At 40.2% G+C, this 205,183-nt stretch overlaps 20 protein-coding genes and 1 long non-coding RNA gene across 37 annotated transcripts in view; 15 read left to right on the top strand and 6 right to left on the bottom strand.

Annotated features, from left to right (window-relative positions):
- Window positions 1–4,438: 4,438 nt before the first annotated feature.
- clcf1 (cardiotrophin-like cytokine factor 1) lies at window positions 4,439–18,492 on the bottom strand. Its single transcript, XM_026329661.1, has 3 exons — window positions 18,148–18,492; window positions 8,944–9,098; window positions 4,439–7,703 (listed from the first exon to the last, which is right to left on the bottom strand). Exons 1-3 carry the CDS (start codon window positions 18,164–18,166, stop codon window positions 6,366–6,368), a joined length of 1,512 nt encoding a protein of 503 aa, XP_026185446.1. The 5' UTR covers window positions 18,167–18,492; the 3' UTR covers window positions 4,439–6,365.
- A 1,898-nt stretch (window positions 18,493–20,390) lies between these two features.
- On the top strand, window positions 20,391–31,180 carry ssrp1a (structure specific recognition protein 1a). 4 transcript variants are annotated; one of them, XM_026330754.2, is made up of 19 exons: window positions 20,391–20,470; window positions 21,052–21,131; window positions 21,859–22,044; window positions 24,540–24,645; window positions 24,999–25,192; window positions 25,293–25,393; window positions 25,628–25,757; window positions 25,952–26,055; window positions 26,292–26,420; window positions 26,505–26,726; window positions 26,856–26,928; window positions 27,062–27,067; window positions 28,284–28,416; window positions 28,510–28,555; window positions 28,920–29,052; window positions 29,236–29,403; window positions 29,667–29,764; window positions 29,862–30,036; window positions 30,657–31,180. In XM_026330754.2, exons 2-19 carry the CDS (start codon window positions 21,078–21,080, stop codon window positions 30,720–30,722), a joined length of 2,124 nt encoding a protein of 707 aa, XP_026186539.1. In that variant the 5' UTR covers window positions 20,391–20,470; window positions 21,052–21,077; the 3' UTR covers window positions 30,723–31,180. The 4 variants fall into 4 exon arrangements, with proteins under 4 accessions (XP_026186539.1, XP_026186538.1, XP_026186541.1 ...); XM_026330753.2 differs by having other exon boundaries at window positions 29,233–29,403; XM_026330756.2 differs by lacking the exon at window positions 27,062–27,067.
- Window positions 31,181–33,904: 2,724 nt separating this feature from the next.
- Window positions 33,905–38,301, top strand: p2rx3a (purinergic receptor P2X, ligand-gated ion channel, 3a). Of its 2 annotated transcripts, none has more exons than XM_026330569.1 (12): window positions 33,905–34,095; window positions 35,030–35,165; window positions 35,346–35,420; window positions 35,764–35,824; window positions 36,135–36,231; window positions 36,339–36,416; window positions 36,507–36,648; window positions 37,074–37,210; window positions 37,306–37,399; window positions 37,537–37,602; window positions 37,696–37,773; window positions 37,875–38,301. In XM_026330569.1, exons 1-12 carry the CDS (start codon window positions 33,962–33,964, stop codon window positions 38,001–38,003), a joined length of 1,227 nt encoding a protein of 408 aa, XP_026186354.1. In that variant the 5' UTR covers window positions 33,905–33,961; the 3' UTR covers window positions 38,004–38,301. The 2 variants fall into 2 exon arrangements, with proteins under 2 accessions (XP_026186354.1, XP_026186353.1); XM_026330568.1 differs by having other exon boundaries at window positions 35,755–35,824.
- Window positions 38,302–40,349: 2,048 nt separating this feature from the next.
- LOC113144049 (uncharacterized) lies at window positions 40,350–46,960 on the bottom strand. Of its 3 annotated transcripts, none has more exons than XM_026329723.1 (7): window positions 46,823–46,960; window positions 43,883–45,336; window positions 43,665–43,759; window positions 42,118–42,544; window positions 41,806–41,938; window positions 41,471–41,679; window positions 40,350–40,996 (listed from the first exon to the last, which is right to left on the bottom strand). In XM_026329723.1, exons 2-7 carry the CDS (start codon window positions 44,768–44,770, stop codon window positions 40,751–40,753), a joined length of 1,998 nt encoding a protein of 665 aa, XP_026185508.1. In that variant the 5' UTR covers window positions 44,771–45,336; window positions 46,823–46,960; the 3' UTR covers window positions 40,350–40,750. The 3 variants fall into 3 exon arrangements, with proteins under 3 accessions (XP_026185508.1, XP_026185506.1, XP_026185507.1); XM_026329721.1 differs by having other exon boundaries at window positions 46,818–46,954; XM_026329722.1 differs by having other exon boundaries at window positions 46,788–46,912.
- rad9a (RAD9 checkpoint clamp component A) lies at window positions 45,636–50,958 on the top strand. 2 transcript variants are annotated; one of them, XM_026329725.1, is made up of 12 exons: window positions 45,636–46,720; window positions 46,856–46,895; window positions 47,034–47,107; window positions 47,232–47,280; window positions 47,868–47,982; window positions 48,122–48,221; window positions 48,403–48,509; window positions 48,816–48,922; window positions 49,100–49,164; window positions 49,245–49,346; window positions 49,936–50,167; window positions 50,521–50,958. In XM_026329725.1, the coding sequence occupies exons 4-12, from the start codon at window positions 47,269–47,271 to the stop codon at window positions 50,626–50,628; spliced, it is 948 nt and encodes a 315-aa protein (XP_026185510.1). In that variant the 5' UTR covers window positions 45,636–46,720; window positions 46,856–46,895; window positions 47,034–47,107; window positions 47,232–47,268; the 3' UTR covers window positions 50,629–50,958. The 2 variants fall into 2 exon arrangements, with proteins under 2 accessions (XP_026185510.1, XP_026185509.1); XM_026329724.1 differs by having other exon boundaries at window positions 46,825–46,895.
- Window positions 50,947–58,173, bottom strand: tbc1d10c (TBC1 domain family, member 10C). The gene is made up of 10 exons (XM_026329720.1): window positions 58,032–58,173; window positions 57,505–57,645; window positions 56,368–56,467; window positions 56,080–56,187; window positions 55,487–55,593; window positions 55,190–55,304; window positions 54,949–55,014; window positions 54,558–54,747; window positions 54,207–54,364; window positions 50,947–53,983 (listed from the first exon to the last, which is right to left on the bottom strand). Exons 2-10 carry the CDS (start codon window positions 57,639–57,641, stop codon window positions 51,305–51,307), a joined length of 3,660 nt encoding a protein of 1,219 aa, XP_026185505.1. The 5' UTR covers window positions 57,642–57,645; window positions 58,032–58,173; the 3' UTR covers window positions 50,947–51,304.
- Window positions 58,174–58,493: 320 nt separating this feature from the next.
- On the top strand, window positions 58,494–61,539 carry ndufs8b (NADH:ubiquinone oxidoreductase core subunit S8b). 2 transcript variants are annotated; one of them, XM_026329726.1, is made up of 7 exons: window positions 58,494–58,620; window positions 59,462–59,526; window positions 59,613–59,678; window positions 59,801–59,890; window positions 60,198–60,370; window positions 60,606–60,734; window positions 61,025–61,539. In XM_026329726.1, the coding sequence occupies exons 2-7, from the start codon at window positions 59,478–59,480 to the stop codon at window positions 61,154–61,156; spliced, it is 639 nt and encodes a 212-aa protein (XP_026185511.1). In that variant the 5' UTR covers window positions 58,494–58,620; window positions 59,462–59,477; the 3' UTR covers window positions 61,157–61,539. The 2 variants fall into 2 exon arrangements, with proteins under 2 accessions (XP_026185511.1, XP_026185512.1); XM_026329727.1 differs by lacking the exon at window positions 58,494–58,620 and adding an exon at window positions 59,258–59,391.
- An 896-nt stretch (window positions 61,540–62,435) lies between these two features.
- ran (RAN, member RAS oncogene family) lies at window positions 62,436–65,785 on the top strand. Its single transcript, XM_026331143.1, has 7 exons — window positions 62,436–62,530; window positions 63,396–63,458; window positions 63,636–63,720; window positions 64,423–64,548; window positions 64,672–64,859; window positions 64,987–65,157; window positions 65,326–65,785. The coding sequence occupies exons 2-7, from the start codon at window positions 63,426–63,428 to the stop codon at window positions 65,368–65,370; spliced, it is 648 nt and encodes a 215-aa protein (XP_026186928.1). The 5' UTR covers window positions 62,436–62,530; window positions 63,396–63,425; the 3' UTR covers window positions 65,371–65,785.
- Window positions 65,786–67,305: 1,520 nt separating this feature from the next.
- Window positions 67,306–81,529, top strand: stx3b (syntaxin 3b). Of its 6 annotated transcripts, none has more exons than XM_026330247.1 (13): window positions 67,306–67,685; window positions 73,104–73,178; window positions 73,261–73,360; window positions 73,820–73,894; window positions 74,056–74,126; window positions 74,494–74,602; window positions 74,682–74,755; window positions 75,185–75,319; window positions 76,134–76,244; window positions 77,714–77,833; window positions 78,185–80,621; window positions 80,801–80,892; window positions 80,988–81,529. In XM_026330247.1, the coding sequence occupies exons 1-10, from the start codon at window positions 67,656–67,658 to the stop codon at window positions 77,801–77,803; spliced, it is 870 nt and encodes a 289-aa protein (XP_026186032.1). In that variant the 5' UTR covers window positions 67,306–67,655; the 3' UTR covers window positions 77,804–77,833; window positions 78,185–80,621; window positions 80,801–80,892; window positions 80,988–81,529. The 6 variants fall into 6 exon arrangements, with proteins under 6 accessions (XP_026186032.1, XP_026186034.1, XP_026186030.1 ...); XM_026330249.1 differs by adding an exon at window positions 76,514–76,624 and having other exon boundaries at window positions 78,185–80,892; XM_026330245.1 differs by having other exon boundaries at window positions 78,185–80,892.
- Window positions 81,530–82,732: 1,203 nt separating this feature from the next.
- Window positions 82,733–94,508, top strand: kdm2ab (lysine (K)-specific demethylase 2Ab). The gene is made up of 23 exons (XM_026330465.1): window positions 82,733–82,921; window positions 83,364–83,404; window positions 84,895–85,033; window positions 85,305–85,383; window positions 85,538–85,584; window positions 85,993–86,171; window positions 86,473–86,579; window positions 86,740–86,833; window positions 87,109–87,262; window positions 87,390–87,505; window positions 87,794–87,920; window positions 88,055–88,326; window positions 88,462–88,539; window positions 88,856–89,101; window positions 89,213–89,341; window positions 89,458–89,544; window positions 89,763–89,993; window positions 90,316–90,345; window positions 90,700–91,733; window positions 92,387–92,550; window positions 92,675–92,821; window positions 92,990–93,205; window positions 93,320–94,508. Exons 2-23 carry the CDS (start codon window positions 83,369–83,371, stop codon window positions 93,499–93,501), a joined length of 3,894 nt encoding a protein of 1,297 aa, XP_026186250.1. The 5' UTR covers window positions 82,733–82,921; window positions 83,364–83,368; the 3' UTR covers window positions 93,502–94,508.
- A 476-nt stretch (window positions 94,509–94,984) lies between these two features.
- On the top strand, window positions 94,985–102,818 carry ankrd13d (ankyrin repeat domain 13 family, member D). The gene is made up of 16 exons (XM_026330484.2): window positions 94,985–95,804; window positions 95,904–96,039; window positions 96,154–96,278; window positions 96,506–96,551; window positions 96,983–97,126; window positions 97,321–97,510; window positions 98,109–98,175; window positions 98,712–98,793; window positions 99,033–99,094; window positions 99,208–99,338; window positions 99,477–99,634; window positions 99,816–99,929; window positions 100,266–100,438; window positions 100,545–100,624; window positions 101,121–101,354; window positions 102,204–102,818. The coding sequence occupies exons 1-16, from the start codon at window positions 95,721–95,723 to the stop codon at window positions 102,265–102,267; spliced, it is 1,890 nt and encodes a 629-aa protein (XP_026186269.1). The 5' UTR covers window positions 94,985–95,720; the 3' UTR covers window positions 102,268–102,818.
- A 141-nt stretch (window positions 102,819–102,959) lies between these two features.
- LOC117152696 (uncharacterized) lies at window positions 102,960–107,493 on the top strand. Its single transcript, XR_004463159.1, has 3 exons — window positions 102,960–103,058; window positions 103,233–103,271; window positions 107,305–107,493. It is a non-coding gene; the product is annotated as an uncharacterized LOC117152696 (long non-coding RNA).
- LOC113144422 (signal-transducing adaptor protein 1-like) lies at window positions 102,998–108,740 on the bottom strand. The gene is made up of 10 exons (XM_026330485.2): window positions 108,383–108,740; window positions 107,753–107,824; window positions 107,378–107,494; window positions 107,056–107,112; window positions 106,223–106,416; window positions 105,705–105,836; window positions 105,197–105,266; window positions 104,441–104,543; window positions 104,172–104,360; window positions 102,998–104,068 (listed from the first exon to the last, which is right to left on the bottom strand). The coding sequence occupies exons 1-10, from the start codon at window positions 108,485–108,487 to the stop codon at window positions 103,980–103,982; spliced, it is 1,128 nt and encodes a 375-aa protein (XP_026186270.1). The 5' UTR covers window positions 108,488–108,740; the 3' UTR covers window positions 102,998–103,979.
- A 1,781-nt stretch (window positions 108,741–110,521) lies between these two features.
- Window positions 110,522–112,670, bottom strand: LOC113144747 (paired box protein Pax-5-like). The gene is made up of 7 exons (XM_026330971.1): window positions 112,628–112,670; window positions 112,366–112,531; window positions 111,804–112,001; window positions 111,683–111,723; window positions 111,492–111,590; window positions 110,629–110,760; window positions 110,522–110,544 (listed from the first exon to the last, which is right to left on the bottom strand). Exons 1-7 carry the CDS (start codon window positions 112,668–112,670, stop codon window positions 110,522–110,524), a joined length of 702 nt encoding a protein of 233 aa, XP_026186756.1.
- Window positions 112,671–113,647: 977 nt separating this feature from the next.
- On the top strand, window positions 113,648–119,245 carry LOC113144467 (zinc finger CCHC domain-containing protein 7-like). The gene is made up of 8 exons (XM_026330541.1): window positions 113,648–114,454; window positions 114,932–114,984; window positions 115,484–115,579; window positions 116,420–116,590; window positions 116,830–116,865; window positions 116,978–117,082; window positions 117,367–117,484; window positions 118,449–119,245. The coding sequence occupies exons 1-8, from the start codon at window positions 114,061–114,063 to the stop codon at window positions 118,943–118,945; spliced, it is 1,470 nt and encodes a 489-aa protein (XP_026186326.1). The 5' UTR covers window positions 113,648–114,060; the 3' UTR covers window positions 118,946–119,245.
- Window positions 119,246–119,792: 547 nt separating this feature from the next.
- LOC113144641 (E3 ubiquitin-protein ligase RNF38-like) lies at window positions 119,793–130,658 on the top strand. 4 transcript variants are annotated; one of them, XM_026330841.1, is made up of 13 exons: window positions 119,793–119,978; window positions 120,624–121,137; window positions 124,693–124,745; window positions 124,869–125,050; window positions 125,181–125,607; window positions 126,553–126,693; window positions 126,821–127,009; window positions 127,511–127,672; window positions 127,790–127,893; window positions 128,060–128,141; window positions 128,231–128,352; window positions 128,801–128,900; window positions 129,551–130,658. In XM_026330841.1, the coding sequence occupies exons 2-13, from the start codon at window positions 120,852–120,854 to the stop codon at window positions 129,611–129,613; spliced, it is 1,911 nt and encodes a 636-aa protein (XP_026186626.1). In that variant the 5' UTR covers window positions 119,793–119,978; window positions 120,624–120,851; the 3' UTR covers window positions 129,614–130,658. The 4 variants fall into 4 exon arrangements, with proteins under 4 accessions (XP_026186626.1, XP_026186625.1, XP_026186627.1 ...); XM_026330840.1 differs by having other exon boundaries at window positions 119,793–120,482; XM_026330842.1 differs by lacking the exon at window positions 120,624–121,137.
- Window positions 130,659–139,783: 9,125 nt separating this feature from the next.
- LOC113144287 (neuronal acetylcholine receptor subunit beta-2-like) lies at window positions 139,784–151,737 on the top strand. Its single transcript, XM_026330203.1, has 6 exons — window positions 139,784–139,835; window positions 146,707–146,852; window positions 146,973–147,017; window positions 147,438–147,547; window positions 150,367–151,357; window positions 151,582–151,737. Exons 1-6 carry the CDS (start codon window positions 139,784–139,786, stop codon window positions 151,735–151,737), a joined length of 1,500 nt encoding a protein of 499 aa, XP_026185988.1.
- Window positions 151,738–159,834: 8,097 nt separating this feature from the next.
- On the top strand, window positions 159,835–175,650 carry LOC113144266 (neuronal acetylcholine receptor subunit alpha-3-like). The gene is made up of 7 exons (XM_026330172.1): window positions 159,835–160,040; window positions 169,281–169,420; window positions 169,566–169,610; window positions 169,697–169,806; window positions 172,202–172,409; window positions 172,579–173,589; window positions 174,920–175,650. The coding sequence occupies exons 1-7, from the start codon at window positions 159,983–159,985 to the stop codon at window positions 175,043–175,045; spliced, it is 1,698 nt and encodes a 565-aa protein (XP_026185957.1). The 5' UTR covers window positions 159,835–159,982; the 3' UTR covers window positions 175,046–175,650.
- A 9,058-nt stretch (window positions 175,651–184,708) lies between these two features.
- On the top strand, window positions 184,709–188,710 carry LOC113144521 (neuronal acetylcholine receptor subunit non-alpha-2-like). The gene is made up of 5 exons (XM_026330638.1): window positions 184,709–184,861; window positions 186,828–186,872; window positions 187,186–187,295; window positions 187,516–188,431; window positions 188,546–188,710. Exons 1-5 carry the CDS (start codon window positions 184,739–184,741, stop codon window positions 188,708–188,710), a joined length of 1,359 nt encoding a protein of 452 aa, XP_026186423.1. The 5' UTR covers window positions 184,709–184,738.
- Window positions 188,711–190,067: 1,357 nt separating this feature from the next.
- LOC113144522 (uncharacterized protein C3orf85-like) lies at window positions 190,068–191,117 on the bottom strand. The gene is made up of 5 exons (XM_026330639.1): window positions 191,069–191,117; window positions 190,915–190,960; window positions 190,500–190,624; window positions 190,289–190,374; window positions 190,068–190,197 (listed from the first exon to the last, which is right to left on the bottom strand). Exons 2-5 carry the CDS (start codon window positions 190,946–190,948, stop codon window positions 190,119–190,121), a joined length of 324 nt encoding a protein of 107 aa, XP_026186424.1. The 5' UTR covers window positions 190,949–190,960; window positions 191,069–191,117; the 3' UTR covers window positions 190,068–190,118.
- A 4,122-nt stretch (window positions 191,118–195,239) lies between these two features.
- Window positions 195,240–205,183, top strand: part of LOC113144745 (neuronal acetylcholine receptor subunit alpha-7-like) — a 29,751-nt gene continuing 19,807 nt past the window's right edge. The window contains exons 1-2 of the mRNA XM_026330970.1: window positions 195,240–195,291; window positions 195,770–195,948. Of these exons, the coding sequence (XP_026186755.1) occupies window positions 195,240–195,291; window positions 195,770–195,948 (231 nt within the window). The remainder of the gene's footprint in view (window positions 195,292–195,769; window positions 195,949–205,183) is intronic.

Below are 205,183 nucleotides of genomic sequence, written 5' to 3'. Positions count from 1 at the left end.
ACAACAGAATTATTTTCATTAACCTGAATTTATGTTAACAAACTTCAAATGGTGGTTTGATCTGTGGGACAGACAGGTGTGTTGCTGTGTAATTACCCAGGCTTCTTTCTGTGAGTTTTTTAAAGGCCAAAACCTACTTTGTGTCCTTCATCTGTGATGTCATTGTTATTTTATGGTCAGACAAGGCTTCTGTAAAACTTTAAAAGCCATAAAACCATACATGAACATCCACACATAGAAGCCATTCAACCATCAGATGAATGACTACCCAGCCCCATTTTCTCCCTAATTGCTTTTGAAAACATGTCGTGTAGCAGAGCAACATGGGAAATGACAGCTGCTGGTGTTTTCCTATGGGACCGAGTCAACAAGCACAGACAGTGACATGAAAGCGCTCACACACCTCTGCGGTTTTGCTCACTCACACGGACGACCAATTGATTAACTCATAAATCAACTTCATTCAAGGCCCCAGGCATCGGAGGGGGGTGGGGGTGAAGTGGAGGGAGCACACTTACCCCCACCAACCCAAAAACGGCGTTGTGATTCTGAAGCTGCAGCCCAACCCTGCGCCCTCCAGCTAACTGAGTGGAGGCGGGATGTTCCTACTCATGGCAGAAACCCAGCAGGAGGGAGAGGCCAGGTGGGGCAGGTATAGTGGGTGCTAGGGAGTAAAAAAAAAAAAAAATCTAGGGTGGGGTCATGGAAACGCTAGGTAAAAGATTAGTGTCTGTTATTATAACAACGGGGAGGAATGGAGAAAGAAAACACAGAGGAGCTTAAAGAAGGATATAAATGTGTTAAAAGGACAAAAGAGAAGCTAGGCTGAATCAAACGCTGTGTAGTGCTGCCAAAACAGAGAGAAACAAGGACAGACAGATATGGAGAGAAAGAGGGAGAGAAAGCATAGAAGAATGCAGTAAATCCCTGAGCGACTGACCAATCCTCTGGAGAAAGAAAAGAGGAATTTTTATGTGCTGCAGGTGAGCAGAACAGAGAGGGCGGGAGAGGGAAGAGGAGACGAGGAGAAGAAGAAAGCAGGAGATAGACAGATGGAAAAAGAGGAAGGGAACACGGGGGAGGCAGAGGGAATTTGAGGGAACCATGAAAAGGGTTTGATTGTAGCAAAGAAAAGGGGACACGTGCAGTGAAAATGAAGCAGAGATGGCACAAAATGACACAAAATGGCTACTTGTGCAGATAGAGAGGATGACACACGGAGAGACATGATGACGGAAAGCAGAGAGACATATGGAAAAAAGATTGGGAGATGGACTGTGACAAAAAAGGATAGAGAGCAAATAGGAGAGAGAAAGACAGACAGAGAGGAAGAGGAGGTCCAAGAATGGCTCGATGAGCGCATCTGTGTATCTTAAAGGAATATCCCAGGTTTTTGGAAGACTGGTCTATTGGCCGGCTTCAGTGATGAGGTCACACACACCACAATCATCCAATGACACAAAAATCACATTCAATTATCTGGTTATTATAAAATGTGGTGCATTTCTTGGCGGAAATTCTGATTATGTAATTTCACCTACATAACCTAAACATTTTTTTTCTGTGATTCTGTCACTGAGCAATGAAAACTGTTTTCACTAACATATTCTAGTGGATTACCTTAAACAGTGTATTAATCTTCTGTGCACAGTTTCATTTAGAGTTGTACTTATACTTATACTATTTTAAATGATCATTGTCTGCTTATGATCAACAATGCTCCTCTACATAGAAACATGAGGGTCTTTTGTGCAACTTGCAGTATGTTTAGGTTGGCCATTAATCTGTGTGTATTTGTCTGTCAGTTCTATAATGAGAGAGTGGCTGCTGTGATATACTTTGATATGACCAGCCACTTTCAGAAGTTCAAACGATACTGCAACAAATTCAGAAGGCTTCAGTGTTGTACCTCAAAACAAAACACTGCACCAAAGTGGCCACATTCATCCAAGGTTGACTATTCTGAGCTTTTGACAAAGCTTAGGCCTTATTTTTTAGCTTTTTCAATTGTTAGCTGTGCATTGTCCTCCTTAGTTTTATATACAATGTCTCTTTGACACTATATCAGAGTCTCTCCAAGCCTTGTAAGTACTGTATTTTGTCAGTGACTTCAAATTTTATCATTACTACACAATTCTGAGATAGAATAACTAGTCCTCAAGCATGTGTTACTGTACATTTATGACAGTTGTAGGTCTATAAAATGTTTTAGAAGAGACTGTCCTTTATAAAATGCGTCATTTATGCCAATAAGACTAATGTGACCAACAATTTTTATCCCTGGCTGTTACACAACCTTAGCCTTATATATACCTAAACCAGGATCTACAGCTAACTAAGTAGTGTTAGTGCCTAAACCTAATGAAACCGTGACCGCCCTATTATGGTGCCCATGTGTTGATGAGACTGGATACGGACCCAACGTGTATTGTTGTTTAGTTTAAATAACCTGTTGCTCCAGAGCAGGTGAATTCTCAAATCTCCAACAAAACTATCGGCTGTTGCGCTGCACTGTGGGTAATGTAGGTGTATGATGCATCTAGTTCTGCTTCATCTTGGTCATCAGTCTATGATCGTGCAACATTATGAATAAGTGATAAAATAGTGGCACCGTAGCACTTGACCTCCACAGGGGGGACAGGGAGGAATTTCACAGATTTTTTTTTTGTCTTTTTCTTTAAGGACTAAACAGAGGTGGAGTGTGGAGCGAAGGAGCCAGAAAAAAGAACAGAAGGTGCCTCCGAGAGCAAATAAAAGTTCTTCAGCAAGATGGCCTGCACATCAACTCCTCTGTAGGTCGTAAGTCTTGAATTAGATCATAGCCTGCCAATCAGACAGACAGGCCTGTCTGAGCAGTGGAGCGTTCTTCTGTCAGCAGCTGCCTGAGAGACCAAACAAGCCAATAATGTCGAAGCCTTGTCACTCACGGTATTTGCTCTTACTGAAGGACTCGCCAGCTGAGTCATACTAACAGGGTTCAGCTATTCTGTTATGTATTAGTTACAGCAATTTGTCTCTGCTTTGCTGACAGAGAGAGACAGACAGAGAGAGAGAGACAACTGTGAGTGATGGCTGTTAGATAGCTATGCATGACAAGTCTCATTCCAACGAAGTTCTGACACATAGAGATAATGATTCACACACGTGCTGCGTTTGCAAGCCCACACAGGGGCAGACAATACACACACACACACGCGCGTGCGTGCGCGCGCATACACACGCACACACACACACACACACACACACACACACACACACACACAGACCATACAAAGCTGTCTTTGTTGACTACTGGCGGCCACTCACTCATTGCTTACCGAATGTAAAAAACACACAGCCTCTTATGTGTGTATACATACTGTATGTGTCATGAGCGTGCTTGGTGATGTGTCAACGTTGATACTCTCAGCCTCCCATATAAGTCACTTCCTGCTCAGCTAATGAAGCTTTTTTATTGTTCATGTGTGCACTTGTTCACCGGCGCACGGTCCACGTTTGTGTGTTTGACACTGTGTATGTGTGTCAGGGTGGGTGTGTGCGTGCAGTTGCGTGCAGGTGTGTACCTTGGAGGTGATGGAAGGGAGATTCTCATTGATCCTTTAATATCTGGCCTGAGGCGAGGTGAGGGAGCCAGAGAACTCCAAAGCATGTGGGGAGAAAAAAACAGTGCAGAGCAATAAAGCCAAACATGGAAGAAAGGAAAAAGATAACAGGTGAGAAAACGATAAAAGAGTGGGTGTGGAAGACAAGGGACATAAAGTACAAAAAAAACAAAAAAACAAAAAAACGATAAGAGGCAGAGGCGGTGACAGAGACAGGTAGAACGGAGGCATTGAAACACAGACACAACAAGACAGCTGGGATTATGAGGGGTGTGTTTGTACCTGTGCCTGTTTGCGCTCATGTAAATCCCTCACTGTCACAGGTCAGGGGATGTTTTTTGGGGGGAAGAGGAGCTTCGTGAGATAGTGTGATGAGAAAGGAAAGCAAAGTGAGAGGAGGGATCATCCATTGGGAGGTGGGAAGAGAGAGATGAAAGGAAAAAAAAAAAAAGAACGATCGTAAATTTTCACCCGGACAGACAAATAAAAACTCTCTCATACCCCACCTCCCTCGCTCCACTTTTTGCCACGAATGTGAGCCGTCCATTGTTTTCCAGAGAACGCCCTGACCCCAAACTCCTCTCCCCTTGTGCCAATCACCCGAAACCATCCCTATAAAACTAAAACCATTGCAAACAAAAATCCCATATGCATTTCTTTTTTATTTCTCATCCCAGTTGGCTCCCAAATGACCAATAACACCACAGTCTGTACAAAAGCTAGTATTTATTCTCTCTTGAGTTACAGTACAGTATTTTCACACTGAAGTAAAATAAATAAACATCTCATTTAATAAATATTATAGAGATATGATCTATAACCTTTTGCCATGTTATTCAAGGCACAATCAAAAGATGAAGCAATAGATTTATTTTCAAAAAGAAATGAAGATTTGTAAGAGAAAAACTCTCTTATATCATATTTTGAAAAGGCAGGAAAATTTGACCTCACTGTGTTTAATTTGTGTGTTTAGGACTGTACTTGTAGAAACAGTTTGACCTTTTGGGAATTCTCACTTTCTTGCCAAGAGTCAGAGGAGAAAATTGATATCACTCTTTTGAGGCCCAAAGCAGGAGACGTTAGCTTAGCTTAGCATAAAAGCTGAAGTCAGATTTACGATTAATGCAATAGAAGCCCCGCAGTATAAGTTTTGATTTATGGTTCTGTCTCAGATCTCACCTGGTGATAGCACCGCACCTAAATTAAACTGGTATATTGTTAATGATCAGGCCATATGATGCTTTGATTAAGGGTTTTTAAATTCATTCCTTTACTTTGTGATACAAGTGACAGAGAGAAGGTCCAACTTGTTTTTATTACAATGGCCTATTCATGCAGGCGCTGCATTTACATTGTTTCACTCACTGCAATAGAAAGCTGTGGCTCTGTTCCTGGCCCTGTGTGGTTCATGTTCATGGCTGCTGTACCCACAACAGGACGTTACATTGGTGAGGAGTCACCTCAGCGAAGTGCGTAGCTTCACAGCTAATGCAAGTAACTAAGATTATAATGTAGATATCTAAATGAAGGTGTAGATGAAAACTCTAAATCTTGCAAATGAACATGTTATGTCTTGTTTGATTCATTTATAGACAGGTTGAAATATAAAAATGAACTTATCTGGTTACCTCAAGGTAACAAAAAGACTCCAGGACCCTAAAAATGTAAAAAAGGCTACTGACTCCAGCTTCATGTCAAACACCTGTGTGTATGAGTTATATTGATTTTCTCATTGAACTTTTGGCAAGAAAACACTTCAACCTATTTCTTAAAAAAACAATTTCTTTAAACAATAAAAAAGAAACATCATCTGATGTTTGTAAAGAAAACATTTTGTGTTACATAATTTTGTATGGAATTAAATCATGTAAAGGTGATACAGTTTATGAATGCTGAATCCAAAGCAGCATAAACATGAATGGTAAGTTAAGGCAGCAAATACCACAATAAGTGTGTGTGTGTGTGTGTGTGTGTGTGTGTGTCTGTCTGTCTGTCTGTCTGTCTGTCTGGACAGTATGTGTAGCGCTGTTGTAGAGTTACTGTAACTGACCAGCAAACTTCTGATTACTCAGCAATACCCCTCTGCCCGTTATTTCCAGTGCTCACCCCCTTGACTCACGCCTTCCTCTCCTTTTCTGCCTCTTCCTCTTCTCTGTGCCCTTGTCATCCCTTTGGTCATTTCCGCTTCTCCTCTTAATGGGTCTTTAACCCTTTAAGAATTTTCCCCTTCTTCCTTTAGAGAAAATGAATGTTTGCTGATTCACACATCTGGGCTGACTGAATCAGTTTTCACTCAATGACTTCAGTGTCTGTCTCGCTGTCTGTCACTTCGTCAACCCCCGTGTCTTTTTGTGTGTGTCTAACCACCTACAGTGGTATTTCTGTTGATCTATGAGCCGTGAAGTCCGGTAACTCAGCCCAGCCTCAGTGTGTCTCGCTCAATGAGCTGCTATGTGCATTAGGCGGGTGACAGTGCTGGTAATGTGTTGGCTTTGTGTGTGTTATATTCCATTAGCACTTCTGGTGACCTGCCAAACAGTCCTTCATTCACTTATTCCAGTACGGTATGAATGAATGTGTTAAGCATGAATGTGTTTATGTGCTTTTGTCTGGTAAATCTCTCACTTTGTTTCCACTCATATTTGTGCAGATAATAGATTTCCGATATACTGCACGTTTGTGTGTTTCTGTGCATGTGTGTGTGTGTGTATGTGTGTGTGTGTGTGCGTGTGCTGTCTCAGTCTCCAGTCTTGGCTCAAGATCTCAGCCTCGGAGTCTCTTCTTCAGGCGGTTAAAGTCTTTAGCTGATCGCCACAGCCAACTCTGCAGCTCCCTCAATATCCAAAAACCCTCCACCTTCCTGGCGAATTCATTCATGGTCGGCCGCACCGACAAGAGTGAAGAGGAAGAGGAGGAGGAGGAGGTGGAGGAGAGGAGAGGAGGGGAAAGTAGCGATGTGCTTGTTCGTAAAGACAAAGGGACCGGCTGGGGGACAAGGGTGTGCTCCTCACTGGCTCCGAACTGGTAGAGGAGGGAGAGGGTGGATAGAGGAGGTTGGAGGGTCGGGGAGAAGAGGGAGCGAGGAGGCCGACGCTCATGATGAAAAGTAGAGGAGGAGGTGGTGTCCATGTCTTTTTGCTTCTCCTCCACCACCATAAATTGTCTGCTTCTTCCTGCAGTAAATTCATCCTCCCCTCTGAGTGTGTCTGGGTGATGTGAATTCAGGTTGTAGCTGTACTGATTGTTGTTGTGGTTTATCTGGCTAGCCTGAAGGGAGCTGGATCTTTCTGTGCCTGGGTATGAAACCTCAACCCTGGGCTCAGGCTGTCTCTCCTTGTCCTCTCCATTCTCGTTTACACTCAGCAACCTTCTCTTTTCCCATCGCGCTGTCCCTCTCTCTTCCTCCAGCTCTTCCAGTTTCTCCTCTTCTAATCCCTCTTCTTCGCTTGCAGTCCATTTCCCACTCTCGGGCACTTCCCTCTTCCCTCTCCTCCCTCTCTCTCCTCTTCCCTTCTCCCTTGATCCACCGCTCCTTCCTCCACCTGTGGTCTCCTCTGCTCTCCTCCCTTCTTTCCCTTTCCTTTTTTCCATCATTTCCATGGTGACACCATCCTCCTGCTCTCTTCTGACAACCCTCATCTCGCTTCGTTTCTGGCCGTTACGCTGACCGGACTCTGTCCTCGTCCCAGTTCTGGACCTGTAGAGGCTCTGGCTCATCAGTGGAGCTGGTTGGTCACTTCCTGTCCCCCTCTGAAGGTACTGCAGCTCTCCAGCATTACTCCCTATATTTTCAGAAGGAGGTGGAAGTGTGTAACCAAGGCTGGTCATCAGGGCAGATATCGAGCCCAGCAGTCCATCCAGGCCTGTGCAGAAGTGCAGCAGGGAGGTTTTAAGGGAGGGGCAGAGGGTGGAGCGGGCCAGTTCCCTGACGGCCGCCAGCAACACAGAGTAAGCCTTCTGGTTCTGGGCAAGCCGGGCTTGGTTCTCCAGGCCGTGCCATAGCTCCAGGCGGGTGGCAGCACTAGGTAGGGACAGAGCTGTGCTGTTGGGCCGTGGAGGGGAGAAGTCCTTCTCGTTAAATGGAGGGCCTAGGTAAGTGAGCTGGAGGAGATAAACAACAATGAGAAGAGAAAATGAGAAGTTTGGATTGCATTTGGATTCATTTGGAATATGGTATATCATTTTCATAGACAAGAATCTTAAGTGAATTAGACCTGTTGCCCAGAAAACCTTCATGATCAGATGCCCAGAGCGATAACATTTCTTAGATGGGTATCCTACAGTGTTTTCTCAAGTTTAGTCACGACTGTGAGATTGCCAGGCAACCAGCAGAAACAGATGAAGAAATAGTTACAGTACAATATGACTTTTATTATCAGATAATATCTGAACTTTGCCTTGAGTAATTAGGCAGCTCCCATGTAGAAGCAAATGATAATGGTAACAACCACCAAACGATAACAATCAATGACAGAAAAAACAGAACACTAATGTGCCTGTTGGAGGGCAGAAGTTGAAATTCACCATTTAGGACATCAGACGTCAGAAGAGATACTTTTTGCCCATCTGAGCATGACTTTATTGTTATCTGCTCAACAAGAGCAGCTCCAGACCATGATCTCTGAACATATAAAAAATAGATCGTATAATCCAGATTGAAGTGTTGCTAAACGCTCTGGATGACTGATTAGAAAAGCAATAGAAGGCTCTTTCTAAAAGAGATGTGGTTTTTGGACAAGTGGATTAAATGTGAGGAGCCCACAGAAGAGAAGCTCTGAACATGACTACAAAATATTTGTAAGAAGAAACTTGTTTAATTTCAACTTTATGGACTGTCACTGGAAACTACTGACAGTCAGGAAGAAGGTTTTTTTTTTCGTGCTGAGTGACCTCGATGGAAACTGTTTAATTTTACTGTTTTATTTGTGAATTCATTTTTTAAACAAATAAATGCTTAGATGCAGAGATGATGATAAGTACATGTTTTGTTACTGGTGGACAGAGCCAGGAACACCATTTTACATAGTCCACTCTTTATACTTATGTAAACAAAGGCAGCTCCTGATGGTAGCGTATTTAGTGATTTTTGTGTTTTTTTTAAAACCCTGTCTAAGACACCAAATAATCGTACTTCCCAAAATGTCAAACTGATTTCCTTAGGCTTGGTATAACTAACTTCCTGGCTAGTTTAGGGCAGCAAAAACAAGTTTCAAACACTGTAATACTGAAATAAATTTATCTTTAAGTTGAACCTGAGGGCAAACTCTGTCTTGTTTACACTCTTTTAGTTTGGTCAGTGAGATCGTGCTGTAACAGAACAGCATCATGAAAATTTACTCACATATACATCTTTAATTTCTTTGAGCTGGTACTCCAGGTACTTAGTCAGCTCGTACGTGCTTTCTATCGAACTCCTCTCACTGGCCAGGCTGTGTGATGAATCCAGGGCCGTCGCCATGGCAGCAGCCAATAACAAGAATAGATGGTGTTGATAGACTGAGGAGAAAATGAAAAAAACAAAAAACGTAAATTAATTTTTAAAAAAATGAAAAGATGAAAAGATGAAAGATGAAAATCTCAGACAGTTGGAGATGTTTCGTTACTGACATTCACATCATGGGTGTCCATGTGATAATTAAGACACGCTGCGGTGGTATTTGTAATCATAACAATGAGGTGAAACTGATCTCAGCCGTTATTTTCGCAGACATTTTGTCATTATTTAACTTAGGGTTTTTAATGAATTTGATGATTTGAGAGCTCAACAGACAAAAATCACCTCCAGAAAACCATTTCCAAAGCTTTGCTCCAGTCGCTGCACCGTCCCTCTGTTTATAGAAAATTTTACAATATTCTGGTTTATTTCTTTGTCTCTATGGTGATGGCCTTGTCTGTTTACATACTGCCAGGTCAGATTCATCTGACACTGCCAATAAAGCTTTTTCCGTTTCCAATCTAATTTTAGAGGTTTCTGGCTGTCGGAGGTTTATTCTGGCTTAAAATAAAACCTTGCTTAATAGCTTCAGACAGTCAGACAAATGGCTCCTATGTTCAATGTACCAGTCTGTCAGGCGGACAGCCAGTTAAACACACACACACATACACATGCACAAAGTTCAGTCCTGACCAATATCCCAAAAACAAAGACATGTGGCTTTCTTTATAATCACAAATATTAATGTGTTAGTATCTGTTGTATGTTTGCTGTGGACTTCTTGTTTAGGTTTCAGAGTGTTTGTATAGGTGTTTTATGTTACTGTGTGAGTGTTTGTGAGAATGTTTGTAGCTGTAATTATATATGTGGATTAAATTCACATTGCTGTAAGTGTATACAATGTTTTTGACTCTGTGTGTGTGTGTGAGTTATAACACTAGAAACCTTTTAGTACCCCAGGCTCTGGTTTCAAACAGAGGAAATTGGAGCTGAAAAGTGGTTTTTCAACATTAAGGAACTTCATGTTCGTCCACGTCTTTACACTTTCACACTTTCTCCCGTTACTTTGTCATTCAACAGTTCCGTGGTCCCTTGCTCAAGCATGACAGATCTGTTTTGTCGTCTCTGCTCTCCATCATCCTTTTCCATCTCTGTGCTCTCTTTCCTCCTCCTGACACCCTGGCAGTAGGCAGTGATTCATGCTTGTAATTAAGGGCAAAACAAGCTGCCGTTCAGCTTGTGTGAAACATGTATTGCGCAATGTGTGTGACCCTGTCTGCTTTCTCCCTTTTGCTCACTCTGTCTTTCTCTGACACACCTTGGGCCTCCTGTAGCTTCACCGCTTTAATCCCTTTTCTCCTCTCAGACTTGTCCTGCTGCACTCCGGCGTTCCTTCCCTTTTTCTCCCGCCCACTTTCCCTCCTTTTCTGCCCTCGACGCTCTTATCTCTTTTCTGCCTCGGGTCAAAATAACAGCAGCCAATTAACCCCGATTAGGTCTCTACTGCCCCCTTTTTTTCTGTCTTTCATTTCTCCCATCATGACAAGAGCCCAGGATGAATAAGAGACTTTAAATGAATAGTTTAAACACCTTGTAAAACATTTACCCTCAACAGCTTTTCAGTGTTTCTAAGAAAACGAGCTCTGACCTAAAACAGTCAACATCTCTTCCCTCTGACTCAGCTGCTTACATTTCAGGTATCGGTATGCACTCCCTGAGAGGGTTGGGTAGAAACCTACTGATAATATGTACTCAATACTACTATGTGTTCAAAAATGTACAGTGTGTTGTGTGACTACAGCAACAAGAAATCCATAGTAAACAAACAACTGATTCCAAAACACATCTTGTAATTGTGTTTTTACTAAATATGTCCCAAAGGAAAATATCCACATTTCGTTCTCTGTCCCTCCACCAAACACGTCAAAAGTGACCAGAGACACAATAAAATGATGTGAGGATAATTACTTTGATTTCAATACAAATTGCAATGACGACTTGGTAACAAAGGTGAAATGTATTCAAAGTTACCCACTCCGCTCCCAAACTAGCATAACAAGCTCAGCCTCGGTTCAAACATTATATTGATCAAATGACTTGAGCTTTAGTGACAGATTGAGTGACAGACTTGGAAACTGGCAGTTTCAAATTAAAATAGGATTAGGAATGCCTGTCATCAAAAGTGACATGGACAAACAAACTCCCCAGCTGTTGAAGTAAAAAAGAAGAAAAAAAAAAACAATCAATTCTGGTGACTCTTTCATTACCTGTTGACCCTGAGTATTCGGCTACATCAAAGCATCCTCCCAGACTATTTTCTAAATCACTGTGGTTGTGTCCGGGCAACTCCCACATGCTCCCACACACACCTTGAAATCACTCAAGCAACAAAACCCCTGTCAGCCAAGGCTCCTCCACTCTCGTCAACCGCAAACGCCTCATCACCTGTCAGAAGCAATAAGCATCTTTCAGTGACGCCTGAACATTTGGATCTCATCGAGCCCTGGGGACCTCCCACCCAACATCCTCCATTAGCATCAAAACACCCCGAAATCGACACAGAGTAAACAGCCCTGGAGGAAAAGGACACACAGGGTGTGCAAAAGGGTTTGCATTTAGAAGGAATAAACAGGTACCAAAAAGAGGAGGCTGAGATGCAGAAAGAAAATTCTCCTTGGCAAAAATCAACCCAAACTGTTCCAAAATGTTTCCTTTTGTGTGCAGCCACATGCTCAGATGATTCCCAGACGTGAGAGGCTCTAGTTGTTTTGATTGAGCACTGACATGTCTTAAAGTATCCTCTGCTGTGACTAAAAACAACCGCTCTTTTGTATGAGTAAACTGAGATAACTCAAACTCAGAGCCATGGTGCTGTTATATAATATTATATTGAGTAACTACACTACAGTCGGCATATAACCTGACTTCAAGGCGAGCCCTGCAGGCTTGGGGCTGTGTCTGTGTACCTGGCAGTGGAAGCACGCTCCGCAGGGCAGGGTTGCAACCAGAACATTCTCCGTGGGAGGATTGCGTTACAGGGGTTCCCTACAATGGCCGTCCATGACCTGCCATTGTGCACTTAATGTGTGCGTGTGTGTGTGTGTGTATGTGTGTGTCTGTGATACTCTCTACTCATAGACATTAGACCAACACATAGGCACTCATGGGGAGCTCCTTCACAACAGATCATATTTTTATCTTTGGTTTATTCACTTATGTGAAGTCAGTTCTGGCACTCAAGAGTCTGGCTGCCATCTGCAAGACAAACTGAACGGATCAGGATTCGGAGGTGAAGGTTAGGGCATAAGGTTATGTTTAAGGGCAGAAAGAGCGTTGTTACACACTTGATATTTTACACTCCAGACAGTTGGTAAACCAGTGTCCCAGCATTTGTGGGTGTTGTACTTCTTCCATCTGAGAGGACGAGTATTTCTTCTTTCCCAACATGCACCACTATTTGAGGTTTTGAACAAGCACGTAAGTAGTATTTGCTATTGTGGGAAAATCATGTGGAAGCAAATCTCTCCGGTCTGGTCCAGGAAAAACTAGCTCCAGTGCCAAAAAAGGTTGCCCCCCATTTCTCTAACCACTTGAAGGAGGTCTGAAACAGGGAGGAAACATCAGTACATGAAGGTGGTTCAAATAGATGCCCATCATATCCAGTGAATCATTGATTATGGTCGCTATTGTCAGTGAGCATGCATGTTAGACTCATGACAAGCTTTAACATCACTCAAGCCATGCAGACTGATTTTGGGGAAAAAAAAAAAAGTTTGAAACATCATCTGTTTTTCCAGAACCAAAAGTCCTAGCTGCAGGCTACATCCTCTCACTCTTCACACTTCAGTTGCATCTAGTCATGTGCAGAACTCCTCTGCTGCATCAGAGGACAATAGTTCAGATTAGGAACAGAAGTGACTGATGTTTCCAGCCATGTTTCATGCTGTAGTCTCTAAATGGTACATGACCTTATATCTCATGTTGTGAGTGACCCACAAGGCAGATTTTAATCCAGCCTGACACATTTATAGAAGTCCATTTTTATTTGGATTTAGTCAATACTTGAATAGATGTGATTTGTGAGAATTGTTTTTGTTTTGTCTATCCAGATTACAATCTGGAAATATGAATCACTTATTTTGGACTGAAATTCTGGGCTTAGCCTTTCCTCACTTTGTTACACAAGTTCATTCCTAAAATGATACATGCACAGAAAGACAAAGATCCTCTGATAAAGACTTGGTTCACATGATATCATCATGTAATTTTGAGCAGCAGCTTTGGCAAAAAAAAAACAACAACTCCTAGTTGTAACTTTGAGTCAGAATTACTGACAGCTGAAAAGAATTTTGGAAAATGGCTGCAAAGCCTCCGTCACTAGCAGTTATTTCTCAATGACACTAAAATGATCAATTTAATACTTCAAAATAAGATATGCACTATTTATATGGTTCTCGTTGTTAGGAAACAAATACAAATACATAAAACTACAAATGCAACTAGAATAAGAGGAAATATTGGGGATAGACATTTTTGAAGGCGTGAACCCTCACAAGTCGGAATCACGGGAGGTTTTTCTGTCCATGTCATTCATTCAAAGCTGTATGAATGCTGCACAAAGTCAGGGTTCACTTACTTGCTTTACAGAGTTTTCAATTGTATTGCACAGTCTTCAGTGAATGAACAACCAACGTTTGGCACTTTTGGTGAAGAGGAATGTGGGATTTTGTTGGAATCTGAAGTAAATGCTATTAAGCGAACTTTGAATTAAGAGGAATCAGATACCAAAGCCATAATTATGTCACTTTCAAATGTTAAGAGCTGTAACCATTGTTTTTAAAGTCACAAGTGCCACTTTTCTTTCTCAGAATGTGCAGCCTCTGCCATGTGTTGCATTTGCTGTCATCTAACTAACACTGCTTGCTAACAGTGACAGAGCTGCAGGCTCATCGTGACTTTGCTGACAGAAAAAAACCCATCATAGCCAAATCCAGAAGAACTGTTTGTTTCTTGCATAGTTTTTAATTATTCTGCTGCGCTGTACCTGGTGGCAGTTTTGCTATCTGTCATAACACTTGCCCTAAACATAAACACATCTGTGCAGGACGCCAGGGGCAAAAACATGCAACAACGGAGGCAATGTGAAGGACAGAGCTACGGGAGAAGTGGACAGAGACGTGCGTTTGTGCTGCCGCAAGGTGAGTGGGGATGAGGGGTTTGGGGTCGGTGTTGTGTGTCTGTGTACAGTTAAGAGACCAGATTTATGTGCAGTCTGTACTCAATCAAATATGCATTCCTCCACTAACTCAACACACACAAACGTGCGTACACACACACACACACACATGCACACACATGCACACATATGCATCCAGATTGTGTACTGGGGCTTAGATCCATGTATGCGCAGACGTTTTGCTGAAATACATACAAACAAACCACTGTGTACTCAGAGCACATGCACAAACACACACTTTTCCCCATCTCATCTCCCATGAGAGTCCCTTCTCTGGAGTTTGCTCATACTGAACTTAAAACTGATCCTCTTGGCACTGGACACACACTGGGGTTGCCAAAAAACATTGACAATGACCCAAAAAACAAAGGCAAAGAAAACAAAAATTAAAAAAAAAAAATTCCAATAAAAATAATTTTTATGCCCAAATACTCTGCAACCATTCCTCCCTAGTCGTAAAGCTAACGTCCTCTGTCTAGTTCCCCTTTTTGCCCTGCTGTCTGTCTCACTCTTCACCTTATAAGCCAATCTGTCCTTGCCTTTTTTAAATCTGTGGATTCCAGTCGCTCCATTCTTTATCACCATGTTTGGTTTCAATTTTGTTGTCGCTTCATCTGTCCCCCCTTTCACTAACTCTTTCAGAAACATCAAACTTCCATTTTAAAGTCTCCTTCCTTTCTCTCCCTAATTATTCTTCCCCTCTCTTCCTTTTGCTAATTGCCTCCACTCGTTCGCCCCATCGATATCTTCCATGGCCTTCTTCCCTTTTTTTAAAGCTTCAGTTTTTAATTTACCTCATAACTCCCCCACCACCCTCAACACAACTACCTCTCATCCCGACCTCATGGTTTTCTCTTAAAAAAAAATAAAAATAAAACTGGAATCAGATAAGAACCTGCCATTGAATTTTAAATTCTCTGCTCCGTCGCTGCTTCAAGGAAAAGTAGGAGGACAGTGGTGGAAAGTGAAAAATGTGCATTAGTACAGCTCTGACAGCCCTGAGCTGCTTTTAGAGCTGAATTATCCATTTAAAATGTCTTTCAAGCCAAAAAGCAGAATTTTCTGTAGTTCTATAGATGATTTGCTGCTTTTCTCAAACAAACAGAACCTATTTTGGACTGTCAGTCAACAAAAGCATTTGAAAATGTCATCCTAGACTTTAGGAAGCTGAGATTTTTTACTATTTTCTAACATTCCCAACCAAATAACTGACTGACAAGTAATTATCAGAATAACTGATAATGAACACAATTGTTATACGCATCCCTGTTATAAAGTCTTGTCATATGATAAATTCCATTTTCCCTTGTAAATTGTTTTATTGAATGTTTTATCTAAATTTCATTGCATATTCACTGGCCCTGCTATTTTTAGAAGAATCATACATTTGCTTTTTATTTCATAATTTATTGATTGGATTATTAAATGATCTGTTACGCTGGTGTCTTCTACTGTTTCACTGGTTTTGACACCTTTGTTATTTGTCACTGAGCAAGGCGAACAAACTGCTTTGCACTCTGGGCAGTAAGTTATATTTGAATATTTTAATATATACCAAATAATAGGCAAGTTTAGTCGTCATACTCTCTGATCTGATTTCAGAGGTAAAGTTTGCAATTTCTGCTCCAATACATTTATTTTGCAGCTTTAGTTCATGACATACAGCAGATGAAGATTTTTATTCTTTAAAAACTATGTTTGCTTTTAATGCATTTGACATATAACCGATAATTGAAGAATGTTTTCCCAAGTGCGATCAAATGTATTATTTCCACTTGTAACAGTAGTATTTATGAGTATTTTTGAACTGCGGTATTAGTATTGTTACCTAAGTGAAGGGTCTGAATACGGATCTGACAGTGAGAAAAGATATTTTGGGGTGTTGAAAGATAGAGACGGAGGGGAGCAGGAGGAGGAAGAGAGGATTTGAGAGGAAGGAGGGAGAGGAGAGGGAGCTGGTGGAGGGGAGGGAGAGAGAGAAAGAGAGGGAGAGGTTTCTGAAGCGAGGGGCCATGTTAATTTGGGAAAAATGTAAACAGCATGTGCAACTGTTCAAAGCGTGACCGACTCATTTTATATCATTCCCCCTTCTCTCTCCTCTCTCTTCCCCTCTTGTCAATCGGGAATCTGTACTGCATTAACCCCTCTACCGCCAGTTCCTCTCTCTCTCTCTCTTCTCTATTTACTTATATCTGTCTCTATCTCTCCTTACTCCCCCTCACCCCCAAACACACACACACACAACCTTCCCCCTCCACACATCCTCTGTACGTCCCTATATACCGTAAAGAATTGAGGATGGTGCTGAGCAAATCAAAAGATGTGAAAGGTTAACGTTCTTCTCTTTTCCAAACACCCACCCCCTGTCTATCTCTCTCTCTTTTCACTCTTCCTTTGTTTCCCGGTGTGTTTGAGCTCACACACTCTCGCTTTTATCTGAAACACACTGACACTAATTCAATCCTCCCGGCAATAACAGGCCTTAGAGTGTGTGTGTGTGTGCATATGAAAAAGCAACAGATAGAGAGAAGAATGGTTGTGTGTGTTTAAAGTCAGAAAAGCATGTTTGTCTCTATGATCTGGTGCATGCACCCATGTCTACCTGGGCCAGGTAACTGTGCTCCTGTGCATCTGTGTCAAAGGCGGCATGTTCTTCAGCAGCTGAGCTTTCCCTGTATTTATTTGCTCAGAGTTTCAGAGGGAGCAGCGGTTTGTTCTGCGCTCAGCTCTCTATTTATTGTCCTTCTAAAGTTACACCAAGTTTGCTGACGGCTGGCCAGGCCACACGAAGTGACCACCTAGACAAGACGAGGAGAGCGAGGAAGGATGGCAAGAAGAGGGGAAGGAGAAAGAGAGAAAGTTGAAACTACTTTTGTTCGGCGCATCATTTTATCACACAGCCCTCCTTCCCCATGCAGCACTGTCTTTCCCTCTTTCTTTCGCCTCCTTTCTCGTCCTTTCACAGACAGAGAGAAGCAGCCGCAGCAGTTGTCCCAGGGGGGAAAAGAGTGTGTGTGAGAGCAAGTGTGTGTGTGCATGTGCATGTTTGTGTGTTTTCTCTCACACCCTGACTAACCTGAATCATGTACTTTCTCATATCAGTGACAGCTAACTAGACAGGGGCTTTAGCTGCTTCTGACCCCCTCAACCCCATGTCATTTTTTACTAAGATCCCCACCACACGCACACACACACACACTTTCAGTCCTCTCTGTTTTCGCTCTTGTTTCTCTCACATAGCTTACACATATTTTTGTCAAATCTGAAAAATACAAAATCAAATAAAAATAAAATTCATCTCCACGTTGAGTTGGTTTGTCACATCCATATTTTTCTATTCTATTCAGAGCCTCATGTTTTGGATTTTTGTTTTTAAGGTTTGATGATCAAACTCATGTGTTATATCTTTATAAATAAAATCTTTCCAATGTGAAGCCATGATCTACTGCGCCATTTCAATAGATTCTCCATGTTTAAGAAGATGAAAACTTAAAAGACATTTAAAAAAGATGTGAATGAATTCCTTTATATGTTTACAGAAATGATTTCAATTGAATTTCTAATTCCAGTTTGCAATTTGATTATTTAGTTTTAACTGCAGGAAAATATTTAGAAAGTTGGCAACACCAGAAAAAAAAAACACACCAAAATATTATATTCTGTGCCCAGAACATTTTCATAACATTAACTGGATTTTCATGAAAAAAAAAGATACATATCAACGAAGAGAAGACAGAAAAACTGCAGCTAAAGAATAACATCCTAATGATCAGAGCAGGACAAGAAGCATGTACGTGTCTGATGGGAGAGAAGTTTTGTTTGTTTTTCTTTTTTTTAAGTTTTTCAAAACGTTCATACTAGATTCGTGCACATACCTCCGCAAAACCTTTTCATTTTCTCCAAATCCTTTTATTCGCTTCAGTGGGCTCTCAGATGTTCCTCCACCGGTAGATTTAGGAGCTGAAATAGACCGATAATGATCCTTTCTCTCCTCCTGTAGATTAGTTCGCTCCCTAAGAAAATCGCAAACTTTTCATCATGTGTCAGCCCAGTGAAGATCTGCTCCCCTGCCCTCAGACACGTCTGGGGATGGCGAAGGAAAAAAAAAAACGCAGGTGATGTGGATTTAATCCTATGAAGGGTGATATTATTAAAGATATTAAATTTAAGAGGAGACAACCACAGGATGGAGCCTGAATATTGACGCTCCGCTGACTTAGTGCGTGTGGTCCGTGTGTCAGACTGCATGACGGCGGAGCCTTTATGTACCTCTGCCTCCTCCTCCTTCTCTACCCCCTTTTCTCCCTTTCCTCCCTCTCCTTACCATCCCTGCCTCTCCTGCTTTGGTTGTCCTCCTCCTCGGCGCTGGTGATTCACCGTGTTTGACGCATCACAGCTCATTTTTTGACGGAGCCGCTGAACCACGGGACTTGTCGCGACCCATTTGTGTCTCTCTCTCCGCTCGTCATCCTCCTCAACACAACCTGACTGCGTCTGATCCATTATCCGCTTCCCTTGAACAAGATGCTGGATCACTTCACCGCAGACCCCGCGACCCTCAGATCAACCAGGAAACAAGGAATCATACATGTTTTCTCCCTCTTTATAAATTATATATATCCCCGTCTAAGGCTCAGGAAAAAAAAATTTTCATACTTTTATTTATTTAACTTCTTATATGAAAATTTTCTTTATTTTTCACTTTTTCTAAATAAATGTATTCACAAAGATGTCTTCCCAATGCGAGAGAAAGGCCGCAAACTCATCCTGAAATAATTTACAGGCCTAACTTCAAACTTTTATTGCTTTTAAAAATGTCACATAAAGTTCAAATAGCCGATTTGAATAGGGGAGATAAGATTTCACTGAGCTGCGGCTATAGGGCCAATAATTTTAAAGGCCTCTCATAAAACAGCGATAAAGTTTTGACAGAAGTTATCAGTGTTAGGCTATACGCCGAGTGCCTGTAGGGAAAATAGTCCGTCCGTTTGTCAGAAAGGGACAGGGTGAACAAGTGTTCGCCTGCTTCTCCCTTCATTCCTCAACTTTTACTGACTTTGGGACTGTGGTGGTCTCCCTCGACATGCCAGCAGCAGACCACAGCATCACCTGATTCTTGTCTATTTGTCCCAGATCCAGTTGAAATGATACACTAATGATATACTCGCTTTCCGTTTTGTCGGGATCTTTCAGTATAAATGCCCCACATTTATGAAGCTCGGGTTAGTATCAGCATAAGTGGTCTAATCATGTGCACTAACAGTATCCTCAAAGCCGAATCAACAACTGGGCAGCAGGTCAGAGGGAGATGGAGGAGCAGCCAAACCTCAGGGGTCCCCAGAAATCCCACTGCGGGTCCTCTGGTTATTCAGATTTAATTCAAAATTAACTTCTGAATATGAAACACTAAGGGAAAACTAGACCTAGCAGATTAGAGCTTTAAAATGTGCCCCGATTTTTTTAACCCTCCTTCTAATAATATGTCATTTTGAAATAATTATTTCTGTTGAGGGCTCAGCCTATAAGTATCATTTCCCTAATTTGGTGTGTTAAATGAAGAACTATCACATTTCAAATATTGTGTAGGAGAATCAAATAGTTTATTTTTTCTGACAATAAGTCAGTCTAGCAGGTTAATGTTGTCCTGCGTGTTTTATTTGATCCAAAACGGCCCCACAGTCACATCACCCTGCATCATTATGTCATGAAGTTTATCTAAATAAGATAAAATACTTTTTGGACTGTAACTTAGTAGATAATGTCATATCCACTGCCCGATCGTCACATTTAGGACTAAACTACAGCTTCCCCACGTGTTTTCCTCCTGTTCAATACTGTTTTAGAATAACATTAGAATAAAGTGGGCCTCTTTCATTTGATGTATTGTGCGCCATCTAGTGGTGGTCACTGCTCACTGCAGCCTGCTCTGCCCCGCTCAGACTCAATAACAACTTTCTATTTTTAACCAGGCGTTGGAATGAACAGCTCGATACTAAAACTGCTAGCACTAATGCAACTATTACTCCACATCCGATTGTTTCAAGAACGTGTTAGTTTTCCATTAAACCTTAAACTCATTTAAATTTAAATAAGACCCTTTGCCAAACCGGAAGTAAATATCGATATACTTCCGGTGACGTAGCGCTAGCTCCTGATGCTACACGCGGGAAACAGGGGAAGCGTCTCGTCGCGTTCACAGTAAGACAGTAAATTTACAATATGCTGTTATTGCCTCGTTAGGAATTCATTTTTGTGCTCCTCGTAAGTGGCGACAACACATAGGTCGCCTGTTCGCTTAACGTGGAGCTACTTTGTTTGAAAACTAACTCTGCACATCACTTTAGTTTCTTCACACCGGCCTAGCTATTGCTGCTGGAACGCTCGATTTCCTGCGCGGTCGGTATCCACGGGGCGGTGCAATAGCCTACCCGGCCTTTCTCTACGTTCGACTGCAACGTAGTGTTATAAAAGAAACGCACCCCGTGCAGTTTAAGTTAGCCTAGCTATTGTTAGTGGCGCAGCATGGATGTTAATTATCATTTGTATTTGGAAACAGTGAGAACTTGAACTTTGCGCTTAAAATGTTTATAAACGTCACGGTGGATTTATTGCTAACAATAATGATAACTGTAGTCTTCTTTTGGATTCTCCGCACAGTGTTTGAATTACCAACATCACATTAGCTTTAGTTCCTGCAGCTGCAAATAAAGCATAGGTGAGAGTTATACTTAGGTCCTCTGGATATCAGATTGTGTTTAATTCATCTTTTCTGTCTCTAGAGTGTGAGTCATCGCCTGTGGCTGAGATGGGAGACACACTGGAGTTCAACGAGATTTATCAGGAGGTTAAAGGCTCCTGGGTCAGTATCATCTAAACCAGCTCTGCTTTCTCAGCCTGCTCTCATCCACCAGAAGGCTGAGGAGATCTCTAAAGTGATGCAAAAAGAATAATCATGCTGGGAAAACTGGTCAGAATAGCATTAGTACTGATATCCACTTTAAAAGTGGGGTTAGTTTGATGCTGTAAAATTTGGTTTTGATTTGATACAAGGTGGAGCTCACAGGTATTAATATATGTGTGATACCTTCTGTTCTGTGCTATTGCAAACATTTTGATTACCACTAAATAATTTGCTGAACAGTTCGATCTTTTTAAACTATTTTCTTCATCCTATAGATGTTTAAAGACAAGAAAGTTACAGTAGTAAATAATACATGTTTGTGAATTCACTGAACTTAAGAGGTGTTCATGTAAAGAGTGTCCATGTGATTTAACACAATGGATTTATTTATTTTTAACAATTCTATTTGACGCTTGTCTTGATAGTAAAACCAAGTATACTGTATATGTGAGTACAAATGAATATGTAAGGATTTGACCCACCCACTCATATTCAAATCCAGATGGCTACAGTAGTTAAAATATATAGTGTTTGTGAACATTAGTTTCACTGGGCTGATCAGTTTTTACATCAAATTTTCATTTAAACTTTGATGTGAGCCAACTGTTGTTTTGAGCGTCACATCGCTGCATTGTAGCACAAATTCTTTATCTGTATCACTTTTCCTTTGTCTATGTTGCTGCAGAATGACGGGCGGCTGCGTTTCAGTAAGCAAAATGTGGTTTATAAGAGCAGCAAAACAGGGAAGGTGGACAACATCCCCGCTGGCGAGCTCAACCTGGCCCAGTGGAGACGAGTATGTTTAGGTCACGGTATCAAACTGGGCACCAGCACAGGACACATCTACAAATATGATGGTTTCAGGGACACGGTGAGTGTGTTCTGCATGCACAGGACAGATCTGATCCATGTGAAGTTTCTGCGTACACAATAAAGAAGTGATTTTCCAGTATTTGACATTTAGAAGGCTATTCAGGCTCTCGAGTTTCTGTGTGATGCTATCCATATTTTCCCTTTCTCGATGCCTCGAAACACAAAATCTTTCTTCCTGGGAAATAATTGTTACCTTATTGTGAGGAGAGAAAGCCAACAGTGGTATATAACAGACCGACACTCTGCTGGTTTGTTCAAGGCTGTGTTTGTGACAAACGATAAAACACAAGTTAGGGGACCGCTGATAAACAACTTCCATCCCGCGTCTCACATTTCTGCTGTAAAATGTTACCATCTTGCAAAAATGCCACCACATGGGTGTGTGTGTGTGGGTTACTATCAAAACTATGTGAATGAGTCGGTTCTTCTCCCCAAAGCTCCTAATGGGATTAATGAGGGAAAGCAGCACTAGCATGTGTGTTCCATAAACAGCATAATCATCGGCTCATGTGCGTCAGTGTTTATATCAATCCACTGTAACAATTTGGCTCTGAAGCCAGACAAGGGGAAAAAAAACCTTTTTGGTCATATTTGTTTTTATCTCCCTCCCCTCACCACACACATTCAGGCATACTCACACTCGCTCTGAGTGTATGGAGAATGTCAGCACGCACATAGAATACTGGGTTGGAGGATTGAGTATAATCTGGAGTCTGTGGCTATGAGCGGCAGCATCCCCTGGGGTTAATCAGCATATTTTTTAGGAGATGGATCCTCTCGTCCCAGAGCGATGGCTGTGATGTCATTGTTTATTATCCCACAGCCAGTGTCAGTAATTGTGCTGGGATTGGCTGGAGGTTTAGCTGTTGGCAAGCGAATGGACACTTTGATTCATCTGTTGTACTGAAGTGTCCTTGAGCAAGAAGCTGAATCTCTGCCAGTGTGTTATGTAGCTGAGTTGTAATTGTCTTCTGGAGGAGCAGGGCATGTGTAGAGGCTGGTACATCACTTCTGTTCAAGTCTCACATTTAAGCTTCTAATTGGCCCAAAACATTAGTGTTTAAATTGAGGGTATGACTTTGAATGTGCACAGCTGCCTGGTGTGTGTGTGGGTCTCAGTATCAAACCTTTTTTTTTTTTTGAGACAGACCACCAAAATGTTTCTGTCGCATCAGGTATCAAACTGTGAAGTAACAAATTCTGGATGTAGAGCTGAAGCAAGTAAATCTAAAAATGCTTTCACTGTTTATAGTTACTGATCATGAAAAAATATATCAAATACTCTCTTGTTGTGACTTCCCAAACACACACATGTGCTGTGTCACACTTGTACATAATTGAAAGTGAAGTCTGTTTTAATCTTTGTGTTTAAAAGCATGGACTTGCATGGTTTCAACTGTAAATGAAAGCTTTTGTACTGAGGCCTGTTTTCACATTGTTAGCAATATGAAAAATGGGTTTTGTAGTTTTAGTTTTAAGTAAATTGAAGTATGATTGTGGCTCTAGTATCAGAACCCCTGTTTAACAGAGTAGTTAGGCTGATGAAAAGAACTTGTGTTAAAACTAATGAGTGGATGAAGGCTGTTGGGAGAATGGGGTTGAAAAATGTGGTAATGAAAGACAAACGGGTGGTCATGTTGGGTAACAGTGTGTTGTGTGTGTGAGAGTGTCTGTGGTGGGTAGTGGGTATTGGGGGGTCTTTGTTTATTGTGATTTAATGAGCTAAGCAACAACAAATCTGCCAAAACTGTAATGAGGACGACAGAAACGCTCAACAGCAGGCCTGATGGGGAATGAACACAGCCACACATCAACAAACAGGCTACTTCTGCACAGAGTCTGATTTTATGCATTTGCACATCTGCTAACAACACCATAATCCTGGCTAACAAACACACACACATTCACACACTGCCTCTGTGGTCTCTAATTGGCTGTAATAACCGTATGGACAGGCAGATATCCAGGTGTGTAAACTCAGTTTCCCCACAGTCTCATTCTCTACCCTGCACACACTTGTACACCACAATCATTTCCACATGTGTGTGTGTGTGTGTGTGTATGTGTGCACGCGCGTGTGCGCATGCGACCGTGCATTTGTCGCCCTGCATGCGTGAGTGCACGAGTCTTTTCCAGTTGTAAGCAGGCCCGCAGGATAAATAAACAGGCTGATTGTCAGTGGTGGTGTGGAGGAGAGAAAGAGCGGATGGATTACATCCAGTGTTCCCAAGAGGCCTGAGCAGCAGGCGCAGTTATAATTGCGTTCTGATTAATTAGCCCCCATCTCCAACTCCTTTTTGGAGCTGTTTTGCTAAGCTTTGACCCATTCAGTGCCAGGGTGTGTGCAGCCTTGCTAACTTTGAACTGTTATTTTTTTTTTTTTTTTAAAGGCCTTCCAATATATTTACTTCCGTCCTGCTATTGTCAGCTTGGTTTCTGATTCACCTTGTGTCTCCCCACTTTCCTTTTTTCTTTCTTGCTGTTATCTGCCAGGACTTTGAGAAGATCTCAGAGTTTTTCAAGGCCAACTACAAGGTGGAGCTGACAGAGAAGGATATGTGCGTCAAGGGCTGGAACTGGGGAACAGCCAAGTTCTCAGGTAAAAAAAACAAAAGCATCCAAAGTATCCTCACATGTTAGCCACTGAGAATAATATCTGCACAGGGTTGCAGCATAATCGAGTTTAAGCTCAGTAATTGAATGTGTTCTTTTTTGCGTGCTTTATACTCAGGTAAAATTATTATATATGTATTTATTTATGGCACTTGACATTTTTAAAAATATCTAAAATATGATACAAAATCTTGACTTCTGCCTTATTTTCCAATATCAGTAATAGGAACAATACAGTATCACAGTATAAATGCTGTAAGATATACTGTTTTTTAATAAAAAATTTAAAAGGAAGCTGCTACTGACAGTTTTACCTTTTTAATCCCTCTCCTGTCCCAGGACCTCTGTTATCGTTCGATATAAATGACAGTACAGCGTTCGAGGTCCCCCTGTCCAATGTGTCCCAGTGTGCCACAGGGAAGAACGAAGTCACTTTGGAGTTTCACCAGAACGATGATGCTGAGGTCTCTCTCATGGAGGTCCGGTTCTACGTCCCACCCAGCCAGGCCGATGAACGACAAGACCCTGTAGAGGTGAGGAACGCTATGGTTTTTCGTTTTCTAGTTCTAGTTCTTTTTGCAGACAGCGCAATTGTAAGGGGACAAATATCGCTAAAAGTGTGTTTTCTCACAGGCGTTTGCCCAGAATGTCTTGTCTAAGGCAGATGTCATCCAGGCTACAGGAGACGCTGTGTGTATCTTCAAGGAGCTGCAGTGTCTTACACCCAGAGGAAGGTAGTGGATCAACATGTAAACATTCACTGAAAGATTCCTCCATTTATGTTATCACATCATTTGAAAACTATTTTCTATAACACTTACTACCATTTGGTGGTTGCAAGTGCCTTGATGTTCTATGCATTTTTATTATGCATTTATTATGTTAGTGGTCAGTGCCCTTAACTACAGTACTGTCATTTACATCTTAGTTAAGTATTTAGCTAGACAGCTGTCATTGTCTTTCTTCAGATATGACATTCGTATCTACCCAACCTTCCTTCACCTCCATGGAAAGACCTTTGACTACAAGATTCCCTACACCACCGTCCTTCGTCTATTCCTGCTGCCACACAAGGACCAAAGGCAGATGTTTTTTGTGGTAAGTGGACTTTACTGTCTGCTTTTCAGATTTTGTTTTATTTCCTTTTTTTTTTTCACTTTGTTTGTTCTGGTACCCAAAACTTGTGGTTTTGACTTTTGCTTTGTGGTCTTCTACAACTTTCCTCTGTTTTTCCTTCTTTCTCATATTTTCTCACACCTTTATTTTTTTTTATTTTTGTGTTGCCCCCATAGATCAGTCTGGATCCTCCTATCAAGCAGGGTCAGACACGTTATCACTTTCTCATTCTGCTCTTCTCCAAAGAAGAGGACATCAACCTCACACTTAACATGAGCGAGTGAGTATGTGACGCTAAAGATGAGTTGGAGGTTTTTTATCTTTATTTATTTGTTTATTTTTTGGAAAAGTTCTGGTTATTAGTGACAGGTGATCTGTGTATTCAGTGGACACATTATGATGTTGTAAAGCTTGTAGCCACCAGGGGGAAGCAAAGTTTTTTCTTAGGAAAATTCAATAGTATTAGGATGGTCTTGTTTTTAGAATAGTAAACCTGTCCTTTCCTCTCTTAAACAGGGAGGATGTTGAGCGTCGCTTTGAAGGTAAACTCAGTAAGAACATGTCAGGGTCTCTGTATGAGATGGTCAGCAGAGTGATGAAGGCCCTGGTCAACCGCAAGATCACTGTGCCAGGAAACTTCCAGGGGTATGTACACCTCAGACACGTTGACAGCACATGTTCTCGTATACATAAATTAATCCAGGTCAACATTCCTCATGCTTCCTGCAGTCATTCCGGGGCTCAGTGCATCACTTGCTCGTTCAAGGCCTCCTCAGGTCTCCTCTACCCTCTGGAGAGAGGCTTCATCTACGTCCACAAGCCGCCTGTTCACCTGCGTTTTGAGGAGATCTCCTGCGTCAACTTTGCTCGAGGCACCACCACAACACGTTCCTTTGACTTTGAGATTGAGACCAAACAGGGCAATCAGTACACCTTCAGCAGCATTGAGAGGTAACTCAGGAATATTTTAACATAATGAGAAGATCTATCATAAAATACAAATGCTATGTTATGCACACTAGTGTCCAAGTCTGTCTAGATTTTATTTCAGCCAAAATAACTCTTTCCTCCATTCTGTAGAGAGGAATACGGCAAACTGTTTGATTTTGTTAACGCCAAGAAGCTCAACATCAAGAACAGAGGTTTCAAAGAGGTAAGGCTTTTCTCCTATAAATATCCCCCATGCTGTAAAACAAAGATTTTAGACCAGTTTGTCAGATACGTTCCATCACACATATTGATGCTTGTTGCCCTTCTCCTGTGTGTTTGTCCTTGTACCCTTGTAGAAGAAGGTGGGTATAGTCATGAATGTCACATTTGGATTAGGCTCTTGGTTTTATCAGTGTGGAGTGATCTGTTTGCATGTTGTGCTGCTGCCGATGTGTGTTTGTGTGTTGCTGAAGGTTGTGACCAATGATCTTGATTTGGTTTGACATAAACAATATGTGTGTTGTGAAATCCAATAATTTCTTGTGAAATCCAATAATTTCTTGTAATTTTGACTAATCATGGGATGTGGCGAAGGAGTGTCTGACTCTGGTAATTGTGTGTGTGTGTGTGTGTGTGTGTGTGTGTGTGTGTGTGTGTGTGTGTGTGTGTGCGTGCGTGCGTGCGTGCATGTATGTGTGTGTGCGCACTGTGCCGACTAATGTGTGGCCCGGGGGCTTCTGGTGTGGTTTTAACACTCAGCACAGCTGTCACCATGTCCACTGTAGAACACAGGCAGTGCTGATTGCCTTACTCTAAATGCTGTTTGTCAACGTGATCTATCTTACTACATAGCCGATCCACTGCCTCCTTTCACTGGTAACAAGTCCATCTATCGCCATGGTGACAGGGTCGGCAGAGCAGGTCAATGAAAATGAATGGACCTGCTCTCCATTTCCTGTCAGTGTTTTAATGAGAGCTACTCTGGCTTGTCATCTATCCTCCCCCTGGGGCTGATGCAGATATTGATGCATGGCAATGGGAGTGATTACAGTGGAGCACAAGAAAACTGTTTGGTTTTAGCTTCCAAAATGACATTACAGGACAGACAGCCACCAAGTCCATCAGTATTTTACCTCTGGTATAATTTGCCAAAGACAAAAATGTTGCACTGAACTGGATAAAGATGAGGACATAGTGTTTGTATGATTGCTCAATGAAGCTGGAAATTCACAAAATTCACCAGTAATTTTGTGGAATTTGGTGTTTGCTAATATATTTATACTTTTATATAACTATTATTGTATATACTTTTTATATACTTTTGTGTTTTCAATCATTCTTTTAGATTAAAAAAACAACATACAAATGTACCTTGGACTCTATGGAACTATGAGGCATTTTTTTTTCCTCTTTCTGTTTAATTGAATAAAAACAAAATGGTTAATTGCAGCCCTGAGTTCATTTTTAGGTGAATTTTACCCTGAGTTGTGGAACACTCCCCAGTGGTGTGTGTTGTATTGTTGGGAGAGTGGGGTGTTTTTTGTCTGTTTTTGTTTTGACCATGCAGTTTGCTTTCAGGGCATGAAGGGTAAAATTGACGAGTACAGCGACTCGGATGATGACCAGCATGATGCCTACCTGGAGAGGATGAAAGCCGAGGGCAAGATCCGGGAGGAGGGCAACGACAGCGATGAATCGGACGGCGGAAGCGGTGAGTAACAGTCACAGAGGTTTGGAGTGCATGTTGACTTCAGAAGATCAGTAGGTCTAATTTGGTGCTTCTCTGTCTTGTTTTACCCTTCAGATGAGTCCTTTAACCCTGGAGAGGAAGATGACGACATTGCAGAGGAGTAAGTGATTTTCTCACCTTGTGTTTGGTAGAACTGGGCTTCCAAAGGCTATTGATTGAACAATACATGATTTATGGTTTAGAACCATAACAATCCTTTATCAATTTATTTAGGGTTTTATCCTGAGCTAAAACTACCCATTGAGTTCGCATTAAAGGGTATCCTGTGGTGTTTTAGTGCAAACAGACAAGTTGTTTTTACAGTTTTACTTGCCAAACACAGTGTGTGTCCTTTAGGTCTAATTACATATTGAATGTATTTCCTCCCTCATTAATGATTTAATATGTCAATTCTAAGACGGTTTCACTCAGTATTTCCTCTCTGGTTTGTCACACTGTTAACACAAACCTCCACTTTCAAACAGGTATGACAGTAATGCCTCAGCAAGTGACAGCAGCGAAGAAGGAGATGAAAGCGAAGATGAAAGTGCAAAGAAGAAGAAGGTCAAGAAAGTGAAAGTGGTGAAGGAGAGAAAAGTAAGGAAGCCACGCAAAGAGGTGAGAGCAGCTGGGACAGAGAGAAAACTTGAGACAAATATTAGTGAAAGGGCTGGAAGAAGATTGTGGCAGCTGTTTTGCCTTTTCGCAAACGGATCCTCAACACATGTACAGTATGTGTAAAACTGAATAATGGCACACATTTACCTGCTTTCCTTACCTTCCTTTCTTCAATTGGAGAAGAAGAAACAGAAGGATTCTGGCGGCCCCAAGAGGCCCCTGAGCGCCTACATGCTGTGGCTGAACTCCAACCGCGAGCGAATCAAGTCAGAGAACCCAAACGTCTCCATGACTGACATCTCCAGAAGGGCCGGAGAAATGTGGAGACAACTGAGCAAAGAGGAAAAAGAGGTGAGGCAGGAATATGAGAAGGAGTTGAGATGTCAGAAGTACTCTGTTAATTTGACATTCACATTTTAGGCCTGGAGCTTGTTTATTTCACTGCTTTTCCAGCTTTATCTTTAAAAGGCGAAAATGTTCATGAATAAACCTTTATGACTTTTATGTGTTGTGTATAGCACTGAGTTGACAAACAGTGTGCAGTCTTTATCCATTTGTTCCTTGATCTTTTACTCATTCCTCCCTTAAACTTTCCTGTTATCTCTGTAATTAAGGAGTGGGAAACAAAGGCAAGAGAGGCCAAGAGACAGTACGACAAAGCAAAGAAAGATTACACAGAGAGCGGTGGAGGATCGGCATCTAGTTCCAAAAAGTAAGGATCACAACGCTCTACAGCTTTTTTGTTTGTTTGTTTTTGTCGAATTGACACACGGTATCTTAAGTGTGTTAATCTTTTCACTTTTACTTAGGGAGAGTAAAAAATCTGGAGCTAAAAAGGACGAGAGGAAGAGGAAGTCTGCCGGAGGAGACAAGGACAGAGAGCGGGCAGGAGGCAACGACAGTTTCAAGAGTCGAGAATTCATTGAGACCAGTGAGGAGAGTTCTTCAGAATCTGACCGCAAGAGCAAGTCCAAGAGGAAGAAGGTAAAGCCAGAAATGATAAAGATTATTATTAGACGATCCATTAGCAGATAATTCCTTCTGTGTTTCTCTCTGTTCACCACAACATTCAACCACTTCAGTCAGTTTCCTGGACATTTATTTAGTTGTTTTATTTGGTTTACCAGGCCAGTGTAGGGAAACATTGATTGATGCAGGAGACAAATAAAATACAAATACAGTGATTTTTGGCTACTTCAGGCAGCAGTGCATTTGTTGTTACAACATGGCAGCTGAACACTGAGTTTTGTTTGACCAGTTTAATATCTGTTATTCACAATCCATACATTTCATTTCAATCAGGCTTCAGGGAAAAGAGTAAAAATGTGACCAGAGATGTGGAGAACAACAGAGGGTGTGTGTGTGTGTGTGTGTGTGCGCGCGCGTGTGTGCGCGTAAAAGAGACAATGCCACACAAAAATAACACTAAAAGTAAATGAATGTCGATTGAACATAATGTGATGGATGGCCTCAGCTTTTGCTCTTACTCATTCTAAAGCCTGAGTTTACAGATAAGGATGTCCTTATCTTCATTACAGATTACACAGACACTGACTCTTTTTCATGTTTTCTTTTTTTTTTTCTTTTCTTTTTTTTTCAATTAGGAGTCAGATGAAGAGGAGGAAGAGGCAGTGTCCACACCCGCCAGTTCAGAGGAGGAGTCAGACTAAACACACATACCTTTACTCATTTTACAACCAAACCAAGGACCAAGCATTTACACTCTCCCTGTGGGTATTACACAGTGGACTGACAAATACACACACTTGAGTTGTATTTTTTTCTTCTTCTTCTTCATGTTTTGCTTTAAGATTAAGACTTTAAACTTTTGTGACAGAATCTGAAAGCTCACATACTGTTAGGTATTTCCATGGCATAGCAGTTTACTGGTGCACGACCAGAATTCATGAAGAGGTTTTTTTTTTTTTTTTTCTTCTCAACCACGGGGATGTAGGTTTGTAAGCACTGAAGATTGTCGCTCTTAGTTGAATAACGTGGATAAGAGATGCAGAGGCATTTTGTTCTGTGTAGAGCATCTAAAATCTGCAGTTCAGTGTTTTTGTGTTTTGCCATGTCACATTTTCAGGCTGAAATAAATAAATGAATCTTTTTTTTTTATAAATCCTCATTTACCTGGTTTCTTGTGCACAACCAGTTGCATTATGCTTTTGGATGGTAAAAGATTGCAGCAGCATTGACCTATTATACTTATATATATTGATTTGTTTTTTTTTAATAGTGGTTCACTTTAAGGTCCAGCAAAACCAGGGTGCACAGGCACTTGTTTTGACATACTTTGTCAGATTAGACCTCTTGATCATGTAGGCAAGTATTTCATTACCTGATATGCAGCTTCTAAATGTCTGTGGTGAGATTTAGTCAGCTGCTGTTCCCACGACCCATTACAAATGAACACAGGCCTATTGGTCTATTTTAAAAATCACTTCTTCAGCATAAAATCCACATGCAGCAGAAAAAAATCTAGGAAGAGTGATGATGTGTCCTGTAGGTTTGTCGAAACATCTTCATACATGATACAGTGTTTTTTCATATTAAAACATCCATCTGTCTACTGCAGAGATGAGGGATCCCCCACTTCATGCCACCTTACAATACCTGGCGAAAAGCAAAAGCTCTTATCGTACTCAGGAAATTCCCGTAGGACTTTCATCAGTTCCATTTAACAAAGCAAAGTGGTTTGCAAGTGTGTGTTATCAGAGGAAGTTAGATGGTGACACCGGTGAACATCGGAGAGACAGTGGTTTTAAACAGGAGGCGGAGGACTAAGTACACAGTGGTTTGTGAAAGGTTTTGCTATATTAGGGTTGAAGCGGGTGGTTTTTAAGAGCTAAACACTGGTGGATTTTTGATCCACTTCCCCTTGGACACTTAGTTTTAACATTAAGATTCTCCTGCTGCAGTACTGACCAGATGTCCAGAGGACGAACACTCCTCTATTATCAAATATACTTCATAAATTTCCACTATACCTTCTTATTTATCTTATTTGGAGACATCCAGGTGAAATGAGAGTCAACAGACATACTATAGCAGCTCTGTGAGACTTAAGTACAGCAGTGCTTTGAGTTAAATACCAAGACATTTCCAGACGATGTACCAGTGGCAACCAGCCACAGCTGTCTCAGTAACTGATTGTAAGCCAAATTGCACCTTGGGAACATTAAAAAATTACTGTAGTATCCACATGCAGACATGTTCACTGTAATAATGTTAATGCTGATAGCTGTTTGTTGTGTACATCGTTGTGGTATAGTGTGCCACAATGCTACCATTTCCTAATTAGCAACCTTAAACCGTATTGATAGGAATGGGTATTTGGCCATAAAGCAAATTTCCCCTGATCCCGCTGCTCAGTGAAAAGTCAGAGACCACTGAAGTTGTTACAGTCAGTGGCCATCGAACCAGTGCATATCATTTTCCACGTCACTGGGCACTATAGGGATGTTTAAAGTACGTTTGTGATAAGCAGCATGTGCAGCTTGTGTGCACGTCCAACTCGCATATATGTTTATGTGTATCTTGTATTAGATTGCCATTAATTCATCACACACATAATGGACCTTCTTAAGAAGTGACATAGTTTCTGGGCACATCTACACACGCACACTCACACTATCATTACATTATCTGTGTGATGTGAGAGGCAATAATGCTGCTGGTGCTCATAAGTGTATTAAGAAGTGGTCCTATCATATGTCGCAATTACTGCCCAGTGGTCAGTAATGCCAAAGTATGTAGCTAATTTATTAGAGTGCATTTAGACCCAAGCCTCTTACAGGGGACTGTACATATAGAATCAGATTTCTTTTTTTATTTATTTACTGTTGATGTAACGAAAGAGCAAAATTATGTTTAATAGAGATGTATTGAACATTTGGATTTGTGTCAGCGTGTTGCATTTAGAGTTAGAACATTTTTAAAAGCTCTTCACATATAGTTCCCGTGGCCACGATGCAGGAATGTAGTGGAATCAACTAAACCTTTCTCACAATATTAAAGTAAATGTATAAGTTTTGTTCATTTCAGGTTAAATCAACTAAGAATGTCTAGTTTTCATTTTCTGGCCACCATTGAACTTATAAACATCAATTCTGATTTTTTTTTTATTGAAATTGTTATTTAGTGACTTAAGAGTATTTAAATGAATAAGCCATTCAAGTGCACATGTTATGTAACGCACAAGCAGACATTATTTTGTAGCTTTAGGTGTTAAGTATTTTTTTATGGTACTGTAAGTGACAATGGCAGATTTGAGTTGAGTCCCCTGGAGTCGATCACGAACACTGAAATATGAATGAAGCCTCGCTGGTGTAAGCTGGTTTAGATGAAAGCATCCAGGAAATGTCAGAAAGTCACTAAAAGGATTTCAGAAATGTGTCTGGAGTTGGGATATCGATTGGCGCCCTTTGACAATTCTGTGTGTATGTGAGTGTGTGTGTGTGTGTCATTAGTGTGTTTTCAAAGGTAACTGGAATAAGCTAGCCATGGTGAGATAAGAGATGCATATACGATGGGGAATTGTGGTGAAAGAGGGAAGGACTGAAGAGACACATTTTTTTTACTCATTTGAGTAGAGGAAGGGGAGGTCCAGTTTGTCATAAACCAATGAAACAAGGACAGTGAGGGAGAGGAGACAGACAGGGAGGTTTAACCATCAAATATACAATGAAGCACATGAACACAGGCCACACTAAGGAGTGGACGACTGGAGCAGTGTGAAGATTACGACCACAGTTCTTTTATTAGAATGAAAACAGCTTCTTGACATTCAAACAGGTTTATACCACACTGCTCCAAAGGCATATCTGTTGCGGCTGGACAGAAGTTGCACTTCTCCTTCAGACTCAGCAATACCAGAACCTTCACTCTGACTCTTTGACAAGCAGCCATGGGCTCCTTCTTGTGGGGCTGCGTCACCGACTTCTTCACTTATGAGACCACCAAGTCTGTGGTGGTCAAGAGCTGGTCTGTGGGCATCATCAACCGCATTGTACAGCTGCTCATCATCACGTATTTTGTTGGGTCAGTAGTGTGCATGTGTGTGTTTGTGACTTTTTTTGTTGTTGTTCCATGTTATGTGGGTGAATTGCGACTTATTTGGTTTGAGTTCTCTGAAAAAAGCTCAGGTATGACTCCTGTTGAAGGATCTGTTGATCCCAAACAAACAAAAGACTGTTTCACTCAGCTCTACTAGTCTACAGCCATGCAGATCATTTTGGTCAAATTACATTTGACAAAGGAAATAGCAACATGCATTTCTGTAACTGGAGTACACAAATAAACGGGCTTAGTGCTGCACAAAATGTTTGATAAAGATGATTCGTTTGAGATAGATAGAGTGGAGACAGACTGCAAACACTTAGAGAGATCATCAGAGGTCTATGGCTGCCATTGAACTGGGAATGTTGAGATCAAATCAAACTTTATATCTTTGTAATACTGATGGTTAGTCTGTTCCAGCCCCAGTTGATTCTCTTATTTATTACCATTACATTCAGGTCGCAGCATTAAGATTGAATGGATGGATGTTTGTTTGTACATGTATTTGATTTCTCTTATGTTTTATTCCCAACAAAATTATATGTTAATGTTTTACTTTTTGTTTGCCTGTGTTCATTTGTTTTACTTTGTACTAAAATCCACCTTTTTGAAGATGAAGTATCGTGGTGTTCAGCACATTTGATCTTAGAAATTGGTAACATTATATATTTTCATTTTGCAACAAATAGATTTTTTTTTTAAAAATTTAGATTGTTAAAATAGTCTTGAGGAAATTCCTTCAGAACAGTGGTGTTTAAACAACCAGTGACCAGGTTAACTTTTCTAAAAAAATGGATGATTACATCTACCAGCCTTTCACGCTTCCATTTATTTGTGTCCATAAGTGAGACTCTTCATGTTTTCTACTTCTTTAACTGGCCTGCAGATAAATCTGTTGTGTGTCCCTGTCCTGCAGCTGGGTCTTCATCCATGAGAAAGCCTATCAGGTGACCGAAACTGGCATAGAGTCCTCCGTAATGACCAAAGTAAAAGGTTTTGGTCACTATCACAACCGTGTGATGGATGTGGCTGACTACGTCTTCCCTTCACAGGTGTGTGACCTCTGAAAACAAATGGCTAAGAACCACACACACACACACACACACACACACACACACATACATACATACACACACATAAGCACGACCTTTGACCTTACAGAACGCCACTGCTTAGAGATAACTATTATCTTGCGATGTGAAATGGTTGAACTTTGTTCTGTTGTGTTTTAGGGTGAAGGAATCTTCTGCATCATGACCAGGCTCATCACCACGGAAAACCAGTTCCAAAGTAAATGTGTGGAAAATGTGAGGACACATTTAAGATCTTTTCATTAGTTAGCAGTCAGTTTCAGTGGATTCTGAGGTTTGACTATTTACTGTAGAATTATCTCATCAGTTGGTTCCTAGTTTAATTGCTGAAGTTTTGGTTTCTTCCAAGCCAGAATGCAACCTCAGATTTTCAGTCAGCATTTTTCTGCAACTTTCTATATCTCTTATAAATGTATTATTTTTAAGACTGACATTCTGGGAAACTTTTACTCATTTACTCAATCAGTGAAAGTAAATTTTAAATAATGATAAAGTTCATTTGTGATGTCTCATTTTTCTGTGAGAATGTGTGTGTCTGTGTCTGTTTCAGTCTGATAAGAAGTTTAAGTGTGAAACAGATGGGAACTGCAGTAAATATGTGGATACCGTCTTAGCCAATGGTAAGTCCAACTTCTTGAAAGGGAAACTTTCACATCATTGTTGAAGACAACCAAGTTACCCGTGAACATGCAGAAGCAAAACAATTTCAAGTACGCACCGTGATACCAGGGTGCATCTTTTCACAACACACACACACACACACTACAGGTGATTTCATGCTTTAGGTAAAAAAGCTTTTCACTGTTGGGAGCATTTCAGGGATGCCCAAAAGACTGCTCATGCTTATGCTTACAACTGCTAACGTATTAGTCCAAAACACTACCTGACATGAGAATTTCTAATTCAACACATTTTTCTCTCTTACACCAGGAGTGATAACAGGCGTTTGCCTTAAAACCTCCAATGACTCTCAGGGTTGGTGTGAGGTTAAAGGATGGTGTCCAGTTGAGAATGACAACGTCAAGGAGTAAGATCTGCAGACAAACATGCTTGTGCACCAGACAACCTCTCTGCCATTGTAAAGCCTTAATTTTCATCCTCACTGCTCCGTGTCTCTGTCATCATCCTCTTCAGCAAATCAGTGATAGATGTGGAAGACTTCACCATCTTCATCAAAAACAGCATTCGCTTTCCACTCTTCGACGTCACCAGGTAGGTAACACACAGGTATGGTTACACAGGTATGAACAGGTTTTTGTTTTTTGTTTTTTTATCATAAACGTGAAATTTTTTCTTTCACAGAGGGAACTTTCCTTCCACAATGACATCAGAGGAAATCAAGTCCTGTAAATACAACCCAGAGCAGAGCCCCTTTTGTCCTATATTTCGTGTGGGAGACATATTGAACTACACCGGGCAGAATGCAGCTGATCTGGCTGAAAAGGTCTTCTCTCTCTTTTATCTTCTTCCTCTTTCTCCCTAAAACTGTTTCGATCCTCAAGGCCAGTCTGTTGTGGCTGCACAGGAAACTACACGTAAAGTGAGTTCATAATCAGTGTGGCTTTGCCCACATGCATGAGAGTATAAACAAGTATCCCTGACCTCGTGACCTTGGTCATACCAACTTTCAAAACAGCAAACGTTTCTTTCTCTCATGAAGCTGCGATTTAATCTGTGCAAACTGTTCAGCCTTTATTAATTTACATCTGCAATTGTTCTGCTGATGACCAGAAGTAAGCCATGATAGTGACCCCAGCTGCCTAACACACCAGCAGTTAGATACCTGCCTCTATTTCTACCACATACCTACAGATCAACAGGTGGAGTAATTCAAAGTGTGTCTCTCTTTTCCTACTCCTTCTCTCTCAGGGAGGAGAAATTGGAATAATCATTGAGTGGAAATGTAACCTGGACCAAAACATTGATTACTGTGTACCCAAGTACTCTTTCACGCGACTGGACGCACCATTTGCCAAAAACGCTATCTCCAAAGGCTACAACTTCAGGTACTGGAGCTGATTTTTCCTTTTACCCCTCTAAGTCCATCGTTTTTATTCCTTTTTGGGTTTTGGTCATTTTTTTTTTCTTCTCCCTTTTGTAGATTTGCCAAATATTTCAAGACAGATAATGGGACTGAATTTAGGACACTTCACAAAGTTTTCGCCATCCGATTTGACGTTATGGTCACTGGCAATGTGAGTTGTGTGAAATTATAGCAACGTGAGAATTTGTCCATTACGACTCTTATTTACCTTTAAGTGTAGGTAGGTATTGGAGATAACATGTCTGTCTAACACCGTGCAAACTTGTCCTACATGTCTTTTTTTTCCAGGCAGGAAAGTTTGATGCAATCCCAACACTGATCAATTTGGTAGCAGCCTTCACCTCTGTTGGACTGGTAGGAGGTTCCGATCAGATAGCAGATGATAAAAAAAATATATTTTTCTAGTTGCTGTCAGCTTTAACTACTCTTTCTCATCTGTGGTTGCAGGGTACGGTTCTCTGTGACATTATCTTACTGAACTTCATGAAAGGGGCCGAGCAGTACAAAGCCAAGAAGTTCGAAGAGGTGATTTTTTGAATAAGCGAGTTGCATTTTCGGACACTGGCAGGCGAGCTTTTCTGTAATAGCTTTGTTTTATAATTTCTTCCTTATTTTTGTCCACCCAGGTCTCAGAGGCTCAGATAGAAGCATCCCTTGCTCAGAGCCCGGCCAGCCAGTTCTCACTCAAACCAGATATCAAGAGCTCCTATGACTCTGGAGCCATTTCTCTGTCTAACTCTGAGCATCCTATCTGACTGACAACACAAAAGAATCAGAAGAAATGGACATTCCTCATTTTCCCTGCCCTGCCTCGCAAGAGATTCATTCAGTGTTTTTTGATTATCAGCATCCTGCATTCAGGTTTGCTTTTGTAAGTCGGTGCTTCCATCTTCACATTTTTGCAACTAGAAGTGGGAGTCGGAAGAAGAAAGCTATAGTTTCGTAGACCTTGACAATAACTGGCACATTGGTTTGAAGCACAGAGTTCTCCTAAGAAAGATTCAAAGATGAGAACCAAATTCTCATCATGTACATAAAACAGTAGAGATTAAACTGATAGGGATAAATACTGTAGTGAAAATGGAATTTTATTGTAAGCAGTATTCATTTTACTGTGTCTTAATTACAAGACATCTGTGCCGACCTGTTTGCTGGTCAAAAACATTACAGCTGAATGAATCCCCTTCTCGGTTATGGGGCAGCCTGGTGGCTGAGTGGTTAGAACTGTTGCTTCACAGCAAGAAGGTCCTGGGTTTGCAACCTGGCCTTTCTGTGTGGAGTCTGCATGTTCTTCCTGTGCTTGTGTGGGTTTTCTCCAGGTACTCTGGTTTCCTCCCACAGTCCAAAAACATGTATGTCAGGTTGATTGGTGACTCTAAACTGCCCATAGGAGTGAGTGTGAGTGTGTGAGGTTGTTTGTCTCTATGTGGCCCTGTGATGGACTGGTGACCTGTCCAGGGTGTACCCCTGCCTTTCACCCAAAGAGAGCTGGGATAGGCTCCAGAAGATCCCTGTGACCCTGGTTAAGGAATTAGTGGATATAAAAAAATGGATGGATGGATGTTCAATATGAAGAATAGTGCTGAGAATAAATTAGGTTTTGTTGTCGTCATGGTCGCACACTCACAATCTGTCCTTCTTTTTCTTCCTGCATAAATATCCTCTGGTGTAAAGACACGGCTAATAATAACACGTGCGTTATGGAGGTGGCCGCAGTAGGATAAATGTGTGTGTGGTTTGAGGTTTACAAATGGGCCATTATTAGTCCACTTCTGGGCAATGATGCACAGTAGGAAATGTTACTTGCAGAGTCTAATGGACTGATGCAATTCTGCAATTTTTTTTGGTTGTTTGGACAGTCCAAAGTAATATCATGATTCTTATTTTCCCTGTTAATTCCCCTGGTGTATTCATACAGCTTTATCTCAGACATCTGCATCATCATCTTTCAGTCTTCACCGCTCAGACAGAAGCACATACTGTACATTAAAGCCCTCCGACTCCTCTCTCTGCACACCCCCTTGTTTTGCAATAATGCGTGGGCACTAACAGAACAGCTAAAGAGCCTTTTAATGGCCCTGACAGTGACTGATGAGAGAAGATAGCTGTGAAGGGAGGATGTACTAATTTAATCACACAATTCAATATAATGCATGGACAGAATATAATACAGTGAATATGATACATAAAATACTCTATCTCTCCTAGCGATGTCTTAGATCTCTTTTTGAAGTGAATGAATAAATTGTTTTTATCTATTCAAAAGATTTAATAAATGTGACTGGTAGTTGGAGAGAAAGAGTTTGTTTCTAGTTTTTCATGTAGAGGGCAAAATGTGGCTAAGACACATTTTCCAGCATCCGTATCCATGATTACAAGATGGTAGGAAAGTAACTTTAATATAGAAAAGAAGAAGGATTGTTGTACTGTAGTCATGAAATTACAGTACCTTATCTTTGCACAAAGACTGTGGATGGGAGGAAACTGCGATCTTGGCTCTGACTGGGACCTCCTCTAAAGTTCAGTGATTAACATATTATATCTTATTTCTTTAATCCATACAAAGCCAACATGTAAAAATGACAGAGTGAACTTTCATGTGGGTTTACGTTCTTGTCCAGTGCAGTAGTTTGACAGACACCCAGCAGAGATGTCAGATTAAACCGACACCTGCATACAGTCAGTAGTGGCTCCAGTCAACTCACTTAACTCACAGAAGTAAAGCAAATCAGCCTTTTTGCATAATGTTGAACTATTCCTTAAAGTTTAAATTAACCTTGTAGCCTTACTGTTCCCATGATGCTGTGTTTATATGGTAGCATCACATCACATAACAGAGGCTGAAAATACTGTCAGGATGTACTATTCTGTCAGTAACAGATGAAAGAAGGATGAAGAAATCCAGGTGCTGTTCTCTGACTCCAGAAAACCAATAGCAAACAGTCTATGGTAAGTTTCTACAGACTGTCACAGTCTACAGCCTCTGCTTCAGCTCCAACTCATATCTCTTGCCTCCTCTGGGGGTGAATTTCCAGGATGACCAGACAGGCCATTACCAAAAGGCAGAGGATATGGAGAATGAGTCATGATGGCAGCAGAAGAGGAGGACAACATCTCCCATAAACTCTGTATAAGCTGATGGAAGAATATTTATTCCAGCAACTAAACTGACAAACACATAAAATATGCAGCTGATACAACACTGGCAGTATATAATCCAGTTTAGATAGATAGAGAGTGATATAACAAAAAAAGACTGTTATGGATAAAAAAATAAAAAGCTCAGGTTTATCTTAACATGGCATTTCATTGTCTCTTAAGTCATAACATGATGTCTTTCAAAAAACTAATGAAAGAAAATCCCCAAAATGTAAGCGTATGATGCAGTATGTGTTTGGTGTAATACTATTGGCCTAATGAGACAAAATACGGTTACATTTCATTTTCCCCCATTAATTTTAAGGAAAACAAATCAGTCCTCATTTCTGCAGTTCTACAGTGACTATCTGTGTTTCTTCCCAGTGTTTTTCCTCTTCAGAGCCAGTATCCAGGCAGGGAGGGCATGCCGACGCACTGGTGCCACCTCTTCTAATGTTGCCTGCACCACCTCACATTCCTGCTCTATCACAGAGTCCACCTCTGATCCTAAATCCTCCTCTGAGTCCGTCATGTCCAGACCCAGCTCTGGAGCCTCTATGGACATCACCTCCTCTGAAAAACGAACCCGACGGTTCTCCTCCACTCGCCTCTGATCCAGAGAAATACGACAGAGAAAAGAGAATTAGCAGAAATAAAGTACTTAATAACACTGAAATGTTTTATTTGGTATATCAGATATGAGTGATCAGCATTGCTTTCATTTCACAGCTTCACTATTTCTATGAGGTTTATTAGTACTGTATCATCTTACCTTAATTATAATTAATTACATTTCCAATTAATTAATTACATTTATTTGCAAGTTTTCCTACCAAGTGCACTTCACATTCAGCTGAATGTAAAAAACTGAATCAATAATATAAACTAAAAATGAACCAATTCTAAACATAAACATTACAGTCATTGAATATTAAAAAAATCTAATCAAATGATTTCATTATGGAACCCAGCTTTTTAATATGCACTGTTCATATCCACTTCAACCTTATCTAAATGCAACTTTCAAAGATATTTAGATTTTATTTGCTACCAGAAGGAGGCACTGTTGACTGTTGTTTCTCACCCTTTTTATTACTGTTTCCATTGAGGACTCTGATTCCTGGGATATGGAGTGTTTGAGGACACCCCGAGGGGGAGGAACAAAAGGTTTAAAAAAGGATGAAGAGAGTGGGGTGGGAACATCACATTTTAGCGTGATGTTATCATGTCGGTACTCTCCTGTTTCATCCATCACATGGCTGCTGGTCATGCTCGGTGGAGATATAGATCCTTCTGCAAAGTGAAACACAGAAGAGCTTAAATTCATCCATATGTATCAGCTACAACTACCAACCTCTAACCTTTTTCAACACAAATTCCTGAAATATCTGCTTATGCAGAGTGTTTGGTTGTTCTGACCTCTGTCCAGGTCTTTCCCATCGCTTGTTATGTTTGTTTGAAACCTCTCGTCTATCCTCTCAGCTGACTGATGGTGTCTCTTCCTGTTGAGGCCTCGGTTCTTCAGTACTGAGATGTCTACAACACCTGCGGGCTGTAAGTCAAAACAAATTATAGGGTGACCCACTTAAAAATGGAAGTAAAAATTCACACAAAAACATCGAGGTGATTTTCTTTTTTTTTTATAATGTTGTACACTAATGACCACATATGGATTGGAAGAACAGAATTTTGATTAAATTAATTTCCATGAAAACACTAGTAACATCTAACCTCTACAAAGGATGGGGGTGCATATTTCTGTCCTGGACCACTGTCTCCAAGGAAACCATCTTCCATTGGCTCTGACTGATCAGCTTCTCCGTGAACATACTGTTGTTGATTCCCTTCTGAAACATCTATGCCGATAGGTACTGAAGCATAGGGTGGTATGTGTGCTATGCTGGAATTTGAAACAGGTGATGTATTGGTACCCCTGAAGCTCCACGGGTTGTCCCCTCCTCCTTGTTGGTTCAGAATCACAGACGACTGACCGCTATCACAAGGATTTGGTGTGAATCTGAGTTTCTCCCCTGTGGGTCTCTGAATGGCTGAGGGGGCTGACTGGTTAGGGTTTAGAAACTTAGCCCACTCTTGACCCATGACGATCTCATCCAATAGGCTGAATGACCCCAGGCCAAACTCAAAGTCACTAGAAGACCTGCCACAAAAAAAAAAAGATTTATATTTTAAACAGTAGACCTATAGAAAGGATCTATTAAGCATACTAACATGTACTCTATGTATCTATGTACCATACAGCTCCATTGTCATTGTTGTTATAGTATTGTTTTACACTGCACACAGTGATCTTGGGATTATCATTGCTTGCACCTGCTTTCCTTTTTTCCACTGATTATGTTTGCATTTTTATACTACCTTTTTCTATTACTGTAAGTTATTTCAACTTTCAAGGGCAGCAAATTGGTGTGGTGATCAGTAGTCACCTCACAGCAAGATGGTTCAGGGTTTGAATCCTGTTTTAAAATATGGTCTGTCTGTGAGAAGTTTGCATGTTCTCTCTGTGTCAGTGGGGGTTTTCTCCCAGTACTCTGACTTCCTTCCACAGTCCAAACGCATCCAGATTGGGATTAGGTTGATTGGTGAGTTTAAATTGCCTGTAGATATGAGATTCTGTCTCTAAATCCCAGCCCTGCCATAGACCGGTGATCTGTCCAGGGTATACCAAAGGTCACCTGGGATTGGCTCTATCCCACCAGAATCCTGAAGTGAACTAAGTGGTATTGACAATAGATGTGTGCTTCATTTATAGCTAGTTTTATGCCCTCGGTGTGCAGGTGGTAGATGTGTACTCTGCACTCAATGTTGGTGGTAGTGTAATAATTATTGTGACAATAAATATACTAGCTACTCCATAATCTGTCCAATGGTAACTTCTAATACAGTATTTTTCCACGGTAGCATTACTTCTACTTAAGTGGAACATCTGAATACTCATTCCATCATTGGTCTAGTAGTTGATGATGTTTCCTTATATGGCATGTTATGAAAATGTCATGTCATTGCAATACGAAAGTGCAACAGAAGATGCTTGCTGACATATGATATTGTGTTTGGCAAATCAGAATGACAAACATCAAACTAGTCACAGCTGTGGTTAGAAAGAGAAATACCTCACATATCCCATATATACCCAAAAGCAAATCAAGACACCTGACTGTGAGAACCTCAAGCTTGTGTCATGTTGGCTCCAGTAGTAGTTTGGGTATACATTTTAGGACTAAGATACTGTTTAAGATGACTGTTTGATGGTTGATTACCTGCTGTGCCCATCAGGAGTGCTGACTTCAGTGTGTGTAGGAGAGATCTTACTGGGATCACTGTCATCTGGTAAAGGGGGGGTCCTTTCTTCTTCCTTATTTTATGTGTTGATCATATTTTCAACTGTCAGTGGCTGGTTATGAGGTGAAACCTGTATTTGCTTATTGTTTTTAATATTGACTATAGAAAGAAGGTATGATGAAAATACACTACTTACCTCAGTTAAAGGTTCACTCTTCTGGTCTAAGTGCCCTGCTTCTTTTTCTTTTCCCTTTTTAGAAAAACTTGCAGGCCTGTCCCTCCATCTCTCTTTAATCTTCTGTGTCCATCTTCTGGTTTTATTCTCAGATGATCGCTGTTTTCTTCTAGAGCTGCTGTTTGTTGTGTTTTGGCTAGATGCAACAAACTGCATGCCGTTGCTTTGTGACAAAGCTCCAAATTCTCCATTTCCCGGATGCAGCATTTTATTCTCTTGACTTTGCATGTCAGGTTTATCATCTGTGGGCTTCAGGGACCACATATAGGCTCTGGATGTAAAACCCTGGTTATGATTCTGCCCAATGCTTGTGACAGAGTCTATATTACTCGGAACAGTCCTTGTTATTACAGAACTGCCAAAACTCACCCTTTCCCTATCAGTCCTACCAAAGGAAGTAATATCAGTATCCTTAGGTGAATCAGTAGGAAAAGGCTGCCTTGTTCTTGTTGGGGTGATCCCAGGCGATGTGGTCTGTCCCAACATCCTATTCAAACCTGTGCCATCATGAGTGTTGTCTTTCTGTGAGGGGAAGGAAATGTGACCCCTACCCACTTTACTGCCATGACCTGGTTGCTGTATTCCCCCATCTTTGTCTGCAACAGAGTCTCCAAACTCTTTTGAGGAGATACCGTTAATACCAAACTCCAAGCTATTTACCGGAGTGTTGCTTATTTTCTGGAGGTTGGAGGCCCCTTTTCCCCCATCACCTTCCCATCTGGAAGCAACGGGTGTGGGTACATGAGTGTGCAGGAATGCTTGGCCCTCTCTTCCTGGCTGGAGCTTCAGTCTCTGCAGCATGGACTGAAGCAAGGCCTGAGTGTCTTTTGGATTTTGTGACTGAGACATCTAGGAGCAAAACTGCTGTGTATCAAATCCAGAAATCACAGAATACGACAATCTCCACACATAAACACTACGATAGAGTCTGCTAAACAGTATGTTGCTTTAAAAAGAGACAGACAATCATGACAGAAGAAAATACTTAAAAATCACAATATTCATTTGTCCACCTTTTGTCTAGACTCCTGTTATGGTTGTTATGGTTATCCTTTTAGTACTTTCTCACCACAAATGTCATTAAATGTCCATCCCATAGGGGTATCCTCAGCTACGATAGAAGTTCTTTTTCTCTGCGTGGACTGCTTCTTCTTAGAAATACTTTGCTGCCACACTGTAGCCACTCCTCCATAATCCTCAAAAGCTTTAGCTGCAGACTCTCTTTTCGTGTTGCTTTCAAAGCAATTCCTGACTTGCGTCCTCTTATGTCCTTTCAAAGGTTTTCTCTTTCATCAAATGTCCGTGGCTTCAATATAGGAAGGTTGTTTGAGTCAAACTTCTTCTCCAACAGTCACTTATGCCATCGGTGATGTGAGGAGAATCGACGCACAGCAGCGTTCCTCATATCTTACACACTGAAGCAGACCAACAAGAAAAACCAGTGAGGTGAGATAATTGTGCCTTGACAGTGACTATCCTTCTCTCTCTTTCCGATCCCATCTTTATATTTGCCTCACCTCCTTCCTATTTTCTCTTCCTGAATCCCTTGCTTACACATGTGCACAAACACACCCTCTTTCTTCCCACTGTGACTCTTGAATGGTAATTACAGGGCGTTTTGTGAGACCAGCAGCTATTTATGTGTCTTCAGTATGAAAGAAATTGAAAAGGCCTGCAATGACCTTTGGAATAACCTAATTTATAGTAACTCTCTGAACTCCATTGTTTTTTTGTTTTTTTTTGTGTTATTATAGGAATAAAACATGTTTGGTTTAGCAGAATCCCCTATTGTGACACGTTGTACTGAAGCACAAAAAAGTTTGATCTGATTTGCTTTTCTTAAAAACTGTTGATGTTAGCTCAAATCTAGTTACTATACAACTGTAGCTTCCCCTTCTTTTTTAATTTCCTACCATTTTTTTTCAATTTAAAAATGTATCGAATCCAAAACAACGACAAAATGTTAAATGTGCAATTCAAACAGTAAAATTTCAAAATAATAATCATACCACCAAAGAATGTACTACTACTACTACTATTACTACTACTAATAATAATATATCCATGAAATGTTTAGGAGCCTATTTAGAATCTTCATATTAAAGATAACATAAATTCATAAATACAATGGAGTAAGAAACATCAATCTGTCTTTGAAATATAGTTGAGTAGAAGTATTATAAAATGGAAAGTATACTATGCCAGAATTGTACTTACATATACCACAGTAATTGACTGACTAAATTATGCTCTTTTACCACTAATCAAATTAGCAAAGAACTATATGTTTTCTGCAACAACGTCATACTGTAGATTTACAAATGTAAAATGGTCACCGTTTATATCAGGCATCGTAAACATCTAACCACATTTTTAAAAATATAAAATACAATTTTAAATAATTTAGATAGAAATAAGCAATTCTTTACAGTTCAGGAAACTCATTGCGCATGCTTATAGTAAACCACGCCCCATCCAGCTATGGTCTACCTGATTGGTCTATAGAGCGGAAGCACGTAATGGCGGCGTAAACAACGATAAGACCAGTGCAGGATTCTGAGTTGATCCGCTATCGAAAGAACAAAGATAAAAGTAAAGTAATAAGTAAACGGAGCATGTTTTCAGGTCCCGGATGATTTCTATTCGATGTGCAAACCATTTAAATATCACGATTTCACTTCTTGGCGGTGTTTAGCCGCTAGTTTGGGCTAACCTTTAGCCTTAGTTTGCTAACAACGCAAAAGTAGTGTAACAGCTTCGCAAAAATGGACTGCGTCGTAACGGGAGGGAACGTTAAAGGTAGCAAGCATTTCCTACCATTTCAACCCTAACCTTAGCCAAAGTATCACAATATGACATCAATTACCTAATAATAACAATAATGTTGCGTATGTACCGTACAGTGTTGGCCAAAGCCATCCATTCTCTGTCCAGGATCGGTGATGATCTGTATGTGGAGCCTGAGGAAGACGGGGTGAGCTGCTCTCAAATTGTCACCTAACACTTACAACTTCCTCTTGCCATGCTGATACATTGCTGCTTCCTGTCGGTGCGAACTGTGCATCAGTGAATAGTCTGATTTTTTTTTTTTTTTTTTTTTTGTCTCTTGTAGCTGGCCCTGCGGTCTGTCAACTCTGCTCGGTCGGCATATGCTTGTTTCCTGTTCGCACCACTCTTCTTCAGCAGGTGCAGACCGTGCGTGTGTATAAACAGCACCGTGGTGTGTGTGTGTGCGTGTGAGAGAGAGTGAGAGCGACATTCATTGAACATCACAACTTTAAGCCAACTTTCCTTCGTATTCCTTGTGCAGGTACACCATTCCTGCTGGGCACACCTTCCGCTGCAAGATGCCAATAAAGGTGTGCAGAGAGAAACAGATGAGCTCCCCTAATGCTTTATACAATTTTTGTTTTATGCTCAGTACATTTACATGGATTGTAATCACATTGATGCTGTCAGTTAGTTTACATACATATTAAAACACAATTTCTGTTTTTGTGTGCTTGTATCCCTCTACTTGTGCCTCCCTGAGGTACAAGTATCCATGGCTTGGTATAACTGATGGCATTCACATTATTTAGGGCAGAGTCTGATAATTTAATGAACATTAGAGTTTCTTTTGCATTATCTTTCCTGTTGTGTTGCTGCCATGGTATGGCCTTGTGGTTATCTACAAAACCTCCAGGCTTCCTTGTGTTAACAGTTGTAATGTCACAGGGTAGAACATTTGTCAGCAAGCAGATGAAAGGTTACCTTTAAAGATCAAAGAAAGGCACATGCCTAAAATGTCTTTAATGTGATTAAAAACTTGTTTTCATGTCAACTTCAGTCTAGACTATTGGGTTAATACCAGAATATTTCCCTGCATATTAAACTAGTCATGGTCCTCTCCTCTTGTGTTTATTTATTGTTTCTCCTTTTTCTAATTCTCCATGTGTGACTCAAGAGTGTGCAAGCTGTGTTCAGGTCTTTGGCGTCTCTGGAGAAAACAGTGGAAAAATGTCACATCGAGTTGGATGATCAGAAGAATCGCCTCACCTTCACTCTACACTGCAAACATGGTATTGGTGCTTTACTTCCTCAAATGACTGGCATTTCTTTCTCTTCTCGTTAATGTGACAGGTTTTATTCATTCAAGCACATCATACATCTATCACATTGCACTTTATAGGTAAGTGTCTGTTGGTATTTTCTCTGCAGGCCTCCTGAAGACACATAACCTGTCTTTCCAGGACAGTGAAAGCTTACAGGCGGTGTTTGATAGGGACAGCTGTGCCAACGTGTTTAAGGCCCAGCCCAGGTCTGTGAAAACTTTCAGACTCAAACTTGTTTTTCTTTCTGTCGTCACCCCCTCTCTAACATTTGTTGCTGGTTTGTAAATAAAGTAAAATGTCTTTTATGTGCTTTGTAGCTTCTTGCTTACTTTCTGCCCACCTCCCTCTCTAGATGTTCACATTATCTTTGTTTTCCCTCACTGTCAGGCTGTTGGTGGACACAGTCGTGCACTTCCCTTCGTCTCTGGAAGAAGTGACCGTATCAGTGAGTGATGAACGAATGTGGGTCAGGAACCATGTGGATGATGAAGCAGGTGACCTGGTAGTCTATTTTTTTCACCCAGACCTGCTATTTATAAAAGTTGTGAACAATTATGAAATTATAACACAGTGTTGATTTATACAAATCTTTAAATGGACATTAATGTAATTTAGAAATGTCAACATTGTAGTGCATGGGAAAATATATACAGAAACATCAATGTATAGCATAATTGCATTTTGTATGGAATTAAATCAGAATGTAGCAATGAACGATTTATCCAAAAATAAAAGTTAGGCTTTTAATATTAGAAGCTTATTTTTCTTTCTGTTTCTCTTGCTGTGTTTTTTCCTCTCAGAGCAATCCAAGGCCATGCTGACTGAGCTCTGTCTGGCCTCAGATGAATTTGACCATTTTGCTGTCCAAGTTCACAACAGTGTCACCTTTTGCCTAAAGGAGTTACGAGTAAGACAGAAAAGAGGCAATGACAGAACAATAAGAAAAGGAGGATTAGTCAGGAGAGTTAGAACCATTTTTAGATGGGGAGATGATGGTGCATGGTGGAGGCATCTAAAATATGTAGTTTTGTGTTGATTTCTTGCATTGGTTTACAAATGACAAGTACTGTCATTTCTCCTTCAGGGTTTGTTAGTGTTTGCAGAGTCTACTGGTCTCCCTATTTCTATGTACTTTGATGAGCCAGGCAGGTAAGCAAACTCACATACAGATGTTAGCTGATCATTTATGGCCCAAGTGCACTGACATTTGCATTTTGTTTGTGTTTCAGTCCTGTAGTGCTTTCTGTAACAGACAGTGTCCTGGAGGGGAACTTTGTGCTGGCCACGCTTTCTGATGATGAGCCCAACCATCGTAAAAACAACAGTAAACGGTAAAGTTAAAAAAATTTGATAGGTTGAATTTTTCTTGTTAGTGAATTGAAAAGTCCAGTGGAAGAACAAAGTGAAAGTCAAACTGTTTTGTCACTCATCCAACACATTTTTGTCAGTTCTACTGACAGATAGAAAATCACCATTTCCTGTGCAGACATGCCACCTGGTGGACAAGAACATAATTGAGGAAAACTTTAGAAATGCAGTTAAATGCTCTTGTGGTCTTCTGAGAAACAGCTGATCACAAGCTGTGGGTGTTCTGGACAGCACATTTCTCCAGCAGAGGCATACTAAATAAAGATTTCCTGCCTGACATCAGGCTACTACACATAATTTTTTTTCACAATAAATATATTCGAAGCAGCTAAGTAGAGTTTTAAGAAATCATCGTGCATATGGTATGTCAGTTAGGTAAAGAGGAGCAACACAGTTCTAGGAAAAATGTCACTGAACTAAGTTTGCTTTAAGGCAGTTGAGCTGTGATCTGAATTTTTTACATTGTGTATGTACTGTCACTGTCAGGAATTTGTGACATTTTTTAAATCGTTCTCTTCCTCATTCATATCATATTTCTCCTACGTCTCTCAGAGCACAGTCCCTGCCACCTCCTCCTCCCGATGACTTCATGAATGACGACATAGACTCCTACCTCATCGCTATGGATACCAGCATTGCACCAGGCCCCTCGTCGAAAGGTCCACCCACACCTCCATTACCAAAGCAACCTGCTGCAGCCAATCACAGGACAAGAACACACAGTGAAGAGGAAGAGAAGGAGGGAGATCAAACAGCCAATTCTGGCAGACCTCCTGATAAGAAGGTATGTTGTTGTTTTCTTTTTAAAACTTTTTTGAGGTTATAATTTGAGGTAGGTATTGATTTGTCTTGAGGCATCCCAGATTCTATGACAGAAAAATTAGTATTTGACTTTATTGTCTTTGTCTTGATTGAAACAACTGAAACAACCTGTGATAAGCATGAGTATGTCTTCATTGCTATATTTGTCTATACTTGTAAATCAGGACAAGTTATGTAGTCCGCACTGGATCTCAGATGACAAATGACTGCGGTTCAGATGATGTTACCTGCAGAAACTTTGTGTTTTGTGTCTAATTTTCCCAGACAAAAAAAAAAAATCTAGCCTTATTAAATTTTCCCCCCATCCTTTCACAGTTCTGTTCCCTGTTCTTTGGATCAATGATTCCCCCGTCTTCTCAGATGAGCACTCAGCCAATGAAAAGTCAGAATGTGCTGGCCAGTGACAGCGAGGATGACACTTAAGAGAGTGATAGTGGACTGATGGATGAGAGGACCGAGATGGACTGACTTGAAAGTGGCTGCACATGTATTATAGTTACACAATACGATACGGACTGCATGGACCCTCATTTTCATATTTTTTTGGCCTGTTTAAATTTTGTAATATATATATATATATATTTTTTTTAAACTTGGCAGAGGTCATCAGTACAAACAGTGTATTCCAGGTTTGTATTCGACTATAAATGTGGGATTCTGTGAAACTACACACAAACGTACTTGTCTGGAGTCAGTGTAGTCTCTTCAGTTTTCAATCAAGATGTGAAAAAAATAAAGTTATTTTTCAAAGTATGTAAACATCATTTATTATTTATTTACATGTCAAACAGTTCAAGTATGACAAAGGCTTAGGATGAAGGTAATGTCTGCTTACCGATGCCTCAACAGACGTGACAGTGAGGTAGAATCTAGAAGGTTGAGATCTGGAGTAAACAAGGTGCAGCAAAAATAAGGCACTGGCTAAATATAAGCAATGCCCAGAGCTCCTTTATCATATACAGTACAATACAGCTATTACCATGATGCAGAAATTTAAACTGTCTTATCTGCCACTTCTTACTGGTGAGCCTAATGAAAAGATTTAACCGCAGCCACATACTCCAGACCACATCTCTCCAGATACTATTACAAATGTTTATCAAAAGTAGGATTCAGCATAAGAAGCAGAATATCTAAGTGTCTGTGAGCCAGTCTTTGCAGGATGAGGCATACCATCGCTGCCTTTCTCTTTTTGCACTTGAAAACTTTTCCCCCTTGTCTGTGGTTTCCTTCTCTCTCGCACCCTCTCCTTCTCTAGCTCCTTTTCTTTTTTCTTCCTCAACCGCTCCTCCTCTTTCTCCCTTCTCTCTCGCTCCCTCCGCCTCCTCCTCCTCTCCCTGGAGCTCAGTTTCTCCCAGCCTTCTTCATCAACCACTTTCCCTGTCTCTGTTCCATCGCTGAAGTCCTGAATTAAGATTTTTGGGATTTGCATTTTCTGCACCCCTTTTTCCTTGGCCTTTTTGGGCTGGTCTCCTTTCAGTCTGCGGAAGAGACCAAAACGTTTAGGGGGGGCTTGTGCCTCCTGCTGTGCCTCTGTTTTCTCTGTTACTTCTGTGGACAGTGGCGGTTTGACTTCTGGTGTAACATCAGGAGGAGTCTGGGCTGTGTTTACACCTTCAGGACTGGACTGTGATTCAGTGTGTTTAACTTCTGGGTGACTAGCAATAGGCTGTGATTGGCTTGCTTTCTGTGGGGTGGTGAAGAGATCCTCAGAAAGCCTGCGCGTTAACCTGGACCCACGGGTGCTGGAAGACTTACGGACACAGAAATCACCAGAAGACCGGCGCCAGTGCCCAGAGGCTTCTGCCAGGTTACTTGACTCAGCCTGGGAATAATCTTTGTTTTGGACTGGCGCTGTGCTGACAGTGTGTGGACTGTCTGTCATGTTAGGAGTAGAAATGAAGGTGTCATTCGCTCCTACAGTGTCTTCTTGAACATGTTCTGTGCTTTTTTCCTCCCCCAAAGGAGCCACTGTGCCCTGGTTTGTCAGTTGTTCCGGTGCAGATTCCTCAGAAATACTAATTTCCGGTGAACTCCTCCTGTCATCAGACTCGGTCTTGAGATTTGTTGCTTCAGCTTGTGTTGAAGTCCCCTCCTTCTGTGGAGGTGCTACGGTGTCAGTGGTCTCCTCTTTTGTCTGAGTTTCAGTTGGTGTTTTCTCTGCTTGTGTTTGATCTGTTGTAGAAATTTCAACCTGTGCCTCTGAGTCTTCTTTTTCCTGTGTGGGTTCAGATGCAACTAAATCATTTTCTTTTTCTGAACACTGACCAAATACTTCACTTGACTTTGTCACTATTTCATGTGCAACTGGTATTTCTGGCTGTGTCTCTGTGTCGCCTTCTGCGCTAACAGCTTCTCCTTGCTGGATGCATTCGGATGAAGACAGAATTTCTGCCTTTGTCTTTGTGTATGAGTCCGTGTGCTGTTCTGAGTCTGTTCTGAGTAATTCAGCCACCAGTTCATCCTCTGTGGCCGCATTTTCCTCCGCCCCTTCTTGATTCTGTGCCGCTACATCAGTTTCTGTCTCTGATTGGGTGTAGGTCTCCTCTGTCATTTCTGCTAATGACTCAGAACTGTGGCATTTTACCTCAAATGCCTCTCCCTGTGAGCTTTTGTCTGATTGTGTGATCGGTTCCTCCTGTTGCTGTTGTGTTTCTGTCTCTATTGAAGGATCTGGGTGTTTGATAGTTGGTGCTTCAACACTACTGTCTGTCTCACTTCTTGTTTCTGAAATTTCTGTGATTGTGTCCACCCTCCCCTGTTGGACATTTGTAGTTTCTGTCCCCTCCTCTGATATAATGTCGGCCTCAATCACCTGTCTCTCATTTGTCTCTATGCATACTTGCATCTCTTCATCTGTGTTCGTGTCTGAATCACTATCTTTCCGTAGCTCACTTTGATTTTCCTCTACAGCAGTTGTATGAGCACTTTCTTCCACTTTTACAGTTCTAGTCTCTTCATTTGTGTGATTGACCTCACTTTCCTGGTCCTGACCTTTGTGATTCTGCTGTTCTTCAACTTGGGACTGACTGTGGGAGTCCTCATCCTGTTTATGCTGAGATGTATGTTCAGTGGGTTGAATAACATTTTCAACAGTCTGATCTGGACTTTGGTTTGGTTCTGTCCCCACATTTGTTTCTTCTGTCTGATCTGGAAGTGTTTCAGTTTTCTCTGCCTCTTTGAATTGGCTTTCTTTATTTTCAGTGTTTGTTTCCACGTGTTCAATCTGTTCTTTTACTATTACTGTTTCTTCTGGGTGCTGTTTTTGTATGTTTTGGATTGTTTCCATCATTTTAGGTTCTTCTAAAAGATTTTTCTCTACTGTTTGCTCTGTTAGTTTCAGGTTGCTTTGCTTTTTGTGTTCCTCTGAAACTGTGTCTTCTTCCTCCTGAACACCCTGCACCTTGTTAAAATCTAACTCAGTCCAGTTTCTCCAGTCCTCCCTCGCTCCCATTGAAAGATGCCTCACAACTTTGCCTCCACCTTCCCATTCACCTGTATTACCTTTTCCACCTTTTCTCCACTTCTTGTGAAGCAGGGATGGAGACAGTGACAGAGTGGAGGCTGAGCGGGCAAGAGGGATGGACAGGTTCCCTGTCTCTCTCTCTTTCCTGTCCTGGTCTTCCTTGTTCTGTAGCGCCTTCTTCCACACCATCCGGTACCCCTGGCAACGACCTCTGGGGTCAAAAGTGGAAGAGGGTCTTTCCTTCTTCCACTTTTGTAACTCCTTCTCTGTATGCTTCTCCAGGTCTTTAGCTGACAGTGGCACTGAGCACACCTGCAAAGGGAGGACCAACACTGGTGTCACTGTTTTTTTTATGCTTTAACGAACACAGACAAAATGTCCTTAAACTCATGAATCATAAAATTCATGTTCAAATTCATTCAAATTAATTTTCTTGTAAGGAAACCTACATATGTCATGAAATATCTGGTAGGTCATTAACCAGATTGTCGTTATCTCTGCCTTCCTCTGCACCAGCCATGTGTTTCATTCTTACCTCAGCTATGAAGGCATCATCTTCCTCTTGGACTTCCTCCCTTACGCCCCTCAGCTTCTCCAGAGTCTCCATCTGGCCCTCGCACTTCTTTCTCTGCTCAGCTCGGCCCAGCACCCGACGCACCAGCACCGCCGCTACCTGGAGCAGCACCCGCACACCTGCACAAAAAAGAGGGGAGGTAAGAGTAGACTGAGAGGGAGAAATGACATCGGAGGAACCGTGTGCCACATCAAACACGGAATCTGTTGTGAGTTATTATGACAAAAATTCTTATTCCACAAATAACGCTAAATAAGCAACAGCTAAGTTTCTCATGTTGTGCATTTTAGAAAATCATTTGTAACCATGTACCGTAGCAGAAAAATAGATCCCAGACTCGAAGTAGAGTGTTGAATGGAAGGTGGCGTGTGAACAGACACATCAGCCAGTCAGTGGCAAACATGAGGGGCTCCACTCCGTGGTGCTGCAGGTGTTTGTGTGCAGCCGGACACGTCCTTTTCAAGACCCAGGTCAACATGGCTGCATCAAACAGGACTCCCTCCTACACATCACATCACAGCAGGCTCAGAGAGAGATCCACAGGGTGCATATTCATCACTACATTAATGAATCTGCAACGGTTTGCTAAGTCCTAGCTACTTAACAGAACACATCAACAAAACCAGTTTACTGGCCTGTATGCACATTATCTGACAGGTGTCAGGTACAGTTTGTACATGTGTCAGAATAAGCATGTCCTTACCAGCAGAGGGCTGTAGTACCCAGGCAGGTACTGCTCACTGATCTGCACCAAACACCAGAAGGCTTCCTGCCAGGGTTACATAAGGTGAACATTGGATGCCAGTTAGTTGGTTGATAGGTGAATTTTTTTTAACTACCATGGTCAATATGTTTCTGAAACAAATGTCTGTGCAATGAAAATAATACATATTGTTTGACAAAATTTTATTTCAGAAAAGTTAAACCGTGTTAATGATCGCTACCTCAGCAGGCATGTTCATCAGCAGCACCGCTGCCACTGGCCCCTGTGCCTGGCAGTAACCCTCTTCTGGTTGGTACTGTGTGTAGGCTTTCAACACCCGGAACAAACCGCGCTGCCTAACCGTATACAAACACATGCACCACAGTAATTGATCAGCCTAACCACAAGTTTAACACTTATAATTCTGTTTAGATCAAAGTCACCTAACTAGAGTAGCAGGAATTAAAGATGACCAGAAACAGTATATCTGTTCTGTAGTTTTCAGCTATAAAACCAAAAAGAGAGAGATGCTGCATACCCATGTCCATCCTTCGACAGGAACATCTCATGGAAGGGGAACTGTCGGTCAAGGTCCCGCTCAATCACATCAACCCAGCTCTGCAGAGCAGGCTGCGAGTCCAGAGACTGTCACAGAGACAGATAATGAAATATCTACAAACACTAAACACTTTGTCTTTAAAATATCAGTCAATCTGCACAAACAGTCCAAAACCCAATGACATTCCATTTATAATGATATGAAACAGAAAACGCCAAGTTAGAAGTCAGAAAATAGTGACATTTGCACATCACAAGTTCACAGAGCTCAAGAGGATGTGCTAAAACTGCTTGTTGTCATTACAAACATGTTTGATTTACAGAGATAACTGAGAATTGCAGGAAATCCTCATATTGGGGAATATGTGGCCAGATAAAAATTTTCAAGTATGTCGCTTTATTTTCCTGTAGAACGACTAATCAGCATGTTGTTTCAGCAAAAAATGTAATATCTCTTTTGCAACAAAGGTACCAAACATTCTTACACCGAGTCTGCTGCTGAAACAATATACCACCCATGGTCGCTTCTTCTCTGAAAGCATTTACCACAATGAGAGCGTTTTGTTTTCTTGCCTGGTAGAGCTTTTCGTTTTGTTTCATCCTGTCAGTAGCTCCACACAGCAGAGGCCAGCACTTAGCTCTTAGTGAGGCAGGGATACCTTTCTGACATTGCACTTTGATCTGAAGGCACAACAGTGGAGACAGTGACTCAAGCATGAGCAATATCAAGAGCATGAAAGTGAATCAGTCCAAATGGAAACTAGACATGATGAATTACATTATTTATTGTGTCTTTTGTGGAAAAGGCCTGTCATCCTTAATTCTAAGTGTCAGCTATTAAGTGTCAGCGATGGGACACACCTTACTGGTCTTCTTCAGCAAGATGCGATCCCATTGTTGAATGATGTTGATCCACTTCACCTCTCTCTGCCTGACCAACTCAGGGGGTGGGCCCACACTCCTGACACAAAACAAAGTACAAACTACCAGCTAAGCATTTTAAACATGAAACAACTATGTTCATACAGCAACGAGAGTGTCCCATGTGCCTCATCCATGGAGTGCACAGTATTAAAAACTGAAATTTAACTGGAGACCTTTAGGTCGGCATGCAGAACTACTGCTTGCACTTTTGTGTGTTGTCATTATAGAAAGAGTGCGCCGAAAAACAAGACAGGAAACAGGAAAACCACACGTTAGCAGGGTGAGGTCTCCATAGCAACTGGTCAGGATGTTATCAATGGGGAACGTGTTAAGATGACAGGTAACAGTTTGTTCGTCTGGTCTTATACTGATTTATACTGCAGTGCTACATCTACAGACCACCACGGTTTTTAGTTCCATTGTTGTATGAATGTAAATATGGAGTCACTTGACTCTCTAAAGGTTTGCTGATGTTGTCTCAAAGTAAACAATGTTCAGATTGCATTTTGCACCTGTTAAGTATGTATTTTACACATTTTCAAAGAATTATAAGCACCCAAAAACATCTTGTAATCTATCTATCTATCTATCTATTTATCTAGTAAAGTTCAAGCTTTACTTTCAGTAAAGGCGAGGCCTTTTCTCACCTAGTAGTAACTTTTTGCTCTTGTTTGAATCATTATATACTTTTTTTGTTATTTGTATTGCCTAGTAGTGTAGTGTGTTATTTTGCCAGCTGGCTTTATGTCTTGGGTACAGACACAGGCGTGGTCTTGCTTTGGAAGAAAACCACAAGTAACCTGCAATCTACCAGTTGGTCTGGGATAGACTTTTGTCTTGTTTGATGTCTTGCATTTCGTTTTCAGTCATTGCTTTTAAAAATGACAGAAACCAAAGGACCATATTTTAATCTTAAGTATATTTAACATATATTTTTCTACCATTTGACCTCTTTAAATAAACCGTTGCTCTGAAAACAATTTGAAAGTGAGTAAGTAGTATAGACTACTTGACAGTACCAATCCCTGTAGCAGTACATGAAAGTACATAAGCACAAATGTGGTTAGTGCTCACCCAGCTGTGGATCCATTGGTCAGAATGAAGCCAAACCGGTCTGTCTCGGGTTCCAGACTGACCTCTGACCCTGCATCAGATCCAGAGCTGTTCTCTTCACTGATGTTCTTCTGGACTGGACTCGATGAACTCATCATCTTACTGAAGAGAAAAGGAGGCTCTTATTACTGACTGGCTGTGTACTCTTGTCGTTGTGATTCTGTGAAGCTGAACTGGCTCTGTGTCTGAGGTATCAAGCTTTACAACACCTCCTGCATCGTCAATACCACAACCCTGTCCACAATTATCAGGAGTAGAAGTGTGCACAGTTATCTTGCCATTGAATAAGTGTACAACTGTTCTGCTGTAGTTCCTAACATTTTAAAGTACTTTTACCACTTGTCATATTTGATTCAGGGTTTCGAGCTCTGCTGCCTCAGATTTATAGCATTACTGTAAAGTAGTCAACTTCCTCCCATCCACACCATCAGGACCTACATGTAACAAACCACGAGAACTGCTTAAAATAAGCATTTAATTGTGATTACCGTGTAATTTTCCGTCATGTTCGATCACTCAGTCGCTGAAGAAGTGAGAGATCTTCCAGTGATGGGAGAGGAAGACAAACTTCCTCCCTCTCTCTAGCTCATTTGATTGCTTGCTTGCTCTCTCTCTCTCTCTCTCTCTCACTCTCACTACCACTACCCCTTCTCTCAATCTTACTAAAGCATGATGTCCCTTAAATAAACTTCCCTCTGAAAAACAATGAAACAGTACAATTTACTATTTATGGAATAGAGTTTATAGCTGTCATGGAAGTGATACTCTATGGCACAAATATGATTTAATCAAACATTACATCAGAGATAAATATAGACCAATAATATTCTCCACTGATGATATCTCTTGCTTCAGTGCTTCCTCTTGCCTGGTCTACTCGTGATGCTTATTTCTAACATAGCAAATACTAGGGGTTATGCAAGCAGGTTTATTTAAATACAGTGAAAAAAAACAGCAGCAAAAGTGAAATTGCGTGTAAAGTGGGAAATAACGAGGCTCATTTGAAAGCAGCACAACAACCGTGCAGTGCAGTGACCGCTGTTTGTTATTGCTGCTCACCAAAGATTTGTCACAAAGGTAAGTCTAGCAGAAGGTTATTATAAAGACGAACTTTATACTGCTATCGCTATGATGGGCTTCGTTAATGGGAACCCCCATTCAGTTCATTGAGCTGCTGCCGTTATCCTGTTTAATGACTACAAATGAACTAACTAGCTAACTAGCTTAGCCTAGCTGGCTATTTGAGTGACCTAAATGTAGCTAGTAGGTTTATATTATCAAATTAGTAACAGTTTGATAACGTTGTTACAATGATTGAATGAATCAAATAACCATTTCCTGGTTACAAACGTGCACAGCCAAATTATGCTAACGATCAGTTATTGTATTCGCAAAGATGCATTCACGAGCACTGTGCAGATCGTAAATTAGGTCAAAAGCTTCTCCCCGCTTCTTCCTCAAAGATCTACATGAGTGCATTCAAACTAAATGCACAGTTGCTGCAAAAGTGCTATCGTGCCCAGTATATTGTTATATAAACACTACGGCAAGTCAAGTGCCTAATGCATTCTAATGTTTATGCACGCTACAGTACTGGACTCAATAAAATTATTTAATTAAAATTAGTTTTATGGTGACTGTTGGTGTATAAATTACGCTAAACATGCTTTAATAACTTTACTTCAAGAATTACAAATTGTACAAACTGAATCTGTTCCCCTTTATCATATTCTGCCGGCGTGCCGTGAACAGCAAATTAGTGACGTAATAACAGGGATTTGGGGCAGAGGATTGGCTGTACTCTGTCAGCTGGAGGAGTAGAGCCTTTTCTGGGTTGCAGCAATAGAGGTTTCCTGAATCTGTTGTACATTTCCTCTGTTGAATAGCAACTATTTCAGTTTTTTTTCCCCCCTTGCAGTCTTCTCTTTGCTCAGATGTCTACTGCCCTGGGTCTGCGTCTTCTCTGCTGCTACTCAAAGCGAGGTACCACTGAAGCAAGTGCCATTAAAATAATAATATCTATGTGCACAAAGTATGGCATTTTCACATCACAATGTATGTCTCTCCAGGCACCTTTGGATATGGTCCTGGTGTTGTGCGGCCCTTTAGCCTCAGTGTGCTGAGACAAGGCTATAGTAAGTGTTGCTGCAGATTTAAAAACTTTTCATAAATATCTTTCTCCTTAGAGGCGACAGATGTGGTCATTGTTCACAGTGAACTAATCAAACACTCTGGTTTCTCTCTGTTCTGCTTGCAGAATATGTAAATGCTCAGGAGATTCCAACAGACCTGAGGTCCATCACCGACCGGGCTGCTACCACACTCCTTTGGACCGAGCTCTTTAGAGGTCATATGTGCTATGATTTCAGTGCACATTACCCATGCCAGGACAGGGTTAAACCATATGTTTAATCAGTATTTTCTTATTGTGAAGAATGTCACCTCATATAAAGACAAAAACAACCTTTATCCTTCTACGAGGTGTACAACCTGATATAGCTTACTTTTTGTGCCATAGTTCTTCAAAAACTATAGAAATAAAGAAGATATGCACATCTTTGCAATGGGCACATTAGGATGAACACAGACATTCTAGTTTGAGCCTGCCTCTTAAATGGGTAATAACTGTCCTTTATTCTTTGATGATTCTTTAGGTTTGGCAATGACCATGAGTTACTTGTTCCGTGAGCCTGCCACCATCAACTACCCATTTGAGAAGGGCCCTTTGTCACCCCGCTTCCGTGGAGAACATGCCCTTCGCCGTTACCCTAGTGGAGAGGAGCGCTGCATTGCCTGTAAGCTGTGTGAGGCCATCTGCCCTGCTCAGGTAAACCCAGACACACACACAGATCCTGCTCTTGCTATGAACTTGGTATTTTTATAGTAAAAATTGAAAAAAGTAAAGTAAAAAAACAAAAAACATTTTTCATGCTGTTCATCCTGTATTCCTAGGTTACTTGTCTTTGCCTTACATATACACACAATATAATGTACCTTTTCTAATGAAGATTTGGATTTTACGGTATTGTAATCCCTGTCTGTCCTTTCTATGTTGAACCTAGGCTATTACCATTGAAGCTGAGACTCGAGCTGATGGCAGCAGAAGAACTACACGCTATGACATTGACATGACCAAGTGTATCTACTGTGGTTTCTGCCAGGAAGCCTGTCCTGTTGATGCTATTGTTGAGGTAAGAATAACCTTGGATTGTACACTGAATGGAACATTTTAAGTAGCTGAACCAAGACAACAGAGTAAAGCTGTATTTTTGTTACTTTTTCTCTTGAAATATGTATTTAATAAAAAATAATTCACTCAGGTTTTGACCTTAACTTTTTCATCCTTTTATACATCATCCTTTTTTGTACAGTTTTTCAACCCCAATGCTACACAATGCATCTTGTTTTGAAACCTCATGTCATATGTCTTCTTTAGATCTGAAGAAACTTTAACGTGTTTTTCTGTAAATCCCTTCCTCAGGGTCCAAATTTTGAGTTTTCTACTGAGTCCCATGAGGAGCTGTTGTACAACAAGGAGAAGCTGCTCAACAATGGGGACCGATGGGAGGCTGAGATAGCAGCAAACATACAAGCAGACTACCTATACAGATAGACAGTGTCTGTACACTGCCCACAAAGATATGTCATTCATGAAAATAATATATTTTATTGTTCTCTATTGAATAAAACAGATTACTTGTGGTTTTATAGCTATTCCAGAGTTACACATGAACAATAAAGCATTGAAACATCAGATTTTGCTGTCAGAACTGAAAACGCACAAATCATGTCTTGTGTTTGAAAAAGATGGATGATTTCATACTCTGATACTAACTTTGCAGTGTGTCTCCTATGTAAACTTTGCATATTCTGAGACTATTTTCACCTGCATTTTAAAACCATGGCTTATTGGTTCACTGTTAGTAGATTTGTTAGAGGATATTTATGGAATATGGGAGATGGTGAAGAAAGTTAAATAAATCGGCATTTAAAACTGTAGCTGTGTATTTACTCATTGCATTTAAACTGCTGAAACCATTTATCAACTGACATAATAGTGAATGCCAATTTTCATTCATTTATTCATTTTTTATATCCGCTTATCCCTCATGGCGATCCGCCAGAGCTCATCCCAGCTCTCTTTGGGTGAAAGGCAGGGGTACACCCTGGGCCGGTCACTAATCCATCACAGGGCCACATAGAGACAAACAACATCACACTCACTCCTATGGGTTAATTTAGAGTCACCAATCAACCTGACATACGTGTTTTTGGACTGTGGGAGGAAACTGGAGCACCTGGAGTAAACCCAAGCACAGGGAGAACATGCAAACTCCACACAGACAGGGCCCCGTTGGGTTACAAACCCAGAGCCTTCTTGCTATGAGTGGTAACCACCAATCTATGGTGATGCCACTTTACAATATAATTGTTAAATTATTTGTCAAGCAAATGCTAATTTCTGTATCCATTAAACATAGAAGGATTTGATGTTTAGCATAAAATAATCATTCAAATTATTTTCCAGCATAAAGGCTGTGCTGAGCATCTCTAATGTTATAATGACACCTTATTGTAAACTCAGTCTATGGTCTGTTGGTTATTTTGCTCCTGATCTTTCTAGATTATCATTACCATTTAAAAATAATCAGCCAAACAGTAATGAAACTAATATTTTCGAGAATATGAAAGAACATGATCGAGTCTTAATATAAACTGTTGCCTTAGAGTTTATAATAGGAGAAGTGTTTCACTAAAATATATAGTATATAGTATAAAACAATACTTCATTAGCCGCAATTTTTTTACATTTAGTGTTTTGAGTAATAGACATGCTGAATCATGCTCTGTGAATACCATTTCCAGACTTAAACGCGTTTTTACCGCTGCGGTGATCACATGACAAGGGCGGAAACTGACTCATTGTCCACGCTGAATCTCCCGCGAACGCAGCCATTTACTCTTTCCTCTCTTCATAGTAGCACCGGTGAGTCTCTGTTCTTTTCTCATTTTGTGCCATCCTAAATTTCAAGTTTGTACTTATCAAGAAAGTCATTTGAAAGAGTAGGAAACTTGAAGGTGCGTTTTGGGTTCGCGTGGCGTTGTTAAAAGTAGCCACGTGAAGAACGCGTAACTAGACCAGGCCATTGATTTTCTTGTGCTAACACCCAGCTAGCTTAGCTGCTAGCTCTTCCATGCTGCGCTAACTCAAGCTAACAGGTTAGCGCTCCCTCATTTCATTGCTTTGTTCTCGTGGCCCTCCCATTAATGTATTTACCAAACAACCGTGAACGCCTAAAAGGCTACATAATGTGTAATATTTTCATTTTGTTTACGTTGAGCCAATAACTGCAACATGGAACAAATTAGATGGTCTTCTAGGCAGATTGTTCCAGTCGAACAAGAAAAAGTGCGGTTGCGCGTCGTGTGGCGCACTCAAACTGGCGTTAGTAGCTGTTTAGCCAGTTAGCAGTAAACTGCTGGCGTTAAAATGCAGCTTTAAGTGTGTTTCACTCAAATTCTTCTTGCCTTTATATTCCACTCAATACGACTAGAGCACATACAGACGTTAGGTTAACGACACCGTTACGTGTCGGATCGTTAGCTTGAATGGAAAATGCTAGAATCGGTTTTCTCAGCTCAGCTAAGCTAGTTAGCTGTTACCTTAAATACCTCAGTCAGAGCGTCATAGTATCAGACAGTGGCTTTTTGCCATTATTGCTCTCTCTAATTTTGGCATAATTTCACTGCTAACCCGCCAGCTAACGTTAGATGTTACCGATGGCCATCTGAGTTAGCAGAGAAGAGGAAAACGATAAACGTGCTAACCAGCCCGCCTTGTTTTGTTTCAGTCAAGATAAATCGCAACCACGGCGGACTCAATGGCACAGTGTGTACCGGTGGCGGTGTTCAAGGTAAGCGTTTGCGTTTGTTACATCCCGTGGAGCTAAGCGCTAAATATCTACCGTAATTATAAGTGCACGAAATAGTGCTTGCGGTATTTGTGCTGTCCGTGCTAACGGTCAGCGTGCTAACTAAACCAGTACCAGCCAGTCCAAGTTTAAACTGACGCGGACTGCTTTTTCTAATAGCTGGTGTTGGTGGGAGATGGAGGCACCGGGAAAACGACTTTTGTCAAGAGACACATCACAGGGGAGTTTGAGAAGAAATATGTTGGTGAGTATCTCCAGGTGAATCGGTAACGTTTTATTACGAAAAATTAGTTAAGACATGGCACTAACTGGAGATGTGACGTTTAATCCTGTGGAGCAGACAATGACTTATCAGTCATCATGACCAGATCAACTCAGTGGGCTCTGCTAAAACGTGAGCTGTTGGGCACATATTGAATGTCCTGGGTTCAGACATATTGGTATTGCTGTGTGTTAAAGTTTGGAAAGCTGATGAGTGACAAGAAACTGCAATACAGTATGTCAAACAAGGGTTAAGATCATTTAGAAATGGTGTCAGGGTTGCTTGGTTTGCCCACCAGGGAGCACTGACAAGCTCGCAAAATGTCCTACTTAGTATTTATCTGGCACAAAAAATACCAAGATTTTTGTTTGTTTTTTTTTGTGACATTGTCATTTGGGTTAATGTTGTAACCTCAAGTTTTATTATCTGCTTTGATCAGCAAATGTGTTTTTGTTATAGTTGTTAGTCTAAATATGGTGTAGGACTGTTGGAGAAAAGGAGCTCTCATCCAGAAAGAGGGGCCACTGTGCTGTAATTTCTGCCTATTGTATTTATAGTATGTGCTAATTAGGTGATTAACCTTCACGTGACAAATTCTTAATGATTTGTGATCATCCCCACTGATCTGAACCCCATATGTAAAACAATAGTCCTCATCTCATGCACCTTTGCTTGCACTTCTAGCTACTCTGGGAGTAGAGGTGCACCCTCTGATGTTCCATACAAACAGAGGAGCCATCAAGTACAACGTGTGGGACACAGCTGGTCAGGAGAAGTTTGGTGGCCTGAGAGATGGCTACTACATTCAAGGTGCTTTTCACAATTCTTAATGTTCTGTTCTGGTTGTTAAATCCATAAGCAGGCTTTTCATTGATTTATATTTTACTATTAAATGTAACCTTTACTGAATAGCGTGTTGTCTTATTTCTACAGCTCAGTGTGCTATCATCATGTTTGACGTCACCTCTCGAGTCACCTATAAGAACGTGCCCAACTGGCATCGTGACCTGGTCCGTGTCTGTGAGAACATTCCCATTGTCCTTTGTGGCAATAAGGTTGACATTAAGGACAGGAAAGTCAAAGCCAAGAGCATTGTGTTTCACCGCAAGAAGAACCTGCAGGTAATAGGCAGTCTTAAAGTTATTAATGTATCTATCCTCATTTTCCCTTTACATGTATAAATTATAGTAGGTTAGTTTAAGTCTGGCTTGAACAATTTCTAACTTGAACATACTCCTCTGTCCCCAGTACTATGACATTTCTGCCAAGAGTAACTACAACTTTGAGAAGCCTTTCCTCTGGCTAGCAAGGAAGTTGATTGGTGACCCCAACCTGGAATTTGTTGCAATGCCTGCCCTCGCTCCCCCAGAGGTCCAGATGGACCCATCCCTTGCCGCAAAGTACGAGGAAGAGCTTAAAGTAAGTACATCTGTACAGAATCAATGTTTTCCTTAGGGCACTATACCGTTATAAATTCTAATCCAGAAACTTTTTTTTTTTTTTTTTAACCAAAGCACAGTATTCAAAATCTCAGCATGGCTGCAGTTTCACATTGAGAATCAAAACTTTTTTTCTCTTACTGTCCAGGTTGCATCAGAAACAGCACTCCCAGATGAAGAAGATGATCTCTAACCTGTTCCCTGAATTTTCCCTCTCCCCCAAGCTGCGGACACGAAATAGGAGTTTTGGCCCCTTTACTGTAAAATCCCTTTTCAGATTTTTTATTTTTGAATTTTTTTTGTTTGTTTTAGAACTAAGGAAAAAAAAAAAACTTGTTGTTCAGATTTCATTGTATGACACACCCACCCTAGTGTTGTCATTTGTATGGCAACGTGCTACTCTTCATCACTGAGCACCCTCCACTGCACTTAACCAGCTCTCACGTAATGCTGTTTTATGGTGTAATGGAAACACTAAGGGGAGTAAACTTTGAATAAAAACATTCTCAGTATGATAGGTTTGTGTTTTAATTCCCTGAAATTCATTTGCTGTCTTTGTTCCGGGGCTGAGTTTTTTCAAACTTGAACAAATAAACGCTATATCCATGTTTGTGTTTCTGTACATGGTATATCCATGTTTGTGTTTCTGTACAAAAAAAAAAAAACTTGGATGTGGAGACTCCCAAACAGAGATAGAAGTGAATTGTATGCAACAAGGGTGCACTAGTAACTGCAGTGGGGCCATGAATGTCTCGTGTTTTCACAGCATGTCAGTGGGTTCTCATAATTTGATAAGCTGGAAGTTATTACTTTACTAGTTATATGAACAAAGTTGTGTGTGTGGCCCTACTAGTTGTGTGTGCTATGTGTATGAAAATGTAGTTTGAATTGGGTTTTTCACATTTAACTTTCAATAACTAATCCCCAGACCCTGTTTTACTGGTAGTGTATGAAGCTTTAAAATATAGGCTACTGTATAATTGCTGTATGGAAGTGAAACAATAAAAGTACTTACGAAGTGCCTAATAGAGGTACAGTGTGGGCAATGGGCCACAATTTTGGGAGTTTTAAAGGCTCCAAAGAAACAATTTCCAATCATAGTAGACATAAACTGCTCAACCAAATGATAGCCAGCAGGTGTCAGTCATGTTCTTTGCGTCACATAAACATGATTATGTAATAGTTTTACTCTGCACTTCCACTATTTTTTGATGCTCAGTGGTTACTTCAGATCTGGGTTAGAATGTATATACATCATATATCCTCATTGTTTTGCTGAGTAGTTCACAAATTCAGATTTACATTATCTCATGTTAATTGATTTGAATATGTGCAAAATAGAATGACCTTATAGGCCTACAACGAGTCCAAAAAGGATAAGAGACATCAACAGGCTGCTCTCTTTCATAAGATGAATGTTTCCTGATTGGGTTAAAGATGCAGGCAAATGACTGCAGGGTCACAAAATGGCACAACTGTTATTTTTGTGGCTGTGATAGACGAATAGATGATTAGTGAGGAGAGGACTTTTCACAAATAGTTACAAATAATAGGTTACACTAAGCTGCAATAACATATTTACATTGACAAGTGCACTATCGCTATGTGAAACACCCCCACAACCACACTGCAGGAGTCATCAGAGAACATTATAGAGGCCAACAGTTTTTCAGTACTTTAGGTTTGTTAGGTTTAATTAGAACTTTGTGAACATTAGTAAGTGTCATTTAATGGATATAACATTCCTAGTACAAAGTTTGAATTTTATTTTTGTAAGACTTGCTGATGAGGTTGAAGAAAAGCAGTGGTGGAAAAATTGTTTGGTAGCAAAACTCACGCATTTAATTTTTTTTATAAAGTACAAAATGTAAGTAGTCATTGAATGACTTATTTCACAATAATGTAATTAAAAATACTTCTATTAAAATATTGACGCATTATATTCTTTTATAAGACAGCTGGCACGAAGTCAATGGAGAAAACTGTCAATTCGTTGTGTTAAGCAATAGGACTATTATTTCTACAATACCTGAATGCATCATTGGTGCAGGTGGTTCAGGGCGTGGCTTCATCCTACCGGACCGAGGTTTGTCTGCGCATGCGTGAACCCGAGTGCGTTTTAAATGATTACTGGTGGCCAGCGCAGGGGACAGATTATACTGCTCTGCAAAACTGTTGTTTTAATCCCTTGAGCGAGGAGATTTAGCAAGAAAAAACACTGGCCTTAAACCCAGCAGCCATATTGTATGGAAATACAGCGGAAAGACTTCGCTTTTCAGAAAAAGTCGTTTTTTCAGACACCTTTGTCAAGACTTTTGGGGAGTTTAATTTTCTGCCTTCCTGGCGGTGGGTTTATGTTGGACAGCTAGCTCGCCAGCTGGCTGAGGAATTCAGAGACTGGGGGTAGTTTTTGAGCCAGTTTACAGGATATTGTAGTTATCTGTTTGGTTTTAAAGTGGGAAAGTAACTCTGTGGAAGATGAAGGACCGACTGGAGCAACTCAAAGCGGTAAGTAATGAGGAGGAAATATAAAGTTAAGAGTTTTTGTTTCTAGTATCGTCTCTGTCCACTTTCATAGGCCTCTCATAACCTCATTATCGAGAGACTTTAAGGTCAAGATTAACAAACATTTTGCTGTACCATTCACAATAAATGCACACATCATGTAATGCATTTCAATCAGTGGTTGTATCATGTGATGGCATAAAGCTTGCTGTCATGATGGATGGGACTGAACATGTTGTAAACCTGTATTATCAAATGACAAGTGAATCAATGATAAAAATACAGGTTATTTGTACTCCCAGATGCCTTTTCTGCTAGAAATATGTTAATATAAGAAATAAGTTCAAAGTAGAAAGTTGTAAGCTGATATAATAGATAAAGTAGTGGATACTCTGTGTTTGGTCGTCTTGTCATCACAGGACATCTTGTACATTTTTTCACTGGAAACAAAGTAATGGGTCAAAAGACATTGTTGTTATTAGCATTTCCACTGTGTAAGACACTGCATAGACCTCCTGTATGGCCGAGGCCTTGATCCAACTGTAACCCAAGATGGGACGTGTTGCTGTAGCTACCTGAAACTCTTGGCCAAATATTTGCTGTATTCAAAGTTGCTGACCTGCTTGCCCCCCCCAGGCGTCTGTGTTTCACACAGCTGGCGTCTTTTCAGGGACAGGAAGTACAGATAGCAACTCAAGTAGTCCAGTCATTTTCTTTGGTGAATTGACAGTATATGTTAAGACGTGTAAGATACAGTGTTAATTGTAGGTAATTGGAGGATCTCTGCCTGAGCTACTTTTTCCAATCTTTACTCCTCAGTTTCCTTATCTTTTCTACCTTATCCTTGCTTGCCCACCACCTTTATTTTCCTTCTTGAGTTTCCTTTTTAATGTTTAACTAGCTGGCGGTAAGCTAGGGTGTGTATTAGCACCTGATTGTGCATACATACATGATTATATGGTCATGCTCATAGTGTGATCTTGTGCTGTAGGTTTGGATAATTTTGGGAAAGAGGAGCAATGGGAAACCAGGAGAGTAGTTTAACCTTTAGCTCAGTACGGAACAGCTCACAGTATAGTTGACAAATTTTCTAACCATGAAGCTGGACTTGAAGACTGATGTTAATTTAAGAGCAGATTTCTGTTACTCAGGTTTTCTGTTGTGTTTCCTCTGTAGGTGTTTCAAATGTACATTCAGTCATATCCTGTTCAGTTCTGGTTGTGGCCAGTGTTTCCCTTCAATGTCCTGCAGGCCCTGTGGGCTGCTGATGTTACTTTGCTTCCCCGCCTGGCTCAGATATCAGCACAATGAATGGGTCAAATTGTAACAGAACTAACATGGCTTCTTCTGTCGTACATCGACTTTTTAAATCCCTTGTCGGATTTCAGCACTGCATTAATACAAGTCCCGATGGAATATTTTGGCTTCTGTCACTACACTGCTGTAAATCTGACCCCAGGTCCCTGTCCTGCTGCTGTGATAGCTAGTGACTCATTTTCCAAATCATGCCATGGGAAAATTTAGCTCATAGGGCTGAAGTGCTGGGCTATTATATCCATTATTGATTAATTTGCTTAATATTTTCTTGATTGGTACTTTAGTCTGTAAAATGAATCATAATTACCTAAAATCTCCAATGATGACGTTGCTCGTATGGTCCAACCAACACTCCACAGCTTAAAGTTGACTTAAAATGTGATATAATACTAATAAAAGCAGTAAATCCTCACACAACAGACTAAAGCTAGGAAAGATTTAGCATTTTTGCAGCTGACCTTTCTGTCAATTGGATAAGTCATTAATAATCTAACCATTGCAGTGGACACATTATTTTGGCTTTATATAATTTCATTTTTAACTCAGTTTAGTCTTGGTTCATCTTCTTTCTCAACTGTCTTTCCTTCTCAACCTTGGAAGTATTGCTGGTGGTGTAATCGAAGGTGTTAAGCTGTTTCATCATTTATGGTCCACAGAGACAAAGTTTCCCCCTTCATCACCTCCCACTTTCTTTCAAGATGGAACTGATAAGCAAGATGGGTGGACGTTGAGCTTGGGTTGTGCTTGGAGTCAGTCACCCTTTGTGTGTACGTAGTTTTGTGCATGATAATGAACCATAGGAGTCACTTCAGGTTTATTTACTTCTCCCCAAGGCTTACCAAAATACAAAATGGTCATAATTCAAGGTTTGATGAAACTCTGTGTTAAGACATTAAGAGAGCCAGTCAATCTTGCAGCAGGCACAGGATCGAAATGTCTGCTACAACATAAAACCACTGTCTAATCTTTGGGAATTATGCAGCTTGACATATGGTGCTTTGTATGCAGAGTAATTGAAATTAAACGTTTTAAATGAAAGGGACAAGCCAGCATCTGAGCTGACATTTGTATCATTCATTTGGAGCATGCGTGATGTTTTCTAATCTTGATGTCCAGTTGTCCAAATGTTATCCACTGTGTTTTTTTTTTTTGTTTGTTTTTTTTTTTTAAGGTTTTGATGATTACACAATCTTGATATGAGTAAGCATGAGATTATAGCTTTTGTCCAGTTTGGGCAAAAAAAATAGATGAAGAGAATCAAATTGCTGCTAAAACGATTCACGATTCGACTCTGTCGGTCAACATTGTGGCAGATTTACATCCAGTTTGTTCGCATCTCATATGTTTATTTTTCAAAAACACACGATAATAGGGTGTGTGTTGTTTTTCCGTCACCATTAGACAATGTTGCTGAAAAATACTAGTTTTTATCCAACTCTACACTGCACACGTGGCTTTCAGATTTTAGATATCTGCTTTTTCATAACCACAGTTAATCATCAAAGGGTGCGTGTCCCTTACACAACTCTCAACTGCTATGTAGTTATCGGAAACAGTATGAAAGTAATGCAATGCAAATAAAGCAAGTGGATGTGTGTGGACATTGTTTTTGTGGCTTTTATCAATAACTGGTGTCTCTAAGTTCAGTTCGTGAGTTTAACAAATGTTTTTAAAGTTTTCTTCATGAAAATGGAATTTCTCCCACTGTTCCTGAGATCAAACAGTTTTACATGAAAGCAAGGTGCTGTGAAGCCATTGTCTGCCTGTTTTGTAAAAGCATTTGTTACACGTCACTCCCTTTTGCCTATTTATTTTATTTATTTATTTATTTTTTTCAAATGAGAGACAGTGGAAGGAAGTGAGTGTTAGTTCTTATCACTCTCCTGCAGAAGTGCTGTGTGAGGGAGCATAATGTGTGTGCCAGAGTGCAGTATTTGATGAATAACTCGCTGAGAAGTTCAAAAACAAGCGCTTTGTGTGTGCGTCTGCAGAACTGTTGTTAGTTACAGCAGCCTGACTCAAATAGTACGTGCTGCATTTGCAATTCAAATTTTAGCTGAGGCATAGGAAGTTAAAGACAGTCTAAAACTCAGCGTTTGAACTGAAAGAACCAGGGGCTGTTGATGTAAGTCAGGCATGGTATTACATTACATTACTTTTCTTTCACCCAGATAACTGATTAATTGACTTGCTATTGCGGCTCTAAGTTATGTGTTAGGATTGTTGTGCCTTGTTTATCCCTATAAGAACCAGGTTACAGTTTAGTGTGACTCCATTTGCAAACTCAAAATGAGTAAATGAGGTGTCATACTAATATTTACTGAAACGAGGGAAGGGAAGTTGACAGGTGTGTCTATTGTCCATGTTTCACTCTGCTGCTTTGACTCCAGGAACATCAAGTGTCTAGACTTCAGGCTCATAGTTACCCAGTACAAATAAACATATGTGTAAAGAGTCTAGTCAACAAGCAAAACTCATCATGTGCCTAGTGAACACATATTTGACTTTAAATGAAAAGTGGTTATAAGGGCAGAAACTAATTGAGCTTACTTGTCGGTCATCTAATGCCATCACAGCATGACCCTGTGATGTCTGTTTACACTGGCGTTAACTGAGGTTTGTTGAAGTTATTTGAAAACAGGTTGAGTTCCTGGAGCCCAGCCCTAGACCTTCACCGAGTAAATATTCAGCAGCAGTGCTGAGCTCTTTGTGACAAACCTCCCAGCACTGCTCTGTGCTACTTTCCAACCCTTGTGACGTCTTTATGACTTCAGCACACTGCTCTGATAAATTTATTGGCTGGTGGCTGATTATGGTCAAACCAATATGCCTGGGTGATGTATCACACTGAGCTGAGAACCAGGAAGCAATTTCTTTAGTATGGCCTTCAGTGATGGTTCATGGTCTAGCAGCTATACAATTACAGCTGCATATTAAATCTCAGAAAATATTATGTCCTAATCAGTGTCCATAGTTTTTCAATTGTGTGTTTGTTAGATGTGCTCTTATGCTTTGATTTAAAAAAAAAAAAAAAAAAAAAAAATTTACTGCATGTAAATAGCTGCTTTGTGATGGTATAGGATAAAAGTAATAGTTCAACATTTAAAGAAAATATCTGTATAGTAAATATAAAACTATTATCATCAGCAGGTGAGCTTACAAAAAAACACTGGGAATGGTTAGATGTAATGATGTGAAAATATTCCTACAACATCTCAAAACCTCAAAAGTCCAGGCAGCACAAAGAGTTGAATAAACAAAAACAGTAATAAAATGGAACAACAATAATGGGAGGGGCATCAGGTCATATACAGTGACAACTGATCCATGTGCAAAACAATTTCTTAGCTGTGACAGTGACTTCCTGGGGTTTCTGCTGGTTCCGTAGAAACCTCACAACTCCAGGAAATAATCAATATGTCCTGGTACATTTCATGTTTGGCTAATATTGTTAAAAATGAAGAAATATGAAGAAATGTTATTGTTCAGAAATATTACATGTCCAAGTGTATTACTGAAAAGACATATTGTGTTTATTGTCTTGGCACCAGTATCATGGCTTTAAACTTATACCCACACTACCTAGGAAGTTTCAAACAGAGGGTTTGGTTCTAAGTTTTGCTTCAGGCTAGTTGTTTCATATAATGTCTTTAATCAATAACACAGCACATATTTATGGATGCATGTCATAGAAAAATGCTACTGAAAGGAAAACTTTCCATCATGCATAGTTTTCTCTAAAGTCTAGGGAAGTTTGTTTGTAGAAACCTGTTCAACAACATGGCAATTCAAAGTGCTTTACATAAAGAGGATGTTAAGGCAGGATGTCAAAGAAAAAGTGATTAAAGAAGATACATATATAAGATTAAAATAAAATAGAAGATGGATGAACAATAAATACTGGGCACTGCAGAGCTGTCTGCTTTTCTGATTTGACCTGTTGATCACAAGGAACATATGAATAAACCTTCAATGCCCAGGTGTTGACTACATGCTTTAAACATAGCTTTAGAGAAACCTGTAATATCCCACACACATTCTCTCCAGAGCTGGCCTGATCTGCTAGCACTTGTCTAATACAGTCTATGCTTTTTTGTATGTTAGACATGTGATCAAGATGATGACGAGGTGGAGATCGCTGTTGATAATGCAGCCTTCATGGACGAGTTCTTCTCTCAGGTGAGTGTTGTGATCAGCACTTTAGTGTGTACTTTACAATACTGGTTTTGTTTAATGAGTACATTCCATGTGTGTGTTTCAGATTGAGGACATCAGGAGCAGTATTGATAAAATCGATGAGAATGTGGTTGAAGTCAAAAAGCTTTACTCAGTCATCCTGTCAGCTCCCACATCAGATCAGAGTAAGAAATTTTACTACTTTTAACTTTTCTTCCTGCATGCAAGATTTTCTCTACTAAAACGTGTTCAATGAAATGTGTTCAATGTGACCTCCTCATATTAATGACGTGTTTTCTTATCTAAAGCAAACATTTTTCCTTTACAGGCTGCATTGCTCACATTTGTCTCATATTAAATTAGACATCTGCTTTAGATTTCTGATTGTATGCAGTAATAAACTAAGTAAAATAAAAATGCATTTTTTTAATAGCAAGATTGTAAAAAAAAAAAAAAAAATCTGTCGAATAATGCAGCTTCACTGGTTTAAAATCTTTGGTGAATCAAGCTATAATATTTATTCCTTAATATCGATTCAGTGATGCATTTTCTATTTAATTTCTGTTTAATTTTTGTTGATTTGTATTTGCAGGAACCGCATCAGTATACTTAACTGTTTATTGCCATGTCTCCTCCTCCCCTAGAAACACAGGATGACTTGGAGGCAATTACCAATGACATAAAGAAGATGGCCAATAATGCAAGAAACAAACTCAAGAGTGAGTCTGCCTCTTACTCCCACACCAAGGTGTCAGTCAGAATCTTGGGGGTGTTTAATAGCTTTAACTGTGAAATGTTACTGAAGAATTAAATGGCAAAATGGTGTGATTTGTAATTGAGTTCAAACTGACATAAGTCTGCTTCTTGGTTTGCTTTCCAGCCATTGAGAGGAACCTGGAGTCAGAAGAGCAGGAGAGGGTGTCAGCTGACATGCGGATACGTAAATCCCAGGTAAATTATGATCATGTGAAGGGTAACGTGGCCTTCATTTAACTCTGGTTTCATAGGGAATCTCCAGGTAGTTCAGGTAGTTTAATCTGTGCAGTCATATTCAGATACATTAAATAAATAAATAAAGGGGGCGGAGTGTAATTAAAACCTGCAGCAGCACATGTAACATCTTGAACACATATTTTACTAATTTGTATAATTATCACTGCTCATCATTAACAATAACAATATTTTTCTTTGACATACCAAATATGTTTCACATTTGTTAGATGTGTCTCCGTCCTGACGTTTATGCATAGATGAAAAATGTCAGCACATCCACCAAAGTTGCTTGTGTGCTAATTTTTTTTTTTCTGTCATCTCCCAGCATGCAGTGCTGTCGAGGAAGTTTGTGGAGGTAATGACAAAGTATAATGAAGCCCAGGTGGACTTCAGGGAGAGGAGTAAAGGGCGTATTCAGAGACAGCTAGAGATCAGTGAGTGATGCCAACATACCACATAGTCAGGTGATGGTTCTGTTCTTTGTCATTAACTTCTTTTTTTTTTTCTTTCCAGCTGGAAGAGCAACAACAGATGAAGAACTGGAGGAGATGTTGGAGAGTGGTAACTCTGCTGTGTTCACTGCAGGGGTAAGTGTGTGTGTGTGTGTGTGTTAGTAAAAGTTAAAATGCTTTGTAGCAACCGATTAAATTAGCTATACTAATACTAATATTTACTAAATCATTAAGTAAATTAAAGTTTGGCTTTTGGAATTGTAGTGGGTGGTTAGTTGAGCCCTTTGTATGTTCTAGTTGTCCAATGAGTTGGTCCTTGCACTAACAAACTGTCATTTTCTTTAAAAACAGTAGACCTTTCTTTAGAAGAATCAGATACATTTTTCTGTGTAACACCCACTAGCTGACTGTTAAGAGAGTATGCAAACTAAACCAGTGCAATTTTAGCAACACTAATGTGGCTTCAGATGTGACAGCAAAAGTGAGATGTCATGATAAGACATTAGTGCATGTCTGTATGTGTACAGCTCCTTCGTGCTGACAGCAAACCTCTCTTCTCTACAGATTGTGGACTCTGGGATCTCTAAACAAGCCCTGAGTGAGATTGAATCCAGACACAAGGACATTGTCCGTCTAGAGAGCAGCATCAAGGAGCTGCATGATATGTTTGTAGACATTGCCATGCTGGTGGAGAGCCAGGTATAGTCTTCTGCATGCACCTGACTGTCTTTTTATCCACCCATCAGTTACTTTAGAAGCCTCTCATTTAATGACTTTATCTCCCCTCTCTTTGCATTCACCCTTCACTCTCTTCCATGGCTTTGCAATCAGTCCCATTTCAAAATCTTATCACCTGTTTATTTTTTCCTTCCTCTGCTCTGGCCTGACTATCAACATGCATCTGTTTCTGTTTCCTCTTTTCCAGCTTCATGCATTTCTTTTACCTCTCTTGCTCATCTACACTGCAACCTCCATCTCATCACCCAACCATGATGGAGCCAACCTGAATGCATTTAGTAAAATGTACAACTGAGTTGCTGTTGTAGACATCAGAACATGCATCACTCATAATGTTGATCAGTCAGTCACTTTATATACTGCATATATGCATACATAAGTATAACCACACATTTCTTGCTGCTTGCACCATGCTTTCTGAGGGAGGGGTTTGTTTGAGGTAAGGGCCATGCTCCTGTTGTATGAGTTCCTAGGAGACTCTTGTTTCCTTCACAATGTTTTTTCCAGTTTTTAATTACAAGATGTTTGTTCAGAATTATCATAATTATTGTTGCTTCTTGAAATTTACCTTGTCATTAAAAACAAGTAATTTTGAAGCTGCCTGAGGACCTTTTCATATGTAAAATAGAGCTTTTGACAATATGATTATCAGAAACTTTGGTCGTCTTAAACTTTTTTTTTTTTTTATTCAACAGGTTGGCTTTATCTTGATTTTTTTTTTTTTTTTTTTTAAATCACTTTCACCTTATCTTACTGATTGTTCTGTGTTTTTCAGGGTGACATTGTAGACAACATAGAGCAGAATGTATCCAAGTCAGTGGATCACATAATAGTGGCTAAGGAACAGACCAAAAAAGCTGTAAGGTACCAGACCAAGGCACGCAAGGTAATGTAATTTAGCCAGTCGAAGCACCAGTTTTCTTGTGACCTCCTCATGTTTGTTTTTCTGCATATTTTCATAGACAGTCATGCTTTTTTCTTTTCTTTTCTTTTTTTTTTTTTACTGTTTGTCGCATGCAAAGCACAGTGTGCAGACAGCTTACTGCCCTGCAAACACCAACTCTGGAATTCTGTGTGCTTTGCTTTTTTCTCACTGTCACTATTTTATTTTCTTCTATTGCTTTTTGTCACCTCTGAAAACATGCCCAATGTTAGGGTGGAATGATTGACAGGATTGAAAGCAACATGGACCAATCAGTGGGCTTTGTGGAGCGGGCCGTAGCAGACACTAAGAAAGCTGCAAAGTTTCAGCAAGAGGCTCGGCGTGTGAGTGATTCTGGTCAAAAACTGCGGTCCAATTTCCCAAAAGCAATAAGAACAGTTTTGTCACTCACAGTAGGTAGAACAGAACAATTTAAATATGATATTTAACAGGCAATCAAAGAAAATAGAAATATGAGAAATGAAATTGACTCAATTGAAAACCACAGGACAAGGATTGAGCCCCATTTAACTTCACAAGCCTGACCTCACATTTGAGTAGGTTTCTGTTAAAGAATCAATATTGTTCTGCTGATCTGGAGTTAATGTTCACATGCAGCTGGGATGTCAAAGAAGCTCTTAGCTTCCTTTTGTCTAACAGTAATGAACAAACATTAGTAGTTATTATGACTGCATTAATCTAAAACATTATTTATGTCAGAGGACTCCAGCAAAAAAAAAAATCAAGAATGCTTTTGGGAAATCTGCCTGACAACATGAAGACCATCCTCATCATCAAGACCTTGATGTGTACCTTGTTACTTGTGATGATCCCCAATCCCTACATGCTCCGTTCCTGAGCCTCCACCCTGTGACCCATGGATCCCTGTGCTTAATCACTACAGAGCACCCAGAAACTGAACTAAGACTGCCCTCTCCCATCTACTTACACACACAATCACAGCTTCTACGCTTACTCTTTGGTCTATCCTTTCTCTTTTTTAACATCTGTGTCTTTAAACTGTGTTTGTGACTGATGTTGTTATTCCAATTCCTTTTTTTAAACTGTATTTGATGCTATTGTTTGTTAGCTTCTGGCTATAACTCTGTGTGTGTGTATGTGTGTGTGTGTGTGTGTGTGTGAACATAAGTTTTGTATTGACATATCACCATAAAGTCAATACTGCTGTGCCAAGAAAGAACTGGTTCATCAGACTTCAGCAAGGTTGATTCACAGAGTTTGGGTGGTTACCAAGCTGTAAAAAACATACATGATATTTCATATAGCCATTGTTGCCATATTTTGCACACATAACCTCATGTGAAAATAATAGAGTGCAATATATATATAGATGGATGCCATAATTGTTGAATATATGCTTCCCACTGAGAATTGTTCTGATGGTACTTTATGTACTTGGTTGTTTCCAACAGAAAGTGGTGATAATAGTGGTGATTGTACTGGTCTTGGTGGCCTTACTAGCTCTCATAATCGGGTTGTCAGTGGGATTGAAGAAAAGCTGATGAGCTGTTTGAGTACGAGAAAAGCTAAGGGTGAGTAACACTGGAGCAAATAACTGCTGTTTTGCTGCAGTGGGTGTGGGTATAAGGCATGCTTTGGAAAAGGGTTGCCTGCTCTTTTTAGCAGACTTTGTGTGTATTTTCTTTATATCCAAAGGCCTTACTTGAGGGGTGATTGTGTGTATTTGAAGTTCTTGTGGGTGTGCGTCTTTTCTCCTGTATATATTTCCCTCTGGTTTCTACTGAACAAACAAAGCAGTTCTAGTGGAGAGTTAGCCACAGAGTTTGAGCTGGTGTTTGGTCTGTGGGCTCATTTTAGTGGTCATGCATCCCATCATTAACACAGTTCTCCATTTGTGTGTCTCTGTATCTCCTGCTCTGTAGAAGATGATCATTATTGGTGCAGTCTGCACTGTGGTGGTTATCATCCTCCTCATCATAATCCTCACTCAGACACTATAGACGGGCTGTGTCTTCCAACTCTCATCAATTTATTCATCATCCACTCCATCCTACTCCTCATCAGCTGTCCTGCCAAAGCGAAAACTGATACTGGTCACTCCATATGGATAGATTTCCTCCACAGATGTTTAGATTACCAGCTTTTAAAAAACAGGACCGTGGAAATTTCTGAGCATTGAAACATTATTTTTGACTTTTGAATTGCTTTTACCAATCCCACCCCCATCATCCTTCCTGGTTTCTGAGCGTCTGTTTGACTCCCTCACGCAGCTTTGACAGTGCAAGGATGCTTTGCTGCAAATGAGGAAATGAGACTGAAGCTGACATGAGGCACAATACCACTTGTATGTCTTCTGAGGTGAAAAGGGAATTGAAAAAAATAATTGATCCATAATATGTCACTAAACATGTCATTGTTCAACATTCAGTGCCAAAGAATCATCCTGGAAAAGCTTGTCATCTGTAATTAATTTTAATGTCCAGCAAGTCAGACCCCAGTGAAACCATCTCCTCTCTTTATCATTGTTTCTTGCCATTAGGAGACAAATTTTGTGATTGAAAAGCTAGCTACTGTATGCTCACCGTATCGAATTTGTCGATTTCGGGGCGATTCAGCACTTTCACATTTCAATATGTCTTATTTCTGTAATTAAGATCAGATGATTATGTAAATAGAATTAATATTTTTTGTGTTACCAGTATCCTGAATATGACTCTGCTCTTTAACTTGAAGAGGATCAGTGTGCTCATGTATGATTCTTCAGCTTGTCGAGCCCCGTGGTTGTGATTTTAAATGTGAAGGATAGTACTTATGGAAGAGGGTTTCATGGACAGGCAGAGTTAAGAAAGTACAGCAAGCAAAAAACGACAGGCTGTGGGAATAGACATGAATCCCTTAATTCAAGCTTTATCTAAACATTCATGCATTTGGGAGAAATTCCTGAATATTTGTTTTGTATATTTGCTGACCTGTTAGTGCTCTGGACCTTTTACATATTTTGATCGTCTCCCCTGTTATAAAGTTGTAAAAATGACAGAGGGTATAAAGACAGACAGGAAAGTAACACTGAAACTTGTTTCAAAGAGAGAGAATGGGCAGAGCCAATCATGCCTACAGTAAAGTCTTCTGGCTGGTGAGTCTTTACCAGTGTGACATTACTCCCTGCCATATTATGTCTTATAATACTTCTACTAAACACGTACAACTGCCAGTTTATTAGATTACAGCTAGCTGAAACAAATGCAGTCTAGTACAACAGTCCTATTATAAGTCTTATGTTTTCTGGAGGTTATAATGTTTGGCTTTGTTCATACAGCTTTAGAGAGATGTCAGTTATACTTAAGAATCATGTTGAATATTTAGCCTGCCCTCATTGACATAAATGGGCTGAACAAAAATGAACATAATTACCTTCATGTTTTAATATTTTGGTGCATATTTTTCAAAAAACTGAATTATCAAAATATTTTATATACAATTTAGCCCCTGACATTCTGACAAAGTCTGTTTATATAAATATATGAACATGCCAATAAATCGAAGAAATGCCTGTAAGATTTTTACAGGGCTGTTAGATTAGACTACATTAGTTTTAGTTAGGTTAATGTAATAGTGGAGTTTAATTATGTTTTCTCTGCATTACATTTCATAAGTCCTTTTTTTGGTTTTTTCCTTCTTGGTACAGGAAGTGTGTTAAAGTGACAGTTTAACCAACACATCTTGTAACCCAGTGGCTTTAGTAGCATAGTTAATGCAATAATATTGGTCACATCTACAGGTTTTATATTGCAAAGACATACTTTGAAAAATGACCTATGCGTTATGAGACCAACCATCACTGAAATAAGTGTTTTTTTTTTTTTTAGACCAGAACTGATTGTTGGTTGCAGTGCAGGAAGTACTTGAAAGTGAGTGGACACTAGTGCAGTCTGCTCTTTTGGTTTCTGCCCACAACTGTTCAGTCCTAATGCTTCTACTCAAACCTTTTTCTTCACACCACTTAAACCACCAGCATGGGCAGCAGTAAGAGAGGGAGGAGAAAACCGAAACAGTTGTAGGTTTTTAACTTACTGTGCAAATTATATGGATTTCAAATTAAAGAGTTTATGTTTTTTAATGACTGGTTGACTAGTGTTTCCTTGCAATCTCGTGCCTGTCTGCTCTGCTGCCCTTTGTGAGTGACACAAGGTAAATATGTTACTGATTTTTTGTTACACTTTTTGATGACTCCACACTATGCCGGAGCTATGTGAATGTTTCTTTATGGATGCTGTTGTCAGCAGATTGTTTATAGCATGTTAACCACTGTGTTGCAAAGTACAGCTTTTAAAGACTGGTCCACAGGTAAAACAAGAGGAGGTAAGTTCTCTCTTTCCTCTATTTTTTTACACGCCCTAGTCTCTGTGCCCCACTGTTCTCCTTTCACTCAATCATTTCCTCAAACTGGTGTGTCCATAAATGTAAAAAAAAAAAAAAGTGTTTTGCTGGTTTGTGTTTGGAGTCATGAAGCCTAATTTCTGACTGTTTCTGATTTACAGAAAAAAATGATGATTACATTGTGCTGTGCCATCATCGGGATTGTTGTGTTCTCCTATCTCTACAGCTTCTTCTCATAAAGTGTTATACAAAGGTAAAACACCTGCAGTACCTCTTGAATTATGCAATATGTAATCCCACACTGAAAGTTTATATACTGCATTTTGAGTTCTCATGTCTTCTTTCCAGGGAAGAGGATTTCTCTGAGAAAAAGACGTTTCCCTCAGATGTTCTCCTATTTTTTTTTTTTTTTTGTACCCAAAATGTAGAAGTATTAAAAAAAAAAAAAAAAAAAATCAACTCCATCAGTCCTGTGTCATTGCCCTCTCGCTAATCATGCGAATTTTCATTATTTTCTTACATAGATGAAGTGTTTGAAAACGTGTTATAGATGTGCAGGTTTTCTCATTCTGTCTTTACCAACCAGATGGCTCAACATGTGGGTTTTAATCATTTTGGATCACTGTGGTGGACTAGTCTACCGCCTCCTGGTGGTGCATAGAGTGGACAATCGTATTTACAGACATTTTATGGATATTATTTCTAAGGTTTATGTAAACTTAGTACAAAATGCATGAAGACGATTTATTATTATTTTTTGTTTGCTTATATAGGCTCCAAAAGCAAATTTATGCGCAAATATATATTATACTCTGGGCCAAAACTATCCAGTTAGTAGATTATTTTCTTACTTGTTTGTTGTGATCATTTTAATAAATTGTGTGTGCTTTTGTTGTGTGATCTGTATGCGTCTGTGCTGCTGAAATGCTCGTAATGATGGTCTTTAAACCAGCCGCTCACTGGCTGTGTCAACCCAGTAAAGCTTGTTATGTAATAAAAGATTTCTGTGCGTTGTACCAAGTGGTGTGTGTGTGCTTCGCTTCTTTGCGTCGGAGGTGCATACATGGCCCAGCTGATCGCTGTTATCTGCCCATAGGGACTGGGTTTCCACAGTTGAATATATTCTACGTTCAGCGCACCAGCCATATTATCTGTCCGTCTTTTTCACGCGTGGAAACTACGGCTCGTGTGTGGCGGTGCTTGACATCCATACATGAAGAGCTTTTTTTGGCCTCATTTTATTCCTCATATCGCTGTTGTTCCCAACCAGCGGCAGGACCGGCCCATCAACACTGCGTGGGGCGGGGTCTGCACAGGGGTGCGTTCGCTTTACTACTTCGTGTTTGCAGAATATACGGGGATTTGTGGGAGCACAAAGAATTAAAAAATCGCCGTATTTAGACGCAGGAATTTACATTTGGCATTATAGCATTATACCTATAATACATGATGTTATATATTATACTGTCACCTCTATAGATGTAATTAAAGAATGTTCCAGTACAGTACTTTTATATAATAATAATGATAATAATAGAGCAGCAAGAATTTGTCGATTGACAAAATCAAAGACAACTTTTTTGACAAGACATTTTAATTGTTGAAAAATATGTTTGATATTTGCTTAGACAAAGTTGTCTACATTACAAAAACTAAATAATTCAAAGATGTGACATTTGTCTGTAGAACATTAAACCATTAAACCTTATTAAACAATTCATAGACAAAAACAAAACGTTTAAACCTGAGCTATTTAAAATGTAGTGTATTGACATTCCCTTACTAATATGTTCGCAGGCTATTAAATCATTATTTTGTAATTGCAGGACCTTGTATGTGTTACCATAAAAATAGTCTGAATGTGAATGGAATGTAGAAAACCCAACCTTCAAGAGTGGAACCGATGAAAAGAAACCAAGTGCTCTTGAATATCAACATATGATAATCTGGTTTAAATAGCACATGTGCTGTCCAATGACAGCTCCTATGCTAACGTTGAGGAGCAGTGGAGGATACAGGGGGCTGGGTCCCGAGCTTTTCTTCTTCTTCTTTTTTTTTTTTTTTTTTTGGTGTGCGTGTGTGTGTGTGTGTGTTTTTTGACACGCTGAAAATGGCGGCTCGGAGCGTCGTATCGGTCTAACTTTATCTCACAATAATAAACACAACAATATACACAGCTGTTAGCACATAACATGGGGAGACACTTTACTGGGAGACCTTAGACGGTGTATCTGGGAAACAATACTTTGACTACTACAGCTAAAAGGAGTTAAAACGCAGAGGTAATGATAAAAGCTTACAACTGTCGGATAGAGGCTAACGTCAGCTAGCGTTAGCTACCTAGCATCCGTGCTAGCCGATCACTTATGAAAGGGATTGTCAACTGAGCTAGTTCACGTTAGCCGATACGAGTTAAGTAACGTCAGCAAATAGACACGTTGTTCCGCAGTATTTCTGTGAAGAGATAGTCTCTGTAGTCGGCACTTGTCTCCAGATAGTGACACCGTTTCTTTATAAATGTACGCAGTTCTCTCTGTGTTGCTAATCTTAGCTTGCCTGCTAAAGCAACACTGTTAGCTAAGGTTAGCATGACTAGCTAGCTAGGCTCTACTCAGATAGAGCTATGCGTTTCTATCCGACAATATGTATAAGCGATTAAAAACATCAGCTCTTTAATCAGCGTGGTTTCACAACACCACCCCAAACTTTTCTTTTCTCTTGTAGAGATTATGGAGGACACGCATACACGGTACAGCAAACGCCTGGTGAGTAACTTTAACTGTTAACGTTAGCTTCCCGGAACAACTGTTTTGTGTTTGCAATGCCACTGTTGTGTTTTTTCTTCCATCCAGTGCAAGTGTGTAACGTTAATCTTAGTTAATCTAATACACGCGAAGCTATTTTGTGACTGAAAATGACTGTAGTTGATTGGGATGGCCCCCTTTCCTTTGACACAAATGGGTCCTGTCTGTTTTGTGTGCAGCCCTAATAACGATATTGAACCTGTCTAGCTAAAGACTGTGGGTTCAAGAGAAGGTCAAGTTCAGTGTCTAACCTGACAGTCTTTATGCTCTGTCCCTGTTCACTTCTTTACAGTTTCTTCCTCCTTGCTGTAAAGTGATAACCCCAATTCTTTCGAGCTTCTCGTTTTGTACTAAGAAATTTTACTGGTAACAGGACTTAAGATGATTAGATCAAAACATAAATATTGAAATAAAAATATGTGTAATAAAGACTGTCATTATTGATAAATTGCATATCTAAGCCTGTTTGCTGAAACAGCCAAAACCTAATTAAAGCACCCAGTATAGTGTTTCTTAAGTAACACTCAGTATTTTATTTTCTTGTTTTTATTACTTTATATTGAAGAAACACCATGTTTTCTTTTGTTTTATTAAAATGTTTTCAGTTGCAGTTGAATGGGTATTCTTAATCTCTTTGTTGTGAAGGTAGGAACTGTCAGAGTTTAGGTAATACCATTTTTATGGTAAAGAATGGGGGTGGGGAGACCTCAGAGCAGGGGTGCTTTATCCATCTGTCTAGCCAAGCAGTGCTGCCTATGGTAAATGGCAAGAGGGGAATTATGGGAAGGGGGCAGTGTGTCGAAGATTAACCCCCCACTATTGTTATGCTGTATTTGGCATTTGTTTGTTTCCCACATGAACTGACTTGGTTTGCTGGCTGAGTAATCGGTTTGGATTGGTTTGTTGTTGTTTTATACTTATCTTGATTTGAAGTATTAATTTTCTCACTCATAAAAGTCTTAGTTCCCTGTCACTGCTGTGATATAGATAACTGGTCCCATGGGTGTCACCTCATGTCTTAGTAATTAGATGCCTGTAAGAACATCTTAAAAATACATTAAGCATTGCTGAAGTGGAGTCTTGGATCTTGACCTTTTTTTCCCAATTGTGTTTGCTGTTCATTGCGGGTCAATATCCATTAATAGTAGAGGGATAGTGTGGTGATAAATTTATGATCATACTGCAGTTGATCTTTCATACTAATTTTCACACATGGTATATTTTTATAGTGTTAGATGTTTAGATATGTGATCTTGACATCACAGTTTCAGTCTGTTTGACAAACTGCAGTAAGCCAACTTTGTCAAGGCACTGGACTATCTTGAGTGCAGTAAAACATCCTGTTTCATTCTTTTTCTCTGCTCTTTCATACAGTTCTTTTTCTTTCTCACTTTATGTAATATTGTTCATGTCTGACACAGAGGTTAAGAGAAACCTTCCTTTATCCTCAGCGTACAGGTACGCGACGTCGCTACCAGGACGATGGAATCTCAGACGATGAAATTGAAGGGAAACGATTGTTCAACCTGGATGAAAAGTTGCAGTGTAGTAGATTTGGCTCTGAATTGGTCAAGTACATGGAGGGTAAAGGTGAGATGTCAACTAGTAAAATGAAAGCTTGTTCAAATTTAATTTAATAGAAGTACACCAGAACACATGTAATAAATTGTGAAAGAGGAATGGTTAGCAGTTTGTTTTACATGCTATAGTGCTTCATTTTGCCCATTTTTGTTCCTATGTTGATCAGTTTTTCTGTCAGTACATACTGTTTTAATGTCATATCTTTGAATTATCTAGCCAATGGAAGTTTGCAGTTTTTGAAAATTGATTGCACTACTGTGTTTGTGTATCTCCTTCCTAGATTTCACGTTTGAATACATCCAGAAGGAAGGGCTCAGGGAGCCTATTATCTTTGAGACAACTGATGGCCTTGGCATACAGTGAGTTTCATTTTTTTACTGTTTTATCGCTAATTATTCTTTTTTTCTAAATACATACGTTTTTTTCTGGTTTTACTGGAAGCAATTGCCAACAAAAGTGTGTGACTGGATAAAATAAATGTATACATTACAAGTAATTTCCTCTTTCTTGCAGAATGCCAGACTCAGATTTCAGTGTGAGTGATGTCAAGTTGTTTGTTGGTAAGATTTTGTTTTATGTCCTGACATTACTTTTTGTACACAAAAGGAATTCTTCCAAATGCCAGTAAAGCGACACTGATATATTTGCTGACATTACTTTATTGCAGATGTATCTGTATTGATGAATATTCTGGTCACTGAGTAATGAAAATGCTAGTTCCTGTGGTTTTAGTTCCACGAAATTGACTTTTCAAAAATATACTGAATCAAGATTGTGTTCCTATTTAAAACAGACGCTGTTGTTTCATGTATTATTACTGCATATTTTTTAAACACCCAAATCTCAATATTGATCAATCAGTATCAAAATACAATATAGCTGCTGAGTTTTTAGTTTATTTTAGCACAGTGGATTTGGATTTACTTAAAGTGGTCTCAGTTGCTGAACCCTTTTTGATTCTCCTACAGGTAGTCGACGTATCGTAGATGTGATGGACGTGAACACGCAGAAGGGTATCGAGATGTCAATGGCTCAGTGGAGACGCTACTATGAGACGCCACCATCAGAAAGAGAGAAACTCTATAATGTCATCAGCTTGGAGTTCAGCCACACCAGACTGGAGAATCTGGTCAAACGACCATCTTCTGTGAGAATGCACTCAATTTCACGCCTTGTGATTTTATCAATATATATGCATTGATAATACAATTTAAAACACTTACTGAAACATATTCACACTTTATTCACAAATTGTGCGTTATGTATCAGTGAACAGCCAGAAAGCACACAAAAAATGGAGTAGTTCTACTAATCATATGTTTGCTGCTTTAGGGTAACAGAACAGTTTGTCTATGTATATTTGAGTAGTATTATCAGAAACAGTCTTAGATCTGCTGCAGACAGCTTGACTGGGTGTTTTGTACCATTTATTTCTTCTCATTATCCAGGTGGACCTTATTGACTGGGTGGACAACATGTGGCCCCGTCATCTCAAGGAGAGACAGAGAGACTCCACCAATGCCATCATAGATATGCATTATCCCAAAGTACAGAAGTGAGTATCCTAGAGAACATACAAATGTCTACATTAAACTAATCACACATCCAGCTTGAGTCATAATCTTTAGTTAGTTCATTTCAGTGTTAATTTAATTCAAAGCCTCTTTTAAGCTTTTTATCCGGTATTTATCTATAATCTCCATTGTGTTTTTCAGGTACTGTCTTATGAGCGTGAAGGGCTGCTTCACAGATTTCCACATTGACTTTGGAGGCACTTCAGTCTGGTACCACATCCTGCGAGGAGGAAAGGTCAGTCTGGATGTCACAGAGGAACCATAGAGTTGAAGGTTTGGCTGTTTGTACGGGCCTGTTGGAAACATTTAAGTTGTATTGACAGGCATTTAGTACAGCCATGCCGTCTGAATAAAACTAAATGTTATTGTGGGCCACCAACACTCCATAATGCCTTTTATTCTCCAGTTACTGCCCCGTGAAGGTGCATTAGTGCCATGCATGTTTTTTATTGATTTGTTGATCTCAGACCTACAATATATACATGACTTTTTTCCATGTGATTTGTGCAGGTGTTCTGGTTGATTCCACCCTCACCACAGAACCTGGAGATGTATGAGAACTGGGTTTTATCAGGAAAACAAGGAGATACCTTCTTGGGCGATAAGTGCCATGACTGTCAAAGGATAGAGCTCAAGCAAGGCAACACCTTCATAATCCCATCAGGTCTGTTATAGTAATGACACAAATGTAATACACAGTTACAAACACTATCTCTACTCGTGGCTAAAATCAAAAACCCACACACTTGACCACTCTATGCTTCCAGCATCACGTGCCTTTTTTGTTGTAGGGTGGATCCATGCTGTTTACACCCCAGAGGACACATTAGTGTTTGGAGGGAATTTCCTCCATAGCTTTAATATCCCCATGCAGCTCAACATCTACAGCATTGAGGATCGTACACGGGTGAGCAGCACCTCGCATTTACTTACTTCTATTCCTATGATAGTCCAATACCAGTGATCTTTATTTCTCAAATTTAAGTCTGTATACCTCAGTGAATGGGACTCAATAGTCATTTTTATAAGGTGACAAGACCAGGGATTGTTTAGGGATGAACTAGTCAGTTAAAGATGATCAGCTGGGGTAGTGGATACAAGCAGGTGCTCTTCCTGTGCCCGAGCTGTATCTTTTATTGTCTCATGGTAGTATTATCAAGCAGTATTTTTCCCCATTTGTGTTTCCCTTCTCTAGGTACCAGCAAAATTTCGCTACCCATTCTACTATGAGATGTGCTGGTATGTCTTGGAAAGATACCTCTACTGTCTGACCAACATCTCCCACCTCACCCCTGAGTTCCAAAAATATTCTCTTGGCATAGGTGAGGATGGATGGCAACAAAAACAATATTTTTTCTTTTATTACTCACACAGACATATGATTAAATTGTACATAAAATGCACATAAATAAATCCATTACTGAAATGAATTTCAACCATTGCATCCCCTTTTAAGGACTGACCCCGGCTGATCTTGAAACCAACGGTCACACCAGGAGCAGTAGCTCCAATGGTGTTGAGAGTGACAATGAAAAAGAGGAGGTCAAATTCACAGAAGATGAAGTCAAAGAAGAGGCAGCTGAGGTTACCAGACCTCAGTATATGCTGACCCCCTTTGAGTTGGAGGGACTGTGGAATCTCATAGGGAAACTGGAGGAGTTGCCGTCCCACAAAAAGTGTGTCCCTGCAGGCATCAGGAATGCTGCAGCACTGCTCGAGGACATGAGGGTAGGTGTCACCTAAGTTCCTTGTGTAGTTCATCTCACAATGAACTCACACCAGTTTTGCAACAATTAGCTGATATTGTACAATTTGCTACTACCATCTTTGTGCATTGTCATCATAATTGGTATATATTTCCAGGTTGTTCTGAAGGAGCATGCCAATGATAACCCCATGCTGGCTTACACTGGTGAACCTATTGTCAAGTGGCCCAAGAGGGTGAGTAGTAACTTGTTTTAACAGGCTTTTTGGTAGATGAGAATGAATAGCTACACACCTTTGTCGAGTTGTGAGCAGATTTGATGTTTTTAGATCTTCATTAAGTTCAAACCATGTTTTCTTACTATATCGTTAATAAATTTGCACCATAAGGCAAAATACATTTTTATAGTTTTATAGTTACTTTAAAGTGTTGTTTATTTTACATTAAGCCTTTTATTCCTGATCAACATATACGGTCTCTGATATTTATGTTTTTGCAGGACACTATTCGTATCTAACTTTTTCGTCTTTTCCGCTGGGGTCTCTTTTGCAGCCATCGTGGTACCAGCCACCCATTCCTCCTGCCCCTGTCCTATACCGTCCTCGCTTGGCCCCTGCCCTGCAGAGGTCCACAAAACGCTCCTCCATTTCTGCTCTGAGGCGTAGACGGGTGAGGTGCAAACGCTGTGCCGCATGCTGCAGGAAAGAGTGTGGCACCTGCCAGTACTGCCATGACATGAGGAAGTTTGGCGGGCCTGGGCGTATGAAGAAGAGCTGTGTCATGAGACAATGTCTAGCGGTGAGTCAGTATACCCATTATGCTCTTTGTTTGTGATTCTGTATGAGTGCCTGATCTAAGATTTCCGCATTATTTTACTGCAGTGTAAATAACTTGTCTGTGTTGCTCCAGCCTGCCTTGCCGAATACAGCACGTTGTGCAATATGTGGAGAAGGTGAAGCCGATGAATCAAATCCAAGCACTCATTCACTCATGGAGTGCTCAGTGTGCTCGCAGATTGCCCATCGTCATTGCATTAAGGTATTCTGCTTCAGGCATATTAACAGTTATAAACTTAATACATAACTTAAATTACTGCATGGTTTATTTTTCTATTTATGAAGTTGTTTCGAAGTTTAAACTCATCCCTGTTTCAGGAACCTGGTGAGGGGAAAATTAATAAGGATTTGCCCAGCTGCTGGGAATGTCCCAAGTGTTATCAAGGCAAAGGTTCAGCATCAGAGGTACCAAACGCACATCTTCTTTCTCTCACTTGTCCGATCATTCTCTCTCTCTCTCTGTTCTCTGCTCATGTTTTTTGTATGACATTTTTTCAGCGAAGTTTCCTATTTCATTAACTTCCACCCAGTAAATAACTAATAGTTGATGTTGAGAATCAAATGAATGAGATATTTTCTTCTTCCACCCTGTCCACCATCTATTCCTGTTCTCCCTATGCCAGTCTTCCAGCGATGAGGAAAGTGAAGAGTCAGAGGGCTCAACCTCTTTACCACCATCCAAACTTGCGTACCGGGAGGGCATTGGTGTCGGAGAGAGAGTGAAGAGAGACGAGGGAAAACATAGCAAACCTCTCTCCCGACCCACAGCACCACCACCTTCTCAGAATCTGTTACTGCAGCATCAACAGAACCGCAAAAGAGCAAGTGCACTGGAGCTCAGACTTAATAAGAGGGTAAAATTGAGATGCTTTAAAAATATTTCCAATGTTTTAATGTATTTATTGTATTTTGATGTCTTTGATTAGTGAACCCCACATTCATTTGGTTTTCTTTCATTTTTATTTTAAGATTTTAATGCACTGAAAGGAATCACAGAGCTCATTTCTTTATTTGTTTTGAAATTGATTTTGAACAGTATTAGTTACTGACATCTTTAGAGAATTTAGATTTAAAATAAAATTTTGGGGACTTTTTAAGTTTTACAATAGTAAACTTCTTTATGTGTATTTTGACTTTTTCTACATTTGAAATACAATCCTTTTTTATTTATTGCAGATAAAACTGGAGCGCAGCAAACTCTTAGTGGTAAGCAGTGTGCCTATTTCTGCTATTTCTACTATATTTTGCATTTGAATAGTGCTACAGTGGATATGTAGTATTATTCCAGAATGTAGTTTCATCAAGGTAACTTAGTTTGTTAAAGGCCCATTTCAACCATGATGTTTTTTTAAAAAAAAATACAGTGAGGACTGGTGTTAAACATCATTGTAGCATTGATGATTGATGTCAATTAAGAAACTTTCTTTTTCAGGTATTAAATTGAAAGTGAACTGTTAAAAAGACATAACTGCCTGTGTTGTAGCATTAGATGTAGTGTTTGAAACATTCATCAGTTCTTTCTTTCTTTCTTTCCTTCTGCCATTTCCCTCCTGCCAACAGAAACATTCATCTCTTGATCGTTCTCCCAAGCTGCTGGGCTCCAGGATGCTCTCCCGGCTTCGTTCTCCAACCAGCAGACTATCTCAGGGCAGGGGCCAAGGCTGTAGCTGGGCGAGTGGCTCCCCTTACCACAGCTCTTCAGGAGGGACTGGATCCTTCCAGCAGCAGCAGTCTTCCCTCGGTCTAGTACTTGTGCCCAAAGGAGACCCTCGCAGAGGGCGAGGTAGAGGGGTGAGACTGCGGGGAGGAGGAGCTGGAAGAGGAATCGGAGATGGTAGAATCGACGGAGAGATGGATGAAGAGAGTGAGGACAGCAGCAGCAGCAGCACCAACAGCAGCAGCAGCGATGAGGACGAGGAAGAGGAAGGGGGGCAGAACAGTGGAAGGGGAGGGGATAAAGAGAACCGGCCCCAGTCGAGGCGAGGACAGGCAGCCAAAGAAAGAGAAGAGGAATTGAGTGAGCTGGCCAACCAAAATGGTGCAGAGGAGGATGATGTGGAAGAGACAGAGCAGGACAGTCACATAGAACACAAGGATGGGTCATATCTTAAAGTGACACTCCAAAAGCCAACCAGGGCCAAGCGGGACCCATCAGCAATCATCCCCAAATTAGAGGCTATTGCCCCTGAAACTGCCACTTCTATAATACATAGCCAGAGTAAAGCCCTCATCAGACCACCCATTAGAAATCTCAGCCCCTGTCCTGAGCAGCCATCCATTAAGCACACACCACCACACACTCGCAGTGGACACACAGACCCTTGTATCTCCCACCCAGAGAGGCTGGAGGCCTCTAAAAGAATGAGGCTGAGCAGGCCAGCTAATTTTAGCAATGGTGCCTCCTCATCATCTGCTGAGCTTCCCCATCTCCGCATCCCTCTGTCCGCCCTACAGGAAGGAGGGAGTGAGGCAGACAGGGAGAGCACGGGGAGTGGGCCTAGCTGTGAGAGGGAGGTGTGGGTGTCTGTCTTCCGCTACTTAAGTCGAGCAGATCTCTGTGTCTGCATGGCTGTCTGCAAGAACTGGTACAAATGGTAAGACTTAGTTGCGGTCTGTCATATTTTAGTTAGGGGTGGGTTCTGATAGCCACTTCTTTTATTGGATCTGGTTTCTGGTCAGAAAAATACTTATGTTCATTAAGTTCAGACACTAATGAAATGTATCTTTTTTTTGTTTTTGTTTTAATCTACCCTAACTCTGTTATTAATGAAGTGCAATGCAGGCTTCTTATTTACACAATTATTATAACTGACTGTTACAATGACAAACATCACTGGTGTCTGATTAGATGATGTCACTTCTTAGCCAAATGAAACATTTGGTTTTTCTTTTGGTTAATGTGCTGTCTGCCACCGATGTCCATTTTCCAAAATTGTGTGTGTTAAACTACATACCGCTCTAACACCACTGTACAACCACGAATGGGCTGTGCATTTTAACAGGAACCAACAGAGAGGTGACTGTTCTCTGGAGAAATAATTGAGCTGATCAGCTCACATCAATTTAAGAATCAAATAGTTTAACTATGGTTTTTAATCATAGATTCTTAATCATTTAAACTGATCAACAATACATCTGAATTGGTTCCTTATGTAAGCAGCTCTGTAAGCTCCTTTTATAGAACACACACAATGGTGTGAAAGTGTTAATCCATGATGTGTTCTTAATGATTGTGTGCTTCCCGTAGGTGTTTAGACAAGCGGCTTTGGGCACGGATTGACATGAGCATCAATCGTACTGTCACCCCTCAGGCCCTAACAGGCATCATAAAGAGACAACCAGTCACACTCGACCTCTCTTGGACCAAAATCTCTAATAAACAGCTCAGCTGGCTTGTTGGCCGTCTGCCTGGTTGGTACACACAGAAACGCACATTCTTTTGCACAATTTTGATTGAATTATTTAATCTACTGAAAGTTGCGCCTGTGCTCTTAACACATCCATTATACACGTGCACTATCTCTTGATCTTTCAGGGCTGAAGGATTTGATGCTGGCAGGTTGTTCCTGGTCATCTATTTCAGCTCTCTGCTCCTCTGGCTGCCCTCTCCTCCGTTCTCTCGACCTGAGCTATGCTGATGGGGTCAAAGACTCTCAGATCAGGGATCTAATCACCCCTCCAGGTAAGGAAAGAGCAGCTCCAGAGGCTACAGATCGAGTTCTTGATATGCATGAGGTCACTGTTAATGCAGCTTCTGAAGTTTTTCTAGCTTCTACTCCTTGCTTCTCATCCTTTTTGTCATCCAATTTTTACATAATCCCTGCACCCCCCCCAAACACCTCTGTTCCAGGCTGTGACAATCGCAGCCAGTTGCGGACCATGCAGTGTTTGCGACTAGCAGCCCTGGACATCAGTGACTCCACTCTACGCCTGGTGATCCGCCACATGCCCCATTTAACAAAACTGGACCTCTCAAACTGCAACAACCTCAGTGACCACTCCATCAATCTGCTGACTGCAGTGGGCTCGTCCACCCGAAACACACTTACAGAACTCAACCTGGGAGGTGAGCATTTGTTGAGAATAGCTAATAACAGGAAATGTGTATCTGTGCATGCTCTCGCACACACAAGTATTGCCAACGTTTTATTCATTTGTGTGGACCTTTCTCCTCTCCCAGGCTGCAGTAAACTGACAGATGCATGTCTAAAGTATCTCCGACGCCTCTCTTGCATCTCACTGCTCGACCTGCGAGGCTGTAAAGGTGTCTCTCGCAAGGCCTGTGAGGCCTTCATCTCCGAGCTGTCAGTCAACACACTCTACTGCCTATCAGATGAAAAACTGATCCAGAGGATATCCTAAGCACCTGCCTCGTCTCACTGCAGAGGCACTAAAGGAGGGGGAGTGGATCCTGATGTGAATCTGTGCAACACAAAGGACACAGACATGCAATGAGGTTTACATGCACCTGTATCACATAAAAAGAGTGGTGGGGTCTAAACTGTGAGGGCATACTCACTGAACTGGTGTTAGCGAAAGAGTTTGTCACAGCCAGAACGATGTTTTCTTTTTTTTTCAACGCAATTTTTCTTTTCCCGCGTGCACCGTAAGAGACTCAGGAGCTTTCTTATTTTTTTTTTCTGCTGTTCTTTTGAGAATGAAGGTTGTGTGGATAAAGAACATCTTTTTTTCTGCTAGGAGAAGAAGAACATGGGCAATTCATTAGATATATTAGACATTCATTTGATAGCCAAATGTTTAAGTCTGGTTTGGACAGATGCCATTCATGACTCCCTTCACAAAATCCTGCCTTGAGAAAGAGATGTTTGGATTTCTTCTTTAGGGTATAAATGCGTTGTTGGCTGATCCCTATAAAGTCTTATTTATGTTACTTATTTCAACTCTTTTCAATTTCAGCTACATTTTGGTGCTCCATACGAATAATTACTATTGTTAGATACAACAGTGCATATGTTAAGTTGTTTGATGACTTATGTTTTATGCACAACAGCCACGGTGTATTTTTATGACAAAATGTGACGGGCCTTTCACATCATTTTCTAACAAGTGAGTTACTGAAATGACCTGTGTTTACCAGTTGTATAAAAGGGTAAAAAGACAAAGGGCAGGTTGCATTAAATGTAGGGGGTAAGCCAAGGACTAGGTGTCAGATAAATGGTGCGTTTTCAAAAAAAAAACAAAAACAAAAAAAAAAGTTAAGGTGCTATTATTTCCAAAACTCCTCTTGCTTTGTTTTTGTACAGACATTTAGAGAGAAAAAAAGTTACTATTCTATTTCAATCTCAGCCCCACCTGCTTTTGATAAACTTTTTTTCTCTTCATGGGTAAAAAAAAAAAAAAAAAAAAAAGTAAGCATCTACTTTTCACTGAACTTCATGATTTTTGTCCAACTCAGCATAGAGACATTTTGTTTAGCCCGGTGGGGGGGTTTGCTCATTTCTTTGTAGTGTTTCTCTATCAAAGGTCTCCTCCAAGACTTCACTCCTGGCCATATCCCGAAGATGAATATAAGTATATAAATATATACTTTTGTGTAAATGTGCTTTCCTCTTTTAGATGATCAAAATGGGAATCCTGTAGCAATGTAATTATTTTCAGAAACCTTTTTCACTTTATGTTATGTGTTATTTTTCAAGAAAAATAAAAAATGATAAACAGTGGCTCATATTTCTCTGACAGTGGGAGAGATGTAGTGTAATGTAACATCGATTGCTGGATTTTCCTGTTAATATCGCTGTTTATTTGCATTTGTAGAACCTGATCAAGTATCAGCTCCTCCCTAGCTCCTCCCTAGCTCCACCCAGCTCGTCTTCATAACCTGGAAATAAAGCGCCGCCTAAATAAATGAGTAACGCTGCTGCAGCCGTGAGTGCACCTCCACAGGCTTTGGCAGGTGTGGTCCGGATTGGCGATCGTTATCCAGACCGGACTGAGTGCTGTCGGCAGCAGCTGTCACCACCGTAGTATCGGATGCCTTCAACTCGAGTGACCTGGATGTGAAACTGGACTAAAGGCCGAATTTCGCCTGCGATAAAAACGGGATGGTTGCAGCAGCAGCAGCAGCAGCTGGTAGCTAGCTAGCTAACTTTATTACCCGGCGGTTTCACCCATATTTGCTAGCCGTAAATAGCACGTCTCTCGTGGGGGGAAATGAGCGCACTCGGAGGTACATTTCTGGACGGTTAAATGATCTTGTGTTGTGAAAAAATGGAAAGCAGGTCCCGAGAGGAGCAGCAAACGATGTTGTCATTAGCTGGTTAGCTAACGTTAGCTCGGCTAGCTGTTACAGCAAATTAGTGGGCTGAGTTAGACGAGCTAACTCAGCCCACTAATTTAAATAGGCACGCACGATATTCCTGTTTGTTAGCCGCTTGGAAAAGGCTTACTATCCCGCTGACAGACCTTCGGCGTTTAACCATTTTCTGCTATTTAACCGAGAAAGCTAGCTAACCAGCTGTGGCGCTGAAATCGCTGCCACATTGGTGTCACCGCAATCTGTTGTCTGGAGAAGTCATATTGCAACTACAGCTTTACTACAGTCCGTCAGGCGCAGGACTAACATGGCTCTAGAAGCGTACCCCCTGCATTTTCTGGTGTGGAACAATCAGTATCTGGAGCTTGATCGAGAGCTGCAGAAGAAAGAGGTAAGCGAGGTTTGTTCTGCAGCTGCTGAGTTTTTACAGATGCGTTTGTTATGTCGCACTGCATTGCGCTGATGCTGCCTGTGTGTTTTGGTTTTGCAGCAGGATGTGGAGCGCCTGGATCCGAGAGGACGCACCCCGCTGGAGCTTGCAGTGTGTCTCGGCCACCTGGAGTCAACCCGGGTGCTGCTCAGGCACAGTGCAGACCCGACACACAGCAACGCACAGGGCTGGACCAGTGAGTGCTCTGCTCTGGCTCGTACCAGGAGGGTGCTGAGGGAATAAGTAAACACCTGTGATCGTTAAAACGTGTGTGTGTGTGTGTGTGTGTGTGTGTGTGTGTGTGTGTCAGTCTTGCAGGAGGCGGTGAGCACTGGGGACCCCGAGCTGGTTCAGCTGGTGCTTCAGTACCGAGACTTTAAGCGTGCTACTGAGAGACTGGCAGGCATCCCAGAACTGCTCAGCAAACTAAGACAGGTACAACAGCCTCATCAAAGCTGGTCGACTGATTTATTAAAAAAAAAAAAAAAAAAAAAAAAAAAAAATACAACCCTCTGGGTCTCACACCCTGCCGCTGTGTCAAGGCATCTATTTCATTATACTCATTCAAATTACAAGGTTTACCGAACCAGTCAAGAAGACATGGAGCATGGGAGGCTTTTGCATTTGTCTGTGTGAGAAAAACTTTCCTTGGTTTCATCTAGGCACGGGACTTCTATGTGGAAATGAAGTGGGAATTTACTAGTTGGGGTGAGTGTGTTTCATCAATATGTTTTCACAGAGGTCAGTTTCAGCACCACCGTAGTTGGACAGCTCCCTGGGCACTGATTGTCTTATTGTTAAAGACTAAAGTTTTATCATGCTGTGTGTTTTATGGAATTAGTGACTAATATGCCGTTTCTTTGCCTATTCTAAGTCATAAAATCCTAATGTGAGTGGTTACATTTTGAAATGTAAAATTGAAGTAATGTGCTTGTTATGTTTTACAGTCATTGAATACAGATAATACAGGTATATTAATCCAAATATAGGAACAGTAAATTAATCCATATTGGAAAAAAGTCTTTAGTTTGCACCTGAATGCAGAGAGCTTCCCTTGAGTTGAGACTCTCTGTCTGTAAAATATCCGTTTCCTTTTTTTTTTTTTTTTTTAATATAGTTTTTGTTTTATTTGCTCGCAGTGCCCTTGGTGTCAAAGGTGTGTCCCAGCGACGTCTACAGAGTGTGGAAGAGCGGCTCTTGCCTACGTGTGGATACCACACTCCTGGGCTTCGAACACATGACCTGGCTGAAAGGGCGACGCAGTTATATCTTCAAAGGCGGAGGTGTGTATGGTCCTTGTAGTACAACTAACAGTTAAACCTGAAAATGCTGTACTGATAAACTCTGCTCCACTGGAGACTGCATCTTTTTTTTTTTTTTGTTTTGTGGTGGGGCCTTTGAAGTTTGTCTTTTCAATCAGTCTGTAATATTGACCCGTTCTCTGGTTATTTCTCGTTTCTGTCTGCTTGTTTTGTAGATGACGGGGCTGTGGTGATGGAGGTGGACCATGAGAAGCAGGTGGTGTACACAGAGCCTCTTGTGCTCTCACCTCGTGACGCGCCCTCCCTCCTGGCAGCCATGCAGCCATCGCAGGAGAATACAGCCCAGAGACTGACGTCGCCCATCGTCTCCACTCACCTCAACACACGCAACATTGCCTTTGAAAGGTAACAAGCTTGTCTGCTGTATACACACATACAAACTGCAGTCATTTTATGAAGATTACACTTGGTGAGGTTGTGTTTTCTAGGTGTGCAGATATCCTAAATTTGGTTTACGGCGCTGCCATTTCACCCTAATGTGGAGTGGAGTGTTTTTGTTTTTTGTTTTTAAGTTATGTAGAGGCTTTACACCCTGTTTATATTTAAGAAAAGATTATAATGTAATTTGACATAGAAATTTAAAGTTGAAATAGGATATTGTCTAAGAATGGCCTCAGTATGAAAACTTCAGTGCTGATTTCTACCTTTTGATACACTCACCGGTGTTACTCTGGTTTACCTACACTCTGTTTTCAGCTCTCTATAAACAGCTTCCATCACAAGAGCCAAACACATTTTTAATTAAAAATATATGTGCGACACTTTCATCACATCGAGGCCACTGCAGTCAGTACAGAATTATAGAAAAAAGTGAAGCAAATCTTATACTGTGCAATGTATCTCTCATCGCATACATAATGTACATCACGTCCTTACAGTTAACAATACACATACTGATATCCTCTGTGTCAGCAGCCCTGACTTTATGCTTCTCCTTGTTTAGGAACAAGTCAGGAATCTGGGGCTGGCGTTCTGAGAAGAGCGAGGTGGTCAGCGGGTATGAAGCAAAGGTAAGTGACCACAGAGCCAACATAGTTGAGAAGGTTTTTCAGATGTAGCAAAACTCACTGAAATGCGTAGTTCACACCATTTGGAAGAACAGTTTTATGTGGTCACATATTATTCAGCAATGGTTGAATTGTCCTGACAAGGATCACTAGTAACAAATGCTGTTATCTACTACAAATGTTCCTACATTTTGATTGTTTAACTTACACAGTGAGAAATGCATCAGCTTATTGCTGTTTTTGAACATAAAGCTCATTTTTAGTCAGGATTGTTCCTTTAAGATTGTATATCATTTTTAGACAGAGTAGTGCGAGATGTTAGATTGGAGGTACTTTACACTGTTCTGGTCTAACTTTAGCACCAGTTGCTTGCACCAGGAAAGCATTTCAATGCTCATTAGAACATCACTAAAATAGCTGTATGTGTAAGACAGTATATGCCTAAGACGCATGAGAAATTTTAAACAATAAAATCAAATAAAGTTTATCAGATTTTGTTTTCAAGACTGTTTTTCATTTTTCTATGTCACTGTTCCAAGGTTTACAGTGCTACCAATGTGGAGCTGGTCACTCGGTCAAGGACAGAGCATCTATCAGACCAAGACAAGTCAAGAAGCAAAGGTGAAAACACAAAGACATATATAACGTGGTGGGAAAGCATGTAGGTCTCAGAGCCATTGTTTTTAGGCCAGAAAATAACTTTAGTGAAATATTGCTGAGGTGTCTGTTGTTAGTTTTGTGCAGAACTGTTTATCGTGTTCCAGATGCTCCTCTTGCATTACTTAAAGAGGCCATTTAGAGTAAAAATAGAACAAATTTGCAGTGGGCGATGAGGATCTCCCTACTTTATTCCCACTTAGGCTCAAAGACTCCTCTGCAGTCCTTCCTGGGAATTGCTGAACAGCACACAGCTCACAATGGGGTAAGAGTCTCCATGGGAACTGTCCATCCATCTCATGCACACGCACCACCCACTCTACTTGGTTCCACCTTTGATGAATAGCATCACTCTTAACTCTCTCTGTATTCTGTTAGAGTAATGTGTCCCAGTGCGCCAGTCCTCACAACCCCACAGCCATCACAGCTGAGGAATATTTCAACCCAGAGTTCAACCTGAACGGACGGGACATTGGACGTCCCATCGAGCTTACCAGCAAAGTCCAGAGGTACGGTAACAATCAACCAGCATACACTTCCTGCATAGATGTGGTTCACCTTTTGTTTAAAAGCCAAATTGGGTTTTGAAAGAGCATGTATCTTTTTTTTTTTCTTTTTTTTTTTTTTTCTTTGTGCCTCCTCTCCAGGTTTAAAGCGACCCTGTGGTTGAGTGAGACTCACCCTCTCTCCCTGGCAGAGCAGGTGACACCCATTATCGACCTCATGGCCATCTCCAATGCCCACTTTGCCAAGCTGCGTGACTTCATCACCCTGCGCCTGCCGCCAGGTTTCCCCGTCAAGATAGGTGGGTGCAAGAGGTCACCCCAGTGTGGATCACTCCCTGTGTGTAGCTTGGTGGATGCCTAGAGATTTTTTTTTTTTAAAAAAACCTCAGTTCAAACCCACATGTTGAACCAGATGTTACCTGAATGCTACTTATCCGTCTCTGCCTCCTGTCTGAATTTGAACTCCTGTCCGTCTTTCAGAAATTCCACTGTTCCATGTGTTGAACGCCAGAGTGACCTTCAGTAACCTGTGCGGCTGCGACGAACCGGTCAGCTCTGTGACGGTTCACAAATCAGAGAGCTCTGGAGAAGCTGGTAACTATAGACTCACACATACTGTACGCAAACACAGTTTGTTTGAGCTGTTGCTTCTTCTTTATTTGGATACTCTGATCTCCCTGGGGTCCAGAACCTGAAACATCAGTTGCTGCTTACAGTAAAACAAGGACAGATACTTGAGAGACCCAGCTGTATCATCATCTAGGGAGGAGGCTGTGTATCATAACACAGAGCAAAGTAATTATAATATTGCTTTGTCATTTAGCATTGTGGTTAAAGAAGAAGAAATAGCGTTGTCAAACACCCCACAGGCTCTGAAGGGGCTTTCTGAAATGACGACCATGTAAGTTGCAGTAATCCACCTACTCCCAGGTCAGTCTCCCCCTCCCTTCAACTGTGAGGTGGATCCCTCGGTGTTTGAGCCCCCAGCAGACTACACCACCCTGGGTCCGGGTCGCAGCGAACCGATGAGGGACGAGGATGACAACCTGCTGCAATTCGCCATTCAGCAGAGCCTGTTGGACGCTGGCACAGAGAGCGACCAGGTCAGAGCGAAGCCTAATCGTTTTTTTTTTTTTTTTTGTTTGTTTTCTTTGTTTTTTAGGGGGTTGTTCTGGCTACAGTTGTTCTAATTGTCACCTGGATTTTCAGGTGACTATCTGGGAGGCCTTGACCAACAGCCGCCCGGTGCCCCCGTCTCCACTGTATGAGGAGGACTCTCAGCTGGAGAGGTGAACTGACATTCACACTTTCCTTCTTGTTTCCTTTTCAGGCAGGTGAACTCTTCTGTTAATAGAGTGATTATTTTATAGACTGAACAATATAGTGTCTGTGAACTGAGAAAGTCAAGTGTGAAATCAGGCCTAATTTATGTTTGCATATCCATACACAAAATGTCAGTTCAGGCCAGTCCGGTTGAGCCATCTAGTCTAGATAAAAAGGGGCAGTTCTGAGTTTTTTATGTTTTTGCTGTAACAGAGAATTATGAATAAGCATAAGTTAAACCACTTGATGGTTTTATTCAAATCTCTGGCTTGTGAAGCAATTTAATTAAAGATCTCTAAATAGAGTTCAGTGATTAGCTTTTGCTCTCCACCTTCTCTTGGGAACTAAGACTCCCAGTCAAACTATAATGAAGCCCAGCAGTGAAACCTTCCCTTCAAGATACTGTTACTGTTAAATAATCTTATTTAAGTTTTAATGTCCTTGTTTCTTTTTATTTCTCAGGGCGATCCAGGAGTCGCTGTCCATCTCACTGGCAGGCAGACAGGGAGAAGACATGGCCGACCCCAGCCAGCCCTCCTCTGTATCCCCGTCGGACCCCTCTGCCAATTCCCCACTCTCCTATAGCACAGTGACTGACCCGCGGTTGTCGGGACACTTTGGCGTGGCGACGAGCTTCGACGAGCAGTTGCGTATCGCCATGGAGCTGTCATGCAGGGAGCAGGAGGAGTTAGACAGGTGAGGCGGGAGGAATTGGAAAGACACTTAAGAGCAATCTGATCAAATTGACATGTTGGGATTAACTTGACTCGCTTTATTCACCAAATGCTTTTGGCTGTTTGGGTTTTTATCATGGTGGTGTCTGAGACTCTTTTCAGTTCTAAAGTATACAAGAATTACAATAAAAATACTTTATAACCACATATGCAAATGGGGAAAATAGGTTGACTCCTTTTCTCAAGGCATTTAATTCAGTTTCAGTGTAAATAACTGCTAACAACACTAATACTTTTCATCTACAATTGAGCACATCTTATTTTCAAGAACCTGTTAATAGAGCAGATACAATGCAGTTTACTCAGCAGACTCTGTTGCTTGAAGACATTCAACTTGAAGATGAGAACTTTTCTAAACTTGTAACATATTGAAAAACAACACACTAATTTTGAGGTGAATATTAAGGCACTTCTGCCCTTGGCCACTTTAATCTGTGACTAATGCCAGTCGAATACCTGGAAAGTGAGATTACAGTATTTACTGAGAATTCTCCCTCAAACCTACTTATTTTTCCTGTGAAAAAAATACCTGCAGGAACTCATGCATTTTGAGCATGTCTATTTTTGTGTATCTATTCACAGATGCCTTTTTCAAACAATATCAGACTAAGTACAAATGCCCTTATTATACTGATAGCTGCAGTGGAAGGTTAGCGTCTGAAAATGAGAATAAACACATAGTTCTTTGTTTCAGTGAAGCTTCAGTTATAGTGAGAATCGGTTTTTCCTGAGTAATATATTCGTGGGAAGTAAGTATTTCAAAGTCACTACAGTCATTGTTCTCACTGATGAGCTTTGTTTTTTGTGCTAGGAAGCAAAAGGAGGAAGAGGAGGAGCTGGAGCGGATCCTGCAGCTGTCACTCACTGAGAAGTAATGTCACAACAGCAGCAATGGAGGCGGGTCTTAATTGGGGAACAATCCTCTTAATTTATTCTGTTTTATTTTTATTTTTTAAATCCTGAGATTTTAAGTTATTGCAGATATTTTATTTGTCTTTCTCACACGAAGGCTGCTACAAGAGTGTAAAGGACTAGAATATAAATAACATGAAACAGGCTGGAGGGGTGAATGCAAAGAGAAGAAAACAGGTACTTTGAAACACACAACAGTAAAGGAGGAGACAGAAGAAGTCTTTTTTTTTTTTTTTTTTTTTTTTTTTTAAATTGAATATTTTTCACAGTTTTGCTGTTTTGCTGTGATGAATGATCCTTAAACCTATAACTTCATGATAATGATTCATGATGATGATGGAAATAAAAAAAAACACAATCTTAACGGAATAACTTATAATTACAATGGTTATAATATTCAAAACATTTATGTTGGCTTAATTATATGTGTGAAAAATAAAGATAAATGATCATCTGAATTGTGGGTAGGCTTTCTTCATGGTTAAGAACAAACAAAAATTGAGAACATAATTGTTTGTAGCACCACTAAATCACATTGTATGTAATTCAGATCAGGCTTATGAAGTCATCAATATCAAATCCTCTGTTAATTAGACATGAAAGCTTTCTAAACAGTGACTTACAGCTTAATGTAGTCATTCATAATCTTATCAAGAAAAGATTTGATATTCAGTGTTAATATGAAAAGTCTTGGTTTTCAAATTGTCCACAGCAGGTCTCAAAGCAAAGGCCCAGTGCCAGATCAGACTACGAGGTAATTGTTTAGTTTGACCTGCAAGTGCAATTAAATTATTTGTACTTTTTAAAAATCTTACTTGTGTTTAGACTGTTTCCATTTTCAGCAAAGTTCTGAGTCAGTAGCCTCATGGCTTAAGGGATGATAGTGTCCTTCCATCTAGTTGATGAATTTTCCTGAATTTTGTTACAGATATTCAAGATCTCCAGAGGATGAATTTAAATGATGTTGGTAAGCCTCTGACTTTTCTTTAGTGCCACTTGCAGTTTAAAGTGCTCACTTGAGTGAAATATCTTCTCACATACTCAATGGATTAGCACAAAATTTTGCCTTTCACAAATGATGTATGTACAGGTTTTGGTGGTCCCTCTAGTGCATGTCCTGACCACTGAATCAGTGACACATATTCATGGTGCCAAACAATGAATTGTAATAACTCCACTCCCCTTTTTGGAAAGTAATTTCACCCAGCACCATCATCAGGTCTAAACTCAAACATGCTTTGGTTTATGACCTAATACCTGCAAAACTAATGTCATTTCCATCTTCCTCAGCTGTACTTTGGTTTTAGTGCTAAGGCGAATCTCCAGAGTGATTACTTTGCTCATCACTAATACTTTTCAGATCAATAACTTCCACACACCTTGACCACAGAGGAAGCTGCACCAAACTTTGCAGCCTGTCAGCATGAATGCATAAGCTATGATCATCTGAAATACATTTTTTGTTCGGTTTAATGTCCATTGGCTCAAAAGGCTGTTGGGGTTCTTAGGGAATACAAGCTAAAGCTGTACTACTTCACTAAATATGGAGAGCTTTGGGGTGAAATGTAATCTCTCATCAGCAGTTTTTACCTTCCAGCAACTGTACACACACTGCCACACTCTCTGAGGTCCACTGTGCAGTGATGTGGGGTTTTTCCTCACTGGCTTGATCCTTCTAGGAGGTGACTTTCTCATCACTGTTAGCAGTGTAGATGTTTTCTCTTCGTAATTTTAAAATTCGCTGTAGCTCTCCATCCAGCTGAACTGGTGTTGAGAAAAAAAAAAATACAAGCATTTGATTCTTCTTGTTAAATGAAACCACTCAAACAGATTACAAAACCATTTCCTTCGTCACACACATTCTCACCTAGTTTTAGATTAGGGTCGTCTGGCTTGTGATCATTAGGGACCACATATTCACCCTCTCCTGGTTTGGCTGGGGTGGACAGAAGCGCCTCTTTGGGCTGTGACTGCTGCATAGGTGCCACATGCGCCTTGGGTATTGTTTTAGTGGTAGGTGAGGTGATGCTGACACATTTTGGAGGAGGTGACACCTCTAGATAATACACAAAATGTGGTGTACTTGTAACTGCCAGTAAAAAGTGGGATTATTTCTAAAGGTGGCATTCTTCTTACCGATGCATGTGTCGTAGGGCTGAGATTCCATGTAGGGATAAAGACGGTACTCTGTCTTTTCAATGAAGTATTTAACTGCGTCACTCAAGGAGGACACTGTCACCTACAGGGAGGCAAGCAAAGGAAGAAAACTAAAATCAGGGGCCAGTTTTATTATCTCTATTCTCTATGGCTATGGTTAGATTATTATTATTATTAAGACTGTGATTATAAAAATAGTAGGTACTTCAAAGCCTGCTAGTGCAGTCCAAATTCTTGGTTGGGTATATAATACACACACACACACACATATATACATATATATGTAATATAATATAATGTTACACATAATCAAGAGTAAAAATATTTGCTTTCATGATCTTGAGGCATTATTGTCAATAAAGTTATACTGTCCTACACAGTTTCAACAGGTTGGTTACATTTTAAGTCATTGTGTTAATTTATGTTAGACAAATACACAGGCACCTTTGAGACCAAGCAGGTTGGAAGTTCAAAGTATATTCAATTCTTGAAATCAAAAAGGTGCCTGCTCAACACTTTGACTAAAATCATTTGTATTCCATGCTTTATTTGTCAACATAATATATAGATGCAGTGCACTTTGGGAGTAAACCTGTAAAAGTTAAATGTTTTTTATCTTTAATTCTTATTTGAATACAGACAGGACAGGCCATTTACGGTAGATGCTTTTTTACTGAATGCCACAGTTTACTCATTCTCTTGTTTAGTTCAAAGTAAGTAGGCCGTGGAACTTACTGGGTTGTCCAGTTCAATGACAAACCCTGAGTTTGTAGTGGTCAGTCTGTAGTTCTTTACCACAGGCCCACTGAAACAGCAGGAAAAGGAGGATGTTTTATAGGAAACGTAAACAAATTGAACGAGTCAGAAATGATAACCATCTATCAATAAGTTCATCCCTTTTTCAAACATAGCATCTTGACAACTACTTTGAATTGTGAATTACACTGAAATGAGAACTATCCATATGCAAATGAGAACAGTTGTCATTTAGATTTAACACATTAATTATCATCTCGTCTACATTCTCAAAGTTAATGTTAAGCATTTTTAAATATTAATTCAGTTTCACTCCTGTGGACATTCTCCATGAGTTCCTGTCCTGTTTAACATATTTCAAGCAATCCCCACAGCCAAGCAGCATATTAGAGTGGAGTTGTTCAGACAATACATACCACAGTCTATAATTTCCTGCATTATTCTGTAGTTAGTGATACGTTTCAGATGATGAGATTGATTATCAGACCTGGATGTGGGCTGTCTCAGAGTAAGGGCGTAGTTGTTGGCCAGGGTGGATGGGCGGAGGATGATGCCTCCATACTCTGGATTTGCTTCTAACATCTGCTCTGCCTCCAGCCGAGTCACACTGAAGAAACACCTGCAGGAATAAAATAATATCAATAATGATGATAATTAAGCCTTTCTCATGAAAGTCATAAAGCAGCAGGTAAGTTGTTTTAGGGCAGAAAGGGTAAAAGACAGACATTTTCAAGCGTTTAGGATAATGCAAAATTTTAAGTGTCATTGACCTCAGAAAGGCTCAGAAACACTGTCTAATAACCACTTGTTTTATTGTCATGCTTTGTTTGTTTTTAGAAAGATATTTTAGAAAGTGATCTGCCCTGTGTTGGACTGGCGACCTGTCCAGGGCAGATCCCTGTGACCCTAAATAGTGGAGATGATGGATGGATGTTGGAAATATCAGGAAGTGCTTTAGGTTGTCAGAGTGGTAACAAGGAAGAGGATTTTCTCTCTCCAGCTTACTCAGGCATGTCTTTAGATGACGAAGAGGAGGAAAATGAGGTCGAGAGCAGGAAGGATGGGCGTGGTGGAAGAGGTGGTAAAGGCGGAGGCGTCTGATGCGGTGCAGGGATATTTCTTTTCCTCTCTTCAGCCAGTACTTCCTGCAGCCGCAACATCTGGCCAGGCAGCAGCTCCAGCTTGCTGGGAATCTCCTTCTACAGGGAAACATAGAAGTTTACTTAGAATTATTATGATTCATTTGACACCATCTGTAATATGTCACTGCAAAGTTATTCATGTCTTATCCTTACTTTGAGCTTTGTCTTAGAAGCAATGTGACCACAAATTATTAACCAGGAAGGGCTTGTTTTTTTAAATTTGTGCTTTACTCTGTTGGCTCCGCAAACTGTGTTGCCAGTTTGTAGATCAATTTATAACTAATTCAGTTCATACAGTCCCACATTAAATAAGACAAAGATAAGATAAAAAAAAACAAAAACCTTTTTGTCCCACAATGGGGAAATTGCATTGTTTCATCATTCACTCAATAACAGCTCTCCGTATGAATTAACGCATCTCTAAACGTTTCAACAAAAACTGAACAATACTACCATGTAAGATGGATTTATGGCTGGACTGTTACTGTTTGTACAGCAAAAGATTTTCAAAATAAGTCCAAAAACATCTAATGTATATTGGATGGATCTTTAGTTTGTGTTGTTTTTTGTGTTTATACAGAGTTGTGTATAGTCGAACTTTTTTTTTTGTTCTTAGGATACAGGGATTTGTTGTACTATTGGCAGCAACTGTATTGATTCTCTATTAACCAGGCCCAAGTTTGCATGTTTTCTTACTCTGACCACAGTCAGGATGTAACCCCTCCACTCTTCTCCTGTGTCAGGATTGTCCATCTGCCACAGAAACAAGACAAAAAGAATTACATCTAAACATAATAAAGAAAAGTATACTTTATTCTAAAAAAAAAATCAGCATGTGGTTACAGTCAGTTTCATCCACTTGGCTTTAATGTGTAGCTTGAAGCTATATGATAAATTTATATAATTACTTTTTAAATGAAATGTGCCCTAACCCTTTTTCCTCAGGCTAAAACCGTGTTTTTGAGGAGAGAAAAATCTGTCAGCTGCGAGGTACATTCTGTCTCTGAGAGCAGCACACCTTTAGCTGCACCTCCTCTGTGTGCAGGGTGAGGATGAAGATGGTTGAAGCCTTCCTCTGATATGGAGACTCTAGCTCCATGGACTTCAGCTGCTCCAGGTCCAGCTTCTCTATGTACTGACAACGTAAACAAAGAACGGTTGGTATTCGCACGAGCTTTATTGCAAGTCGGTTAATCTAAAATGTTTGTGTTCTTTTTTTTTTGTTACAGTCTCATGTACAGTACCTGCAGTGTCTTTGTTACTAATTTTTTGACATTTTCTAGGAAAACAGTCTTACTATTTCATAAATAATACACAGTTTCATAGTTTGTAAATCAAAATAATTTCAAAGTTAAATACAAGAGCAGCTGTTAAAATGAACCACTTTTCTTACCGTGTCCTGAGTGTCGTCTGTGTACAGAAACAGTGTGGCTCCACGGAGCTCTGCATAATACTGCTTGAAATCCTGAAAAATCATAAAGCTTACTTTGAATGTTTACTCTATAAACAGCATTCACTGCTCAACAAATACATTCACTGCAATACATAAGTACACTTTTGAATTTCAGCTTTGAATTTCTGCTTTTACGCCACAACTTCCACACAAATTACATTAATGTTGCAAATTAAGATTTAAATTGCAACATGTGATCATTTGTATGTACTGATAAGGATCAAACACCTTAACTGGTGGTTATCTGTTGATGTGTCAATATAATTATGAGTCAATAATTCAATAACATTACTCTAATATTGTTAATTCTGCACAGTGGATACTTTTACTTTTGGTTTTTTGCTCATATTACTTGTAACATTTCAAATGCAGGATTTGTAATGGAATTTTTTTTTTATTGTATAGTAAAATTTAAGTAAAGTATTAGAACACATCTGCCACCACTACCTTGACAATATTACCATTTTCCTTAAACAAACTATGCTCCTCATAGTGACATTTTACAGCACTGATCACTTGTTAAGTGACACTCCACTTGTATTTTCTACAGCTTTCCATCTTTTTCCTCACCTTCTCTCTGGTAAGTTTCTTCAGCAGATGTCCGGAGTAATACAGAGGCAGAGCTGTTATGGTCGCCCTCCTCTTGTGGACAACTCTGGGGTGCACAGACATCATCCAGCACGTCGTCCACTCTCTGTGTCTACTGGCCCAGGTTTGGTTCAGCTTTGTCTCAGTTCACGTCTGTTTTGTCCAGCGGCGTAGTCCAGCTTAGCCCCAACAATGTTTTTTTCCACCTTGTTGTTTCCTGATGAATTTCCAATAAGTCTTTTATCTGAGATTATTATAGATCTATACACCTGCACTTAGCTTTTCCTCCTTATCCTTCCAGCCTACTGGTTTGTTGACTCTGAGAATGAGGAAATACTGCAGTGAGTTAAAAAGAAGGAAGTAGTTAATATAAAATAACCCAACCAAAAATCCACCTTTGTACTTTGAACCTTGGCATACCTCAAGCAGCTTGAGAAAAATACCCAGAAAAATGAACCAGGCAGGCTTTTGTCTACACACACACACACACACACACAGAATCTGACTTAAACCCCACTCACATGCAAGGTAGATCATTTGCATTTCTCATGTGATGTGAATAGACATATATTTTATGAAAGTTCAATATTTCCTAAAATGTAAACACAGTGATTGCTCACATGAGTATTTACCTATTGAACTAGAGTGGTTGTTTTTTCTTTTTTCTTTTTACTTTGTAATGGCTATAGTTTAGATGAAAAGATTTCAAAACCATACCACACTGAGTTCAGTGGTGGGATTAATGTTAATGAAATTCATTAATTTATTAAAGACATTTGGAATTTTACTTGTATTATAGCATAACAAGTAATAAAGAAATCAACAATTATCTTGTTTTAATTTTCAATATACTGCAAAAATATGCATTTTGTCATAATGGCATAACTGCTAAAATTTATTGATTTATTTTCTAGTGTGCCACAAAATCCCTTGGTCAGAGCTGTTTTTTTTATCCACTCTGCAGTTTTGCAGTTTACATTCATTCAAACAGGATAAAAACACACAAAACCTACAAGTACAAGTTAAACACAAACACATGGAGTACGACATTGCATTTAAAGTATCTCTTCTAGTCATAATAAATAAACCTAAGATGGTAAAAGAATAAGGATTCCAGCCCCATTTCATCCAACATTTTTAAAGATTAACTAATGCTACCCAACATATTAAGCTGATGCTATGCAAATTGAATTATTTTTCAAAATAGCTCAAAATATAAATAGTTAACACCTTATAACTTTTAAACTTTAAAAACAAAATTTAAATGTGTCCTCTTTCTGGAACAGTTTTGCAAAAGGCACCAGTAAATTAAAAGAAAAAGAATAAATGAACATCTTTATCTTCACTATTTGTGAAGATGTGCAGCAGAAGCCCGGGGTAGGATGAGAGAGAGCAGATGGGAATTGCTGATAATTAAAGCTTGGCCAACACAAACCAGACTCATTAACCGGCTCGACGGAGGTGGTTGACTCAAATGTCACCGGACTCAGGTAAAATTGTAGGTAGATTTGTTGTGTAACTCATAAATAAGAGACACCATTGGAACAGAAGAAATTTCAACATCACTAAAGTCTTCCACTTAGCTGGGAGTGCGTAGTGTGTGTAGGCATGTTTGTGAGTGTGTGCAGGTTTTGTATTTAGCACCATGATTCTACTCTCTACATGCCTCCTGCAGACTGATACCCACTGCTGGCCACAGATTTTTTTTCTTAGCTGTGTTATTTGACCCTGATGCTCCCTCTGGGGGCTCTCACCTCCTTCTTTAAATCCCTCATCCTGGAGGGGAGGCCAGGGAGACACACACTAAGGACAGAAAACAGTCACTGTTCTCCATCATGGGGCCCCTAATGATGCTCCCCCTCAGCCACTGACTGAGGAGAAAATAACCGCAGCGGTGACGTATTGAGGGGTGGGTTGGGTGTTGACATGCTGGACTGATGAAGCTGTATTAGACCTCTGAAACAGCAGTATGTGTACATTTTTTTCACCCTAAACTATGGAAATAAAACATAACGAATTGGTCATGTCAGTTCAGTTTTATTTTAACATCCTTACAATTTTGATTTCTATCTTTGAAATCAGTGATCAGAGTCTCGCTTCTAAGGTCTTTTGCAGCTTTGTTCAGTTGTAATGACAGGGAGGCCCTAAACCAGAAGACAGATGAGAGAAAACACTTCAATGCTCATCTTGTATTTTATGTTACTGATCATATTTGGATGTGGACTGACCTAACGGGTCTGAATTAGCAGGTAAGCTGGGATAAAAGGTCAGGCTGGAGACTGAGGTCAAGCATGGGTCAGACTGTCTCCAGACTCCGTCACAGGAACACGGCTGGTGGATGCTGCAGGAGATGTCCCCGCCTGGAAAACAAAACAGCTTCTGTTCATGTTCACGTTTATTTCCCTTCCTGCCGTCATCCCACAGCGATGTTCACTTGTTCTAATTAGAAGAATGATAAAACATATGCATGTGTGTGTGCGTTCCCAGGTGTAACTAGACATATTTATCCATTTGATCTTCTATTCTAATGGTTGCAGTGATGGAGGAGTGGAGGTGTAAGTGAGCCTGTAATGAGATGCTGAGGTGAGGGGGAGGCTGGGAGAGGATAGAAGCCCGGGGTGTTGAGGTGGAGCTCCTGCTGTGGAGGTTGTTTCAGTCAGACTAATATTAACACAGGACCACCGGCTTTACTCATCTGTCTGCTGTGTGGTCTGGCACCACAGAGAATCCACTGTAATCTCTGTTTCCGCTCTGCAAATAAATCCATCTTCATACACTGTTTAATGTAGTGTGGAATCTCACATTTTGTCTTGAAATGACAAATACAGAAGTTGCCAGAGAAGAAAAGTCATTTCATAGTTTCAATTTGAAACAACTATCAGAAGTGCCCATGCATCAATGTCATTTTCTTGGTATATATATATATATATATATATATTATTTATATATACATTATATATATTTTTTTAATAAAGAAAGTAAAATACATTTGTTTATTTATTTACGTGTGTGAACCCTGAGCCTACCATGACATATCAAAATACCTTTCAACAGAAGTAAGTACACTGATTAACTTTACAGACTGCATTACCTTCCCGATGTTTGATGCATTTCCTAATTCCCAGAATCCCAGTAATGGAGTAGGTGCACTCAGAGGAACTGGCTGCTCTCATGACAACAGGTGATGGTGCTGACAATAGAAAGACAGAGGTCAGTGTCAGGAAATATTAAAAGGAGAGAAAGAAAGAGATCAATGAACAATTGATTTGTCAGAGAACGTACCAACTTCACAAGACTCAGACTGGACTTTGTTTCTGATGATCCTGTAAAGTCAGAGTGGACAAACTTTGGACTCACTGTAATACACGTTATCCAGCACACATGTGCACAAGGTCATTTATACCTGTTGATGGAGCTGATGCTCGGCACACTGTCATGGTCACACACTCGCTCCAGCAGCAGCCTGTCTCTGATTTCCCAGGCGAACATGGTGGGGTTGGTGTGTTTCAGACTCAGGATCATTTGCACAACTCTGGGAGTTGCCACTTTGGGCTTAGAGCCTCCAATCGCTCCGGGCCTGATGCTCCCTGTCTCATTGAACCTGAATGAACAGTACTGATATTTGTCAGGAGAGGTTAAGATTTCACCTGAAGAGAAAGTTTTGGATATATAGACTACTAATATGTTTCATAGAAACACTGATCCTAATATGAACCATGTTTCAATGCAAGTTGGGATAAAGTGAGAAAACGCACATATTTAACAACCACTTAGTCTTTAGTCATTTTTCTGAAAGTGGAAGTTTTAAATATATATATATATATATATATATATTTACAATTCCAAACATTTTAAGATGCTGGTGGCTTTCATGTTTTACTTACTTGCTTACATGCAGTACAAATAAAGGCCACAGGCAGCTCTTGCTCTCTCTCTAGATGACTAAATGAACGGAATGAATTTACCTGGCCAGTATTTTGCTGACACAGCCGTGACTGACGCGCAGGCGGCGGGAGATCTCGCAGGGACGCACGCCCCGTTGCGCCAGTTCCACAATGCGCTGTCTGACCACGTACGGTAACGGGCGCCCGTTAATGAAGACACCGCCGAGCTGGTTCACCCCGCCGTGCCCTGAGCACCGGAGTGGATAAAAGAAACACCAAAATCAAAAGGCATGGATACTTACCAGCATCCTCTCACTAATGGGGTCAGCAGCATCATACTTACTGTGCGTAACGGTGAACGGCACCTGTCCAAAGCGCACTTCCATCACTAACTGCCTGGCAATAAAGAAATTAACTCTGTAGTGCTGCTGAACTTCAGACGTCGCTTGTTACAAAGTGTAGCTGGTTTTGAGAATAAAACAAACTATTAAAATATAAATTTAAAGAGCCGCTCAGACGCTGTTCCGCATGTTTGCGGTGCTGAGACAAAAATCTTTTCCTCTGCTGCTTTTAACACCTGAGCGGTGGACAGCACCACGAGCCTCATTTGATTGGACACCCACGCACGGATGCACCCTCGTAGTCATCTGTGTTTTTTTTTGTTTTTTTTTTTGTGCCAAAGGATCCAGCAGTGCAGTTTTTGTGAGAAGGGCTATAGCTTCACAAATACAGAAGTCCTGGGTCCGAATCCACTACATGCACCCTCAGATAAGGGAGATCTCAAAAATAACGCATTCATTTGATTTTTAATTCAGCTAACTATTAAGTTATATGCATTTCACTTTCCAACAGTTATCAGTAGTGAAATAAGCCAAATGCTGAGTGAGTATGGAACCCCAGGAGGCCTATTAAATGCTTCTTCTACTATATAAATTATGGTATATTAAAGCCATTTGATTTTTATTGGTCTATATTAAAATTTAAAGTCTAAACATATTGGAACTGATCCTTAAAATACACATGATGGATTTTGAGGTGTATGCCTCTGTATACTTCAGCCTGTATTCAGTTTTAGTTCCTTGGCTTCAGAATGACTCTGGCCTAACCAGACATTACATTTCTTTATGAGGTTGCCCTGTTTTTGCACCACTGCTGCACAGTGGGTCATCACTTCTGTGTCATGTTGGGGTTTTGCTTTGCTTTTTAGCATACCTGCAGATTTATCTGATACTTTTCTTGGTTTTCCAGATCTTGTCTTACCATCTTACCAAATTCACTCCGGGAAAAGAACTATTGGCCAACGCAGTTTTTAAACGCTGGGTTTAGTTTTGGTTGTCCAACATTTTCCGGTTCTCAAACGCCGGGTGAAGAGCTGTGACTTGTAAACAAGCGTGGAAATAACTTCATTTATATGGAGGGAAAATTAGCATAGTGGTTCGTATGGGCTCAGCACTGAGACATAGAGAACTAAAAATAAACAAAGCGCTAAAAATAACTTTGTATATTTTACTTTTATTTTTTAAAGTTAGCTAGCTAATTTAGCTTACATACGTCGAGCGTAACATTAGCATAGCGTCAGTTAGCCTCCTGGCGTAAAGGCGATTTGAAGAGAATTTAATACAATGTTTGTTTTGAATTATTAAATTTAACATAGGGGCCAAAGAAATACCCTAGCCAGGCAATTATTTGTCTGCTCGGTTAGTTGTAATTGAGCTGATAGCCGCCTCTGTTCACCTAGCCGTCGCTGTGTGGTGCTGTTGAGCTGCAGATTGTACTATGGACTACACCAAGGAAATCCAAGATGTGGATAATGAAGAAGCTGGCAGCAAAGATGAGCTCTTCTTTATCGAGGACTCCTGTAGCTCAGGGGGTGAAGGACTGATGGAGTTAGGGAGGCAGAAAGGTCACAGCAGCTGTAATCGAGCATCACAGCTCTGCAGGGAAAGCTCGCCTCCACTTCTCTTGGCTTTCTCCATCACATCTGGATCGGGTCTGCCGGGCGGCAGCCCCAGTCCGGCTTCCAGCAGTGCCTTACAGGAGGAGGAAGAGGAAAGTGACCACGCCATCGAGGAGTGGATGATCCTGGGGGGAGAGGAGCAGGTGGGAGATTCAAGTATCCAGCTCAACCTGGGCTACTGGAGCAGCTCTGACCAGGCCTCTGGAGATGAAGGTTAACATTGTGTTGGTGTCTGTCATCCTGGGTGAAATTCAGCTGCTAGTGCAAGACGAATTGTTGGTTACAGTGGTTAGATTTACACTGTGGGATGTTTACTGTGGGAACTCCATAATGTGAGATTGCTGTGCAATTATTCTAAGCATGCACTCCGTTCTTCAGAAATGCTCTGCTTCACATTAATAACCATACTTATATTCACACCAGAGAGCTGGCCTGCAGTCACTCTATTCTGTCTTACCATCCAGCTAAAGTGGTTTTAAGTTTGTCCTTAGACATGATCACTGTGGGAATTATTTTTCCCCTGAGAGATATAAAATAAAATTCCTGGTAAACCTACATTCATTTATTAGATTTGTAAAAGCTGAATCATCATATATTTGTAAAAGTTTCTTTGTAATTATGTGTTGCAATTTGAGACATATCCTGTGTAAAAGTCAGTTGTTCGTTTTGTTCATTCTCTCTCCACTGCAGATACAAGTGAGAAATCAGTAAAAGATGCATGGGCTGTATCAGAGAAAGACAAGGTAACTTTTGATGTCTCAGTTTTCTGGAACACTGCGCTAAAGCTGATTTGTTCCCGTTAAATTTGTATCTGCTGACATTATCCTCTTTCTGGCACTCATCTGTCTGTTGAGTAGCTGTCAGTATTTGTTCTGAATACATTCAAGTTAATAAAATATGTCTATACAAAAAATTAATTTCATGTCAGTGACTTTTAGTATGTTGAAAGAAAAGACAGTTATTTGCAGTTACACAACATTTGTTTCAAAGGCTAAAAAAACTGTTATTCATAAAGATGTATTGAATTAAATAATGAAATTCTCAGTATGGATTTAGAAAATCATGAAAAAGAAAGGAACGAAAAACTCTCTTTCAAATGTATCGTTGTCTTTTGTGCCATACCTTATCTCATATTATCTTAATAGTTTCAGTATGAATTTAGTAGTATGAATTTACATAATTTTGGATTATTGACTGACCTTATTGTCTTCTCATATTATTATCTGGTGTGGTGCTGATCAGTCTCTGTTCAGCCGCTATTTTGTGCCCGACCGCTCTCTGATCTGCAACATCTGCAACAGGATGGGACATCTTGATAGGAGCTGCTACTACCGCAAGGTAAAGGAACACACTCATCCCCCTTGTTCTCTAATATACTTATAATGTGCTTTTACTCTGTCAGCAAGTAAGTAGTAAGAGAAGTAAAACATTCTTTAATGTTATGTTATGGGGATTGTGTAGAAGTTTTTGAACTCTACATGGCAATCAGAACATTTTTTATTTGCAAGCCAGATATTAAAAAACTGCTTATGCTTTTATGAACCATTGTTTTTATTTGTTCAAGTCATTATTTCCAACTCAGTGATCTTTTAATTTTATCCCAAGCTGTAAAGTAGCCTATTTATAAAGTCTGTTTTAATATGAGCACCAGAAAATTGATCACTGATCATTTTTTTCTGACATTTAATAATGATAACTGGGTTATCACAGATATGTGTGATGGGGCGGTGTAAACACATTCACAGCCATGTGTAATGGTCTGTGTAATGACAGCTGCACTGGTGCTGCTGGAGTGCCTTGCCGGTGCAACACATTCAGTTAAACTCCACTTCTTTTTCATTCTTCACACTGACAGGTCTAATGAGTGGTGGAAGAGACACAAGTATCAATATGCAAATAGATGTTGAAGGGCATTTTAACAGTTTTGAGTCATGAATCTACATCTGTGCCCCTGGTGTTCCATTGGTCCATGACCAGCCATACTTTGAACTGTCCAGTTCTTACAAAATTATGTATTTCTGTGAGGAAATTATGCTGTCAAAATGACAAAACATTACTACATTATATTGTATTATATTATACCTTTTCTGTTGGCTAACTTACTTAGTTTTACATTACAGGCTGCTATAAGCTACATTTTTACCCTTGTAAAAATGTTTTTTGTCCCTGTGTGTGTAGAAATATCCCACCTGTATCCTTTGTGGGATGCAAGGCCACATTCAGAGGGACTGTCCGGGCCGGCCCTGCATCAGCTGTGGACTGCCTTCACATGGCTACAGATCCTGCGACATGCCCCCTGTATGGAACCAACACTGTGAGCGCTGTGGGATAACAGGACACCTCTCTGATGTGAGTTTATCTGTTACCGCCCAGGTTTTGGTGGTGGTGAGTGTTGGTGTTAGAGAGTATGTTGCTGTGTTGTAGGCAACTTTGAATGCATCTGTCAGTGTGTTGACAGACTTTACAGCCTCCGGCATGTGCGGGCCTCATTTATTAAGTGTTGTTTGATCTTGGCAAACACCAATGCTATGCTCTGCATTCTTTCTCAGATGAGAATTTTTCTTCTCTCTTTTCTGGTTTATCCTCAGGGCTGTCCTGATACATGGAGACAGTACCACTTGACAGTGAGTTGAAGTTTTTTACTTTACTGCACTTTTTTGGGATCATCATGAAGCACAATGAACTAATGTCAGATTTTCACTTCTCATATCTTTTGTTTGACCTTTTTTTTTTCAGATTCAGTTAGAGGTGCCCATTAGGCCACAGACAGTCCACACCCTCAAACATAAGAGATGCCACATTCATTGTTACAACTGCTCTAAGAGGGGCCATTATGGCTATGTAAGTGGTGAATGAAAGGAAGCCTTTCCATACTTTTACAATTTCTCTTTCCCCCTTCACTTGAACTTTACCCGCCTCTTTACAACATATTCGCCCTTTCTCTTCGTTTATCTTCACTGCAGCTGTCCTTCTTTCACTATATTGCTCCCTCACAGTCAATTTTATCTACTCTCTTGTTTCTTTACTTCAATAACCTTTTTTTTTTTTTAAAACAGTCCTGCACCCATATTTTTCTCTTAATCTATGCCTGTCTTACTGTATCTGTGTCTTGGTGATGGTTTCAGAAATGCACTAAGAGGAGGATGTCCAGCGGGACCTTTCCTTCACTGCCTTATGTTTGCCACTATGACACCATGGAGGACATCTTCCAGCGTCATAACAGTATGCAGAAAAGAGCCAAAGGTGATAAAACATATTTATTGTACATACAGTGATGTAAAGCATGTGTTTTGTCTGTGCTCATTAGGCTTTATTGGTTTGTTTGAAGGGGCAAGACTAAAACAATCCTACTTGTTCTGAAATTGGTTTAAAGAATAACTTAACACCAGGTTCAAAAATAGTGTTTAACTTTTCCCCCGTCCTTAAAAGTTTCAAACTTTTTTATTATCTCTGCTTTATTGGCCTTGTAATCTCAAATAACAGTGATGTCACAGGGTGCTGGAGTACACCTGTACATCAGTGCAGTAAGGTGCAATGTTAAACCACTGGAGGTCAACAAAAAGATTTTATCAGGGTGCTAAGTTGCTATTTAAAGCAGTGTTATTGTGTTAATTCTGCTACAGGGAGTCAAAGGAATAGGTTGTAAATGCAACACTGAGATATCACCTGGTGAATTTGTTAGGGCTGGCATATTTTCGCATGCAGCAGACAGAGAGCACCATTAATATTCATCAAAAGCTATGTAAAGTCCAATATTCAATCTCTGTTTAGCTCTCTTTTGGTCTACAACAACTCTTAGGGGAAATAGCTAGTTCTTTCAATGCTAAATGTACCATTGAGGTTGCAAACATTGTCTCCTGTTTTGGTCCTGGATAGGTGGGTTTATTAGAGCTTCTGTTTTTTTTCTGGAACAGTTGCCTGCTGGAGTTAAAAACAGTACTGGTAAAAATGGAAAATATGACTTGTGCCAGTTTAGAGTCATAAAACCAACACATTGAGCTGAAAGATGCTCTGTAGAGTTGAGGAGAACCACACAGATGGTTGATAATTCTCAAGCTCTTTCACATTACATTTGTAATCTCATTAATGTAAAAATGTTGATTAGCCCAGCTGTAAATGGACACCTCTTTTAAATTGATGGCCAATTAAAGAGGGACATACTGATCATTAAAGAAATCTTCTCTATCAATGTTGTTTTTATTTACAGAGCTTTTGAGAACTGGATCTCTGTCTTCTTCAGACCAGCAACACTTTTCTGAACCAATAGGGGAAAGTGGCGAGGAGAATCAGCCAGTCCAGGGAAGGAGCAGGACAAAGCAGGAGGCATGCAGCCCAGTAGGCAGGAGAAAGACGTGGCCAGAGAGGCGCATTGAGAGACGAGAGGTGAAGAGGCTGAAGAGGGAGGCTCAAGCCAGGCGAGGAGGAGGACTGTTGGGGAAATACCAGGGTAACTCTGATGATGAAATCTGCCCTGCAGACCCCTTCAGGCGCACACTCCACAGTCATAGGGTGTCCACACAATCTCCACAGAAGAAAAGGAAGGATGAGGCAGGTGGCAGAAGGAGCAGGAAGAGCAAGGAGGCAGAGAGGTGGAAGAAGAGAGGAGGGCCAAAACGTGGCGATTTGTATCCTCATGGTAACATAGACATTGGAAGTGAAAACCTTCTTTCTCCAAAGCAAAGAGTACGCCATAGAAGGAGATAGTCTTTTTTTACTCTATTTTTTTAAAGGTATACAGACTATAACTATCAAAGAAAAAATAATTTTGCACCTCATGGGGTTCTGATTCATTTATTTACTAATTTATACAAAAAACTTTAAATTACAGTTGGAATTTATAAGTACAACTTATGGTGTTATATTGGCTGGGCCAAATTTTATGCATTTACAGTTTACAACATACAGTATTTTGGAATATGTTTTTACACATTATACTTGCTGTTATGTGCTATGTTGTGAAGGGGGTGGTTGTTGTTAATGTTAACATATCACAAAGACCAGTGATTGGATTTTGTAAAAGGTAATATTTATATTGTAAAGAAAACTATAATAAACATGCATTCCCACATAATTTCATGTATAATTGGTGTTTCGAAATAGAGGGCTGTGGTGACACGTTTGACAGGTAAATATCTTTGAGGTTGAGGAAAAATTGAGGTTTAGATTTATGTAATGTATCCGTGACGGGCTTCCAGCATCAGTGCACATAGAACTCCTCTACATCTGAAGCTTTATGCAGCCAGTGGCGTTCAAAGCGTTGTCTCATAGTATTCCTGTTTGAAGCTACTGAATTATTAATGAGCTGAGCAGCTGCCCGAGGCTTGCCAGACAGAAATAGTCAACTCCGATAACAAACTGCTACCTAAATCGAGCTTCGCTGCTGGTAATCTTACAAATGTTGCTTCACTAGGTCCGTGGTCGTGTGTTTTACTAAATTTAACGTGTCCTCGCTTTTTGTTTTTTTAGATTTACTTACGGGTTTGTCTTCTAACGAGCGGCATCTCTCTCTGTGATCGATTGGGGGTGACTCGGCAGAGATGTGAAACTCCCATTGATTGATCTCACTACGCTCCCCACTGACCAGAGAAAACACTCGATAGCGAATACGAGAGGGGATTTAAATTGGACTAATATTGTCCCCCTTTCCTTGACGGACAAGGTAGCTACCTGTTCTCTCATGCGGGCTAAGGTAGTCCTCGAATAGCGCCGTTTGAAGACTTAGCTTCACATCGATACGGTAGGACGTTAGCTAGCTTGTAATGTCGGCACTGTTGGACTTGTTTTCCCCCTCAGACCCCGCTTCCTGTTAGCCCTGGGCTAGCTGGAAAATCGAAATTATGCTAATGACTAGCAGGTATAGTTATTCAACGCAAAGGGGTGTAACTTCACTACTTACAGCTGGCTACCCGATGCAGTTTGGTTGTAGTTTGTGCACGACCCTATGCTAATAACTTTGTTTCACAGCCAGCTCCCAGCTGGTTTCCTTTAGCTGGCTAACGCTCGGCAGCTAGCCATTTTGATGGTGTTGTGGGGTCTAAGTGTTAGTTAGCTAGCTTTTGGTGGCAGAGAGCAGGCGATATTAACTTCAGCTGCACTTGTTTGTTAAATACACAACGTCCGCAAAGGGCTCACTCGTGTTGGACCCAATTAGCTGCGACTAATGCCTCTAAAATACTTATTTCACTGTGGGACAGCCTCAGTTTGTCACTGTGAAAGACAATAGAGCTCAGCTGCTGTTCTGGTAAGCACCAATAACTAACTTAGAGAAAATAAATTGGGATTATAGTTTTGCTGATAATACTGCTGTAATTTAAAATGATTATATGTGTGTGTGCATAAGTGGTGAAATAAATAATCGTTGACCGGTAAGTTGTGTGTTCAGGGGAGAGTGGATGGACTCGATGCGGATCTGGTTTGTGCGACATACCAGGGCTGTTTCATTTCACTGAAACTGCTGTAAATGCCTCAGAAAACACTCTCGGTAACCAGTCGTCATCTGAGGTAACCGGGTGGATAGAAAGACGCGGAAAATCGGTCAGAAGAGGAAGCTCCTGGACGTCCATCTCACGTCCATTCATCGCCGCCCTCCTCTTCCTCCTCCTCACCAGCCATGGACCCCCCGAGGACTCGATCGCGGTCTCGGTCTGGTTTCTATCATTTCGGTATGAACGGTAGCGTTGGAAGCAACGGCAACGGTAACTCGGTCGGTAACGGGAGCTTGATGAACACCAGCGGAGGAGGGGTGAGCTACCCGCAGCAGAGCAACCCCGGCTGGGCGCCGCATCACGGTGGTCGCAGCTACCCGGAGAGCCAGCAGCAGCACACCCAGGGGAGCTACCTGCCCGCTGGGGCGCAGCGCCACTCTTCGCACGGAGCTCACAGACACCCCGGGGCGGGTAAGGACACTTCAGTAAACAGGGCCTGCAGCCCGGCAAGATGCATCATTACACTTATACTTACACACACACGTACACACGTTACAAACCCTACAAACCCTTAGGGCTGCTGGCAGACCACTAGCAGTTTTCCAGGCTTTGAGACATAAAAGGCTTGGTCCTTTCACTTCCAGCTGTTGCTTGAAAGGCCAGCTATATGTCGTGTCAGGTGATGGAGTGGAGGCAACATTTCAGAGCTTTGAATAGTATTTACTCGGGTAAATGGGGCAAACCAGGTTCCTGAACTCTTTTATGTCCCTGCCTGCCTTTGTACTCACTGTGCAAATTATCTTGGCCCTCAGCAGGAATTTAGCACTGCAGAATTTTCCTTTGGATAGTCCAGGCATAGTGGTGCTGAAGGCCTGCTGGTCATATTATGTTACTCCTGTGCAGATCTGAGGCATAAACATTTGTCTGTTGGTTTAGTCTTCCTGCATATTCTTTGTCACTCTTTACAAGACCTGTGCAATATAGAAGTGTAATAAAAAAGCAGGATGCCTTCAAATGAAACTTTGATATAGTTAACACCAAAGATTATTTACAGTGATATTTTTGTTTCACATTAATCTGAGCTCTGGCACAGGACAATCTTTCTTGTACTTTAGTCACCCCTACTAATTAACTTGAAAATTAACTTTTTGAAGTTAAATTTTAGCCAGTGCAAGGCTTCAGTATTATCCTTATATAGTCAAATGGATTTCTTGTATAGTGGTTCAGCGTAGAATATGATAAAGATTGATTGGAACTTCAAAGCAGTCTAAACACAAAGAAAATGAAATACGAACAACAGAGTTGAGTTGATACATTGTTGGTTTCTTCAATTGTGTTGCCCAGTATTAATCAAACAGTGATCCAGTTGGTTTTTCATGGAGTAGCGCAGCAGTCCCTCACCCATCCCAAATTCAGTAGACAATGAAGAACTTCCCAAACCTTTGATTTCCATTTCCATTGCTGACTGTTAAGTGACAGGAGAAACCTTCCGTAATACCAGATTGGATTCCCTCAAAGGCAAAACAAAACATGCAGTCAGTGAATGTAAGCAGGCTTTTAATGGGCCTCTTTTGTAATAGCGGTACTGTTGCCAAACATCCAAAATAACCCACGCAGGGAGGACACACGCAAACACATGCTACTCAAATTGTGAGACTACAGAGGGGTTCGTGTGGATGACTTAAACAGTTTATCTTCCCCTTAGCAGCTGCACATGCCTCTTCCTTAATGGTTGAGGTCTGCGTTGAGTGTGTTTATATAATGTCCTCTTAAGTGTGTTACTGATTTCTCACTTTCTTTGTTTTTTTTCTTTTTGTTTTGTTTTTTTTTTTTTTTACATGTCACTGTTACACCTCTTGGTATCACTTTATGAAGAAAATGTCAGGATTGATTTTTTTGGTGTAAAAAAAAAAAAAAAAAGTGTCCTTGTCTTACCTCTGTTTATTTATCTTAGTTCTTTTCCTACTCTTTTACTTACTGGGGTTCAGGCTTGTTATCACCTCATGTTGCATCTCACAACCTGTCAGCACTGCAAGTTAACGGCAACCGTTATGTACAAATCTCCATTAATGCTGTTATTGCATCTGAACCCCATAGATATCTAGGTTAAATAAATTGTTGTTCTATTTTTGGCTTTAATTTTGTCTCTTTTTTAAAATAATGGTTCAAGTATGCATCTCTCAGTTAAAGAACAAGAGCGAATTGTTGTTTGATGACAGCTAATACTCAGTTTTTTGCTCCACCTCACTGGATTGTCTTTTGTGAAACAAATGGTGTCAGTCTTCCCCAGCAGCAATGCTTAGAGGAAACAAGGTCATGTGTGCTCACCAGCAGAACCCATCTAGGCTGGCTCACCATCCCCTCTCCTATGGCTCCTGGGGTGAATCAGCATTAACAGACCTAGTTCTGTACAAAACACATGGTGGCAGAGGCCCAGGACCCTATGAGGTCTAAAGAGAAAGGGATTGTAGATGAAAAAAGATGTAAGATGTAGCCCTATTGTTGGCTAGTCAGTCAACCGACTCTCCCTCTGTTCTCCGCAGCCACTAGCAGGGCGTCTTTGAGCTGTCACTATCGGCAGACTTCACATGGGTCTGGAGTGGCGTCACAAAGACAAGAAAGGGGTGGGGGTGCTTTCAGATGTGTTGTTTCTGTGGAGGCAGAAAGGGCTGTTTAGATGATGGAGGCATAGAGGGAGAAACAGAAAGAGATGAGTTTTTTTTTTCCTCCCTCTTTTTGGTGATTAAAGGTTTTGGGGGACTGCTTAGAGGAAACTCTTGTCAGTTGAGTTCAAGGACATCCTTCTTAAGCTGCTGAGATGTCTGTGTGCACATGCTGCATCCAGATTGCACATGTGGACTGGCAGATAAACAGTTGGGGGAGCACTGTGTTTTCCTGAGATTATGTCTATTGCATTAGTGCTTTATTCAGTAATGTGATTTTTCTTTTTGCTTGATTTTTTTTTTTTTTTGACATAATCTCATTTATATTCGTTTTTGTAGTGAAATTTTGATCTTTGGGGAGAGATTTTTGTTGTTTGTTCTACCACCTCAAAGAAAAAAAAAATAGAGAAAGAAACACTATACTGAGCTGTTGTTGCAGAGGTAATGCTGGTTCACTGCATTGCTCAGGGACACTTCAGCATAGAAAATTTGTGGAAATACACAGACATAAACTTTGAGTATAGTTGGTTTCCATACAAGCTGTTGTATGGTTTTACAGTTTATGGGACTTTGATTATCTTGATTATTGGTTAATATGTTGATAATTCTTTTAAGTGATTGACTTCTTTAGTGTATTCAATGTTAGAATATAGTGAAAATTGTTAATAATAATAAAAAATAGTAGTCTAATAATATCGTAATAGCCCAAAACCAACAGATACTCAGGATACAGTGATATAAAACAAACAGCAATATTATAGTCTTTAAGAATATGAAACCAACTAATGTTCAGCTTTTTACTTAAGTGATTAATCATTGAATTGTTGCTTGGGTGTGTTGAACATATTTAATTGTGAATGTGTCTGTTTCAGTGAGTGTGTGTGCTGGCTTTTCATGGTAGATCAGATGGGATGATTTGTCTGTGAGAGCCAGAGAACAGTACAGTGTGACATCTTCCAGAGATGGCTTCTTTTTGTCTGCCAGTTTAAAGCAGGAAATTTAAAAGCCTGTTTGGAAGACTGACCCTCAGTGGGAACAGGGGACCATAACTCTGTATAGCAAGATGTCAGATGCACATTTGTGTTATCTCTGTTGATGTTTTTTTTTTTTTTTTTTTTTTTTTTTTTTTGGTGTTATGTCTGTAAACTGTTCAAGAAAATCAGCCAGGCTGCATCAAGATAAGTGTTTTTAGCTTCAAGTGTGGTCTTTGAATGGGAAATAAAATTAAAGGCAACCAGCAGTGTGTTTTATTTCTATTGGCTTAGGAAGCGTACATGTATGTGTCTTGTGATGTTGATGTTTTTCTCAGTCCCATCTTATCTAATTTTTTTTTTTTTTTCTTTCCTCCTTCTGTGACCTGCAGGAGGAGTGCTACATTTTCACCCAGATAATGTGTGCAGTGAGGATCGGGACAAAGTAAGTGTTTGTTGCTTCTGTTGATTTGAATAGGATTTGTTTGTCAGTTTTCCCTTTTTCCTATCTTCTGTTTTTCTTCTTGACCAACCATCCACCTGATTTTGCCTTAACCTTTCCCTACAGATGGAAGACAGCCCAAGTCCAAAAAGACAGCGTCTTTCACAGCAGTCCATGCTGGATCTGAGCTCCGCCCCTCCATCTACTCCTTCCTCTCCTATTCGTCCATGGGAGCTGCCTCCCAATCGCAGACCACACCCCCACTACATGCCGGAGAGATGCCACACACCTGTTCGCAACCGCCGCAGGTGTGTGTGTGTGTGTGTGATACAAATACACGTAACCATTTGTGTGACATTTGAAAGCTAAAAAATGAGTCTATTTTTATGATGATGTGAGGGAATTCTTGTCTTTTCTTTGCTTTTCCTTCCACCTCAGCCCTCCGATGAGACGCCAGCGTGGCAGAAGAGACCGTCTCACCCGTCACCACCACCACCACCACTACAATACCAACAACAGCCATCATCACCACCACCCAAATGCACACCATCATCACCCCCACCACCTCCACTCCCACCATGGCCCATCACCAGGCCACCAGGATGAGAACTACCGCCACCCAGCTCCTCCTCAGGGCTTCCCACCCTATAGCCAGCAACCTCCCCGAGGGCCTGGGCCAGGGCCCGGGCCTGAAGAGCGCCCAGGTTACCATCCTCCAAACCCATCACCAAGGCCCCTCCACCAATCACCTAACCTGTCTCCCAGGCTGCTACACCCTGCAGCCCACCAACAGCACCCACACCCGCACCCCCACCCCCACCCATCTCAGCAACAGAGCAGTGTCGTGCTGGACCTCCACGAGCAGGTGAGTTTAGGAGAAGATGTGGTGTTGTTGTTTAGGTGTGTTGGTTTAGAAAAAAAAAAAAGAAAAAAGAATCTATACATAGAGTTGAGAAAGGACTTTAATTATACCAGTAGTCTTGAAAATGAGAAAACACAACTTTATAACTTGTAGTGTGATTCTTGAAGCTTAGGGTTAGTTCTGTTCTTGTCTCCTCCTCATGCTGCACAAGAATGTGGCAGACAAAAAACAACACGTTTAGACACATCTTCTAAAAACAAAACAAAGTGAGAATTGAGCCCAGCTACTTGTGAGTATATTAACTTATTTGCAGCTGAAGATGTTGACTTCAGAGAGTATGACTAATGTGATTTATTTATTTAGTGTGTTACTGCGGTCTGTTTGATCTTGAAAGCAAATACACTTTCTGTAATTTATCAAAGCACAGTCAGCATCATGTTGGTGAAAGATTCGGTTGTTTAATAAGTGTTTGTCTATTAGCATGTCTGTCTTTTTTTTTTTTCTTGGGGGGTGATTTAGTGAAAGTTTTAAAACTGGCTGGGGAGGAAGAAAGTTGGACAGAAGAGAAACTTTAGACCTTGAGAAATTGTGGTGTGTGTGTCTCAGCATATTTTATTTTGAAGTGTCATATCTGGTATTTAACCAGTTGTTTATTCTATATTACAACAGAAAAGACATCTTTAGAAATAGTGTGAAAGACATTACACAGTTAAATGGATCTGATGGGGGACAAGGTAATTTAGTAAATAAACTGTAAATTTGGTCACAGAATAAATTTTTAATGCGGGTTCTTTGCCTTTATTTTTGGAAGGCTTCTCAACACCAGGGACACATCTTCGGTTGATGCACAAGGTGTTGACATGATGCTTAAAGATGTGTTCAATTTTCTATTACACCTGCTCATCTTTAAATCCCAGTTTTTCTGCCCCTTTTGTTCTTCATATTCAGGGTTCAGCTTCAGTATCGTATCCCGTGTCTCCTCCGGGGGCGCCTCCTGGACTGCCACCTCGCTCTGCCCCTCAACAGATCCCAGCATGCTCAGTCGTCTTCAGTGGACAGCACTATCCCGTGTGCAGCGTCCCTCCTCCTGTAAGATATTAATTCCAGCTGTTGCCACATGGTGCAGTTTCAGATTTATACATGTCAGGTTTTCCTCCTTTGATGATTCCGAAATACAGTTTGAAGCATCTCTTACTAGCTTCTTTCTCTTTGCCAGGTCCTTCAGACTTGTTCTGTGCAGCACTTACCCATGCCCTACCCCTTCCCATCACTGCTGTCCAGTGACCCAGCCTTCCTGCTCCCCCCTCCCCATCTGACTCATCCCCCTGCACATCTTTCCCATCACCCACCACACCTTCCCCAGCCTGGACAGTTTGGACCCTATCCTACACAGCAGGCCCGATCGGTGAGTACAGGTGCATGTGTTGTGTTGCTGTTGCAGTTATTATAAAGAGTGGCATTTATTATACTTAACTAATGCTACACATTTTAATTGCTAGCTGCTTGCTTTGTGTACATGGTATTGAAGCAGTTGCCCAACAGTGATGTATAAAACAAAGCAATGTCACAAAGAATGGCATTGTTTTGATACTTTAAACTCAGTGACAAATTAGTATTTTATCAAGCAGTGCTCAAAGTATAAAAATGTAAAATTATTTATTGCAAATGGCTGTTAAACATGTTTATTTGGAGTGGAATATTTAACATCTATAAGATCACCTGAGTATTCAGTCATTTACAGAATTTTAACTGTTGATACTCCATCCTCCACCCAAAGCTCATCGACGTATTCTTCTTTAAACCACTGTCATTAGTGGTTGAACAACTTCAATATGCAGTGTTTGCTTAGGTTAATTGTTCATAATGATAGGGGAAACACTTACATGTTTCTCCTTTGCTTTCCCAGCCATTACAAAGGATAGAGAATGACGTGGAGCTGCTGGGAGAGCACCTCTCTTTGGGTGCGGGACTCCACTATTCCCCTGCCACTCACCCAGCCCTCACCCCACACTCCACACAACTTCACTTCCTTTCCCACGAACCCCTGCCACAGGAATTCTTCGGAGTGGTGAGCAATGTCAATAAGTCTACAAATTAAAATTTTCAGTCTTCTGAGTTCAGACCATATTAATAATATAGATTGTGTAATTAATTTTATGTGTATGTGGTGTCAATTCCCTACTAGTCCTATCCAAATTTTATTCCTCGGCGTCTCCCGGGGCGACGGTACCGCTCGCAACAGCCACTGCCACCTTCGCCTTACCACCCCAGCCTCCTGCCTTACTTCCTGTAAGTAGCTCAGTACATTAACTTAAGAAGATACATGAGTTAAGAAGACATGGCTATATGTAATTTTAAAAATAAAATCATTTAGAAGAATATTTCCCAGGCAATTTCATGTCCACACAGACGCACACAAGGTTGAGAGAAAATCTTTAAATCTCTCCTTCTGTAGTTCAATGCTGCCAGTCCAGCCAACAGGGCCTGCAATCAGTCTAGAGCTGGATGTAGATGATGGAGAAGTGGAAAATTATGAGGTTTGTCTTTTATATGTTTTACTCTTTTGTCTGTATAATTGCGGGGCCCAGGCTCTAACTTGTGCTGTTGCTGATGTTTTCTTCCACAGGCCCTGCTGAACCTCGCCGAGCGTCTGGGAGAGGCCAAGCTCCGAGGACTGACTAAGGGTGACATCGAACAGCTTCCTTCCTATCGGTTCAATCCAAATAACCATCAGTCTGAGCAAACACTGTGAGTGCCATCATTTCACAACCACCAGGTCATGACCGGCTGATACGGTGAATGAAAGTTTCCATTAGCTCCTTAGGGTCACAAAAGCTGGATTTACTCTTTTACTAAAAGAGGCAATGTGTATCCAGTACAAATTTAGCACTGACACACTGATTGTACAAGCTACAGAAGCTAAAACCTGTACACCTTTTGCAAAGCACTTGAGGTTCACTCACAAATGGAATACTAAAAGACGAGAGCGTTTCAGTACTCTGAGTAGAGCTTAAACATCTTTACTTTATAAATATCTCTCAGTAAACAGCAGACATGGTCTCTTGAACAAGTTTTTTTTTTTTTTTTTTTTTAATCAGGTTCTGGACTTCAGTAACAGGCCATCTTAAATCTGTTGATGCCCTTTGTTAAACAGCATGTTTCTGTGTTGCTGATTGCATGATCATGTCTGTTACAGGTGTGTGGTGTGTATGAGTGATTTTGAGTCCCGCCAGCTGCTGCGAGTCCTGCCCTGCAGCCATGAGTTCCATGGGAAGTGTGTCGACAAGTGGTTGAGGGTAAATACTTTCACCCATCGATCCAGCTAATTGGCTTGTTGTGTTCATGTCATACATCCACACAGCCAAGGAGTTCATCTGGGGCTGGGGCTTATCACAGGTTCAAGCTGAGGTCTGGTTTTTGGTAGGTGATTGTTACCTACAGGAAGCCTTTTTTTAATTTAAAAACACAGATACACTCAGTGCGCATTAAAGAAGTGACAAAACTCCTGTTTTCTATGAATCTCACCTAATAAGAAATATTTTAGATAACAGAAACGATCATAAAACCTGTCCAAATGTTCACACATTCAGAGCACAAGAGTTCTGTCTAAAAAAAAAAAAAATCTGTAAACCAAACTGATCCCCAGGACAGGAATATCAGGCAAAGCTGTACACATGATTTCTAACTAAAAATGCTAAGAGGTGCTTGAACACCATGCTGTGTGTTCATCCTAACACAGTCTGATTTTGATGCATAAGGCTGCCTAAAGCCTCTGTGTGAATCAGGTTTGAAGGATTATAAATCAATCATGGTGGAATACAGTGAAACATTTATTTATTTTTGAAATGTACATTTGATGGATTGGGGATTTTATGTGATTTAAGGAATGAGTAAAACATGACAAGGCTGTAAATCCTAATTTGTTGTTTCTTGTCTCTGTCCCCAGGCCAATCGGACATGCCCCATTTGTCGGGCTGATGCCTCAGAGGTCCAGAGAGACTCAGAGTGACCACATGAGGGAGCCAGACACTCCTTATTGTGTTTCAGACTTGTTCAGCACTGCCTGTTCCCAGTGTATTGATACACATCTGTGTGCATGTACACACACACACACACACACACACACAAAGACCTTTTCCTTACATGTTTTTCACAGCACTTCCTGCTCATCTGTTGGCCCCTTCTATCTTCTCTCCTCCTCACTTATTCACTGTCTGCCATTCTCCCCTCCTTTGGTGTTTCTTGTTCAGATAATTCCAGTGAATGAATGAATGACAATGTACCTGACCCACTATCCCACAGCTGTGTGCGTGTGTGTGTACATGTGCATGCACAACAACTGTGCAAGTGTTGTTTGGTCAGTTCTGTAATGCAGGGCTGTGGTACCCGACTGTGTGTGTGTTTTCACTCTGTGTGTGTGCGCGCGTCTGTGTGTGTGTGTCTGTGTGCGCGCGCGTCTGTGTGTGTGCGTGCGCGTGTGTGAGAGATTTTTAAATGTCCTGGAGCATGCCTGAGTTTTTGTTGTGTATCAGACAAAAGTAACAACATCTGAGAGATTCTTTGCTCTCACAACTGACTGACTTTACTTCCTGTTTGTACATGTATGCACTGTCTGTCTGTATGCATACTGTGTTTAAGTATGTTATAGACTTTAATACCTTTCTCTAGTTTGACACTAAGGGTCCATGCTGCCACTATACTGCTTTGTTGCCTATTTAATCAGTTTGTTTTAGTTGATTATTATTATTGTTGTTATCTTTATTTGAAATTTTAATATTATTATTATTATCATTCAGCCAATATAGGTGATTGTTTTCCTGCCTGGCAGTTACCTCATCATTCCAGTTTTGGTCATCATACATTACAAGTGTTTCACAGCACTACTTTGAAAGCACAGTATTTTTCTTTCTCCTTCTTTCCTAGACACAATAAGTTTGTCTGTGACTTTGCAGTGGCACATGTGTTGCATATATACATATATCTATATATACTGTATAAATCTATGAATATCTGTATACCAAATAAAAGGCTTCATAGGAACTTTTTAAACTTAATATTTTGTGTATCTTCTTTCTTCTCCCTTTTTCTAACAGAGAATTAGGAGCTAGTAAAATAAAGGTTTGACTGGGCTGGATTTCTTCATGTTAGATTTGAAGTGGTGGCATTAGTTAAATGACACAGAGGAGTGCTGCCTTGGGTCATTCCATCTTTTGAGATTTTGAGGCAGTGCATCAGCTTAAAGTGGTCACTAGGTGGTGGCACAGCTCTTTTAGGACTGTGCTACTCTGGAGAAGTTGTGGTGCCTGCATTATGTGTAGGTTTTCCTAATATGCTCTCGTTGGTTTGCAGGGAAACCAAAACACCGAAATACAATTAATATATCAATTTGTGGACCTTTTATGTGTAACATCTATTATTGACGTGTCTCATTCTTTAGTCGTTATGCCAACATCCCACTCTTATTATTCCTGTTGATTCTGCTGTTGCAGCTGTTATGGTACCGCCACATTCTTAACTATGACCTCCACTGTGAATCGCGGACGAGCCAGAGCTACTCTGAGGTAATGAGACAAACACAAACAGTAACATAGTCTTAAAAACAAATGAAACAACTATATGATTCGGAAACTTGGAGCAAGAATTTAACAGACTACACAGATTATAGTGGGCAACTTAACATTTGTATTTTGTCAGTGAAGATTTTCCTGCCAGCACACAGCTGTTGCCTTCTGTGTTTTGATGATTAACAGAAACGAATCTGTGCTGTTGTACATATCGGTTGTGTTTACTGCTGAATTCACATAGGCAGGCATTTTGTTTTTTTTTTTTAGGCAACATACTTAAAAGCTGCCAGAGGCGCAGACAAAACAAATGTGATGTGTGGGTGCAGTAGGAAATGGAAGTGGAAGGCGAATATAAATCAATGTGTGTGAATGTAATATTTTCTAAAAGCCTAAAAACTGGGGATGTTTGCATCATGATTTGTGCCATTTGTTTAAATTTCTTCTTGAAGTAATTGTGATAGTTCTGTTGTTAAAGAGACATTACATCTCACATCTTTAAAAAAGATTATAGCAGGCCTTCTTAAATCTTACTTCCACCTAATCAGGCATGTCTTTTTTTCTGTTAGCTTATTGTCTCACCAGTCTCTTACCTTTTCACTTACGCATCTTCTCTTCCACTTTCCTCCTCTTTGCCTCTGCTGTGGTCACCACCCACTCTTTTAACCAGCTTGCGCTGTAGAGCGGTGAAGTGGAAGTGGTAGTTTTTTTTTTTCTTCTTTTTTTTGCCTAAAACTGTCTGCCCAGTTACTCAACTCAAGAAACAATATTTGCCTTGTCTTGCTTTCTCCCATGTTCTGGGCAGGATTTGTCAGGACAGAATTTGCTCCAGTTTTGCTAGCAGGAGAACGCACCTTGATATTTGCTTCCTTTATGTTTTACTGCTGCTATTATTACATTTATACACAGTTAAACACTTAGTTTAATAAGAAATGGTGATATTCACGTTTACATGCTGACTACTATGTGAAATCCACACAATAGGTACCTCGAGTATTTGCAGCAACTCACCTAACTTTTTCTTGCAGTAAAACCGTAACTGCCCAAAAGCAGTCCCACTGGTAAAACATTCCCCCTTGTTTTGCCAATTAGTTATACTCCAGTCACTCATGTGTGACTGGAGTATCCCTCGGGCTGTGCTGGGTCTGTGGCATGTTCCAGGCAGCTTGTCAACTTGAATGGCCGTGAAGAAGAGAAACTATATTCAAGTCTGTGACTCTCAGATTAAAGAGAGGATTGACTACAATGTGTATATTATTCTAATGTAAACTGCATAATCAATCTTTCAGTTTGCTTGTTAGCAGTGTTGCAAAGTAACTGTACTTTCTAACTGTAAATTTTCTCAGAACCTTAGAACAGCTTTGGGGTATCTGTACTTGAGAAGCTCCTTTTTTTTTTTTTTGGCACTTCATGCGTTGACTTCACTAAGTCCCTGTATATTTAATATCAAACCCAAATTTAATGTTTGCACAGAAAATGTTTCTCCACTTAACAGAAACATCTGAAAAGAGACTTTTAGTGTCAAAGTCTGCAAATACATCAGTAAAGCTCAAACATCCAAATAAAGTGGCAATAAACTAAACATGTACGAGTGAAACAAACATGGCCGTGATTAATATAATAGGAGAAGTTGTGAACATTAGACCAAAAACAAGTCAATACAGTGCCCACACAAATATAGCCAATCCCACTTGCAAATTGAGCAAACTACAGCCTTTAGGACAAAATATGCTTGTCTGATGAACAAAGACATTAACATCAACAATTCTTTGACAGTTTTAATAAAATAATACAATAATATTGCAACGATCATGGCTCCACACTGAAAATACAAATCTTTTTTTTTTTTTTTTTTTTTTTTCTAATTTTCAATCTGTCCTTTCTCTGATACCTACATGCAGAGAGGAAGTGTTTTTCTGTCTTTGCTGCCTCTGCTGCTCTCCTCCTGGCAGCCCACACTTTTAATGTGCAAATACAAGACTGTCCCAAGCTGACAGGGTACATGGATTCTCCATCCTGCTTGTATATAAAAAGAAAATGAGCGCACTGAGCACTACTGACTTCATTTATATTCACACGCATGCTTACAAACACATGCGCGCACTTGCATGCACTGTATCTTTCTTTCTCCCTTTCTTTTATGTCTTTCACTGTCCACGCCCAGCACGGAGCAGTGTGAGGGTTAAATGTTACGTGTCAGTAGGGCAGGCTGTTTTATGCCTATGTTCCCCAGTGAAGTGTGTGTAATATTCATTTCATAGGGATTTCCTCCCCTGCACACTGGGAGGCTGCCGGCTATGTCATCATGTTCTGAGCTGTCAAAAACCATCACTATCAGTTGTGGGACATGAGATGTGTTTGTGTGTATGTGTGTGAGTGTGTGTGAAAGACAAACATGAGGAGGAGAAAGGGACAAGAAAGAAACAGAGAGAGACAGAACTGGAATGAATGTGCGGATAGATGGAGGGAAAATGGTGCCATACCGGGGGCCTTGGTGGGAGCGGCAGCATCAGGTAATAACTTTCTGGTTAGGAGACAAGCTTAGAGACAGAGTACCTAACACGTGTTTATGACATATACACAGTGTGTGATATACGCAGTGCAGATGGACAACAGGACCCTGTGGTTGTTTTCCCAGTCTTCTGGAAAATTCCCTCTCCAGGGAGCTGGTGTGAGCCATGTAGAGAAGTTTATGAAGTCAATTGTAAAATTATTGTCCACTGGCTTTTATGGTGTACACATTCTAGTCACATAAGATCTTCAGAAATAAAAGACACAAACATGGTCATATTGTGTCATGGCCATAAGTTGTCTTGACATGAATGACACATATTGGTTTAGTTGTTGGATAATAATCTGATACTATGAGTGTCAGTTTTGTATTGACTTGTATTGACAAAACCCCATAGTATTGTGGTGTGCCTGAATTTTATTTTGACTTATTCAGCCATATTTATTTATTTTATTTATTTATTTATTTATATCTTGTTGCACTGTTTGCACATCAATTGTCTCCACTGATTTGATAATATTTTACAGGGCCAAAAAAAAAAAAAAAAAACATCTATCTGATACCAGGTGTCTTTTCTATTTGTTCGGTCGTTTTGTTTTTCCCTCTGGGGTTTATATCTGCTCATGTGAGTCTGTCACATCAGGCTATAAAAAATACAACTTATTGCTGTATCTCAGTGATGGTTTCAAGGCAGAATTTGACACAATGAAAATGGAAACGTATGGGTTATTTTTTCAATGAGGGTTGGTAAACAGGTCAATGTAACAAATGGGCCACTATGTGTCACACGAGTTACCGTTTTACAGTGATCATTGGCTGCAGTCCGTGGCCTAACGGAGATCTATGAGGCCCTTATCTTTTTGTTTTTTGGTGGGAACACAGGGAGCAAGGTATATTTCTGTGCTGTGTTGTCTAGTGCGGTAAACACAAGCTGCACATCCTCAATTAGAGGTTGAGATGTCAGTCACAAAAAGTAAGAGAAAAAGGGCAGCAAGACTCAAAATATCCTGTTGAAAATGAAGGATGAGTGAGGATGAATTTCAACAAAGGCGTCTCCTTTGTATGTCATTTTCAGTGTCTGTTTATAAACATCCTGTTTGGTGCAGTGTATGTCGTCTCCTTGCTGCCTGTTGGCAAAAACACAACTGATTTGGCCTCTGTTTGATTCTAGGGTAGGAACCCTATCTCTGTGTGCTGCTACTGTTTTTTTTTTTTCAGTGTAAACTGAACAATCAACAACCTATAAATCTGAGATCATATAATGAGTAACTTCTTGATAGATCAACATGCCTAATATACCTATAAGTCTGCCCAGTTGTTTTCCAGGGGTGACATGGACTACAGCAGCAAACTTTTCGTATGTGGCTCATGTGTTCATTGTATTTCTGCCCCAGGTAATAACTTACATCTTGTTTCATGCTGTGGTGTTAGCAGATGTTCTTTCCTGAGTGAACTTCAGGAAAAGAGACACTGCATGGAGCTGTATTATTTATGAGTGTTAATGGACCCCATCATACACTAAATGGGCACAGAAACATACACACAGAGTTTTGGATCCATAGTGGAGCTTTTCTCGAGATGTAAAAGTTCCTTGGCAGAAAAAAATTAATCTGCTTGAGGGATTAGATGAGTTACAAAAAAATCATTACAATAATAAAAGGTCTGCTTATTATTTTTGAAAAACATGTTAATATATACAAACACCATTTTAATAATCCATCTTTTATAAAGGAATTACAGCATTTTTAATGGATTTTTTATCTTTAGTCTCTTCAGCCTTCACCACCAACTGCTTTACCCTCAAACTCTCCTCCTCTTCATCTTTCTCACTTGTCTCTGAGCAGGGATTTGGTGTCACAGGAACACATGGGATTGTGTAACGCTGCCGTAGTTCTTCTGCAGTACATGTGTGTGGAGTCCGAGCCTGTGAGATTGTTGTTGCCTCCGGATTATGTGCAGTGCTGAATTTTCTTGGCCTGCGGTAGGGATGACATGCGAGACATTACGTGGAGGGGAGCTGCCATAGACACAGCTCAGCCATGCATGACGCCACCCTGCTCACCCTGAGCTCTATAAGGACACTTTAAAATTTGATCAGCCTGCGCACTTGCAACTGAGGTAAATTTTCCACCACACCTGACGTTATGCAGCCTCTAAGGGTTTCCAATACAAATGCTCAGACCAACAGATAAGGTCAGTGTACATACTGTACTGTTTATGGAATTCTCTCACTGGATTTGCCAGTTTCTTAGACATCCAAATGATTTAAATGAAACAGTATATGAAAGAGCAGCAGGGACACTAAGAAGCAGTCTGGCGGCATGCTTCAAGGCTAAGATAAGATTCCTACAGTGTTTTTTTTCCACCATTTCCCCCACCTTCAGGGAACTCAGCAGAGCTTTATACTGTATGCTTGTTTAGTTTAAGAGAGATGAGAGCAGGGTGTCATGTAGAGGACTCAAGAAGAAAGAGAAGGGAAGAGGAGCAGAGAAATTAGATAAAAGGAGGTGAAAAGCAAATAGGCACATGAATGGAACAGCACAAATTAAAGAGACAAATAGGGACTGAAGGCAATTGATGACTTGGGGAGCTCAGAGCGGCAGCAAGATTAGAAAGAGATAGACGATGAGATGCGTTCATCACTACACATCTGGGAAGTTCCATCATACTGATTCTGCCCCACTGAAGCAGGACAATGACCAGCTGTGACAGGTTACCAGTCCAAATTTCAGAACGCCCCATCTCATACTGTCAGTCCAAGATACAAATGTCAGTCCAAGACACAAATGTCCCCTAGTGATATGAATTTATGATAACATTAACACAGCTGGAGAATCTGCCTCTATACTGGGGTGCACTGTCTCTGACTATGCTGTCTGGAGGCAAACACACACACAGTTAGATGATGGAGGCTGTTGAGGAGGCTGTTTGGAGAGGAGTAAACTAAACAAACCTAATCCACTCAAATCATATACAATATCATGATGCAGCTGTTGGGAAACAGATGCAGATGGAAGTCTGCTGTAAAGGAGGGTGTGGAGGAGAAGATGCAGGTTTGCGTGTTAGTGTGCAAGTTCAGAAAAGAGACGTTACATATACACATGAAGTTGTGTTCACATATATTGGATTATAGTGTGAAGTAGATTGCCTTTGGTAGATATCAGAGTATAATTGCTGTAGCAAGTGAATTGATGAAAGATTATGCAAATTACCATAGTAAACTAAAAGTATGCCTGTCTATATTTACAAAAAAAAAAACAAATGTTGAAAAAAAAAAGAAGTTAAGGGGTTATGTTATACCCACAAAATAAGGATTAAAAAAAAAAGTTCAAATCATATGTTTTTATATTGATATTTTACCTTTCCTGGGGCTGTTGTTTTGAAGTTTATCGTTAAAGGCCCAGCACTCACAAAGGCTGGCTGGTTCTCCAAGCTGAAGCTAGATGAAGTTATACTGGAAGTATATCACACTGAGATTTTAAACAAAGAATTGATACAGCTTTTGTATCATATTGAATGAACAGTAAATTTGGGAAATTTGATACAAATTTGAACCTTCACATCATTATACAATTTGAGACTGTTGCATGTTTGCAGAGTTGGTCTAAAGTGTTTAAAATGTATTACTCTGTTATTATTGCAACTCCATGGATAAATGAATGGGAAAAATAACTGCCTATAATGAAGAAAAACAATATAATACACTGCAGAAAAAGCAGCACTAATACAATATATACAAATTATTCATAATGGGTTAAAAAAACAAAACAAAAAGACATTAGTATGGATTTTTAGCGGAATTAGGAACTGGATTGGATTGGGGCAAAGTAGCTGAGATTTTGTGTCCCTGCAATTGTTTCAGTGAAACCATGTTTATGTGTAGGTCTGTTAATTCGTAGTTTATGTGTGTCTGCATACATGTCATACGATGGTTATTCCAGCTATCAGTTACAGTATGTACAAAACATGAGAACAAAGATTTCACTCTTTAAAAAGTATTTGTGTGGGTGTATTTGCTGGCTTGCTCTTCAGAACATCAGCAGACCCCATAGAGGCCTCTAAGTAGCTCTGATTAAATTTGGCCTCCCTCTGCTCCTCTCCATTGCTTTTAGGATGCAGAGATAATGTTCATTTGGAGAGACGGGTGGGGACTTTGGGGGGGCATGTTGCTCAAGTGAGGTTGCAATGGAGAGTGATAGGGTTGGGTAATGTAATTTGGTTCCATTTGGAACCGTGACTTGGGGTTAATTTTATGGAGTGTATATGTGGGATATGTATGAACTGTAAATTGCCTCGTTTGTATGAGGTAAACAAAAGTTCCACACTGTGGAATATGTGACTCCTCAAATATGTGCAATCAAGTGAAAATGCAAGAACACACAGTTTGTTCAAAAGTAGGTTGCTTTGCTCACTCATCCAATTCTCAGGACTATGGTACATGTATGTATGAGGCTTAAGGGAGAGGCATTTGACGATGAGACTATTGACAGCATTGCCACATCTGAATGATGAATGTAAAACCAAATCTAGCACCTTGTTTTAAGCCACATTTAGCATGAAGACAGAAAATAGGGGGAAAACAACTTGGCTCTGCCTCTGTTTAAAATCATCTGTATGTCCAAAACTGAAGGGAACCAGAAAATAATAATAATGATTAGTAGTAGTAGGAAACAAAATTTGGGTAGCATAGGTGGGTAAATGAGTCATCTAAACCAAACCTTATCCTTAATGTTTAAAGCTCTGTCTTCCTCCTGCCCCCTCCTCTGCTCAAACAACCAAAGGGACCTCTTATACCACACTGAAGTGTGACTGAGGAAGCCTGCAGCTGAGGTTGCTTCACCACATCATGGGTGAGCAATAAAATGGTATTGCCTGCCATGGTTCCCCTCGTCCATCAATGTTGAGCCACAAATTCTGCAGTTTGCTTCTCCATAACCTGACAGAAAGCTCATATGGTCCAGAGAGGAGAAGAAATTATTTAGACTCGCAATAGCAGGTTTGATTAGCAGTTATTGGGGTTTTGCTGGTATTGTTATTACCATGCCTGTCTTTGTGTTTTGATGAATTTAAATAATCCATTTGATGAACTCATAACGACGACTGAGTTTAGCCATCATCTTTTCTGTCCCCATGTATCAATGCTGCATGTTCACAGCAGTTTTCTTCCACAAGTAGTAGCCCTGTACTGAGACACAGTTTCCTTCCCATGATCTATTGTGTTGTTCTCTAGGTGAACTTGAACCTGACCTTCGACCTCCATGTTCTGATGATGGTCGGGATACACAGGGGGACAATTCTCCCACACGAATCAAAAAATATTACACTCCCCTGACAGCATTTAAGGATTAAATTATGAGCTTTTGTAATTTTAGCCACAACCAAAAACTCTTTGACTTCCTAAAACTGCTCCCTCCTGAGCTACATGAAAGTGTGTTTTGATGAACTTAAATTCAAATTTCAGTGAAGGAACTCCTTTGCTTGGAGAAGATAAGGTTTGTTGCAGTGGCTGCAGGCTAATAAATATCTCCCCTAGGGGGATTTCTGACATTATCACTTCCTGTTTGTTGTCATGTCAAACTATGTTGATGAAGACGGCAGAGAGTGAAAGTGACTCCACACAGGGGAGCGCACTGGGCTGTCAGGGCGAAGATCAGGGCGCTTGAATCTTTAATCTGAAGAATGGCCGCTGCTGCGATAACAGGATTGGCGTATCCCCACTAGCTCATGACCCATATTCCCCAGGAAAACGCTGTTTGCATCGTTCAACAAGAACTAAGGGGAACTCTTCTCTGCAGCCGGTTTTCCGCTGCGCGCAATCACAGCTCTAGGACCAGCGGTGGAGTCGGTGCGCACTGGTAGAAAGCGTCGCTGGGCTCAGACCGTAGCAAGTGCTCCTCTCTATGCCTCCATGCCTCAGCCACCGTCTGTAATCTACGGAATCCCTTGAAATGAAACCACTATAATCCAATCTTTTTTTTTTGTTTTACTCTTTTTTTTTCTTTTTTTTCTTTTACTTCACATCTAAGTCAGAAAATAAGAAAACGCGTGGGAAACACGCTCCATCTGCAAGTTTTCGTGTGTCAGTGGCACTGGAGGGGAAGAAGCGATGGCAGCCCCGGTGAATACAACGTTGGCTCTCCTGGTTCTCACCGTGGCAAGTGAGTAATCCTTTCAAATCCTTCTGGAACAGGAAGGGACAGGGAGGGTTTTACTTTGCGAATGATGCTTTAATCAGTCTTGGGCTGTCCATTGTGAAATAGCAGACTCCCTATGCCATTTAATATAATGGTTCAGGAAAATCTGTCCTGAAATGCGGTGTTCAGAATTGAATTTAATGTCACATGTGCTTTGCAGCTTAAACACACTCCGGCACCGGTCATGTAGGCTAAAGCTCACTGTACTCTCTGCATATTCAAATGTTTAAGCCACATTTTTACCTTCCAACTAACAGAGGACACCGTGAAGCACGTCAGTGGAGAAAGTGCCGGCGTTTCCGTGCATAAGTCACTTTAAGCACGTGATTTTCCAGCGCGCCTCAATTAAGAAAGTTTAGACAGCGAACCCATGGATTCATTATTCTCCCATGGAGAATTACTTTCTATTTATATGGGTGAGATATTAGAGAAGGGCTTCTGCTTTGCGTCCATATCCAAGCAGCATGTGATCTAACACTAAATCCTATGCCAATTGACAGTTTGGATGGTGTGGCTCTAATTCCAGTCACCTATGGGTGTTTAATTGATTAATTCTCATTATGGTATACTGTGGCCCTCACCGTGCCTAATGGCCTGCTGTATCTGCCAAGGCCTTCTAAAGAGAAAAACAGGGATCTAAACTGACTGTCTCCTTGCAGAGTCTTTCTATAACTTTCTTCACATGATGTACAGTAGACGCGCTTTTTAAACATGAGCTGTCCGTGGTGCTGAATGCAGGCAGCAGAGGGGAAATCCCATGCAGGAGCTATCTATGGTGCTGAAATGGCTCCCACTGTGTGTGCATGCTCTGCTGCAGTCCTGAATAGGACAAAGCACAATACTTCTAAAGTTCATCTGGTGTTTTTAGAAAAAAACTTTTTAGACTTCAAGTATGAAAGTGTGTCGATTACTATCCAAAGGGGAAGATTCTGTAAATCCCCCTCATTTAAAAACAACATTTTCAATAATATTACAATAGTATAAATTACCATATTTAAATATAATAAATCCAACACAGCATGTTATACTGAACATGCTTTGATTGAATTAAACACTTGCATTACACCTGTGCAGATAACAGGAATTTGATTTATTATCTGACCTAGTTAATTCAAATGAAAGCCAGTCTCTTATTTGATAAGAAAGTGTAAAACTACAGTACAGAAAATACATCCATGTTTATATATAATGATTTATATGTATTAATGTATATGTCTGTAATATATTACAAATATACAACACTTTTTACTCTTATGTCTCTTATTAACTTTCCTGGTCTTATTTTCTTTCTTTCATTTCTTTTTTCAGAATTGTAGTAACTTACATATGATCTGAAATTTGGTTATGTAACTCTGTCAACTTCATTTCTCGTCTATGACTTTTATCATCTGTGCCATATCTACAGTTCTGGCATTATTCACTGTGGCTTGGGTCACTACTATCAAACGTCACCCCTGGCTGCTGTAGTAAAATGACTAAATCCGTGCAGCCACTTTGTTGAGATGTATTCGCTCTGTGTCTCATTCTATCTCCTGCTGGTTTCTCTAAACTTTTCACTCTCTGTGGCAGTCGCTGTCTCTTCCTGCATGTCACATTTTCAGTTTTACACTATTTCATATTACATTTTCCAGACTCCTACTCCTATGCTCTAACTTATCTGACATATGGAGCTCCTCATCTTTCTCCTCCTGTCCCTTCTGTTTCTCTCAGGAGCTGCTGCCTGATGTCCTAAAGTGCTAATGTGGGCTACAGCTAACCCTAATTAAATTTTTTGCTCATTAAACAGTTGCACGAGGCCTAAGAGTGTGAAAATGGAGAATCACATGCTGTCTGTGTTTATCGTGTCACACGAAACCATCACGCGAACATGATTCTGTTTTCCTGTAGCCTTTAAATGTGGATGGAGAGAAATGTGCAGCACTTGGCTCTTTCCTGGGGTTATGTTAAGAAAGTTCTCTGTCACACTTTTAAAAACTGGTTTCTCATAACTGGAGATGTGAGTACGGTCAAGAGGACCCTGCATTAGTGAGTCAACACTTTATAGTAAACCATTAGTCATTGTATTGGCTCACTACTGCAGCTTTATTTAGAAGATAGTAGCTTATACTATAACAGCAGCTATAATTTGAAGTGACACTGAGGAAGCTGAAAGCAGAAAAAAGCTACTTTTCCTTCCATTATTTTTTTGTCCTTAGCCTGCACATGTTCATGTCTGAGAAGAAAAGAGGCAAAGGAAGACAGAAAGACATCAGATTAAAAAAAATGATTGCAGTAAAGTAACAGTTAGTTTTTGCCTCACAGATGGAAATACTGTCTGGGAGAATTAAAGGTTTGAGGGCAGGCAACCAACAGAAATCCCACAGGATAGAAAAACACAGAAATCCCTTAGGCAGGAGATTCATTGTGAGCAATGTGAAGTGTCCTGGTGGAACATGACCATGTGGCTGTGGGTGCATATGAATTGAACACGGGTGTCTTTTATAACATGACTGATATGGGCAGGGTACTGAGCAAAGGCAAAGACAGCTGAAGCCTAAATTGTTTTGCCTCAGAATGGCCACTGCAGATGGTAACGCACACTGAATAATTCACTACTCTAAAAATGAACCCACAGGATGCAGAATTTCGTTTTTTCTCTCCGGCACAGCAGAGCGCCTGAATGGTTCTTTGTTTAGTTTTACATGCATCTGGATGTTGTGGTGTAGACTTTCTGATGATGTTATGTAGTTGGGAAAGACTCGGAGAATAATCTTTGATTGTATTTGAGTCTCTTTGCCTGTGAGATGATGGCATTTTTATTTTAGTGTTGATGAATAATTGAGGTGTGGAGAGTGCAGCGAGGAAGACAGGAGTGTGTGTGTGTGTGTGTGTGTGTGTGTGATGAGATCTGCTGGTAGCCTCCCTAATGCTCTGTCTCTATTTACATCAACCTCATACGCATCTTATTTTAGCCTCATCTGGTATTTTAGCATTTTACCGTCAAAGCTAATAGCTAATATTGCTCTATATGGACTGTGCTGTGCTTCTGTGACATCCACAGTCCTTTCCTATGGTCACATGAAGTCATTTGTGTTTCAAACTGTGTGGTGCTCTTCATGATGAGTAAACATACCTTTATGTGTAAAATTATAGGAGTGGCCCTTTACTTAAGATTATTAAAAGTAAAATTATTCAATTATGCTTTTTGTTTAATCATTAAAAGATCATAAAGTTTATTAACTTACTACACAGGCTCCTCAAATACTGGGCCCTGATGTCACTGCTTGTGTTTTAACATCTCTTGCTATTTTAGACTTAATCCAGTTAACTCGCACTCAGTGACAAATAAAGCTCAAACACAACAATGAGCTAGATCAACAGGATTTATAGAAATTGTGGTCTCAATTCCCAGGCCATCAAATTCTCAAAACCACACCAGTTGCTTTGAAGAAACCTGCCTGCCATCATGCAGCAGTGTGTACTCTTGTTGCATATAAACAATGAGTAATTTCCAGGCTGTGATCCTATCATCACCATAATACAGCATGATCCTATTTCATTTTATCAGATAATTAAACTATCCCGGAGTTGTTCAGTCTCACAGTCTGGTGTGTGTTTCCGTTATCCTTGTCTCTTCCCTTGTGTCCCTGTCTCTCCCCTCTGCCTAATCCTGACAGACAGAGCTTTGTGTTTCAGACATTTATCCTCAAGGTTCTATGTCATGTCAGAGTTGCTCAGATGTTAGACACTTTTCCCATCTCCTCCTCAGACAGAGGCCTGCTGGAGCTTAATGTAGAGTGACCAAGTGTAGAATATACTGTACCACTACTGGATGTACCTGCCTTTTAAAGCTCACTGCCTCTTCTTTTTTCAGTTTGATCCTAACATCACTCAGAAAACATTTGTATCTTGGACACATATTGATATGACAGCTGAAAACCAGTGCAAAGTACAGTGCCGAAGAAATAATATTCATACTTGTCCAAAGCTGTTAATGACACAGTTTTAGAATTTCTGGACACAGTATTGCTGATATCAGTTCAGAAGTGTTTGCACAAATTCTTTCAGTATCTTCTACTGAAAATGGTGTGTTGAAATGGTTAACATGGAGTGTTGAATACACCTGTCATGTAGCTGTCATATGCTTGGGTAAGCATCTCTGCAGCATAAGACTGTTAAAGGAAGTTAGAGAATGAAACACACCCTCAAAGCTATACAAGTCTCCAATGTGCTTGTGTGACATCTTTTTTTTTAAATTGAACTTTTAAAATCAGATTAACTCCAAAATCTCCAAAGGTTATTTTGTTGGTTAAAATTTGCCTTTGCAGCCCACAGTTTACTCTTCCTTTTTCTCCTGCTTGTTGTGGTAAGGCCATGATGACTCCACTTAAACATTTTCTTTTTCCTTGACTAAGATGTCAGTGCAAAATCTTCCTACAGTTAACTGGATCACCCTCCCACACATCAGTCTTTTGAATCTTGAATTGTTGCATCCATGCTAAATGTGAGCTTGAAATCTGATGCCTGGCTGTGAGGGGCTTATTTTCCACATTTGTGCATATGTTTTTAAAGATATCCCAGTTGAATCAGGTGTCAGGTGGAAGACTGACAAAAGCTGGAAATGCGGAAAAGATGGATCATCTGAGATCACCTGAATATAAAGGGAGATTAATTCTATTTCTACTATTTGATATTCTTTATGTTACCAAGTTAACTAATGATAAAATTAAGTTTAAGCTGAAGCATCATACTTTAATTAACAAGAGGCTTATGATGCTTTTGGCTGAGATATGCACCCTGTTAATTTACCTTGCCTTAAAATTAAATAGTATAGCCTACAGTGTGTACAGATAATAAGGTTATTTAGAAAGACATCTTTGTAATGTCTTTGTAATGATAAATCTATTGTGATGTTTATTTTATTTGTTCTTCCAGAAAGGCAGTCGATATTTACTTGTTCATAAAATATTTGAAATTAGAGACCTTATTAGGAAGGAACTTTAAAACATAAATAAACAAATAAACAAAACAAAAACTAAAAACTAAAGGATTTTTTCCCACAAATTTAAAAATAGGAAAGTCTGGATGTATCTGTGTTTTAAACCACCTATAATCATTGAAGCTCTGGGACCCAGCATGCAATGTTCTCTGTTAATTACATACATAGGTGAAATCAGCCCCGCAGTGGCTCTCTCTCTCCTATACGCACACACATACACACACACGACACACATTAGTCCCATTACACACTCATTACATCCAAAAGCATGCAGCATGAGATACGTAATTTACCTCACAGCACGATATTTAAACATCGCTTCACCGACTACTGCTCTGGGCGTGTGTGTGTGTGTGTTTTTCTGTGTCTGCTAATTCTCACCATGATCCAGGTAAACTATACTCATAAACAATAATCAAGAGTAGGTCAGCAATGATCAGGTAGCTGACTAAAAAGTCAATTAAAAGACTGAATTAAGTCAGATTTGTGTAATGTTTTCAGTACATTACAAGAACTTTGAACTATTGTTTTTAGACAAACCATGCTGTCATACTCAAAACAAGCAGCTCTTTAACCTGAGTGAAGAAGCTGCTAGACTACCTCTAACTTTTTTCTGTTGATTTTTCATTCGTGCTTTAGATCTCATCCATATGCAAGGAGACCACTATGTCATTGTGTATTTTGTCTTCCGAGCCACTTAAACCTGTTCACTCTGACTCAACAGAGCAAAACATAACTAAAATAAAACACAGCAAATCCTGTACGTCATACCTCTCAGATATGATTCATCACATCAGGCTGTAGAGCTGGAAAGTTAAAGTCAAGGTTGCATCAAATGTAACGTCTCTAAACAGCTGCTCTGACAGAGACCTCTACCTACGCATGTCTGTAAAACAAACTGAATCATTCACAGATCCCCCCATGTGGCCCCATGTATCTAACAATTTGAGATGCACACATTATTCCCTATGAGGCACCATCAACACTTCACATTAGCTTTATACGAATGCTTCATCTCAGTGCTCACTCCACCAAGATGATAAAATTAGGGAATTCAGAATCAGAGAACTGCATATATATATATTTGTGTAGTTGTGCAGGCTATAGTTTGGCACTGTGGCAAGGCATCCAGAAGAGATTATGTAACAGCTAAAGGTTGATTTATGAACAGGATAAGTTAGGGTAGCTTGCGGGATTGACAGTGTTTAGAATAATTATGGGATATGTTGTTGTTAATTTTTGTTTTAGGCTACTTTAGTTAAACTAACTATTCCTAGCTAAAAATCTATAAGAACATTTTCCAAAACAGATGGAACACAGGTTAGCAAGGGAAAATGTGTTGATTTTTATATTGCACATCTGAAAAGTGCTAAAAATGCTGTTTAGTTGTCATGTTGAAGGGGATTGCTCCTTTCACCTGGTTTATCAGGGTCACCTGTTATGTTTTCCATTGTTACAACTTGTAAGCATATTTTAATATTGAAGGCTGGAGTAGAATTTCTTAGTACCTTAGCTGCATATCTGCAACCTGACCCTGCACAATAATGAGGAGAATAATTATAGAGTTTCCATTCTAACCTGTAGACTGTTGGCTATTCTTGTGGTCTACTACGGGATTAACATTGTCATTTCTGGAGTCCTGATGCTAGTGTGGCCAAAAGTGACGCTAAATTTGAAAATCTGACTTAATCTCTTAACATAAATAGACTATGTTATTGTTTTGTCTGAATGATGTCACTTAACATTTCACACAAGGTACATATTACAAGTCCTGAACCCCTCTGCACACCTGGTTTCCACCTGGTTTTCACCTGGTTTATTTCTGTTTGTATCTATGTTTATGTTTTGTCTTTGCAGCTGCCTTGTGTGCTGAGGTAGAGGAGCGGCTGGTGAGTCACCTGTTGTCCCCCGAGCGTTACAACAAGCTGATCAGACCAGCTGTTAACAACAGCCAACAGGTCACCATTTACATCCAGGTGTCTCTAGCCCAGCTGATCAATGTGGTGAGGAAATACATACATGAAGTCCATACACGCATTGACTCATTGAGGCGGGGGTGGGGGGTTCTATTAAAAGAGATGAGTTCAACATAACCACAAACCTTCTTGGGGCCTGTGTTTCAGAATGAGAGGGAGCAGATCATGACCACCAACTGCTGGCTCAGTCAGGTTTGTGTCCTCACTTGTCCTCAGTGTAAGTGTGTGTGTGGGGAGGTCAGGCCAGATGAAATACACTGCATGATGAGTTTCTGATGGTGCTGGAGCCTTTAAGAAAAATGTGTGAAGACACTTAGTTGGCTCACTGGTGAGGTGAGCTCATGGCATAAAGAAATGTCCATAGTCTAAAATAGTTAACCTGTTTAAAAGTGCTTTTTTTTTAACTAGAAAAGGGTTGCCTGTAGCAGTGTGGTTCATGCTCTGCACAGACCAAAATATTTATTTTTCTGAATGCATTTATTTTATTTTGTAACAATGTGCATGATTTAATGTGTTTTCTTTATATCTGCTTACAGGTCATGTTGATGCACATGTCTATGTTTGTTTCCATGAGTGTTTATGAATTAACTTATATACATGTTTCTTCATCAGATATGGAATGACTACAGATTAATGTGGGACCCTGAAGAGTATGAGGGAATCAAGAAAATCCGCCTCCCGTCCCAACACATCTGGCTGCCAGATATCGTCCTTTACAACAAGTGCGTCTGGTTTGTGACAGATAATGTGTGTGTGTGTGTGTGTGTCTGTAAAATAACGTAATTAAAAGTGGAACAGACAGAACCATTAAGCAGATTCATTGCATTAGTTACAAAAGCCCCATTTCCCTCAAATCTTTAATTCTTTTTCCTTTTATCCTCTTACCTCTCCTTTTTATCCCTCTTGTCACCTGTTTCAGAGAAATGAATACAATCAGAAATATTGTGTTAACCCTTTCTAGATTGTCTACAGTCTCATGATGATGAGTGATATTCTCAAGGGTAAAGTGTTTAGAAATGTTGCACAGAGAGAGAGAGAGATGGGGAGAGATTGAAAAATCTGCCAAAAAAACAAGGTTATAGCAGACTATTAATTTTATAGTAGGCTATTAATTTTATAGACTATGAACTATTGTATCAAATTTGACTTTCAGTTTGCCAGTCTGCCAAAAACTCAGAACGAGGAGAAAATCTGTCTCTGCCCTAAATCTTCAGCTTTCTATTTCAATTTACTGTTTTCAGATTCAGTTGGTCAGTTTTACCAAAATAAGGACAGTAGTTACAAATGTATTTTGAAGCTGTGATTACTTACATATCTGAGGGGTTATCTATGGTCTCCACAGCTCACTGAACATGTTCGCATATACAAGTCACACAGGAAGTAAAAATCCCAGCTGTCATTGGGCAAGTGGCAGAGTACAACCTGGACAGATCGCAAGCCTATCACAGGGCTGACACATGGAGACAGACAAACACTCAAATTCAGTCACCAAATAACCTAAAGTCACCCCTGATAGGTTTGGTAAATAAAAGAAACATCCTGGTAAAATATAAATTTTACTATAAAAACCAAACTAAAATACAGAATAACATAAGCCTAGCTTCAATTGCTGTTTATATTTAGAAACTTATTTTGATTTGTAGGTTTTTATTATCTTCCCTATTGTGATGTTTTAGAAATTAATCCCCCTGAACCTCTCACATGGTTTAATTTCAGTAAACTGCTCAAATTGTTTAATATTTCAAGATTAGAGAAAAGTCTAAGAACTGAAAACAAATGTGTGTATCTGAACATTGTTTTTTCTTCCTCCCCCATAAATAACCTCACAAGCCCATAGATTTGAATTGTGACCTGACCCATAGGCCTGAATCACTAGCCTGTCTATCTGGTTTCACCTTCAGCAGCTACAACTGTTACATCCATTTATCCTTCCATCCATTTTCTATACCAGCTTATTCCTTAACCAGGGTCACAGGGATCTGCTGGAGTCTATCCCAGCTCGCTTTCGGGTGGAAGGCAGGGGCACACCCTGGACAGGTCATCTGTCCATCACAGGGCCACAGAGAGACACACAAAGACAAACAACCACACACACTCACTCCTATGGGCAATTTGTGTGAGAAAACCCACACAAGCACAGGGAGAATGTGCAAACTGCACACAGAAAGGCCGGGTTGCAAACCCAGGACCTTCTTGCTGTGAGGCAATCATCCACCATGCTGCCAACAACTGTTACATAATAGGTATATTCTGAATGGTGGACTTTAATTTGTAATGGAGTATTTTGACACGGCTGTTGTACTCTGCTACTACTGTCGTCATGTGGTGGAAGACCTTCTCATTCAGATAGATGCGAAATTGATAGTTTGATTCAGATGGCTGATGAAGAAATGTACTCTCACCATATTCTCATCACAAGATCCCTGTAGGTATCATATGTAGGAGCTTTTAATCATAACACATGATCTTCATCAGCATAGGGAGTTTTACAGTGGCATTTAAACAAACTCCAGCTGCTGATAAAAACCATGTGAAATTTTAGAAAGCCCGTGAATATCTATGGACCTGGTGGTGTGAATGTTTTCTCAGTTAATATATCAATGGTCAAAACTGAACTTGGGATAGTTCAATAGGGTCACAGCTGTGTAGACATGTAGCCTTTGTGTTTTGGTCAGCAGTGTTACCCCACTGTTTATGCAGCACTTGTAGGCCTGTCTGCATAGTCACAGCAGCTCCAAAGTATTGGAGACCAGGTGTGATGGTCAGATTCCTAATCTACTTTATAATTGATGGGAGATTTATCTATAATGCAACACCTGCAGCGTTGATGAAATGAAGAAAAATGTTAGTCTAACAGATGTGAGGTGAGGGTGGGGCCAGTGGTGGCCACGTTGCTCAGATGTGTCCCAGGCCCTTGATATGAAAAACACATCCTACAGCTTTCAACACACATAACTGCTGAATGTGTCACCTCTGCAGACACACAGTCACTGCCATGGAGTCAACATATGGGATTAGTTTCACTAAAACAATCCTTGTTGCTCCTCAGTTTTTTGAGAGTTTTGAGAGGAAGCAGCTGGTGAGCCTCACCTAGGAAAACTGATCAGTGATATAAGGATGGATGACCAAGCAGCCAAGTGCTAATTTAGGTAATTTGCCTTAAGTGTCTGATTCAACTATAGGTATTTTTGTATTGATGATTTTTTTTAAAGTTTCAATCCATTCGTCTTTTCTGTTGGAGTCATGGTAGAAGCAAACCTCTCTTAATCATTCATCTTAATTAGATACTTTAACCACATGATCCATGCTCCTTACAGTAGAAAGCAGCAGCAGTTCTACTTCAAACTCTTCACCATGTCCTTACAAGTTTATGCATTTGTAATGTTATGTAAAACATCGTAGGCATATTTGATGTGTGTGTTTGAATGACTGGATGATAGTCCTTGAATATGGTTTGCCATGATCCCTCCACTCATGAGTTTGTCTTAAAGTACTGCTTTATCCTTTCCTTTGCTTATCTCCTACTTTTCCCTCCTCTCAGTGCTGATGGGACCTATGAAGTCTCATTCTACTCCAATGCAGTGGTCTCCAACAATGGCGAAATTAACTGGCTCCCACCAGCTATTTATAAGTCAGCCTGCAAAATTGAAGTCCGTGATTTCCCCTTCGACCAGCAAAACTGTACTCTCAAGTTCCGCTCCTGGACTTATGACCACACTGAGATCGATCTCATCCTACTAAGTGACTTTGCCAGTCGTGACGACTTCAAACCCAGTGGTGAGTGGGATATTGTCTCACTCCCAGGACGCAAGAATGAAGACCCTAATGACATCAGGTACCTGGATATCACTTATGACTTTATTATCAAGAGAAAACCTCTGTTCTACACCATCAACCTGATTATCCCCTGTATCCTGATCACATCCCTAGCTATTCTGGTGTTTTACCTCCCGTCAGACTGTGGTGAGAAGATGACTCTCTGCATCTCTGTTCTCCTGGCCCTGACTGTGTTTTTACTTCTAATCTCAAAGATTGTGCCACCTACTTCTTTAGCAGTACCTTTGATTGGGAAGTACCTGATGTTTACCATGGTGCTGGTCACCTTCTCCATCGTCACCAGTGTTTGTGTGCTCAATGTGCACCATCGGTCCCCAAGTACTCACACTATGCCTTCTTGGGTCAAGCATGTCTTTCTATACCGCCTCCCATCTTACCTCTTCATGCGGAGACCCGGTAGCTCCAATATTCGTGAGAAGTTCCGGAAAAAACACCAGAGGCGATCGTACTCAGACCAGAAGCTACGCGGAGCAGACGGAGGGACCGGGAGTCCTGTAGGAATGGCAGATTCCTCCTCGTCTTTCTTTGTCAACGAGGAGTCGGCCAAACGCTACGGCTGGAAGATCAGCGACTCGTCAGAGAACACAGAGTTCAGGAAGAGGATGACACTCAAGTGCAACATTGATGTGGAGGATGCTGTAAATGGAGTGCGCTACATCGCTGAAAAGATGAAGAGTGAGGATGATGATGAAGGGGTAGGTGTATGGAAGAAAAGTATATGCATGTGCCATGAATCAACATATGTGAACCAAGATTTATATATAAGCAAATGAGAGGTCATGTCACACAATTCATGATTCTGACAAAGACTGTTATGAATTTGTCAGTCCAACCATAAATGATCTTGGACTTTCTTGAGAATTAGATGATATGATGAACAGTATTTAAAAACTACATTTTCCTTTTCTCTCTGCTGCAGATCATTGAAGACTGGAAGTACGTGGCCATGGTGATCGACCGTCTCTTCCTGTGGATCTTCGTGTGTGTATGTGTGGTCGGGACAGTGGGTCTTTTCATGCAGCCTCTGTTCCAGAGTTATAACACTCCCATTATTGATGACATGGACCATAACTGAAACCTGAAACCTAGACTTTGGTCTCAACATGACCCAAACATGAACTTTGAGTGCCCCCCCTCCTCCCCCCTCAGAAACAGCTCTGATAACTTTTTAACACTAACACGTCCACCTCACACTGCACTCACACTGGGAAATGGTAAGGATGCACTGTAGCCCTCTGGCATCACCTGCTCTCTTCATAAATCCCATCTCTTGCCCTCCTTATCCTCCTGGAGACCGAACACCCACTGCCTCACTCATGACTCATTCATTGAATCTATTTTATTTTAGAAACATTAATGGATAATTCTGGTTTATAAAAACTTGGGTCACATTTTCATAGTGTTGGCCATCATTCACTAGAGAGGATTAATGGCCACTGTACTCCTATTTCAGAAGCCCTCACACAGTAGCTGCATTTGTAGCCCCAAACGCCCAGAGGACCAACTGGAACTTATAACAGGGGACACTTCAGTCACATAGACACCTCAGCTATCCAAACCCAGAGGTAAGCAAAACCTATTTGATATATAATTAGATAAAATAATGGCAAATAGTAAAATTATAACAACAAGACCCAAGTTATAATATAACAGAATGATCTTTTAATTCAAAATGTAAAGTGAAACCACTATTCAGTCATGATGCTCTGCTGAAAATAAATACAGATCTGCAGTTCTCCGAGGACTGAGAAGTAGCAGTATTTTAAAAAGAAAACCTTCATAATAAATGGTCAGATTGAAAGTGTCTTGGTCCTGTTGCTCTTCACAAAGATTTAGATGGTCAACAGCAACTCAGGACTTGATATTTTGTCTGTCTCCTTAAATCTAACTCTAATATCACTAACACGACATTAGCATGCTTAGAACAAAGCCCTGTTTTTGTTTGTAATTTCTTTTTATGATGATTCACAGAGAAAAATTATAAAATCAACACATCCCTGAAGAAAAGATGAGTTCTTTCTGTGTAAATACATGGAAGAAGATCACTTCCCTCTTTCCTTTTCCCAATAGCACACATACTGTATGAATTTCTAATATTTGCCTTGAAAATGAACGTGAGACTGGACAATTAAAATAGTGATGGATGGGCTGGATGTGTGTGAGCGGGTGCCCAGCCCGTTTTTTATCCTCACACATTCATTGCTTTGGTGTGGTATTTATAAGCAGATGTGTTTTGAGTTAGGGCGAGGTGTTACAACAGTGCTAAAAAATACAAAACCTAAAACCAATAAACATCAGGCTGTTTTTGTTCACCATGCTTCTTTAATGGTACAGTACGCTATAATCAGTGAATTGCTCGTCAGCATCTATCACCGAGGAGCCCAGCAGCAATAATATTGTACATTATTTTCTACACGTTGACCTGAAGCAAATCAAACCAAACTGTCTGACTTGTCACTTTGATCATATTGTACGTTTGATTACTGTTCTCAGAAATGTTATTTGAATATGTGTCCAGTAATTATTTCAGAGATATCATAACCTGTCACAGTCATAACTCACTCGTCTGTCACTGCTGCCAACATTATCCCAGGAGCGGGTACTGAGCCAATGCAGCTATATTCATTTATTTTACCTTTATTCTGTTAGTTACTTGCTGAGTTTTGTCTGTCATAGACATAAATGTGGAGAATAAGAAGGGACTCTGTGATGGGATCTGATGTCTTACTGACAGGATCAATAAAGGGAAGAGAAAGCAACAAGCATAAAGCATCAATGCATGTTAATTGGTCATTTTTGTAGTCTTTTAGTCAACATTACAAACATGTTTCAGTGTTCATAACAAGCTATTTTTGAAGCATTACACTCTCTCTCCTCCAGCTCTTCTTCTCTTATTTAACTTGTGTTTAAGATGTTATTTGAGTATCACCTGGTTTAGGATACTCCCCCCCCCCCGACCTCACACTTTCTTAGCCATGCTGAGATTTTTCAAAATTAAGCTCAGTCTCTGGGCACTCGGGCATTCTGGACAAAAGTTTCTGGAGTGCATGCATGTTTGTGCTGTGTGTGTGTGTCTGTATGTATATGTGTGTGTGTGTGTGTGTGTGTGTGTGTGTGTGTGTGTTTGAACTAAGGGCCAAGGCTAAATGTTAGTCAGCTGACTAAAGCTTCATTAGACAGTCTTGTATCCTTGGGGTTTGCAACTTCGCCTTCTGTTAGCTTAAGACGGTAGTGAGGCGGTATGACTGCTAAACAGACACAGCATGTGAATGAACACACAGATGCACACAATCATGAATTGGAAAAATCTTATGATTATGATGCCTTTTCCTCCTCTTTTTTAGATAGTTGCTGCTTCCTGAAATGTGGTTTAGACCTGCAAAAGAACCAGATAAAGATGGTGATTTGTTGCACACAGTCTAACTACTTGTTTGCAGGTTATTTGTTGTAGTTTCATTACCAATTTTAGTAATTAGAGCAGTTATAGTTAACACTAGAACTGCCAAGGGATCCCACCCCACACCTCCCCCATGTCAGGATGTGATGACGTGAAGTGATGTGTCGTGACGTGATGTGACATGACATGTTACAAGTTATTTTGTCAAACTTTATTATTTTAAAAAATAGACAAAAATGTTAATGGTTGATGGAGTTAATGACAATTATAGATTCAAAAACAGGCTCCACCAATAGCAACATTATCTCATAATCACACATTTCCAAATCATTTGTAATTGTGGTCTCTATTAAAACTATTTTAAGGTCCCTGATTATTAGTTTAATCAGAACACAAAAGTGCATGAGTCACTGTTTTCTAGCTCATGCTTCCAGCAAAGATACTAATGCATCATAATGTTACAGCAAACATCTTGTCAGATTTAAACAATGACATAATCCTGCAGATGAAAAGACAGCCATTGAACTGGACTAGGGTTCAGTAAATATAACTCATGTTTGTACTCCCATCCTTCCCTCCTTGGACTCATAAATTAGATATTTGACATATACATCAATTTCCATTAACAGGGTGGCCAAATGTGGGTGGAGAAGGGTGAAGGGGGGATGTTGTTGGTGGGGTTGTGGAGCTCTGGTGTAATCACTATTTTATTGTCTATAAAATATTATGAAAATGTTGTTTCTAGTATCTGCTGTCGCATTATTTTTGATTTTTAGAGTGCTGCAGTGAGCACTGTTGGCTCACAAGAAGAAGGTCAAATCCAGGGCTGACTGAAGCCTTTCTGTGAGAAAGTTTCATGCTTCCCCCATGTCTGTGTGGGTTCTCTCCAGGTCATTCTAGCTTTCTGCTATAGTCCAAAGAGATGCAGGTTAGGTTACTTGGTGACTCTGTCTGTAGGTGTGACTGTGAATGTGTCTGTATATGTGACCTGTCCAAGGTCAGCTGGGAGAAGCTATAAAAAAAAGAGTGATATACACAGGAGGACATCAGCTGCTGCCAGCATGGAGCTTCAACGGCATGTATTTACATGCAAGGAGGTACACATTATTTACACACTCTGTTAATTTATGTCTTCAGTAATAATATATAGATTTTGTCTGTTGCTCATCAATGTGAAGGTCACTTGTTGACTGTGAATTTAAAGAGTCTACTGGATGGCAGCAGTGCACATAGATTATATCCCTCTGTCTGGCCACACATTTACACTGTATAGTCAGCTGCCAACTCAAATTATGTATGTGTCTATTTACATCCATTTAGCAGTGTGCCACCACAAGACTGCATAACTGCACCACCAGGCTCATTCTTCAGGGGTGGAAAATTGAGGAAAAAAAGGAAGAGTCAGGCAGAGAGAGTTGATGTTCTGGTCTTCGGGACTGATCATGAAGCGTGACCGAAGGTGATGAAACTGGATAGGTGGAATGAGAGGGAGAGGAGTAACAAGCAGGGTGGGACATATGGAGGGAGAGAGGTATGATAGAGGGAGACAAGGATGATGAAGGTTGGTCATAAACAGCAGACGCATGACTTCTGCAGCCTGTTACGGCAGCAGAGGAGGCAGCATTAGAGACCACTTCACGCTGTAGTCAGAGATCAATAATCATTTATTCTTCTCTGCAAGACAAACGTACTGTACACTTAATAATACACTTATAATATGCACACATGCATGTGTGCAAATAAAGACACAGTCATTCGAAACTGTAATGTCTATCTCCTGTTCTTTGTCACTGTTTTTTAAGGTTTTCCTTTTTAACTCTCAAACACAAAAGGTAAACTCTAAAGTTTTTTTTCTGAGAACCAGTAAATTTGTCTGAGAGATGAAAAAATGTTTTAGGGGAGTAATAGCATGTAGTGTATTCCTTACAGTACGCTGGCTGTTCATATAAACCTAGAAATGAAGATGTAAATAGTCATTCAGCTGCATACACATACAAAACACAGATAAACCAGAAGTGTTTATCTGCCCTGACACTGTTCTAGTCTCCTCCAGTCTGTTCAATTAACCTGCTCTAATTAGACTCCTGTACCTCAAATGCAGCATGGTGAGTGTCAGCAGTTTGATCTGTTTCCTGTAGTAAGCCATGGCCCTCCATCTCCCCCATTATCCTCCACCGGATGTTCCTTTAGGATTTATACCTGGCATTTCTGCTCTGTGGTCGATATTTATGAACTACATTACTGCATTACAGAATGTGTAGCTGCCATGCAGTTGAATCAGGGGGCTGTAGATCCTTCCCCTCTGAGCCACTGAGCTGAGAGACACAGAACCATGGTCCTAACACTTCAGCGTCACTCAGTAATGTCCCTGCTGGAGCAATAAATATTTCCTCATGTCTGTCACCTGCTGACAGATCTGGGTGCCTGCTGCTGCTCGCTAGTGGTTAGAAGTGACACTGCAGATTCCAGCGTTTCTCTCAGCAACACATGCAGTGCTGTCACTGCTTTGCTACTACAACATATCATATAAGAATGACATTACCTTGATGATCTCACCTATATACACAATGATGATCTAATATTAAGTCTAAAATGAATTACCTATATGTTTCAAGGGCAGAGGAGAACTATCCTGAGGACAGAAGATGTTTAAAATACATCTACATAATATCTGTCATATCTGCAGCAGGGCTGGGCAGTTACAGTACACTTTATTAAGATGTTATAGTTGAGGAAAAGGACTATGTAGCTGTAAATATGATTGATAAAAACATATTTTATGTTTTCTTATTTTGGATTTTATGTGAACATAAAGAGAAAGTGAATGATGGAGGTTTTGTGGGGAAGCAAGATTGCAGTTTAATTAGAAGCAGAGGACTATAATCAGATAATTGCAATTCAAGCGTTGAAAAGACTTTAATTAGTTGCTGGTGGCTGTAACAGGCCACAGCATGACCAAGTGGACTATGTATAGTGGACAGTGGATGGATGCAAATAGGAAACATACTCTCTGTGGTGTTACAATAATGGGACTGGAACAAAGAGGAGGGAGCAGACAGCACGGCAGCAGGGGTGGAGGAGTTGGGAAGGATGAATTTGAGGATGTGAATGTTGGAGTGTTGAGCAGGGTCACAGAGTGTAGCGTGACTGGCAGAACAGGACAAGAGGAGATGAAAGGGGATGCTGAGAGCTTTTTTAAAAAATGGGTTGCAGAGGGTGGGTACAGTGGTGTGGTGGGATTAGGCAGAACAGAAGGAAGAAATGGATCATGGGAAGAAGGCTAAACTGGTTAAAAGATGAGGAACAAAAGATAGTCTGGAAAGAGGTCAGGTGCACTTATCGTTAGTCATATCTCTAGTACCAAAAATTAAATGCCAGTAAGTTTTTCCTTTAAATACCTGACATAAATGCATCAATTGATAGAGACTGATTTTGGTTAAATGATAATACTCATTGCATATCATTGTATTTGTGACCTTGAAAATATGGAAGTGAACTTCATTTCCTCACTATGATCCATAAATAATAGAAGATGGTGGAAAGACAAAAAAAAAGATGAAATACTCAGGTACTGTAGATTCAGCTGGAAAGAGAGAAACATTGTGCAGAGCTGATGTGGATGAGGCAGGACAGTCCTGTCTGACACACACTGCTGCAACTACACTTGCCCTTTTCCTTTCCCTCTGCTGTCTCCACGAGGCCCTTGAGGTCCTTCTGCTTTGTCTGAGCTGTCTGACCGAATGCCTGCTGTTTTTTAAATGCGTCTGGTTGTGTGATCATGCAGCAATGAGACAGGACAATGAGCAAGAAGGAGAGAGAAGTAACAGTGATAAAAGGGGTGGTGGATAGGAGGAAGGTAAGAGAGTGTTCTCTTTTCGCCTGCTCTGCTGGAGAGTAAACAGCACAACAATGTCACCTCAGTTCGAAATGATCGTGAGACACCAGCTGACTGATTGTGACACTTTAGGGCAACATTCTCCTCAAGTGAACCTGACTAATTCCTGCATTGCTGCAGTTGTCCAGCATGTTTCTTCAAACTGAGTCTATTTATTCTTTTTTTTGTCATTTGACAAAATTTTCATTTTCTTCTATGATTAATCTACTGTCGGTGTGTTAGTTGATTTATATATTTTAATATTCTGTCTCCCTATATTGCAGTCTTAGTGGCTTTCTTTTTTTTTGGCAAATTTGTTTAAAATAAAAATGGAAATCTCTCATTTACAAAAGTATTCAGCCCTTTCACTGTGGGCTAATATGTCCTTTTATTGAGAGATGCAAAAAGAACAGAAGAAAAGACAGAAGCACAGATGCAGTTTGGCTGCTTCATGTACCTCAGTGCCACAGAGCCAGTTAATCAATTTGCAAAAATGTATTGTTTTGTTTCAGCGAGATGCAGAGAAAAGCTGAGGAAAAGTCTCCACCCACTGGCCTGAAGTGGGGAGATGCACTCTTTTACACGGTGTTATTGATCTGAATACTGCTCATTCAAACACATCTAAGAAATTCATCAGGTGTCTTTCACTTTTAAGATTAAATAGACTTTATCAATGTGTCTGTCATCTGCATAAATGTCATAGAATTTCACCAACATGAACACATATATGCATGCCCCACACCTTTGTTATATTAATTTAACAAATACAGGTGTCAATAACTGAATTGCATCTTGTTTTCTCTTTTCAGCTCTCCGGGTCTCACTGCCTCACAATCTCACATCTGTTCTGAAGTTTTTTTGTCCTTCACTGATCTGATTGTCCCTGTCTGTCCATGTCCTGTCTCTGCATCTCTCTACTCCATCAGACCTCAAACCTAAAAACCTTCATCGTAATCAAACATAAAAGTTTAGAAAGACTATATATGTCAAGTTGATACACACATGTGCATTTCATGTTAGAATAGATTCAGGTAATATTAATGAAAAGATCAACCAAACTTTATTTCTGTCTATTCTGCTATAACTGTGAATTTTAGTTTTACAAAACGTTAATTTGGAAAAATAAAAATAAATGAATTTAGATACGTAACATCGTTTTCAATGATGCAATTGAAGATGTTTCTCATTTTACTCCCCAAATTCAAAGAGAGACTGTTGGAGCAGAAAATAAATACTGAAGATGTTGCACTAAAAGTTAATTCATTATAATGTTTACTTGAGTCTATTTCCTCAAAAATATTGTTTTTCCTTCAGCAGCTATACATAACTCAGCCTGGACTCGCATGCTCCAGGAGTAATTTAAGTTTGTTCCCATGCAGTAATAGCTTTCCATTTTTTGAACTGGACAGACTCTGCAGCCTTCACGTCTCTAGTATAGAGCAGCTCATGCTTTAAGCTGCCTGAGCATTGTTATGTCTACAAAATCAATTAAATGACTAAACAGGCCATTCACTGCTCAGCACTGTGTGATCCTATTATGCATGTTTAGCTATATTGAGGATTGAAGATCAGTGTTATTTAAACTTTTTTATACAGAGAAATACATATAGATACATATAGAAATGCATAGATTGTTTTATTCTTTGTATTAATGCTACTAAAGTATCTTGCAAGACTGAATACGAGAATAAGCTAAAGATGAGCAGAATCCTGATGGTCGCAAACCATTTCATTATTCCAAACTTATCACCTGTGAGTCACCGTGAGTCAGGTCGCTAGGTTTGACCCGTGGGTGAGTTTTGTCGTTGCGTGTGGGACGCACGAACAGAGGGTGGGAAGAGGAGGAGGAGGAGGAGGAGGAGGGGGGAGGCGGGTCGTGCAGAAGTTGTCCATGGCAGGAGAGCACATGCATCGCTCTCCACATTCGGGAGCGCAAAGGAAAATGTTGGTTTAATGTTAAGGCTCCGCGGTCGTCAGAAGTAGTCTGCTGACAAGACTTGAGTTACCATCTTTTATCCACAGAAAGCGTCGCCAAGCGCCGATGTATCGATGAATTTCACGGGGAAACTAACAAACGTCGTCCTGCTTGTGCTCCTCGCCGCGCAAGGTAAGGCACAGCGTGCCAAAAGTACCATTCTACTCATTACTTTAGGAAAACCCTGGGTTTTTTTCATTATGTCCAGAGGATGTTTAGTAACCTTGTTTGTCACATCGGTTTTAGTGATCTTCAGACACCCTCAACTCAAGTTGGGGGGGAAAACAAAAAAACTGTTTTAAATTCGCAGCAGAGAATAAAAGCAGGATACAAGCAGTCGGAATAATCATTCAGTTTATGAATCTAGTGGGATGGCATGTGTTTACTAATCCAGCTGTCGATGCGTGGAACAATAACCACAGCTGATAATAAAAGTGGAAAAAGTCGCCGCGCGTATTTTAATGCCAGAATCGTTAATATCCTTCTGTTGGTGGTGCGTGAGCTCTGTTCTACCTTTTAATGAGGGAGATTTTCCACCCTGATTGTTTGAGCTCAACAATTTTATATATATATATATATATATATATAACTCCATGTGGGTGTGAAATATAATATCCGATAGGATATCCTCTCTAAACTAGTAAAATCATTTTTATGTGTATAATGGGGCCCTTAATGGCATCTAGGTGCACACAGATGAACCGAACCGAAATGTTTTAAAATACTCAGGAGATGATGATCTGTGGTCAGTCCTCCCGAGCCACTGTCAGGCATCCATGCGTGTAAAAAAACTCAAATAAATAAGCCAACACATGAGTGACGATTTTGATTTAATCCCTGAAGTGCAGGACTGTGGCCTCCCTCCATTTACAGAGGTCAGAGGTCAGGGTTAGGTACAGTTCATCGGAGTAGGCTGTAGCTCTGGAGCTGCCAGTCACTGTATCTGTATCTGTGTTTCTTTCCTTTATGTTTCTTCACACTCACATGGGTATTTTTTATTTCTTGATGTTTTTAGTTTATGTCAGGCTGCCAATCCCCAGTGCACTTTAAAACAGCAGATTTTGAAGTGGGGTCTCAGGGGGCCCAGCGCAGAACCAAGAAGATAAATGTTTAAAAGCAAATCTTTTGTGCTGTGTTCACATGATACTTAGTAGTTATTTTAATCCTGAACTTCATCTCATTCACATTCACAAAGAGCACTCAGACGAATATCTTGTCAGAGCATCTTTACTGATGGGAACACCCAGCATAATGGGTATCTATCTACACAAAGGATAAAGCCTCTGCTAAGTGGTGATATGTGTTTTGGCAGCACCTTTGTTTTTAAGTGCTCATTGCTGTTTTTGTGCTTTAACACCTGTCAGTCAAACAGTGTGGAAAACTTAATGTATTTTTCTGTGGATTTTAGAAGTTTATGTTGTTGTTTAATTGCAGTATTTACAGTCCACAGCTTGTACATATTGTATGTACAATATATGTACAACCTCTGCTTTACTAGGGTTAACTACGTTTAAATAATAATAATAAAGTTATAATGTAGCCTAACCATTTAAGTTCAGAGCTGGTGTTAATATTTTATTTTTCAGTTATACAAAACACTGAAAAATCATTCAGTGACTTTAGTTTTGGTTTAGTTTTGGCCAGCCTTTGGCAAAATACGAGGCTTCTGCATTTGCCTTTTAGGGCAGTATAAATGACACTTTTTGGGATTTGTTCAGCCATGATGGATGTTGCTGATCACACTAAATGGCTGTTTGGCTTATAACGTTTTTCCAGGAATGGCCAGACAGACTCAGTGCGCTTTAAACATAGTCTGAAGGAGGAATAATTATTCTGGCTATAGGTTGAATCACAGGTTTTATATGAAACTGTCATGACGTCTCACTTTAAAGCCCTGAGTGCAACAGTGTGTTTGTCCCAGATGTGGTACTCGGAGTCCCACTGTGGGAGCAGCACTAAGTACCTTCATATTGTCACGCTCCAGTCGTCATGCGAAAGACACTTGCTTCACACATCCTGTGAGCTGATGCAGACTCCGAGTCAAGGGGAAAGGCAGTGTCTCTATATGACACATCCCTCACTTCTCTTTCTCTGCCTCTGTCATTCTCCTCAGCTGGATAGATTTGCTACAGCTGACTGCTTTGTCGCTTTGCCCTTGAACTGGGCAAATTTCAAAAGGAACATGAAAGCAAAGCTGAGAAGGGATGACAGTGTCAATGCTCTTACAGAAGGGCAGATTTTGCTCAAGTGAGAAGAAATCTACTTTTTGTACTTGCTAGTTAGTGTCATTTAACTGTTTGGAGGACTCTGGCCTCACCTTTTCCTTTTCCCTCTGACTTTGCCTCTCATCCTCTATCCAATTCCCTCAATCCCTTATTGGCTGTGTGGGCTTTTGTGTGTCTCTGAACAGGGGATATATATGCAAATAAGCACTTGGAAAGCAAATATTCACATACACACACACCCCCATTGGGGGGCAGATTAGTGTGAAACAGAAGGTATTGTTTCCTGCCATCTAGGATCAGGTGACTTGTCCCCGTAACAGAGGAAATGTCAATCCTGCAGTCCATGGGATTGGGGTGTTATAGTCAAAAATAGACTTAGTTGAAATAGCTTCAAAATAAGGAGGGAGAAATTTCAGTTGTTGTTAGCCGGAGTTATGACATTCAAAATAAAGTCACAGCCTGTGGGATAGATTGTTGTGCACATCAGCATATTTCAGGACAGAATGTGTTCCTGAAGGCTTGAGATTGAGTGATTAAAATGAGTGAAAAACTGCGTGATGCATTTCCCCACAGCATCTTGCCTGCATCATCTCCAGCAGAAATAGCTGAGAGAGACGTCTAGCCATGCTGGCATTATACTGATCTGATCCGCATTATGTTTCAAGCTTGACCCTGTATCTCACTTTACTGTGCATTTTAATAGGCTGCAGCTTTGTGCAAGTTCTGCCTAAGAGAGTATGAACTGCAGACTGCTTATAGGTCGAAAATACTCAAATGATTAAAAAACATAATCAGTACTGGTTTTAAATCAATGGAGTTTGTAGGTGGGCTAACAGACGGCGATGATTAAAAGTTATTTCTTTTACTTGCATTGAAAATGGTTTATATTAAGCTCTAGCAGCCTTTATTTACGTCTGATTGTATAGAGTTGTCTCCTTGCATTGCAGCATCATCAAGTATACTTGCTCTTCTGCCAGACCTAAATGCTCTTCTGAGCTTGGAACTACAGCACATGCTCTCCAGTTTCTCTCTGAGAAGCAATATAGCCGCATTAAAGTCTGACAGGCAATCAGCGTGTGTGTGTGTGTGTGTGTGTGTGTGTGTGTGTGTGTGTGTGTGTGTGTGTGTGTGTGTGTGTGTGTGTGTGTGTGTGTGTGTGTGGGTTAAGGACTATGTGGTGGCTTGAGGATCCTCTTAACGCGATTGTTGTGTGATTATTGCAACTAAAGCCCCCACTCCTTCCCTCGCCCACATACTGTGCCACCACAGGCACAAGAGGAGACCTTATTCCACCCCTCCCTCTGCCCATGGATGGCTTGAACTCATGTTCCCATCCAAACCACCACCACCACACACACACTTCCACTCTTGTTTTTGCACACACATACACATACTGGCATTCTCCTCTAGCCAGCCCTGCTGCCTGATTCTTCTGGGACATCCTGGTCTTCAGTGCTGGCAGTGAACTGAGTCATGCTTTAGGACTGAGGGAGAGAGTGTGAGAAACGGAAAGCTCTAGATGAGGTTGAGCAAGAAGCCTCGTCATTTATAAACTGCTGTGCTGTGAGTTTCACGTCTTGTATCTCGCATTCAAGTGTTTTTGCACCATTTTGTAGAGCGATTATGGTCTTTCAAGTTTTTTTTTTTTCTTTCAAGCACTTTTTTAAAGTTTGAACTTGATTTCTCTGTCCTTGAAAGTACTCTCAGTGGAATTATTCTAGTGTCATCTATGATGATCACCAGATTAACCCTGATTGCCTTTATCTATACATGAGGGCAATCAGTTAATATATGCAGTCAAGGGAAATCATGAATACATTAATCAAAAGTTTCACCTGGAGCCATAATTTAAAAATTACTTCAGTTTGCAACAAAATGAGGTGTTTCAGGGATTTCTGCTTCTTGCTCAAAATCCATACAACACTGTAGCAAGTACGTTTTTCATTGATCCAAGCAGCCATTCATCAGTTTTCAGTTCACTTATTATTCTCTCATGTGTGACACTGTGGGATCCCAGAATCCTCCTCATTTTGGTACAATACCAGAAAGGGACCTGTTAGACACTGCCCTCTTTAGTGCAGGAGCTAAACATTGATGAATCCCTGCTGACTCAGTTCTTCACATCAACTTGAATTGAAATAACTACAGCTTTCTCACTACTCAAAACCTAAACTAATCAAAACTTGTAAACTTTCGTACAGCATCCTCTGTTCTAAATCCACGCAATGTGTTTAGTAAAGAAGAACAAATTCTCATGATATAGCATGATCTATAAGAGGCCAGTAAGCCGGTCTACCACTGAAACAGACAAAAGGCCTTTTTCACAGCAGACATTTTGACCCATTATAGCAGGAATAATGCTCCTCCAGACAGCCTCTTTTCTCCTTGGTCCTTGCTCCTCAGAGCAGAAATAAGACTTTTCAGACGTTCTTCATTATGGCAGACTGGAACAAGGGCCAAGGAGTGATAAAAAATTAGGGAACTGAGATTTAGTCCAATAAAGTAATTGTTAATGTCATTAGCTGCACATGTGGTTTTCCTACTATGACAATATCGACATATCTGCTGTCAAAAACAGCCTGCTAATGGTACATGGTTAAAAAGTAAAAAGGCTTGACTAATATTGTAGGAAGGATACATTTTACAGTGGCTTTAAATGCCAGAGATACAAGATTTGCTGTCAGTTTTTTGGCTATGACACCACAGAGGTTTTCAGTTCTGATTCAGTCAATGCTGCTGACATGCACAATCAACAGGCCTGCTCCAGCCTCGCTGCAGGAGAGAGACGTAGACATTAGTACTGATTAGTCAATTACCTGCAGCTGTGAAACTACTGCAACCTTCCAAGTCCAGGGAGACAGCTTCTACAGTGTTTCTGCTTGCAGCAGTGCTCCAGTGTAGCAATTGCTGCATCTTTAGCTCCTTTGAAACTTAAATGTGGAGTGGCTGGTCAATACTTGATTCACTTTAAAATGCTGCTCCCTGCACAGATACTAATCCAGTATACTGGACTGATGTACAGCAGCTGGCATCACCAAAGTCTTTCCTCTTGTGCTTGACCATGTTTGCAGTTGTGTGAGCAAAAGTTCTCCATGTTCCTGTTGGTCATTGTCTGAGAATACTTCAGGTTGTCAAAATAGGTCAAAGAAGCACATATAAAAGTGACACACTGATATTTTAGTCAGGATGTCCTCATGTGTTCCAGATGCTGTGACGCATCATAAAACGTGCAATTGTTATGCCTGAATCAGACAGAGTTGCATCATTTGCATCAGAGCATTTATAGTCTGGATTGGGCTACTCAAATGTACTGTCTCCTCATTAGGTCATCCCTACATTTGGACATTTTCCTTCTTTAAAAGTATAATTTACCATCTGTATCTATCCATAAGCAGAGAATATGATGTTAAACGGGTAAACTCCATCATCTTCTCAGATGATTGTGTGGAGGCAAGGAGCTGTTGAATTTCAAACATCTATGAAAAAATCAGAATTATATTATATAGGAGGGGGATAAAAAATTGTATAATATGCTGTTTTGAATGATTCAATTAAAAATAAATCAGTTTAGCTTATTTTGCATAAATAGGTACTTGTATACAGACACATACACACTCATGGTATACAGGCATACAAGAAGGCACACATAGGTTATAACATGTACCAAATGCTGAATGGGGTGGTCACAGCATTTGCAATAATCACCGTGGTTGCTCTTGTTGCATGATTCAGCATTTCACAGAGAGGCCATCAAAAACCCTGGAGAGCAAAGACACGCAGTTGAGCTTTTCTGGGCTTGTTCTCGCTGTCACTTTTTGCCTCCTGTCTCTTCACTCCACTGTCTCTCTCTCTTTTTATCTGTTTTGCACTCACACACACTGTCAGCCATGTGTTATCAGAGGATAATTAGTTTCTTCAGAGTGTCCACTACTTGCTTCCAGGCTCATCCTGTTATGCACATGCCTGATCAAAGAGTCTTCCACAGGCCACGTGTCTTTCTGCAGCTTTAGACTCCTGTAGCTACAAGACACTGAGACGGACTCACCACTTGCCTTGCTAATTCTAAATCAATGTGGCTATTTAAGGGTGCGATGCATGACTGCTTGACTTGGCTTCATATTCATTAGAACGAAGACTTGTCACTTTGTCACAGCATCATAAAGGCAGGAAAGAATAGAGCAGTAAAACGAAACATGGCCTTCAAAGAGATGATACATGTTTTTCATCAGCCAGAACCAAATACATTTGTGTCTACAAGAAACTTGAGACAAGTGAGCTGCTAAAAGAAAAGAGACATTTTTTTTATTATGGAGTGCAATAAATGCAGAGCAGCAAATGTGGTATGCAAAGAAAGCTAAAGTGTAAAGGTTCTAATGAACTTTTTTTATAAGGCTACTTAAGATCTAAACTTTGGCAAAACAAAGAAGGGAATTAGGGGAGCAGCTATACTACCAGAGGAAGAAAAAAAAAATCTTAGTTTAATTGTTTTTGTCACAGTGAACAAAAGGTCCAATTAACTGAGTGATTATAATTTCCCTGGTTTCCCTTCACCCAATTAGAGGCTTAAACAAGGTTCTGGCAGTGCAGCGAATTAGGGAGCAGTGGGCAGTTTTTGACGGCAGGTACCAAGAGCTGAAATTACACATGCGTCTCTTGAGAGCGGCCTTTTCATTAAGCTTTAAGACTCAAGTTGCCTCTGTCAGTGACCTCAGAAAACTTTGGGAGTTTTGAAGCCACTGTAATATATTTTAACTTTTTACACATTCACTAGTGGAACTACAGGAGATGTTACATGGTTTGTTTTTAGTCAGTAACTAGCTCAAACTGGTTTTGTATTAGAATATTACTATTTTGGTTACATTGTCTTCATCGGGGTGTTGATACAATTGAAATGCAACTTAAAATGTTTGGGTCAATAAACAGTGGGAGAAAGGCTGTGTGACCTGATTTTCATTTATCTGAGTGCACTTGAATAGCCTTTGCCTCCACTGCTCTGCACCCTGCTGTCTGTACTCTTACCTGCATTTGAAATGTACTGAGATTCACACCTCAACATGGATTTAGGAGAGAGAGTGATGAAAATTTAAATTCAGTATATTCATAATATTTGTTGAAAATTAAGCCATTGCACATTCTCCCTTTTTACCCCAGAATTCTGTTCATTATCTTATTTTGAGTTTTATGTGGAGCTAATTATTGTCTAGAGTTTTAAGTGTGTGTTTGGTGTGTGCGTTACATGCACCAGATCTTGTGCTTATGTAAGTGTAGTAGTGTTTTAGAGACTGAACTTTAGCTCAATAAGACGAGTCTACCCCCGGCAGTCTCTTGTGTTTTAAAATTGAAATTGCACTCGGTAAATGGTCTAAGGTGTTTTGTTTCTGTGTAATAATTGTGAAGATGTAACATTTCATGACACATTTCAGAATCAGATAGGCATGAAAATAATCCAACAAGGAATAATATTCAATTACATTGTTATTTCCCTGGCTTTGGCAAATCTGATTTGTGAACATGAGAAAATGAACCAGCCTTTCAAAATGAGAAAACAGAAACTGTAATCTGGGATGTCTGTGAGATATTAATCTAAGTGCATCCCCAACAGCAATAAATGGAAGAACTGCTTTATGACTTTATGGACAATGAAAATGAAATATTTGTTTGAACATATAGGTTCTCAATATATATATATATATATATATATATATATATATATATATATATATATATATATATATATATATATATATATATATATGTTTTATGGAAGCACCATCCTTACTGAAAGATCTTTATTCTCATTTCTTGTGTTTATAGCTCTGTAGAAAACAATAGTAACAACCATGGTTACATTTCAGTCATTTTACCACAGGTTAACTATTTTAATAGCCTGTAATAAATTATTGTAGGTTGTGTTTTCAATTGATCAGTTGCATTGCCACGGTTTCCTCCAGAGTAAACTCAGAGGTAACCTTCAGTCTTTCAGCATTTATCCATTCATTCATTACTGTTCCTACATCGCTTATCCTGCAGTCACAATCCCAGCTGACATTGGATAAAGGCACTATAAATCAGTGTTGACATACAAATTATTAAGAGATGGTAATGTTGTAGATGGGAGAAAATGAACAGAGGAAGAATACGAGTGTAAAGTTGTTGACCAATTTTACATGATTCTGGTTTGTAGAGTGTTAACACAGAGGAAGTGTCCCATTAAAAGGCCATGTTTTATTTAGTTGTCAGTGTATGTGGATATTTGTGTATATGGGCTGTGCCCCATTTGCCCTTTTGGTGAAGCGTATTCTCTTCCATTTCTAAAATGGTTCATGCCGCTTGGTGAATGCAAGATTGATGTTTTGAGACTGACGAATACTATGTTCATCACTTGTGTGTTGTTAAAAGCTGTGATGGGGGAAAAAACACTAACTTGTGTCCATGTTTGTGCCTGAACAAAAGCAATCAGTTGGTTTAAACCTACCTATCATACCTCAAACTCTGTTGGTGTTGTGTTTAGTTAACCAGGCGACAAAGGGGATAGTGAAATGAGCCATTTTCTGCTTGGTCGGACGTGGGTCTGTATAGAGCAATGCAAAGGAGAGACGCACACACACACACACACACACACACACACACACACATCTGCAAACACATTTTATGTTGTTGTTTTTTTTTGCTTGAAGCATTTGTGTTTGGAGATCTCCTGAAAGCTCTCAGGCTTCATCTTTACTGTGAGCATGCGACTGCAATGTCTCTCCATTGATTTAACAGTTACGAGGTAATTTCACCTAAAACAAACTAAAACACTTTCCATTTTCCTTCTCACCCCAAGACATGCAATTAGCTCTGCCTTTATTAGCTCAGGATATTCAGAAGTATGTCTCGTACACAGTAAAGGTAATAAACAACATTAAAATCACTTTTGTATCATTATAATATTTTGTTTGGCAGACACTATTGCTGAATCATTTTTGGTTATCAACCTATTAGCAATATTGAAGATAAGTTATATTTAATTGTGCTTTCAGACTTGGAGGGGTTTCCAACCTCCACATTTAAAGTGGAATCCAAAGTGGCATTGTTCTTCCTTCTGTTGGTGCTGAACATCATTATAATTGCTCATCTTCTCTCTTCTGCTTCTGTGTTTCATTAGGCTGCTTTTTATCTAAAGCAGAGGACAGGTTATTTCGGAGGTTATTCCGGCGGTACAACCAGTTCATCCGACCAGTGGAGAATGTGTCTGATCCAGTCACAGTGGAGTTTGAGGTCTCCATATCTCAACTGGTCAAAGTGGTAAGAAGAGAGAATCAGTATAAAGCAGATCTATCAGGACAAAGAGACCATGTGTTTCATGTATTTAAAAAAAAAAAAAAATTGTTATTCATTCATCAAAGTTCCTTTTCTCTTGCTGACTAACTTGCCCTTTTTGTTATTACAGGATGAAGTGAATCAGATTATGGAAACCAATTTGTGGCTGAGGCATGTGAGTGATGTTCATCCTTTATTATTATCGTATCTGCCACACTATCTGTACATGCTGGATTTTGTGAAGTTTTCTCTGCCTTCTAGGTCTGGAATGACTACAAACTGAGATGGATCCCTGCTGAATATGATGGGATTGAGTTCATACGAGTTCCATCCAATAAGATTTGGAGGCCAGACATTGTTTTGTACAACAAGTAAGTTTTAGTGCACAAATGGTGATAGGTGAACAGTTTAGTCCTCAATGCAACCACAAGGGGGCACAATCCAGTGTCTTCATGTGCCAGTCCCAAGTTCGGGTAAATACAGAGGGTTGTGTCAAGAAGGGCATCCGATGTAAAATTTAAGCCAATTCAAACATGCGAATCACAAATATGACTTCCATACTGGATTGGTCGCGGCCCAGGTTAACAAGGACCGCCACTGGTGCTGTTGACTTACAGGGCCCCAGTGGAAATTGGACTACTGTTGGTCAAAGAAGGAGAGGAGGAAGGCGTGTTCATAGGCAAAGAGAGAAGAGGAAGGGCAGGAATGTAGGACTTTGAGTAGGGACTTTGAATGTAGGGACTTTGTCAGGGAAAACTAGAGAGTTGGCTGATAAGAAGAAAGGTGGATATCTTGTGTGTTCAGGAGACCAGGTGGAAAGGTAGCAAGGCCTATAAATTAGGAGCAGGGTTCAAGCTGTTTTATCATGGTGTGGATGGAAAGAGGAATGGAGTAGGAGTTATCCAGAAGGAGGATTTTGCTAGCAATGTTCAGGAGGTGAAGAGAGTGTCAGATAGGGTGATGAGTCTGAGAATGGAAGTTGAAGGTGTGATGTTGAATGTTGTCAGTGGTTATGCCCCACAGGTAGGATGATGAGTTAGAAGAGGAGCAGTTGATCCTGACGACATACCTGTGGAGGTATGGAAGTGTTTAGGAAAGGTGGCAGTAGAGTTTTTGACTGGGCTACTTAACAAGATCTTGGAGAGTGAGAGGATGCCTGAGGAATGGAGGAGAAGTGTACTGGTGCCCATTTTTAAGAACAAGAGAGACGTGCAGAGTTGTGGAAACTACAGAGGAATAAAGCTGATGAGTCACATAATGAAGTTATGGGAAAGAGTAGTGGAGCCTAGGTTGAGGTCAGAAGTGAACATTTGTGAGCAGCAGTATGGTTTCATGCCAAGAAAGAGAACCACAGATGCAATATTTGCTTTGAGAATGCTGATGGAGAAGTACAGAGAAGGTCAGAAGGATCTACATTGTGTCTTTGTAGATTTGGAAAAAGCGTATGACAGGGTGCCGAGAGAGGAGCTGTGGTTTTGTATGAGGAAGCCTGGAGTGGCAGAGAAGTATGTTCGAGTGGTGCAGGACATGTATGAGAGCTGTAAGACAGTGGTGAGGTGTGCTGTTGGTGTGACAGAGGAGTTCAAGGTGGAGGTGGGACTGCACCAAGAATCGGCTTTGAGCCCCTTCTTGTTTGCTGTGGTGATGGACAGACTGACAGATGAGGTTAGACAGGAATCTCCGTGGACCATGATGTTTGCAGATGACATTGTCATCTGTAGTGAGAGCAGGGAGCAGGTGGAGGAAAATCTAGAGAGGTGGAGGTTTGCTCTGGAAAGGAGAGGAATGAAGGTCAGCCGCAGTAAAACAGAGTACATGTGTGTAAATGAGAGGGACTCAAGTAGAACGGTGAGGTTACAGGGAGTAGAGGTGAAGAAGGTGGAGGATTTTAAGTACCTAGGGTCAACAGTCCAGAGCAACGGAGAGTGTGGAAAAGAAGTGAAGAGACGTGTGCAAGCAGGTTGGAACGGGTGGAGGAAAGTGTCAGGTGTGATGTGTGACAAAAGAGTGTCAGCAAGAATGAAAGGAAAGGTGGACAAGACATTGGCGAGACCAGCAATGTTGTCTGGTTTAGAGACAGTGGCACTGAGACAAAGACAGGAGGCAGAGCTGGAGGTAGCAGAGCTGAAGATGTTGAGGTTCTCTCTGGGAGTGACGAGGATGGATAGGATCAGGAATGAGGACATCAGAGGGACAGCTCATGTTAGATGTTTTGGAGAAAAAGCCAGGGAAGCCAGATTGAGATGGTTTGGACATGTTCAGAGGAGGGACAGTGAATACATTGGTAAAAGGATGCTGAGGTAAGAGCTGCCAGGAAGGAGGCCTAGAGGAAGACCAAAGAGGAGGTTCTTGGATGTAGTGAAGAAGGACACATGAGGATAGTTGGTGTAGGTGAGGAGGATACAGGGGATAGGGTTGAATGGAGGCGGATGATTCGCTGTGGCGACCCTTGAAGGGAGCAGCCGAAAGGAGAAGAAGAAGAACAGTTTAGTCCTCAGCTTGCCTAATACTATGCGGAATGATGCAACTTTCTGTGAACCTTTTTCAGTGATCTTTTATGTTGTAGCTACTTTAGGACTCTCATTTGTACCATGATGTGATATTTGTCAATTGAAACGCAGGCAGCTTTTTAAATTTTAAATTTAAATGTTTACATTTCTATACTTTTTCTGTAAGGTCTAATGTTGCTTATTTATGCTGTCTGTCTTCGGATCTTTTGTGTTAAATGTTGTAATGGCCTTTGTGCTTGAAAATGTTCTCTCAAAGTGCTGTGGGTGATTTTCTTGTGGAAGACAAGACCAAGGCTCTGCTGAAGTTTGATGGCACCATCACCTGGATTCCTCCAGCGATTTTTAAGTCCTCCTGCCCTATGGACATCACCTACTTCCCCTTTGACTACCAGAACTGCTCCATGAAGTTTGGCTCCTGGACATACGACAAGGCCAAGATTGACCTGGTGCTCATTGGCTCAAAGGTCAGGCAGAGTCCCAGGAGACAGACCCTGGGTTGTCATACTTTTTTTTTTTATTTAAGTAAGAACTTTGCAATTACAGTACTGAACCAAAAACTGTTTTATGGTCTCATGTGCTCAACAAAATAAATATATATTTTTTTACTTTAATTTCACCTTGGCATTTTTCCAGGTGAACCTGAAAGACTTCTGGGAAAGTGGAGAGTGGGAGATCATCGATGCACCAGGATACAAGCATGACATCAAGTATAACTGTTGCGAAGAGATCTACCCAGACATCACCTACTCCTTCTACATCCGCCGCCTACCGCTCTTCTACACCATCAACCTCATCATTCCCTGCCTCCTCATCTCCTTCCTCACAGTGCTAGTCTTCTACCTCCCATCTGACTGTGGAGAGAAGGTCACCCTGTGTATCTCTGTCCTTCTCTCCCTAACTGTGTTCCTGCTGGTCATAACTGAAACCATCCCTTCAACGTCACTTGTCATACCTCTGATTGGCGAGTATCTTCTCTTCACCATGATTTTTGTCACACTCAGCATCGTCATCACTGTCTTTGTGCTGAACGTCCACTACCGCACCCCCATGACTCACACAATGCCCGAGTGGGTGAGGGCTGTGTTCCTTGGGGTGCTGCCCAGGGTGATGCTGATGAGACGGCCTATTGACCAGAGCTGCACCGCCCCTGCCAGTATTACAGGAGTTACAGGAGGAGCGGGTGGAGGAGGAAGTAGTGGAGGAAACACGAAGAGAAAGACCAGCATAGGAAGTGGATCAGGAAGTGTAAGTGTTGGAGGTATAACTGGAGGTGTAGCGTGTCCGCCACTGGATGGTGCCGCGGGGGCAGGAGGGGCCTCTTCAGCTAGTGGCTCCATGAACTGTGTGGAATACAGCGAGATGAACCGTGACATGAGTCGTGATATGAACAGGAGGTGCCCCTATAGGGGAAAGGAGGTACCAACTCCTGTCCCTCCCCCGATGGTGCCGCCGCCTCCTCCCCAGGCATCCCAGACACAGGGTCCCCAGGAGTCAGAGCTCCCTAAGCTATCGAGACCCCTGAATGCCCCATCACCTGTCAATGCTGTTGTTGCCTTCTCCGTGGTCTCACCAGAGATCAAGCAGGCTATCGAGAGCGTGAAGTACATCGCAGAGAACATGAGAACTCGCAACAAAGCCAAAGAGGTACTGTGATCTGTGAACTGAAAAGATAACCAACACACCAATAACTCATAGCTTTATTACCTGCCAAAAGGGCTGTCATTGTGCATTCTTACAGTTGTAAGTTGTCTAGAAAGTAGAAATATAAATATGTACATATGATTTCCCATTTATTTTGGGAAGCAAAATATTGGATATTGTTTCCCATTAGATTTGAGGTATCTGGCAACAAAAGGTTTAATAATAGTATAAACCATGATTCAGTTTCACACTGACAATCCCCAAGTGTGCAGTGACTAGAGGCACCTCTTCTCCCTTTCACTGAATACATTATAATGCAACCAGCAAGACAATTACTCCTTTAAAGCAAACCATATTTATAAAACAACTCAGAGTTGTCAGTAAGTTGAGAAAATGTACTTTACCTGCTAAGACATAAAAGGATATGCAAAGAAAATTACAGGATGAAGAAACAATATAACCTCAAAGCTGTTGCAGAGCCACAAGGGGCATCACAGAGGCTTACCCAAACCTTGATCATGGCTGCCTAACATACTGTGTACCTTTTCCTTCTGGTCCTAATTCTAACCTAAAACCAAGTCTTAACCCTAAAATAAATGGTTAATCCTATCTGGGGGACAGATTCTGTTCCCTAGATGGGGGTGCTCCGATTTTGTTCACAGCATACAAATAAACACACAACAAAGCCTTACTGTATGTGTGTTATCTCTGCAGTGTCTGGATTTCTACTGAGCTTGGTAAAAATAGTGCAGAAGCCATTTACATGGGGCTATAAAGGGAACATAAAGCTGCTTGTTTGTTGCAGATGGAGGGCTTTGCTTTCCTCTCCCTCGCACTCTGGATGGTCCTGATATGTTTGTTGCTTCATCTCCATCTTTTGTTAGAAATGCTCAGCTCTGTGTTTGATGCATACGCAACAGCCATACTGCCTCCTCTATAGGTACTCAGTGGCATTGTGGTCGAAGGAATCAATGATCCTAGTGTACGCAAATGACTAATCAAGGCACACACATACTCCATACACACACACATACTGTTCAAATGCTAACAAAAGCCGAAAACCTGGAAGTAAACACTGGTGGTACAGAGCTCCCTAAGCTATCGAAGCCCCTGAATGCCCCATCACCTGTCAATGCTGTTGCCCTATTTTACACACACACACACAGACAGAGACACACACATGCCCAACAGCGATACAGCTGTGGTGAAAATACAGTGACCTGCAGTGAATGTGACAGTTTGTATCATTGCTAGAAATTAATATTAAGCAAAGGTATTTTAGGTTTTAAAACAAATTCCTAAATACCCAAATTTCCTTCTTTCCTTTCCTCAGGTGGAGGATGACTGGAAGTACGTCGCCATGGTCATTGACAGGATTTTCCTGTGGGTTTTTGTGGCAGTGTGTGTGCTGGGAACTCTGGGACTTTTCCTTCAACCGCTCATCAGCTTCTTAAAATGAGACAAATGTCTTTGACAGTGGTCTTTTGCTTTCTTTCTCTTTTTGTCTACTTCTATCCGCCTTTGTAACCCACTTGAATTATTTGTAGAATTATCCCTCCTGCTGCTCTTTCATATGAAAGACTGGGCTCTGTTCTTTCTTCGTTTCTGGCTTTTGGTCTCTTTCCATCTCTTGCTCTTGTGTGAGACTCTGTAATCAGTCAGCACTTCTAGCCATCAGCTGTATGTTCCCTCATATGACTTACCCAGATTATCTTGTTGTTCATTTGCCTTACCATATCTACTGTATGCACACACAGTGGTGTTCTCCACCCTCTTCCTCTCCATTACTGTTATTTCAAATGTGATGATCACATCTGCTCTCCTTTCCTCTCTCTTTTTTTTCTTCCTCTCCTTTGCCAAGCTATGACCTGCCACAGCCTACAGCACATCTCTTCATTGCCATCTTTTATCTCAGATTGTATTCACTGCATTTCTTCTCTGAACATGTCCACTCAGTCATTGGCATTGTACTTCTATCGTGTAAAGTTTTGGGGTAATTATTTAAGTAATAATTATTACAATTACTAGAAAAAAAAAACTCTTTTAAGAGACAGATAATTAAGGAAGAGGTACCTGGATACATTTGAGTGAGTTTTGAAGAAGCACAATGTCATTTTAAGCCAATTCAATGAGGACAATGCATTTTTGAGAAATGTGGTAACATATGTCCTTTCTGTAAAGAAAATTTCTTGACTGCTTTTTTGGGAGTTAGTGATATGTACAATCCTGTAGTGTAAAGGTCATTTGGTGACTGGCACTTTTTTCAGGATGGTTATTTTGTTGTCAGATACAGGCAGTCACCTTAATGTTTCTCTGTACAAATGTTTGTTAAATATAAGTCTGTTTTGCATGCCTTCTGAGGAGGACACTTGCTGTGGCAGTACACGCTGTATTTTCCACGTATTTACCAAGTATAGTTATGCACTGTACACAAATTCACAACATCAGTACAAACTTCCAATGTATAGAAATGTGAAATGCACAGTGTAGAACACACTTGAAAGATGACTTAAATTAATTGGTCTCAATTAATTTCTAATAATAAAGAATATCCTAGCACTGGAATGTATATCTGTTTGTGAACTCTGTATGTGTTTTCCCTTTTTCCTCAACCTTATGGATGTGAAGCCAAGGTGAAATGGACACCACCAAGTTTGTAGTGTCTGTAGTCTGTAGTTGTGAATGTATTCATCTGTCTGTGTAATCACCTGCTCAGGTAACACCCTGCTACTCATCCAGTGCAAACCAGGATAGTTTCCACTGCCCCATGACTCTTAATAAGGTAAACCCATTGTTACATTATTCATGTCATTCCACTTTCACATGACAATGACAGAATACAGTACTGACCAATTTGCAAAATTACGTCTAGGCCTCAGTTTTAAAAGAAAAAAAAAAAGTTTGAGTATTACACTTGACCTACAACGTTAAGACACCGTGTTGATTTTTGTATGGCTTTATTTGGCTCATAACATTTTCATATACTGGTGACCTGTCCATTGTGTACCCCTGTCTTTCACCCACAGAGAGCTGGGATAGGCTTCAGCAGATGGATGGATGGATATATTTCTTTATTCTTTTATTGTTTTCTTACTGCTTACATTTGCAACTACTTTATTTATTGGGACGACCATATCCCTACTAGTCTTCTACTAATCAAATGTGAACACACTAAATATATAAGCCTTACAAACTGCTGTACTTAAATAGTATTAAATGTAAATTAATGTATTAAGGTAAAATTTTACAGTAATTGTTAGAACCTGGGGGTACAGAGTACAACATGTCAAAAGACATTTGTAGTAAGTACATTTCTGACAACCTAGTAAATGTTAACTGTCAAAATAATAGTAACATAAGTATTATAGCCACTGTTCCTATGTGTTATGAGCAATCATGTTGCCACTTACCATAATTAGTATTTTACAGATCATGAAATAGACTAAATTCTGTGGTATGTCGACCGTTAAGATGGAATAATCTTACAAAGGAAGCTGTGTTCAGCATCACAATGCAAGCAGTCATTGTAAAAGAAGTTGCACTCAGTTGTAATTGAATTTGTGGTTGGTTGAATGAATTTCTTCACTGCATCAGTTTAGAGCCAATAAATGTTCGATTTTCTTTTTGTATCTACCATATTTTCAAAAGTCAGGAAACAAATATTTTATTTTTAATTTAAAGATTTTAATATCCTGAAAAAATTTTTATTTGTAATTTAGTCACAACTTTTATTGCTCTTTTCTTGGGTGTCCACTGCAGTTATAGCTGTTTACAAATATTACGATAAAAAATAAAAATCTATTTCATTTTTTCTTCTTTCATTTTTTTTAAGTGCTCATTTTGGTGCGAGCTGTGACAGATGGATGATTCTGTCTTAACAATGCTACAGTACCAGTGCAGCTGACACTGATGAAATTGTGACTGGCAACTCCTTTGGGGGTTTGGAGTGAGGAGCCATGTATGGCAAGCCGTTTGAGCATAAATTCCATATCCTTGATATCAGATGTTCATTTCATATACTAGTTCAGTCTTTGTCAGAACTAGTTTTACATTTGATTGCACTAGTTGGACATGTGGTTACACTAGTTGAACAAGAACCCTTACTAGTCACACTTTCTCAGCAACTAGTGGCATTTCTGTCCAGCTAGTTCCAAGAAAAGCCTTACTATCAATGCCAGTCACTGCACTAGTAGGACCAAACACCCAACTCGTCAGCTTTTTGATGAACTAATGGCCCTCTGGACAACACTAGTAAGGCTAAAAGTCTTACTAGTGTGCTGAAAGAACTGTGACAAGTTTACTAGTCAAACATGAGTTTGGCTCGCTAGTGAACTAGTGACGAGCATTTGTCTGCACTAGTTCACTAGTGAGAGCCTAAATCCTCAATAGTTAACTAATGAGGGCCAACATGTGCAGTTAAGGCCTCTAGGCCTTACTAGTTAACTAGTGAGGCTAAAGAATACATACTAGTACAACTACTGAGGTGGAGAAGTACCATATACCCACACACACATATAGAAAATTTCACCAAGTGTTGAATGGAGGAGTACCATATCCCCCAGCCCACGTTCGAAAAGTTCATTAAGTGTTGAATGGAGAAGTACCATATACCCAAGACCAGGTTTGAAAATTTCACGAAGTGTTGAATGGAGGAGTCCCATATACCCAAGCCCATGTTCGAAAAGTTCACTAAGTGTTGAATGGAGAAGTCCCATATACCCAAGCCCACGTTCGAAAAGTTCACGAAGTGTTGAATGGAGAAGTCCCATATACCCAAGCCCACGTTCGAAAAGTTCACTAAGTGTTGAATGGAGAAGTCCCATATACCCAAGCCCATGTTCGAAAAGTTCACTAAGTGTTGAATGGAGAAGTCCCATATACCCAAGCCCACGTTCGAAAAGTTCACGAAGTGTTGAATGGAGAAGTACCATATACCAAAGCCCAAAGTGTTGAATGGAGAAGTACCATATCCCCCAGCCAAATTTTTAAAATTTCACTGTGTTCAATTTTGAGCTAGACGTACGCTATGGCTGTTTCTAAAAAGCTTCAGCCACTTTCATTTGATTTAGTAATGATGGAAATTGATATTTTACTTGGAAGTACTTGGAGTTCTGGTGCTAAATTGAGGGATAATACATTATTAAGCCAGCCCTGTGGATGAATATTTTACACGATTCTTCACTGTTGATGCCGACTGTTGTGATTACGTAGAAGAACTCCAGGACAACACACTTGTCACCTCATACATGGCTGTAGGATCTGTTTATAAGTAATTAGTTTGGTTTTGTGTTCAAATTTAAAATAAAAAGCTAACTGTGCTGAACGGTCAATTAGTTTTACATCGATTAGGCTACATGTTAAAAAACCCTTCATAATAGATGTTTCTAGTCTCTCTTTATCCCTGTACAATTCATTTTCTTTGTTCCTTTCTTTCTATTTCTTTCAGGGATCCTGTCTTCCACGTAGCAAGGCCGTGATGAGGAGACATCTGCAGAGGACCAGTAGAGCATGCTGGGAAAAGCTGAAGTGCAGTTGCAGTGTGAGATGGGGGCATACCACAGAAGGTGGATGGTAAATTAGGGTAGTCTCTTGTGTGACTGGAAGCAGAACGGTATGTGCCTGTGGCCAGTCAACCATGGGTAAGTAAAAGCGACTCTGCTCTAAATAATTCATTCCAAAAGGAGCCTTCGGAAACACACACACACACGCATGCACCTTCCCTTCATACACATAAATGGCTGTTTCTTGATGTAGAGTTCTGCATACTGCACACACACACACGCACTTCTAATTTTACTCTGTGATGACAGTAGATTTATACATGAACTGGATGCATTGTCTTAGAATTAAGAAAGATCATTTTGGCTGAACAACAAAAATTCATCTGGTACTTTGTGGACTGCATTGCCACTTATCAGTCTAACCTCAAACCAGACACCACCTATTATTTTTTTTTTGTGTGTGCAAAATCAAAAATAATTAACCCAAAATAAAAAATATGTTCTGATCTTCAACTGTTTTAAATTTCATGAGCAAAACAATTTTCACATCTTATGAAAAGAAACTTAGGCCCTAGGATTGTCGCCACAGCCTCAAGCCTGAACCATTTATGCATACAACTCCTCATGGGGATTGACACAAAGACAAACACAGAGAGACAAAACACACACCCATCCCTCCTTTCTGTACTCAACAATTCAGGATGCATTGCCCTGAGGAGTAACCACATCACTGGAACACCTACAAATTCATGTGTATATTCAGCCATTCTCATGCACAGACAGGCAGACAATCACATGGAAATTCATAGCATATGCAGAGCAATAAAGAAAAGACAGCTAACTATTTACAGAAGTGCATATTGGCATACACACACACACACACACACACACACACACAGACAGACATATACATACATACAGACACTCAAACATATATGCACAAATGCAGATGAGACACACACAAAGCACAGCTGACTCACGTCTGATGACAACATCTGTGGTGTGCCAGAGTTTATTCTCGGTCTACACCAGCTGGCTGTGCACAAAGTGTTCTGTCAAACTGAAACACACACACACATACACACACACACATCACTTTAACATGCGGTTGCATGATTGTTGCTTCTTAGCCATTCCTGCATTATGTGAAGAAGACAGGACTGTAACACTGCCCTGCAGGCTTGAGTTTCAATCAGTGGCTCAGGAAAACAAAAGGAAAATCAGTGTGTGTGTCGTCTAGATTCAAGTATCATGTATTTTGTATGTGTGAGTCTGGTGAGTAAGAAACTTGATTCTGCTGTTAACTTTTTCCAGTTCAGCAGTGGCTTATATTGAACTGTTACCATTTGACCCTGAAAATCCTCCAGCCATCCCAGAATGCAATGGGTGCATGCTGAGTAGTCACTTTCTCCTCATCTCTCACTATCTTTCCTTTCCTTTCCTTTCATTTCGTTTCCTTTCCTTCTTATTCCTTTCCTTTCATATTTCTTCTAATTTAAGTTTGGACAAAATTTCCAATGATGTCTTCCCTTTAATCTGCTCAGAATCTTTCCATCTATTTTGATGTGCAGTTCTTTCATACTTTAGAAGATTAAAATATCAAAAACTGAACTCTTGCATTATTGATGAGTGCAGGATTAAAACAGATTTTTAAAAAAGGTTTTCATCCTCAAAAAGCTGTTTTAGGTTCCACAAATACTTCAAAGCTTACAAAATTATCAGGTTTTCACTTAAAGTGCTGGTGGTCGCATTGGAGGGCTAATGGTATTAGCATGTGTGAGACCACTGAGTTTGTGTTTTCTTTTGAAGCTTGTGTGAGATTTGGTTTTCTGTGCTGTAACCCCATCGTGCTTTTATCGCCAGTTTTTAAAATCCTTACAATAACAAACATTAAGATTAGACCCACGGGCCTTGGGAGACAGGACTGTTTCCTCTTATTTATTAAATATTTCTGCATCAAGTCAAATTATGCACACTCTAATTATGAACCAAACAAAGGCATGGAAAACAAAAACAACACCAAACAGAGGCAAGTAGAGAACACTCATACACACACAAACAAGCTTTAACATTTGGTAAGTACACACAAGGATGCAGAAAATGTATTCTCCCTTTACTTTTTGTCGTCTCACTTTCTTTTTCCATCTCACACATGTATATTAACTGACACTATACACGTGGGCATGCTCTGTGCAGCTGCACGGAGTCGACTGGGAAGGGACCGACAGGTTTCCAGTCCACAAGAATCTGTGTTTCCGAATGATTAGAGGCGAGGCGGACGGGGTGATCTCAGAGGCAGCAGCTGCCTGCCCCATGATTCCAAGTGGAGCAGAAAATCAGGATAATTTCATTGTGATAATCAGCCTCACATTATCCTTGTCTCTTCAGTCCATAAAGGAGGAGGAGAAATAGGAAACACAAGGCACAGGGAGTGTGTGACAGAGTAAGGAAGATCAAGGAGGGAGAGGAAGGAGTAAAAATACAAACAACAAAATGTGTGCCTCAAAACCAAAGAGCTGCAGACTATAGGAATGAATGTTTAAGTGTGTGTATTGTTGCCATATTATATGTTTCATGCTTATTTTACTAAACTTGTGATGTTCAATGTTAATTCTCAGATTCCGCTTCCCAGCTCTGAGCACTGCATTGATACTGCAGTATTTGTTTAGAGAGATCCATTGTCGAGAGTTCGGCTGTCATAAATGACAGGGTGAGCTGTCTCAGTGTCCATGGGCTCACTCAGATTAAGACACTGTTTTCAATTTAGTGATCGGACAAGACATGTCACAAGGAAACACCTGCATGGATTTGCTGCCTGGTGTCTGAATTCATACAACCTTTGCCTTTTGTGTCAGTGCATACAAAAGGGGTAGCAGTATTTGTAGTTTGACTGACTCTTTGAAGGTCAGTTGTGACAGTAGCTGATAACTTGCTTTTTTGTTTCAGCTCTCGATATCCATTAAGCCACTCTAGTTAAATATTCAGACTTTTCTCCTATTTCTGTCATAGTGAAAATGCCTCTGGAAATTATTAGAGAACCACATGTATAGGTAAAATATGCTGCTGTCAGGAAGCAAATAGTATCCCTCAATATGCCAAGATTTGATGACAGCAAAGATGATTCTAGCCAGAATAGTCGTACTACAGTAGATCTGCTTCATGCTTAATGTGACTGACACCACAGAAAATCAATACGCATACACCACGACAATCGCCATAAACCTGATACTGCAAAACACTTGAACACAAACATTTCCATTACATTGTCTGAGATGTGTGTTTGCACCATTAGCTGTTAGGCTATTCACTTTCTGTTTAAAGTCCCACTTAAACCATCACTTAATTTTGCTTTCTTCATTCAGATGTTTGACTATTGCTGTGCAGAATGATGTGCATTTACAGAGTTAGTGGGCTGATTTACCTTTGTTCACTCTGCTGGTGGGGGACACTTTCTCTGCAAAATACCATAGTCTACCTATAAGATTTACATAGCCAGTCATGGTCACAGTCTGGAAACTTGAACTCTCCACTCTGCGTGAACTGACATTAGACTTTTCAGGGATGTAGATGTTTTGTGTCCAGTTGTAAATCTTAAAATAATATTACAGTACAGAATATTCACTGCTACTGTACTTTTTAATGTGGGAGAATGAGCAGATGCTGGTTGTTTTACTAGGTAATGTAATTGTGTTGTTATATATCTTAATATGTTTGCAGGGGCTGTTTAAATCATACACAAGGCCTTAGCGTCATTTAATTTTTTAAAACGATGGGTTAGTGCTTCTATTAGCGCTCTCCAGTGGACGGACACGACGGGCACACGCACTTCTGAGCTGATCTCACTACACCTGCAAATTAAAGTGCGTTCTCCTTTCAAAACTCCGTTCCGCTTTATAAACTCCACCCCCACAGCCCCACCCAGGTATATCTCCCACCACCTCCTCCTCCTCCTCCTCCAAAGAGCCGCCCCGCTAACCTCCGCCCCCCTACGACGCCCAGACTGGAGGCACAGTGTACGGACGCCGGCCGGCCACATGCGCCTTCACACCCGCTCTCTGTCCTTCGGTAAACGGCGTGGCGTTGAGTACTTCTGATGGAAACCTCGGTGTCTCTGCCCTCTCGGTGTGTGTACAGCGGTCCTCTCCAGCTGAGCAGCCGGTAGTAATAAGAATCTGCAGGAGCGCACAGTCAGACCGGGAAAACATCATGAAGTTGGCGATCCTCTTTTCCCTCCTGTCCATGTCCTCCTCGCTGCCCCTCGCCGCCGCCGCCGCCGCCGCCGCAGCCGCTGGTAAGAAAAAACTATAAATATGTATATATATTTATTTTTTATGTTAAATCTTTACACTACACCTTCGTTTGTTTAGTGGTAACAGACTGACGGGGTCACCACAGACTGATCATGTAGTGCAGTATTTAAGTAAAATGATGACTTCATCAGCTACAACCTACTAATGGACCGGTATTTAAAAAAAGTGTTGTTGATACATGGAATTAGTTTGCTATACAATCTTCTTTCAGCCTCTTTTCCTCTGTGGAAAGACTAGACGACTGAGAAGGTATAGGGAAATAGAGCTGCTAGCTGTACATTCAGACTGTTCAACATGTAGATGAACTCTTAGAGGGCATTAGGAGTGTTATCAAAGCTAGACGTTTGTTGTTGAGAGCTAATTAAAGTAATCAGATGTCTCTTTACAAAGCCAGAGCGACTTCATCAGCCAGACAAGGTTTTGAGCATCATATATTTGGACAGAAATGTGTCAGGGCCCAGCTCTGTTTCTGCTGAAGTTGATTTGTCATCGGAGGAACAGGAACACAGGTGTCGGATGTCAGCGTCCAGCTCTCTGCACCCCTCACTGAGTCCTTGAGAGCACAGACAGTAGGTTTGCTCACTAATGTGTGGTTTTGTTTTCTTTGTGGATACTTTATACATTTATTCAGCCCATATCCAGCGAGGTTGAGGGTTGATACGCTTTCTGCCTCTTCATCATCACACACTCTTTACATCAGCTGTGTCTGAGCAGAGACATCCTATCACCAGGGGACTGACTGATGTGCTGACTGCTCATCTTTTAGTTTTAGTATGTTGTCCAGTAACAGTGAAACACAAGTAAGGACAGTGAGGTATATTTGTGAAAAATGTTAATGCTGAAGATAATAAACCTCAAGATTTTTATATGATAAAGAATCCTGGTGAGGAATATGAAACAAACTGCAAAGTTGTTTACACATGGTCTCAGTTTAAGGGCCATTGTTGAGTACTGTGTGCAACAATTTCAGTATGACAGCACTCTTCTAAAGTATACACTATTGAAGTTAGTGATACTGTTCAAAGCAATTATCTTTGTAAGAAAGTACCCTGAGCTTTCACTTTAGTATCTATATGATGCCACTGCCAATACAGCTATATATGTAGTATAAGGTCCTACAGAGACCAGCTTAGCATTCACTAGTTATGCTGATATTTTAAAGAAAATACATGATAAAGTAGGAGCTAATCAGTTTGTTTTAACCATCTACTTATCGCCCCTTTCCACTGAAATGGCAGATGTCGAGTGTTATTGTTGCGTCACGCTGTAACAATAAGTGGTTATTAATTCAGATTTGTCCTCCTTGTTTCAGCTAAAAAGGAGTTTGTGTCCTTGGCGGAGATGGAGGATGCCTTGCTGAAGAATCTTTTCCAAGGCTACCAGCGCTGGGTCAGGCCCATCCAACGTGCCAATGACACTGTTAAAGTACGCTTTGGACTCAAGATCTCCCAGCTGGTTGATGTGGTGAGCATGAATACATTAATACACATGCACATCCATGCACTTCTGTTTTCATATATTGCCTTCAAACCCTTACTCCAGTAGTATCCAAATCCTACCAATGTCTTTGAAACCACTGGTGCCATTACTGGATCCATTGCTATAAACAAACACACTTTGAATTTTCCACAAATCTCTCAAACATCAGATTCTTTAGATACTGTATTATAGGTCATCATGCTTTAGCATCTTGACTAAAATTCAATGTTCTCCTGTCAGAAACAACCTGCTAGTGCATTTTTGACCTGTTTTTTAAGATTTGTTTAATTAAGAATTAGTGAGCCTCAGAGTGCCTATCTACGAAATTCAATTTTCAGTTCAGTTCAATTCAATTTATTTGTATAGCCCCAAAACACAATAAAACCATCTCAAGACACTTTACATCTATTAAGAAACTGAATATTACCAGTGATATGTTTTAAAAGCAAAAGCGAGTTGTAAGCCCAAACTAGTTTTATGCAAAGACAAGGACTGTCAAAGAAAGTCTTACTCTAAAGAAAAGCATGAGTAAACATGTGAATATATTAAAGAAAGAATAAGAATACTTTTTAAGGTGGGAAGTAAATAGTGTCACTGTCCGTGGTGCTGAAACCAGAGCCCACTGGCTGCACAGACTGTAGCTCTCTCTGGTCCTGAAATAGATTTGGGAAAACTCTCTTCATATCTACAACCTCCACAAGTCTCTCTCTGTAGTGTCCCTTTAATATTTCAGAGGCTTGCTGTGATAGGTGGACATGGTTTAGATGTTCAAGAGGAGAAAATGGAGAAAGCTAATGGAGGAACCACTTTTTATGGCTTAAAATATTCATTTCAACCAGGTTATATTTAAATCTTCATTCTTCCATCTAACACATGTGCTCAGTGATGAATTAAACAAAGCCTTTTCATGGGTTTGCAGAGAAGAGTGATTTGGGTTGATGATCTGTTTGGGTTTAGAAAGAGAGAGAGAGAGAAAAGAGCTAAGCTACATTATGTATGCCCACTGAGTCTCTCTGAGACGCTGCATGGCTCTGTATTAGATTACGGTTCACCTCTGTTCTATGTGATCACCAACACATGCAACTCACTCTGACAGATGAAGCCTGGGCTGGATAAACCAAAGAGCTACATCTTTGAATATGCCTCTTTCACTTTTGCCAGGTTTATTTCTCAGTCTTCATTCTACACTTAACTTCAGTGATGTGGAAACACGCCTTTGTTATCCACTCTTCAGCTCCATATTCCTGTCTTACTCTATTCAACTCTTTCTATATTTATATTACTTCAGCTTGGTCCACTGCACTCTGGTTTCAAGTTACTTTTCCTTGTTTGCGAAGGATGTGGCACAGACAGGTACATTGTATTCTGTCTGATTGCATGGAAAAGGTTGATTTAATTTAGTTTCACCAAGCTTCTCACATGTTTCACTAAATCAAATTTAATGTTCTGAGGAAAGCTCAGATCACAAATGATTTGTTCTGTAAACAAGTTAAATCATAAACAGCTATAAAGATATCTGTGCTGTTTTAAGTTTGACAATGTGCTTAACTTCACACTTGTTCATTTAGATAATCGTAAACAACAGTGTCTGCAGACCTGTTGGTTTGCAAGCTGTTGATGTTTAAATGAAAATTGGCTTGGCAGGATGTAGGCCACTTGCATATGAGCACCTACCAACAAGGTTGTTAATTTGATCATAATTATTGATATGACCAACATTTTTAGAAGAAAACTACATTTGTATAGTTTTTTTAGTTTGTACCATGTACAGCATATATAATGTTATTTGAGTGTGACAGCAAGTTTCCGTTCTGTGTTTTGAATTGTGGTGGTGTAACAACAAATATTCACTCATTGTCATTATCAATACATGTAGATGATGTTGTCATGCTTTTTGGTCAATCCCTCCTATTTAAAATATGTATGTGCATCTGTTCTCTTTGTGTTTTAGGATGAAAAAAACCAGCTGATGACAACGAATGTTTGGCTGTGTCAGGTAGGGAAGACATGATTACAATCAGTCTTATCACTTGAATCAATGAACAACACATTTTATTACTGGACTGGCAGAGCAAGAAAAGGGTCATATATATGTATATGTATATATATATATATATATATATATATATATATATATGTTTGTGTATGTATATAGAAAGAGAGATTCATTACATTTTTGTATTTTTATGTGCAAATGTAGAGTCAGAGGAGACAAATATGGACGATATTGGATGTTTTTATGCTGAAAATGAGTATTAAGTGTTCTAAATAATTACAGCATTTTTTTTTCTGCTGTGTTTATGTACCAGGAGTGGATCGATTACAAGCTACGATGGAATCCAGAGAAATATGGAGGAATCACTTCCATCAGAGTTCCCTCCGAAAATATCTGGCTCCCAGACATCGTCCTCTATGAGAAGTGAGAGTGCTCTCAGATCAGTTTAACCATTCCTAATTGTCAAAGGCTGATGTGATGTGTAACTGTGCATTAGAATGTGCACAGCTCAGTGTGAGAATAAATAAATAATATGAATTTATAAAATAATTCTAATCAGCAAAAACCGATATAGAGGTTTTCAAAATGTGATTCTGGTGCGGGAAAAAAACAACTTTCTGACTTTTGCTTAATGTGTCTTAAGTGCTGATGGGCGGTTTGAGGGCTCCCTGATGACCAAAGCCATTGTCAAGTTCAATGGTGCCATCACCTGGACGCCACCTGCAAGTTATAAATCTGCCTGCACCATGGATGTCACCTTCTTCCCCTTCGACCGTCAAAACTGCTCCATGAAGTTTGGTTCCTGGACCTACGATGGCAACATGGTGGACCTGGTTCTGATGGACAACCAGGTAGATCGGAAGGACTTCTTTGATAATGGGGAGTGGGAGATTCTCAGTGCCACTGGTGCCAAGGGAAACCGTAAGGACGGCATGTACTCATACCCCTTCATCACCTATTCGTTCATCCTGAAGAGGCTGCCGTTGTTCTACACACTCTTCCTCATCATCCCTTGTTTGGGTTTGTCCTTTCTGACTGTCCTGGTGTTTTACCTTCCCTCAGATGAAGGAGAGAAGCTGTCACTCTCTACCTCTGTCCTGGTGTCGCTCACTGTGTTCCTTCTGGTCATAGAGGAAATCATCCCCTCTTCCTCCAAAGTGATCCCCCTCATTGGAGAGTACCTGCTTTTCATCATGATCTTTGTCACACTTTCGATCATCGTCACCGTATTTGTCATAAACGTACACCACCGCTCCTCTGCCACGTACCACCCCATGTCGCCGTGGGTTCGTAATCTTTTTCTTCAGGAACTGCCAAGGTTGCTCTGCATGCGAGGACACACAGACCGCTACCATTATCCAGAACTGGCCCCTGAAAGTCCTGAGGTGAAGCCTCGGTCTGGAGGTCGGAGAGGAGGCCAGAGGACAAACCCTGGTGCCCACCGACAGACAACCTCTGAGGGAAAAGAGGAGGAAGCCTGGGCGACCATGCTGGAGAAGGCCATTTATTCAGTGCGCTACATAAGCAGACATATCCGCAAAGAGCACTTCATTCATGAGGTATGATTATCAGGATCATATTAATTAATAATGAGTCATTAGATTCGCTCTGAGGGTTTAATATTTATTTATGTTGCTATCATAACGTTTTTTTATTCTATCGCCTTTACCCAGGTGGTTCAAGACTGGAAGTTTGTGGCTCAGGTGCTAGACCGGATCTTCCTTTGGGCTTTTCTCACTGTTTCAGTGCTGGGCACCATCCTCATCTTCACTCCAGCTTTGCAGATGTTCCTGAAAATCCCTTCTCCTACTGCAAGTGAGGATCCACCTTCAAACTAGAAGCAATAATACACCTCATTCACAAAAAAAAACACTTACTACTGAGCAAGAGAGATCCACTGTAGGTGCTTTTTAAAGGAGATCTTGGCTTCAGTCTTTGACTTAGGTAGATTTCTTCTATCTATATCTGTATATACAATATGTATAATTTGTATGCATATTATGTTTCAAATTATTATTATTATTATTATATTTTATGTGTAGATAAAAAAAGACAATTGTAGTGCAAACTGATGCAGCCTGTGTTGCTTTTCAACCTGTTAATTGTCATTAAATTCCAAATTCCTATAGTAGCTTCAGGTAGCATACAACTGTCAGCACACTATCACACACAGTACATTACAGTATTTTAGGAAGGTGAATAAGATAGAATTAAACTTGAGAAAATTAGTAAAACACAGCAGTACAGACTTATTGCATTGATTCATGTATTTGAGTTCCTGTTTATCGTTATATGTTTAAGTGATTTTTGCCTTTGATCTGATATTGTAAGAAATGTAATATTTATTGGTACTTTAATGACATTTTAACAACTTTACACACTGATAAGCAATGCCACCACATTGTAACATTTAGCAAAAATATTTGAATTCACTGGCAGAAGAGTGAAGACATTGGGTGACAGTATATATCTGAACTCCTTTTAGGGTTTTTCTGTTAAATACTGTTAACTTACACCTTGTGCATTTGTCCCATCCTTCTCAATTACAATGTTGGCTATATTTTGGTCACTAGTTTGATATTTCACTAAGGAAACATAGTATAAAGTAAGTAAGTAGTTAGTAATGAATTTATGAAATTTTTATGGACAGCTCTTTAAGTTACCAGATCTTTAGAAGTACAGTATTTGTATTGCTCAGATGTACTTCGTCACATTAATAAAGTTGATTTGAATACACAGTCCTTTATTGTCAACCTGTTTGCTTATCATTTATTCAATGAAAATAAAATTTCTCCATAATGTTAGATTCAATGTTTACATAAGAAAAGTTGAGATTATTAGCACAGTAAAAAAAAATAGTGATTACTGAAAAAAAATTGTATTGGTCAATTAATAGGCCTTCTATTACTTTTCAGTACTAAAACTAGATGCATGTTAAAAATATCTAAAAATTACATCACAAGAAATAGAATGAAAATCAAACTCCTTATTTTGCCTCTATAAAAAAGCACAACTGCAGTTTAATTTGTGCTGATTTAAACTTTAATAATAGAATAAAATGTTTGATTTCACATATGATTGTGGAAAAAAACTGCACAAACACTTATAAATGTTTAATATGAACATAGAAAGCACACATATCTGTAGCACTTGCAGCATCTAACTAAACTATTCAGACAATATTTAAATGTATTCCTCATGTCTCAATCCTCATCTCTCATCCTCAGATTTTTCTCTTCCTGATTTCTATCTCTGCCGACCTGTCTGGCTGTCCAGGTGAGCTCGTGCGTTGCGGAGCATCTCCATATACAGCCTGTTGTTTTCACTGCAACATAGCATAAATGAAAGGGAGAACATCTTACTGTAAACTATAAAAAATGCCTGGCACATACTTTGCTGCTGATTATCTCACTCACATTGCAACAGAGCGGTCAAACATCAGGTTGCTCATGTCTATGTAGTACTGAGCGTCTGTTCGAATGGCGGTCCAGTACTCATTAGCCTGAGGAAGAAAGACGCTTTGTCAGAGAAAAACCTCTTTAAGAGCTGGAAAGTCATTTATTAGGTTGAAGTCATGGTCAGATTTGCTCATTCAGTGTATTCACACAATACAGCGGAGTGTTATACCTGTTCCTGAACAGTGTAACCCCACTGGTTTTGTGAGTGATGTGGATCCCAGTATCCTGACTGTCTTTTCATCCTGATGAATCGCTTTGCTTCCTTTTCTTTCATAAAAGAGGCAGCAAACACCCCTAAAACATGATGTTGAAAGCATCAAACAGTTTTTAAAAAGGGACAAAATACCATAAAGAGTTGAGTTGAACCAAATAAATTCAATGCAGTGGCATTTAGCTTTTACATATACAACTAAAAATGAAACACAGATGACACACATTAAACACATAATTCAAAAAGTAGTTTAGTAGTTTTAAAGTAGTTTAGTGATCAAAGTTATTCAGGTAAGTGATACAACTGCTTAGAGCTTCTTTCTGTATATTAATTACATTCATAAACATGCAGTTATGCAAACTGTCAAACTTACCACTTACAAGAGCCAACAGGATTACAAACTTCATGTCTATAAAATACTGAAATACATTTTTAAAAAGTCATAAAGTCAGTAATAATAAGTGTTAAACAAAATGAAGGCAAGATATAGAAGTTATTGAAAGAAATAGAAGAAATCTGAGACTTACCTGCACTGTGAGAGCAGTATGTTTGAGTGTCTGAATATCTTCACAGCTCAGTCTGTCGTCTGAGTTTAAAAAAGAACAAGAGTTTCTTTCATTGGCATTTACCAGGAACCAGAAAGGAATGAGTGGAGTTGAGCATCAGGCCAGAAACTGAAGGCAACCGCTTATCTGAGTGCCAGAGCCCTGACAGACCATCCTCACACACACACACAGACACACACACAGACACACCTAGGTGCTTACCATTAGGAACAGGTCAGGGTGTGTGACTCAGCACAAAGACAGCACTATCTGGGGCTGTAAAATAACTCAATCCAGAATTTATGACAAAGTCTTGGTTTTTTTGACCCACTAAATGTTTGTTTTGATTGGTTAAACTTACATTCATGAGAAAATGTAAAAATTATCTGAAAAGGAACCATATTCATAGCAGCATATGAACAAACAGCATATTTTAGCTTTTTGCTATATTGTTAAATAAAAGCTAGTTATATCAACTTTTCAGATTAGCATTTTAGGCATAAACCTGTTGGAAAGTTGTTGGTGTGAAGGCTCTCTGGAATTATAATTTATGGACTGTTTGTGGTCACCCGCTGTAATAAACATTTCTTCCACTGGGTGGTGTCCTGACCACAGTTACAGCTGGTTGATGTTTTTCTGCTTTTTCAATGTGGGACAGAAATAGGGAACAAATGTTTGTTTTTTCAGAATATACTTGAAGCCTTGTCATTTTATTGAGAAAGCAGAAATGTTCAAAATAGACTTTAGAAAAAATTAAATTAAATTAAATTAAATTAAAAATACCCTGAAGCAGTTCCTGAGAATATTAATATGGCTTCCTTTTTCAAGGTGCTACTCACCCTTTAAAGCAGGAGGCTTCTTGTGAATCTGTGTGATGTAATATTTAAAATGACCACCTGAACAGAAAATAAGACTTGATGCACAGAGACAACGACCTAACAATAAAATGCATTACTCATTTATACTTCTGTTTATTTATCAATCTAAGCCTCTCTAAGTATATGCACATGTATGTAAAAGTGTGTAAATGTCTTTGCATGTGACCCCGTATTCAAGGAACTTTCCACAGTTTTTAATCCATCCACACAGTGCACACATCTCTATATCACTTGTTTTGGTTTAGTTTGGTGTTTTCCAGACTGTGTGACTGAGTGTCTTTCCATCACTCTTGTGTGCACTACAAATCTTTTCCACGTAAGTGTATGTGAGCGGGCTGACCTTTGTTTGACGTCCCATGATATACTCAGTCTCCACAAGTGGACCAGAGACAAATGGCTGGCTGGGAACAGATTCAGGAGGGCCACGGTGCACTTTCTCATGTGAGCAGATAATTAGATATATCCTACCACAAAGCTGATATAAGAAAACCTCATATTAATTATTTTGATAAATACTTTTAGCAATGCAAGTATGCGTGTATGCTTGTCAGTATGCACATACAATTACAGACACACATGTGCATATGCAGAAATGTGGAATCAAATATGCATGCACACGTACACACACACACACACACACACACACACACACGCACACACACCTTGAGTGTGCTCTCTGTCACAGCAAAATCTTTTTTTGCGCCTTCTACACATCAAAGGTAGCGCCGACAAAAACTAAAACTCATGTGACCTCATTCTATCACACACACACATGCACCCATGCTGCATGCACCCTACTGGGATAAGAGAATATTTTCAAATATTTAATTTGGAAACAGGAAGAGGGGGTGAGAAGGATTTTTGAGAAAATATAAGACTGACAGTTTTATACATGCCAGTGTCAACTGGGGTTAGAGGATACTTATTACTGGGTAGTAGTTTTAGCTTTTATATGTAGTCTTCAGTTACAGTACATCCATTTATAAGAACAAGTATCTGTTTGGGGGTTTAGGTTTGTTTCTTGACATTGACATTTCTTTGTTGCAGCCTTTCTTTGTCTTGAGGAAAGAACTGTACCATGAACTTTCTCCCTGATCTTTAATGTTTTAATAAGTCTTGTTTGAATAGGATGTGGCAAAAGTCTTTGCCGAACCTCTACAGTGCTTGTAGAAGTGCCTTTGCTCTGTTATTTTACTTGAAAGTGAATTCTCAGCTGTGACATTTGATTAAAAAAGCCAAGACTCGCTTTCACTTTGAGGTGACAAGTAGATTTATGTTATGTGTGTTTGTACATATTTCCTCTAGTGTGTGTTAGGTATATGCAACACATGGGGGAGAAAAAAAAAATTATTCATGCTGCCACACATTCACTGATTCACTTAGAAAATATACAGATGTGTGTACTTCAGAAGCAGTACAATCATACAATGAACATACAAATGTGATTCATACTCTGACAATTCTTTACATTTATTGATGTCAGAATTTTGTAGTTAAAAGCATTTTCTCAGTATTGTATTTGATGAAGTTTTTCTTTTGTATTTTCTTGTTATATGTGAGTTTTTTCATACATGCCGAAACAAATATGTCACTTTTAAGCATGAGCTATGAGACCTGACTGATCAAAGTTTATTATAAGCCTGACTTCATGGTTAATACAACATAAGATGACTTTTGTGATGTTTGATTTCAGCATCAGTTTAACACTTTGAGCAGTATTTTGTATATAGACATATCATCTGAATGTATTGGGGGGGGGTGAAAGAAAGTAATTCATTTTCATCATGTTACTTGTCTTGTTTGACATGTTGATATACTTGTACTTCAACTGCTGACAGCTTTTAACTTCAATCTTTCTAAAGTTATTGGTAGTTATATCAAAACTTTAAGCTTTTATTGCACAGTTGGCCTGGTGCAGTCGTTTCCAGAATTGGGACCCTAGCAAAATGAGGATAGGTTTAATGTCACTGCCTTTTAACTCACTAGAAGTTTGCCCAGAGAGAGCAAGTACAAGGATGAAGGTTATGATTAGAGGTTTGTCTGAGCCGACTGTGGCTGTCGGCCCACCTACAGCACAGATAGATATAGGATTCAGTACCATATCACATCTAACAGCATAAATCTCCTCTGATGGAGCTCCACGAGACACGTGGGGTATGAAAAATAGCAAGAGACGGTCTAATACCACTGGCACAGACCTTCCTCTTAGATGATACAGCCTTGTTCCATTGAGAGGGGTGAGCAAGAAAAAGGGACCAGGCTGTGAGAACATTTGGAGACGTGCAGTGTTCCCCCTTATTGCCTGTCGGATCCTATTTCTGACTGAAATTATTTATGGACTAGAATAAATAGGTCATTTGATTATGAGCCAGGCTGGCACAAAAAAGAGAGAAGTACGACAAAAATGCAGCTGATGAACCTCTTTGTAACACTAGGAAGTGGGAAATTGCAGTGTGACACACACTGCGCTCATAAAAGAAAGTCTACAGCTGTGAGAGCAGGAGGATTGGATGCTGATCTCTGTCTACCAGGCCTGGTTCTGCCAAGCACAGAGAAAAACAGTCAGATGATTGGTACATATCTTTCCCGTGTAGGTAACTCTGACACTATTTCAAAGGGGTAAATCAACACTGAGTCAGTCCTGCAGGTGTCACTTTGTGGCCACAGAGAAATTTCTTTCTTTATGTTTTCCATCAGCTGTTACATGAATCATCTCACATTTTGGGAAATGCACTTATTTGCTTTCTTTCAATAAGCACAAAATATCTTGTTTGTTTACCCCGCACAGATGCCTGTGTGTCAAAATGGCTGTTTTTTACTATTATTACTATTTTATGGGTGCCAGTGTATTTCTTGGCCAGGAACACTGACCATAAACCCACAGCGTCATTGTTTGTACATAATAAGCAAATGAAAGTGATAATTAATGAGCTTTAGAGTTCCTCTCAGGCAGATTTATTTTCACCTTGGCGCAAAGCCAGGCTAGCTGTTGAAGCCTGTGTAATATATAATGTATAATATACTAATCCAGTTGTAGCTTCATTTTTAAAGTACAGTGCTGTGGGTCTTCCCATCTAACTCTGGGCAAGAAATTGCATTACCTAAAAACTATTACTTTAAGACAAGACTCTCTTGCGCCATCATTGGCTGGAACACGTGAACCACACGCCACAAAGTATTTTATCTATACATTATCAAACTCTGCTTTGTGCTTAAATAAACAAAGTCTGTAAGCGCTCTCACCATATAGGTAGCACATACCCGCACGCTTTTTGATGACGTCATACGCCCCTGCGTTAAATGGAGGTGTGCAAAGCTCGGGGACAGGTGAGCGCACGCGACAAAAACAAACCAATTTATCTAACGTCTATTACAAGTCAATGGAGCTTATCAGGCACTGTCTTGTTACAATATAGATATGTCACTAACAAACACAGGAAGATGTCATTAAAGGATTTAATTGTCACATGAAGTTCGCATGCACTGATGAGGTTTCTGTTATTTGGGAAATGAAAAACAAGTTTTAATAAATTCATAGTTGAATGTTTTGCAACAACATGAAGTAACCGTGTCTAAGGAGCAGAAATGTCTCAGTAGTTAAATTCATTCTTCAGGCTACTTGTGGAGTCAAAAGGAGCCATGTTTGTGGGCAGCTCGGACGCGCGTCCCCGTGGTCTGTGTGTGTGTGTGTGTGAGTGAGGGAATGCTTTTCTGAAGCAGCGTGAACGCGCCGATCTGAACTCCACACTCTTTCGGGTCTTTTTTTTTTTTTTTTTTATCTCACACTCTGTCTCCTTCCTGTTAGGCTCACACCAGCCTCATGTTCCCACCACCGAGCCGGAGCAGATTCCCTGTCTAGCCGACACTGAGAGCCTGCTGCCGCGGCCCGGCAGAGTCCACTCAGCGGTGCCAAGATGCGGTGCCATAAGTTTTGGGGACCGTGCTCTGTTGGATTTTATATTTGGGCGACGCTACTTTTTAAAGGTAGGTTTTGGAAATAGACATTCTTCATGTCTGCGCTGAATGCATCGATTGTATTATTATTATTTTATTCTTTGTTTCTTGTAATGCCCTTTCTTAGTGAGCGCCTGTGCTTGCTTAGATAAACTAAGGGTCTGAAGCACCAATAATATTTCAGACATAACGAGAGATCGGTGTTGAGTTTAGTATTATTCTTAAAGGGATAAATAACAGTTTGTCTGATTGAGTTTTACTAGGATTATGCTTTTTGCTTTGCTTTAGAAACTTAAGGGTTGGTTTTAACCCTGTGATGGTTTGGGATTGGTGTGCTATAGTCATTACTTATGATGAATGGAACCAAGTTGCATTATTTAATGGACTGGTTGAGATGGGACATTTTATTTGAATAATGTTTAAGAATGTTTAAGTTACCAATGACTGATGGAGTGAAATGCACAGTAATTTGTTGTATAAAGTCACTGGATGTTCTGCTGAGTAATACTGACTTCTGGATATTTCGAATGACAATATGCATTAGTTTCAAAATATATTTCTTTCTGGACCTTGAGTGCACCCTTACATTGATTTATTTATTTATTTTTTTATTCCATCTTTAGACAGTCTCTACTTGCATTTATAGTGTGTATGATATGTGGTGTGCACAGCATTAATGTTTGCTCAGTTGAGTGCAGTGTGATGTGCATGCTTGACTTTAATTCTCTCTTAAGCCCCATCCCACCATCATCATCATCATCTGGAACATCTGGGTGGTTTATGTATCAGTTTGTGACACAGCGGCATCTAAATTGTGTGAGTGTGTGTGCGTGCACACATATACATGTTCATATGGGATGTGCATATGTCCACTATTTGCACACATCAAACTTGCCACCTTCCACTGTCATTAACCTCAATGGTCAATGACCATCGTGCTGGGAATGAGAGGATGGACTTTTAATGACTGAAACAAAGGGAGAACAGATAATGAAGATGATTACATGCTAACCAATGATAAGAAGCCATTGTTGTCTTTCACCAACAGTGTTGTCTCATGATGGGACATTGTTGTTTTATGTGTCTTGTCCACTTTCAAAATTGTGAAGGCACTTACAGAAGGCATATATAAAGATGCACAAGTCATGTGGTTTAGCACTGAGCCTCAATGAGTTTAATTGTGGTGCGTCATGTTTGACTGTTGAGTGGAGAATAGATGCTCGTGAGGCTTTGGGCATGGGGATTAAAGAACCAGTGAGCCGCTTGTAGACCCAGTATGTGCACATTCACTGTGCCACTGATAAGCAGCTTTAGTCTGTCAAGGGAAACAGAAGACAATAGCTAAAGCAGGCAATATGTGAGTATTCGCTTCTGTGAAACTGAAACGTGATTTTCTAACAACGCATGCTCCACACAGCCAGACACAGTGGGTCTAGCCCAGACTTACAGTTCTTAACGTCTGTCATTATTAATCAGCTGCATAGTTGAGTACAAAACTACAATCAAGTGATTTTTTTTTTTTTTTTTTTACTGAATTTCACTTAGAAAGGCAGAGACTAGTGAGAGTGATTTTACCTGGTACAGCTGCTATAATAATTTCTGCTTGATTTCATTGCAAAGCCTCATCTCTTTTGATGTCTTCCTCTATCTATCACATTTAGTCTGATTCTGTTTTGCAGACTCTTGAATAGTCTGCCTGCTGCTTATTTTTTCCATGGTCAGCAAAACACTTTCTCAGACTCAAAGCTCTTTAATCATGAAGTTTATGGAAATGGGACTTTTTAATACCCTTGTTCAGCATTTCAGTCATGTGTTAAGATGGTCTAAATGCTGCTGTTCATTCACTGGAAATGCTAAAATCATCAACAGACTAATAATGTAATATTTTACAATTGGGCTTTTTCTAATAATTTTAATAACAAAATTGGCAAATTTAAATTGGGATTATACACCAATTACCAAACTAGTTTAACAAGGATAGAATCTACACTAATTATCCAGTGAATACTACATAAACCATTTTTTTACCACATATTTTATCAGTCACAATTATTAACTCTATTGTGCTCCAGTTGTAGAAGCTATGAAACTTAATGTGAAAACACTGAAAATGATATTAATTCAGTTTTATCATTCATTTATCATTGAACATGAATGAAATTAATCTGATGCTTTTAATTTAAATTGAATTAAAAGTCCTGTTCTGCTGTCTCCCCCCCTCGATCTTTTTCACCATTACTTCATCCATGTTTTCCTTTACTGCCCATCATCTCATGTCTCCACCTTTCTGTCTTGACACCACTTTTTCCCTTCAACATTTTTAACATTACATATATATAGGTATATTTTTTATGTCAGTGACATGGCTTTTTGTCTAGTCTTTGCGACTCTCATCTTCTCACCTCTCTCTCTTTGTCCTGCTCTGTCTCTCCCCTGTTTATCTGTCTGTTTTTTGAAACAGGTTAGGTAATAGGGGAGCCACCTAGGTTAATATGTAGTTTGGAAGCTGCTGAACATCTGGGTAATTCACTGCTGACCTCCCCCAACCGGCTCATTTCCCTACCAAATCATTGATAGTGAAATAATGGGGTGCTAGACCATAGCCAGTGTAGATGTGACCGTAATTTAAATCAGAACACACTTGGTAAGTTTTAGAAGCAGACCTGTGCTTAGATTACACGTTTGCATACCTATGCACAATCACAATAATATATACCATAACAGGGAAGCCAATACAAGTGTCCCCTTGAGTCTCTTATATGCACTTTTTAAACACACATGAATTCCCACACCATAATTCAGCAGCCCATCAAACATTATAGCGTCTAGGTCCCATTATTTCTTTACCTTGGGGAGCTTTTCTTCCAGACAGTTAGGTACAGAACAGCTAAGGTCATGTGTAAGCTGAAGAAGAGATAGATGGCCTCTGTTAAGGTGGCTGCCCATTCACAGGTTAAAGAAAGGATCTGACAGATTACACATTTAAGGGAACTGATTGGCACATTAATGTGAGGACGGCCGCTATTCCAGAGCGACTGCTGCACAGACGTATTATACAATCTTATAAAAAATACAATCTTTGAAGAACATATTTTATATCTGTGAGATACATAGTTTGTCAGTAAATTTTAGATATTTTTTGTGGTTTGTTGCCTTTATTTGATAACGCACAGTAGAGACGGGTAGGAAAGTGTGATGTGGATGCACACCCATGTGCAGCAGCAGCAAAAAGTGCAAAAGGGCTGGCTGAGGTGGAATATGATCAGAGGTTGTGTTGATTAATAAATTCACTCTTAGCCAATCATATTGCTCCTCAGTGCTTTGAATCAACTGTGCTAATCACATTGATGCCATTTCAGTTTTTTCCCCCTGTGTGCTATAAATGGGCACATGGCATAAAATGTGACACTACAGCATTTGTCCTTGAAGAATAAAACATGAGTCGTTGCTTTTGCAAGTTGCAGAGGAGACAGTGACACTGAGGATTGATGAGCTGCTGTAATCAGACTCTCCCACTTAAACTGTTCCTGTGTAGGAGACTGGTGTCAGTTTTATATGATTTAATGAATGTAAACAGGGCAGCAGTGCATTATAGCACTGTTCTCTAAAGTAGCACTTCTCAAATCAGTGGGCGCATATCAACATATGTCCTGTTGCCTTAAGAGGGGCTGCATATACTACAAGAATGACTCATTTATAGATAAATGCAAACTGATTTACCTACTTTTCTACTTTAAATAATCTGCTGTATTTTATATTACAATACATTCACACATTTTACCATTGCACATTATTCTGTCATTGCTGTGCAGTTGCTCTGTGTATTTAGATTTGTAAAATTGCAGCAGTAGTAGCAGCAGACTGATGCTGAGCCACAACCAGACTGTTGAACTGAGGTCTGTTTTCTCAGTGTGACGGCACATGTTCCATCAAAATAACAACAACCTGCTCTGCACTTCCTCATTGGAATGAACCTCCCACCTGTTTGCTTCTGTCCTCCCACCTGTGCATCATGCACTTGGCACCAGACACACCATCACACAGATGGGCAAAGGCTAATCTCAGTGTCACGAAATGACGAAACTCTTGGTATGTTGCTTTGGCTGGTCATTGAACTGCCACAAAATAATCAAGTATAATAATAATAATAATAATAATCAATTATTCTTAATGTAGTCAAAATAAGACCTTTTATTTTATAATGTTCCTGTAGTCATGTATTTTAAAGCAAAATGTACAGTACACACTCCAGTTTTATATGAATTGTGATTGCAAATGAACAATGAACTGAATGTGGTAGTGCCCCACTGTGAGTTTTTAACTCTTGTGTTGAAGTGTAATGTTCCAGTTTCAAGGTGTAACTTATTTTCAGCAAATGCAATATGTGCTATGGATTTTTTTCTCATTCTGTTTCTACCTAAACATATACTCGCACACAAAATGTTTGCGTCATAATGTCTGTGGATGTGTAGCATTCATCATGGTGTTGACTGTCTGGGACCTCAGGGGGTGGCAGTCTGTCAGCAGTTTCTTTGTGTAGCCATTTTCCTCATTCAGTTTCATAGCTCTAGTTTTTCTGTCCCAATGCTTTCTGGGATCAGACCCCTGTTATGTTCCGGCCTGGATAATGGATTTTTATTTTTTACATCAAGTGTTGAGATTTAGCAAGCATGTTTACCGCTGTGTGAAATATGATTATTCCAAGTAATGAGGGGTGCGTTTCACAGTTGCATATGTCATGAATTTATGTACTTCTTTTTCAGAGACAAGCCTCAAAAGAAATTACTGTCAGAATGTAAATTGATGTTGAGGTAAATGGGGGTGAAATAATGTTAATGTTTTTAAAGCATCCCAAATTACTAAATCTTTTCTTCTTGACTCTTGTCGCCATAACACTGTAGTGTTCTTTGTGTTTCATATTCATCAAGATTCATGTTACATTAGGGAGCCTCAGAGGCCCCCAGCTACACTAGATGCTCTGTTAACCGCATGTTCCCAGCTAGTTGTGTTTAACATTGGTAATGTCACTCTAAGCTTTCTAAAGGGAAGTTGTGACACCAGAAATCAGCAGCAACCACCAAAGTGTGGTATGACACTTTTCCGGGACGTGGTTTTATTTCTAAGCAGCATTAGGGTACAGTACAAGAAAAGAAGTTCTAAAAATGTGCTTCGAAGATACCCCTTAGATATGTCTATCCACTTGAAGGAACCATGTACCCATTTAAATGCTGAACCCTCACATTCGCTCAGGTTAAAGTTTAAAAAGGCATTTTGCATTGAATGACAACTGTCTGTTTTGTCATCTTTCTCTCACACTGGATTTTGAAAAAGTATAGGTACAAGTGATTAAAGCAGCTTATATGTCTATCACCGTATGTTTATTATAGGCATGTTAGTGCAGCTTTGTGATGGACTAAGAAAAAAATGCATCCAAAATTCAGTCATTGTGTTTGTTGCTTTCTTATCAGAAATGCTTACAGGACATATATTACCTATTAAAATTCCCATTCATGTCCATTTCCTATAGTCTAATTACAGTACTAATTTCTAATCGGTTATCATGTATCTCTATTAGAAATCTGCCAATGACAGCTGGATTTCCTAACAATATAACAGTACTAAAATTCTGTCTTATGTGATAATAGATTGACTAATCTGCATAGGCATAGGAGATTACTTTGGTAGAAATAGACTGAGGGATAAAGCTTGGACAATGGTTCAGCCTGGATGGGTTTAACTGGGCTCATCAGGGGTACTAAAGCACCATCATGTAAAAGGTGGTCATTTAGTGCTCTGCCTGAAATAGCATTCCTGTTTATTTGTTTGTTTGTTTTGGATGCATGGCTATAAGGTGAGTGTGTGAGTGTGTGAGTGTGTGAGTGTGTGAGTGTGTGAGTGTGTGAGTGTGTGAGTGTGTGAGTGTGTGAGTGTGTGACATAGAGAGACATAGAGAGACAGAGAGAGACAGAGAGAGACAGAGAGAGACAGAGAGAGACAGAGAGAGACAGAGAGAGACAGAGAGAGACAGAGAGAGACAGAGAGAGACAGAGAGAGAGAGACGAAGAGGTTGAATGTGTCCCTCGGGCCATCTGTGTTTGGATAGCCTGTGTCTGATGAGTGTGTTAAGGAGAATCATCTGAACGCATTGACCCAGTAAAAATATTCAGATGGGACAGATTCGCCCAGCTGAATTTTTTGGTTTAATTTTTAATGTTTATTTGTATGTGAGGGATTGTGTGACACAGAGATTTGTATTCGTGTTTTCAAATGCCATCCTAAACAAAGATGTATTTTTGGCTTCACAATGCACACTGTGGTGTTTAGCACACAGTTTACTTTGGCCCTACTTGCCCTTAAGTGACTTTCTATTAAAATCACACCATTTGTTTGCAGATTAGCCTCACTAACCAGTGACAGAATTGAATAGGACGGTGTTTTGCAGGCTTTTTGTTTTCTAACGACCTAATCTGCTGTTGAATTCACGCATTCAATTCAAATAAGAACAAAAGCAGAAAAAAGCAGGTATATTTAGCACAAGCAAAGACTTGGAAAGGAGGTAACAGAGAGACATATATACGAGGGGATATTACAACATTAGGAAAAGGCTTGTGCAGGGATGAAGGCAATGATAGAGGGAGAGATGTGCAGTCAAAATAGAGAAGACTGAAAAATTTATAGTAAAATAGTGAAATAAGGGGTACTGCCAAAAAAAAGGAGTTGGTTTTGAATGATAAAGAAAGATGGTGTAAAGAATTGAAATGAGAGTTTAGGTTATTGCTTATTTATATAGTAGGTTATTGCTCAGTTTTAGTTGCATGTATGTTAAGCTGAAAATGTTCCCTGAACATAAAATAGCAGAACTGCAGGTACGATCCAGTATAAACAGTACAAGAACAAACCAAAATGCACACATCTGCTAAACTAATGTTCACAGATCTGAATATTTTCACGTGCTTAGAGAGTACAGACCATAATTAAGTTTAGAAACATAAACTCAAAATCAGGCAAATATTAATCTTCAAATACACCTCACAGATGGAGGCATTGTGTTGACTTATATTTTTGGTTTCTTTTCAATGGTGGGACACAGTAGTCTCGAATACAGTAGCAGTCTTTAGCAGTCCTCTTCCTTCCACCTGTTGCTTTTTTACAGAGCTCCCATGTGTCTAATTTTAATTTACATTGGCAATGCTATGGAAATGATTCTTACTGGGTGATCTAAACAAAAATAGTCTTTCTTTTTATCAACAGATTCATACTAGCCGTTGTTGTCAGTTTCTTACACAGCCACTATTTTCAATTCTTAAAGTGTTCAGTGTAATCCTATACAAAAACAGTGAGGCAAATTCCAAACACCCACATTATTAAAGTGTTTAGTGTATTGACCACTCAAAAATTTTAACTCAGGGTTGAGAGCCTCTCACTAGTGTAGGTGATCAACAGCCAGGGTGACACATTTATCTCACCACCACAGCACAAAGCATAACACATTAAGATATACACACCAAATTTACATTTCTTCACGTCTTACATTTTTCATTTCCTCTTGATTCTCTTTTATAATCATCTGCACATCTAATATACTTCTAATAAATGTTGATGTCGGGAAAATGTACAGAAAATTGACTTGGTCTCAAAGGAGATCTTGTGAATACGTGCAATGTATTCATATTTTGTGGGGTGCTTTTGAGCTGAAATAAAAGGTCCTCTTGGGTGTTGCTGCCCTCAGGGTCCCAAGGGTGTCCAGAATCTGTCTGACTCTGCTCATTAAACCACAACTAATTCTATTTGTAGACATCCTGGCACTACTGCAGTGTGCTGAGGTTAGATTAACATGCATACATTTGTGTTTACAGCCTAGAAATTTTCAAAAAGAGGAAAACTGAACTTGTCAGTGACTTCATTGAAAAAAATATGAAACAAGAAAAACACAACTTGTTCACTGTTACCTGTAAATATTTGCCGGAAACTATTATTTGCATAAATGCTTTGAACACTGGGGATTAGTTAAGGCAGAAAACTGATGTTGTCCTTGTGGCAGTTTATTAACATAGTGTATTCGACCCATGCTGCACATCACTAGTTCACTCAAAAACTCTGTGGCTGTAAGTTGACTAGTAAAATCCAGTCAGATTCATGGTTCGACCATTAGTACCTGATTCTTCTCACTAAAGCTTTGCTGATACAGGACCTTTGTCACCAAATCAAACCATATAACCCTTTGCAATAATTGGCCAGTTCATTAACTTAAGTGTATGGGACTGAGGATCCTGACCACTTCTCTCAAAGCTGTCCTTTCAGGCATATACTATATAGACAGTAGAACAGCTTTTAATCTTGGCAGAATAACTGAGTGCTGTACTTTGTGCAGCAGCACCTTCATCCACAGTTATTAATTTCTTAACACCTTTTTTTTATTGCTGCGGATTGAGCAGCTCTGCAACAGTGTGTTATCAGGCTATGACTTTTTATTCATAGAGCACAATGATCATTTTTCTAGAGAATGCAGGTACAATCAATGATACTTCCAGACTAGACATTCACTAACACTTTGACTCCATGTTGTGCTAGATATACCTTAAAATGGGAGACAAAGGTGAAAATAATTAAAAAGCTTTTCTGTAAAGTCTTTCATCATATATATTTTTCTTTGTGGTGTGTTGAGATCTCAAATAGATTTTGTATATCACACTGTACTGTTTTATTGTCCTAAGTCCAACTAAAACAAAAGAGAGTAAAGTGAGAATAAACAATATTTTTGGGAGTCTTCTTGACAACTTACCTTCTTTTGTGTTTGCTCTGAGGAACACCTCTCCAGAGTGTTTTCCTCCTTCTTCTCTTCCTTTCGGCTGCTCCCTTCAGGGGTCGCCACAGCGAATCATCTGCCTCCATTTAACCCTATCCTCTGTATCCTCCTCACCCACACCAACTATCCTCATGTCCTCCTTCACTACATCCAAGAACCTCCTCTTTGGTCTTCCTCTAGGCCTCGTTCCTGGCAGCTCTTACCTCAGCATCCTTTTACCAATGTCTTCACTGTCCCTCCTCTGAACATGTCCAAACCATCTCAATCTGGCTTCCCTGGCTTTTTCTCCAAAACATCTAACATGAGCTGTCCCTCTGATGTCCTCATTCCTGATCCTATCCATCCTCATCACTCCCAGAGAGAACCTCAACATCTTCAGCTCTGCTACCTCCAGCTCTGCCTCCTGTCTTTTTCTCAGTGCCACTGTCTCTAAACCAGACAACATTGCTGGTCTCACCA

The sequence above is a fragment of the Mastacembelus armatus genome, chromosome 10, assembly GCF_900324485.2.
Source record: "Mastacembelus armatus chromosome 10, fMasArm1.2, whole genome shotgun sequence".
In the NCBI taxonomy this organism is placed as follows: Eukaryota; Metazoa; Chordata; class Actinopteri; order Synbranchiformes; family Mastacembelidae; genus Mastacembelus; species Mastacembelus armatus.
Note: the sequence above shows the minus strand (reverse complement) of the source record. Positions and strands in the feature narration are given on the sequence as shown.

What these genes read in the sequence shown, in the direction of transcription:
- kdm2ab (XM_026330465.1), top strand. Translation starts at nt 83,369, where the DNA reads ATGGAGGACACGCATACACGGTACAGCAAACGCCTG. An exon ending in TTGTCAAGTGGCCCAAGAGG is followed by an intron (nt 88,540 to 88,855) that starts GTGAGTAGTAAC and finishes TCTCTTTTGCAG; the next exon opens with CCATCGTGGTACCAGCCACC. An exon ending in TCATGAGACAATGTCTAGCG is followed by an intron (nt 89,102 to 89,212) that starts GTGAGTCAGTAT and finishes GTGTTGCTCCAG; the next exon opens with CCTGCCTTGCCGAATACAGC.
- LOC113144287 (XM_026330203.1), top strand. Translation starts at nt 139,784, where the DNA reads ATGGCAGCCCCGGTGAATACAACGTTGGCTCTCCTGGTTCTCACCGTG. An exon ending in CCTGGTTCTCACCGTGGCAA is followed by an intron (nt 139,836 to 146,706) that starts GTGAGTAATCCT and finishes TTGTCTTTGCAG; the next exon opens with CTGCCTTGTGTGCTGAGGTA. An exon ending in GATATCGTCCTTTACAACAA is followed by an intron (nt 147,548 to 150,366) that starts GTGCGTCTGGTT and finishes CCCTCCTCTCAG; the next exon opens with TGCTGATGGGACCTATGAAG.
- p2rx3a (XM_026330568.1), top strand. Translation starts at nt 33,962, where the DNA reads ATGGGCTCCTTCTTGTGGGGCTGCGTCACCGACTTCTTCACTTATGAG. An exon ending in CCACTCTTCGACGTCACCAG is followed by an intron (nt 36,417 to 36,506) that starts GTAGGTAACACA and finishes TTTCTTTCACAG; the next exon opens with AGGGAACTTTCCTTCCACAA. An exon ending in TCCAAAGGCTACAACTTCAG is followed by an intron (nt 37,211 to 37,305) that starts GTACTGGAGCTG and finishes TCCCTTTTGTAG; the next exon opens with ATTTGCCAAATATTTCAAGA.
- LOC113144521 (XM_026330638.1), top strand. Translation starts at nt 184,739, where the DNA reads ATGGAGGATGCCTTGCTGAAGAATCTTTTCCAAGGCTACCAGCGCTGG. An exon ending in TCTCCCAGCTGGTTGATGTG is followed by an intron (nt 184,862 to 186,827) that starts GTGAGCATGAAT and finishes TTTGTGTTTTAG; the next exon opens with GATGAAAAAAACCAGCTGAT. An exon ending in AAGAGCACTTCATTCATGAG is followed by an intron (nt 188,432 to 188,545) that starts GTATGATTATCA and finishes GCCTTTACCCAG; the next exon opens with GTGGTTCAAGACTGGAAGTT.
- ran (XM_026331143.1), top strand. Translation starts at nt 63,426, where the DNA reads ATGGCACAGTGTGTACCGGTGGCGGTGTTCAAG. An exon ending in TACCGGTGGCGGTGTTCAAG is followed by an intron (nt 63,459 to 63,635) that starts GTAAGCGTTTGC and finishes TTTTTCTAATAG; the next exon opens with CTGGTGTTGGTGGGAGATGG. An exon ending in ACCGCAAGAAGAACCTGCAG is followed by an intron (nt 64,860 to 64,986) that starts GTAATAGGCAGT and finishes CTCTGTCCCCAG; the next exon opens with TACTATGACATTTCTGCCAA.
- LOC113144641 (XM_026330841.1), top strand. Translation starts at nt 120,852, where the DNA reads ATGGACCCCCCGAGGACTCGATCGCGGTCTCGGTCTGGTTTCTATCAT. An exon ending in TCACAGACACCCCGGGGCGG is followed by an intron (nt 121,138 to 124,692) that starts GTAAGGACACTT and finishes TGTGACCTGCAG; the next exon opens with GAGGAGTGCTACATTTTCAC. An exon ending in GAGAAGTGGAAAATTATGAG is followed by an intron (nt 128,142 to 128,230) that starts GTTTGTCTTTTA and finishes TTTCTTCCACAG; the next exon opens with GCCCTGCTGAACCTCGCCGA.
- LOC113144467 (XM_026330541.1), top strand. Translation starts at nt 114,061, where the DNA reads ATGGACTACACCAAGGAAATCCAAGATGTGGATAATGAAGAAGCTGGC. An exon ending in CTGTATCAGAGAAAGACAAG is followed by an intron (nt 114,985 to 115,483) that starts GTAACTTTTGAT and finishes GGTGCTGATCAG; the next exon opens with TCTCTGTTCAGCCGCTATTT. An exon ending in GGAGACAGTACCACTTGACA is followed by an intron (nt 116,866 to 116,977) that starts GTGAGTTGAAGT and finishes TTTTTTTTTCAG; the next exon opens with ATTCAGTTAGAGGTGCCCAT.
- rad9a (XM_026329724.1), top strand. Translation starts at nt 46,687, where the DNA reads ATGGACTGCGTCGTAACGGGAGGGAACGTTAAAG. An exon ending in GTGTTTAAGGCCCAGCCCAG is followed by an intron (nt 48,222 to 48,402) that starts GTCTGTGAAAAC and finishes CCTCACTGTCAG; the next exon opens with GCTGTTGGTGGACACAGTCG. An exon ending in CGTAAAAACAACAGTAAACG is followed by an intron (nt 49,347 to 49,935) that starts GTAAAGTTAAAA and finishes TACGTCTCTCAG; the next exon opens with AGCACAGTCCCTGCCACCTC.
- stx3b (XM_026330249.1), top strand. Translation starts at nt 67,656, where the DNA reads ATGAAGGACCGACTGGAGCAACTCAAAGCG. An exon ending in TGCGGATACGTAAATCCCAG is followed by an intron (nt 74,127 to 74,493) that starts GTAAATTATGAT and finishes GTCATCTCCCAG; the next exon opens with CATGCAGTGCTGTCGAGGAA. An exon ending in ACCAGACCAAGGCACGCAAG is followed by an intron (nt 76,245 to 76,513) that starts GTAATGTAATTT and finishes GCCCAATGTTAG; the next exon opens with GGTGGAATGATTGACAGGAT.
- ssrp1a (XM_026330753.2), top strand. Translation starts at nt 21,078, where the DNA reads ATGGGAGACACACTGGAGTTCAACGAGATTTATCAGGAGGTTAAAGGC. An exon ending in TAAGGAAGCCACGCAAAGAG is followed by an intron (nt 29,053 to 29,232) that starts GTGAGAGCAGCT and finishes CTTCAATTGGAG; the next exon opens with AAGAAGAAACAGAAGGATTC. An exon ending in GCAAGTCCAAGAGGAAGAAG is followed by an intron (nt 30,037 to 30,656) that starts GTAAAGCCAGAA and finishes TTTTTCAATTAG; the next exon opens with GAGTCAGATGAAGAGGAGGA.
- LOC113144049 (XM_026329723.1), bottom strand. Translation starts at nt 44,770, where the DNA reads ATGTCTCAGTCACAAAATCCAAAAGACACTCAGGCCTTGCTTCAGTCC. An exon ending in ACTCCTGATGGGCACAGCAG is followed by an intron (nt 42,545 to 43,664) that starts GTAATCAACCAT and finishes TTTTTGTGGCAG; the next exon opens with GTCTTCTAGTGACTTTGAGT. An exon ending in TGGAAACAGTAATAAAAAGG is followed by an intron (nt 40,997 to 41,470) that starts GTGAGAAACAAC and finishes TCTCTGGATCAG; the next exon opens with AGGCGAGTGGAGGAGAACCG.
- ndufs8b (XM_026329726.1), top strand. Translation starts at nt 59,478, where the DNA reads ATGTCTACTGCCCTGGGTCTGCGTCTTCTCTGCTGCTACTCAAAGCGA. An exon ending in CTGCTGCTACTCAAAGCGAG is followed by an intron (nt 59,527 to 59,612) that starts GTACCACTGAAG and finishes ATGTCTCTCCAG; the next exon opens with GCACCTTTGGATATGGTCCT. An exon ending in TGTGCTGAGACAAGGCTATA is followed by an intron (nt 59,679 to 59,800) that starts GTAAGTGTTGCT and finishes TTCTGCTTGCAG; the next exon opens with AATATGTAAATGCTCAGGAG.
- clcf1 (XM_026329661.1), bottom strand. An exon ending in AAGAAATTAAAGATGTATAT is followed by an intron (nt 7,704 to 8,943) that starts GTGAGTAAATTT and finishes TATCTCCTCCAG; the next exon opens with CTCACTTACCTAGGCCCTCC.
- LOC113144266 (XM_026330172.1), top strand. Translation starts at nt 159,983, where the DNA reads ATGAATTTCACGGGGAAACTAACAAACGTCGTCCTGCTTGTGCTCCTC. An exon ending in TGTGCTCCTCGCCGCGCAAG is followed by an intron (nt 160,041 to 169,280) that starts GTAAGGCACAGC and finishes GTGTTTCATTAG; the next exon opens with GCTGCTTTTTATCTAAAGCA. An exon ending in TGGTGCTCATTGGCTCAAAG is followed by an intron (nt 172,410 to 172,578) that starts GTCAGGCAGAGT and finishes GCATTTTTCCAG; the next exon opens with GTGAACCTGAAAGACTTCTG.
- LOC113144747 (XM_026330971.1), bottom strand. Translation starts at nt 112,670, where the DNA reads ATGGAAGTGCGCTTTGGACAGGTGCCGTTCACCGTTACGCACA. An exon ending in GCCGTTCACCGTTACGCACA is followed by an intron (nt 112,532 to 112,627) that starts GTAAGTATGATG and finishes TCCGGTGCTCAG; the next exon opens with GGCACGGCGGGGTGAACCAG. An exon ending in GTCAGCAAAATACTGGCCAG is followed by an intron (nt 112,002 to 112,365) that starts GTAAATTCATTC and finishes CTGTTCATTCAG; the next exon opens with GTTCAATGAGACAGGGAGCA.
- LOC113144422 (XM_026330485.2), bottom strand. Translation starts at nt 108,487, where the DNA reads ATGATGTCTGTGCACCCCAGAGTTGTCCACAAGAGGAGGGCGACCATA. An exon ending in CAGAGGAGGTGCAGCTAAAG is followed by an intron (nt 107,113 to 107,377) that starts GTGTGCTGCTCT and finishes TTTCTGTGGCAG; the next exon opens with ATGGACAATCCTGACACAGG. An exon ending in GCCCTACGACACATGCATCG is followed by an intron (nt 104,361 to 104,440) that starts GTAAGAAGAATG and finishes TGTATTATCTAG; the next exon opens with AGGTGTCACCTCCTCCAAAA.
- LOC113144522 (XM_026330639.1), bottom strand. Translation starts at nt 190,948, where the DNA reads ATGAAGTTTGTAATCCTGTTGGCTCTTGTAAGTG. An exon ending in CCTGTTGGCTCTTGTAAGTG is followed by an intron (nt 190,625 to 190,914) that starts GTAAGTTTGACA and finishes ATCATGTTTTAG; the next exon opens with GGGTGTTTGCTGCCTCTTTT. An exon ending in GTTACACTGTTCAGGAACAG is followed by an intron (nt 190,375 to 190,499) that starts GTATAACACTCC and finishes TTTCTTCCTCAG; the next exon opens with GCTAATGAGTACTGGACCGC.
- tbc1d10c (XM_026329720.1), bottom strand. Translation starts at nt 57,641, where the DNA reads ATGATGAGTTCATCGAGTCCAGTCCAGAAGAACATCAGTGAAGAGAAC. An exon ending in TGCTGAAGAAGACCAGTAAG is followed by an intron (nt 56,188 to 56,367) that starts GTGTGTCCCATC and finishes TTGTGCCTTCAG; the next exon opens with ATCAAAGTGCAATGTCAGAA. An exon ending in CTGTCGAAGGATGGACATGG is followed by an intron (nt 55,305 to 55,486) that starts GTATGCAGCATC and finishes GTATACGGTTAG; the next exon opens with GCAGCGCGGTTTGTTCCGGG.
- ankrd13d (XM_026330484.2), top strand. Translation starts at nt 95,721, where the DNA reads ATGGCTCTAGAAGCGTACCCCCTGCATTTTCTGGTGTGGAACAATCAG. An exon ending in GTGGGAATTTACTAGTTGGG is followed by an intron (nt 96,552 to 96,982) that starts GTGAGTGTGTTT and finishes ATTTGCTCGCAG; the next exon opens with TGCCCTTGGTGTCAAAGGTG. An exon ending in GAGGACTCTCAGCTGGAGAG is followed by an intron (nt 100,625 to 101,120) that starts GTGAACTGACAT and finishes TTTATTTCTCAG; the next exon opens with GGCGATCCAGGAGTCGCTGT.